Source organism: Anser anser, assembly GCF_964211835.1.
Source record: "Anser anser genome assembly, chromosome: 3".
Lineage (NCBI taxonomy): Eukaryota > Metazoa > Chordata > Aves > Anseriformes > Anatidae > Anser > Anser anser.
In genome coordinates, this window is record NC_139722.1 from 78767220 (window position 1) to 79052878 (window position 285659).

Genomic DNA, 285659 nt, shown 5'->3' on the forward strand with positions numbered 1-285659 from the left:
AAATAACGATAGCAAAATTTGAAGCATAACCAAAAAGATACAAGGAAACAACTCGTGTATGGAATTCCCATAGATACAGGTCATTGCCTTCAGCACAGCGAAATACACTTCCATTGGAAGCTTATAGTAAGGCAACTATTACTTTTAACCAAACATTCCAGAGCAATAAAAACAACAACCTGAGACTGTGATAGGTCAAATAGTGTATAAGTTATCAGGCAGATTATAGTGCAGGTCCATGAACCAAACTGGTGGTGTTCTGGGGATAATGAGTGAAGCATTAAAGACATCTGAATTCTTCCCTTAACATACAGTCTAACCTTTGCATCATGATGACCTGCCAGACTTGCCTACAGTGTATCACTTGTTATTTGTGAGAGAGTACTGGGGGAAAATAAAAAGGCTGGATGAGCGCAAAAGGCACAAAAGCCTTGATGGAACAACATCAGTCTCAGAAATTGTCCTTTCTTCTCCTGCTGTTCAGAAATGCTGCAGTGAAGCAAGGGATTTCTAGTCACAGGATACTGACAAGGGAGATTTTTCTGTGGATCGGTACTTTTCTTTTGAATGTGAGTGTAAGGCACAAAAGAAAAAGCTGCAGTAATAAAACGCTGTTCAATGGGTGATAGATAAATGACTCGGGGCTACGGATGAGCAGGTGAATGCCAGCTGTTTCACTCTGGTATTAAGTGCATCTCACATCACAAATCAGCACCTCGGACTGGGAGCTACTCGCCATCGATAGACATCTTGTCTGTTTGAATTCAGACACTTCAGGCAGGCGCTCAGGGCCACTGCCCTCCGTAATGCAAGCAGAAGCATTGCTGCATTGGAGCAAGTACCCAGCCATCCCCATGGCTTGGCTTCTGGCCCCCACCTGTGACTGGGGTGGCACAAAGTACAAGACATCCCTGAGGACTCAGCCAGGCACCCGAGCCCCTCAACACACACCTCAAAGGGCGATCACGATGACTTGCGATTGTCGTGGACTCAGGCTTACTCCTACCAGAGATATGGGAGATTTCCCACAGAATTCATCTGGGAGTAGGATAAAACCACGGGATCGTATCACCCCTGCTGCTGTGATAATGAAATATTGTGTAGCTGTTATTAATACTATATCCAGACAGGAATCACATGGGCAAACGTCTCTGAATCAAATACATTTAAATCAGGTTTAAGGCATACCATCAAGTGCCAGAAGAAAACCTGTAATGAAGGAATAGAGAAATGAAGAGGATTAGATATGATAAGACACTTGTGCATAGGCCAGATCTGTGCATGAGTAGCACAGTTTTATTCTTTGGAAGATACACTTAGAAAATACCGAACCGTGTATTAGTGTCTAATAAATATTTACTCAGAACAGTTGACGGCACTTCACAAACGAAGTGAGATTTGCAGAGGACCAAGTGAGATTTTCATTAATGAGTTTGAGAAATTTATTCTGTATGTAACAGAGCAAAAAGGAAGTACAAAAGCCATCTGCTGGAAAAGCACTTGTTATTGCCTTGCATCTCTCCGCAGAGAGGAATGTTTATCCCCCACTCTTTATAGTGCAGGTTTCCTTAAGATGGTTTCTGACCTGCCCACCCTGCTCACATAAAAGCCACCACCTGGATGACCAGAAGACGTGGATCTCAGAAAGTGAGTTTCCACCAGGTGACAACAGCTTCTGGGCTACATCTGGACAAGGGATGGAACCAGGGATCTTCTAGATGAAGATCACCAGCTCTTTCCAAAAAGCTTGTACACCAGCAGAGCAGCTGTCTGACCCCACCCACCCATCAGAGGTGAGTCCCACCTGTGTCAGGACACATCCCACCAGCTCAGAAAGGCTGGGATGAGAAACGTGGAGCTGGAAGAAAGTTGGGTCCAGGGCTTGCAGCACGTGGGTTTTCAGCGTGGTGTGCAATGTGGGGTCAAACCAAAGTGAACAAGAATGAACTAGAGGTTTTGTGAAACAAATATCAGCCCCTGTAATGCATTTTCCTGAAATACTTTGTTTGACTTGAAATAAAATAGCTTGTTTCCATCTCAAAATATGCCATCCTTTAATAGGAATAATAATAAAGAAGATTTCCACCGGTTTCCCCAAGCAAAACATTCAACTTTAAAACCACGAACACAAGGTATTTTGAAATCTTTGATTTGACAAATTCGACTGAAATTCAGGAATAGCTTGGCTCTCTTCCACAAGTTCCACGATTTTCCGAGCGAAAATTTACTTCTTCTGGAAGAACTGCACCTCAACAAATCTGCACCCACTCTTCCCCTCCATGCATCAGAGGCTTGTAGCACACACCACTGGGGGCTATGACGATGGGTACCAAACACTTCTCCACTCTGGCTCTGATGAGCAGCTACTGGCTTTTGGGGGCAGTATTCAAATGGACCTCTCAAAAAAACATTTAATTTAAATGTACTTAAAAAATATGAGACCAGTCCCCTGCTGCAATGTTCTAAACATGCAGTTTCCAAGAGCAAAACTATCATTTTTGTACCACCACCCCCCAACACTCCACAGTGCTTTCTTCTGTCTGAACTGGCTGACTTTGACCCATATAAATAGCAGTGCAGCAGTAACAAATGCTGTGTTATCACTGTCATTCTATCTCAAAACACAAACACACAATTGTAAGTTTTACTTTACTATCGGTATACCTCTATATTTTAGTCGAATCTGCACAGTTCTTTCAGAAGTGATTTTGAGGCCTTTTTTGTGCCTTTTATGTTATGTATGCATGGGGATTCATCAAAGTGCTCCTTACCGAGCTGAGGGTCTGCCACCCAGGTATAAAAGTAGATCTAAAACATTCAAATGGGAAGGTTTAAGTACTGTTTACAACCTGAAACCTGCAAGAAGCAGGGGAAAAAAAAAAAAAACAGTAAACTTTGCTTGTTAAACAATATCTGACTCCGCTTAAAATTCACTGCAGCTGTCAAGTTTGTGGGCAGAAGAACGCGTGGTCAGGTAGGGCACGGCCATCAGCTGAAGGCTCTGCTCAGCTGAGGAGGGGGCTCTGGCTCTTGTTCCTCTGCCCATGCTGGCAGCTCGAGAGCGGTGCCCCCCGCAGATACATTGCGCCACGTAATGGCAGCTTCAGAAAGTGGGAATCCCTTCAGACCCCGACTGACCCTAAATATAGGTTCTGTTTCAAAAATCCCTTCATCAGCAAAACTGGATGTCTCGGAGGATGGGTAATGGAATCACCATCCTTGGTAATTGCCAAAAATTGGTACTGTTTGACAGCAACCTTTTAGTGATTGCACACCCCAAGGAACAGCGGCGGTGAGTCCATTCCATGCTTTCTGCCAATGCGCCATCACTTCACTGGTGTCGCTCCAGACTTCTGCACGTCTGCTTGCCCAAGCAAAGCAGCTGTGAGTTCAGATTCAATTATAGGTATTTTATAGTTTGGGAACTCGCAGGTTATTAGTAGGCAAGTTTTTATTTGTACAGATCCCAGCTACAGTCACACATGGAAATTCCACCCGCAAGCACTCTCAGATCATTCCTCTAACATGAATTTTTGCGCTTGCTAACAGTAAAATTACTCCCAGAAAGAGGTAAAATGTACAGGTGACTTTGTCCCTTAGCATGTGGGTACTGAGACTGTGGTAATCATTGTGGCCATCAGGTCCTTAGCCAGGATGGTTTTACTGCTTTTGCATTATGTATCTCTCTTGCCTGAATGTGTGCAACCTTTGTATGACTGGGAATCACCTATTGCATACATGCAATAATATGCACTCCCTCCTCTTTTCAGTGGTTGAATTTAAGAGTCCTAATACGCAGTCTACTTGTTTGATTTGGTAAATCAGAGAAGAACAAGGCTGTGTCTGAAGTGCAGTAGGACAAGTAATCACATACCAGCCTATTCTGACAATGCTGTACACCGCCTAAATATATATGGAGTGCTTTGACAGAAAAATGCACACATATACACACACGCATAGAGACAGACAGGAAGATATGTCATTTATATGTATGTGTATATACCCATATGTACATATAGAGAGAGAATATTTCAAAACTGAAAAGGAGATTTAGTCACGCAGCTTCTCTATGCTAGCTGATACTGTATATCTGCATACACACATGCACACTGCTGGTACGGCAAAAAAGCCATCTGCACTTGCACTGTATAGCAATTTTTAGTCACATTTCCCATGGAAATAATGATTTATGAAATCATCTCTTTCTGCATGCTTGCTCTCCTAACCTTTTTAGCAGCTTCAACCACACCTGGAGCTAACTTATTTCTTACAGAATCCATGAAAATAGGCATCCAGACAGAGGAGAAAGCCCCTATCTGTATCATGCTGACGTAAAGAATGTCATATGAACTTATCCTCATCTTAACCCACAGAATCTGCAAGAGACAGCAAATTTAGAAGTCTAGCAATCCTAGGAAAGTTTAAATGAGAACTTTCATTCAGCCACCAGACCCAAGCTGATGGGACTGTCTGCCTTCATCAGTTGCAGCTCTCATGGCACTGCTTTGTTTCTGTTGATCTGAAGGAGGGCGTTCCTCCGTTCATTTCTGGCTTGGATCTTCAGCAAATACATTTATCCTGTACAAACATGCTTCTACCTAACGTTTTTCTGTTTGTGAGGGGCTGAGTGACTCACTTCCAGAGAGAGAATTTCAGATTTTGGGTGAGTGACATATATATTTATGTCAGAAGGAATTAGACCAGTGCTTAACTGATGGAGGAAAAATTGGTCCAGGTATATGGATGACTTCTGGATTTGGCAGCTGGAGAGGAATTAAACAATACAAGGATTTTCAAGTCTGTTTTTCTTGTTCCACATCCTGAACCTTATTTATTCCCTTCCCAAAGGCATAGAGGGTAATAAAAATAATACACACCTTAGCAAAGCTTGCCCGCCAAGAAGGGACAGGGAGGTTTAGAGTCCCCATGAAACAGTGGGAGAGTCTCAGCTGAACTGGAGACCTATGAATCCTGGAGTCTGTCCCAGATGATGACGGGAGGAAGATGGTTTCAAGTCTTCCAGCTCTTCTGGGGCTCCTGACCAAAACCCAGACCAGACCAGGACAGTACTGTAATTGGCTCTTGGCAATTTCCATGCCCTGTCCTCCTGGAGAGGCAGAGGCAGGAGCCACTGGGGCATGGGTGCTCATGAGCAGGTCATGGTACCAAAGAGCTGCCCAGGAACTTATACAGAAAGTGGCTTTAACGGTGGATCTCTAAACTTGCTGATGGTTAGGCACCTGTACCTCTGAAGAGCCCTCCCAGTGGAGCAAATTGTGCACTTCCACACTGCATAAACATTACCATATTGTGGACTTTGCATGCGATGGTAGGATAGAGCTCATTGGGATTCAAGTCACCTCATTCCCATTAATCATGTTAATAATTGAAAACATATGTTCAGCTTGAAAGCACAGCAAGACAGTTAGGCAACCCTACACAGAAGCACATCGTTACCTAATTCAGATGATACTCGTTAGCGTACCCTTGCCAACCTCAGGTAGAAAATCCTCCCACCCTCATCAGGTGCAGTGTCTGCTGTTAACTTCTATTGCAGCCTGACAAAACCCTTCCCTGGGCACTCATTTCCCCTCAGGAACTCCTCTTCAGTTGGGTCTGAACCTTCTCACACCACAGGGACATGGTGGGAGAAGGTTCAAACACAGGGGCTGCAGAATTATGCCCCTGGTCATAGTCAGCAGGAGCTAACGCCAGGGCTCCTCAGGCCTGGTGGTGAAGTCCCGTTTGTCTTAGACCAAAAGGTGAAATGAGATATAGAAAGGCTGAAGTGGGCTTCACCTTTAGGAATGTGCTGCTCTTGATTTGAGTGCCTGGTTGAGGCCTGGGTCCCCTCGGCTGCTGCCTCTCCCAAGGAAGACGTTCAGATTTCCGAAAACAAAACAGCCCAAGCAAGATTAAATCATCACAGCCAGCAATATTGCCCTCTCATCGCTCTAGCTAAAGTGAAGTCAATGTTTCTGTTATCAACTCCTTTTTGCCAGAGCTTGCATGATGTAATCGTTAAAATGAATTCCAGGTGAAAGCCTACAACACAAATTTGTAACAGAGCAGCGAAGCCCAGATCAAACCTCGCTGCGTGTAGGTAGGTTGTGTTCCTAACTCAGCACCTCAGCCTTTCCCAGCTATTGAAGCAAGAAGGGGGGTGTTTTGCCTTGAATAAGGCAAAGCTGGGCTCTTTGTGAGCCCAGACACGCTATCAAGTTGCCGTGGCACCTGCAGAAGCCACAACAGCCCCTCGTGTGCCTGAGCCCCAGTGGGAGAGTGCAGAGGAGGGAGGAAGTTCAGCTACAGGTGGAGGAGAGGACGGCTGTTTTTTTCTCTTCGGGTGCCCCCCTCTTCCCCAGTGTGCTTATAAATCACTTCTGCTACTTTTAGTAACAGGAAATAAATAAGTCTGTTTGGAAAAGAGTTTTGCAATCCTGTAACAGAAAGACAGGAAAAAAGAAAGTAAGCAAGCCTTGTCAAGGTATTAATAATATGGTTTAGAGAGGCTTCAAAATCCTGGTGAACAATCTGGTTTAGATTGTATTCTGTCCTTTCCTCAGCCCTTCTCTCCTCCTGCACCCTTTCCCCGTTGTTCCACAGACACAGAGGGAATAAATTTCTCCCCGATGGATAGCAAACCTCAGTTGCTGGCTACCCTTGTGCTGGCCCACCTCAAAGGAGCTCAGTGCCCTGTGGGGAAGGAAGCTCTGGACGAGGAGCTGGAGGGTGGTGAAGGGAGTACGCATGATGGCCACAGCTGGAAGTAGGAGCCTGGGGGAGATGGAGCTTGCAGGGCCTGCTCACAAGCAGAGATGGGTTCAGCAGCGCAGAGGGCATCTCTTTCCCTCTCAAGTCATGTCTCTTCTCCTTCTTCCCACCTCCTGCCAAATGGTTCCCCCTGGCAGGCACCAGCAAGGGCAGTTCCCCGCTTCTGAGCTGCGCAGCAACAGGAGCATGCAGAATAAGTCACGGCCCAACTGCTATTTCATCTTTCTTCAGGGAGTAGGATTTTGCAGGCTCTAATGCACTGTTGGCTCATTTCTGCCTCATTTAGGCAAAAGGAGGGGACTGCCTCTGGGGTGCTGTTTGGGACTGGAGGAGATAATCAACATCAAAATGTCTAAATCCAGTACCCACCGCGGGGTGCACCACAGCTTTTGAAAGCAGGAGTACCACAGGTAGGGGTGAGACCCAGCAGATGAGGTCCTGGCTCCCCGGTGCCTCCAGGTCTCCTCCTGCACCCCTACTAAGATGGTTTGTGCCTGAGGCTTCCCCGGGGAAGGCTGGGGGAAGAAGAGCTCTGCACATCCAAGCCCACAGACCGTGGTAATCCAGCCCTCTGCTGATTAGACCACTCTGGTATTTTTCATCAGGAAATGTTGGAGGATCCTTTGGAAAATATAGGCCAAGGCCTCAAGCAGTGTAAATCAGCGTAACTCCCCTGAAATGAATCACCAGGGATCTGTCACGTGAATTGCTTGGGATTACTATTGTATAAACAAACTGCAGAGGCTTGGGCAAGGCCCAAGGAAACGGGATTGCAGACATCTCCGTCGTCCTCCATCCCCAGCGTCCCTGCCTCCTCCTGCAGCTAGCAGGTATTTCCCTGCATGGTTTGCTCAAAGTGCCCATGCTGCTCAGCTCCCACCAAGGACTTAGCACCATGCCCTGTGCCAAGACTTGCTTTTGCTTGGAAAGTAGAGCTTGCTTTGTGCATTAGCAGCAAGTCAGAAGATATTTGTCAAAATGAATCAACAGACCACATGCTCTGTATCCACCCTACTCCCTTCCTGTGATAATATTCACCCACAAACACCCCAGCAGCTACTGCCTGTAACAGGCCTTTCTCCACACCGCTAAGATCTAGGGCCAAACCTGAGGAGGGAAAGGACCATCCTGGGGCTGCTCCCACCTAAGGCCCCTGAAAGATGGTTGGCAGAGGACCCGAGCACTCTGGGGGAGCAGATCAGGCTTCACCCCACAGAGGAGGGGGAAACCGAACCAGCCCCTCCGACCTGAGGGGAGAATCCCTCCTAGCCCCAAATCTGGCTGAGGGTTTATCTGAGCATGTGAGCAAGGCATACAAGGCAGGCACTTCTGTTATCAGCTTGGAGAAAAGCCACACTAGTGATCTCATGCGGGGGGGGGGGGGGGGGGGGGGGGGGGCTATTTTGCCAGAAGTAACAGAATTAGACCCAAATTGTTGTTTCCTCTCTGCTTCCCAAAACTCCTCTCCCTGATTAAAAACACATTTATAGTATCTTTTCCTTTAAGACTAAACTTTTTGGCTACATCTTCTCTTTTCCATGTCTGGTGAAGGCCAGAGCTACAAGTGCCAAAATGTTGAATGAAAGTTGTTGGGGTTTTTTGTTTTGTTTTGTTTTTCTGAGGAACTCTCGCTGTTATGGCTTATCCCAAAGCTACAAATAGTTGAACAGAGTTAAACAGCCCGGAGAGAGGTGGTGACCGAGCCAGAGACACAGACCTGGGAAATTTTTTGTGTTCCAGACCTGGCCCTGCTGCAGCGCCATCCGCCTCCCGGAGAATCCCCCTTCGGCCCTGGCCCCGCCAAGCACATGAGTTTCCTTAGGAAAGTCACAGGACTACGCCAGCGGAAAGCCAAGCACGTGCATCGCTGCACTGCCCAGCCTGGGGCCCAGGAGTCTTAAGTATAAATCAATGGGCCCACTCACGTGCTTAAAATAGGGGCATATGTTTAAACACCTTGTTGGATCAAGGACTTAACCCCTCTTTCTCACAGCTGAGCAAGCTTTTAAAAGGCTTCCAGTGTGCTTACCATTTTTTATTTTATTTTATTTTTTGCTGGCAGTATTTGAAGCATCAAGACTAACTTAAACCAGTGTATATAAAGCACAACACTAATCCAAATGCCACACGCCTAAGGGGATAAGTGGGATGAATGGATAATAACTGTATTTACTAACTCCATGGCTTTCTCCATTTTATTTCTCTTGTCAGGAGGACCTTAAAATCTTTTCTTTTAATCTAATCTCTTGGACATCCCAGCATGGGAACATCAGAAAAAAAACAAAAAAACAAAAAAAAAAAAACAAGATTCAAGTCCCAGTGCAACCATGTGTACAAGCATTTTGTACCAGGTTTTGATCTGCTCATCCCAAAAATGAGCCTGATCCTATTTTCCCTGAAGGTCACAGTAAAATTCCCTACTGACGTCAATGGGAGTGGGAACAGGCAGTCAGACTTGTAGTTATTAATGCAATTATTCCAGCTCTCGGGATCCTTTCTTGCCTGACTGGCTTTTACCTGTCTTCTCTAATGATCCTGCCGAAGCCCTCTGCTCCTGATGCTGGAGCTGGTGGCACTTCGCAGAGTATGGAGAGGAGCTGATGCTGGATCACAGCTTCCAGAGCTTGATGTACCTAAAGTTAAAACAGATTAGAGGTTGCAATCCATAAAACTCCCTCTCTATTGTCTTTCTCAGTCTTGTCCCCATGTGTTTCCACCCATCAAGTCATGGCGTGAAGCATTACAAAGGACTTCTTCTGCCACAGTAGACACCCAGAGCTGAAATGAGGAGCTTAATTTTGTGCTTGTTCATTACCTGGAAATGTAAATGGCAACACCGGGATGTAAAACAGACAAGTGAACACCTCCATTGGAGCTGAGGAGCTTTTTGGATTAAATTATTTCCCTTTGCAGATACCCTTGTGATTTGCCACTATTCCTTTTGTCCCTTTTCCATTTGCTTGATTTCTTCTCTTTATGCTGCGTCTGTAACATTTTGTTCAGGGTTGCTGCGAGTGAACAACAATTTAGGATGATGAATTATGGATTGAAAGAGCAGGCTGGGCTATTCTGGAAACACTGCTCAGCGCCTTCTGAAGGGACAAAGGAATTCCAAAATGACAGATTTTCAATTATTTGTATTGAAGAAGACGGAAAGAAGGGAAAGGAAGTAAAGGAGGGTTGGGAAGACAGGCAGGAAGAAATGGAATGAATGAACAAAAGAAAGATAATTTCTTCTGTTCACAGCACTGAGAAAGCTCTCCATTCTCCAAATAATTTTCCCTAAAAGACTTTCCAGGGAAAACATTGAAACCCATGTGAATTTTTAGTGGTGCTTACAAACGCAGTCCCCTGAACCTAGTGGGAGTGACTCATGGGATCGAAAGCCGCCCGGTGCTTGTGGGGGTTGCAGATGGTTGTCCTCCTCCTCCTCCACTGCCGCTGAAATCCCGATGCATAGGACTGTGAAATAACCCAGGAGGGCTCTGCTGGAAATTTGCAGTCCTGTGTTAAAAACCACAAACAAACATTTTCTCAAGTACTGCAAGCAATATCTGCATAAATACTCCCTCCCTTGGCTGGCAGATTATGGGGAAAACAATTGCAATTTTGTTGACTTAACTTCAGCATTTGAAAACTATTAATAATGAGGCATGGGGGAGGCTTCTGTTGGGGAACAGAAATTGCCATCTAATTCAACTGCAATTTAGTGAGCTATAGGCATTTTTGAGGGCTGCTGTGCAGAAATGTTAATCCTTGTCTGAAATGAAAGGACATCGTTGGATAGGGGGGTGTTTTTTAAGTAGGTAATTTGTTGCTCATTTTAGCAAGCGCAGCAGTGTGGCCGATGAGGTACAGCATAGAACCGGCACGCAAAAACCCTGCCCAAGGCCCGATATTGCTCTCAGATTGTGGACAGGCAGTGGACAAGTAAATCTTGCCATCCTGACACCCATCTGCAAACTGAGAGCTGCAGTGTTTGGACCAAGGTGTGCTTTGGGAGCCTGGGGCAAAAAACTGCTGTCTATGTACATGAGGGTGGTGCTGCAACAGCTGGCTTTCAGAGATGTGTACTCGTTCTTTTAGACTGCTTAATATCAATTTGTTTTGTTTAATAAATTAACAGTAATGTAGTCATTTCATGCTCCACTCTGCCTGTTTCTGTGACCCTGGTAATATAAGTGTCAGGAAGACACAGCCATGCATCTAACCAATTCCCCACTGTCTGCTCCTCCAGCTTTCCTCTAATCTCGGCTGAATAGTTTCATTACATGACATGTTAACGCACCAGCAGAGCTGGAAAGGCTGAGTGCTCCGCTAGGTGTACACAATGTAAAATCATTAGGGTTGCTTAAGAAGCTTCCCAAATGCTTTCTGTCAGCAGTGAGATCGCAGTTACAGAATTAACTGGAACAGACCACATCTCCCCCTCACCGACCCACAGCTTGCCAACGAGGGGATACCGTTTCAGTGGAAAAAAGGTATCACCTGTCAGAAGAACAATAAGAACATGAATAGCATATGGAAACCATTTACTGGCTACCACAGTATGCACTCACCGAGCACCCTGAAAATTCGAGTACTGCTCGGACCAAGCTGGGGTCAAGCAACCTGCTGCTGATGCTCATGTTGCCCTTCCCCTGGACACCCATGTGGATGAATAAATCTGTGAGGGGAGCAAGACTTTGAGCCACGTGCTGATGGGGCAAAGGCATCAGTGTCTGATGACAGACACGTGGGATGGGGTAGGATGGTGTGGGGCACGCCGCCCCCCCTGCCTTCCACTCTGCCTGGGTGTCTTGGGGCTGTGTTGCTGGTGGGGGATGCTGCGATGCTGTAGGCAGGAGGAGAGGCCCCTTGGCCTGCCTCTGTGGTCCATGCAGAGCAGGGAGGTCCTACAGAGTGCTTCTTGGAGGTCCTGAGGGAGGCCCCTGCTTTGAGTTATTCGCTCTAGTCATTATCCCTGCCTCTCCCTGCATGCCAACCACGGCCATCCCGCTGGTTCTCCCTCCCCGAAGAGACGGCTAATGGAGCTGCTCTGGCCATGGGCACAGTAATCCTAGCCAGATGTTTCCCAGAGTGATTAAAATCCATGGACAGCTTGTTATTTCATACTGGGCCACACAGTTGCTGGGCTGTTACTGTCACCTCAGCCCCATCCCCACAGAGCAACCATAATTCTTCCCCAGGCCACCACACACATAAGCCAGTATAATGAATAGCTTCCTTGTGTGGCATTTTAAATTTTCCTTCTCCTCTCCAGGCCTGGACATTATGCACCACCCTTCTTTCTTTCCTGTATCCCATCCCAAAACTCCCCTTGGTTCCCTTTGGTACAACTTCCACTATCAAAGTCTTCCTCCAAGCGGCTCACAAGGTGGCGTTCACACAGGACAGCTACCGCTGTGGGTCTTTTCCACGCTTATTACTCTGCATTGCTCTTACTCTGACATTTGTGTGTCACTCAGAGAGCTCCTGAGGCATACACATCTCACACACTATACTGACAGCTCATATATAGACCAGACACAGGCCTCCAGGACTATTCACCCAGCCCACGGCCTGCTCCCGATGCCTTTTCCCTTCCCTTCCTTTCCAGAGAGAAGAAGATGGGAACCAGGCCCACCAGGTTGTCCTGGTGATTCCCACCTCCTGGGGCACCCCAGCAATGGCAAGAGCATCGTGAAGAGCTCACTCAGCCCCATGGCTGAAGGGACCCAGTGAGCCATGAGGCCTGTCAAGCCTCATCGTATGCTAGGCCTGACTGATGTTTCCCCACTGTTGGTCCTACAGACAGCTGGGGCTGGGGACTGGGCACCTTCCCCGGGCAGCACACAGTGCAAACAACTCGTGCTTGTGTGATAAACTGGGGAATGGTGAGGGGATTTATGGCAAGAGGCTGTACAGTGCATGGGCAGGGGCTCGGTCAGGTAGAGGAGAAACAGTTCTGGCACCCAGCCCACCCTGACACCAGAGTAACAGCACCACCCACCCAGCTGGAAAGTTTGGGCTCACTGCTTTGTATTTGTCTAGGCAAGAGCTTGCTAAGTGTTTTTACGCTCTCTGCTTATTGTAAGGAGCCGTGTATGTCACTGCTTCCCTCAGCGGTAGGGGAGTGGTTTGAAAATATTCAGCTCTAGTTTGTTCCATGAGGGACGGGGCGGGCAGAAGGACGGTGCTCCAGGAGGGCTGCTCCTGAAATGCAGAGGAAAACCAATTGCCAATCCATAAAGCTGCTAACAGGGCAGCTGTGAAGGAGGACAGGGCTTAAACAACTCAGGGCACCTCGGCTCAGGAAAACAGAAGCAGCAAAGCTGCAAGCACAGCAGCTGGCTGGGCTGCAGCTGGGTCCTGCCTAGAGGCGAGCGACAGGTGTCGAGTTCATTTTTCATCCCTCTCCATCCTTGTTCCCTGTGTTATCAAAGTGGCCTGGAAGTGGAAAGCAGAGCCAGAGGAAAGTCTGACCCTCTCGGTCAGCTCAGTCCCAGACACCGCCTGGCCCAGACACCCCGTGCACCCACGGGCATCCCAAACCTCTGCCCTCCCCAGAAGATAAATGCCCCCCAAGAACCCCAAGGCGACCTGGGGACCAGGTCCTTTCTGGCACTGCAGCTCCCAGGACAAAGGCACGGAGCAGGCAGCTGGAGCAGCTCCTGGGCGCCCGGCCCCATGGGGCCACCAGCTGCATCCTGGGCATGCTGTCTGAGGGCATCTCATGGGGCTAAACACCCCCATGGGGCCAACACATGGCCCTGTGGTTTCCCAGTCCCCTCCAGCAGCCCACGCAGGTTAAGTTCAGTGCACACGTAAAGTGACACAGGGCTGGGGCATTAGACATTTAGCTGCCACTGGGAGCTAAACTCTTATTCCCTCGCTAAAGCACCCTATACATTTTTGCTGATACACAGGTAAGCATTTTGAAAGCCAATGAACCTCCTCAGCCCAGCTCAGGTACCACCTCCTAATCACAGTGAGAAAGTTCACCCTCTGTATATAAAGATTTTTCGGCAACAGACTTGCCTGCCACATGCCCACAGAGATAATTAAATGTCAGTGCGAGAAAATACGGAGCTAGAGGTTGGCAAAATTTCTCTAAGCCTTTTCATCCCCAGCTTTTGAGTCCAGGGAGAAGGAAAATGGGAGTTTGGCAATGACTGGAGATACAAGAGAATCTGTGAGAAGCATTTTTTCTGTGAACAGAGAGGGAAGATTTCATTTATCTTTTTATCTGTCAAGGTACTGCACTAACTTATGCACAGCCACGAATCCTGCTCAGTGTATGATATTATACTACATGACTGCCGATGCTTCTTTTTTTTGTAAAATATGCTTTGGCTTATTGAGTTGCTCTACCAAATCATTCACTTCTCCGTTTTTCTGCCTCTTTTTTAATAAAGATCGCCTGACATATATTATATAAAGTCTCTCCCCATCTCAAACACCACAAAGCAGCAGTGTAAATACAAATTTGAGGAAAGAGAGAAGAGAAACGTAACTGGATATAAATGCCATCAGGTCCGTGTCACTAGCAATCAGTGGAAAGTTTAGGGTAAGTTAAAAAAAAAAAAAAAAAAAACAATGGCTAGAAAATGGACTGTTTTGTGTGTGTACTTTGGGGCAGAGGCAGTTAATCGACAGAGGGAGAAAGTCACAGCAAAACCAAGCCTTTGGCTGCACACCAGCCACGTGCCTTCTGTCCCTGGCCAAAATCTTTGTCCAGAAGCGGCTTTGCACAGCCTCCTTGGAGAAGACAGCGAGTTGATATTTTTGGTCACAGCACAGGAACCAGAGGCTGCAGTCCACACATGCGTGGGGTTGTGTTGGCATGATCCTGCCCCTTATCTTTTGTTTTCCTTGTTTCGTCTTCCTCCTCGTCCTGATGTTCTTGATCTCTTGCTGGACTTCAGCACTTCCCTTGCCAATGATATTATTGGCTTCTCAATTGTTTTCCTCGTGTTTCTTGTTCCACATGCTTTTGACAGCCTCAGCCTGGTCTCCCACCACTTCCACCTTCAATTACTGCCACTGCTCTCAGCTTGTGGAGCGCTTCCCACTGCTCTCTCTTTCCAGCACCGGCCAGCTGGGAATAACTCGCTTCTCCTCCCTCCTTTTCCTCTTCCCTGCACAGCCACAGCTCTCCATCAGGGATGCTGCTTTCCCTGCAGATGTCTGCTTATTCCACCAGGCTGCGAATAGCCTTTTCTGCTTTACACGTGGGAACTGAGGACGTGGACATTACACATTTTTGGTGTTCAGATATCACTAGGGACTAGGGTGAGCGAGGGCTTTATAGGCAGTAATGATGCATTCTAAATCAGCTTACAAGACTCCACCCTCCTCCTCCTTCTTTATCCTGGCCTCTCCATCACTCTCAACACAGGCAACCACACTCTTCTTGTCTTCTCTGCATTTCATTTTCCCACCCCTTCAGCTGGGAGGTCTCCTTTGGCCTTTCTTCAGCCTTTGGGGCTTCAAGGCTCTGTCCTTGGTTCCTCCTCTTTCACCATCCCATTCTGTCTCTGGGTGGTTTCATTTGCAAGTGGAATTCACATTCCTCATCATTCCCAAATCTACCAGCTACTGCAGTTCAGTCTCCTTCTGTCCAGACTAAAATCATGGCCAGTTTTTCAGATGTTTCTTTTTGGATGACTGTTCAACCCCTACATGGCTAAAAAAAAAAAAAAAAAAAAAAAGTGTATCTTTATCTATCTCTTCTGTCCTCCACTCTGTCCAAACGTCCTAACAAGTCCCTTGTTTAATTGCTGCAGACCACATCCCTGGTTCAGCTTGTCCATGGGTGTTAGGTGTACCCAGGACGAGTCACCTCTGATATAACCATCTTGGAGATTCATTTTGCATCATTTATTTTACCGGATGTGATGCAATCACCCAGTGAGAATCTTATCTGGTTCCTCATCTTCTCACATCTCTGTTGGTGCAACATCCATTTCTGCAGCTTTGACTTGACTACAGCAATCCTGTCCTCGTCCTTTTGTAAGGCTACTACTGCAGGGACCCGCTCCCCTACCCCATAACCCCAAACCTTCACTATTGGTCTGATGATTGTTATTCCCTTATCTCCTTCTGCTCTCCAGATGGGTTTTTGTCTCTCCCTCTCTCTCACACACACATAGGAGAGTATTCAGGGCAAGGACTATCTTATTGTTTTGTCCTTGCACAGCACCTAATATAGCAGGGCTCCAGTCCACAGTGAGAGTCTCAAAGTGCTGTCACTAATCAAAGTGACAACATACAGTAAATACTCCAAAACTGACACTAGCAGTAAGTAGCCTGCTCTAGCTTGTCTCTTCTGCACTCACACGTCTGGTCAAAACTGATGGAAAATGCTGTTACCAGTGGGAGATTTCAAAATTACAGGACATAGTACCCAGCAGTGGCAATACCAAGGTACCGAACACGTGTGTACCCAGGCACCATCTCTAGTATCTCTGCGCTTATCTGCATAATAAATTTACCCTGATAAGAAACCTGCCAGGTACCTCTCCAACTGTCACATCCAACAGGCTGCAGGCAGCTGGGCTTGTATCGTCTCAAACATCTCTCTGAGGCTGTTGTTAGTGAGAAAGCCTACCCTTATTTTGGCTGTAGAGCACACACTTTTCCACGATAAGTCTCTTCTCCCATCAGCACTCTTGCTGAATACTTCTAGAAGTGATAGAAAACCAGAGACGTGGTTTTACAAAATGGAGCAAAGTCATGTTCATTTCACTAAGCTTAAAATAGAGCTCTTTTCTAGCTCTTTTTTCTTTTTATCTGCAAATAATTCTTTTTTTATTATTTTACTGAATTTTACCACAATATTTTTCTTGACACTAAATTATACGTTTTTAAGATTTTTGCTGAGGTGTGACACGATGCAGGGAAAAACAAACAAACAAAGAAACAAAAAACCTTTAATCTGAACAACTGCCAGAAATCAGAAAATGCTTCGTTTTTCTTTCTCAGAGACAAGCAGCTCTCTGTCAGGTCCTGCTGCCTCTTCCTCATTCTGCTGGTGGCTTGAATGGAAGGCAGCAGCCCTCTGTGCTCATCAAGCCCCCTTAAACATGAGTGCCATAGGTGTATTCGGAATTATGAGCAAGAAAGTCACTCGAATCGGATGTGAGCGATGCTGCCAATGACATTGTCCAGGGCTCAGCATGCAGTGAGTTAGGATAGATAAAATATACAAGGCTCTGGTCTACTGGGAGAAAAGAGGGGGGAAAAGGGAGAAGGAAGAAGAAAGGTATCTTCTGACATCAGTAAATATTTGAAGTAAATGGAAGAATAATTTTGCAATCTCCCAGCATATTAAACCAATGTTGGATGTGGTTTGTTTGATTTTCATCTGCCAAACCCAACAAATTCTATTGGGGTGGAATTTGGCCATACTTAAGGTATTCCAGTAAAGAAGCCATGGTGTAACTGTGGGTACGGAACAAAGCAGTGCAGTGATCCCAGGAGCGTATGAGCAGAAACGTAAGTAACTGTAGGACATGAAGAGCAAATGGGGAAAAAAGAAACCAAGAAGAAAGCACATAAATATTTAAAAACAGGAAATGCCATCAATATACTGGAGGAATGAAAACTGCAGAAAAATAATGGGTCAATAAATAGAGCTCTTGGAAGAAAAAAGTGACAGCGGCACTAAATGTTTTCTTTGCCTTTGAATTTGTTAAGAAAACGTATTAACAATAAGCCTGCAGAGGATGTGTGGGTACTAATGAGCACAAACGGGAGGTTACAGAGATTAATGAAAATGCAAAAGAGCCTCTTGTGTAGGATACAGATAAAAAATGCCAGACAAGTATGAGTTAACCTACAGTTAATATTGGAGATTAGGGACCAAAGAGTTGGACCACAAACTGCACATTCTGAGAGAATTATTTATTAATCATGAGTCAGGAGAGTTTTTTGAAAGGCAAATCATATCAGACAGATGTGGGTTTCTCCACAAAATAACTGGCTTTAGGAAAGGCGACGTAAAAATTCAGCCAGATTCTTCTGTCAAATAAACTCAAAACCACGTGGATGGCACAGCCAGGGGCTAACCTTGAAAAGCCTGGCCTGTCAAGTCTTGGTTCACGTTAATGTCAGAGTTCAATACTAGCAGCCCTGATTTTCTCAGGGGTAGCAAAGAATGACTGGAAAAGCACCAGAAGCTTACTACAGATGAATTGGAAAAATAAAAGCTTGATAAATTGTTTGGTGAGACACAGAATTTAATTTCCGAGTTAAGTGCCAGATAATTTGTAAGAAACTTGAAAAGATTGTAGGTAGGTGGATGCTGGAGTGAAATTTGATTTTCTTTGCAAGAATTGGTAAGCTGCAGTCCTGTCTCCAGCTGTTAGGAAACAACTACTTTTGGAGCCATTTTAATACCGATTTTGACTTAATAATAATGTATAAAATGTATTTGGAAATGATACTAAAATAGAGTGGCGAAGAGCGCTGTACACCTTGATTAGTACAGTACCCTGAGCAACAATAAAAGGCTCCAAGTTAAAAATGAATAGCCCTAATACCAATCTCACTTTTACCATCATAAATTACAAGCATTTCTAATGAAAGCAAAAAAAAAGAAATGCTGATATTAAAAATGCATGTATCTTTATATGAGGCCTGGTTTAGTATGATTATATAATTAGAGAAAATAGTATCCCCTCAAGGGTATAAAAAGGAAAACTACAACCTTAATTATGGCATTTTTAATTCCTTTTTGCAAATTAAATAATTATCTTCTAGTAAGTTTTGTTTTAAGGGAAGGTAATGACAGAAGCTAATGAGTTGCAGATGAGCAAAAATATACAAAATGGGGCTTGAAAAAAAAAGCAAGAAAGGACAAGACAAACTGAAACCATCTCCACGATATTGTATGTTTAAGCAAGAATTTCTAATTGAGGTCATTTCGCCCACGAGAATTAGAACACAAGCCGAGGGGCAGGCAGAATATGCATCTAAATAATTTAAGGAGGATTATTTTACAGAGAGAGCAATCAGTAGGTGACACAGATATTCAGCAGAAATGGAGAGGTCAGACAATGCCGACGTGAGCAAAATCCTGCCCTCCACATGGAGCTCTAACGGATGCGTGCTTGAGGTTAGCCGAGAGCCCAGAGCATTGCGGGGAGCAAAGAATTTGTCAACCACCACATTTTTCTTACGGGCCGGCTGTGCAGGGCCATTTGTTTTGTATCGATTCCTGAGAGTGCTTTGCCCTCCTTTGGCACGCTCTTCCACGTTTATAGCCCGTGTAAACTGGATATAGTCATAAGCTTTGTAAATGTTATTATATGAATTATATTGTTTATAAAAGAGGAAAAGAGATTCCAAATTCACATTTTTCAACATGTTTGGTGAAAGAGAAATGCCAGATCTGACATCGAACTCTTCCCAGCAGGAAGAAAATATGGCCTTTTTCAAACAGAAAAAAACTGTAATTACATAGACTTCCCCTTCCACAACAAGCCCAAGTGCTCTGCCCAGAAGGGCTCGCAAACTTGCATTTCTTCCTAGCTGTCTGAGGTCATGTCTGAGCAATCACTGTGGAATCTTGTAGGGCTTACCTGCAAAAATAAAAATCAAATCAATTCGGATTAAGTCACCTCATGGTTGGAGAAAGAAGGTCTCAGTTCCCGGTTTACACATTCATGAAGAGATATGAAAAGCTAATACCTGTCGACAGTCAGGAAAAAAAGGATTTATGAAAATTCATAATGAAACTCAGGACTTGTTGACTTTTCAGCTTTCATCTGGAGCCCCCCAGCCACTTGAAACGTGCCGCGCGTCACGCTATCCCCATCCCACAGCGCGTAAACCCGGGCTGATGAGGGTTTCCCAGGGGTCGGCTGCCATCCTAGCAGGAGAGCTCGAAATCAGGGCTGAGTGCCCTTCCCTCGCATCCCAGCTCTGGTCCCCAGACAACGCTGCCTCCTGTTAGCTTCACCCGCGGAGGCGTGCAACCCACACAGGTGCAAACACTGAAAAGAAGGGGCTCCTCGCTCGAAGAACGGCCCATTGAGCCCGACTGACGCCGCATTGAGACTTCACCCTCCTTGGCCTCCGCCCAGCGCCTGCTTCCACGGAGCTGGGAGCCCAGATCAATATTGCCTATAACTTCTCAGCTTGGCAAACGCACCCACAACAAGCAAGCACTTTGCGTGCTTCTGCAGAAAGAAACAATCCTGCACCGCTGACGATCATTTCTTGTGCCTTTCTTTCTTGTACTTAATTGAATCCTGGCTTTGTCCCTCAGTGCTGTTAGAGAAATAACTGAGACAGAAGTGTTGTCTAGCAGTCCAAGCAGGGAAACAAACCAATTAATAAATGTAATCCCAATTCTAATATTACTTTCTTGGTCAGATTTTAATCCAGCTCCTACTGAAGTCAAAGCGCCTTCCTAGATGGTAAGGAATTAGCCTGAACAATAAATCTCCCTGCCTACCATCAGTTTTCAGCCAGCCACGTTTCATACTTTTATCTGAAATAAATTATAAAAGTCATCACCGTTTTTTAGCAGCCTAAAAATAAGGGAGAGCAAAGCAGGGAGGGAGGGCCCGGATCAGAGAGTGGTTTGTGCCTGTGTTGCGGTTTGGGCCATGGCCTGCTCCTAAGAAGTCTGTCACAGAGCACAATAAGAGCAGTAGAAGTCCTGAAACTAAAAAAGGTAAAACTTGCTGTTCCAGTTTACCTCCTGTATAAAAGACCTTGATCTGCTCTCTTGAACAAAGGATTTACAGAGACAATGCTTTCCCCCATCGTAGCTCTCCTCTGAAGCCTTTAACGCTGCTGCAACCGGGCGTGTGAGGAGCAGAACTGGGTGCTGACGCCAGAAATGAACCTTTTCCTGTGGCCAGGGATCACTTCAGCTGTTTTTGCTGCAGAACAGCAATCGGAGGCTTGTTTTTATCTGACTTTGCACCCTAGTTGTCCAGTCCTTCAGGGTTGTGGATACCCAGGCAGTGTCCCCTTTCTGTGAGGGCGGCCTACTCGCCTCCTCCTGAGGCACATCTCTTCACTTCTGGCTGCACTGAAATATTTGCAGGCTCCTGTTTTTAGAAGTGTTTCAGCTCAGTGGCGTGTCTTCTTCTCTACCCTCACTCCCCAGCCTCCAGCAATATTTGCAGGTCTTCTTCTGGGTCATTTCTGTAGCAACGGGTTGAAGAGAACAGGTCAAGAAAGCCCGCAGTTGCCTACAGAAGATGTCTCTAGACTTAACAGCATGTTTTGAGCCCAGTCCGCTAAATTATTTTTAGTCTCATTTACCACAACTTGTTCATTTGAATAATTCTTGATAAAAATGTTTTTTCAGTACCATAACAAACACCTTAGAGAAATATAAACACATTCTCCCCAACACTCCTATTGCTAAACAAACGTGATGCCATGCTGGTATTGAACAATTTGTTTCCCTTGAGGCTAAACTGATCGCTGTTGACTGCAGTTTTTTGTTTGGTTGTTTTTTTTTCTCCTTGTTGATGACATTGCATTATTTTGCTGAGGATAAAGCTGACACGCATGAAGTTATCAATATCTGTTAACTTCTGCATCTCCAGACAAGCAAGTCTTTCCAGTGCTCCCAGGGTTTACCAGTTTAATAGTCCACAGCTCTCCTCATCCAGCTCTTCTAAAACTCTTGCTGCAGCCAGACCTACTGGTTAAAAACAGCCAGCTTATTAGCGCATTTAGCACATTGCCAAGTTGCTGTTGGAAGGGAACAGATTTCATCTTCGCCCTTGGTGAATTCTTCACGCAGACTTTTCAAAAAAACATTTGGAGCAACAAGATATATTGAATCTATCTGCCATTTCTACATTAAAAACATGTTTTTACAGACTAGACTCATTGTTAGGATTTTTTTTTATTAATAGGCATATTAAAAACTTTGTTTTACTGCCATTAGCTCTCTCGCCTTAGGTTTTTCCCTGTGTCCTGTCACTCCACCAAGACATTTTCTGGTTTTCCAGCCTTCTAATTTATATTCATTACTATCTCTTTTTTCCCTATTTGTGTGTGTGTGCATGCATTTGTATTCAGCTACATTCGCCTACTTCAAGCCAGCTTGCTTCTTTTTACCAGTGTAACTTTTTTCTCACACTTGGGCAGCTGTGTGGCTTTGGGGCATGTAATAAACTCTTGCATAAAATTCCCAGTTACCCTTCACATTTTAGGAAGGCGAGAATGGCTGGACAGGGCGCAATCGAAAGGCCACCGAGCCAGCCTCCAGCAGTGGCTAGCTCGCCTGGGCTGCGCCTCCCCTCCTCATCCTTGTATGCAGTCATTTCCATTCACCTTTTCCGCACCATTTTTAGTTGTGTTACATCATGTTCACTCCTTAGTCAACTCCTTTCCAAGCTGACAAAGTCTGGTCTATTTAAAGTTCCTTTGAATGAAATGATTTTGGCTGTATCTGTAATCTCTCTTCTTGTCCTTTGCTGGACCTCTCTACTTCTCCTTTTTCCTTTTGGAGATGGATGGAAACAAAATTAGGCATACTATTATGATGTCTAGCATTTTAAATTCTTTCTCCAGAATTACTTTCTTTTTCAGCTTCATGAAACTGGATTTTTAAACTGTGAAGTATTTATATGTTGCTGGTTTGGACTTTAGCTTCTTTGGATGTAGAAGACACTCAAGCCACCATCACCTGTGCTCCAGCAATCAGCAATTTTCAGTTGTGTGCCCTTCATGTTAAGTTAATGTCTAGTTCAGAGCCATGTGAGGCTGGATGCAGTCCCCACAAAGGGAAATGCCAGCTGTGGGCTTTGGCAATTCTAAGGAAATTTTGTGTCGGCCTCAAAAAAGCACAAGCCAGAAAAGGTTCAGATGGAAGCTGCAAGTATAATCTCAGATCAGACGACTGGCTGTATAGCAAAAGGCTAACAAAGCTTAATGTTGCTAGCTTATTCAAGAGAAAATAAAAGGTGATGTGATCATGACTCACAAACACCATTATGAAAGGGGTTTCTGATGGCAGATGGATCTCTAATCTAGTGGTGTAAAGGCGTAATAAGATCCTGTGGCTGAAAGCTGAAGCAGGACAAATTCAGATTAGAAACAAGACAAAAATGTTGGCAACAAGGGTGATTATACAAACAGCTTAAAGGGATGTACCAGATTCTCTAACACACAATGTTTTCAAATCATAATTAGCTGTCTTTTTAAAAGATGTGCTGCTGCTCAAGCAGAAAAGATGGTCTCCATGCAGAAATAATCAGAAGATAGTTTTTAGCCTGTATTAAGCTAGAGGTCAACCTAGATGATCTTAATTACCCCCTTGGCCTTCAGATCCATGAATCTCGAAAACTGAGAGATAATGGCACGTATTTAACTACCTTGTGTTTTGAATGAGAAAAATTGGGGCAATTGTTCACGGTGAATAATTGATTCTGTAAATGTAGACCATGTTTCTGCTCGTAAAATATCTGGGAACAGACTATTAACTCCTCCAACCTATTATTCACGTTTGATGGACAGCTATCTTGCCCAATACCGAATTTACAATGTGTGAGTTGTGCTGCCTAGCTGGCTAGAGGACAGGCGATGTGTCAGCTCACCTCGGTGACTGATTAGCAAGAAGGCGATCCAGACAGGCATGTTTAAATGTTTCACGTTCAGTTTAAGTGAACATGTGTAGGAACACGATTTCGAAATGCACGTTCCTTTAATCAAGCTCCACCATGTAATGGCTACTGAGGAGTCGGCAGAAAAACTGTGTAAGCCTCACTAAAGCGGATGCATTTATTTTAAATGCTAAGGTCTAATCAAGCCATAGTCACAACATTATTTTGCTCATCAGTCATCTGGGTCCAGGTCGAAGAATGCATTTTGTTTTGAAAATGAACAAATTCCCTAGCCATTTGCATATACAGTAGGTAGTATAGTGGCGTCCTTCTAGGGGCTAATGCAATTGAAACTGCAAATATTCAAGACACTAGGTATTAAAAAAAGAAACCTGCTCTAACTTACTGTGTGTCAATATGCATGTGAGGAAGTGTAGCATACTGGGAGATGAAACAAGAGCAGGGGCAACTCACAGGGGCCGTAGTTAAATATTACAAAAACAAGGCTACAGTACCAAGATAGGACAAGTACAAAGAGGAATATGTGATAAAAATCTCTTTAAAAGCAGATTGTCTTTAGCTAATGAAACCTGTTTACATGATTTTAGGACCAAGGGAACACGTCTGGTGGCGATGAGGCACACATGAAAGTGGTCCACTGCGGAAGGAGGAGGACTCCCCCAGGACCCCAGCACCAGCAAGGCTTCCCTGGGACACTGGACTGCAAAGAGAAAGCATGGCAAAGAAAAAGGATGGGTGCTCCTCAGAAATGTGTAACACAAAACGCTCCTCTTCAACAAGGCTTTAGCTACCAAGCACTGGCAACCCATGCCTGATGCTTGTTGCCCATCGGGCACACACAGCTCTTCATGCCTCTGTGCTAAATCACATCCTGGGCAGCATCGGCAGGACACAGCAGGGGCAGAAGTGCTCCCTCCTGGCCAAAATCCCAGGGGTCTACTGCCAACCTGACCTCAGCCCAGCAGGTACTGCATCACCATCAGCACCAAGATGTGTTCCCTCTCCATCTCAGGCACATCCACCCCACCGCCAAGCATGACCATGATGAGCACAGGCATAACCGAGCTCCTGGGCTCGGCGCCTGAGTTTCCTTTGGCCGGGAGGTGCCCAGACCCCCGGCACACTTTGCCAGCCCCCTTTGAAGCCTGTGCTTCTGCAGCACCTGGTTTTGCAGACGGCTCTGGACTCCAAGTGCCCTGGGTGGTGCAGCAGGAAGGGTAACGCTGCGCTCCGGCTGCACGTGGCAATGCCCCGCGTAGGAGATGAAGGGCTGCAGATGATTAGAGAAGCACAGGCAGGGGCGATGAACAGCCATTTGGCCTGCGGTGAGCCTGTGAAATGAGCACAGTTTGTATTACAGAGACACCAGGGAGCAGCAGGAAGGCTGCAGTAGGTGGGAGGGAGTATCTGCCTGTGTCAGGGGCCACTTCATTTTTCACCTGCTAGATGGCTTTTCTATTACATCTCCAGCCTGGCATGGAAATTACGCCTGTTCTCTGCCTCCGGTTCAATGCCAAATTGGAGGAAATATATGGCTGCCCTACTTCCACGCACTTTTCTGCCAGGAGACGTGAACATCAGTTACAAAACTGCTCGGCACTGCCAGCACCTGGTGGGAGCGGTACCCTCCGGTGCTCAGCATAAAGCTGATGTTTGGGGCCAGACTCATCTCTGTGCCATCGGCATCGAGAGCATCTGTGCTCCTGGAGACACCCCGCGGTACGCAAACGAGAAATAATGCCATGATTGCCCTCTCCCTTGCCCGTAACGACAGACTTCTAAGTTGTGAGAGCTTTCGGATGACTGAGAAACCCACACCGAGGGCAGTGGCCGGGCAGGGGGCTGCTCTTCCAGCAACCCCAGGACAGCAGTGCATGGGCCATGCACAAAACGGGAGGCACGAAATTCGTGTGCCTGACCCAGCGCTGCAGGGGCCGGTTCCTGTCCTTGTAGAAGGAGGCTGCTTTTGCACCTGCAGAAAGCTACTGATGCCAGCAAAGTCCCTCGTGTGACCTCCAGTGACAGAGTGACCTCAGAGGAAGGTTTGGTCTCCGATGCTTCCCCACCAAGAAGAGCACGTACACGTGTGCATGCAGCCTGCGTGCTGCCCGTGCATGCGTGCACCGCTGGGTAGTAAAAGCCTGTGCCCTCGGACCATACGTTGCTGTTTTGCAGCCTGACCAGCCAACGCAAAAATAACAAAATGGGGTGTTTTCAGCCAGCAAAGCTCCTGTTTTGGTTTCCTTCTGGGCTCGGTGTTTGAATTAGGTGGAAGCAGAGCTAACCCCAGGTCTGGATGCTTAGCTGCTAAATGCTGTTTCACTGCCAGGAGCAATGGTCATGGTTCAAAGCGCTCTTTGAAGCCTCCTGTTCTGCCCTTGCTGGTGGAGGAACGGTGCTGGGTCTCTCCAGTAGGTCTCAGTCCCCGTCACGGCCAGTGCTGTAATTAGAGGTGTAATTAGAGCCCCAAGGAAACAGCCTTGCTCTGCTCCTCCCCAGATGCAGGCTCATCTTCCTGGGGTGCAGATGGGGGAGGACTCGTGTGATGGGGAGGGAGGGCTGGGTGTCTTCATCCTGAGAATTAGGCAGGAGTGCTTACGGCAGGCAGAAATGTAGGGTCATTACTAGTCTAGGTCCGTTACAGCAACTCCTACCTATTCTCCCTCTGCATTCATCAGATTGACGCAGGCTGTCTAAGGCCGGTACGTGGCAAATACCTGCTTTATTTCCTGAGCCCAGTCTCTCCAACACCTGTGTGGCTGCCGGACTGTGCTCTTCATGTAGGGTGCTGCGGGACCAGACCAGCTCTGCATGTGGCCAGGGAGGTGACACGAGTGGAGGGCAGCACCAGGCATGCTTTCACGTCCTTTGCCATCCGCTTTTTACTAAAACATTCCGTTATTACTCACCGTGTGGCCAAAGCCTCGGTGTAGTTTTGGGGAGAAGCCTGGCCATGGAAAAATCAGGCAACAGGGTCCCAGGTCTGCTCCTGTTTTCCCCAGGGTATATTGGGAATAACTCTGTTTACAAATCCAGGTTTGTTCCTGCATGACCAAGAGCTGGGTCTGGCCTTGCCCTCCTCCTTTGCTCCATGGGGCAGAAAGCAGCACTGTTTATTTGCCCTTTTGCAGAAAACACGCTCCAGAAAAAGGCAGCCTCTCCCTTCCCCCATGCTGACTCACCTTCAAAGCCAAACCCTGGGCTTTTTTCCACCACAAGGCTGCGGAGAGCTGACAGCTTGAAAACACGAGGAAGTTTGCTGCTCATTTTGGGGATTTTGAAGTCTTGTTTCAGTCCAGTGGGCTGACAGAGATGCTCAGGTATCGCTTACTTGGGATCCATTTATCTACAAAGGCAATCAAGCTATTCCCACCAGCTGCCGTGTGAAGGCCAAGGGGACCGGAGATACATATGCGGGACCTGCTCTTTGATTAGTCTGGTTTGTACATCAAGGTTTTATTAGCTTTTACTGCCCTACTGACTGCTGCCTGCAATTGCTTCACGCTAGCCTCCTTGCTAATAGCTCCTCTGCACTCTCTGCTTCCCTTCCTGCTGAGTTTATGTAAGCCTCTTTATTGTCAGCCCTGGCGAGATGATCAAATCTGGCATCTGTTGCCGGACATTTCAGGTTTATTAAATCCGTTAGAAAATCTTTAACTCTCTGAAACGTGTGCAGGGCCGGGTAATCGCGGGGAAGCAGCAGGGCCCTGCGCACTCGAGGCTTTTGCTGGGTGCGTACTCCACAGCCACGTGTGTGTGACCACAGCCTTGGAGATGCCCTCCAGATAGGCATGCCCACCCCCCAGGTTTTCGTGTCTTACCTAATGCCTGTGCCTCCTTTTAAGGGGCATTTTTCAACGCACAACTCCTGTATTATTCATTATCCCAGAGCCTTTTGAAAGGCCAAGATCAGGAGAGGACTACCTTGTCAGAGTTTCTTCTTCTCACCTTTTTCCAATGACAGGCAGCTCTTGGTCTGCTGTTCGTGAGCTCTGGGGACCCCAGGAGGTTCCTTACCTTCTCCTGTTGGTCTCATACTGAGCTTTTCTCTTACCTGCCTGCACTCCGGCTCTCGCTGTCTGCTGAGCTGTGGGGGCTCTCAGCTCTCCTCCATAGGATCAGTCTCCTCACCACCAAACTTCAGCAGCTCAGCTGGATGCTTAAAACAAGGCAACATAAATACCTCCAACATGTGCCTGTTGCAGATCTTGGTCCTTTTTTTCCACAGCCACATTCAAAAAAGTGAGGTGCTTTCCATAGAGGTGCTTTCTAAAGTGAGAAGGAAACATTTTTCCTCCCCTTTCCACACTAAGCAACTAAAACCTGAAAGAACTGGAAAATTCTGCTCCCCAGAAAATTCTCAGCATTTCCAGAAATCTGCTACCAAGCCAAAAAGCTGGGTGAAACTTCTCATGCTAGGAAATGTGCGTGCTCCAAAAAGTTGTGAGGATGTGGAAATGAGAGAGAGTCAGGGAAAGTGCTTTAAACTTCACACGGAGTGGTCACTCTTGGCAGTTTGGAGAATAACCCTGGGAAATAAGCTATTATGCTTGATGACAGCAGCAATAATTAAATGCCAGGGCTGGTCATTACAAGAGTTAACCACTGATTAATTAGTCTGTTTATATTAAAAAACAGGGTTGGCTTCACTAACTAATAAATTGCCTGTGTACAGCTGTTACCAAAAAGATCACTTGTTAGATAATTACTTAAGTCATTTTTAAATTGTTTTAATTAAGTTTCAGTAATTGGACTCCCCCCAATTTATTTTCCTTTTTTTCTGGAGTGGAGAAGAAACAAACCAACACCGCCTATGTGCATGTAATAGGAGGCAGTGGAAGTATGATGGGAAATCTATAGGAAAACAAACACCTATTGTGATCCCTTTGTCCTCCCAAAGGCTTGTAGGAATCTAGAGAAAATTAGATTTTAATGTTATTTTATTTACTTTGCCTCGCAGAGACTGAGCTTCTGCCTCACTCCACTTGGTGCATTCATAATCAGGACAGAGATGCTCAAGTCGGTAAACCCGCGCATGCTCCTCCAGTCTCTTACACGTGGTACGTGCCCGTGCTGTGGGGGGCAGCTCACGGCTTGACCCTAAAGCCTTGCTCACGGCTTCGCTGTGCCAGATCCTCTCTGCAAACTTGCCTCTCGCCTTTTTCTGCCTGGTCTTCGTGACTGCTCGTCCCGCACCGGCCCCACGCCTGGTGGAGGTGAGGGCAGGGTTGAGGAGGTGAGGGAGGGTTGCCTTCCCCAAAACAGCCCCCCGGCATTGCCATGTATCAGGTAAAGCAAGCGCTGGCACTACAGGCAAGTTCTTTTCTTCCTGGAAATTCAGGCCCAGGGGGCTTGCTGTAACGGGCCTTTGTAATATGTTGCTGTTCTCTGTGTTACCGTCATTACTGCAGAGCCTGCTCTTAAAGAAAACTCTTGGGCATCATCACGCCAGGCCCCTGCATTGTCTCCCCTCTCCGTGAGGTCACTTTGTTAATGACTTCGCTGACCCATACCTCTGCGTGGCTCAATTTGCCATTTTCTACCACACTATTGCAGTGACACGGGGCTCAGCTCTGGGACAGAGCCACCCAGGCGCGACACCACGTCTTGCTGAAATGCAGCTGTTTGGCAGCTCGCTGGCCAAAGTGCAACCTTCAGTGTATTTGCTCACACCAAGGCTGCAGCTCGAGGCTGCAGAGCCAGAAAGGCAGTGGAGTAATGCAATCAGAAAAGCAGGAGCTATCACATTCTGTTATCGCGGAAGGAGTTACCTACCTGCACCACACCTAAAAGGCAAACAAACGCATGCACCTCCCGTGCCCAGTGCACAAACAAATCCACCCTATTCATAAATGTGCACTGAAAGCGTCCTCTGATAAAAGAACGCTCAATTTATAGCTGTAACCTACCGATGTGGCTCTGCAAATATTGGTTCTCACAACCATTCCTCTTTCATCTTAACAAAACGTGATTGCTTTTTAATTGAGAAACAGTCTCACTGGGGAACGGCCAAACCGCAGCTGTAACCACCAGGGATGTCGGAATACTCCCTGCAATCAGCAGTGGTGTGAGAAGTGCAAACTCTGAGAAACCTCACACATTGGTAGCATTGTCTTCCTCATCCTTTGAGCAGGACAGAAAGAACAGGATAGGGGAAAAGCTGGCTACCCAGTGCCTACATACCCAATGGCTGCATCCTGCTGTGAGTCACGGTGAGGCTGCAGGTGGGGACGAGCACCTTGCTGTCGCATGGAGCACGGCACCCCCACGCAGCATTTCTCCTCCTTCTGCACGTTGCCTTGCGAATGCTCGTTCTTGACGTTGCTGTTTCCCAAGACTTTTCCTGACACCCTGCAGACACAGGACCTCACGCTGAAGCAGTCTAGACAAATTTGTGAAGACTTTGGGAAGCACTTGGGTGCTACCACAAAACGTTACGCAGAGAAGTTAATCTGCAAATTGCAGCCCATTTCCTCCACGGCGTGGTTTGAATCACGGCTTGTAAATAAGGCATGAGACACGCTCTGAATAATGAGGAGAAATGATGAAAAGTATGAAATAGCTGATCATGAGATCACCATTTATTTTGGACAGGGAATGTAGGAGAGGTTCCCAGGGAAAAATTAGTATGCAAGTACGTAGGTTCAAGATGCAAGATTGTGTCATAATCCATATGGAAATGGAAATCAAATGGATATTGCCCAGACAACCCTAAGTCTAACCATTCTTATATTCCAAGAGTTTAACTTGGCCATTTTAAAAGCCTCTTACACTCAAAGGATCAAGGCCTCACTTTGTTAATCACTGGTATGGAAATGCTCCCAGTGCGGAAAAGGAATTCAGTGACCAATAAAATAGCATTTCATGTTTTTGTTATTTTATTGAAGTTTGAATTGCCTGTGTATTGAAGTGTGGGGTTTCATCCATTTCTTTACTTAATAGAAAAACAGCTTTGCTGAGCAAGAAAGAAAAAAAAAACAGGAAAAAAAAAAAAAACGAGTCACATAAAAACTGTTCTTTGCTTTTGGTGCATTCAGCACTTTTCCTGAGTAAAGTTCACAGAACACTCGCATGAATAAAGCATTTTTTTTTGTTTAATTAGATTGAGCTCGGAGAGAGGGAAAACCAAATAAATCTTTAAGTGGGGGCAGGGAGGGATGGGAGAAAATATTTGAAGTGAAAATGAGAAATATGTAAGACTCTCCCTGAAATTTCCTAAGGTAGGGTGTTCTGTAATGTTGGGTTATTTCCCCAGCCATGCAGATAAAGGCAGAAGGTGCCCGATCTCGTTTCTGACACAGCTCATGGGATTTCATCCAGCTGGTCCTGCTTTACACCACACCTTGCAGTGGTGAACTCACCGTGGATGAGCTTTGCTCCAGCTGTCCAGAGCTGGTGGGATGGGACGGATCCTGGGGTGGGCAGCAGGATTTCTGTGCCTTCCCAGCGACTTGGATCCATTTCACATCACCACCAGAGGACCTTTGTTTCACTCCTTCCTCAGCAGTGAACTTAGAAAAGGCAAATTCCTTTCTGTTGGTGGAAGCTCCGGGTCCCCGTGGCAGCCTTGGGGTTGCCCATTAAGGATACCTGCAGCTTTCAGTGCCGTGCTAGGAAAGATCTGACGGGTGCTGGGACTCAACCCCTTGGTGCTGGAGGTCCCATCCCAGCTGCAGACAGGCCAGCTACCCGTGTCTTTACATGCACTTGGGGTGGCGTTGGCAAAGCTGGCTCAGGTATACCTTTTGCTCCTCTAGGCGAGCAGTGAGAAGGAGCAGCCTGCTGCGAGTAGCCGTTCTCTGTGTGGTCTCACAGCTTGCCCTCGCCCAGCAGGCACATCAGGGAGAGCCGGAGAGCGGCAGCCCACGGCGCAGTCTGTAGGCTGGGTGCTAAGTCATCCTCCCTCCCGTGTTTCTGTTTGCCGATCCTATTTCAGGGCTGTTGACTTGTGCAGGAAGTTAACCACAGAGTCAACATGAGAGCTGGTGGAAAGAAACGTTCGCATCAGTGTGCTCCTTTGTAGGGCTGAGAAAGGTGATAAAGACTCTCTAGCGACAGCAAGAATTGCAGCAGTGTTGGCAAACCCTGCCAGTCAGCTGTCAGCTTCGGCCCTGAGGGAGCAAGGGTGACAGTGCCACTCGCTTGAGTGCTCTGCACCTTTTAGTTACTGCCTGGGAATGAGCTGGTAGCTCTTGCAACCTGGCGTCCTCATTGCAATGATCAGAAGCTGCCCGTGTGCAGGTCGTGTTGGTAATCCCGGGAGAGAAATCAGAAACTCAGCTGGAATGAAAACTGCTCTCATTCGCAAGGGCAGGTCCCCCGGAGAGGGATGGAAGAAGACCGGCCGCACGCTGTGACCTGACACAGCTAGCACCACTGCTGCCCGTGCTGGACGTGAGCCGGGGCGGAGGAGCAAGTCAGGCTGCGGGCTTCCTAATCCAGTGCCTCTCAAAAGCACTATAAAAACAGGCTGGGAGATTTGTTATTTACAAATGAGTTATTATTTTTAACGCCAGGGAGAGAAGAAGTGCAGAAGGCTGTGGCAGCACTCTTCACACTTGTTCATTTACCCAGGCTTCCCCCGGGGAGCCCCGCAGCCAACACAGGCTAGTAGGAAAGGTTTGCAGAAGGAGAGCCAGTTTACACAACTCGCTTATGGGAAGAAGGCCTTTCGGGGCACTCTGCAGCACGAAACGTGTTGTTCTTCAGCACGGGGCGAGCTATCTCAGGCAAATGCTACCTATTCAACAAGGAGATGAAGAGGAGCAGATGGAAAGATGAATTTCCTTTTCGAGGATCCAAGAGAGTGGGCTGATGCTGTGGCAAGCGGAGATGAAGGCTGAGTTGGAGAGTGAGGATCTGGCTGCAGATCTAAAATTTGTCGGGTGGAGGGGGAGAGAAGTGCTGGCCCAAGTGTTTGCAGAGAAGCTGTAGGATGAAGAAAACCGCAGGTACTCTTAGCGTCGCTCTGACCTTCAGCACAGTAACACCTGCCTTCCCTCTGCGTGTTTCTGTAGCCAAGGTGCCCGTGCCCTGTATCACCAGCAATGGGAGCACCCCAGCCCGTCCCATGGTAGGAGGATTACTTACTGACCACGGCGGTCCAGCTGCCAGAATGACATCTCCCCGCCAGCACCTGGGCCCATCTCTGACCAGGTCTGTCCCTCAGGTGAGGGCAGTCCCAGCTTTTTCATTGCCTGTGATGCCTCTTCTCTCCTCCCAAACACCAGATCTCCCACTGCTGTCCTTGTCCTTCCCTCCCCCTGCCCGATCCTTGCCCCTGCACTGTCCCAACATGACCGCATCCTCAAAATCTTTCCCCACCAGCTCCTGCGTTCCCACTCTGTCTCCACGGGGTAATTCCTACCACTCCTCCCCAGCTGAGAATCGTTTCACCCCACCTTGCTGCTAACACGTAGCGTGTCTGTGCTGCCCACCACTCCGCACTGACACAGATTGGTCTGCTCCCCTCCAGCCCCCAAGACAGCTGCATTTCGGAGGCAGCCGTACGTCTTTTTATAGATGGGACTTAATGCCACTCGATGGACCATGGCGCTATTTTTATGCCACGTTAGCACAGGCTTAGTATTCTGAGCATGTGAGCATTTCACCCAAGACTAGTTGCTGAAATATAAATACCATTCAACCAAAGTTATTTAGAACTTCAGTCGGATCAACCAGATCTGAGCCAATTATTTTCCCCGACAAAATTAATTAGAATGCACATAAAGTGAGTGAGATGTGAAAGGCAGGTCTGCAGAATTACTTATTCCAATAACAGTTGGTTTGGGGGGAGAAAAAAAAAAAAAAAAAAAAAAAAAGCTCTGTCCTTGCCTTGGCTTTGCCTTGCCTTGGCCTTGTCAAGAAGAATCAGGGTTTTCACATGGGAAGCTGCTCTGCTGGCAACCGCAGTTCACTTGATGTTGGTTTGCATCAGCAAGCTCCCTGCACTCTTACGCTGGTGATGATAAGGGCTGGCTGTTCAAACGCTGTCACAGAACCCAGACTCCCTCCCTGCTCAGAACAACTGTTGCTCAGACCTCCTCTGCAGAGCTAATTTATTGCCAATGAAAGTGAAATGTAAATAGTTTGCAGCAGGTACGCACGCAGGCGTCTCTTCACCGAGTAGTACTTGGAAAAGAGCCAGCCGGTGCACGCACACAGAGCTGGGGGAGCAGCCTTTCAAGCACGGGGGAAGAGTAGGACTGACTTCAAAAGCGATGATTATTTTATGGGAACAACTCCAGCAAGGTGGGAATAAATTGAGAAGCTCGTTTTTTCGAGCTGAAAATTCATGCTCAAGTTTCCCTGGGACTTTTCTCCAGAGTAGCTCTGCAGGTCTTGTCCTGTTTGAGTACTTCACTCTGGGGCAACATACATCCCAGTACGTTAGGACAAAGCCTGTTTTCTTTTCAAGCACAGACCATGAGAAACAGGACAAACCACTCTGTAACTGTACATCACCTCCTGGCAGCTCCCGCGGTGTTTGCCAGGGGTCAGACCTGCAGCCCTTGGAGCTGCGGAATCACCCCCAGGCCTTTGCTCGCCTCCTGCGATGAATAAAGGTCCGTGCTGCTCGTGGCACTGAGGTTCAGCCTCGGGCAGTGTGCTGCCTGCATCCAACAGGCAGGTCGCTTGCACCCTCTTCTTGTCCAAGACCAATCTCCTTCTGGTTTCGGAGCCTGGGCTTCCAGCCCTGTGGGAGGTGAGGCAGGGAAGCAGGGGGAAGGCACCACCTTGTCCCTGCAAACAGCTTTACCTTGGACGCAGTTTTATCCCAGCTTGACTCTTCCTCCGCTGTCTCTTTTGATTTAACTCCTGGCAGGCAGGTTAATATGAACAAATCAGTGACCTACAGAGCTGCTGACTGCTGTAAAACATACCACACGTAACCCCACATCAGTCACAGAAATGAAAAGTATTATTTCCTATTTTGTGGGGTTATTTTAAGCACTGTTGTCTTGTTTGCTGAAACACACAAAAACTTTGTAGTTAGGTGTGCTCTGGGGAGGAGGAATGGACCACACAGTCTCCCAGAATCTCTTCCCAGTCCCACAGCTCGTCTCACAAAGGAGATCAGAGGGATCCTAAGAGGTGCTTGGCTTGCCTACATCCTCTTGTCTGCTCTGAAAAGCTTTCAGTGAAGACAATGCTGCAATATCCTTCCTTGCCCCATCCAGGGCTCACAGCTCTCCTACAGGCTTTTGTTAAACCTAAGGATATGCTGCTATAAATTATACCAATTATTCCTCATCCTACCTGCAGGAGGCAAGGAGGAAAGTAAAAAACAGCTCTCTTTATATTGAAAGGTTTGTGATTCCCCTCCACTATCTTCCTTCTAGACAAAAAAAGAAGTTCTACTTTTTTTTTTTGGTTGCTTTGCCTGGATTGCGTCTGACATGACATCCAGATCACCCAAATCTGGACCAAGTGGGATGTCAGCAGCACTGGGTAGAGTGGCATAAGCAGGTCTCATACTGCCTGCCTACTAACACTTCCTACCTGAAGATTCTCCTGTTTCAGAACAGCAGCATGTTACTGGCTCGCTCAGTTTGTGGTGCGCAGACCCCAGCTCCCTTCCTCTGGTACTGCTGTCTCAGCAGTTTTTGTGCAATCTGTATATACTCATTTGATTTCTATGCGTAATACTTCCAACTTATCCCAAAATAATTCCATCTCGCTGGGCCCAGATCAATTCTCCAGCTCATCAAGAATGCGCCTTTTCTGATTATGCCCTCCAAACTCATTATAGCTCCATCCCAGCTTGGTGTCTACTGCACATGGAGCCTTTTCCATCATCCATCCTGATAATGAAGACAGTGAACAGAAATAGTCCCAAGGAAAAAATTCTCCTGTAGAATCCAAAGCGAAATGCCTTCTCAATTTGACAGGAGACCATTGCACACCAGCCAGTGCCTTTTTTCAATCACTTCAATGCTACTTCATGGAGATTTCTTTTCTAATGAAGATTCAACCAAAAAAGCATTGAATACTTCAAACATCTCTTTGTCATGCTTTATTTGTTCTCTGCGTGATTAAGCAGTGGAGTTGCATCTCCCTTTGCCTTGCTTCTGCTCCTTATGCATTCAGAAAAACTGGTTATATTGCCTTGTTGCCTTGTTTTTACTCTTTGCGAGGCTCCTTTTTTTTGGATTTCAAGTAATGTAGTGCTCCTGACGCAGCTATATGGGTTTCACTGTAAACTCTATTGCTCCTCTGCACTGAGACAAGCGGCTGATTTGCTTGTAATATAGCCACCAGCTCTGTGCACTTCTTCCCTTAGAATTTCTTCCCAAGAGGCTCTGCCTAACTGCTTTCTGAAATTGCTGAAATCTGCTTTTTCGAAGTCCAGGTCTTCATTCTGCCACCCTTAGACCCTGAAATAGCCAGTGATTTGTTCCCCGTCTGCAGTTTCAGCAGAAGATGAAGCAGACACTGAGAATGTCCAATTCTCATTTCATAAATTGGCGCCCTCCAGGACTGAGATGGATGGGCAGGATAATCTGAAAACTGCTGCTCTCTTTGCTGTTCTTGATCTGTAGATAAAGTACTTTGACTTCAAGAGTTGTAAATCTAGAGGCCTTCGTGATCACAAAAAAGAAAGGGGAAAAAATAAAGCCTATCAATAAAGAAAGGGATGGAAGGAAAGATATAAGACCTTAATTGACATATGAGACAGTCTTGTTTTAATTTGTTCTTTGAGAGATGGACAGGACTAGCAACAAATTAGGATTACTGGCTAATTTGGGCAGTTGCAAGAATAGACTGAACATAATTTGATACACCCAAATCAGATATCAAGGGGCAGGATGTTGTTATTAATCTCAAGTGATCAGAAATCATCTAGAGACATTAACATTAAATGTAAAAAAAATATTCTAACACAGCATTAAAATCAGAAATTAAAACCATGAAGCAAGTCAGAAAATTGACTGACAGAGTCCCTTCAGCTGACTTTTCACATGAGTGCCCTGAGAGGAGGAAGAGGCGCGTAGCTTTTGGTGCCTGATCACATATCACAGCCACTGGGATGGTGAAATAAGCTATTTGTTTGGGACTTCAAGGGAAAAGTCATTTTTTTCTTTTTTCTTAGCAAACAGGGGTTAACTACTGCAAAAGGAGATTTAGAAATATTTCAGAAACTAATTATAGTATTTTATCAACGTATAGATGAAAAATTACATATGTGACTTTCTAAGGAACACTGGCAATGAGCCACATCACGAAAATACTTCTTTGCACATGCATCAAGAAGAGACCAAGTCCATTTACGATACATATATTAATTCTCCCTGGATACCACAACCACTGCTCAAATGAGGATCACAAGCCTGACCCTGAAAGCTGTTGAGTACTTTCACAGCCTTCAGGAAGAAGCATAGGCGGTCAGTGACTTAGCTATGTCACCTGGGGAGTCTGACAATTGCATAGGCACCTGGATACGTCTACAGACCTTGATCTCTTTGTATCTCTAGGGCCAGGCTTTGTTCAGACCAGGTTCTCAAATGGCTGATCAGCGGAGGGTTGTACCACTTCAAGGAGGATTTCACTAAGTGGAAATGTGGCCTCCTCCAGATCTGTGTGTCTTCCCCACCAAAGCTTTCCAAGATCTCACAAGAATTGGTAGGGTTGCCTCATGCTTGGACAAAACAGCCACTGGGCCACAGATTCTGGGCCTGTGCACTGAGACCTGGTGAAGCACGTCCATAGGAAATTGCTGCTTCACTGGTAGCAGAGCACCAATCTGAGCAAAGAGCAAAGGCATCAGCTGAGCTACAAAAAGGTTTATCTGTTGGTTTTTTCCAAGCAGCTCAACTAATTTGGAGTAAGGAGTAACCTGGCTTTCTGAAGTAATTGCTTTCCTGTTCTCTCTCCGTATCTCTTTTTCAGAGGCCAGGTTTGCCAGCTGCTTTGACCGTTTCTCATTTTCAAGCAAAATTGCCTCTTCAGGTCTATCCCCTCCCCCAGGCCAAAAGAGCAGTACGTGGGGCCAGCCAGCAGACAAGGCCGTATGGCTGATGTTTGCCAACAACCCCGCATGGCACAGGGCTGGGGGATTATCGCCTGCTTTAAAAGGAAAATAAAGCCCACCCTGACTGACTGACTGCCCAGACCCCTGCAGCCCTTCAACCCCAGGTGTGGGTTTTTAACCAGAACAGCACCCAAGGGGAAGCAAGCTGTGGTCAGGAGCTGTAAAAGCTTGGGCCAAACCCAAGCCAATTTTTTTGGCTGTGGTTGGGGAGCAGTATGCTGCTCCTTGAGCCTGGCGCACGGCTCCGCAGGCCGGCCCAGGCACAGTCTGCAACTGGGATCAAGGACAAGCAGCACGGGGCTGTTTTTAGCATGCCCTTGGCTCTGCTCGCAGCTGAAGTGTGCTCTGTAACCGGTCCTGCTAAACAGGCTGCCAGCCGATGTTTGATTTGTGACACAGGCAAGGCAACGCGCGCGCTGAGTGTACACAGCGAGCTGCAGTTTTTATTTGGAAGACATTTGCCGTGGATTGGTCTGAGGGTACGGACCCAACAGAAGAGTTGCCAAGTGATAAGATCAGCAGTGCATTTACAATCATTTATGTGCTTTGAGACTGTGGTGAATGTGAGGTATTTACTCCACTTTCCTCCACAGGTAAGGTACCTTTCTTTTGCCGTAGGGTAAGGTTCTGAACATGGATTATGACCATAAAGTAGGTGACAGGCTTTAAGTTGACTCTCTAGGCTGTTCATGGCAGGCTGCTCATTTGCCCTTATCCTCTGGAGTCCTTGAGTTTGATGCTAGCTCCTCTTGTAGAGTAATTTGCATTTTGGTGCATGTTTCCAGGAGAGAATAATAGCATTTTACTTGTGTAAATGACTATAAAGTGCACCAGGGAAAGGAAAATTAGACCTTTATTTTTTGAAAGGGTATCAAAAAAACAGAGGCAACTTTGGACTCGAGCCAAAGGATATTTCCTCATTTTCAATCTAAAATACTATGAGAATTGCATTAAAAATCATAGTTACGGAAGCAAAAAGGTTTAGCTAAATTTATGTTGCTAAATATTCAAAATCACCTTCTGCACAAAATCTTATCCCTTCAAAAAATTAAAATAATGCATTCATTTGAGTACGCAAAAGATTTCAATTTCCATTTATTGTCAAGGTTGAGAGGTTTTCAATAGGACTCCTGGGGAAAAGGGCAACTTTACTATTAAAAATGTAGTACTTTATTGCTTGAAAGTGATTTCCTAATACTGACTAATTCAGCCGCAGAATAACACTGTAGCACAGGACAGCTGTAATTCCCCTTGCAATTCCCATTCCATAGTTGGGAAGCTGAGATGCAAGTGTTGAATAGTTTCTTCAGTGCAACAGTCGATGAAAAGGCAGGACTTGGACAGGATTCCCATACTCCCAAGTATGAACATGCTACAAAGACTCCTTAAAGGTTATCAGAAACTTTCTGAGATGCCTTCCTGCACAGCAAAATTAGTGACATAATCTTCTGTAGCCTTTCTGTAGCACACCAATCTCCTCCATGTCAACAGTTCTCCAAAATATAACCTACAAATCAGAGTTTTCAGAGATACAGGTACAACAAAAGCCACTTGGCAAGACAAATCCTTTGCAATAGAGCACTTGCTGCTTGTAAAGGGTGATTCTGTTCAGCATTTAGAGAGGGGATTTTGTCCATCTCATGGGATGATAAACATCATTTCCTATATCTAAGAACAATTTCTCATCATCTGCATTCCTGTGCAGTCAGAACTACCCAAATTCTGCCTTCTGGTAGTGAAAGGGTGACTAACTGTCTCAGGGGGAGGAAGAACGGTTTCTTCGTGACTCATATGGACCATTTGGATTCAAGTAGTTTTATTTATTTTTCCGGATTAAGAAAAAAAGAACGTCACCCACACAAAAGCTGTAGATGCCCAAAGAATCCATTTGAGTGGCTGAAATCCACTGCTTTCCCTCTGCCTCTGCCTAGTGCCTGAGCAGAGAGAGGTTTCTGTGCAATAAGCTGCGACTCTTCCTAAGTCTGAGAGCCTGAAAGTGCCAGCTGAAGGAAAACCTGTGGCCCCAGATGCACTTCTATGAGGAGAAAAGGTTGTGTACAGCAGATCTGCAACCTGCTGCCTCAGTCTTCCATATGTTTGACAATTTGGAGGATACAGCCAAAGTCAGAGTTGGTCCAAGAATCATACTATTGCTAAGCTTTGAAGATGAAGTCAGCCTAAAGTTAAGGATGTTGTGATTTCCTTCAAAACCAGACCTGCCATTTTACATCAAGACGAAACTGGTGGGATATATACAGTTTATCATGCAACCCTGTGGCTGAGGTGAGCCAGCAACTATTATTATGTCAATATGAGGAGGGGAAAGGCCCAAACACCTTGAACTGGTCTTTAACAATGAAGGATATTTCTGCACGTGACTGTCACTAGGGAACAGGCTCTGAGGCAATGGGTTTTCTTCAGGAATAGGGAGGAGTTTTGAATAGAAAGGTCCACATATAAATTCCATTTTTGATGGCTCTGAACCACAAACAGAGGTTCTTGATCTGAGCTAACAGGACATTAAGGCTTCAGTTGACTTTTGACGTGAATGAAATGTCTGGACCATTCAGATAAATGGTGTCTTTCTCTATGCTCTTCCAGAGGTAAAAGGTTGGCAGAAACATTCATGGTCTGAATCAGCAAAGACTCACTAGCCTGAGACAAAAGTCTGGTAGGAAAGTGACTATTATAAAACAGGGCTAGAGCATACTGAATTGTTTCCACAACCATTACTGTTTAGTCGGATACAATCTGAGTTTGAGTTACCGCCACTTACATTGTGCAAAGAGATAGCTAAGTACGGCTCTTGTAGAATTGGAAGCGATTCCAATGGTTTCACCGGGATGAAACCTACTTATCACGTACTTGGATTTGATTAAGTGCACAAAACACTGATGAGCGTTCTACAAGGAAAATGCTCAACAGCATTACATTCTTCTGTCAGATCTATGATGAACACTTGATCAAAGTTGTGCATGCTTAAAAAAATGAATTGAAAGAATGTTCCTTAACAGGTAGACAGCATATTAAAGAAAGAAAGTATTTTCCTCAAAGTATGCCAGAGGAGAAATTAATTACTGGGAGAATGGGGGGAAAAAAAAGATCTCCACCTTCTGCAATCTCAGAGTACTGTGCTATTTTTGCCCCTTGAAATCTCATTTCCATGAAACATTTCTGCAGAGCGTATGTTTTCTGAACATGAATTCCTTAGAAGACTTGCTAATATGAATGCCGTAACTCCAGACTAAAGAGATAGTGCCCTGCTCCAAAGGCCTTTGACTGGAAAAGATTGTGTCTCAAAGGGAACCTGCAGCTCATGCCATGGTATTTTAAGTAACCACTGCCCAAGTGGGAGTCAGACGGACAGAGGGAGGTGTGAACTCCCTGAAGGTGGATGATGGGGAGGGTGTATATTATCTCCAGTGGTATAGACTGAGTTTATGCCCAGAATATAAATACAGTTCCACTTTGATTTTAATGTCCCCTGCTGGCTTATGCTGATGCAAGATTCTGGTGTAGCATCATGAACAGCATTTGCTTGTAGCTGGTTTCATTCAGTGGCATTCACAATAATAATGAACTGGCTTCCAGAGCATTTCTGTAAGTATGTGCATGCTCTGAGCAGTGCTGCTTAAGGCTCCCTGCTTCTTCAGCTCCCTTTCAATATCCTTTTTATCCCATCTGCAACACTCTCCCTACCTCCACCCACCTAGAAGACAGCAGAAACACTTGAGCTTTTCCCAGCCAACCTCATTTTCAGAAGAATGTTTCAGATTGGCATGCTGGGACTTGGTCAGCACCAGTGAATTGTCCACCTGAATACATCGCCAACACTGCCCCCAGCTGTGGGTGAAGTCCTGCCCCAGGGAAGAGGGATCTAGGCTCAGCATCTGCTCCTGAGACCTCCACATTGGTATCACCCCCAGCAGGAGCTCTATGGCTGCTGCTGCAGGAGATGCTGGCTCCGACCCTGGCGTGTCTGTGGCGTGGCCCAGCTCACAGCCACTTTGGCTTTGCTTCAGGAAGATTGCTGCTAGATACCTCTAGCAAAGAATAAAACTCCCAGTTGTTTTATAATTGCCACCTAAAGATGGAGAGAGATGCATGGCAGAAGCCTGTTTCTATCAGTTGTTTTGGGGTAGGGTTGAACTCATGATCCTGTCCCACACCGTCAGCCTGTGGTGCCATCCCATGCATTCTGCTTCTGGGAACAGAGGAGAAGCCAGCACAGGGGGACTGGTGTATGTGCATGTGAAACATCTGCTCATCACCCCGTCATCCCTCACTGTTTAAATGCAGCACTCCTGCATATACATGAGGTTTGAGGCTGTCAGCGTTAGCCAGTCTTCTTCCCACAGGTGGGAGCCCTTCTCTGGCTTGAGCAATATGGGAAGGGCTATGGAGGAGGCACCAGTTACTGCAGCAGGTAGGTGAGGCAGCCCTCACTTGTGCCCTGATCTCTGAAGAACTGCTGGCCAAAGGAAGGAGGAAGATATATCCTCTCTCACGCTACTGCAGGAGTGAGAAGAAAACAGAATTTGGTGTTTCTTATTCTCTGTTGTTGTTACGCCTGGCATAAACAACTCGATGAAGCTTGGGGCTCTGCAGGGTGTTTCTGTTCTTAGGGGAAGCTGTGACCAACCACCAGGTCTTTGATAGATCCCTGTTTATCTGCCAAAGCCAGGGAAAAGTCCTGATCCGTGGATACTCAAGACTCAAACAACAGGAGATCATCCTCTGCCCACCACAGCCATGACTGAGAAAGTCCCCTGACTCTGGCATTTCTTTCAATGCCAGGCTCCCAGCAACTTTCCAAGCACTGCTGAAGACTTTCTCTGCTGCCTCCAGTTCTGATTTCCGTGGGCTTCCTGCCTTCCTCTCCTAGGCACACGCATTCCCTCACACTGTGCCCTGAGCGTGCCCTACACTTTGAGCAATGACCACTGTTATTTCAGCTCCTTGACAGTAGAGAGGCCTTACCCTCTCCTTAAAGCTCCTGGAAGAAACATCTTATGCTCCTTATCCTAGAAGAAAACATGAAATACTTTCTTTTTTTTGTGAATTAATGCCTCAGAGGCTCATTTACAGCCCCGTTGTAACTGCACAGTGGCAACCTGCATGTACATAGCAGCATGACTGTCATCATGGACCATAATGTGCTAAACTTTGCAAACGCAGCAGTTTGCTTGCTCTCCTTGAAAAATATACCAGCAGCCTCTGCACAGAACAGGTTCAGAGGTACCCAGAGTGCTGCCTCCTTTCTCCTTTGGGCCAGGGAGGGAACACATGTGATAAACCTGTCTAGATTCAACCGGCCGATGTGCTGGGTCCTCAGACGAAGCCTCCTGCCAGGCAATGTCCTACCTGGTTCCACATCAAATGCTGCAGGGATGAGTCACCAGGTGCCAAGGCCCTTCACAGGCACGTTTCCACCCTGTCAGCAAGCCACAGCTCAGGTTCTTGTTAGCATTCCCAGGTTCGCAAATAACCACCAGCATGTGACACCACATCCTCTCTTCGGGAACAAGTGACTCTGTGTGTGGGTTCAAAGTGGCACGCTCAAAAGCTCCCCAGCGGTTCCTCGCACAGCAGGACTGAGCCCAGGAGCTCTGACTCACCAGCGGGATGGTGCAGAGGGCCTTGTACTCAGATGGTTGCCCTGCTCCTCTACGGGAGGTCCCTGTCCCCCCAGCACAGACATCTCAGGTGGCCCTGAGGTGGACCCTGGGTGGCCATAGCCTGCATACCAAAGCATGAAGGAGAAATGGGTGGAGAATGTGAATTGAGTGGGAGCCTCCTTGGGGAGGGCTGCAGGAGAAGGTGGAAGAGGGAACCAGATGTCCTGAGGACATCATCCCCCTCGCAGGTCAGAGCCCTCAGGGAGACTGGAGTCAAAGCGACAGCGAGGCCTGCACAAAACGCTCACAACATTTCTAAGTCTTCAAATGTTAAGCTCTCACATTTCAGTTTCTTGCGAACAAGCTCGTTCGGAGACACAAGTTGTAAAGTGCTGAGGGAAGGCTGTTGGAAAATAGGATTTTTGAATTTCAATGGACTTTCAAAGCAGACTTGCTGTCAAGCCAGACTCAGACCTTTCCTCCACCAGAAGTTGTATTAGAATGAAATCCGGTTGTCATATAGGCAAGCTGGGGTGAAAAGGCCCTCAAAAGCAGAAACCCAGCCCTCAGCTTCAAGACGGCCCACCAAAGTACTTTTATTTTTCTGTTCATTATTGTTTATCTCAGCTATTAACATTCTGCTCATACCCCTATTAGCATACAAACTGGCCCTGTCCCTTCTTTTAAATCTCGCTGCAGAAACAAAAGAAATAGTCTTGCTCTCAGTAAATACAGCGGTGCAGGTGCTCCTTGCAGATAAGGTAAAAAAGCGACTTCAAACATTAGTAACAACTTATGAAAGCCACAGCTGAATTTTTAGTAGCTGAATACCACAAACAAGTCCCAGGATATGAGTACATATTTCATATTTGTCTTTATTCCAGCACAAAAATCCAGTTTCGGAGACAGGCTAAACAAAGGGATTTCTCCATTACAAGAAAAGACAGCACTGAGGTTATGTTCAGGTCTATCAGACACGAGCATCTGGTTTGTTTTGCGTTATGAGCTCAAGCAATACCAACGGAGATGCCCATTCTGGGGCGGGCAGCTCAATCCCAGCAACAGCAAGAGGCCACAGGAGAAGCAGACTAATTTCTGAAAAGACATAAAAACGATCGCTCCGAGTCACTTGACACCTAGGCCGAGGTAACGATCTGCGGCGGGGTACGGACGTGCCATGGCCGCCAGCCAAACCCCACACATCCAGCCCAGAGGAGCAGCACCGATGACACTCTCCTCCTCCATCCCACCTCCTCCCTGCAAACAAGGCGAACTGCGTAGTCCTCCAACCCACTGCCAACTTGCTGTGAGCTCTGCCGAGGCGTATTTCCACGTCGGCGGCGACTGCTGCAAGGGGACAAAGCGACGGGGCTCTGCGCAGCCTCCCGCGCGCTGCCGGCTCCTCTCAGCCGAGCTCTTCCTCCAGCACCAGCGAGGGCCTCCAAATTTTTCGGCGTCCATGCACCGCAGGCCACACGCGGAGCTGGCGGCTGACGCGATCTTTCCTCCCAGGTTGGGACCCAGGCAGAGGCCAGGTTTTCAAAAATGATCCTGCTGTGGAAAACTGGCTCTTGCCGCCCCTGGCTCGCAGACTCCACGTCCCCATTTCCCAGGTCAGGGGCTGAGAAGCTTCTTAGGTGATTTGGGGGGTAGGAAAGCTTTGTACAAAGCCATCTGCTTTGAAGTGCCGACCTTAGGGCAACGGGGAAAGTTGTCCTGGGAACGACTTACAGCACTGGATCCCTGTATGGTCCCTAAAGGCAAATGATCAGGAATTTTTAAAACTAATTAGCTACAGTTAAGTGTTTGACATTTGTGTCAGCCCTGTCCACTGAATTATAGTTTCCCAGATCTTTTATGTGCTGCAGTTGAATTTCCTTTTCAATACCAAAGAGTGCTTTCTTTTTTCTTCATAATATATTTTTAAGAGTGACAAGAGATCGATAAAAACGTGTAATTTAGGGATCCATAAAACCTACATAATTTAGCTCCATATAGCATGCTTTAATAAAACAAGACATACCAGTTGGTTGGTATGCAGGCAGGTATATGCATCTTTGTCTCCGATTTGGTTTATGTTAGGCTTTGTTCTTTTAAACACTGACAGCTATTTAACACTTTATTAGGAAAATCAAAATTTAATTAAAACACTGTAATGTGACATTCCTCTCCTCATCTTAAATTAAAAATAATGACCTGTCCCCATTTTTGGCTAGGAAAAGAAAGAAAAGGAAGTGTTGATCATTCCCCATCCCTTGCATTTTTTATGGGTATTTGTCACAGTTAAACAAACAAGCAGTGTTTTTCTATAGACTTCCCCTTATAGACCCAGATGACTGTGACAGTCAGCAGCCAACCTCAATTATAAATAACTTTTGGTTACTTTTTGCTACCCTGCCTGGAAAAGGGCAAGCTGTGAAGCCGCCCTGGTTCTCCCTGTAGGGCTCCCCTCTGCAAAAAGGACAAAGCCACCAGCTAGACAAGGAGCTCACGGCTGCGCGGCTACTCAGCAGTGGCTCTGTGTTAGGAATCAACCAGCCACACGAATATGTCACTTGATAGCTGGCCATGGTCACACCAGGCCAGCAGAAGAAGCCAGGGGAAAAGTTTCCTTCTGTAAAAGTGAGTGGCAAGCTGCTGAATCACTCTGGCAGGCAGGAGTCAGCATGTCTAGGGGAAGCGAAAGTCAATGTCTCCTGCAGGGAATATTAATAATAAAAACCAAAGCAAGGACATTCAGGACTCAAAAGGATCTTTACATTTAGTAAAAAACATTCCAAAAGTGGCTCCACGCACAAATTAATATTTCAGGAACCGTAAAACAATATTCATTTTATATTTATGATGCAACATCATTCATCCACCAGGGTTTCAAAGTATTTTACAGTCACACACCAAGAAAGCATCTCATTTGCAGTGAAATGCAGCTTCCCTGTCATGGAAGTAAAGCAGTTGACAGAACTGCCTAGGACACAAGGGAAAAAATGTTGCCATCAAGGGAATATGAGAGAGCTTAGTAGTGCTGCTCCTGTTTTTTAAGCCCAGGATGGGCCTAAGTAACTGCAGAACCTGGGCACAGGGAGACGAGACAAATGGAAAATTTGGGTACAGCAACCACAGATGTATGTAGAAGTTTTAGACAACTCGTTGCTGAAACCTGGCCGGTCCTGTTCAGATAAATAAAGATGTAATAATTTATGAGAAACGGATTTTATTGCCCTTTCCTCCCAGTCAGCTCTCTGTTAAAACATTGGCAAAAAGACTTAGCAGAAATTAGCCAGACCCAGGAAAAATCCACAGCTGCAGCAAGCAAACCACTGGGGATCCCTGTCCCTGGTGGGGCTCATCCCCACTCAAAAATTGGAGGGGGAGCCTCCATTTCTTCTTCTCTCAATCCCTGTCAGCCCTTCCCAAGCAGAGGAAAAAGGATGCAAAATCAACACTTGTTTACTGGGGTCACTGAGTATTCACCAGCCGATACATATTTCCACCGATTCTACAGGCTGAATTTTTGCAAATACTGCAGTCAACTTCATCAGTAACAACCAGAAATACCCTTCAAAAAGAAAATAGAGAATGCAACACTTCTGCCACCAAACTGAATAATCCTATATGCATAAATATTCTTAAAATATAGAATTTGTATCAGACGCAACAGAAACTGTGATACGGGATATGCTTTGTTACAGCCTGATGTAGATTTAAACTCAAATAATGCACTCTCATAGACAGACACCACCCCAAATCCAATTTTCCTCTCAAAATGGAAGAGCAATAAATAAAATAGACTGCCCAAACTGTCTACGTAAGTCCCAGCAATGCCATGTTTTGGGTTTGCTGTTGCTGTTGCTTTGTTTTGTTTGTTTGTTTGTTTCATATTTAGGTATGTATATGCATGCAAATATACACGTGGTTGAAATATGAATTTATGTTCGCTCAGGGACAGAGTTTGCTTTTGGTCTCTCTATGAAGATTGAATATTTCAAAAATAATCATTATAGAGAAAGAGAGAAGGGGAAGGAAAAAAAAACTTTCAATTTTCATTTGGAGGAAGCTTTAGCTCATTAACAGGGCTTGTCTTTGATGCAAAAGTTGCAAGGAAAAGGAAGCACAGAATGTTAGGCGCAGCTTGCCTAGTGCAAAAATGAACATAATTTGGCCCAAACACGTATGTTACTGGGCATTGAGGACTATTGACTGAGAGCATCGCAAAGAGCACAAAACCTTCTGTAGCTCTGTAGCAACACTGACACCAAAAAGGAGGGTTTTCAGCTGAGGCATGCAGTGTTTTGCACAACTCCTTCTAGCTGCATATGGCATTTCAGATGGCAGCTGTGGCTTCCCGAGAAAGATCTTAGAGCCTTCTAGGTCAGCAAGTCAGGTGCCAGCGCTGTTTTACAAGCAGCAGGGCCCTGTCGGTGCTGCCATCAGTAACCTGCTCTCCAAAATCCCTCCTTCTCCCCCAGTCCAAGCACTGCAGTGGGCTTGCTGCCTTGCTCGTGCCTGAAACTGCTCCTAATTTTACGCCACTGCTCCTATCTTTAAACATACACTCAACGCACACTTTCTGAAAATGTGTCCCCCTACACCTCTGTGTGTACACTGCATCGATAATGTGAGCGCTGTGTAAATGCTTGCAGAGCAGAGCGGCGTGTTTGGTGTAAAAATATTTAAGAGCCAAAGGTGAGTTAGAAATGTATCACACGTGCTTTCCAGGGGAAGAGGTTAATTCAGCAGTTTAGCTGGGACTGTGCAAGGAGCAGAGAGAGACTCCAGCTGTATCTGCACTGGCTGCAAGATTGTCTGTTTAGTGGTATCACATCACCCCAGCAAATTTCCATTGGCTACTCATGCCTCAGTGCTTAATATTATTTCCAGCTTTCTGTGAAAACAGTAACTTTTGGTGGGTGACAATGTGTACAGTAAAACTTGTAGGTATGAGAAAAAGAACTGAAAATGGTCTAGCTCATATTTTAGTTCCAGCTTCAGAAACTCTGGTAAATAGCATGAACAAGCTTTTTCCAGATCAACACTGTGATGCTCTGTTAGCTGGGTGCTTGCATTTATCATGACCCCCCCCCTACACACACACACATACCCAGGCGCTTTCTGTAAGGTGGGTCTTTTAATTCAAACATGAAAATAATTTTAAAGCAATCCACCGCCACTCTATTACAATTATGTTCTCTGCTACTGAATCTAAGCCAAGGACTCTGGGGACAGCGAACACATTAATGTTCTTGGAAAGTCATTTAACATATGTCTCTTTCCATTTAAACCCTGCTGATCACTCCATGGATTTAATTTTCCCAGCCGTAAAATAAGCCTACGATATTCTAGTTACCTGGTTTGTGGATAGAGATGTTTGCAAGTAAAGGACTTGAAGAGTTAAGTAATTAACAGAGAAGACCTTCACCTGCCACAGGGCTCACCGTCTGTGTGAGGACATGGTGTGAAGACCAAGCTGAGCAGCTGAGATACCTGGTAGACCGGCTTACATGGCCAATGAAGACAACTGCAGGCACAAGATGGCTGTTGAAAAACACTGTGGGTCAACGGGACATCGCCTGTGCTTTGTGGGATGAAAGGATGGGGCAGATGGGATGCGGTGGTGGGAAGAGCCCCCTCTGCAGCACCATCATGAGGGCTTGGGAGAAGGTTTGACACCGAGGAGGCCCAGGGCAGGGCACACAATGGGGAAGGAGACCAGAAATTTGTGTTGACGGATGGTCAATCCCCTATCTGAACACTATTAAAGCTGACACCACCATCCATCCTAGATGCAAGCACCATAACCCAACCACCAGGCACCTCTCCACCCATGGTTGCTCTCAGCTGATGCTTGTTGGAGGGCAGCGATGTCTCCTGTGCAGATCTGTGCTGCTCCCCTCACAACCACAGAGCCAGTTAAGGACTGCCTTTCGGTGCCACGACTCAGACAAAAAATCAAGAGGCCACACTTCAGGCTAAGTATCTAATTGCCTTTTCATTCCCCAGTGCTTAATCATCAGTAAATACAGGAATAAAACATAACGAGGGCAGCTCTGACATACCCGAATAGCTCCCTGCTCTGGTGTCTGGTCTGCACACCAGTCGCTTTGCCCTTCCCTCCCCCTCCTTGTCCAAGGTGTCTCTCCTTCTTTTAGGGTCCTTTTTTAGGACTTTAGGACCTCAGGCACACGCTTCCCTTCCTGCCTGGGGCTGCCTGATGTGTACAGCCACTGCCAGAGGCGACAGCCCACGTTGTTGTCTTGTTGGGCTTACAGAAATCCCTCCTAAAGCAGAGGACGAGAGCAGCTCAGCTCCTTCACACCCTTGCAGGGGAAGGAGGCTGCGTGGCATTGCTCAGGATCAAAGGTGGGTTCGGTGTGGGACTGGCCACAGGCACGGCTTGTCGCAAACACAGATCCCCGCACAGATTTCTGGTTATCCAACAGGTAGTTGTCACGTCCTGCAGGGTGGGTATAGCATGTGGCAGCCCAATTACAGCACGTGGAGCAGGAGGTGACTGTGCCATAAAGCAGTAGACAGTAATTAAAATTAGCCTGGGGGTGGGAAGCATGGAGGGAGAGACCTTAACTCTTCCTTTTCTTTATTCTATTTGCTGTGTATAGTTCCTTTCCCATCCTTTTCCTCAGCTCCTCTTGTTACTTTTCCAATCATCGTGCCACACTTTTGCAGCCCAATATTTTCAATGTTTTCAGTGCAGTTCTTGGCAGAGAGGTGCAGACCTCTCCTCCCTCCAGGCAGGGGCAGAGGTGCTCGAGGGCAGCAGCACAGCCCCCTTCAAGGCAGTGACCCGCGAGGGCAGCCCCAGATGCCCCGCAGGCCCTACGAACGCAACCCAACCTTCGAGCGTAATGCTGTTGTAATGCTGCTCGTGGTAACAGAAACCCAGCGTTCCCCATGAATAATCACAGAATTTATTTATAGTGACAAAACGAGAGGGCCTTTTATGCAATATTCACTAAGGTTACCCAGGTCAATAGCAGCCTAGTCAGAGTGACTCATACTGTGGAATTAAATATTTTATACATAGCACAGTTATCGGCTGCATCTGGCTTGCCTTCCAGTAACTGTCTCGGTCTCATTTTCCCCTTTCTCTCCCCAAAACAGAGCAGAGAATTCAAAGTACCCCGTATGGTACAGCATCTGGTTCTCCTTACTCGATGTCAGACAAGTGATCAAAGATGCAGAAAGAGTGCTTGCACTAACGCCGTCTCTTGAAATAGCTTTGCCTAGTGATCTGTAGGAAATAATCGCGTGCGTGTAGGACGGGGCACCCCGCAGGCTCCCAGCTGCTGCGCAGGGTCAGGTCGGTGCCGCTCTTACAGTAAGGTTGCTCGAGGGCCCAGGAAGCTGAGCGATTCATGCAAGGTCGCCGAGAAAACTGAAAAGCAGAGCTGGGGACAGAGTTTAAAAGCTCTGAGTGCAAGACCCCACAGGGAAATTGCCTGCAAGCTTTCACGGTTCAGACGGCTGAATGGAGAGCGGTGCTCGCCGAAGCCTTTTGCCCTGCCCTGACACATGCAGAAGGAGCTGTGCCCGCAGTCCTGCCCCGCCGTCCCAGCACAGCTTCAAGGGAGACGTGTTAGAGCATCCCCCACCAGCAGTGTGAGTGGTGCAAAGGCTTCTCCAAAGAGCAGCTGGGAATAAAAGCGTCAGAGAAACCGCACCATCTGGGCTGGAGGGCTGTCCTCACCTCGGGCCCAAGAGCTCTGCAGCAAAAAGCTCAGGCCAGTTGTGGGAGAGGATCTGAGCTCCGAGTGACCAAAAGCCCTGAAGGCAAGCGCAGAGCATCAGTGGGGTCCCAACCCCACACAGACCCCCCCCGCCGTGCCCATGGGTAAGAGCGGAGAAGAGTCACGGCACGCATCCATCAGAAACGACAGGAAAGAACAAACGTCACAGACACGATTTTTTGCGATTATAAACTACCTCCTGTCACGGGGCCAGGATGAACCCCCTTATTTCCCCCCCCACGGGTTTAACTGCGGCTCTCACTGAACACAAGCCTCCGAGCTGGCCTGGGATGCCTCGCGAGCCAGCGCAAATCGGGAAGGACCCCGCTGGAAGCTGCAGTGCTGCCGGCGCTGCGAGCACACTGACCATGCTCCGGCTGAGCAGGCACGGGGGCAGAAAGCTCAGCGGCTGCGTGGGCCCGGGGGGCAACGCGTGCTCCACAACTGCTCCTTAAACGTGTCGTGCAGAAGGCTTCCCAGCAGCACACAGTGTGAGGGCTGGTGCCATTATTCCCCACTGACATGCAACTATGAGTGTATTTTCAGGGTCTTTTTTTTTTTTTTCCCCTTCAATAAAATTGGCCAGAAGAGCAATTACATTGAGACAAGGACTAAATTGTTTTGATTTAAGCCATTCCCATTTGGAAAGGGGCATTACTGGAACAATGGATATAATAAAGCGATACTTGTTTACATGACTTTTCCATTAGCAGAGGAGAATTTGTGGGAGGTGTAAACTTTTCCAGACATTCAACTTGAGCTGCTTAATGAAACATTTTAACTAAAGCATCAGGGTATATAAGGGTGATTTACCACAGCTCATTGCTTCGTTGGGGTGGCGCAGAACGTTTTAAAAGAGTGTAAGAAACTGATCCCATGGTCTCCTTCTGCACATCTCGGTACTTAGCAGGTCATGCAGACTTCCCCGCTTTGTTACCCAGCTCCAAACCCAGACCTCAGTCACCATCTCCAGGAGGTCCACGGCAGCCCCACCACATCTGCTGAGGGAAGCAAACGCTTTGCTCAGAAGCCTCTGGTCACAGGGCTGGGTCCTTCGAGGGCAGCAGAGCGCCTGTGTTGGTGAAGGCATCATTGCTGTGTCATGCAGCAGCTCTTTCTTTGGCCTGAGCAATGGGGCCTCTTTTGCAAAAAGATAAAATAAAAAATGTTCAGCTAGAAAGCTAAACCCTTCCCTCTCCAGCAGGGCTGCATCTCCATCAGGGACGAGGAAAAGGACCGTCTGCTCACTCTGCAACCAAAATGGTTTTATGGCGGAGCCATGCTCCACCATACTGACAAACCTCTGGACAGAGGCAGCGTGCTCTAGAGGAGCCAGTGCAGATGGAAGCGGAGGTCAGAGTTGGTCGGGATGCTCCCGTATGGTCCAAGCATCAGGAAGCACCGAGAGGCACCGCACTGCCGCGAGGAAGCATCTCTTGCTCTGCGTCAGGTATTGATCCATCACATAGCTGCTGCTTGTGTAATTAAGACCCCAGAGCAGATAGGGGAGAAAAATAACTTGGGAAAAGAGAAGTATCAGTAGCTGCAGCTGAGAAGCTAAAGAGTTTTATGGATTCGGGATGCAGGAACAAGCACCGTGAGCTTCTCTTACAGAGAAACAGATATTTCTTACACACACACATAAAAAACCAGCCAACACATACAGGTCAGATTATGGTACCCGCCGTTTCAAAGGGAGTTGTAAAAGGGAGGAATTCATACCCTGAAGTTCAGCCGGCTGGCTTTTGCTGGGGAAATACTGAAATTTCACCACGCACAGCAGCAGCCCGTGGCCACGGCTGGCCCTCCTCTCCTGGAAAGGGCGAAGGGGCTCTGCTCCAGCACTAGCACACATTTCAGGCCCACCGAGCTGAAGTTCTTGGGCCTCTCTCAGTTTTCCACTACTGTAAATTTCTTCTATTAATGAGCTCTGACTGCATCACCACCAGGCTAAAGATTTGTGTGCATTTCTACCCTAACAAACCCTGCTCTGCCACACAAGTAGCCCGGCAGCACTAATTGCTCCCATTAGCTAATAGTGCTTGAATCATCTTTGTGGGTCAGCTGTGAGTTTGTGCACATGACATCTACGCGTGGCATAGGAGAGGAGGTCCCTGCAAATACAATTCAAGAAAAAAACATGAAAGAGCAAGCAACACTGGAGGAAAACTAAATATGAAAAGCACAAGTGATGAGGTGACACCAGGGTGGCCAATGCAGCCCTCTCAATTTTGAAGGACCTAGTGACCCTATGGTTCTTACATTTGGCCCTACAAAACAGAGAAACTCTGCCACAGGAATAAATCACAAGTGCAGCAAGCTGTCCTGGGAGTAAATGTATGAAGAGCTCAATTTGTCCTGATGGATGGATAGACAGTGTCACAGTTCACTTCATCTGACAGGACTAAGATTCGTACACAGTACAAATTGATTCAGAAAAGAGAAGACTGCCATGTGCTATTACTGTTACATTTGATCTTAATAACTATGTACTATAAGCAGATTTTGGTGCCGGGCTTCTTCAAGGAGAAAAAAAAATAATAAAAACAACTAAGAGAAGCCCAGTGCATCTGTACAAAGCAAGAATCAACCCCCCCCCCCCCGAGCACACTCCTGTTGAGAGAAGACTGTGATGGGTGGGAAGAATCACGCTAAATCTCGTCCCATTTTCCCCCTTCCGTCCTCTCCCTCCACCCCCATCATCGCAGTACTTGGTAGTCCTAAAGGATCTGCTAAATGCGAGGGAAGGAAGGCACATAATTTGTGCTGCGTGTGAATCCGAACGTTGTTACGGCTGTTAATCCTTCTTCTCCTGCCCCGTTTACGGGAGACATTCTGGTTTTGTTTACCCTCCTGTCACACAAGGCAAGCAGGACTTTAGGATTCCTATATGCTCTGGCCACGTGTCACGGTTTCGTTGCCTGGACATACAGAATGGCTGCGTCCCTGACAAAGGGGAATTTAAGTGAGAAGAGGTATCACTGAAGAGTTAATGCAAAGCAGTTAACCCTTCTTTTGAATAGGAAAAAAGGAAAGGAAGAAAAGGAAGGGAAAAGACAGCGTTAGCAGGGAGGTGCAGGTTACATCCCTCGTTCCCTCACCCACCACACGGCACACGAAATGCTGGACAAAACATCTCCCGGGTCCCGCAGCCAGCGGTGCCAGCTGAGAGCTGGGAGACATTTTGGGCAGCTCAGGAGAAGCTGAGCAGCCCGGCACACCCTGGGCTGGTTTCTGTCCTCGGAGAGCCCACCCCATCCCTGGCTCCGTGCCCGCCTCGCAGTGCAATGGGATCCTGGCCGTGCCACTGCCTGTCTTTTTGCTGGGAGTAGAGCAGCCTCCCATGAGGAGTTGGGGGAAAAAAAGACATATTTGTTTACATGCGATCGGTTACTGAATGTATTTGCTTTTTTTCTTTTCTCATGAATGGCTTTTATTTCTTCTTTGGTGCTTTCTGCCAACTGGAGCAGAGGTGAAGGGAAACAAATCTAATCCGGGTGTTAGCAAAAGTCACCCTTTGCAACCAGAAAAGCCATAAACATCTTCCTTTTCCTTTTTCTTCCTTTCGTCTTCTAAAGCAAACAATCAAATGCAATCCACCGGGGAGAGTGATTCACCATAAAATCTCTCTGTTTAATCAGCGTGCCCAAGAAGACTGTTGTCTTCTTATAATTACGTGGAGCACACGAGTTCGAAGCCGTGCTCCCTCCCAGTCCAAGTGAACCGGGAGAGGAATCCCTTGGAGTCCCACGCCCCTTATCTGATGGGCAGCCTCATTCCCTAGTCACAAAGCCGAAATTAAAATCGGTGTCATTACCGCCAAGGGTAAGCAGTCTGACACCAGATTATCAGACTCCTTCCCACCTCCCGCTCCTCTCCTCGGCCTGCCACTTGTGGGTGTATATACACGTACACTCTCTCTCTCACACACACACTTAGCCCAATTTCCTTATCTACGTGATATATCACCATTGGATTTTGACAGCTATACAGGTAGGGGCTGCGAGCTGAGAATCTTTATGGAGAAAATATTTAGCTGCGGCGTGTCAAGATAGAAGGCGAGGGAATTGGAACAACGTAATGAAGAGAACGGCAGCAAATGAAAAGATGGAGTGGATAAGTAAAGAAGAAAGAGCCTTTAACAAAAATGCACAACAAATAGAGGAATGCAAAAGATTGTTTCTATGGCAATGTAAGAAAGACTGCAAAACTGCTGTCTGCAAGCAAATGTATTTAAAATGAAACATGAGGTAACTGAGGTAACAGAGCCTGTGTCACTAATGGCAAAGTACTTTAGCAGCAGTGAGCCTCCAGCGTCCCCTTCCCTTCCCACCAGCTGCAACACGAGAGCACGGCCACCACAGCTCAGCTGGGGGACTTGTGGCAGTGGCCCCACAGCTCAGGTGGTGGGGCTGCTCCTCCATCCTTGCCAGGAAAGGCCACCCTGCCCCATTCTCACCCACCCCTCAAAAAAAAAAAAAAATACACAGCCCTGGAGGCCCCCTTCCCATGTGCGTACCCAAGGTGTCAACTCGGCAGCTTCAGCCAGTCCCCAAGGGCTCCTCACAGGATGGGGCCAGCCTCTGAGTGGGACTTGGGCTCACCAGCCACCTCCCAGCACCATTTTTGACAGGAAGGTGCGAATCTGGGGAGGAGACCCAGGAAGGAGTCAGCTTGGCTTAGGAAAGAGCTGCTGTATCCCTTTTTGGAAGCCTGTTGAAAAGGAGGCCTCAAGAGGAGGCAGGTGATGGCAAAAGGGTTGCCTGCCCCAGCTGGCACTGAGCTGGGGATGTTATAGGAAGGCAGTGAAGCTCTGGTAGGGATTTCTCAGGTGCACAAGGCATTGAGTTGGCTGCAGGAAGGGAGACAAGCGAGGTTGCTGCTCTGCTTGCACCCCGCAATGCTGGGGCAGAGTTGCCCCCTTGCAGGCGTGAGCTGACACCGGTGTCACCTGCTGAGCCCCCTCTTTCTCCTGCCTGAGACCTGAGACAGGCGCTTGTTGAGGCCGTGAGGCAGTGTGCGTATAATGTGCCATAAAACAAATCACGTTACTTTGCGTATAAATAGACAGGTAAATTAGAATTCATTCTTAGGTCAAATTGGCTGAGATAAAAGCTTAAAATAGAGAGGAAACGAACTCAGATATGTCTACCTGTTGATGAACCTGTTCCTAATCCACTGTAAGGAAAAAAGAAAATTAAAAAAGAAATCAGAATTTCCTCTACACGACCCCTCTCGCAGAGCCCGTTTGTCTGCACTAAATGCTGCTGGGGGGGTCTACAGCACAGCAAAGGGGCTGTGGCAAGGCAGAGGATGTAAACAGAAGTGCAAAGAGATTACTTCAACACAAATTCTTATCAGTTTTGCTATTCAGTGCCTGTCTTTCAGCTATGTGGCATTTCGGTTCCCGAAACTCTATTATGCCCTATTTATATCCATTTTCTGAATGGTAAAAGCTGTAACCTAGCACCTCGGGCACTGGGCTGAGGCTTTGAAGAGTTGGGTCTGGCTTGTCACTGCGTATGCAGCCATAGCAATGCCTTTATCCAAAAATCAGGGATAATACATCCCTGCTGCAACTAAAGCCAGCTTACGAGATCCTCTTGTGTGGGCCCTTTAAGTGCCGAGGGCTTATGCTGCTGCATGTATTGCCTTTGAATCAAATTCAGCTTTCTCTCAACATGACAGCTTATTTATTCTTAGCGCTCTTATTTGTGCTAATGCCACTGTCATCTATCAAAATGCAGCTGGTGTCCGCTGTATTTCTCTGGTGTCAACCTGAGGAAAATAGCAGTGAACTAGGCCCTCTCCCTTCAATTAGCCACCTTTGTTCCCACGAACACTCTGCCTGGATATGCTTTCCGCTATACTGACCGAGCTGCGGAGCCTTCCCGCTGCAGCCCCTCTCCCCAGGCTGTACGGACACCGCTTCGGGCTGCCCACGGTGCTCCTTGCTGCAGCATGCCCAGAGACCGATGGCGTAGGCAAGGAAAGGAAACAGTGCTGGTGCCTGAAATACTCTGAAGGAGTGATCCCTTCTCTGATTTCTCAGCCACCCAGGCTTCGCTTCACCTGTACGTTCAGCAAAGCCACCCTCAGCCTGCTGTTAGGACGGGCTGACAGGCGCCTTTCCTGCTCAGAACAAACACCCAGACACAGCACATCCAGGAACACGCCAAACTCTCTTTTCCCATCCCCTTCAAGTTCAGGGTTTGTTTTTTTGGTTTTGGGGGGTTTTCGGCTGTTGTAATCACGGCCCTTGTGGAAGCGGTCTGCCTGACAGCCCTGCTGACTGAAATCTGCTGTTTATCCACAGAGCAGGAACGGTTTGTGCCGCTGAAGCTTTCTTATTCACATCACCTACATGCCGCGAGTCTGCTTTGAAGAGGCACCTCTAGGGGTGAAAGCATACTTCTGTCTCTAAGCTAAATTCAATCCCTGATCTCTTCGCAGAGACTAACAACAAGGGAGACATTTGGCATGATTGATGGGAGCCAAATGAATAATTCATGGTAGATCATTTATTTTGATGAATTTTAGCCTCTTTTTCTGTTTGCAAATTGTCCGCAAGTAGCTTATGAACATCTCAAATGTATATGGGATTTGAAATTAACTGCTGGGTACTTTCCGGAAATAATTCCTAGCCAGCAGATTGCTCACAAACCGTTCAGGGGAAGCATTTGAAATTTCAAATTCCAGCCACGTCGATTAGCTTTGATTGCTCTCATGAGCCAGCAGCTCATCCACAACACTGGTGTAAATGCAGAGGAACTCCGCTGACTATGCTGGAACATGACTACAGGTTTACTTTGGTGTTACCAGCCTCAGAATCTGCCCAGAAAACATTTCTGTTCTCTAGGCAGGTAGCTAACGTTTTAAATCAAGTGTCCTCAGTGACCGGGAAAGGAGAAAGTAAAACAAAATAATTATATGTTTACATTTCTTTTCCATGAATCATAAAATATTTTGCTCCAGTAACTCTCCCTGCCAGTAAATACCCATATCTTTAACATGCCTGGCTATCAGTCAGACACCTGTCATTTCTTACCTGATGCATTTCCCATCAGTTACCGTGACTTTCCTCCTTCTAGAAACCCATTAAATGAGTTTGCTGAAGCAAACCCAGAACCAGACTCACCACCAAGCTCTGTTTCATGCCAGTGTTGCCAGCTGAAGCCAGTGGTATAAAACTGGTAGGGTACAACAGGGAACCACACTTACATCACACGTCACAGCGAGCGCCGCTCCCTTTTGGTGCCTAAGGCTGCCTGGGTGCAGGGCCAAGCTTGGCACGGTGCAGACTTCATGTCCTGGTGACCCAGTGGACCAGGTGCCTGGTACAAGGCGTACAAGGGCGCCTAATGCTGTCAGAGGGGAGAAATCTCTGCCTCTAGACCCCAAATCTTCCTGACTGGGAGAAGAAACTGAGTTCAGAGGGAAGCCAGGGAGGGGTCAGGGCCAAGCCATGTCTTGGATGAGGCTGAGGTGGTGTGTTTGGGGCCAGGACCAGATCTGGCTAAAGCTGTCTGCAGAACAAGGGCAGAGCACCAAATTCAGAAGCACTAAGATTAGGGGAACCCAAGGGACAGATTGTGTATTTTGGGTGGAATCGCTCAGCTTTGCAAAGGGCGATGCAGTCTCTTGGGGGGACAGGAGGAAGGAACTTTTGCTTTAATGTTTTAATTACAGTCTTTTAGCAAAGCAGACCAAGAGAGGGCTGCAGTTAATGGAATGCTATTTTTGGAAAGCAGAAGAGAGACCGTCTATTGGACTGGATATATCTGGATACCCTGCCATTCAGAGAATGCTTAAGTGTCACCTGGGCCCAGCAGTCCTTGTGCCAGACTCTTGCTGGCTTTCTGTGGACCACCACATCTATTTTACACAAAGCAATGAACGGCCAGGCAGCCAGCAGAAGCTGTCATTCAACTCACGTTGAACGTGCCAGAAGGGAAAGGCTAAGGCACCCAGCCCCAGAGCAACAGTTGTCACTGCGAAGCAGGCAGATAAGAGCCTTAGTTAACTGAAAGCTGACAATCTGACTGAAAATCCTCTCCAGTCAGGTTCTCTGACTTCACTGAGGCCACAACTACTCAAAAGTCAAAACACACTGCTCCAGCCATGGAGACAGAGCCCCGTCTGAGCTCTGAGTGACAGCTGGGTGTTTGCCTCCTCCAAACCTCTCTGAAAACACAGCACAGGGAACACAGGAACTCCTCCACCGATGGCAGCCAGCAGCTAATGCTGCTCCTTCTGTACCTTTTCTCACCTCTGCCCTTGACCCTCCCGATAACAGACCTCTGCTGGCCTTCTTCCATCTGCCGTGGCTGCGTTTCACCACGCCTGCTGCAGCATATTTGTTTTCTCACCCCGTCCCGATTGCACCAGAATCCGCAGGACGCAGGAGGAGGAGGAGGCAGGTGGCAAACACGAGCGCCCTTCGCTGGAAGGCCGGCATGGGTGGAGGCAGGATGGGGGTGACATTTCCTCATAGCAGAGCCTGAACTGTGTGGCACTCCTGGCCCACCCCATGCTTGCGTGAGCCTTTCGCTGAAAAACTTCTAAGCTTGTCATTGCTGAAGGCTTTTTGGCAGCCAAGTCTTAAATATAGATTCTAATCACAACTGCACATGCTGTACGATCAGCCCCAAAACTGATTAACTTTTACATAAGCTTATGTTCAAGGGGCAATTCAAGATGTGGGAGCTGGCACCAGTTCAGGGCCTGAGTTGGTGTCTCTACACTACTCATCCCATAAAAACAGCGTACTGCATGCTTAAAGAGAACCAAATTATAAATAATGGGAAATTAAGATGAACAACCATGGAACAGCCTTCATAAATTAAGTAGACCATCAGGTTGTATTACATATATACGTATACATAGTGCGATGGAATGAACTGCTGTGAAAATGCTTATTTTACTGAACACAGTCTTCATGTGTTTTATTATTCAGTAGTCTTATTTCACCAACAGGGGGTTTTTCATTTCATTTTGAGAAAAATGCAGGAGGGAATAATAAACCACTTCAGTCCATATTGTTCCTGTAGAAGGAAATGGATGGTGCGGGAAAAGGAGGCATTTGTCAGTGGATGTATCCAAACCCATCACCAAGGTACGTAGCTCTGTGAGTTCAGTTCAAAGACATTGCAGTAGATGCCTGTAACACAGCTAACATCATAAGGGACATAAGCAGGTCTACAGCAAGGTCTACAGCTAAGGTCCAGAAAGAAAATCCCTCTGGAACTGAACTCCAGAGAATTCTGCACCTTCACTTGAAATGCACTCAGAAGACAAGGAGTTTGACTCGACGGCCATTTGTTCTGTTCTGGTACTTTAATTGTGCACTGTGGGTTTCTGGTTTTCCTGAGCAAATGGACATTATTTTCCATGCAACCTTCCATACAAAAATAATCCCTTTATGGGTCTGTAGTCCCCAGTGGTCGTATTTCATATCCCAAGCCCCCAGCACTTCTCACTGACTCCTGGTACACTGAAAGTGGATTGTAAGGCAGCTAGTGTTTGAACAGCTGCCAGGAAGCGCTCCTACTCACAGGGCTACTGGCTTTCTTTCCCAGGCAGTGGGTGCTTCATCTTTAAAATCAATCTGATGCATTGGCACAAGCCCAGCGAGTGTTAGTCCATCTGCTGCCTAACTCTCCCGGTTTGTTTGCAGAGGCTTGCCATCAGCTGTTCAAATCCCTCCTTTTTCCCCTCCATGGAATTTCCTTTTTTTTTTCCACCCCACTAACTCTCCAGGATCCCAATAATCCCCACTTCACTTTCTCTCTCTTAATCAGCCTCCAGAAAGCCATGGAAAGAAGCTTAGGAGCACACAGTGCAATTAACACTACTTCTAATTTAGCTAGCATGGTGATCACAGTACAATGGGGTGGGTGAAGCGGGAGAAAGCCAGGTCTCTGTGACAGTGCTTGGCACAGTCAGTCCCCAAGCCAAGCATTATTTCTCCATGGGGAGAGAGAATAGGCTCCTGCTCCCCACACTTTCCTCCCTCCTGCTGCAGTTAACAGCAGCCTACAAATCATGCCTGCTAGGAGACCAGTAGAAGACCTCATTGATCATCTGCTGCCTGCTGTTTACGTGCACGTATCAGGAATGCAGCTGCTGCAATTAACCAGGAAAAGGGGCAGGAGAACAACCAGGGGCTGACCAGCTATGAGACAGGGTACGTCAGCCTGGGACTGTGGGGAAGTTATGTTGCTGCTGTCTACAGTAACTTGCTCTGTGGCTGTTGCCTCCCATCTCTAAAGCCTTAGGGGACGCGCTTTTCACAGCCCAGTGTGAGCCTTGAGTCGCCTGGAGAGGGACTTTCTGGGCCCTCTGCAAAGGGCGTTCAGGTGAATGTCGGGCCCAGTGCTAAGCGCACCTCAGCAAAGTCAGGAGGGAAACGCCTGGTTAAACTCAGGTGTCTGCTGGGCACAGGGCCCTGCATCAACACTTCACACTCCTCCTCCATCGCTGCCCTCCTCACCACCCTATGAAGGCCTCACCTACGGAGGAGGCCCTGCCCCAGCCACCTCCCACGTAGGGCTGCTCAACCTCTCACTGGCGTCCCAGCTACCTGCAGGAGCAGGACGTACCTCCCACATGGCTTGGCTCACCCCTGCCTGACCTTCCCTCCAAAATTCCCCTAGGAGAAGCACCAGCCCGTTTCTCCTTCCCTTCTCAGCGCAGAGCTGAGGCGACCCCAGCATGGGGAGGCCCTGACCATAGCCCCACAGCAGAGTCGCTTGAGGATGGCGCTGGCTTCCCTTTGCTTTCCGGAGGGAGGAGGGCTTCCCGGAGTCACGGAGCACCTCCCCTGGGACACAGGAGACACTGGGTAGGCTGGGGTAGGACTTACCAGCGTGTATTTTCTCTCCCTCCCCCCTCTGGTGCCTGTGGCAAAGCTGTGTGACGCAGTGCTTTGGTCCCGATTTGCAGTGCTCCTGCTGCCCCGGCCCCCAAACAAAGGCAGCCATTCAGCCCAGGCCGCGCAGCGGTTTTATGCTACAGATGAACATCTACCATTGTTGCCAGTACTGCAGCCCAGAGAAATTAAATGCAAATTGTCTTTGTTCCCAAGCACAGATCCCCACTTCTTCAGCCCCAGGAGCCTAACAAACACCCTCTGTGCTCCCCATTTGTTCTCTGCGTATCACCTGCTTGTCAGCTAATGCTCTGCTAGGCTGTGGAATTCAGCCATGGGCATAGCCTGGCCGTGTGTAACAGCATGCAGATAACCTCTTAGGGCTGTAGCTGCATATATATCGTGTACAGCAGGCATGTTTCAAAAACAAAAACAAGACCAACCAGTGGGCCAGCATGCAACATGGTTAAACGCAGGAGGTTTTCTGTTCATGAGGGAGAGGCATCCCTGCTTCAAAGCCTGACCATCCACAACTGCTCTACAGCTGGGGCAACGCTGATGCTGTGCCTCCAAATCTTGATGCAAGAAATCCTGCATCTCCTGCCACTGTCCCTTGTATCCGGGAATAAGAAGATAGAATTGATCCAGTGAAAGTCAGGCGGAAGATCAAAGAAAAATTTCCGTTACATTAGCCTTCAACGGTGGGAAATAACTTCCTGAGGATACTGAGTATGCTCCATCATTTGGAGCACTTAATCCTAGGACAGAGGAAAACAACACAGAAAGAAAAACCTTTCTGATGGTACAGGTGAGACACTAGCTAGTTTGCCAAGACACTTCTAACACTGCAGAGGCACCCATCGTGTGAGGACCCAGAATACACAGATCCCAGCACCCACAGAGAGCTCTACCATGATCAGCCAGATCTCCTGCAAACACAACCTGAAGCACACCCTACCGCAGCGCTCTCTCATTCTTGTGGCTGGATCACAGATAGTATGCAGACAATTCTGTCTTGTGGTAACAAGGATGGGCCTCTCAGCTCCCAGTTCAGATACATGAGTTGCTATAGCTCGCAAAGACACTGCATATCCACTGAGTTGCACTGGCAGGCCACATACACTCTTGGCCTATCACAAAAGTGAGATAAAATGTATTTGCTTAAATCATTTTCATTGAGGCTTAAGTAAATACACTTTGCCTTGTATTTGGTCACTATGTGCTTGCCTGTCTGAGCCTCCAGCTCACAGTGGTTTGTGCTTTCAGATCCATAAATTGCAGGTTCGAGCCTAGATGATGATAATGCTGAAGGCCATGATGTTTTATCAGCACAGGACACATGATCTGCACAGACCTGTCAGCTAGGCCACAGCTCGTATGGTTACATCAGGGTTATCATCATGTATCTGATCAGCTCTATCCACTACCAGCCAGCATGTGCCTCTGTACAGCACCAACATTCAGGTCACCAGTTATGCAATTTGTGAGCAATGAGGCAGAGTAATATCTGATATAGAATAGATGAACCTGCAATTGACTGATGCATAAAATGAGCTTTATTTAAAATAGCCAAATATGGGTTTTCCCTCACATTTAGAAATCTTCATCTGCACATTAGCTTATTGGCTTCCTCACACACAGAGATTCACTTTCCCAGCACACTGGGGGAAAACTCCATTTCCATGAGTCAGTTCCTGTAGGGAAAGCACAGAGCTGGATACTCCCTTGCCAAAAGGAAATGATTAAAGCCATAAATCAGCCAAAACCATATGGCATCAAACTGTTGGGGTCCATTACCCTCCCTCTGTTAGGGTAGGGCAGGGTTCTTGCAGATGTTGAAAATCTCTTGGCCTCCAAAATGTGGATTAGTCCATTTGTTCAACACTTAGATGCAGAAATACCCAACCCAACAGGAGGAGCAAAATGATCATCACAGTAGCATGGCTTCATGCAGCTGGCATGTGCAAGAAAAGCAGTCACCAAACTGACAAGCGGAAGGGCTTATGTTTTTCATGCTGCTTCAAGAGACCCCTGGAAACTGTTGTCACTGGAATCAAAGAAGGTGAGGGCATTTCAGAAGATGTGCATTTTTAAACAGAAGTTGAAAAGATGTGGGACATTCAGAGCAGGTTAAGCTGCTCAGTGGTCTGCTATAGAGCCCGCCTTCCCCTCAAGTGTCCTGACACATCACATTCATTTCTCAGTTTAACATCTCAGAAACCTGAGTTATTGAGACAGTTACCACATCTTACTGAGGAGTATTTCACACGAAATACCAAGCTACAGCTTTTCTTTTCTTTAACAAACACAATAGCCTGCATTTCTGGAACCCAAGGAATGTTGTACAGCAGGCAAAAATTATTTCTGTAATCGGTATGCAAACAGAGGAAGTGCACGAAGAGGTGAAATACTGCAGATGCTGGGATACAGCCCTTCGCAGGGGAGATAAGCGGCCTGCCAGAGAAGACCATGCCCAGCACCCAAGAGCAGAACCAGGACAAGATGAAGGCTCATGTGTCCAGGTGTCCACAAAAGCTGAGCACAAAGCCATCTCAAACTTGGATCAAAGATCAACAAAAGACATTACCTTGTATAAGGCCACAACACAAGGAGCCCACACTCACTGTATCCCAGCTCACGCTGCAGTTGCTAACAGGCCACAGCTGAGTAGGGCTCGTGTCCAGTGCTAAACATCTTGACAGGGAAGAGCAGCACATCCTGCGGGAATCCAGGGCAAAGAGAGTGGAACCACCCACACTGTAACGCATGCCATGCAGCCTTCAAGACCTGCTTTTCAAAGCTCTGGAAACCACAACTCCAGCTAACATCTGTCAGCTGCAAGAAATTAGTCTCTCTGTTACTCACCTGCCTTCTGCATCGGCTCTAAAAGAACAGGAAAAAGGGGCTACCCCTGAACAGCCTTTTTGTTTTAACCTGTCCCATTCTACGCTGCAATTCCCATCCCAGCTGTCTCTCATACCAATAAAATAAAAGCATTCTTGAAATACTAAAAATAGGAACAGCAGAGCAGGCCTTGCTTTGAACCGGGCTGCACTGGGAATTTCTACTTCTGCTCTCTTTGTGTGCTTTTGACTTGAACATTTCCTACTGGCTTCGAAACAAAACCCAGAAACATACTTGCATTTGAATCTCTGCAAGTTTAATTTTATGACTGACTCAAAAGGATGGATTCCCAATCTATCTGGTTCCCAAACAACACAGTGTTATCATTGCACCTTTAAGTAAGGAAGCCTCAGTGGCTCATTTTCTTCTCATTCACCGAACCAGGTTGAAAGCTCAGTCCTAGCTACAGAGAAGAACCTGCATAACAAGCCCTACAACCACAAACTTCATTTCACTCCTTTTTTTCCTTTTCACTCTTTTTTTTCCCCCCTCACTCTGCTGCACTGTCTGAACACTCCCATGTCACTGCAAGAAAGAGAATTTGTTCTCATGCCCATGGCCAGGTTTTAAAGCCAAAATATGCTCTGCCATCAGAAATATGGCTGTAGCACTTCTGGCTATGCTTTGGCCAGCTTTAACCAAGGTAGCTGTGTGGCAGCACCTGTGGTGCTAGGGCAATAAGGGCTGAAGTGAAGGCTGCACCCACGGCCAAGGCAATCACGTAGCCAGGACTGAAGCCTGACTTTTCAGCTCTTGCACCTGTGGGACATCAGGTGAGATCTCGTTTCTCTGCTGGTGCTGTGAGTGCCTCCAAGTGACTCAGGTCACTTCTCAGCATATTTGTTTGTCTTCCCCACTCCTTCTGCGGATAGCAGCGGCAAACTCTACACAGCCAAAAGTGCAGATGGGAGGAGATGAGCTCCTGTTACAACCAGGCAGGTGGTTAAAAAGGATCCTTCCATTCCTGTCCTGACACAATTTTAAGTCAGCATTTTTTTCCTTCAAGATTTCAGACAAGTTTAGCTTTTTCAGTAAAAGAGGATGATGACAAACATCCTCTTGGTCTGACAGAGTTTGAGTGAAGCTGTCAAAGTGTCAAATGCACATTAGCCAAAAGAACTCTTACAAAAAAAAAAAACGCTCCATTTGGCAAGCCACTCTCCATCAAAGCAGCACAGGCATACTACTTGAATTTTAAATTAGGAATTAAGATGTATAAGAAGAGGGCTGATTGTTTATGTTGTTTAATAAAAATCTACAATCAGACTCATAACATTTATCCTGGATGCCACCAGCTGTAGCATTTTACTCCCTTATTGCTTTATGGAGCTCGGTAACTATTTGCGCCTAACTGCAAATTTACATTTGCTGGAGTACAGCTCCTAGCTATGTTTTTTTGTGAAATTTTTCTTGTTGTTGTTGTTACATCCTCCTCTACTGTATTAAAGAACGCTCAAATACCTGGTCTATTGCCCTACAGAAGTATTTGCATACCAGAACTGAAAACATTTCTTAGTTTCCTTTTTGCAGCAATTCAGTTTATAATTCTGAAGGCTACAGATGATATATAGTAGCTGGCTTCACAGTCTTAAAGTCTTTGCAAGCTTAACCAATAAAATATTAATAGATTTTCTAATTAAAATGATTGATATCACCCTTGTTTTTTGTGGTGTTGATGTTGGTTTAATAACACTGGTGAGAAGCTCCACTCGGAACACACCTCCTGGTCCGAAGAGCTTAACATCAAAAACTGGGCTTGGTGGAAGACATGCTGCAGCAACCCACAGGTTATTGGGCTCACTACGGCCGTAACTATCAAGCTCAGTGGACTGTAATGTGATACACAAGAGGCCTAGCCAGACAAGGGACTAGTTTGTAGTCCCTCCTCCTTATAAGCTTCTGAATCTAAATAAACAGGACAAGGAGAAGACAGAGGTGGTATCATTTAGCAACCAGCAGAGCACTGCCCAGTGTACAAATGACTCAACTCACAGTGCAGCACTCAAACCTCTAAATCACAGGGTCTCCACGCTTTTGTGGGGTTATGCCCTTATTCAGAGCAAACATTTTATGTCCTTCCCCCAACATGTACTATAACAGTAGGAGCAAAACCAACATATGTATGGTAATATCTATATACCATGCATTTGTATGTGCTTTGAGGATATAATAATGTTTGTGGGGTAAAGATGGGGAAGGAAAGCAAGATTTCATTGTTTTAGATTAAAATTTTCAACCTGAAAAGAAAGGTGACCTGCCATGGTCTTCTTTCATGACCTTCCTCCACCCCCTGAGTCCTGCAACTCACCCACTGTGAAATAATGTGCTAGATTATACGCTAGTTCTCATAAAAACACTTTAGGCATTGTAGGCATACGTAAATTCAAACATTCAAATAGACTTTCTTCACCTTGCAATTGCAAGCTATTTCTACGTTTTCCTTTCCTGCAGGTCCCCGACATACATGACCTCCTTTTTTGAAACTGTTTGTGCTGACATAAACGTGGGATAGATGTGCAATGACACGGAGGTTAGGGGAGACAGAAGCAGCAAAGGCTGCACAGATGCCAGGTGGGAGTTGCAGGGGTAGGTGGAATTACACCTAGAATGAAATTGCTCCTCTCTTTTCACAGTGCAGCTTTATTTACCTTCGTCCCTTGTTCTTCCCATCATCCCTGTTCCCTTTCATGTCTTGGCTATTAACGTTATTAGGAAAATTATTCATTCAATTGCTTGTAGAAGCTGCCCAAAATAAATACATTCCACTTAATAAACCTTCTTAGCAGGAAGGAAGGGGAGAATACCTAATTAATGTATTAATGATTATAATGCACTTTGAAGATGAGAAGTGCCATGAGTTCTAAGGGCATGTTTCCGCCCTCAGAAGTCCCTGGGAATCGTGTGCAGAAGTTAATTCTAAACATTACCACTACTGCAGTGTGGCAGGGAAAAAGATGCATGTACAACTGCTTCTCAAGACCCTGGACCTACATGTAGAGGTTGAACCATTTTCCAGATACTGCCTCTGTGTTAAGACAACATTGCTATATATTCATCTCCAAAACCAGGAACGAAGGAGTGCTAGGAGGAACCATTTAATGTAATTTATCCACACTCTGTGGACACATGGCCCAGCTATAATACCATTATACTTACCCAGAAAGAACAAATGGAAACTTCAAGACACTGGAAGTTCAACGCTACCATTTCTCACTACCCACACTAATGGATTTTCCCAACTCATGCGTGCTCAGTCTCCTCTCAAACAAGAGGTGCTGGGGCTCAGTCCCCTTGCTAATAGGTGAGAAGCGAAAGGTCTGGTGATGCTCCTACAGTAACAGCAGCTTAAGGCAGAAGCGAGGGCAGGAAGACTGTGAGAGATGATAATCCTTAGGTACTGCACGGAGAGAGTGTGTGGGTCAAAGGAGATTTCCAGCTGGTGAAGTTTCCATGGTTCAGGAACAGAAGTATTTCTCCTCACCCAGACAATACAGCACAGGCTGAGATCTGAAGAACAGATTTGCCCCTTGCTGCAGTAAGAAATCTGCCTTTACAGCAAGGGAAAAATAAGTAGCTTAGGAAGTCTCTTAGATGTCACTGCACAAACAAAATATGAGCTGCTAATAACAGGTTTCTTAGACACACATTTCTTTTGGATGTGCTACCAGGAGGCACACACTCTAGGCTCTCCCTGTTATGGGCTTGGGTTATGAAACCATTAATGAACATACTTTAAAATGTCAGTTCGAAAGAAATCAGGTACTGGCAGCACACATTTGCATAGCCATCTCCTGAAAACACCGAGCGGTCTCGACAAGTCTTAGAAAAGAAAGTAAAACGCACATTAAGAGAACAGCAAGTTTCACGCACGGCTAGCGGGAGGACAAAAGGGGCAGGAATTAGGCTGTCAGTCTACACATTCTCCGATAATCACTTGGGATATGGTGAATAAATGCAGGGATGCCGTACTGCTCACCTCTAGCACAAAACAAAACAAAAAAGAAGCTTGTTTTAGCTAGGAACCCATGGGGCACATTGTGCAAACCTTCCAAGTCCTTTCTAGGGAAGACTCTTATCTGTGCAAGGGCCACAGAAAGCACAGCCTAGGCAACACAAGTGACCTGCAGCAGATCCAGGAGAGAAGCCAAATGAAAGCTCTGAGCTTTCCTCCCAACAGCGGGTGCTGAGAATCAGTTGCATCGCTGTGCCCCGTTGGCAGGAACAAGCAGCAGTCACTTTGTTGGGACAGACAATTTTTTTTAATTTTTTTTTTTTATAACCAGGCTAGAATCAGCATCTGTTTGCTCTAGTGCTTTGCCTCAAGTGATGAGCAAGGATGGGTACTTTCCCTTTTGGGCTGACAGCGACTGAGTCAGCTTTCCCTCCGTGAGTTAATGCACTGTCCGATAAAGCTGAGGCTTCACTCGCGCAGGCCATGCAATTCACCCCATGGCAGCAGTTGATCAAATTCGTTTTTACGGATTTTTCCGTTTGTGTCATAACATGAAAATTTGATTATTTTGTAACATTGGCATTTACTTTTCACTTCTTTTCCCGGGAAATTAACAAAAAAAAACAAACAAACCCAGCAATACTATTCCCTGAGGTTACTGAAGGGAACTCCCACAAGCTGCTCTAAAACTGGCACGAAAAACTGAACATAAACCAGCCTCTTCTCCCTGCAATGTTGTTGCTGCTCCCACCCACTGTCTCTCACACCTGGTAGCGTGCTAGGACAGCGAGTGCCCGCTCACAGTTCACACCGCAGCACACGACGGAGGTCTGTGACCAAAAGAGGTTTCTAGGTGTTTGCAATACAACAAATAAAGCAACGGATGTTTAAGATGCACTGAGAACCAGAAACAGTCTGGTTTTCAAAGCTGCTCTGCTTTCTGCTTACCAGAAGCTTCTTTCTTTTTTTAAGCTGCTGATTTCCTACCCGAAACCAGATTGTTAATAAGGTCAGCTCATCAGCACAGAACCCTGCTAATAGTGTGATTGCATCCCGAGCCTCCTTTCCTGCTCTTTTCCTTCTCTCCTTTCCGACAGCAGAAGCAGCCCATGGCCCTCATCCTTAGGACAGTGATGCTCAGCTTTGTGCCTGTTCCCGAGAAGCCCCAGCACAGCTCTCTGTGAACGTCTGCAGAACCAGCCCTTCAAGCAGGGGCTAGAGAAATAAAGCAAGGGCTGCCTGAACTTAACCCAAAACTCAGCTGCTGCATGAATTAACAGGGGACATGTCCCTGGCTTCCCTCTCCTTTTACTCTTTGCTTGCTTTCCAAATCCTCTCCTCTCCGTCAGCTATCAGCAGAAAGACTCCTCTCCTCTGGCTGTGGGGGAAGAGTTGAGAAGATGTTACAATCTGGAAAGAGATGGCCCAGAATCTGTAGCATCCTCCATAAATGACATCTAATAGAGGGCAGGAGATCCATGGAACATTTCCCTCCGGGAAGCAGTTCTGAATCTAACCTCAGCAGGAAGCAATCAAACCGATGCCAATTGCTTTGGGGCGTAAGTTGGTCTCCATCAACCTTTAAAATGCCAGGACTGTGGCAGAATTGGGCTCTTCTATACCTAGTAAGAACCAAGCAGCCGCTGCTGCCAAATTGCTGCAGGCCTGTACCTCTTGCCACTCCACCCTTGCATAAGAAGACGCCTGCAAAAGACCAAGTGAATTTTGCCATTTTCTCTCCTTACTATCTTTAGAAGTAAGTACACAAGAAGTCAGCATTCTTCTACAGGAAGGAAGGGATGGCAATACAGCTTCAGCACCTGGAGTACCTTAATTTATTCTTCCCAAATTCTCATGAAAAACTGATGAAGTTTGCTAGAGGGCTCTCCTAGACTAAAAGCTGTGAGAAGGTCAAAAGGACACACTCTCTTTCACAGATTTTCCAGGCTTTAAAGTTACCAACCCCCTTCTTTCGTATACTCTCACTCATATCTGACAAATTGTACAGTGCAGCTACAATAACACCAGCATCCTCCTTTTTGGGAACTTTAACCATTTGCAGAATACCTCCCTAATCATCCTACACTGGCAAAACAGCGCTGCCAAAAAGTGATATAATGGCACTTCTATGCTTATTATTAAAAAGTCATTTTGCTGAAAATAATTTTAAAAAAAAATCGTTTTTCCTCACTTGCAAACACTGCTTAAGACACAAATGCAGTTCTCCATCTGAATGGCTAAAATCCACTTCGAGTAGAAAAGCAATTACTGCACCTCAAGGCAAGCGTCCGAACAAGTCAGTAAAACACAAAAGCCTATTCAGTCCCACTACAGCTATTATCGCAGCAGACATTTATTGGTTCAGTAACAATGATACGGGAACCTCTCAAAGTCCTCCTTTGCTCACACTGTTTTGTTTTAACCCAAAAAGGAAGCTTTGGAAGGAGCCGTCTGTTATCCAAGCCACAGACCCACAGCAAGAAGAAAAACAAACCTGACATTACTGGATGCATTTCAAACTCAAAGCAAAGTACTCAGTACATTGTCTCCTCCCAACAGGTAAGAACAGGAAAAATAACTTCTTCGTAAACGTGCAAAATAAACCATCTTGCAGTATCATCTTTTGGGGGTATTTCTATCCTATAAAGCAAGACAAATTAAGTATCAAGCCCCACCCTCAATAAGTAGAAAAGTCTGCCAATTTTCACAGCAGCTGCCTAAAAATAAGGGATAAAGAAAACCAATGTGATGACTGCCAGTCATGAGTGTTTTTCTCACCCATCCTGTCTCTTACTTCACACCTGAGCTGGTTTGGGCATAGGGGAGCCAGGCTCAGGTGCTGCCCAGACCTAAATAAAACCAGCAACCCCACGTCACAGGCTGAGCCTGGGGCGCAGCCGTCGGGACCCTAAAAACCTCAGACTGTGAGCAATACCTATATGAGGCATTTCTGCCGGCATGGCAGCACAGAGAGAAGCCCTCGGAAGGGATGCACTGCGTCACCAGCTGGAGGTCTGGCCAAGATGAGGTCCCAGAAGCCCCTAAGGACCACGCAACTGAAGCTCAGCCGGGAGGCAGGTGGCGATCCTGACCTTTAGTGGTGAGACAGGGCTTCTGCCAAGCCCCCTGCCCGCCTGGCGCTCAGAGCTGTCTGCCAACCCAGCCGGGCAGCAAGAGGGCCCCGAAACTGGGAGCTGCCCCTGTAGCTCTGCAGGACGGCTCCACCGTGCGACTGCGACGGGAGCGGAACGCCGCAGCCCGGCGGGAACGCGCCGCACAGAACAAAGCCCGCTTTCTCAGCAGGTGGTCCTCTGCCAGGGATTTAATTTATGCTCGCTAAAAAGCCCAGAGCAGCTCTCGGACAAAGACCTAGGATTAGCAAGTGAAATGCAGCCTTATTTATTAACCCCTTTGTACCTTCCACGCTGAAGCGCGGCTTTGTGCTTGAGAATTGGGGTGGTTAGTCCGGAGAAGGGAGAGCGCTAAGGGATAAGCAGCGGTTGCATAGCATGCTTGAAATAAAGGTTTACTTGTGGCAGAGTTTCAATTTCGCATTCATTCAAGCTCTGTGTCCTTTTTATAGCAAGAGTTTGTTCCTTCCACCACTGCTGTCCATAAAAGGCACTTACACGTTTTCATTTCCGAGCTGCGTTAAAACTGAGAAAAATTAAGGAGTTAATACTGATGAAACAAAATTGATACCAGCACTTCACCTCTCGTAAAGTGATGAGTAAGACGTTATTTACGCTGTGGTCTACACTCGGGAGCTTTTGAGCTGCATGTGTGGCTTGCAACCATATGGCTACATCGGGGGAGCCCTGACACTTACAAGCCAGAGCTGCTACCTCACTTCCTTCCTCCCACGCTTTAAACCTAGCTCTTTTTTCACTACTCTTTCCAGATCTTCTCCCACTGTCCATAACCCTCCTTTTACTAGCATATCAGCAGCCTTCGGCACAGAGCCCTCCTCCCCCTGTGCCCAGTTAGCTGCACCCAGCTCACGCACATTTCCCTTCTGAAACCAACCACGTACCTCACTGTCCCACAGCCCCGGGGGCGCGATGCAGCAGGAACTCCTCTTCCAGTTCTGACCCACAGCAGTGTTTCAGCTTGGAAATAAAATACAGAAGTGGCACAGGACAAGCCAACAGTGGCAGGCACCAGGAAGCTGCCCCAGGCACCGCTTGGAGCCACCCAAGGGGGCCACCCACCAGGGCCCTGCCTCTGCTTTGCAGCCAGGGTCCCAGCAGAGGTTTGTGATGCGCCAGGAGCACCCAGCCAGGGCTGCAGCCAGCGGGCAGAGCAGGAGGAGCACCAAGGCTTCACTTTAGGCACCCAGGTCCAGCTGCCCCACAGCCCTGCTTGCTTTCTCCATCTTTGCCATGTGGAGCCTCCTGTGGCAGCCAAACTTCATCCTCTGGACTGGTGATGACACTCCTCATGTCCCCAACAAGAAGCTTGGAGAAAAAGCCTGGATGCTGTGCAAAAACCATTCAGTAACAGCTGAAACACTGGCATGTTACCAACTTTTAACCACAAATGCAAAGGCCACCACCAAAAGAGCTGCTATGAAGAAAGTTAACTCCATCCCAGCCCGACACAGTACGTTCCAGTCTTCCTCTACCCATCCTCTACCTATACTTTAAAGCAGATAATCACGCGAGAATAATGAGGCCTAGCTACTGTGTGCACATGTGAGGACTGTTTCACCACTTATGAAAAAGTTTGGATCTTTAGTCTCTACTATTTTCAGCACAATAAGCTTCAGTAGTTTGGCTAATGAAAGACAGTTATTTGATAAAGCTTCCTACAGGCTCAAGTGTGGTTAATTCACCACAGCTTATTACTGTCAGCTGGGCTGCAGTAAGTCCAGGGCTTGCTCTTAACCTAGAGTGAAAGGAAAGCAACAAGGCTCAGCTTAAACCAAATTGGTCTCAGATAGGCCTTGGTACCTAGCATTTATCACAGGCTAAAAATGCACAGTGAGAACTACCAGAGCTCACATAACTAAGTGTAATTGCTTAATGACAGTAAATCGACCAGAGCTTTAAGTAATCAGTCTTTTTGATTATCAGTAGGATCACAAGATAAGTCAGTTGAGAAGGAAACTCAGTAGGTCAGATCGGGCTGCTCGGGGTTGGATTCAGCAGCAAAAACAACCAAGTAAAAATATAAAAGTTCTCAAAATTTTTTACTGTATTTCCACAGTACCGCAGCAGTAGCCTACCACACAGCTGTGTGATATTCACAAAGTTCCTCAGTAACAAATACGAAGTAACACCATATAAAAATATGCATCTAATTGCTTTAATTCTGCTTGCCATGTGAGTGAGTTATAACCCTCAGAGGCTTTTACACTAGGCTATTGCTTCCACAGAAAGCACCATGATGTGCCAAAGCCTGAAACCCAACATCTGCTGCTAAGACTGCAGCGAGCTCCCAGCAGGCTCGCTTGCGGGCTGCACAGGTGCAGCAGTTCTGCCATTCGTGGCACAGAGCAGGACAATCCTCCCTCCCCTGCCCCCTTTTCCCCATTAGGAAGGTTGGTTGTATAGAGAAAAATGCAACCCGTGTTTAGGACCCTCTTCAGATTTGATCTGACTCGTCATCCCAAACCAAACAGAACTGAGGGTCTTCTGAGCACTGCTGGATCAACTCGTAACTGACCACGCAGCACGAGGCAGAATTCATCACGCAGTATATTTTTCCTCCCCCTGTTTTTTTGCTTTGTGGTAGCGGTTGTAATCATTGTACAGATCCTTAAAGACCTCCCTTACACCTGCTGGTAGTGACGCACTTAAGAACTTGACGTCCCGTTCAATGCAAAGGTCAAGGATGTGATATATCCCCTCTGTGAGATGTTTCTTCACAGCTGGGTGCAAAGTCACCTACAAGAAGAACAAAACTGCATTAAACTTGAAGACAAAAAAAGCATGAAAACACCCTTTCCGTGGCCAGTGTACATTAAAAGTGCTGACAATATGTTATTCAATGCATCAGACCACCTGGAACAGCCCATTAGATAAAATCTAACATGTCATCTTGTGTAATATTTTCCTGATTTTTGCAAATATATTTTGCAGAACAAGCATGCTCCTTGCAATAAAATGCATGTGAGTGCTACTACACACTGCTGCCAGAGACAAAGACACTGATCATCTTTGGAACCACCTGAAAAGTCCTCAGCAGGAAAACTGTAACTAAAATATTTGACCTGGATTACACATTTCTATAGATTCTGTACATCTCTTTAGCTGTATGCTATGAAGTCCCAGTTTCAAACAAGCACTGACTTTAAGCTAGTCTATCGTTCACATTGGGTAATCAATCACTTAACAACTTGATATTTATCTAACAATCTGTATCTGAGGATTCGAACGTGTAAGGTTTAATAAAAGGAGCTTTCTAAAAGCTCAGGAGACATGCGTTTCCTTGAGCTAACATTGGAAATCGAGTACCTCACCTGAAGTCACGCAGAAAGTTGACAGTAGAACTGGGAATACAAGCAAGGACCCCTGACTCAGTGCCCTTGCTCCTGCCATTACCCCTGCTCAACCCCACAGCCTGCTAACCAGCCACTAACCAGGCTAGTTAACCAGGCCACTGGAGGTGGTGGACAACCCTGGAGTCCTCTGGTGCTCCACGTAAACTGGAATTTGTCATGTGCACACAAATCACTTGCTAAATGCTTCACTGCCTTAGGCAGCGCTGGCCTCTGGCATAATCACATTATTTTTGCTGCAGAACCACATCTTATCTTCGCTGAATCCCAAAATTAGCTTTATGCCTCCAGACCTAAGCCTCTGCACTCCAGGCCTGATGAAAATTACATAAAAGGCTGCCATTAAAATTCAGAGTTCTTTCTTCCTGAGGCAACTAATAAACTTTCCACTAATGAAGTGCACTCCTAATCACTGTGACAAGCTCCTGCTCTCTTTCTGCCCTAAACACAAAAGAGATAATGTATTTTATTAGGGCTGCTAACATAGCTTGGAAGAACATACAACAGGCATTAAAGCACATAAGCCTTTCTTTTGATCTGTGACCCTGAAGAGTTTGCTTGTCCAAAAGTTTGTCAGCTGATCTATTAGAAGGTTTGCAAAACCTGTTATTTCTCCCTGCCATGCACTAAAGTAACAGAACAGCTGAGCATCACAGCTCCCAGTGAATGCACTGGGCTTGCTTCTCCCTCCACAGTGCAGAGAAGGAATTGCAGGGAATAAGGAGAGGGAAACGCACAGCTACTGACAATACGGATTAGATGGCCCACTTGGGACAAGCAGATACCTCAGAGCTACAGTTAATGGAATTACATCCTTCACATTGCAAACCAGCCTGCACCCGTGCCTTATTTGGGCCATTCCTGCTTTGCAGTGCAGTTTCCTATAAACACCCTCCAATAACACTATGGGAAGCAAAAGCAAAGATTTAAACAGCTGCCACTACTAGCTGGCACTTAATTATGCTTGTAAGTGTTTTATGGTCTATATAGTTAGCACAACCAATTTGTCAAGCATTACAGAGCTCTTGATGTGCGACATTAAGTGTGTGAAGAGGTATTTCACTATTGCTGAATCAAGCAACAGCTCATACACAACAAGGGAAGAGCGCTGTCAAGAGTATGAAAGAAGCCAGAGATGCCACCCACTTCAGCAAGAAATCTTTCTAGGTTATCACAAAACAATTCACAAGTATATTTATTTCCTAGTATAAAAAGGAAGCACTGAGGGAACTATTATGCAACTACATTAGGAGCAAATAACTGTTTAGGCCAATGGCTTTCATTGGTTTTAGTCTGCAGACCCTTAAAAAGAGTTCCAGTAAGCGTGCAGATGCCTACATGAAGATTTAAATTTATCAACAGCATGTTTTTCTCAGGGATCTTTCACAGACACACAAGGTCTTTGGACTGTAGGCAGAAAGTCACTGACCTGGACTTGGAAGAGATAAATAGCTAGAGTTTTTCTCTGCATCTGCAGAGCAATGTAAAAGATATGTGCCCCCCTCAAGACCGGCATGCTGAGTCCTCCCCTTCCTCTGATACCCACCAACTCTCACCAGTCTAATGGTGAAATAAATCACCACCTCCTTGTGATCCATCTATTCTGTCAGAGACAGAAAACACCCCTTTGTTACAGCTTCTCATGGCTCACTACACAAATTCACCTTTCCACGCTCAAATGCTCCATGCATACATTACCTATCTGCGGTTTCAACTATCATCCATCACTTTCCATTTATCCGCGAAAGCATTACACAAAATTTTCCTAAAATCTTGTGAGACTTTGTACTCAGTCTTAACACTGAATAAGTCTCCTTTTGACTTGAAAAAGTCAACTTAACTCAAAAGGTCATTTGACAATTCAAGCCAGGCCCCATTTGAGGAAGGGCTCTATATTCAGTGATGAACAGACTTCAGAGAAGTTCCGCAAATTAAATAGAGCAGTAGTAGTCTTAATGTATCCCTAGTTTTGCTGGGTTACTACGTATACTGTGGCACTGAAACAGGCTACCCGGGACAGCAGTCATGGCACCAAGCCTGCTGGAGTTCAAGAAGCGTTTGGACAATGCTCTCAGACATACGGTTTAATTTTTAGGTAGTCCTGGGTGGAACCAAGGGTCGGACCTGATGAGCCTTGGGAATCCCTTCCATTATGGGATGTTCTGTTCTGTTCTCTCCAGGTGCTGTCTGCCAGAGGCTCCAGGTGGGGCCATGCTCCTTGGCTGTGGTGCAAAGCACATTTTTTACATCTTGTCCTGTCCAGACTGGCTCAAGGGCTAGTGCATGAATTGCCTGGTTTAATTTGCTCATAGGCTTGTGGCTGTTCAGGGCCCCATTTGAAATCATTCTTCTTCCAGGTCACTTGGCAGAGAAGACCTACAATCAGACTGTAACTTGGAATATGCATTCTCCAAAAACCCACAGCACCTAAGAAAGCTTGTGTTTCTTTGTTGTTAGTCGGTGGAGACAGCTGTTACTGATCACATCCACTGGGATCTGATGGCACCCATCTTGCTATTTTATTCCTAAAAAGTGGTTCTCCTGTGTAGGTCCTTTGACCATATTTTGTTTTATGACAAAACCAACTTTCAGAAGTAGGTGAGGTTCAGACTAGAAAACAGCTTTCAGGTGAGGTTCAGACTAGATATTAGGAATAGGCTTTACACTGGAGAAGGCTTTTTTGTGAGTGGCTGATGCCCCATGCCTGTCAATTTTCAAGAGGCATCCAGGTAATGCCCTTAATAATATGCTTTAACTTTTGGTTAGACCTGAAGTGTCAGGCAGTTGGACCCTATTTTGTAGGTCCCCTCCATTCTAATAATCACCTCACCAGGAACAGTAAGTAACTGACATATCCTATTGTTTTAGTCCCAAACCTCTGAAAAAAGCCAGGCAGGCAACAGAGAAGGCAGCTGAGTTTAAGCTTCATAACAGTCTTCATGATTATTTACACTGCTTAACATAATCTTTTAGAAACATAGAACCAGTTAGGATATTTTTGTGGAAGGCCTAAAGAAGACTACAATTACTTTCTGTATTTTTGGCCCATGTCCAGGCCTGAGCCACAAATAATCAGTTTGCAGGTGCTGACAATGCAGGCAGCATTCAAATCCTTGTGAAATTTTAAACCATTAGGTTGGAGAGAACGACAAGTAGAATTTAAGTCTGGATGTGAGAAGCTACTGACAGGCTCTGGCATCAGTAATAGCAGGAATAGCTGTTAGTAAGGATACCAACGATACCTTTGGTATGGAAGGAGAATTACTGAAGAGCTAACAATTCCCCAGCTAGATAATTTTTTTCCTTTCACTCATTCATTTAACTCAACTAAAAGATAGTTTCATGAAGGATTTTCCTTCATTACTTTGCCTAGATGGGGCTCTAACAGACATCAGGCCTGGACAACTGACACTACCTGGAAGAAGAACCTGAACTACCTCATGAAGAAAAAAACAAGACTCAAAACATGATAGAAAAAGCAGAAGTTCAGTAAATAGGTATTGCATTGTTTTACCTAACACACACACAAAAAAAACCAACCCACTGCCCACCCCTTTACAAAGTTTTTAGGAGCTGGGTAAGATAGATTCTCAGGAATTTGGATCAAAACTGTATTCCCATAAGGCACATGCCAATACCATGGCGCTTTCAAAAGAGATGAGAATATATATTACCTTCTGCAATTCAGTCACGTACTGAGCCACAATGAAAGCAGAAAACACAGTGAACTCCTCTGTTTTTGCAGCAATGTGACTATACATCCGTTCCACTAGGTGTGCACACTTCAGTATAACTTCAAAGTCATCTGTGTTGCCTAAAACAGAAAGCAAGTTGCAGTCTGGTATTTGAGGCCTAAAAATACTACTAAAAAAAAATTAGACAATCTTCCACGATTCTTTAACTACATGAAACCAACATCAGCTTATCCTTTTTATCTTCTTTTCTTATCAAGCCACAGCTGAGAGGCCCCCTCCCACCCTCACAACACACCATACACATCTCTTACAATGGCTAGTTTGTAAGAGCACACTAATTCCAACTTCACACACACTGCAATGCTAAAAGTATTTGTTAGATATGCTGAAGAGTTGAAAGCAGCAGCTACGGTCCCTGCCATAATTCAGTCCCAGCTAGCACTGTGGAGGTGAAACCAAGGAAACTGGAAAATCATATCCTCTACCTGACAGAAAATCAGAAGACATATCTTAGAAACAGCATAATAAAATAGCTTTCTAATGACATTTACTACGTGCAGTACAAGAGTAGAAGCCACATCATTGGAGACATTAAAAGCAGGACTGGAGAGAGGACTTGAGAATTCACTCTTTCAGTAAGCAGTGAATGAGGAGAACCAACACAAACAAGAAGGGAAATCCAGAAGTCACTTTCATGTTATCTTTTATGCAAATAAAACAATTCTACAAAGATAAACAATGTGTTTTTAAGTTTGAGAATGCCACGTACTGATATGTTTTCTGAGACCACTGTCTTGCATAAACACACTACAGAAGATAGCAAATTCTCAGTTTGGTACCAATTTAGCATACTTTCTCTTTTACCCCTCAGCTATTGTTAGTATATTCTCCCATGACGCATATATACATTTACATTTGCCCGCAGCTGGGGGCAACACAAATCGGCCAAGATAAAACTGAACATGGAATAAGTTGTAGGACATCAGTAAAGAGCTGGGACACAATCAGTCGCAGGCCATCGAGTCAAATTGTTTCAAAACATTAGCACTGGTGATGACAGGGTATTTGTGTCCAGACCAGCACAAAAATAAATCACTTTGAACATCCTTCACTTAGCTACTTTAACATTCATGCTCTAAGGCCAATGCAAATTCTTTAACAACTTCCAGCAGAGTCCTTTCTTTCTTTCCCTTTTTTTTTTTTTTTTTTGAGATACTTAAGCCAATAAATTGAAATCCTTGACCACACAGATATATCACCTAATCCCAATATATGCTTAAGATATGTAATGTCTTGGCTTTATGCTTAGCAAAGACTAGAGAATATTCAGGTCTGAAGTAAATGGTTTCAGTCTCAAGAAGCTCCAGAATCTCCATTCAGCAAGACCAATTTGGGGCTATCACTCAGGTGTGCTAGCATGTATCAGCAGAGCTCACAGCCACCCTGCTATAAATGTCTACAACACTTTCGGGAGCAAAAGTAGATAGGAAGAGCTGAAATTGGACACAGCAAGCCTGACTGGTTCCTGACCACCTGCCAGCCAGTTAGCGAAGAATACCTTACTCCCCCAAAAGCAGTGTTGTCTGGATGCAGCTCCAAAGAAGCCCCAGTTACCTTCCTAAACCTAAGACGCTGCAAGGCTCATCATCAAATTTACAAACAGGACAGACGGGACTAATGGTTTCCATGCCACAGCTAGGTTTTGAGGACTTTCCTTTTGGTGTCAGACTGCCTTCTTCTGCAACTCCTCTTGCAAAACACACAAAATTATTATGTGTATATACAGTGTGAAAATGGAAGATACAGTACCTCTGTCTCCTCTCTGACGTCCTTCATGCATGACAGAAGCAACCAGGCGATGAAAACTGTTCAGAAAAGATGGTGCAGCTTTCAACATTACCTGCAAAGACATGAAATAAAAACACCTGAGATTATATAGTAAAGGCAGTGGAGAGGGCAGATGTATACTACATATATACTACATCCCCCCCATAGTCAGGGGGAAATCAATTCCTGTGAAGGAAACTATAAAGCTTATACGGGTGTGAGGAGCAAAGACTATCTTTTCATTCTGCATCTGTACAGAATCTAGAATACAAGAATCCTGAAGAAGACTACACTCCTGAGCATATTCAAATATAAATAACATGTAAACGTCACGTTTCCTTTTTGCTTCCACCCCTATCTGCCTCTTCTTTGCACGAGCACCCTGACCCTGTGCAAGTCCTGGCATGCCTTCACTTTCCCATGCCAGCAGGCTGACAAGAACACCCAGATGGTACAAAGTCTGAAGGTCACCAACTTCTAACATGCCTAAGCCCCATTTTCAAAGGCCTGCAGAATCTTGATCTCCTGTGAGACCAGTTTGCTAGATCCTGACCCATTTTTGCTTCCAGAAGTCAAACTGTATGGATGTTTTATTCTAATCTAGTGTCAGATTTATAAGCAATCTGCTGCCAGAGACTAACAAAGCAGGAGAGCAACTAATATGATGTGACTCTGAAGTTTTTAAAGGACAAGCTGTACAAAGCACTTACATACTAAAAGTGCAAATTATATCAAAACCACTCTTTAGAAGTTTCTCATCACCAGCTTCTGTCTTGGTTCTTTTGACCTTTTTCCCCTTCTCTTACCACCCTGGAGATATACCTTCGGATGACACTGCACGACAGAGAACAGCACTTCATGGACTCCCAGAAAGACACTGCCATAGTCTTCTGCCTTCAGATGATCCAGAGGGACGGTGAGGAGAATGTTGAATGCCAATGCAATGTGGTGCGGATTCAAGAGAACCCCTTCTCCTTGTCTTAGCAGAGCTGCTGCAGCCTCCAGAATAGGCACAACTATGGTGGCAGTCAGTGACTGGTCCTGGCAGGCCTCTTTGGTTTGCATCTACACAAAGACAGGAAACAGAGAAGGAGTGCATTAGCCACCTGTTGCAAGCATTCAAACACCAGAGACCATAATGCTCTGACTTGAGTCAATAGGACAAGACTGGTGCAAGCTGGACTGCAGGAAGACTCCTTCATTTTGGCAGTTTTGCTATAACTACACTCGGGGCAGAGGATGCACATGATGCATTTCAAGCAGGCACTGCTCCGAGTGTGGAACTGTAAGTGTTCCCCAGTCCCCCGACAAGGTGGAAAGGCTACAGCAACCAGCACCTCTTTGCACCTCCCCACGAGTGCACTAGTCCAGTTCTCTCTTGCCCAAGCATGCAGCTCTAACAAAAAGGGCAGAAATTACAAGCTCAATTTCTCGGTGCTGCAGAGCCAACATCTAAAAAATCCTGGTCTAGAGACACCATCACCAAGACAGAAGAATAACCTACATCACTAGGTTTGTCTGCTGCACAATCAAGGACACAAAATCTGGATTTGGTTACTGCCAATTAACTTTCCTATTCCGAAATCAGTGATTTTTTAATACAAGCACTTTTTTCTTTGTTTTGCTGCCGTTAGTTTCTGCTGTAACACATGACTGACAGTTTCCTTCTCTTTTGGACAGGAAGGAGGAGGACAGGAGACCCAGACGTTATCTGCAGCCTAACAAGCCTCTCCCAAACTCCAGATTACACAGTCCAGCCCCAGAAAATTACTGATAAGAAATGTCTGACCTACACATTGCACCCACAGGGGGAGACTCCCTTCAAGAAGGAGGAGAGGAAGGATCTACACAAGACAGTGCCTGTGAATCTGATATGGGTTTGTCTAGCATTCACAGTTGCTTTGCTCCAGTATTCCTCTGTGCGTGTTACAGATGCAATCACTACAGACTCCAACAAATAAAAGGGATAGGTAATGAAGTTACAATAAATAGATACTTACAGCTAAAGCTGTGATTATCTGCGGGCTGGCAAACCAGAAAGCTTTCTCTTTGTCTCCACTTAATGGGCAGCTGAGCACCAATTTGATTAGCATAATAGCTGACAATACTTCCTGCAGAAGGCAGATTGACAGTCAGTCACAGGTACAAGACGCACTGGCTCCTCTCAAGCACAAAAGAGCCCTTTCAAGGGCAGTGACAGTTTTGAGCATTAGCAGAGCCTTGATACATGAAAGCCCTCCTACCAACACATCTCTTTAGAAATTGTGATGTAATCAGCAGCTCAACGAAATTCGGTGTGCTGAGGGCAGCGCTGGCCCAAATGTACTAATACTACATTTATTTAAAAGTCAACTTACTGTACAAAAAGGTTTGAAGTGATTTTTAAGAAAGGAAAGCCTTTTTTAACTGCCACTACATAAGAGAGGGAAGCAGGGGGGCGTATAGGGATAGTGGTACACTAAGAATGCTGCATTTAGCAGCAAGATGGGTTTGGTTTTGTTTAAAAAATAATTCTGACTGTTAAGCCAGACTGATTAAAGAAGTTAATCAGTTTATCAGTGTATATCAACCCCAGAGTGCATGCGTACATATTCCAGTGCTTACGGTAGCTAAACTCAGGTGGCTGGACTTATAGGCATACACACGAATTCCAGATACACTTTCAAAAAAAGGTATCAAGAATCGACATGGCATATTCATGTCTATTTCTGATAAATAAGACCAAATCAGATAAACCCCTGAGTTTAATTCGTCTTGATCTCAAGTCACTGGGCCTTCTATGAAGGGAGCAGCTGGCTTTTTAGCCTCAAGTGTTCCATGTGTTACCACTGCTGCTTGAGATTCTCTGGAGAAAGGCATAGCATTTAAAAAGCTACTGAGCAGTATCTTGTTATTACAGAGTAAAAGTCATTACAGAGACAAATGCTGAAAGCATGGGCACAGTTTTGGTTTTATATAAAACTACTAACATATTTAAGAATGGCATGCCTGTAGCCCTGTTAAAAAGCCATAGACAAACAGTGGTTAACCTCACTGACTGCTAGTGTCTGCTGTGCAAGAGCTCTGATCAGCAAGTTAAAAAAAAAATCAGCATTGCATATAACATCACAGACACGATTTCTGCTGACAATACATGGAATTAAGGCTGTTGAGTCCTTAAACTAGATGGAAAGATTTTCCAGGAAATTTTCATGACCTTTCCACCTCTCTCAGTTTATGTCCAGAACACTACACAACACACTTACCAAGCCCTTAACCATGTAAATTAACTTGACCCAACCACAAAGCAGAAAGAGGAAAAAATATTTAAGCAGATGTCATTCAGCTAACACATTTTTTCAAGTTAGAGAAAACTGAAGAAAGAACTTGACAATAAACCGAGCTCACTCCTTACTTTAGCCTTCTGTTGCCAAATGGTCTTCATCTCAAGTCCCTGCAGCACCAGCCTCATTATGGCATAAAACTCTTCGGCAGAGCAGCTTCCCAGCAGCTGGACAAGCACCTCCGTCAGCTCTGGCTCTATGCTTTTAATCACCTGGATTGTGATCGCAGGACCTGCAAATTCAAGAGACACAAGCATGGCTCAACCAATTCCCCAAGACAGGGACCTCCACAGGTAAGAACAGAGCAAACCAAACCTTTAAACAGCTCTGTGAGTGCCTTTTCACCACTTGAAGGCACAGAGAACCCCATGAATTCCCTTCACACACAAACACACACACACAAGTGCAATGCATTACTGTTTTCAGGAATTTACTACCCTGGAGTTTACAGAGCAGTCATCATACCAATAAAAAGCCCTCAGCAGCATGGAAAGGCTTCTTAGTTCTACAAGTATCCACTGGATTTGTGTCAATGCTGAAAACGCCTTCTTCATCAGGAATCTGTATTTCAACTTACTTAATGCTTTACACATTTATTAAAGATTCTTCCAGCTTTTACAGTGATTAATTATCTCTCCAGGCTAGAACACTTTATCAATCTTCAGTAAAGTTAGGCACAGGATGAGAGAGAGCAGTCAGCAGAAAAAAGAGAGAAGTCAGCAGAAGGATTACAGCAATTGACACCTCCTCATGGTCCCTAGTCCTGGTGTGAAATCCCTGCCCTGGCAGAGCTCTGTACTGAGCCATCAAAACACAGGCAAGAGACAAAGACGAAAATACAGGTTGCTCCAATAATTAATACAATTTAAAAGTAGAGTTGATTCCATCTTTCTCCCAAGCTTTTTTAACTATTTTTGTGTTTTATAATGTACATAATATATAAGTACAGTAGCACATGCATATGACTTAAATACATATTGTGGGTGCATGCTGAAAATTATCTTCTTTTTCTACTGATAGATGTGCACAACCAAAAAGTTGGGAGACCACTGTACTACAGCATGTTAGCATCGTTAGACAAATTCCAATTGTTCAGAGAAGTCAAAGAGAATGGTACCTCACTACTGTACCTCACTGGCAGCATTTAGTTCATCTTGCACTCTGAACAAGACAATAAAGAGGAGTTGTTAGATCTCACAACTAGCAAGAACAGATTTTCCTGCCATTTCTAGCCCTGGCTCTTTATTTGATGGGGATAAAGGGTCTGATTTGCCAAACTCCCACAGACTTTATCAGAATTACTGATGTTCAGCAACCTTAAAATTCCGGTATATCTCCTGGTAAGCCAGTACTGTTTGAAGATTTCTAAAATAAACAAGCAAAAGTTATCCTCCTCTTTAGTGCAACGTGCAATAAAGAACTGAAAGATGCAGAAGCCATGGATGCTTACAACATCCAGAAGATCCTTACCAGATTAGATGGCCGCTGTGGTCCAGGTACCACAACATTGCCTCCTTGAAATTTTTCTTGTTATGCATTTAAAAAAGGACAGCTTACTGCTTTAACACAAGTAAATAGACACAGAATTTTTAAAAAGCTGTATATTCTACCCTGCAAAATTAGGAAAGGAAGTGAAGAAGGGGAGTTTTCATACCAGCGAGAAGCTTGTTTATAGCGAAAACAACTGTGACTGCAGTTTCTTTCCCAGGGCACAGCTCCGGTACGGAGCAGAAGACTGTCAGGAACTGCAACGCAGACTGAAGGAACTGCAAGTGACCTCCTGCAGAGGGCAGCTCTCTCAGTATCTGAGTGTAAAACTCTTGGTACAGTTTAACACGGGATGGCTCCAAAAACCCACTGGGCTCCTCGGGATTCTTCTGCCAGCCTTTTCTGACAGCATGGCTCACATCTGCCTTGAGAAGAGTTGCGACAGATGGTATAAACGCTACAGGCAACGGCTGGTTTTGGGTGTTACTCTGAAGACCGTGTTCAACAGTTCTTCCCAGCTGCTGGACTACTGGCTCCAGCAAAGCAGACAGTATGTCTGTAGACTGCAGCTTCTTTTCTGGCTGCTGCTGAAGGTAGAGCGTGAGGACACGACACAGAGTGGTGAATGACACGAGCAGTAATTGCTCAGCTGCAGGATTCCAATTTTTACAGCATTTGCTTTTGGCCCCACCAGCACCTGGCTTGCAGCTCACGAGGAAAGACATGAATTTTTCCAAGTTAAGCTTCATACTTTGCCTTCTTTCAACAATCATCTGAAGAAAGTGCTCCAAAGAGGCTTGGACTTCCTGGAGATACTCTGCCCAAACAGGATCTATCAAAGCATCAGTGAAGAATTTGCTAGCTGTAAGCTGGGAGGTTATGACAGCTTCAAGAACATCGCTGGCATGAAAAACCTTAAAAACAGAGTTGGCATTCCTGCCAGCTTGCAGGCACCTCAGGAGGTGGAAGCAGGTACGTAAAAACTTCAGTGATAGCAGCTTGCTGCAGGAGACGCTGGCCCTGGTATTGGCTACCAGGGACAGCAGCACCAGAAAACACCGGACGCAGTCAGAGGGAAGAAGACTGTCTAGTTTCAGAAGAGAAGTAATTTCTAGCAAACGCAGGCAGCTTTCTAGCTGGCTTTCCTTCAGGATGACAGGGGAACCATTTTTTGCTAACTGTAAGATACACTGGGCAACTTTCTCCAGGGTTTTCCACGACAAGCTGAGCTCATCCTTCGGCTGTTTGTTTCCCGGTGGTGCTTCCACCACATCAACCGGGTTGGAAGAAGCCAGGATTTCTTCATGCCAAGAGATACTACCTGCAGACAGCTGCTGAAGTGGCAGATCTACTGAATCCCTAGCAGCAGAGGGCAGTACCCGAGTGAATTGATGAATAAGGCTGGTCAGAAAAGCACAATGCAGAACCTTCATCTCTGGGAGAAAGGGACTGTGCATGAAACTGAGACAGACCTTTCCAATGCTGATGGAAGGCTCCTGGTCTGCAGCAGCTTCCTGAGCTCTGGTCAATACTAACGCCTCCAGAAGCACATCTGCAATGTACTGTACATCTTTCAGGGAAATATATGGCAACAGGATAGTCAGGTTGGAGATGACAAGGTGCCAGTGTGCTGTGGGGTAAGCAAGCTCATTTATGGCGCTGATATCTCCATCCCATGGTTCAGATTCTCCCCTGTTCATGGTGGCTCTCCCAGCTTCCAGGATGAAAGCTGCAGCACGCTGCAAGGCCTGTACATCACCTTGAGTCTGCATTAAAATCATCTTCATTTTCTGAAGCGTGAGCTGTTCTAAGCAGTATTTACCAGTGGAGGCAAAACTACTCGCAAGTTCCACGACTCTCTCCCAACACTGCTCTTCCACACCAGGGAAGAAAGCCGAAACGTCCCAGAGCTTTGCAGCAGCTGTAGCAGCAGCACCGGCATTTTCAGCTGATGGAGAGACATATTTAGTGCAGCTAATAGCAAACAAAGTGTCTACCTCAATCCAAGTGTAAATGAGGAGGAGAGCAGAGTCGCTGGCCTTTCTTAGCCAAAGGTCTGGCTCCTCTTCCTCTCTCCCAGGAGCCTGCAGCAGCTCTATCAGCGGCTGAATTACTCCCTCCTGCATCTTGGCCAGCAGACTCTGAGTGCGAAGGACCACAGGGGCAGGAGTGACATCATCTAGGCTCCCCATGTTGAACAGAAAAGCATGCAGCACCGAGCTCACTGACATCAGCTTCAAGGCCATGTCGGCAGACCCTTCAACAGCAGGAACAAGGATCTGGCACTTCTCCACTAAGAGACACACAATGTCCAGAATCTGGTTGGGCGGCAGCTCGAGGAGGCACTCGCGAAGCTTTACTGTCAAGCCAGCAGACAAGACAGGCAGCCTCAGTTCATCGACAGCTGGCCAGCAGATGACTGTCAGCACCTCTTCAAAGAGCCGTGGAAACTGCCGCAGCTTGGAGTATGTCTGAAACAGGGCGCTGAGGAGAGCCTCCTGGGGCTTCTTCGTACGTAGCTCAGAGACCTTCGCATCAACCCAAGCAGAGGCCACTAAGTCAACCAGATCCGGCTCTATGATAAGGTGGTTTAATGATATCAAGAGCTTGAGACACCTGAACCAAGCCGGGATGGAAGCTTGGGAGTGACTCACCAACATCTGCGCCAGCTTGCGGTAAAACCCAAACTGCACCTCCTTGTGCCGGATGCGGTCGCTGGCAACGTTATAGATATCGCTACTCAGCACCAGGCTCAGAAGCTGTTCCAGAGCAAGGAGCTCTGTGCTCCAGTCTGCAGGGGTCAGCGCGTCCTCCCTCGCTCCTTGCTGTAGGCCGGAGAGCCTGAGGCAGCCATAAAGCCTGCTGAGCATGTGGAAACACACGAGGTGGTTTTCTGCTTTGCAGTATGAGTCCAGAAAGAGCTTATACAGCAGGGACACCGAACCAGCCACAACCGCTCCATGGATGGCAGGTTCACAAAAGCCACTGGCCAGCTTGGTCTGCACGGTGTTTACTGGTAGCAAGAGGCTTTTCAGTGCTCCTTTCTTCTTCTCCTGGAGCTCCCGTTCCGGCAGCAGCTCCTCTTTGTAGGATGAGAAGAGCTCAGGCTGGAATAACCCAGCCCGCAGCAGCGTTTCTACTTGATTTCGGATTTCCCTGCTTAAGTGCTGACGCACGTGGTTGTCATCTGCCTGCGTCCAGCTCCTCACCATCAGCAGGTGCCTCAGGAGCAGGCACGGCTGGAGCAAGTGACTTGTCACTTGCCCAAACACCCGGTTTGGGTTGGTTTGCTGCCTCTGGATCAGAAGGTACTGAGCAAAAGTGAGGTGGAGGATGCTGAACAACTGGGAGCCCACAGCGTCATCAGAAGCCAGCTGCTGACACGCCAGCTCAGCGAGCTTGCTGAGGAGATCAACCAAGAGCTCACACTTTGCTGTGTAAATGATGGAGAGCGAAGGAGTAGAAAGGATGCCACTGGAGCAACTCAGCACTGAGCCAATGTTTTGCTGCGTTTTTTGCGAACAGGCCTCTGATAACCTTTCATTTATGACCTGAAGGTTAAAAAAAAAAAAAAAAAAGAGTTAATTTTGTACACAAAGACAAAGTTCATCATAATGAATCAATGTCATCTTCTGGGAGCTCTGGCTGCAAGAAGGAAGGAACGGAGACCTGCTAACAGCCTCTGCTGGACCTCTCATATTGTAGATCTCAAACCAGAAACTGCTCTGGCCAAAACTGTGTCCCCTCATTTGTCTGCAACACAGGATATATGGGGAACCCCTCATTCTGTATGAGCATTACCAACAACAGCGTAGACTGGGCATATTTGATCCTAATAATTAATCCTGCAGAAAGGGAGGAGAGGGAAAATTCCCTCCCTTCTTGCAAGGTCCCCCAAATTGTGTTCCAAACAAATTAAAACAAACAAAAAACTTCCAACTTTTGATCCAAGAAGTCTACCATAAGCAAGCATGTCTATGACTAAATATCGTTGTTACCTTCTAATAAAACCCAAAGTTTCCTGTACTGATACCTCAAAACTGAACGAGTGTCCTTTCTCTTTGAGAGATTCACAGTTCTAAAGAACTGAAGTTTAATTGAACTTTCACGTCCCTTTCTTTTCTCAAACTTTGTGTTGATTTCCCTACACATTTACCCTTTAAGCCCCCTTTTATCTGCTCCCTTTTCTCATCTCCAAATAGTTTTGTCTTTAGAGTACTCCAGCCTAGTAGCCGATCAGCCAGACATGTTTAAATTTGCACGCTTTCTCTGTAACTTCTCTGAAGCACAGCCCCTCTCATCCAAACAATTTTCTGTAGTTTGCAACTCAATTCCTGAAGGTAAAGACAGTTCCAACCAGAGCACAACTGAAAAGGTCATTTTTTCCAGCCATTTTGACTGCCAACACAGCCATCCAGTAATTCTATCATCTCTGTAACCATGCAGCGGAATAAAACTATCTGGTTCAATTTTGAACAAAGTTCAATTGTAACTGAAGTCTCCTCCATCCATTTTCATCTGAGACTAAAATACTGATATGATTAAGATCAATAATGATCTGGTGCCACTACAAAATTGGTTTAACTCAGTGAGCAACACACTACTTTAAATGGGAAAGCTGTGAGACAAAACAGGATTTCAGCTGACAAAGAAAAAAAAGTCTCCTGCTTCGCAGCCAGCCTTTCATCTGGGAACGTGACTCTTATTTCCAGTACAGCACAATAACATCTACCCAGATTCATGCAGGGTTCTTCAGATGAACAGAAACCGGGGAGAACTGCGTCAGAAACACAACATGTGCAAGACGTGTATCGATGACTATGGGTTAAAGCCCCTTTTGATCTCCCATTCACGTACAGAGATAGCCCAGAGAAGCATAGATGTGCATGTGGCAGTGCAGAAAGGCGGTCTGCCGGGGTGAGCGGGGTCTTAGCTCAGAGGAGAAGGGGAAATCAAAAGGGCAGCTCATTCGGAGTCATCATAAGAAGCTGCAAGTTCCTAGACAGGGCCTGCTGAAAAGCATATCACTCTGCATTAGTACTCATGCCAAACGCGCTGATGAGCCTCACGTTCAGGGAAAAATCTCTCCTAAGACTCCCAGGCAGAATGATAATATAAACAGTAAGTAATACGCAACAATAACATACGTAAATGAGCCTTTACTTACCTATTGAAACACTTAAACTAGTTCCTTCTCAGACAATTTGGAGAAGTTAAAGACAGGGGCAGATTAACTTGGAGGTTACCATTAGAACGCTCTGCCATTTTCAGTCTTTGTTCTGCACAAACACAAACTGTATTGCAGAACAGAAATAGGAAAGTTTGTAGTAGAGGTCCTAAAAACAATCACGTTTATTATTATTTGTTTCATGCAACACCCTACACTGTGAGGAACGGTCACATACTGTAGAAGACAGGCACTGCTATCCAACATGTTACAAAATACCCATAGTTTTAGTTACCTGTGCAATTGAAAAACTGAGACTGATCGTCTTCCCACTCTTTAACAGATTCTGTAGTCTTCTACTACGGATAACATCGTCTAGATATGCCCAGAGCTTCTCAACAACTTCATCCTCCAGATCAAGCTTCTTATTGTAGTATGAAACCAATGTATGGCTTACCCAATCAAGTAATACCTGTTAACAAAAGGGAAGAAAAAAAAAAAAGTGAAAACATGACAGAAGTAGTACCTCTTCACAACTACAGCACTTGGGCCCTGAGAACTGCTTTGTATCCAAGCAGAACAGGCTCTGCACAAGCAGAGAACTTCACTTTTGAAGGTTTCAATCAAGACTTAAATTCCTAAAACCTTTAATTCTTAATCCAGCGTTGGTGGCCCCGTGCTCCCCTGAACCTTCTCAAGACAGCTTTCAGGAGCCGACATCCTAATGCCCTTTCATCAGCTTCTTCAGCAGAGGCCGTAAGTCCGATTGTTGTTATTAATGAGCAAGGCTAATCTTTTGAATCAAAGATTTGAAACTGTAGATTAGAATCGTTGAATGGCTGAGGTTGGAGGGGACCTTAAAGAAATCCCAGGTGATCTTTGCTGACACTTGGTATACCTTTCGTATCTTCCTTTTAGCAGGTTCAAATTTGCCATATGGAAATTCAGGCCTAGGAATTTAGATGTGCAAACTGAAAAAGGTTAAAAACTACTCATTTAAATTGTTGATTTCAAAATACGGTGTATGGCTACATGTATTCTTCTAAGTAACTTAAACGACAGGAATTCCAAACGCTGACACCAGACGGTGCAAACCCTAGCCCCCACAAAACCCCTAGGCTGGAGGAGCAGCGCAAGACACCCCTCGCTCAGGGAAACGCTGAACTTCAGGGTGTAAAACCAGGGACTTGAGGGGAGAGGTTTGGAGCTGCTGGAGGCGCACACCGGTCTGTGGTCAGCTCTCGTTCTCACCTAGCTCCGACCCAGCAGCAGCAGCAGGCAGGGGAGGGTCCCAGGCAGCACATCCTAAAGCCTGCCCACGGCAGCTCTGAAGGAAGCAGCTTCCCCCTGAGCCACGAGGCGCCGCACACGTGCTGCCCTCTGTCAGAGGGACTATTTCCCCCTGCCCTCGCACAAGCCTTTCTGCCGAGGCCACCTGGAAGGCGATGCCGCGACATTTCTTCGCACAGCCCCAGGACCAAGAGCTGCCCTCAGCTCGCCGGCAGGGCCGCGTGTGCGCTCCCACCCGGGGCCGAAACCTTTCGGCGGCCAGCTCCGTGCCACGGGGCGGCCCCTCCTTCCCGCCGGGACCCGCGAGAGGGGCGCCTACCTGCTCCTTGTTGGGAAGGAAGCACTGCTGCGACACCCAGGCGAAGCGGGCGAGCTTCACCTTGTCCCCCCACGGCGTCCGGGCGCTCTTCAGCTTCAGGTGCACGCCGGAGTACACGGCCGCCATTTCGCCGCTTCCCCGCCCTCCCCCCGTCCCTCCTGGTCCCGGCCCGGCGGCTCGCTGCCTCCCCCCGTCCCTCCCCGCCGAGGCGGCGGCAGCCGAGCGCCGAGCCCCGGGAGGCGGCGCGGGGCAGGCGGCGCCCATTGGCGGCCGGAGGGCGCCTGCGCGGGGGCCGCCCCGGCCCCGCTCCCCGCCGCTCCCTCCCCGCCGTGCCGTCGGGCGGCAGCACCGCCACCGCCGCCGCCAGCGCCAGCAGCAGCCATGGAGCGGCCGCCGCCGGCCGCCGGCCCCCGGGCAGCCCCGGCCGCCCCCGCCAGGGCGGGCGGCAGCGGCGGCGTCGCCCCCGCTCGGTGCCGCCGGGCGCAGTGACAGCGCCGCCCGGCCCCCGCCCGCTGCCCGCCGCCCGCCGCCGCTCTGCGATGCTCAGTGAGTGCGGGGGGAGCCCCGCGGGGACGGGGATGGGGACGGGGAGGGAGCGGCGCCGCCCGGCGGCGGGAGGAGGCGGCGGGTCCCGGCGGCAGCCTCGTGGCGAGGCCCCGCAGGCCCGGCCCGGCCCCGGGAGGCGGCGGCGGCGGGGAGGAGGCGGCGGCCGCGGGCAGGGCCGGGGCTGGGCGCCGGGAGCCGAGCGAGGGGTCACCGGGCGCGTCCGCCGCCTCCCCCCCGCTTCTCTCCCGCTTTATATTTTTATTTTAATGGCCCTCACAGGGAGACTTTCGCTTTCACGCCGGGGCAGGCAGCCCTGCGGCTCGCCGCTCGCCCGGTCCCGCTGCGGGGGAGAAGGGGCCGGGGCCGGGCTCCGGGGGCTCCCCCAGGGCCGTGCCCCGGCGCCCAGAGCCCGCAGGGCTCCTCGGGGCGGGCAGCCCTAGCGCCCAGGGCACGCGGCTCCTCGGGGCAGGCAGCCCGGTGGGGCTGGCAGAGCTTAATCCGCCGACACGGAGCCCGAAGGGAGAACCGAGGCGGGTGGACGGGGGCTCCCCAAAAGCGCCAGCGCTCTGCTCCCCGGTTGCTGCTGCCGGGAGCGCGCCTCCTGCTTCGCACCGTGTCAGCTCGCCTGCTGCTGAACGCCCCCGGTCACTCAGCTCCGGATTCAGGGTCATCCTCCCACAAGTCTATCAGTATCTTGTTTGCTCCCGAAGTTTTGCAAATCCGAGATTAGTTGAGTATCGCGAAATTAAAAGCCAAGGGGCTTAATTAGCGTTGGCGGTAGGCTCCAAATATCCACCCAGCGACAGAGGTTAAAACACGGTACTCCTCTGCTCCCCGGCTGAGGCCCGAGACGTTATTTTTAGTAGAGAATATTCAAGATGGGCTTTCGTGCTGTTGGGTTTTTGTTTGTTTGTTTTAAGATTGCGTGTTCCTGATGGTTCTCTGCCCACAGGTCTTTCCTTCGTCTGTTGGAAGCAAGAGCGGGCTGTCCGAGAGTCAGGACAGGAAAGCAGAGTCTTAAAAAGCAGCATTTCCAACACTGGTTTTCAAGCTTTTTTTTTCATACATCTGTACTGGTGATACTTCAGGGCCGGGGAATCTGCCTAAACCTGTATCCAAGAGGTAGAACAGGCAGGAAATGAATTTCCTTGGCCTAATGCTTAGTGCTCATCTAATCTTCTAGGAAAGAGGAACTTGTGATGCGTTTTGTGTGATCAGTCTCTCTTCTGAGTTTCTTCTGCGTTTTTGGTTCCTCAAAGAAAAGTAACTTAATACCCTTTTTTAGGCGCTCTGACTTGTGACACTTCAGGAGACCTTGCATTGTAGCTGGGCAGACCCTTGATGCGATATTTCTCCTCTCTTTCCTTATGTATTTTGCTTATCGGTAGAAATAATTAATAGTGTTAGTATTTATTGTTCTCTCTGGGTGTTTGAGAAGAATGAGGCAGCTCAGACTCGTGCATGATCATTTCAAGCTTCCTGCAAACACAGGCAGGGGTTGCTACGTGTGTATTTTGAAGGTTATCTTCAGCTACGAGATCTAGTCCTAAAAGTGATGTGGAGGTTAAAACTGCAGAGTTGTCCTTTTTTTGCCTTTAAATTCTGCATTATCGACCCGTTGTGAACTGGCTCAGCTTGAACCCGGTTAAAGGCGTTTTGGCAGGCCTTTCTCCTGTTTATTTTACGATAAACTCTAGTTTTGAGGGCTTGGTGCAGGACATTTGTAGGAATTTTGGGTTTGCTCTTCTGGCACTTTTTTTATCTTTCACTGTGAGCGCATTTCTCGGCTCCTGTGACGTTTCTTTATGAAATGCTGAGGGTGAGGGATAATGGCAAGGTGAAAGAGACCTGAAATGAAAGTAGGGGTGGCAGTGTGGGTCCGGTGAAGACTCGTTTCCTGGAAGGTAGTTGCAGCTCTGTCACCTGGGGGTAGGGAAGAAGACCTCCCTGCGATGCCGCTTTAGCACTCAGTACTCTGGCAGCTAGGAGGAGCGCACAAAGGCTGCGAACGGAGCAAGAAAATGGACAGATTTCACAAAGCGAATGTCACCTTGCTAATCCTGGCTGAAGAAACCGGGACTTCCCTGTTATCCCCAAAGCTCTGAAAAAGCTCGGACTTGAATCAGCTGCCAGTCACTGCTCCTTTCCCGGGCCCTTCTCTCTTGCTGCTGAAAAACTTAAATCCTGGTGTTAGAATTTGAGACTACAGGTCAATCAGTTGTGGTTTTTTTTCCTTCTGTTTTCAAATCATCCATTTCTGCTGTTGGTCACCTGCCTCTGCTCAGCAGCTGGAGAAGACTGATTTCAGTGCTCCTCTTGTTTGACATTTCAAAGGCTGCCCTGCAGTTCTGCCTTTCTCACAGATCAGTTTTCAATTTCTCTGCTCCACGAGGAGTTATGAGGAATGACCTCTATATGCACGGTGTCCCCTAATGAATAAGGGTTTTCTCACCAAGCCTAGCCTAGCGCAAATCGGTCCTGTAACTACAGAAAAATGTACAGGCAAGGATATTTCTAGATTCTCTTTGTTTCTGAGCCACAGACCTGAGGCTGATTTACCCAGTTTTGATTCTTAAACCACTTCAGAAACAAGGATTTGAGTCTGTTCACTGCTATTTTGGGAGCAAGTTTCTTTGGATTATAACCCAAATCTAGCAATGTTAGATACAAACCCTCCAAAACATTTCTAGACCTGAAATACACATCTGTGAGAGCGTCTCAAATTCAGCTGAGTTGCTGCCCTAACCCGAGCTGTGTGGCAGACTGTATGCAGAGGCGTTAGGGTGGACCTGGATGGGAAATTTGTACGTGAGCCTGTGCTGCTAGCTGAAATGCAGACCAGCAGTGTAATAGATCGTGAAGCTCAGATAAGAGCTGTTTTTTGGGAGGTTGCTCAGGTGCTGGTCAGTCCCTGTGTCCACCCTTCTTCATGGACTTCATTGGTGTTTTGTCTTCCGCTGTTTTGTGTAGCAGTAAAAGTGTTGTATTTGAGACAGGGTAAGTCGATGTAATTTATTTAATTGCAAGGAAGATTAAAAGGAAATTTGTTTTTGGAGTGGAATAAGTTGTGGTTGAAGCTGATGATTTTAATAGGTCTATCTGGAAGTGCTTTCCAAACTCCACACCTGTTGGTGCCCCTTCCCCACCCTCAACAGTTACTTCACCTGTGAGAACAAATGGAAAGCTTTTTAAGGTTTTCCCCAGAGCATACGGGTTTGCAATTCCACGTATCTGTTTGAAGTGAGTTTTGCTAAAACCTTGCATCCCATCTGCCTGGAACTTCACAGGGAATTTATTGCTTTAACACCTGGGGTAAGCACTAGAGTGTGCATGGGTACTATAGAAGGCATGGTTACAGTCACGCTTTTAAGTTGTCATTTTTTTAGAAACTTGCTTCTTGCAAGGGAGGAGAGAAGGCATCCCTGTCTGCCTCTCCTAGAAGCTGTGTTTCGTTGGATTTAGCTACTCAAACCAGACAGCAGGCGCACGTGTGAAATGTATGCTGGTCTTCTGTAGCGGTGCTGTAAGGTGTGGAACTATGAGGCAGCCAGTACCTGTTACCCTAGTAGAATAAAACTGTCGCTTAGTTCTTTTTGTTTTAAAGCCTTTTAAGTTATCTGAAGTTCTCTAGAATCGATAGCTATTGCCTAAGGATTGGTGGCAGCCAGGCCACTGACTACTGGTAGCTGCTCGAATAGCAGGGGAGCTGTTGCAGTCATCTTCCTGAGGCTTTCATTACAAACCAGAGGCTAAAAGCGAGCACCAGGCTCCTTTTGGCTTTGAGATGCTACCAAGTGGTGTTTGTGAAGATGGCTTTCAAAATTTATTTAGCAGAAACTTCAAAGGATTAAAAAAAAAAACCACACATTTATATGAGGGAAGTGTATGTATATTGGGACAGGTGTAAAAGGCAGAAAGAAGGTTTTGCTTTTGATTTTAATTTCCCTGTTTGTTTTTTTCTTTCTGGGAACTTACCTGACTGAAGCACCGAAAGTCCGGCTCTAACCTTTAAATTCAGGCTATAACCTATTGCTTCTTTGACTCCCCAAATAGTTCAAATAGGTGTGCTATTTAAAGCATTATGATTCTGAAATTTTCTTCTTTGTATCTTACTTTCTCATTTCCTTGACTCTCAGTATCATTTTGTAGAGGAGAAACCTTCACTTTTTTTAAGAATTGTTTTTAACAAAATCAAACGCTTCAGCTCATCACTGCAGTTTTAGTCCAGAATCCTCAAAGGTATTTTGGATTCCTCAGTGAAATTAGTAGAATTAGACAGCAAAATATCTTCAGGGATCTGGTTCAAAGTGTCTAGTTATGCCTTAGTACCGAGGCAGGTGCCTGCAGGCTTTATTTCATATTTCAGTGAGTTTTTTTGACTTCAGCAATGAAAATGCTGAGCTGTTTGTTCTCTGTTGTTTTTCATACAGCTCTGGTGTATGTCGGTCTTAACAGATAACTACACAGTAACAGCCCGTCATCTCTTTCTTTTCTTTTAGGTCATGAAACGCGTACGCACAGAACAGATTCAGATGGCGGTGTCCTGCTACCTCAAGCGCCGTCAGTATGTGGACTCAGAAGGTCCCCTAAAACAAGGGCTGAGGCTGTGTCAGTCTGCTGAAGAGATGGCAGCTAATCTCACAGGTAATCCTAATGTTTTCTGTGCGTGCTTCTTGGCAGAGTTGTGGCAAGCGTGAGCACATATATTGGTAACTAGGTGAATTTGTACCTACGGACAGCTTTCCTTTTGAAATAAAGAAATTTCCCAGTATCAAGTTGGTGTGAGGTATGAGCCTTTGAAGAACGAAAATATGGATGGAAATGGAACAAAATGAGATGCATGGGCAGTGAAACAGCAGGCTGAAATGTCAGGTTTGGATAGCGGAAAATACATGTTATATCCCAAAAAGCGTGAAGCCTGGTGAGTAGTGGTGCTTTGGGACAGAGGTGAGAAGAACCTAGATGAGGAATTACGTAGAAGCAGGAAAATGTACCTTTGTGCTCAAGGAGGGCTGTATCATGTAAAACAGGAGTGGTGCAGGCTGTTTCATTTTCTGGCCTCGTCAGTTTCAAGTTGTGAAAGCTCCTATGTGTCACTTGGAAAAAATAAAAAAAAATAAAAACCTTCAGTCGATGAGACAGTTTATTTCCCTGTGTGTCCTTTCTCCTCTTTTTTAAAGTCTTCTGGATCCTGCTACGCGACCAGCTGGTCCAAATTCTGCCTGTGACCATCTTCATAGCAATTATTATCTTTGTTATAAAAAACTATGCTAGTACTTGAGCAGGTACAAATGTTGAATGGATGCAAGCAATGTGGAGGATATAAAGGTTAAATTTACATTTAAAAGTAATAGAAAATACTAGGCCAAACTCTGGGTGAGAGAACAAGGAGAAAGTGTTTTCTTTTAATGAACCTGCTTAGTTTGAGACTGTATCCCAGGCTGAGACTGGTAGGGACCTTATTTATTTGTGATATAACTTGATCTGACACAACATTAGCTGCTGTATAACTCTGTGATGGTAGCTGGATAAGACCAGATGTCAAAATGACTCTTTCTGCGTTTATTTTGCTGTAATTACAATCCAAAGATGAGTGGTGTATAGGTAAATGTATAGGCTGACTCTTTTGAGGACCTGAAAGAAATTGAGTAATATTTTCTTATTAGAGGTGACTTGCACCTTCTCAGTACTTTTGATTTCCTTGCTGTTTTCGGAGTTAACAATCAGACACTTGCTGCAACTCCCTGAAGTAATACTGGGCCGAGTTGGGGGAGAAATAGAACCAAAATAAAATGACAAATTGTTTTGGACTGGCTTTGATAAGGGGTTTTAGGGGAGAGGTGGGTAGAAGGGTCGGTGTTGGAATGGGATTAGAACTTGAGACCAATCAATACCAGGAGGATGCAAAATATCTCAAGGAGAGCTGGATTGGATTGCAAATTCTTTCATTCACATACGGCATCATGCAGGAACAGAATGTCAGTAAAGTGTGAATGAGTGTGTGATCGATTTTTGTCTTTTAACTAATCTTCCAACAAACGTTATTAGTAAATTTCTTATAATTAGTCTGTATCTTCATGCTAGCGTAAGGGTTTTGTGGCTAGTGATTCAGAACTTAGTCATCAGTTTTCATTAGAACTGAAAATGGCCTGCTATCGTGTATTCTGCTGCTGACTACTTTTCCATGTCAGACATGCTGGTAGTAAGCTATCAGTGAATATGCTGCAGTTCCGTGAATGACTGTGTCGAAAAAGAAAATCCCAGTGTGTACTTATCCTGATAAAAGAGGCAGCTAAAGAAAAGCTGACCAGATTCTGTAGCTTGCATTGCTTTTTTTCAGGGAAAGCAATTAAGTATTTTTTTTTCTGAAGATGTTTTAGTTTGTTCCTTAACAAAACTCACCTTGCTTTTTCTGTTCATATCTTTTCTTTTTTTTTTTTTTTTTTTTTTTGCCTTTGAAATTAGCCGGTCTGTATAAATGGGAGAGTTGCCTACTTCTGTCTCCAATTCTGTGATTTCTTCTTTCAAAGCTAAGTGTCCACTGGTTTGGGTTTTAAATGGTTTTGTTTTTCCGTTTTACCTTGGCGTTTCTTTTTGTCTTCCCCCAGAGCCTCTTCAGTTCAGCCCTTCTCCATGCTTGCTATATTTGTACAGCTCTGGTTTTTGCACTAAAACACAGCTCAGAGCTTCCTCGAGACAATTCCATATTTCTTTAAAGAAGCGGAAGGGTATTTGAGGGACAGAATAAGCGACGGAGGAACAGGTTTCTCTGATGTTGTCCGCAGGATTCTGGCAACACGTAAGACTGTCGGAATTAATGTAAAATTCTACTTGATCTCCTTCACATAAAAGCGGAGTCAGTTGCTGTGAAACAGTGTTTACAGTAGCACTGTGTTCGTTAGCTGGAGCAGCGCTGCTCCTAGCCGCAGCGGGACACCAGGAGGGTACTGTCGGTGTCCCTGAACTAGGAATGAGTTCCTTGGAATTTGCTCTCGAGTTGCAATTACAGGAAGTGCAGTCAAGGAGCAGATGTTTCCAGTAAGTGTTCTTGCGGCCACTGGGGAAACTGGAAAAGAAACTAGGGTAGGTCTGCTAATGTGCAAGAAGGATACGGACAGTGTTTTACTTCCACCAGGAGTAAAAAAAAATCCCTGAAAATTTACTCTCTTGCTCTGGGATGAGTTGAGCTCTTGATCCCTTTAGCAGTTTTAGCTGGCCAAGCGTTTTGGGAAGGAAAATGATTTCAAGTTGAGCTTGTTGTTACAGGCTTGTAGGTAGGGTTCATTTGCCATTTGCTTGATGGGAACAAGCTCTAGTCATTACTAAAACAGCAGGGCATAACGAGTGCACAGTCAGACTGCTCCAGGATACTGAGCCAAAGATGAATTTCCACTTTTTAAAGCAAGAAGTCCATCTTCATTTTGGAAGTACGTTATTTATGCAGGGAAAATGAAAGAGGTGGCAAGGAGGGAGCACGTCATGAAACCAAAGAACCATAGCTCGTGTTTGTGTGGCACAAGCAGGGTGGCAAGTCATGAATGTTCGTGCTGAAATGAGGCCACCAACACTCCGTGAAGAGTTGGCTGTTGCATGCAACCCTGTGACAGCATGAAAGTCAAGCCCTCGTATTTTCTGGTTTTCTGGTGTCCTTTGCCTTTGCCACGAGTGATATGGGTGACATTAAAAACTGCTGTTAATTGTTCTTGAGTTGCCGCGTTTGTGTGCAATGCAGAGTTTAATCAGTATTCATCATGAGAGAATATATTCAATTGTCAGTCCAAATAGAAAAGATTCTTGAATTAATTAATACCAGTATTCTGCGTTACAGAAATGTTAAAGAAAAAAGTTGCTTCTTTTATAAATTGCTGCTCTGAGTTTTCATGCAAAGCCCTGAGCCTGGGATTGCTACCAGCACTGAGTTTATGAAGCAGCCAGGCTGCAGAAACGCAGTGTATCGGTATCTTTGAATGGGTTGTGTTTATTTTGAAATGGACTTGATAGAAGATGGGGTATTGGTACCAGAATCTGTATTTCTTTCCCCGTGGGGGGATGATAAGCACAGCCCAGCTCTGTTTCTGAAGCTGAATTCAGAGTCGGTACGTACACCTTCTGTACTTCTGTAAGCTCTGGGAATATGGAGTGAGGGGAGAATAGTGACTGGCTGCGTGTGCCCCGTGTGCTGATCTCTCTCTAATTAGAGGCATCAAGATGAGCTGGAGGCTGGCCTCTCTCTCTCACATGTGAAAATTTGATGATGATGTTTATAGACTTCCAGGGCTATCTCTGCCTCTGTGTGTGAGCCAAATGCTGGAACAAAAAAGTGATAGATAAAGGTTAGGAGGGAAAAGAGCGGATAAAAAGGATTGGGAGGGAGGGAAGACCAAAAGAAGTCAAGGGAATTGGAAGGGAGAGTGATGAAAACAAATTTTATAGAGGGGAAAATAGTTATGAATAAAAAAAATAGGAAAGATGAAAACAAGATAAAACTCTTTGATTTGTCATGCTTTTAGAAGAGTAGAAGAACTAAATATATCAGTTAGAAATAAAATTTACATTTTAAATTGTTTCTATTCATTAGTACTTGTGTATGCTTAGGTTATATTGGTGGGTGTTGTAAACTTGCACCAAGTCCCCTGTCAGGTTGTGAGTGTTTAACAGAAGAGCGAAGGTTTTGTGCCAGAAGAAGAAAAGCCGTTTTCCTTTCTAGATAATTCAGAAAGACATTTACGAAAGCTGATACTGACTCTGAAAATCAGTTTAATACCATCTCAGGTGACCATAATACTCAGAGGTGGTGTTACTGCACACCTGATGTTCTCGATGGGTGCTGGGTCTAGCTGAAGAAGAGACTTTGTTTTGGAGAATGATGTGATTTGCTTTCCTCATCTTTTGAGCGCGAAGCAATAAAGCTGCAGTTATCTCTTAAAACTCTGAAGGGATCTGTGACAGCATTACTCTGTTTCTTGTAAATTCAGTGTTGTGTCTGAAAGCTTAGAAATGTGTTTGGGGCAGTGGGGGAGCAAGCAGAGTAGCTAAGCTTTTTTTGAATAAAAAAAAAAACCTTCAGTATAGTTTTTCGTTCGTGATATGTCTAGATTGTGTGACTTTAGGTTAAATTTAATAAATGCTGTGCTTAGGTGCTTCAGACTGTGTCTTCCCTGGATAGTGTGAAATATAAAATGTCATCTTGGTGGCTACATTACCTTGGATTTTATGAGAAGCTTTGTTTCAAGACACACATGCAGAACTCCTTAAATCCTAATCTTATTTTATTTCATTTCACAGTCCAATCTGAATCTGGTTGTGCCAACGTTGTGTCTGCAGCTCCCTGCCTGGCGGAGCCACAGCAATATGAAGTACAATTTGGACGATTACGCAATTTTCTCACAGGTAAATATCAAGAAGCAAGGAAGAGTATGTGAATTTTTGTCATTTTAATGAGTAAATGACAGTATAATAAAATTTAAAGGCTTATTTCTAACTGACACTTCTGATTTCTAATTTTGAGATTTCAGTTACTACAATTAGAAAAAAATATGGATTTTTTTTTAACATGAGTGCTGAGTAGCTTTGGCTTTTCTGGATAGGTATCTGTTTATCTTTTTTTGTTCAGTCATTTGGCCTTTATCTGTGTAGATCTTCAGGATAACAGAATACAGGTACAGGACAAGAAAGAAGATCAGTGCTTTATGTGAAAGGCGGGTAGCTTAGAAATGAATATAGTTCTCTGCTGTCTCCTACTTCTTTTTTTTTTGAATGTTTGTTGTAATTGGCTTCTTTTTATGATCATCTGGACTTTTAAGCGAGAATTTGTTCCCTTAAATTTAACTGTACTGACTTTGAGACTAGAGGTATATGACAGAAAGGGAAAATACTATCATTCTGTAGTGTGGTGCAGAGGACAATCATGGTGTGGTGTGTTGTGTTTTTTTTGGTTGGTTGGTTTTACTTTAAAAAAAAAAAAGTTGCTCCTGGAAATGTCCTTATTTATTCTATGAGTGCCAGAGGTGGGGATAAGAAAGCAGACTAATATTGAGAATAGTGCATAGAAAAGGGAGGTTGCCTCTTTTCCCATTTCTGGGCACACATTCATTCCTCCAGTGGGTCTTGATCCCAGCATGCATAACACTAGAATTAATATTCCTGACAGTGGTTGAAGAGAAAGTTAGGGAGGGAAGTAGGCAGGAAGAGAGAGGCAGAAAAGTCGTAGCCTTGCCCCTGTTTCAAGGCTGAGCAATTTGGTGAGAATTTCCTATGCTGCAGCTTGCCTTTTATCCTTCCACTGCGCACCTCTGAGAAGAGGCTGGCTCCACCTCCTCCATAACATCCCACTGGGTACCGAAGGCAGAAGCTAGATACCTACTTAATCTTCTCCAGGATAGGCAGACCCAGGTCCCTCAACCTCTCCTGGTGTCTTCTTGGAACATTTTCATCATTCCCATCTCTGCCAGCTTCTTACATCTTCCCCGTTGTTCCTGTTGCAGAGTGAGGTCCTTCCCTTGTTGCATTTCAGGACTCGAGCACCTGCTGACATAGCAGGGAAAGAGCAGCTGCCAGCTGCTTCGTGCTTTTATTACATATAGACCACTGATTTCATTGGCTTTGGCCCAGTTTCCGTGGTAGAAAAATGGGGATGATGCTGAACTACGCAAGTGTGTGTATATATGCTGCACACCACATACACACGCGTATGTACCCATACAGAAATGAAAGAAAGGCACAGTATGGGCTAGGACAAGTCTTGGAAGAGTGCTTCATTGGAGAGGAAAAATGGCCTCATGGAAAAGGGGGGAAAAATGCAGTGGTGAGTGGCAGGAGGGGAGAACAAGTTGAAAATAAGTAATGCTATTTGCAGATCAGCAATGCATATTTTGTTCCAGTAATTCAGATGTCGTACTTGCACATCTGGGCCTCCAGTAAATCGTTGTTGTGGCCCTATGTGGTGCCACGGCGCTGGGCGGCAGGGCTCTGCTGCTCGCAGCTCCCTGCAGCTGAAGGTGGGAGGGAAGCAGCCCCAAGAAGGAGGGGTGGAGCTGTTGCCCAGATCGCTCTCTGCAAGGTACAGCATAGCCTAATCAGGAGTTTGTTACACTGTGTACGAGGAATTACTGCTGGGATTTGCCTTGGCAGAGAAAGAGGGAGCGTGCTCATGAGCAGGCACAGAAATAAAACCAGCCCGGCATACTGCAGTACGTTTTGGAAACTGCAGCTTCCTTTCCCCTGGGGACAAATCAGTTCCATCCAAAGCACCACGTACAAGTTTTATTGAAGCTGAGGAAAAAAAAAAGCCACCAAAGTTCAGGTCCACACAAGCTAGATAAATAATTTTGACTTCTACTTAAAATAGTATTTAATATGTTTAATAAGTGTATTTTAGAGTTTATTGCAACAAACAATGTATGTTTTTTTTCTTAAATACATGGGGGAAATCCAGTTGTCATGTAGCTTGAGGTGCTATTTTAATAACTGACCCACACCTAAAAGGGGTTTTGAAATCTCTGCCTTTTATTCTGATAATGTACCTCACTGACTTTTAAATGTCTAGTTAAATCTGCAATAAATACTGGGTATCCCCTCTAAGTGACTGAAGGGGTTCACATGGATGCACCAACAAAAGTCTCCAGAGCCTTGCTCTCTTATGCCACCATCGAGACTTTTTGCAGTAATTGACCTTGCTCTGCTTTATTCCTAGTAAAAGGTAGATTGAGAAATCGTTCAAAGCTTGTTGCTTTTTTTTTTTATATAGATTCAGATTCTCAGCACAGCCATGAAGTGATGCCTCTTCTGTATCCCCTCTTCGTCTACCTCCATCTGAACATGGTCCAGAATGGCCTGAAAAGCACAGTGGACAGTTTTTACAGCCGCTTCCATGGCATGTTCTTGCAGAACGCCAGCCAGAAGGATATCATTGAGCAGTTGCAGACTACCATGACTATTCAAGATATCCTGTCCAACTTGAAGCTCCGGGCTTTTCTGGACAACAAGTACGTCATCCGCCTTCAAGAGGACAGCTACAACTACCTTCTTCGCTACCTCCAAAGTGACAACAACAACGCCCTGTGCAAAGTCCTGACCTTGCACATTCACCTGGATGTGCAGCCCGCCAAGAGGACCGACTACCAGCTCTACGCCGGTGGGAGCTCCTCGCGCAACGAGAGCAACGGCCTGGAGCCCAGCGAGGTGCCGGCTTCCATTCTGCAGAACGAGGCGGCGCTGGACCTACTGCAGGACAGCATTAAGCGCGTCAAGGACGGGCCCCCTTCCTTAACCACCATCTGTTTCTATGCCTTCTATAACACGGAGCAGTTGCTGAACACGGCCGAGATTTCACCGAACAGCAAGCTGCTCGCTGCTGGGTTTGATAATTCGTGCGTCAAGCTGTGGAGCCTGCGTTCCAGGAAGTTAAAATCTGAGCCCCACCTCGTCGATGTGTCCCGCATCCGCCTGGCTTGTGACATCCTGGATGAGGAGGTCTGGATACCCCTTCCCCAATTCCCCGTCCCACACACATACCCTTTCTGTTGAGGCATTTCTGACATGCATGTTGAGTATCTAATGGTGTCTTAGGGGACTGTGAGGCTGTTCACAGCCTGTCTGCCTTGACACAGTTCTCATAGCCTACTCTCATCCCTATTCTTCCCTGCCATGGTTGTAAACGCTGCACTGAGGTGTGGTGAAGATGTGCCTAGGTCACAGTTCTAGTCCTAGATGCTGATCTCCCTCTGCCTCTTGACCTTGAGCAGATCGTGGTATGCAGGCAGCCCGTTAGGACAGGTCATTTGGGAAGGCTCCCTTCCCCAGGGAGCGTGGAGCCTTCTTGTGGGTGGGAAGGTGAAACAAGGAGATGCGGGCAGTAAAAACACATTGTAGTGAATGGAAACTGGAAGAAAAGCAATTCAGAACAAGCAGTCAGAAGGGTGAAGAAAAGGAGAGAGAAATGGAAAGAGAAAAATAAAGTAAGAATGGTCTGAGCGCTCAGGACAAAGTACACCTAAGTGAAAAACTGTATCTTTTTTTCACCCTACAGTCACCCTAACAGAGGTGAAGAGTTAGTATGGAAAAAATATGCAAAATAATTGTGTTAAAGAGTCAGCAGGGTAGAAACTTCAGAGGATTCTCAGTTTCTCGAGTGCTGGAGATGAGGACAGGGATATCTGTGCTTTCGCATGCCGGGCTAGATAGCATCTTCTAGTGTTCTCTCTCTCTCTCTTTTTTTTTTTTTTTTTTACCTCCTAGTCACACCCTTCCGCCCCTCTCGTCACAGCTTCCCACGTAGTGTCTTATATCTGGTTAGAGATCAGAATTTATGACTCTTGCTTTGTTTAATCACTCCCCTCTTGAAGGGAAAAAGAAGAAAAAATGCATTTGCTCTTCTGTTGAGCGTTTAGCACGAGAAGCATCCTTTCATTTTCCCCTGTTTTATTTTCTACTCATAAAAAAAATACCTGGTGGCAAGGTTCTGTTTGTTTTGGAAGAATGCAGAGAGCTTGGAGTACCGAGGTATATAGTTAGGGATTGCTTTGTTAGTCAGCTTGAGAACTAGAGGCAGGCATCCAGGTGAGATAGCAGAGCAGCGTGCTCACCGCTTCCCAGGTTAACCCTTCCTGCTGAGTGAACAGGTAAGTGGGTCAGGCCAACCCAAGATGAAGCTCTGTTTGTTTTCATTACAAGCTGCAAGAGTTCATCGGACACGTGACAGTGGATTGCATGTCATGGAAACCAAATGTAAATAACCTGTGACAGAGGAGGATTTCTCTGGTAAATCAACAGGTCGCCTTCTTTGGCTCCAGACTAGAGAAACGTGAGATATCGCCAGGTTATCGGGAGCGTGCGTTAGCTTTTTGTTGGCACATATTTGCATATCTTACATGTGTTATGAAACAGCTGCAGGAGCTTAAGTACAAATGGCTGCCGTTGGTTATTTAATATCTTGTGTATCCTGCAGTATTTATGCACAGGTCTGAAAAAATGGTCAAAGACCAGCACAAGTCAAAGTTGTCATTGCTCTGAATAACTTCACCACTAGTTAAACAAATAGTGACCTGACCAGGAGTTCAGAGTGAAGGGGGAATACCAGCCTGAATGCATTGTTGCGTGTCCTGAATGCAAACGAAAGCCTGAGGACTATAAAGGAAATAAATGCTAGTGTCAGGGAGCACAGAGTGAATATATCCAGGCACGTGTTGGGTCACAGGTGGGAGCAGACCACTAGCGACATGGGTACCTCTGGAGCAGAAGCCACGGGTACCAAGACAGACCAAACAAGACCACCCTGGCTGGGGTGCAGTCATCAGCAATGCAGCCCGATGTGTATAGAGGCTGTATTTCAGACTGCCACTGCAGTCTGATCAGCAGCAATTCACAGCGATAAATTTGATGAAACCTGTGACAACAAAAAATTCTGATGTGCTTTGACATTACTTCAGTGAGTTCTGTAGAACAACTTGTGAGGATGTTACACTTGGCTGATTTTCTTAGGGTTTCTTCATTCTGTTTGATTTCTGTATTGTGTAATTAGGTTTGGATGCAGCGTTACATTCAAGTAGAGCCCAAATTGATCAATCTTCAGCTCGGTTTCTGACCTGCTGCAAGCAAATAAGTCATTCTGTTTATGGAGAAGTTACAGATGTCTGGGACTGTGCTAGTTTCAGTGGATCTCTTTCAGGGTGGCACTAAAATTACACTGTTGGCTTTATTAGCTCTTTGTGTGTGTATATATATATATATACATATAGAGAGAGAGATATATATATATAGAGAGAGATATAAATATAAATGAGATTGTAGTTTGACAAAAGTGTTAGAGATCAACAGTTTTTCCTAGTTGACGTAAAGCCCTTGTGTCAGTGAAGTCGAAGTTGTCTTCTAGGTGTTACTAGATGTATTTTTAGTGAATTTTGCTCAGTGTAATGCCCCACTGTACTTCACCAGTGTTGTCTTGATCTTGGCAATAGGAGAGGCTGACTGTTTGGGATAACGTAATTCTTTAAGTAATTCATTTTCTTTACAGTGGCATCTCCACTTCATAGTCTCTCTTACTTGAAGTCCGGGATAAAATGCAACTTTGCAGCTGTGCAAATGGCCTTATCGTTTGTCTCTTTGCAACATTGCCACGCTCATTGCTGGTAGTACATAAATCAACAACGGAAAATAGTACTCTCAGTTCCAAGCTGTAAGGGTGTGGCAGCCCTTAAATTCTGGGGAGCCAGGCTCGATCCCATTTGGCCTCACTTTTAGGTCACTGAGTGGCAGTGGTCCTTCAGGTGGCGGTGAGCTGGGATGACGCTGACAGCTCGTGTGGCAGATGGGAGGGAGTTTGGGGAGAAGTAGTGAAAATGTCCTGCAAAGAAAGCCAGGGCATCTGCCCCCCCCATCTTTCCCTGCTAGGAGATCCCTACTGTAGGCAGATAATAGAGCTTTCCTTTTCACACCTTAAGAGCACTGCAGGATGAGAGAAGATGGCACTGAGGGAAATTTGTTACTAGTTAGAGTAAAATAAAGTTTTTCTGGGGGGTGGGGAGGGATGGGCTTTTTGTTCCATGGGTGTGGTTTTTTTTTGTTTGCTTGTTTGGTTTTGGAGCTCACACATTCCCTTGCGTCTTATGCTGGGTGGAAGGATCAAGATAATTTTTGTCAGCTAGGTAATGTTTGCTCACAAAGTCAAATGCAGTAAAGCACGTAAATTTTCTGAGTCCAGATGACTGCCATGTAACATCCATTACTGATTTAAGTAATAGCTGAGGAGTTGGGATAGCCTGTTCACAGGTAGCTGGTCCAGAAGGTGTCCTATGTAACAAAACATGGCAACGTTTTAGTTTTTTTTCAGTTTCTTAATAATGTAGTTTTACGGAGTCTTGTAGTTGCTTAGGAAGATTTTCTACTCACTGTTGAAGAGTAGATTTTTTGAGCTCATTTTAATAGTGTTGGTTTTCCAGTTCTATTACTGAAAATCTGTTTTGATAGTCTTCTCAAAATGCGGAGCACAAATAATAAAAGTAGCTTCTAGGTGTGTCCGTAGGTTATTGATTAAAATAGGCGTATATAACTTAATTTCTTGTCAATTCTAAGAAAGTGCAAACTGTTTGTGCTGACCAGCAGCAGCAACCACTTCAGAAGGAGCTAATGGATGTCTTGGTAGTGCCCAGTGGTGTGTGTTACCCAGGAAACGTACTCAATGTGTGCAATGGGAATCCTGGAAAAAATACTACGAAGAGGGTTTCCCTGCTGATTTGTAACACAGGTCGTAACCTTTCTGTAGCTGCTGTAATCGCTCACCTACGTCGTAGTAGCTGCAGGATGCAAGGAGGAACGTGCTTGATCTGACAAAGAAATGAAGATTGGTTCTGTGAGGCAGTAATTTAGTGGCTGCACTTCCAGCTGCTCTGTTAATCTGGTCAGCAGACTGACTTGGACAGGGAGGAAACAGAAAAATGCGGTGACTCAGAAGCATTGTCGGCGTACCATTTTCAGTGAGCTATGACACAAGTGTGCAGTTTTTTTGCTAAGCGATTCTTGAACAGAAGAGAGAGATAAGATTTGTTACCTGTGACCTTATAGGAGTGTGGTTTTGAATGCTTCTGCAGGCATTTTCAAATAAGCTGCTACTGTAATGTAAGGGAAAAAGAGCATGTGCTTGTAAGAGGAAAGTGTATGTGCTTGCAGACAAAGTAGCCCTCTATGATTTGAAATCATAAAATTGAGTACCTGGACTTGCAAAACTTAACAAAACTATCATAAAGTATAGGGAACTTGAACGGGCCTCCTCTGGTAACTTGTCAGGAATATTTTGGTTGCAATTAAATAGTACAAAACGCTGCAGGTACCAGTGTCTCTCCTTTAATGTGGTAACGTAGCCTGGAGATGCCGTGGATCCCAGCAGGCAGCGCTCTATCTGAGGCAGAAAAATATCAATTTGAATAAGAATGGGGCTCTGCGTGCTGGAGCCTGTAACGCCTCGGTGCCTCACCTCTGTGGCAGAGATGGAGTTGGCCCCGAGCCACGCCACGAAGCTCCCATGGGCAGCGATCGCTGCAGAGAATTAGCGCCGCTAAATGCGGCTCGCCACCTACCACTGAGCGCACAGCCGGGAGGGAGGAGGGCAGCGAGCTGGCAGAGCTGCAGGTCGTGAAACCGTAGGGTCAGTGCTGCTGGAAAGGGCCAGCATGGCAGTCCTGAGGAGGGGTGGGTTCGAGAGACTGCGCAGATGCATCCCAAGCCATGGTTATCTTCTTGCACGCCGTCGGTGAGACCCCAGCTTGCTAGGCGAGGACAGTTTTGGGTTGAGATGTGTTGCAACCTGTGCAGTCTGTAGCCTTGGATTATCAGGAGGTGCTGCTTGAGCAGGCTCTCAGGTTGATGCCCTCTGAAAGGAGGAGCCAAATGTCCAGATTCCTTTAGCACAGCTCACCGAGCAGCCTTTAAACCTGAAAGCCTTTACTTGTTGATGATCTGCCCTGGTACTTGAATTGGAGAATTACAGGATAAAAAGGTTTCCACTGCCGTCCTTTTTGTGATTATTCATCCTCTCCTACCCCAAAATAGATCATTTGACCTAAATAAGCCGCATATATTTTCTCTTATTGAAGGGTGGGGATGTAAAAGTGTTCTGGTGGAGCTGGCACAGAGAAATAGATACCACGGCCTTGCTGCATCTCTGCTCAGGTGCGGGGTTTGAGAAGCAATGCCCAGTAGACAGCTTGTCAGATACGCCTTGTCCTTCCATCTCCTGCCTTTTGTTTAAGATGTCTGGGTTTCTTTTTCTCTAATGTGAGTTTCGCTTCCAATAATGACCATACTGAAAGAGCAGATGCCAAGATCTGTTTCAACATCTTAGCCAAAAGTTTAGTAGAGAGCGGGTAGGGAATAAGCAGATGTTTTTAGCAAGTGTTTTAAAGCAAAAGACATTTGGAAAAATATCTTAAAATACTACTACTCTTTTTTTTCCTTATTTGCATACAGTCCCAGGTTAAGGTGCCTTCTTAAGTGGGAATGAAGCTATGCAAAATAAGGGTAAAACCTTTTACATAAAAGTCTGATCTCCACATCTTTTTCAGCATTGACTTAGATGTAGGGAGTGCGCCAGCAGTATGTCTCAGAGTTGCACAGAACGTGCCATGTCTAAAATAAATTGTTCTGTGTTAACGCCAGCCTGCTTTCCTCACGGCGGTTCCTGTATTCGCAGAACAGATAAACATGCTTTTTCTTTGTTTGTTTTTTTTTTTCTCCTCCCCGACCAGGAGGAAGAGGATGACAGCGCAGGCACAGAAATGAAGATCCTGAGAGGACACTGCGGGCCTGTGTACAGCACGAGGTTCCTTTCGGACAGTTCGGGGCTCTTATCTTGCTCTGAGGACATGTCCATCAGATACTGGGACCTCGGAAGCTTTACAAACACTGTGTTGTACCAAGGACATGCCTACCCCGTCTGGGATTTGGACATTAGCCCCTGCAGCCTGTACTTCGCCAGCGGTTCCCACGATCGCACGGCGAGGCTCTGGTCGTTCGATCGGACGTACCCGCTGCGGATATATGCGGGCCACTTGGCGGACGTGGACTGCGTCAAGTTCCACCCCAACTCCAACTACTTGGCGACAGGCTCCACGGACAAAACCGTGCGCTTGTGGAGCACTCAGCAAGGCAACTCGGTGCGTCTGTTCACCGGGCACCGCGGCCCCGTGCTAGCGCTCGCGTTTTCCCCCAACGGTAAGTACCTGGCCTCGGCGGGCGAAGACCAGCGGCTAAAGCTGTGGGACTTGGCTTCGGGAACTCTCTACAAAGAACTGAGGGGCCACACGGACAACATAACCAGCCTTACTTTTAGCCCCGACAGTAGTTTAATCGCTTCGGCCTCGATGGACAATTCCGTCCGGGTCTGGGACATCCGGAACACTTACTGCAACGCCCCTGCGGATGGGTCTTCCAGTGAACTGGTTGGTGTATATACCGGACAGATGAATAATGTACTGAGCGTACAGTTTATGGCCTGTAATCTTCTTCTAGTGACTGGAATTGCACAAGAAAATCAGGAACATTAAATTTTTTTTTCTTAGGGAAGCGGGTGGGTGTGATGAATGCCAGAGTCCATTACAAGCTGAGATTACTGACTGTGAAACACTTTCTTCCTCTGCCCCCTTGGAAGGCATGTTCAGAGTGATGCTAATGCTTTACAATTTCTTGCCCACAAAAAGGCCTGTGCTGTTGAATGGAGTAAGGAGAAAGGCAGAGCGATGAAAATATGTATACGTTCTAATCCTGTATTTGTAGGGATGGGGAAAAGGGGAGGAAGTCCAGTAGCTTGGGGAAACCAAAAGCCTGGTCCAGACAAGCGAAGCTGCCAGCCAGATAAGCTGCTGACCTGCACTTAAATATCCTGCGTTGATTGATGGGCACACCTTACCTACTGTTAACTGAGGCTTGAGCGTGTGGAGAACTACTGGCCCAGTGTTTTTTGTTTTTGTTTTGTTTTCCTGGTATTGCAGAGGACCAGCATTTTAAGACCCTTATATTTAAAAGAACATTCTGTATTTTCTACGCTGATTGTGGTTCCAAATATTACAGCTCCCTATAGCACTTCTGCAATATTTTGGACAAGCTAAGTAGAAAATACCATCTTTCTTTTTTAATAAGGGGATGGAAATCTGACCTCAGTTGGGGCCCATCTCTGCATTGTCATTTGGGTTTGGTTCCTGGTACTAGCTGTGATACTTGTATTTATGTTCCATTAATTAGGGATCTTTCTGAATCTGGTTGCACTGTGTGGGAGGACGGTGAGGGGTAGAGTGGTGGCTTTTGGGGTAATAAGTGACTTGCCTTGGCTGGAGGAGGGCATGATAGAACTGAAGGGGCTAAGTTTGGACTCCTGTTTGGAACGGGGCTTGTCAATCCACCACAGCACCTCACAGAAATATTTCCGTAAATGGAAGTTGGCAATCTAGGAAGAGGGAGACAGGGGAGAGAGAGGCACACACAAAGTGACATGGGAAAAAATAGTATTACTAAATTATTGTGCATACGCAGAGGCAGCTTTGCCAGTGTTGGATTTTTCTCAAAATGTTGCAATATCAGTTTCATGAACACTTTGTGAAATAAATCATCAGCATTTAAAGCAAGGATCTGCAGAAAAAGCACGTTCTAATTTGTCATTTGGAGAGATTAAATATTTCTGCTTTCTGGAAAGAGTTATTTTGTATTTTGTTTTCTATTAAAAGCATTTAGTTTAAAAAAAAATGGTTTGGACCCTTTCTGGGAAACTTGCATGGGAAGGAAAGGGCAGGAGCATGCTTTTACACTGCTTGAGGCAGTCTGCTTGGTGCTTGGAGGCTGAATCCGGTGGTCTTGGCGACTTGGTTTTTATATCCCCCTGCTTGCTTTCCTCAGAGCTGACGCAGCAGGTCACGGTGCTCCTGACGCAGCTTTGTAGGTCAGCTAAGATGCATGCGAAGGAGCTCAGTCCCACCTGAGGTCAACGCTGCACTGCAAGGCTTCGTTCTATAGGGCTGTGTTTTTGGTTTGTGGCTTGATGTTCTGAAACTCCTCTTCCAAGCAAAGGCACGATCCTAATACCATCTAGGCAGTCTGTATGGAAGCCAATAATTTGGCTTCCCTCAGACTTTCTCGACCTTCATGAGCAAATTCTTTTGAGAACATCAAACAGCCAAAGAGTTGAGATGACGTGACACCTCACAACTGTCTTTTAAAAATAAAATAAAAGTCCTCTTAGGTTGGTAAACGACAAAAACCTTTTATAAGAAAAGTGTGTGGCCTTTCTGAGATGAGTAATAGCGTGTGCTGCAGCTCTGCTCTGAGAGTACCAGAAACTCCTTTGTACATGTGGAGTTGAATGGCATTGCTGATCTTCTGACAGCTGGGCATCAAAGCATGTAGCAGCTCAACAATCCCAGTCCAGGATCGGGGATTTTTGAAAAAACAGTACGGGAAACAGTTGTATTGCTGATGCATTGTGCTGTGCAGGTCTTCTGGAGAGATGATCTCTTTCAGATTTACTGAGCTGAGACTGCTCACTAGACTAAATTCGTTGTATCCTCAACCCTGCAGTAATGTCTGTGGTTGTTTTGAGAGGTTTTTGCTAGATTCTGTTGATTCTAGCCCAAATATTTCACTATGAAATGATTAATTTTGTGTCTTAGCAAAGTATCAAAGTGCATGGTTCGATAGCTGGGTGAATACCTAGGAAGACCATGGCTCATCAGTGTTCCTTGGAACTCATGTGCTGTTTGTTGCCATATCCTTAGCAGTGTTGAGTTTTAGAACAGTTGGACTTTTGGTCCAAAGGTTGATCCAACAGCAACCAAAATGGGGGGGAGCAGATGAGGTGGGCAGTGAATGAAGCTTCCTTTTAACATTGTTACTTCTCTAATGGAATTGGGCTTTTTACTGGTTGGGTTGTTCCAAGGTATTTTGCATGCAAAAGTGACGTGAGAGTAAAGAGACTTAGGAAGCAAATCATTGTATACACACACAGGCAAAACAAGCAAAAGTGATGTTCTGAGGTGTTAGGAAAATGGCATCGCTAACGAGGTGCTTCCAGCCTATCAATTTCTACTTACTGTGTGGACAGTTTTTGTTTTGGTGCTCACAAAATCTAAACATTTTGAAGGCAGGAAGCCAGGAAACAATCTAAACTGAAAAAAAAAAAAAGTCTGCAAATGATTGACAGCCTGAATTTCAAGGCAGAATTAGGAAGAGAGTTTGAGTGGGAGGAAGAAATACCTTTAAGTCTGGCAAAATGTGGACAGTAATTTGTTAGCTGTGTATTTCAAGTAACTGCATTTGCACAGACCTCTTCCTTATTGCATTTTAAATATATGATAAAACACATTAAAGCATTTAAGCTGGCGTAGCTCTGCTCGCTTCGTTTGCAGCCTGGATGCTGCACGAGGCACCGCGTGGTATCAGACAGTGGCTAGAAGCAGGTGCTCAGAGAGGAAAGGTGAGAGAGAGAGGTTGTATAGACACAATCCATCCATGGTTTATACACTCCGGCCCTCTTGCAGTTATGCTTTTGTTTTTAATAGGCCTCGTGAACTGTAGGCCCCGTATCAGCAATAGCTGCAGATGGATTTAGTCTCTCATTAATTTTGTCTCAGCCCATTTTTTAATCGGCTGTATTCTTCTGGCTTCCGCAGTTCTCTGCAGCAACAAGTTCTACACCTTGATTTTTGTGGGTGGGAACCTATTTCCCTGGTTTTTGACATCCGTTGACTGATACTCTGTTCCCTAACCTCTTGAACTGATAAAGGCCTTGAACAGCGAAACACCCTTTCAAAAGGTGTCAGGTAGTCCAGGACAAAATAAATATAGACAAAGCTGAGGTAGAAGTCCATGCTGAGTCACTGAATGCTGATGAAAGAAAAGGCTATTTGCTCTAATAAACAAAGTGCTGTGCCTATTCACGGGTCTATCTTAGAGTTGCCCTTCCTACTTCTTACACTTGCTTCTCCTGATTAGCGTCCTGCCTCACCATTCAGTCTGAGTTTTCTCTCCCCTGGCAGTGGAGTTCATATTTCTCCCCATTCAGGTTCTTTTGTTAAAAAGCTGTCTCCTGCAAATGTCCTGTAAGTCTAAGAACATTTTACAGAAGCGATATTTCCATTAACAGAACCTTTGGGTTTGCCAAGAAAAATCAAGAGGACTCTGGGCAATTCTGCTAACCTTGTTTTTTAACTGCTGCTGACTGCTAGTCCTCCAGGCTCGGTATGTTCTTCAACTAAATCCTGAAATGGCCTTCCTTGTGAGCGGTGTCTTGTTGCCAGCACTGAGCCAGGGTCTAAAACTGTACCATTACAAGACACCAATGTGACAGTTAAATTAACTGCCTGAATGTCCCTAGCCAAAGACTATCCCATCATGCTGCACGTTAGCTATGATTTATATATTATTTTTTTTTAAGTACTGGATAGGAGCCAGAACTGACTGAAATAACTCAACAATGCTCACCAAGCTCAGTGTATTTCAAGTACAAAATTGTCTCAGGACTGATTTTTTTTTTTTTATTTAACAATTTTAAGATTGCATTTGGGTTTCTGTTTCCTGGATGCTATTATGCAGCAGTATTCAGCAGCAGCTACACAGAGAAGATGGTATATTCTCTATTAAGTGCCCAGTTTAAGACACCATGTTATCCACTGCATCTATCTTCCTGCAGAAATGTTCTCTCGGGACTGTGAAATTCTTGAACAAGGCAGCTGTAGAAGCTATTTCAATAACTTGATTATCATAGGTGTTACCCTGTAACTAAAACATGCATCCTGTTTTCAAACAGGCGAAGGGGTCAGCTGCATTAAGCTGAGGTCTAGAAAAGGAGGAAGACTTGCTTTCTTTATCAGCAGCCCTGATTTCTTGTCTAGTTCAGCTCTTCACAGTTCAGTTTAGGATAGAGTTGTCTCCTCTTTGTGTAGGTTTGTAATCTTCTGTGAAGTCACGATCCTCTGATGACAGGCCTGATAACAAAACTACTTTTAGCATCAGCTGAGGCATCAGCTAAGAATAGGACTTTATGGTGTTCGGTACTGTATAAGCATATTGGTTACCCCGGTTCCAAAGAGCAATAGGGGTCAGCATAGTGAGTTGTAGGAGTTTGCATTGTCAATTTGCCACAGGATTAATAAATAAAAATAGAAATAATTTTAAAAGGGTGAATTTACCCTGTCTTTCAGTTAGTTGATGGGCAATTCTTCCTCATTCTTTCACAGTGCTGTGTGATCTTTTTGGAATCGCTGTCAAGATTTGGCATGTATGGAAGGGAGAGCCTGACTCTCTTCTCTCTGTGTGCTTTTCCCCCTCAGGTCTCAAATTTTAGGGCCAACCTGTCCCTGGGAAACTCCGCGTTGTGGAGGAGAGCCCAGCATGAGACCCCCTGACCCCAGCTGGTCTCCTCCCCAGACACAACAGCCCCAGGCCTATGGGCAGTGCTTCTCTGGTGGAAGGAAGAAACCCTGAATCCCTCTACCCTCACCAAAGGGTAGAGGGATTTTTTTATTTTTTTTTTTACTGTGGCTTAAAATAGTTTAGCACAGTTAAGTGGTAACATACCTGTTTCCATCTGAAGGAAGCCTTTGATTTTTGTGATATTCTTTGGGATATTTGGGGGATATCCCACGTCCCCACACCCCTTAATTTGGAAGGTGCCACACCGGACTTAAGCAAGCAGGCTGCCTAGACAGGGCCATGGCGATTGCTGCTTCTGCTCAGCGGCACAACAGTGCTCCCACTGAAGCACGAGACACACGAGTCTCAGGATGGTCCTATAAGTGGTCAGTAGAGGAGGGGTAGGTAGACAATAAGGGAAACAAGGCTGCTAGATTACTCTTATTACTTACACCAGTTACTCTGGGGCCCTGGGCAGTAGTGATAGTACCTGTCCACCTTGGAAAGCAAAAATCTTTAAGGGAGAATCTCCATTTCCTCTTTTATTATTTTTAAACAACCTTCCTGTGAGACCTTCATGATAAAACACAGACGAATCGATTGTTGGAGGTGAAGAGAAGCAGGTCTCTTCAGCTTCTGAGGAAGCAGAGAAAGAAGGTTGTTCCTCCTCCCACTGCACCCCCTCCACAGCGTGAGTAGGGGTGGTTTGTTCCATATTCTCCGTGTCCGTAATCACAGCCTCTGATGTCTGCCTTTGGCCAGCCCAGGACCTGGCTTTGTTATAACTAATGATACTTCCCAGGTCATGGAGAGGGTAAAGGTAAGTGCAGAAACTGATGTGTGCTTACTGCTGGGAACTGTAAGACAACCCCAGACAAAAGTTAGTGCTGACAGCGTGTTGAGGATGGCCTGGCATCCAGAAGAGCACAGCAAAGCTCATCTACTGATAATTTGACCTTTAGGACTAGCACAAATCCTTCCTGAGCTGCACATAGTTCAAAAACAAACAAACAGCCAACCCCAAGCTATTAGCTCTGACATCCCGAGGTTTGGAGTTGTGAGCGCACATGTGACTTTGTAGTTTTTTTAGGTTAATACATCACAACTTCAGTCCATGGCTGGAGTTGAACCAAGGCATGTTTGCACAGCTTTTGCTCATTTTTGTGTTGGTGAGCAGCTTAGCTGGAGACTTATGTGCTGCACTGCTGGCGCTTTTGCCATTTTTGCTTAAGGCAACAGCAGAGCAATCTGCATGTGGCAAACAAACTGGAAGAGAATAGCCAGAATTTTAGGCACCCTCTTCCCTCCTGGCAGCAACTCCACTAGTGCAAATATTTCATGACCGCTTAGGATGACTGGGTAACCATCTGCGAGTTTGGGGGTTGTTGTGTTTTATAACACTTTTTTTTTAATTCTTCACAGAACCAAAGCCTAAAACAAGTTGTAATGTAACGCTCTACTGCGTTTGCCTTCAGCTGGCTCTGCAAAAGAGTAGGTATTGAGGGATCTGAATGTTTTATTTTTGCTTTCGTACTGCTTCAATACGGCTCAAGGTTTCCCCCCTCAAGGCAGCAGGGCTCCAGGCAGCCACCGGCCGCTTCCCGCCCAGGCCGGGCCGCCACAAGGCGGGGCCCGGCCCGGCCCCGGCCCCGCCCCGGCCCGCCCCGCTCCGCTCCTCGCCCGCGGGATCGATTGGTCTCGCCTCGGCTCCGCGGGCAGGCTTCGAGCGCCACAAAAGTCCCCAGGGCAGTCGCCGGGGGGGAGAGGCGTGAAAAAGAGCCTCCCCCCCGCACACCGGCCGGGCCCCGCATGGGGCACCTCGGGCCGGAGAGCACCCGTGGGGGGGCGCTTAAAGGCGGGGCTGCTCCGGGGGGCCTCGAAGGGCGGCGTTACGGAGGGGCGCAGTGTGAGGGCACCGGTCCCGCAGAGCTGGTTTAGCCCAGGGTGGTGGATCTCTGGGCGTCCTGGTGCTGAAACGTCCCCCGGTACAGCGGGGTTCGCTGTGTCACTCGTGGTAGCCAAGGGCTGCGTTCACACCTGAACCTTCAATGTCACTTCACCTACATGCAGGCTTGTAGCGGTTCAAACGCTGGTTTTGCTACACGAGTCTTGCAAGTCAGCGCTAAAAATTGACAGAGTTTGACTCGAAATGGTGAAGTGCCGGCTGGACTGGATGGGAAGATGGGGCACGTGGGGTCAGCATGCTCAGTAATGTGGGACCATAGGAAAACACGTCCCTGGTGACCCAGTTTCTTTAACGCAGGGTTAAGGGCAGCTGTGTTATTGGGAAATGGTGTGTACTCTGTGCAGTAGTATATATTTAAAAAAGTGAGAGAATGGAGGCTTCTTTATATGGATCCCATACAAAGGTCCAAGCATGGGATTAGACCCATAAGGATTCATGGGATAAATTCATACAGACACCACAGCTCCTGCTCCAAGCACGGGGTCTGGCAGTCGGTGACCCCGAGGGGCAGCAGTATGCAGTAACAAAGAATGGAGGCTTCTTTGTATGGGTCCCGTAGCCCCTAGACCAAGCACAGGATGAGACCTGGAAGGATTCATGGGGTAAATTCACGCGGACACCACAGCACGGGGTCGGGCAGACGGTGACCCCGAGGGGCAGCCGGGGGTTTCTCGTGTTGGACCCCGACCAGACCCGCGGGGCAGAGGGCTCGGGCCACCGCCTCGACCCTGAGCCACCCGCCCCGGGTAAGCCGCGCAGCCCGGCCGCCATTTCGCCGTGCGCCGGCCCCCCCCCCCCATCTCTCCCTCCGTCCGGGCGGCGGCAGAGGGCGCTGGCAGCGGCCCGAGGCGCGGCCCCGCCGGCGGCCGGGAGGAGGCCGCCAACCGCAGCCTTATCAGCGCGCCGCAGGGCCGGCCCCGGCCCGGGCCGCCGCGGGGGTACCGGCCCCCGGCCCATGGGCGGCGGCGGCTGCTGCTGCGAGGCGCCTCCTCCTGCCGCACACCGGCGCGGCGGGCACCGCCACCAGCGCCATGTCGGGCTACGCGCCGCGCCTGCCCTGGCTGCTGCCGCTGCTGCGGCGGGCGGCGCCGCCCCCGTGGGCTCGGGCCGCCGCCTTCAGCGCCCCGCCGCGCTCCGCCGCCGCCTGCGGGGCGCCCCCCGGGCCGCCGCCTCCGTGCCCGCCGGGCCGCCGCCGCCTCCTCCTCCTCGCCCCGCCGCGGCCGGCCGGCGGCGCCCCGCGCCCCGTCAGCGCCGCCAGCGCTGAGCCGCCCGGGCCGAGGCGGGGGGAGGCTGCCGGCGGCCCGCCGCGGGTCCCGGCCGGCAGGCTGCTGGCCCTGGCGCAGCCCGAGCGCTGGAGACTGACAGGTACCGGCCGCGGGGCGCCGCGGGGCGGGGCGGGGCGGGGGGGCGCCCGCAGCCGCCCTCCGGATCCTCGGTTCGAGGGGGAGGCGAGAGGTCGGCGAGTCCCGCGCGGCCAACGCGGGGCTGTGCGGTGGGAGTCCGCAGGGTGTCTGTGTGGCAGCAGTCGGAGTTACGTTTGCCGGGAGTTGCTCGCCTAAAACTTTTGAAGATGCTTTTAAAATGCTTTACTTCTGCTGGGTTTCTCTAGGGTGAAGTCAAGCTCCACAGTCACGTATTGCACCTCTCACAGCTCAGCGTCCTCTACACCGAGTAGAAACAAACTGCTCGCGGTATCCCTTCTCGCAGGGATCATGGCATAATAGCTCCTCGTAAAAAGGCGATATCCAACGGTTGTGGGTTTTATTGCTTTTTAAAACACCTTAATGGTGTGCAGCTCGTGTGCTATGTGGCGGCATTAGTCCTGTAGGGCTGCAAAACATAAAACGCCTTAATTATGTGGGGCATGTGTGTGCTATGTGGCAGCGTTAGGGCTCTGCAAAGCACTCGAGCAGTTCCTTCCCACTGTGGATAAGTGGTGTTCCTCTCTGTTACCTTTATTTGGTAACAGCGAAGAGGTGCGGTGGGTAGGCTTCTTCGAAGACGTGTCTTTGAGGAATGTGAAATACTCTTGCAAGTTTTTATTCATAGTGGGTAGCTACAGAACCTCTTTATGTATTAGCATTACACAGCCAAAATAACTTGGATCCAAATGAATATTAAAAAAAAAAAATGGTCTTTCTATGTCATGAGCACCTGCTTCATGCAGCTAATGCAGCTGTCTCGTGTGTGCGGGGTGAAAGCAGGGAAAAATTGATGGATGAAGGGAGTAAAAGTGGTGTTCAGTAAGGCTTCAGTCTTGCTCGCAGTTATTTTTCTTTGCTGGCTTATGAACTAAAAATTAAAATCCCTTTGCTAGTAACTAATGTTCAGCCTATTCGGATTTTGGTGAAGAACCGATCAGAGATTGCCTGCTGAGTTCCAGTGAGGTTCTTGTTTGTTTCCATGCAAAACCTGCAAAAACAAAGAGCCCAGTTGTTTTAAAGAAGGGTTTTAGGATTCAGAGGCTCAGAGCTAGCTGAGAACTCAATTTACCACTGAGTACAATAGTGTGCAATTGTGTTCTAAAATAGGGCTAAGTATCCATCACCTGTGCAGTATCCTGATGTTTTTATCTAAGTAAATTGACTGCCGCAGTTACTAAAAATCAGCTACATGCAATTTTATCTTTTGAGATAACAAAATGGCCTGAATTATTTTTTTTTAATTAACTTGATAATACCAATTCATGAGAATGGGGGGGGGGGGGGTGCAGAACATGCAGAAGTAATAACTACTTTTTTGTTTGTCTTCATTCTGGGAACAAAGTGAGTTTATGTAAAATTTTTCTTCCTTATTGACACATTAATTAAAGCAAAACTTCTGTTGTGAAGTTGTAATAGAGTGAGAAGATGGAAAAGCAAACAAGGAAGGTACCTTGGGTCGTTTTAGAGAGCGGGAATAAAAAATATGGGTAAAAATGCTCTTGTAGGTGGTTGTAAGGAAATCACATATGTGCGTTGTATCTAACACATGTTAAAATACATTTTCTCTTGTTCCTGTAATATCTTTATACTACAAAACTAGTCCTTACAAACTCAGCATCTTTTACCTGTGTTCTCTAAGGAAAGAGAAAGGTTAACGGCTTCACAGTGCGAGACAATGAATCTAGGTGAAACATTTAATTTCCTCTTCAAGCCCATGTAGCAAATGCAATGGGATCTCTTAAGAAGCTTACAGGTGCAGTTTTGTTTTGCAAGAAAGTTGAGCTCTTCCAGACCTCCTGCAGGTTACGCAGCCTGTGGCTGGTAACAGGCTTATGGCATTGCCCCCATGGAGTCGTGTAGCTCTTCCATAATACCGGGCGGCAGGGGCTGTTCTGCCCCGTGTCATCCCACCCTGAAGTTCACAGCCACAGAGGATGGAGCCCTTGCACTGATGTCAGGGCTAGGGAGCAGGGGAGGATGATTTGTGAGGAAGAGCAGCTTGTGCAAGACGAGGTTCACCTGGATGGGTGCAGGGGGGGTACATGGTGTCGGCTGAGGAGGTGCAGAGGCAAAGGGGAAGGTGACTTGCCCTGGCTGGCACCAGAGGAGGTGTTTTCATCTTGTTTTACACACAGCCTCTTCCCCGTCTGCGGTCTCAGGAAGCAGTGGTGTGCTTTGGCCTGACATTGCTGTGTACTGGCATGCAGCACCCCCTGCAATAGTTCCTTCACAGAAGGAGGTACTGGCCCTCCAGAGTCCATTAGAAGGGAAAATAGAAGTGAAAATTACCAAACATTGTACTGCCAAAAATACACGCGCACACTTATCGCAGCGTGATATACCCTATCTTTCATCCTCAGTTACTCCTAGAGCTGGGTACAGCTTAAACAGGACATGTCTGTTAAATTTAGTAGTTCTTAATAACAGGGGTAAAAAGATGATTAAATACTACAATGGGAATCTACTCCATTAGTGGCCACATTTTTGTGCAGTGAAATTACGAGTTTTTTAATTCTGTAATACCTCCCAGATTTAACAAAGGTGGAGAGTCGTTTCGAGAATTCTTTATCTAATGTTGTGCAGTCAGTCAGGTAAACCGGTGTCTTCAGCTAAATTCAGTTCCCAGGGAGCAGGATATAGCCATCACTGAAATTACTAAATCCCACTATGTTTGCGAGGCCACAAAAATGCCTTTTCAAAATGATCCTTTTTATTTCTTCCCACCTCCTTGTTTCTCCCTGTGAGAATCTGTCTGTTGCACTTCATCCAAACCGCACGCCAAGTAAACAATAGCTCTATTGAATTGCAGGGTAAGCACAAGAAATTTAGAAATTTTTAATCCAACAGCAAAGTGTGCCCTTTTCCTGTATAACACGGACTGAATCGAAGTAAGAAGGTTCGGTTTGTACTCAGGTCTTCTCTAAAGATGTGCTCAAAGTGTTATTTTGTAAGTTTCATTTTAGAATTTTGGGAATCTTTTTTAGTAGCTTTTTCCCTGTGAGTTAGGGTTGCCATGAAATGAGAGGAATGCTGCCTTGTTCATAATCTGTTTCTTCTGTACTTTGAAGTTATGCCAGGTGATGCACTTTCTCATACTTGAATGCGGAATACTTGAATTGCTGTAGATTTTCCTTTTGTAATTTTTAATAAGGAATAAATTGCTATAAAAAACAATTCTTAAAGAAAGACGATTTAAAAAAAATAAGATCAAAATATTGTACCCAAGAGTACCTGAAGTTTTTACATTTCTTTGTAATGTAGTTCAGAAACTATTTTAATAATTTACTAGTTCCTTTGATTGGAGTAGTGAACAGCTTGAATTTATTTTATCTTTTTTTGTACAGAATGCAGGTAGAAATATGGAGCGCATCAGTTCTGAGTATTACTACCGGAAGACCATAATTTTAGTTATTAAAAAATGTCATCTTGTACAAGCATTATGTCAAGTACTTGAGTAGGAGTATCTTTGAAAACTTATTTTTTTTTTAGTTATTTTAGGAAGTGAAATCAGGCAAATAATATGTATTTAGCTTGTAGTAACTCTTGCATGGTTTAATTTTGAAACTTTTGCTCTTCCAAGTTTTGCAGCATGATTTTGAACATCAGCAGGCAATCCACGCTCCGTTTTAAAGATATGCGTTTACTTCTCCATTTAAAAATTAACTAAAAGACAGACATGCCTTTGAAAAAAATCAGTTTTCACACACTCACTAAAACCTTGATGGTGAGTCAAATTAATTCTGTACTGTGCATAACAGGAAGGAAGCTGGTGGGAGCCAAGGCTTAGAGGCACCAGCATGCCCTTCTCGTCGGAACTTGGATTGAACCCGGCGCTTGTAAATCTTGCTGTTTCATGCTGCCACCCAGTAGCTGGGACATTCCTGGCCGAAATTGAGGTTCACTTCTCAAGTCCGCATAAGTGGCCACTGTTTTCTGGTACTATATTGTGATACTGTAAAGCGGTCTGCTTGTCTAAAAGCAACTCAGCAATCGCGCCTTACCTTGAATTTTCTGAAGGCAATTCTTGTGGTTTTAAAATTGTAATTACTGTATGTATGATATTTACAGGGGTAACGTGCTGATTGTTTTTTCATGTGCCGTGTGCCTTTTGTAGAAATTGAAGAGGCTGAATTCCCTCTCAGTTCCCTCTCTGAATTCCCCCCAGCTTTTCTTCTGATTTTGTTGGGGTTTGTTATTGAGCTTAAAAAAAAGATTTGAGCAGCCTTGTAGCTTTATCACAAAAAAAAAATCAACTTCTTTGGCCGGTTGGTGACAGTTCCTTATCTTAAGTTGGTGGGGAACTGTTAGTGAAGCTGTTTCGCTAGGACGTTGCAGAAACAGTAGCTGCTGGCCTCTGTCATCGATTAGGGGCTTAGGACTTTGTTTGTCTGGGAAATGTCTTTGCTGCACTCTCTGTTTGAGTGAACTGTGAAGATAGAAGGAATAATTGCTAGATTGGTCTGACGTAAAGACCGTCTTCTACACAAGATAAATATGAACAAGTTAAGTGCTTTCATTTTAAACATGTCAAAAGTAAATTTAAAAAAAAAAAAGCCGTACTTCTCCTGCAAACCTGGAGTTATTTTATGACTTTCCAATGTTTGGTGGTTAGAAGCTTGGCTGATTTTTATAGCTGAGGAAAATCAGTATCATGAGAAAACAAAATAGAAATTTTAAATACTTTGCTATTGGAAGGAAGTCTGTTTTTTAAATATCTCTGATTAAACATTGTGAGCCCATAATTTATTGTTTAAGCTATTTTAATGTATAGTGGTAAATACTAAGAAACTTCTAATACTTTCCTGCTTTTCTGAGTGAACTCTGTACTTCTGCTGTACCTGAACTACAGACAGGTCTATTCTCCTGAAATAATAGCCCAGGGAAGGTGCTGAAAACATACAGGGGATTCTGGCCTGGGTAAATAAATGGGCCATCCCTTTGTAGTGGGTTTTGATAGGACAATAAGCTTTTCCTCTCCCCTAGCCCCAGCAAAGTAATTGCTTTTATGTTCTGTGTGTGTGGTTTTACGTTTTGTGTGTGGGTTCCAAAGGTTTTCCACGAAGGCAGAATACGGTGAAGAAGAGGCCTGTTTGTGACAGGCTCTTTGCGGGTGTATTAGAAGACCAGCTTGAGGTACCGTGTATGTTGATAACAACGAATTGTAAAACAGAGATACCGTACTTCTTGAGAGAAAGTGCAGGCGCTTCCTTACAGTCGGTTCGAGTCAAGCCTCCGTCATTGCTCTCAGGCGCAGGTTTTGCACAGCTGTGCAAGGGCCTTCAGGGAGGCCGCGGGCCTTGCTGCCTCCTCCTCCTCCTCTCCTGTGCAAAGCAGCAGTCCTACTTGCTCCTCCCTTGCTTGGGCTTCCTCAAACCACTGTGTTCTGCCTCTCTCGTTAAGTATCTTCTCTGAAAGCTCTTCTACAAACCCTCTGTAGCCTGTTGTTATTTCGTTTGCTCTGTAGCAAAGGACTCCTGGCAGGTCAGTCCTGCTTGCTCACGGGAGCCTCGGTGAGGAGCTCCTGATGATGATTTCTGTGAATCCCGAACATGTCATGACTCGAAGAGCAGGCTTTCTTCAAGATGATAGACTTCCCTAAGTTGCATCATGTAAATGTGCTGAGCACAAGGGATGCACCCAGCCGATACTCTGGGGCTCTCTCCAGCACTGGCATCTATCTCTCTGTGCCCTTCAGACCCTGATCTTATTCCTAAGAGAGACAGGCTATACCTTTGAAATAACATCTCATTTAATTTCTGTTCCACAGCAGTTTTCTCTGAGAGTTTCTCCAAACTGTTGTTGTATAATCCTGGTCAGACAGATGACCCACAGTATGCCAGCCTTTTCCTGAGCTGTCTTAAAGATATTTTAAGTTGTGCAACGGTATTGTTGGTGTACCAAAGAAAAAAAAGTCTTTGTCGTTTCAAAACTTGAACTGTTCTTTTGTGCTTAAAAAAAAAGAAAAAAAACACTGATCCAATAACCACATCAAACTGTCTTTAGAATCCTCCAATAAAATTTTTCTAAACCCCATAAACATCACAGAAAATAGTAACTTGCAAGATTCAGCATATTGACCACACCTGTAAATTAACACACCTGCACTAAAAGGGCTAGCAGCTTTCCAGAATGTACTGGATATGTCTTATACAGCTGTGCTGTCAGACACACACTGTATTTCTCCCGAGAACAGTATTAGAGTTGTTCTTTAATGATCTAAAGAGGACTGTTAGAAAATCCTTAATTGCTGACAGTGTATTCTGGAAGAAGATTCTATCTTGAAATCATTATTTGCAGAACTGCCTCTTCACAGTGTTGATAACAGCCATTCAGCCTTCCTGCATAATCCAAAACTAATTCCTTGTGGCCAGGATTCCCCAGACAGAAATGTACTTCAGCTACCCAACAAACACGGAATTTATCAGTGGGCCTTTCTACTATAAAATAGCAATGAATGGCCTGATCTCCGTTTGTGTGCAATAGTAGACTTTATTCACCACTCCAAATGCATTTGTGGAAATTCAGTGTTAATCTTAAAAAGTCCCTATGTATTTGAATAAAACTGCACGGATAACTAGTAAAGGACAAGCGTTCTCAGTTTCTACTAGAAGAGCATCTCTCACAAATGCAGAGCTCCGTCCTGCCAGCTCATGTTCAAATGAAACCAGGAAAATGCATGAAATATTCCAGGAGGTAACATCTGTAACCTTACTGAATAGGAAAAGCTAGGTACTGCATTCATTTGCTGTGTCAACATGTGTTGCCAAGCATCATTATTGCGTTGTTTTAATGTCCTTTGTCCCTTGATTGACTTGAATGATCTTAATTCATCTGAGGTCAAATCTTTACTTATTTGTGTTTAAAATTGCTTGCAAGCCTTTCTGGGAGAAGGGCTGTTTCTTTGCTTTGTACTCTTCCACATACTGTACGGGGTGTGAGGGATGCTCTGGTAAGGACCAGCAAAATTAGAGATTTTCATAGCACTCTTGGTGGTGTTCTTGCATGTAGAAAACGGGTATTATGACCCTTCGGAGTCACTCTGTCCCTGTTCTGAAGAGAGATTTCTGATCGCTCTGGCTTGTTATTGCTTGTAAATGCCCCAGTTTATCAGTTGGTGGCCAGTCCTCTGTGCCAAGAGTGTGTCTGTAGTGAAATGAAGTTGCAGATCTGCTGTCAAAAAGCAAACACACTTTAGCTTTAATAGAGAGCATGCTGATCTCTGCAGTGATAAAGGCATCACTTTGCACAGCCATCTAGGTTTCTGTGCAGGCAGACGAGCAAAATGTTTGCTTAAGATTTCCAGCAGGGCTTCTCAGCTGCTCCTGGAGCCAGGTCGCCTTGTCTTTGCCTCTGTTGTCCACCTGATATAGCTCTGGGTTTGTAAGTCCCATTGATTGGCTTCACATTTTCTTTTTCATCTCATAGCCTGCAAAACTGATGTTCTCTAAATATATATGTGTTTTTATATATTTTTTTTCCAGAATGCACTATTTCATTTGACACAATCTTCTAGCTAACAGAGTAGGCTGTGTGAAATGAATGCTATAAAGTTTACTCTGACCTTTTTTTCTGTCAATGACAGCCTCCAGTGTCACCGAAGTGTCTTCGTATCTGCTTGCTGAACACCTCGTACTCCTCCCTTTGGCCACTTATCACAGTGACAGCTCTTCTTTGAGCGGGGAGATAGGACTGTTTGCTGATTACTTTTTCTTTAATTAGTCGACAGTTTAAAAAAAAAAAAAAGATCAACAGCTTGGCATCTGTGCAATTTTCTAGTTATTCCGCTGGTGTAATCAAAGTGAGAGTTTCAATTATGGAACCTCATTTTGCATGTGATTTGTGATTAAATTCTTATAGACGTGCATACTGCTTAAGGGGAAAATTAAAAATAACACTCTGGATTGTGTGAGCCTTCATTTTCAGGGCTGCAGTGTTCCCGTATATTTTTGACACTTTGACTGATATTGCAGTACTTTAGTAGTCTTCAGTTTGCATTAGGTACTGGTATTTACTTTTAGTTCAGTTAAAGCTGCTGGAGGTAATTACAGTGAAATCCATGCTATTCATGAAATGAAGAAGAGCTGAAGGTAAATCCAAGTCAGGAATGCTGTACCACTAGGCAGGCGTAGAGGAATTTTAGCTGTACGCTCCTTTTTCTTTGCTGAATATTTATGTATGTAGCTGTCCAGTTCCATCCATACCTGAGAAAAGGGCTGGACTCATGGACACCGAGCTGCTACACAGCACTGTGACTGTAAAAGCAATGCTTTTGACCATCTTCCCCTGTCTTATAGAGCAGCTTTTCCTGCCAGGAGATGACCCAGCCTTGTTGGATTTTTCCCTGCTGCTTCACAACCTGAATACAGCCCTGCAGCCAGCCTGCTAATAAGGTCACTTGTTTGTGTGAAGCTTTAGCTACTGAATAATATGTTCATGAGACTTGTCTGTGTCATGGGTTACATAGGTTTGCAGCAGCAGTCGTTTGCTTTCTACTCTGGCTTTGTACAGTTTCTGTAGCTTCAAGCTAAAGCGTTTGCTTCAGGTGGTGGTGGGTATGCAGTTCTTTATATCTTGAATTCTTCATCATAAATGCACAGCTGTATTTACGCTTAAAGTAAAAACTGAAACAAAGCTTTCCGTGTGTGTGTGTGGAGGTGGTAAGGGGCATCACAGCCTCTGTGACAGATGTGAGGCATACTGCTCACAGCAGTGCACTGCTGGGGGCTCTCTGCTCTTGTCATAATAAAAGCAATAACAGAAGCTCATTAAAATGGAAGGAAAACTGGGACAACTCCAGGATTTGCAACAGAGTTCCTTTTTGCCTTTAAAGACATTATCTGCTAGTAGTTTTATAGTAGTCCCATGAATGGTTGCTCAAAGTGTGGGGTTGGCTGTTTGAAAATTATGCTGTATAAATGGCGTTGTTTGTTGTGGTTCAGTGGTTTTCATATCAGGTTTGTTCAGTTTCCAATCAAGAGGATTTTTTTCTAGCTCTCAGCCTTTCAGGCTTGGCTTGCCTTCTCAGAATCAAGCTGTGTTCTTGGCTCAGGAAAGTTCTTTGCAGAATAAAGTTCGTAAGGCTAAGTCTTGGTCCAGTGCAATTTTAATACGCTGTGACACAACTTCGAACAGTTACACAGGTGATCTTGCAATTCCAACAGACTTCTGTTTGTACGTACACTGTTTTTCTTTGAGACCAGCAATAGTGAAGAGTAAAACAAAAATGTATTAAATTCTTGCCCATCAAGAGTAAAACACATTTATTTGCAAATAAAATTGTATGGTTTAGAAGGTTCTCAAATGGATCTTTACTTCAGTCCATTGTTATCTCAGACTACTGGAAGCCTTAATATGATGATATGGTAATAAACATGAATAATGAAATACAAACCAAACTGGAGTGAAGGATTGTTTGTGAGATATGGAAAACTTACTGACTGTTGTGCTGTCTAAGTGTGGAAAGTTAACTTTGTCGAGCGTAAGGGGAAATGTCAGACAAAAGGAACAATTCCAGGGCTGTGATTATATGGAGAGGCTTTCAGGATTTTAATACGTACCTTGCCTAAGTTAATTTCTACAGTGACTTAAAATATCCCATTCAGAATGGGGCCTAAAAGAATGTTGATTATTTAGTGCTGGCTCTCACGAGCTTAATAGAAATTTCAAGAGAAAAAGTATTTCATATGTATTATTAATGATCTTGCAAATTCAGACTCTTTTTCCTTGCCTTTTCCATGTTGATTTGCAGCTGCTGTTGGCTTTCTGACAGTTTCCAGTGTCATTACCATGTCAGCCCCTTTCTTTCTGGGGAAAGTTATTGACGTTATTTACACAAATCCCAGCGAAGACTTCACGGACAGCCTGTCCAGCCTGTGTGCCTTGCTGAGCGGAATCTTTTTATGTGGTGCTGCTGCTAATGCTACTCGTGTCTACCTCATGCAGACTGCAGGTAAAAACAAAAAAGTGGACCTGTGAGTTACCTTGTTTTCACAGAGTCAACATATCTAGTGATCTGAAATGAATTCTTGGCACCGGCTAAGAAATTGTCATGGAATCAGTACCTTTTCTTACCAGATCAAAGGTATATTAATAGTGAAAAGATAAGCATGCTGAAATAATTGTTCAGTTTTGTTTACTGTTACGTGATATCTCAAAGCTCCCCCTCCAGTGGTATGTTAAAACTCTGTAACATGACTGGTTCAGTGTTGTAGAGTTCAGCGATTTCTATATGGCTGGTGTGTGTAAAGTCTTGTATGCCATGCTTGACTGCCTTCTGTTTCTGACAGGACAAAGAATTGTGAAACGTTTGCGAACAACGTTGTTCTCCTCTATTCTGAAGCAAGAAACTGCTTTCTTTGACAAGACCAGAACAGGAGAGCTGATAAACCGCTTATCTTCAGATACAGCGCTCTTGGGCCGTTCGCTGACCGAAAACCTTTCCGATGGGCTCAGAGCAGCAGCTCAGGCATCTGTGGGGGTTGGAATGATGGTAGGGTGGTCTCCTCCTTGCTTGTTGCTTCTTGCGGTTTCATCTTTGTTTCGCTTCTGTTTGGTAATGTGTGAATGCCATTCAGTCCAGCAACTGTTGTGTGTTCTTGGATCCAAGTGTATTTCATTCGTTATTAACGCATACAATAACCTTTGTGCGCTGCATTGCAAGAGATGGTGTGCTTATAGCCACTTGATGTTTATTCATGAGCCAAAATATGGAGCCAAAAAATGGAGAACGAAGGTTTGAAATTAACTACTCTTGTTTCCCTAATTTATCAAGTGAAATTGTAGACAAATAATTGAACTCCATTCTTACTGAAGATATTAAAATAAGTGATAATGTTCCCATGATTGTAGGTAGAATAAGGTGTGAGGGGCCTGATGTGAAAGTCGTTGAAGTTTGTTGATTCTGGGTAAAGCCTAGGTGAGCAAAAACAGCACTGAACTTCAAATTACCACTGAAGATTTTTATGAGTGGTAGTCTTTCAGCTTTAATCTGTTAATAAAGAACATAGAATCATATAATAGAATCCTAGAATCATCTCAATTAGAAAACACCTTCAAGATCACCAAGACCAACCATCAGCCTCCCATCACTAAACCACGTCCCTTGCTGCTATATTTAGGTAGAAAGCATGTTAGCAAAAACTTTGGTGCAGTGCACCAGTCAATATTCCGCAGTGGTCAGTTGGTTTACATAAAAGTCTGACTTCCCATGTTGGTTTCTGTGGTATGAGTTTTGTTATGCTTATCTGAGAGAAGATATGCTGGTGGCAATTATCTTGAATGAAAGTATGGTAACTTCTGCCATCTACCTAGTGATAAAAACAGAGAGCAAAAAATTTCAATACAAATAAACAAACAAAAACTTCCAAGACTGATGTTATTAGAAACAGGTAACAGTTTCCATTATGAAGCTTTAAAGCTTTAATGCTTTGTTGCTGATAACAAGTATGGTTTTCTGTCTTTATCTAAGCCAATAGAGTCTAAGGTTTATGGTACCATAAGTTAACTGGAATAACCATATATAAAGCACCTTGCTTAAAAATGCTACTGTGATGCAGTCTTAAAAAGTGGACTATAAAGATTACCTAGAAAGAGGGATTATTATAGAATAATTATAAAGCCTGTCAAATCAATTTTGAAAATTTTTTTTTTTGAGATTTGTCTGGTTTGATTACAGAAAGCAAAATGAAGTGAAAACATATTAGATCTAATGTTAAGAAATCATGAAAAGAATCCATTTAGGAGCTTTAATGATGATTGCTGTTACGAGTGATAAGGTTTTGCAACATTAAATCCATTATTCCAGGTTATGACCATGAGTGCCAAGGAGTGCTGGTGACTCTACCTGTTCCTCAGTTACCTCAAAGTACTGTATGATGTTTCTCTACTTGAACTTTCTGTATTACACCATTTATTTAAAAGTTGTGACAGCACTTTAGAAACTATGTAATAGCTTGTGTCTTTCAGCATTCCCAGGAGATTTCCTGGTAGGCTTGTTTACTGGCAGGTTGAGACACTTCGCTAAGCCCACACAGCGAACCACTGAGAAAGCTGGAAATGAAATCCAGACCACTTGACTTTTAATCCTTTGTTCTAGCCATGGGATACATTCCCCAAATGCTATGGAGGAATAGATATTTCGCCTGGAAGAAATAAAACATGATAAATGAAAGCGTGGCAGCACTAAATTACAATCTTACTAATTTCAGAAAACTCTAGTGAGGGAAGCTGCAATTCAGTACTCCAGTGGCTTATTTTTAATCTGAACATAAACCCCTGATACATACCTTTTTCTTCTAGTTTTTTGTGTCTCCTAGCCTTGCTGCATTTGTTCTGAGCATTGTGCCACCCCTGGCTGTCCTGGCTGTGATTTATGGAAGATACTTGAGAAAACTTACTAAAATGACCCAAGATTCTCTTGCAGAAGCAACACAGGTAATCTTGTAGCAGATAACTTTCTAGCTAACTTCAAAGTTGCTCTAGTGTACTTAGGTTAGCATCTCTGAAGTTACAGATATTCTGAAGATAATTGTACTGTTCGTTGCCCTAAGGCCTGCTGTGCCTGTAGTTTTGCACCTGGACAGTGTGAAAGCTAAACTTTAACACTTATCCATAGATCTCAAAAACAACAGTGCTTTGGGGGGTGGGGTGGGGAAACAAACAAAAAAACCCACTATCCATACATCATAAGGTGCCTTGGGAATTAAGAAATGTGCATTGTGGAAAGGATAAGGAGATTAGGCTAGAACTGTGTGACAGCATCAAAAAAATCAATCTGTGAAGCCCTGTGTAATTTAGTACCTGGGTCTGACAAACACTTTTCTCGGACTATGGTTATTAGCTTGAAGCCATCAAACTCATAGTTAAAATAGCCGTAGTTGTCAGCTGTTGTAAACTTGGAATGTCCTGAATAGGACTTGTGTAAATTGACTCTGCAGTACAACAGTTCTCTCTTCTATTCATCTCCCTTGTCCTATATCAAAAGGAAGCTCACGTCTTTGAAAACCATGCATGGGAGTTCACATGAACAGGCAATTTTAGTGTTCTATTCAAATCTTCAGGTTGAATGGGGTGTGGATGAATAATTATATTTTAATCTCATATTTTTAATCCCAAAAGGGGCCTTGTTTTTTGTCAGACCATCACAATGTCTATTAACAACTTAGTCTAACTGGTTACAGTTGAGGTCATTTTAGAATTATTACTTTGCTGTTTATAAGTTAAAATACGGAGTTGGAATGGGGCATTACTAGTTTAAATTAATTCCCAGTGCTGCTTTGTTTAAATGAGTGGAATTGTTTCAGGAAATAACTGCAAGGAGGGCACGAGAAAATTTCCAGTGGTATCCGAAGGAATGTATTTGGAGATACTGGCTTAACTCTCGAATGGTCTATAATATGAACTTTCAAAATTCTGTGTCTGCGTGTATTTTTGTTTTTTGCTTTAATCTAGTTAGCTGAAGAGCGTATTGGAAACATACGAACAGTTCGAGCCTTTGGGCAAGAAATGGCTGAAATGCAGAAATACACCAATAAAGTTGATTATGTGCTACAGTTGGCTAAAAAAGAGGCACTAGCTCGGGCAGGCTTCTTTGGAGCAGTAAGTATGCCCTGATGAAAGAAACCAACCATGCTATTCCAAGCATCAATTATTTTAATATTCACGAGGATACTTACAAATCTGCAAATAAATGAATTGAGTGTAAATTGAACCTACATAGAAGTGTGGGAATACTGTACTTAAATCAGTCTAAATTGCTGTGAAACTGCACCCCAAGATGAAGTGGTATGATAAAGCAAGTTTAAGCCTCAATTTCTGCCCCACACCTTCCCTGGCACTATTTATCTAAGCCCATAACTTTTATTCAGGGAACTAAACCAGTGGAAACCTTTCACCCACCTTTGGTGTTTTACAGGTTTGGCTTCCTGATGAGATGAGCACCCGTGCCAAGGAAACTGGGGAGTGCATGGATAGGGGAGGGGGGATGGGATTGCATTTTTCTGTACCGCTTGCAGTGAATACATTTAACAGTTAAAACTGCAGCCTAACTGCAGACTATCAACTCTGCTCCTTGAATTATGCCAATGTTTGGCATTCCTTTCCATCACGAGGAATGAGATTTTTCTTTTTTTTTTTTTTCTTAAAAGGGGCGGTGGGGTTGTTCTTTGAACACTTGTTGGATAACACACCATAGTGCTGCTGGGCTGTTCTGTTGGGCTGTCAGCTCGTTTGGGGTTAGAGTTGGTTTTGCTTGAATTTAACTTAGTACTCCAAAACTATATATACACTTAGTATGGGAATTGTTTTATTAGAAGGAAAATTCTGAAACAGCATTTTAGAGGATGAAGTTTAGGATGTGTGTGACAAATCTCACTTTTCCTTTTTTTTGTTTTTCCTTAGACTGGTCTTTCTGGAAACTTAATTGTCCTCTCAGTCTTGTACAAAGGAGGATTACTGATGGGCAATGCCTACATGACAGTTGGTGAACTCTCTTCGTTCCTTATGTATGCCTTCTGGGTTGGAATAAGTATTGGAGGTATGGAATAAGAAATTAGATCTTGTTCACATCAAAGCATTACCGTCAGTATGGGGGCGGAAGGGAAGAAGCTCTTAAAAGATCTGGCTTACTTAAAACGTCTTCTCAAAATGATTTTCCCAAGAAATCATACTTTTTTTTATGAAGAGTTAATGAAAATAGTAATTTATAACTTAATGTAAGCTTTATATGTTCCCAAAAGAATACAGAGGTTATTTTTTTCAATGTGGATATGCAATAGATAAGTATTGCTCTTGTTTTCTTTGGATCTAAACTAAGATATTTGGCATGTTTTTTAAAGAAATAGTATTTGTTTGTTTGTTTTAAAATGGTTTCCTGTGTTAAACGCAGTCTAGTTAGAAAGGCATGTAGAATTTACCTGTAACTCAATATAAAAAGCGTCTTGAGCTGGAAAAAGTAAATAAAATGCCAGCAGAACACTACATTCTGGTGCTAACCTTTTGTTTTACCTTTCTGGCTGACTCCTTTCTGAAGCTCAGACTCTGTAATCTACTGGCCCAGAAACAAACTGTTCATCTCTTTGAGAGAGCAGTCTTCACTACTGCATGCAGGCAAAAATGAAGATAAGGTACTTTGAAGCTTGATAACTGATTGGAAGGGCTCTTCTTTAAAATGAGTGTTGCTTCTGATAGATCGGCAGGGCAGTGCAGCTCATCTGTACTCCTATTTTCTAAGGCAAAGCCTGATATCGTGGGAAGCACAAAATGTGCCTGAAGGCAAAATTCACAAAACCTGCTTCCGTGGATATCAAAGTCGCTGTGGCACCCATTCCAACCACCAAAACCCCTATCTTCTTTTTGAATCATTCAAGTCTGGTCAACAAACAGATACCTGGCACTTTGAAAATGTGGGAAAAATGAATATTAAAGATATAAAAATAATGTTAGGCACACTAAAAAATATGTTTGACTAATATCTGCAATAAAAACATATTTTTAAATTCTACTTAAGATTAATTTGTGTCCAGTTCTGGGTTCCCCAGTACAAGAGGGGCATAGAACTACTGCAGCGAGTCCAGGGGAAGGCTGCGAAGATGTTTTGAGGACTGGAGCACCTGTTGTACAAAGGACAGGCTGAGAGAACTGGGCCTGTTTTGCCTGGAAAAGAGGAGTCTGAGGGGAGACCTCATCAATGTGTATAAATATCTGAAGGGAGGGTGTCAAGAAGATAGAGACAGTCTCTTTTCAGTTGTGCCCAGCAACAGGACAAGAGGCAATGGGCACAAACTGAAGCACAGGAAGTACGAGTTGAATATGCACATATCACAGCATTTCTTTACTGTGAGGGTGACAGAGCACTGCAACTCGTTGCCCAGAGAGGTTGTAGAGTCTCCTTCTCTGGAGATACTCAAAACCCGCCTGGATGCCATCCTACACAATGTGCTCTAGGTGATCCTGCTTGGCTGAGGGGCTGGACTAGATGACCTTCAGAGGTCCCTTCCAACCAAGGACATTCTGTGATTGAGGAATACAGTTCTGCACAGAGCTCATTCTCAGAGTCATAGAATATCCTGAGTTGGAAGGGACCCACAAGGATTGTTAAGTCCAACTCCGGGCTCTGCACAGGACCACCCAAAACTCAACCCATATGTCTGAGAGCGTTGTCCAGGTGCTGCTTGAACTTGACAGGCTCAGTGCCGTGAACACTGCTCTCGGGAGCCTGTCCCAGTGCCCGACCCCCCTCTGGGTGCAGAACCTTTCCCTAACACCCAGCCTGACCCTCCCCTGTCCCAGCCCCAGGCCGTCCCCTCAGGTCCTGTCGCTGTCCCCAGAGAGCAGAGCTCAGCGCCTGCCCCTCCGCTCCCCTCGTGAGGGAGCTGCAGGCCGCCATGAGGCCTCCCCTCAGCCTGCTCTGCTCTGAGCTGGACAAACCAAGGGACCTCAGCTGCTCCTCAGGCATCTTCCCCTCTAGATCCTTCATTTTTGTAGCCCTCCTTTGGACATTCTCTGATAGTTTTATGTCCTCCTTGTGCTGTGACACCCAAAATCGCTCACAGTGCTCAATGTGAGGCCGCCCCAGCACAGAGCAGAGCAGGACTATCACTTCCTCGACCAGCTGGCAGTGCTGTGCCTGATAAACCCCAGGTTTTTCCTTTTGGCTGTCAGGGTGCACCGTTGGCAAGTTGAACGTGAGTCATCGACCAGAACCCCCAGACCCATTTCCATGGGGCTGTTCTCCCATCTCTGCTTTGTCTACGTCTTCGTGAGGTGACCATGCTCATCAAGTAACGGACCAATATTATCTCTGGTCCACCTTTTGCTGTTAACATGTTTTAAAAAGTCCTTTATATTGTCCCCCACAAGTACTTGCTAGTTTCAACTCAAATTGAGCTTTGGCTGCTTGAACTTTCTCCCTACACTGGCAAACAGCAACACTGTAGTCCTCCTACCTCAATTCCAGTGGCTGTACGCTTTCTTTTTCTGTCTGAGCCATAGAAGAATATCTCTGCTCAGCCAAGTCAACCTTCTGCCCTGCCTGCTTGGCTTCCAGCATTTTGGAATTGCCTATTCCTATGTACTTAAGAGGTGGTACTTAAAAATTGACCAGCACTGATAGACCCCAATGCCTTCAAAAGCAGTTTCCCAGGGAATCCTGCTAACTAGTTCCCTGAGCAACCTGAAGTCTGCTGTCCCCATATTCAAGGTTGAAGTTTTGGTGGCAGTTCCTTGAAGAATAAATCATCAGTGTTATCATCCTGGCTGGGTAACCTATAGACTCCCACAGCAAAATCCACCTCATTTGCTTGTCCCTTACTACTTACCCAGAGGCTCTCAACTGTGTCATTGTCAACTGTGAGCTCTGTACAGTCCAGCCCCTCCATTATGTACATCATGGGGACTCAGAAGTAAAGCTGTTGTGCCACAAGGTGCCTGCCTTCCTTGACACCTACAAACAGAAATCTGCTGAGCGCTAAGTTTGCTTAGTATATGTCATCATCAGTACATACAGGAGTTCATCCAGTGAGCTGTGAAGTTCGTCGTATAATCTGGAACATTGCCCCTTCTTGTGTTTGCTGTAAGCGTTTTCTGTTTACAATAGTTTACTGTAAGTGTTTTCTACCAAACACTGAAGACAGGTGGCAAAAATTGAAAACATTTTCTACTTAGTATTTGCTGTCCATATTATACAATCTTATTTTTTATGAGTGGTTGTGAATATGCAAACCTGGGTGTCTCAGTTTCAAGGGGCTGTGTGAGACTCATGCCTTCTCCTCCATGCTGTGCTATAGACTGCAGAAGGTTTGGGTTTTTCTTCCAAGTAGATAGCTTCTCGCCAAGGCCAGTGCCTTGTGTGGCCACCTTTCAGATAGTGCTCCGCAAAGCATGCTTTGCTTTTGAATAGACACAAGCTTTGATGTTTTAACTTCAATTTGTTTCCTTCAGAATGATATTTTTTTTCAAAGATACAAAAAATGGTGAATAAAGGTTGTTGGTAGCTCTCAAGTGAGACTAGATAGGATTCAAACCAACAAGTCTGATGATGTATTGGAGTAAGAGATCCCCTGTGTGTGTCCAATGCTTCAATGTTGATATAACACAAAGTTAATGTCTCCTAATGTCTTCCATTCATAATTCTCTTCTGATTTTGTTTAGGTCTAAGTTCCTTTTATTCCGAACTAATGAAAGGATTAGGTGCTGGTGGACGTCTATGGGAACTTATTGAGAGGAAGCCCCAACTTCCATTTAATGGTGGGTCCTTGGTTTGTTATTGTTTATAGGTTGACTTTCTTCTGTACTTCAGAAAGAGGTGTGTAATACTTAAAGGTAGTATTAACTTAAAATTTTCAGAAAGAAACAAGATACAATGGTAACTTTTCTGCCTTTTCCTAACTATGAAACAGATGATGAAAATTTCCTTTAATTAAGCTCAAAATTTCTTTTGTTTTGTTTTCTTCCTTTTTTTAACTAATTCAGGATATGCTTTTAAATATATTACTTTGAAAGTTATGTGACTGAGGACATGCTCATTTCTAGCTCCTTGCTTTGATGTCAGCACCGCTTTCTCTTGGATCAGCTTTAGAGTTAAGAGTGGAAGGAAGAAAAAGAAGGGAGGAGCTCTGTATGAGATGGCTGTATTTCATATTTTCACTAAAAGGCTTACCATGCGCATCTCTAATGGCTAAGAAATTAGCAGTCTGAAAAAAGAAGCTTTCAAAAACAGGTATTTTTCATTAAGAGTATATCAAGTTTATGCAAACAATTCATATCAATCCAGTGAAAATGGTTCCTTAGCGTCAACTTGAAACCTCACTTGCAAGCACAGACAGTTTGATGCCCTTGAGCAGCATGCCAAACTGAACTTTTAGCTTTTCTGCTGTAGGAGTTGGGGGGCTAAGATATGACTAGGGAATTAAAAGAAGGAAGGGAGCCGAGATGGAAAGTCCTTCTTGGGAGAGCATAGGATGTACAGGTACAGCAATTGTGACTTCTGAAATAATTTACGGCCCTCTCCTCGCAGTAGCACTGCCCACATTGCCCTCTTCTTTAGAGGGGGAAAGAGCCATTCTGGCACATGGTTTACCTAAATCACCCATGGGTAGGGGAGTTATGGGTCTCTTTGCATGAGCAGCTTGCCATACCAGGCAGTCTCCTTGCCTGGCATGTGTGGTGTTGGACCTGGTTCCATGGGCATAGTGTTTTTTTGATATAACTACAGTGTTCTAAGCCATGAACAAAGAAGTTTTGAAGGGGAGGTAATGTCCTTGATGTCCTTGACATTGCTGGGAGTGTGAAGAAAAACATTTTTTGTGACAAATCAGTCATTCACATCTGACTTTTTGTGGGCTGCTTTAGGCCTAAAGATAGATTTGCATGTCTGAAATCACATCTGTTTTTATCAGTAGGTTTACAGAAAAAAGTGCTCACCTTTGAGAGGTGTTAGGTTTTATAGAGGAATAACTTGCTGATGTAGTTGTCAAATTCCCAAAAGAAGATACGCAAACACCATCTATAAATCTGCCTTTTTGCCCGTGTAATTTTTTTTTTGTCAGCAACACTTAATTCACAGCTCTATTTTTTAGAAGCCACACGATGCCTTCCAGTGTATAAACGGCTTTTGCTTGTTTCAAAGTAGTTCACTGAGCTGCTTGTAGAAGACAATTTCTGTGTGAATTTTTCTTTCATCAGCTGCATTGCATTAAGCAGAAATCATACACAAGTTTTGTCCAGCTCTGCATGCTGATAACAAATGCAATATAGTAGAGTCTAGGTGAGCTGTCAGCACTGTAGTTACTCTCTAATCTTTATCTGGTTCTCTAATTTGGAAACTTTGTAAGGGCTAGCGTAAGAGGAAGAGGAGAAAACATTCAACAGACCTAACAGATTTTTTGAGTGAGCCATGGTTTAGGGAACTGAGTTTTATCTTTGAGTTGTTTGATGCAGAGGGGTGTTTTTGAAATACTCAGCTTCAGTTGGTTGGTTTTTTTTTTTTTTTTTTTTTTCCCAGCTTCTGTTTCCCTGTACTGGAATTACTGGGGTTCTTAATTTGACTGACACCAAGGCACAGTCTGGGCTTTGTCTCATTTCTCTTCACAGCTGCAAGCCTGTGTCTGTAGGATGCTTTTCAGTGCATAAAGGCCTTACTTAGGCAATTAAAAGTACCGTTGTCTCGAATAGATGGAAGTAGAGACTTAGAATAAAACCCATTGGCGCAAGAGGTAACCACCAACTGGAAGGGATAGCTAGACGTTCCTGTCTTTACTAAGGAAGTTACCTTAAACTTCCTACCATGACAGAGAATTATCCAGTGTTGCACTGCAGCATGCTGTGCCCTATGTAGACGTAGTGCAACTGTTGATTTCATCATCATTTGGATGTGATATTTTTTTTTAAATATGGATTATTTCAGTGGTCTTCATCTTTATGGTGGTATCGGGGCAGAGTAAGCAGTAGTATTGGGGAAGAAGTTGGCTTTCCCCCTGAAGGTATTGAATTGTTTAATTATACCAATCCAGAAAATGTTATTTATTGTATAGAGTGAAAATAAATTGGACAACGTTTCAGACATCTACGTTGCATAGGCTTAGAGAAAATTTCTTTTAGGTTTCCTTTCACTATAAACTAAATACCTAAGAAAGGATATAAACCTTTGTCTCAAGGAACAATTATAGTTGATATATCTACTGTCTTGGCTGCTTAGGTTTTATTTTGACTGAACTCCAGCTATATTATTTTTTCTGGTGACAACAAATATTTCAAGAACTGATGATAATGTCTTTCTTTCCCCCGTCTCTATAATCCAAACATAAATCAAGCACAATCCTGCATATAGCTTTTAGATATTTTTACAAGTAATATGTAGAGGAAGGACTTGTGGTGCCAGACTTCCTGTATTGCAGTAGATTTCAGTGTTGCAGGCCATGTAATAGACTATGCAATAGCTGTAACTGAGAATAAAGATAAGTGATTACTTGTTGGTTTGACATAGTAAGGATTTGGCTGCTAGCAGGGATTTAGCAAATACATTTCTCTTCCCAGTAAAGGGTTTATGGGTTGTTATGCTTTAGGTAGCAAACAAGTTACAATGTGTATGTCCATAGTTTAAAGTCAAGGAAGGAGTTTAAAATTGCACGTGCTTGCCTTTGCCATTTCTGTGCTGCTACCATTAAACTGAAAGTCTGAAGCTTGGGGAAGAGGAAGGAATCTGGGAGAAAGAGAAGCGGTCGAAATGGCTTGCTCTATGAACAGAATGGCTAGTAAAAATCTTGACTGCTAGTGATCAGTGTCTGAGTTCCCTCTCCATCTTCCTCTCCCAGTTACCTGTTTAACCAAATGGGCATGTGATACCATCTGCTGTGGCTGCTTGGGGGTTACATCTGAAAATAATGAAAGCTCAGGGGTGATGTGGCTTTAGCTGAACACTGCTTGGGTATTGCTCTGGTGCTGCCAGTTTTCCCAAAACTGGTAGGAACTTCAAGAGCGAAACTCTGTCAGTTGGTAATGCTGCACCACTGTCAAATTAGCTAACTTTGTATGGACATGTCTTGTTGGGATATACCTGGGCTTGAAGAAATTGTGTTTCTTTGTTTTATCTACTTTTAAGCTTTTTCCAGTACTGTGGTACTTCTTTAAGATAATTGTTAAGTCAAATGTTGTGTTCCAGAAATAAGTTCCTTTTATTTAACTTCGGCAATCATTCATTCATGCTGGTTTGTTATGGTATTTCACAAACTGAAACCTTAGTTTCTCTGAACTGTTGCATAAGAATTACGCCTCTGGACTTTGAATGCTCTCTTGTCCGGAATTTATTATGATATATTTTCCAATTTATAAAAATCCAAGTCGTAAAATTAGCCATTTATGCACAAACCTAGCAACAATTTTGTTCTAGTGACAGTTTTTGCTTAAATGCTAAGCAATTAACAGGTAGGGAAAAGTGAACGCGCTTGTCCAAAGGGGAGGGCATTTCAGGTGACTGTGGCTCAGTGAGGGGGCAGTAAGGGATTTGCAATGTTTATCTTTTTGCATCTCTTCTATGGTAACAGGACTTTGGCCTTCAACAGTGTGTCATTTTATTTCATTGCTCCTAATTGACAAATGTAAATTGCTTCTAATATGTTTAAAAATTCAGATTGTACTAGAAGCAAACACCATAGTCGTTACATATTAGCAAGATGCAAATTATTCCTGTTGCTGTAGCAGCCTAAGGCTTCACTGCTGGTGAGCAACCTGAAATTGCAGTCAGGTGTGAGCAGTGCCCCACGCTGATTCAATCATGGCTGAAATATAATCCCTGTGGGCCGGTGTTGTGACTTGCAGCTATCCCTAGGTTTAATGAGGAGATAGATGTTTCTACTGAGTATCTGTAAAGCAGGTCTAGGAGGTCTGAGCTGATTTTTACTTCTGTTCAAATGTTTCTATTTTATTCTGTCATATAGAGGGAATCACACTAGGCAAATCCACATTCAGAGGCGCTTTGGAATTCAAGAACGTTGAGTTTGCATATCCGACACGTCCAGAAGCATCCATTTTCAAAGATTTCAGCCTTTCCATTCCGGCTGGCTCTGTCATGGCTCTGGTTGGCCCAAGTGGTACAGGGAAATCGACTATTGTATCCCTTCTCCTGAGGCTGTACGATCCTATCTCAGGTATGTTTTGAGTGTTGCTCTCATTTGACAAATGATGCTTTGTGCCTTAGATACACCCTATAAACAAGGAGGGTTCCTGCACTGAGGTCCTGTTGTGACTATCCCACTGATGTAGCGTGCTTCCCTCTGGGGTGTGCAATTACCTTGCAGTGGTGCCTGCATAGCTTTGCCTTTCTGATCTGCCCTGACAAGATGCCAGGTTGTGATTCCCCAGGGGTCTTTGTTCTCAACTGTTCTTTCCGCCTCTTTTCCAGTACATGTCAGAACACACTTGACTTTACTGTTTCTTAATTTAAGGTACTATCACTGTTGATGGCTTTGATATTCGTCAGTTAAATCCACTGTGGTTCAGGACAAAGATTGGAACAGTAAGTCAGGTGAGGAAGAAAAAAATTCTAAATGAATGAAATAATTTTGTCTAAGCAACTTGTGGTGCCTCACTTTTCTTGTTTTTAGCAGTATGTAATCTTGCATCTCAGAGAAAACAATAAAGCTCCTCCTTCTCACCGTAACTGTTGTTATGCATGTCTTATTCTAAAAATAAGTATTCAGAGCTAGCCCCATTATTCTGTAGTCTGTTTTTTTTCTGTAGTCTATTTAATTAGAGAGATACAAACTAGTTGCTGAAAAGAAAAATGTGCATGTGGAGACTGGGAAGTACACTGTCGCAAATTATATGGGTTCAAGTACCTTGATGTTTGCTCTGATTTGTTGAAGAAAGCAACACAAAACTTAACATTTAGTCATGTTTTGTATTAATGGCAGTTACACAATCATATTTTACACAACCATATGAAAAATGACCTGTGCTCAGTGTAATTTCCTGGCAAACACAATTCTCTAACTGGGTATACATTGCATTTCAAAACATCTGCTTTATGTAGTAATGCCACCAAATGCTTTTGTGCAAAAATGATGTTCCTGTGGGCATATTAACATTTTTCTTTTTGAATGTATTTCATTTTATCCAGGCTGGAGTTACCAGAGATTCCATACTATATAGCATGTTTCTTACTTATGTTATACCAGAGCAGACTTACCTTGTTTCAGACATTTTCCCATCACTTGTCCTATCTGACAATCCTTTATTCTATTTTAAGCTTTAATTAAACGCACGAAATGCCATAAAATTTATGTAGAGGTAGTTAAGAGAAGATTCAGTATGTACATGATGATAAGTAGTAAAACATGAAGGGAGATTTTCTGATGTTTGGATGAATAGATCTTTCTGAATTCTTCCTCAAATATTATGAATTGAGGGCTATGTCATGTTTTGTCAGTTTAAAAAAAAAATACTTATTTTTTTCAACTGCGCATTTTATTGTTAGGAGAGTTTTGTTGTGTTTTTGTTTTTGTTGTTTGTTTTGTTTTTAAATCAATGAACTTTAACGTACATACAATGCTGGGTCTTCTAAGTGGGATTTATGTTATTTGAAATATAGACAATATGTGCATGTAATTACAAATACGACATATTATGTACATCTTTGAATTTTTCAGGAACCAATTCTGTTCTCCTGTTCTATTGCTGAAAATATTGCATATGGTGCAGAGGATCCATCTACAGTGACTGCAGAGGAGATTCAGAAAGTTGCTGAAATAGCTAATGCTGCTAGTTTTATCAGAGATTTTCCGAAAGGGTTTGACACTGTAGTTGGAGAAAAAGGCATTCTACTTTCAGGTACATTTTTATTTTATCCTAAAGAAATCTTGCTGCTACAGAGTGAAGCCAAAATTCTATTATTTTTTGTTAATTAGTCTTTTCTGCAAGTCATAGTCCACCATAAATATTAACAAATACTTCTTACATTTCTGTTCCCCTCCTAAATTGCACGTGCCTAATTGTGTTCCGGCCTTCAGTTAAAAGTACTTTATATCTATGAATTTACTGACTTTTTCCCCCAGGTGGACAGAAGCAGCGAATTGCTATTGCTCGAGCTCTGCTCAAGGTAAGACTGCACAACTACTTAACTACTTTGTGGGGAAGGTGAGAGGATTAAAGAGGAGGAAGCCTTTCGATGGGAGGGTTGGAAAAATCTTTTTTTAAAAAAATATATGTACATATATATAAATTTACATCTTTTGTATCAGGGAGTTTGAAAGGTCTGATTGGTTTAAATACAGAAAATTTACTTATGTAAGCGCTTCTTCCTGTCTTTCAGTCATGTTTTTCTAATGATAGTTCTTGCCAAGAGTGATAGTAAATCACAGTATAATGGCTTTCTTTCATAAGACCATGTCAAGGATGAAGGAAGGCTTTAAGAATATGGTGTTAGTAAACTTACATAATATAACTTTGTTCAGTCTCTCTTCAGATCTTTTATGGGTTGTTTTTTTGGCTTGCAGCTTACCAGTGCTATAGATGCCCAGTCTTGATTTTGAGGGGAGCTGGTCTCAATTTGGAGTGACATTAGTTCAGGCACAACATCATGCCTTTTTTTTTTCTTCAAGGGTTGGCATGATTTTAGCTTTAAGGCAGGCTGTGTGCCTGGAGCCGATACTCAGCTGGAACTTTGAGCCTTGTTGAAGCCAACCTAGATTCCTATTAAATCACCCAGGTCTCTATAGCACTCTAGCATGCCTAGTTCTGCTAGATTACTGGGAAATTTTCATTGTACCATTCTCTTTTACCACAAATGCTGAAAAGTCAATTGCATTTCACATCAAGCACAACTCATAGGAGTAGAAATTTTATTTAGAAAAAAAAAAAGTTGTAAAAAATGAGTTGTTGAGATATGTGTGTTGGGGTGCAGTGCTGTCTCTTGATCAAGTAAGTTGATAGTAAAATCTTCAGATTTTAGCTGAAAGAGAAGGAAGTTTGGATTTTATACTGTAGTTCGGAAAAGAATTCTTAGGTATTTGAATGCGGCTGGTCTTTTTGTTTTTTAATTGGGAAGAGTTCTTAAATACTATGTATTTAATCTATGGTGAAGTACTGCTTGTTGGTAGGTTTTTGATATTTTTTGATTCTAGACAGTTATATGTAATAGACTGACTACAAGCAGAGGGTAGTTGAACTCCTGTGAAAGATCTGTGTAACAGCAGTGAATAGGAAATTGAACATCATACTGCAGTGCTGCTGAGTGTACATTAAAAATTGTCTCCCACTGCAGTATGTTTAGTTTGTATCTTTTAAACAGTGATCAGTTAATATGTTCTGTTACTTTAGCTTGCAAAATTTGAAGATGAGTTATTTCTGTTTTGTCCTCTTAGCATGTAGTCTTCTTAAAGTAATGCTTTCTTTGAGTGACACCCAATTCTTTTGATGAAATATGTACTTGGAATTTTCAGCTGTATGAATACTGTTGCTATTGATATGAATATTCAGATGTCGAAGTGTAACTGTAACCAATTTTACTTTCTTCTTTAGAATCCTAAAATTCTTCTGTTAGATGAAGCAACAAGGTAAGAAAGAAAATGGAAACTTAGAAATGATCTATTTGTAAAACTGAGATTTGGGTAGTGTTCCATCTCCTTTATCTGCACGCCCTTGGGCAAATTATCTAGCATCTGACTTCTCCCTGCACACCCCTCCTGCACACCCCTCCTCCATCCCCCTCCTCCCCCCCCCCCCCAAAAAAAAAGGTGTTTTCTAAAAAAAAAAAAAAAGGTGTTTTCTAGGTAAATGTATTAAGATACCTGTGATACGAGCTTTCTTTATGAAGAGTGGAAGGGATAGCTGGTACAGCATATTACAGTATTTCAGTTAACTCTGTAATGTGCAACTTAGCTTTGAAGCAGATGTTTCAAAATCTTTTTGTACCTTTAGTTTAAATGATGAAGTTGTTAGTGTAAAAGAGATGATTGTAGTGCAGCACAACTTTTTTCACTGAATTAATTTGGTATTATTTCTTCATGCATATTTTTGCATATGACAACATGTAACTCATATAACTTGGATGTGTGCACTACACATGTTCGTGTAACTTTTCCTGCAGTTCCATTCGTTCAGCTTCACCAACCATGTCAAGTGTTTGGTGTTTTAGCAAAATATGCCTAATGCAAACAAAACTAACCTGTCCTTAAAATAACAAATACCCTCTTCTCCCCACCCCCTCTTCCTCCACCCCCTTCTGCTGCTTATTTCTTATTAGTGCTTTAGATGCTGAAAATGAATATCTAGTGCAAGAAGCTCTGGACCGGCTGATGGAAGGGAGGACAGTCTTAATTATTGCTCATCGTCTGTCTACTATTCAGAATGCTGATTCTGTTGCAGTCCTTGGTCAGGGCAAAATCCTTGAGTGCGGAAAACATGAGGAACTACTTGCAAATCCAAATGGACTTTTCAGGAAACTAATGCAGAAACAAGCATTTCTTCAGAATAGTGATGCTTTTGCATTAGATGTACAATCTGGAGAAAATAATCTATTAAAAGAAAATGTACGAGAGAATGTATGAGTAATGGAAGCTTACAAACTACAAAGAATATAACTTATGTTTCAGTTATGTAAAGTAAATGTTATATTTTTCCAAAATGTACAAAATATCCTTTTGAAACTTAAATGTGTTTAAACTTTTTATTGAGAGCTTTTTAATAATTATTGTAACTTTTTAAAATGTCCATCACATTCAGACAATTTCAGTGTGTAGATTTTTCTGCTTTGTGTGTTACGTTAATTGAGACCATTTAGACTCTTGTTTGTTGTAATGCACTGTATGATGATGTGCTGCATTCTCAAGTAAAATCAGTATTTTAAGGGGAATTAAATGTCAAACTGATCATTTTCATGTCATTGTCTCTTCCCTTTTCAAGGAATTTTTGTTTCCATGTTTGTTGCTAATCTTAAAATGCTGGAATTCAAAAGTGCATGTTTCACTGCTCTATTTCAGAGCAAATGCAAAGTTGATTGTGGTCACCATCTACAGTTAATATAGAGAATTACAAATGAGAACTCATTTTTAGAGGGTATGGAAACATTGGAGGAAAGTTATTTAAAAAAATCCAAACAACTAGCTGACTTTACATATAAGGACAAAGGCATTGTATTTTTTACTGTTTTTAGTTCATGATAGGGAAATCTAAAATTTGCATACATTTTCTTCCTTTCTCTATTTTCCTAGTTCTTTAGTTTCATTTCCCTTTCTGAGATGATGTCCAAAAGAAGATGTTCTTACATATATAAGTTTTTGTCCTTTTTTAAGGCATATACAAGTTTGGTTTTATTGTTACTTAAAATTTCATTCACAGAAATCCCAGGATATGCCTAACTACCTTGTGTCACTTTCTCAATGACAGCTGGTAAAATAGTAGCATTACAATAATTTCAATAACTGCAGGACAGTAATGTTTGGCAATAAAGTAGGCTTCATGTTTCTAATTTAAGAACTTCTTCAGTAGTGTCTCTCTGTACTTTCTGAAGATGTAAAACCCCACAAGATAATTTTTAAAAAGCTATAAGCTTTACAGGGTCACATTAAAGCTCATCTGTGCTAAGAAATGTAATTGTTGCTGGAAAACCTTATTGGCAATAGGTGAGATGCCTAGTGCTGGGTAAGCTTAAAATGTTTCTCTAAAGTGCCATTATAATGGCACTTTGTGGAACATAGTGAAAACATTAATGAGATCCCTGCATTATAAAATGAAAATAAAATTACATCCAGATAAAAATTATACCTTCTGATATAGTCTTACTAGAAGCAGGTATTATTTTTAAAATGTGCCAAAAATACCACTGACCAAATGTTTAATTTCAGTGTTGACTAACAATAATTGTCTTGATACTGTATTTAGAGGAGCTTGAACTTTACTCTTTACTCATAATCTCTCCTTATGCAAGTGCAATGAGCCTTTTTGTTTGTGAGTTTCAACTGTGAGGTTATGGGGAATTAATTGCAGCTGAACTGAATGAATCTTCTATGTCTGTTGATCATTAGTTTTTCTGGCAGGTTTTGCAGTCTACCATAAAGAGAAAAGCTACAGAAAAGCTCTTGTTCAAAGAAAGGTGAATGTCTGTCATAAGAGGTGCATTGGATAGCAGACTTTATAATATTCCTTGGACCAAACCAAGATCCTAACAAGGTGAGAAAACTTTGCTGGACAAGTTCAGATTTTTAGTTTAGACACCTGCAATGCATGTGGCACTGCCTCTGTATGCACGTGGTGTGCTATATACCTACCTCCACAGCAGTGCCAGGCAGTGATGGATGTGGTTGCATTTTGAACTGTAGGAGCCCTGTTAGCTTAGTCAGAAAATCTGATTCTTTTGTTGGAGACAATATTTAAAAAGGGGAGAGAAAGGAATTAAAGCATTGTATTCTGCTTTTGTTATAAGAGTTTGTTTTCCTGTCTAAGGTGGAAACCATTGGTGCATCTCTTAACTCTGATGGGTGTTCTTTGTGAAGGACCACCATCTCATGCTGCTGCCTTGTGCAGCATGTTCCATAGGGCAAAAATGTATACCACACGTTATAGAAAAGACTTAATATGAGAGTATCTGACAGTGCATCAGAAAGCACTATAAAACAATCTTTATCACACTTTGTATTTTTTTTGTGATTGCCTTGTTCATGTTTTAGCAATGCTGTGTATCATAAAGGTAATGTGTAAAACATTTACTGCTTCATGCTATACTTATATTGTTGAAAAGATTAAAAAGACCTTTCAGAAAATAAATTCCTCACCCAAAACTTGACATTTCAAACCCAACCTGCACTATGTACAAAACACTATTCACTCTGAAGTCTTGTTAAAAAAAAATGAAAGAATGTTGTTATAAAGTATTACACAACAGAAATGCCTTTGATTGGCTAGTAAACATTTGACATTAGGTCATGGTTCACCTAAAACAGGTAATACAGAACTAAACTGCCCAAGTTTCAAATTCCACATCAAGTCAAATCCTGAGAGGCAAGACTTTTGGAAAAAAAAAAAAGTTCAGTGATTAGTAAACACTTGACATAAAATAAAAGCAGCGGATGAAGCTAGCTTGAGGCTTTTCTAATTTTAAACTATCATTCTTCATCTTTTCAAAAAGAACTTCACTTATCTAGATGTCAACAGCTGCTTACTGCTCCAATGCACAGATAGGAGACTATTTTGCCAGACACCTTGACTTGTAAACTTGGTTTGAAGAGCTCTCTTAATGGGGCTGTAATTGCTACATTGAAATGTGCTGACACAGTTATAGTGAAAAATCCCCAGCTGTAATATGAATTGGCAAGGTGCTGTAAGCACTCTTCACTCCAATGTACACAATCCATTTTAGTGATTTTAGTGCTATTGTTTTTTATGGTTATTCTAACAAGTACAAAGACAAAATATTCAGTGAAAAATGATAGAGTTTCTTTGGGTTGTAGAAAAGGACTTGAAGAGGGCATAGGTCTGCTCCTTATAAAAAACAACAACAAAAAACCACCAACAACGCTGAAGCTTATGTTGCCAGCTGTTGCTATTTGTGCCCTAAATCTTGCCTCTCCTCTGCTCTCTGCTGTTTGTTTTGTTTAAGCTGCTGTTAATAGTGAGAGGTTCAGTTCCATGAACGATGGTATTAACATGCTCAAAACACAGCTGTGTTGCTACTAGTGTATTACAAAGGCCAGATGGTACTCAGAAATGCCTTTGATCACAGGTGAGTACAATTTAATAAGTCAAATTAAGCTCATCTGACATTTCCTGAATTAATTTCACAATTGGTAGTTTTTAAAGTGTTTTTGTAGCATTGCAGGGCGTTACATAAGACCACCTCACTTCTGTGCTGCATGCGCTGGTGTTCTGCCTTGGTCTAAACATATCTTCTCTGTATAGGAAAGAAGACAATTCCCAGATATTTAAAAAAAAATAAATGTACATCTGTTTACACGTACACAAAGATATGTAATATAAAGATTTTTCAGCATCTATCATTATTTGCTGTGTTTTACGTGATAACTATGGGCATCATTTCAAAGTCTTACTGCTAATCATGCCTTTTTCACCTTCATCTTGGGGGCTAGAACTATTTCCTTTCTTAACGTTTGCTACCCAGTCAGGACTTTCAGGGCTCAAATACTGTATCCAGTTGCTTTCAAAACTACCTTGCTAAATACACTGAATACGTTACTTAGGGTTGTGTGCTTTCTGTAACCAACTCATGAGAACGTTGTTTGCAGATGACGGGGTCTGAGCTGCTGCTAGCATTTCAAACGAAGTATCTTTCTAAATAGGTAGGCAACAATTTGCAGCTAGTCTACCTCGGCAATATTTTCTACACAGTTTTTCAAGTAATCAGTCAAAATAGAAATATAAAAAGGTTAATGTTCTCATATATTTTGAAGTTGCGGCTCTAACAGAAGTCTATTTCCATTCTCTTAGTTCAAATCTTCACTGAGGTCAGGCTCTCTCCTGAAGATGGAGCCCTTAACACAGGGCTGGGGCAGCAAAAGGAGCCCGAGTAACGAGCTGAGGAAGCAGCGCAAGGCTTCAGGCAGCCAAGGGCTGCTGCTTGCAGTAACTGCATCCTCTCATATGTTTTAGAAAGATGTAGAAGGGAGTTACCGGTTTTTAAAACAATCTGAATGTTACTGTTTGCGGATGTTGGGAACTGTGTGTGGCAGCTTGAATTTTACTCATTTTTTTCACATCTGTGTGTGCATTTTTTTTTTTGTGGGTTTTCCTCACGATGTGAAACATATCAAAATTCGCATGGAGTGTCTTTTCTTTGGGGTATTTTTTAATAAGAAAACTGGGCGAGCACAGGTGATTTTAAAGAACGGGCGGCTCTACAGGAACACACAGCCACCTAAAAGCACCAAGCAGCGGTTTGCACCGATCTTTCAACGACACCTGCCGTTCCCAAACCCATCCTTTATCCCCCAACACGACAAAAGCAGGAACACCCTTCACGTCCTATCGCCCAGCCCGCCCACCCCACGGCTCCTCCGTGAGGGCACCGCCTCAGCGAGCGGCTGCCGCGGGGTCGCCCCGTCCGCCGCGCAGGGGCTGCCTCCCGCCCCTCGGCGGGCCCGGCCGCGCTCCGCAGTGACGCGAGTCGGCGGCGCCGGGCCGGGCCGAGCCGAGCCGAGCCGAGCCGGGCTGGGCTACCTGGGGCCGTTGGGGCCCTTCTCTCCGCAGCCATGTTCCCCTCGGCTCCCGCCTCCCCGCGGACCCCCGTCGGGCAGGCCCGCAGGAACCTCGGCAGCGCCGCGCCCAGCCCCCTGTCCCGGGCGGGCGGCAGGAAGGGCCTGACCGTGGCGGCGGCCGCCGTCTCCCCCGGGCTCTTCTCCCCGGTGGCGCGGAGGAGCGGCTCCATCTCCGCGCGGTGAGGCGGCGGTTCTGCGGGTGGCTGTCCCTTGGGACCTACTGCGAGATGTTCCACAGCTCTGAGCATCCCTAAACCTTTTTTTTTGTTTCTTAAGTAGTTTTTCCACGATATGCTTTTGGGGTGCGTGTGTGTGCTAGGGCACTCGTACTCGAGAAGCTGACGGGCTGTGTAGAGTTGTGCTGTATTCTGTTTTACTTTTTGGTCCTTTTTACTAACTCTGGCTGTTTTTTTCCTGTTTGCCTGTCCGAGGTCATACTGCCCTGTCAGCCAGCTGTCGCTCTGGTACTTGGCTTCTCTTATGATGGTACTGAAGAACTTGGACATCAGCACAGATCCTGTAGAATGGGATCTTTCCTACAGTGTATACGTTAGCCTCTGTATTATTTTTGTTTATTTCTTTCTTTGGTACAGACTTTAGTCTACAGTAAGACTTCCTTCTTTCTCAAAGCTTGATTTTGTGAGAAATATTTCATAAAGGGTCTTTGAAAGATTTGGAGAAATCTAAGTACTTAGTATTGTCTCGGTTGTGTTGACTTTTTTTTTTTTTTCCTCAAAAAATGTGGATGGAACTGTTAGACATGACTTTCCTGTATGAAAACAATAGGAAAAAAAGTATGCTGGTTACTAGTGTGTATACTCATTTACTCTACTATAGAAGTAGTAAGACTTTATTGGCCTGTAGTTTCTCAGGTACTCTCAGGTCCTCTGTAGGCTATTTGACATCATCTGTTCTCATGGTACCAAATTCTGACTGAAATATGTTATAGCTGAGCAGTTTTGTGGTTCTTTTATAGTTTAAAGTTACGTGCTGCAAGTTCAGTATGTTTGAAATATCTCTTATTAACTTTTGAATTAGAGAGTTCCTCAGATATGTCTGTGGTATAAGAAGAATAAGAACCTGTGCATGTAAAACAAAGCAAAAACATTCAGTTTGTGCACTTAAAGTAAACGTTGAAACTCGTGGAGAAAGAATAGAAAACTAATCAGAGCTTTTGTTTTGCCTTTTTTTTTAAGAGCAACTCCCACCAGAGTTATACAGCATCCCTCAGCAAGCGAGACTATTAACTATGATGTTAAGGCTTTTGGATCCTCTCTGCCTGTTAAGGTGATGGAAGCCCTGAAAAAGGCTGATGGTAAGAATTGATTTTATCTATTATTTCCCTTGCAAAAGTTGACAGGTGAAAGAAAAGTTAATGTGGTGTTGATGCTATTTAAAAGTTGACTTTGCAGTATAAAATGAAATGCTTGAGTCTTGGTTAGAATTCAGCTTGCTTTGCTGTGTAACTGCAATCATCGTTTTCACTTGTTTGGATTCTTTTGTTTCCTGGACTGGATGCTCTAATTTTATTTTTTAATCCATGTACTCTAAGCCATTAAATGAATACATAGTGGGTTTAATTTAACTTCAGCTCATGTCATTTCGGCAGGTGGAAAATGAAGAAACAGAAGTGGTGGTTTTATTTTTTTTTAACAGTGGTTTTATTCTCAGTTTTAAAAGCCCCAATAATACAAACTGTTCCCTGAGTTAAAGAAATTACTTGTTTTGTTTTTCTAATAGAGATAATAGGAACCAAAAACGTGCAGCTTTGTAATGGCTTTGTAAGTTGTTCAGCAGTTTTAAGGTATTAATTATCTACTGTAAATTGATGGAAATGAAAAGCCTCTAGGATTGTCTTACTTTTCACACTCAAATGTTGAGGGTTTGTCAAATGGACTTTAAACTATATTTAGTAATTTGGTCCTTCAGATATGTAGAACTTGTGATGCAGAATTTAATTTCAATACAAAAGATATTTCTTCTTTGCATATGAGAAAGAAGGCTAGTTGGTTTTCAGGTTATTCCTGCAGTGTTTTAAAGTATTAATCCTTTTTATGTAGCTGATGACCAGCTGAGCGTTCAAGTGGATGAAAGTGGATGGGCCTGGCTGGTCCATAGAGAGAAGCTGATAATTTGGAAGATTGGTCAGTCTCCAGTTGCAAAGGTAAATGAAAGATCAAGATGGAGGCATTTCTGTTTTTTATGCTAGTTGAACAAGTTACCCAGTTGTGTTGCTTTTAAATCAAGGGTTTCCATATAACTTACAGTTAGCCTGTTTTCTACCAAAAGCAGCATTTCGTATGAGGTCATGGTAACAACAGTAACTAAACTAAAGCTTTTGAGGGAGCTTAGCAGTTTTATATTTCTCTCATCATTTTTTAATTGTCACCTTAACACGAAGGTTAAATCTTTGCATCTTAATAGGTTCCCTTTTTTATGTTAGATAGCCTTAATAAAGTTTATTCCAGTAGTTAGAAACTAGCTGATATGTTACAGATTGGTTTAGATAATTCTGTGAGTGACGTTCAACTGAGTTTCAGCGGCACTGAATGCATGTTTCATTTAGTTTTCTTACATCAAGAAAAAATGTTTTTCTGCATAAATGTTTTTCTAACAACAACATATCAGTGCATGTAGCAAGTAAAGTCAGAGGAATGCTGTAGTTACAAAATCAGTACCTTCCAATTAGTGAAACACTTACCGATCATACAGATTCTGCACTGAGGGTATGGAAGTGTAGAAGTGTCAGGTATATGCATTCTGGTGCTTGTAGAGATTTTTGAAGGGATTACATTTTTTCTGATTGATTTAAGTTTTCTTGGGGGAGAGGAATGTTTCTACCTCCCCCCCAGTCTCTGTGAATACCTAGTGAGCTTTTTCAACCACTTTCAGTTTAATTTTATTTTGCTGTTAGTATATTATCTTAAGGAATGTCCAAGAAATTGCACCTCAGAAAGAGAAATAATTCGAAATTGTAGTGTTTTCAGAAACAGAAATAACAAAAGGAAAGAAATTATGTTTGAAAAATATTTAAATAAGTATGTTTTAGCTGTTTGATCGTTGTGACAAATGTGCTGAAAATCTCGTGACACTTTTTTTCCACTTTATACAGTGTCCATGCTAGTTTAATACTCCGGTGTCACAAAGTCTCTAGAACTTTTGACACTGCTGAATGAGTTCTTAGATGTCTCACCTTTATAACTGCATCTCTTTCTTACAGTTATCTCTGTGTAAGGAACTTCAGCTGCCACTCAGTGACTTCCAGTGGAGTTCCAGTTTAGCAGCTATATCTTGTCTCAGTTCCTCAGGTGAAGCGCCTTCTCTGCAGGTGATTAACTTCAAAAGTTTGGGGTTAAAAATGCTTTTGGACTAACTTTGAATATATTTTATCAAGTATTTATTTGCAAATTGTGCACTTGGTGTTGTAATATATATTCCAAAAGTCAGGATTGCTAATATGCTTGAAATATAATCCTGCTAGTCTTTTCAAATTATGCCATCTACCTGTTATAGGATCAGATTGTTAAGAAAGCGTGCTGGGTAATCCACAGGAAAACTCTTAATTCAAACTAAGTCAACTAAGAAGTATTGTGTTTAACTAACACTAGGGTGTTAGTTAACACTAGGGTGTTAAAATATCCTGTATAAGCAAGAATGATTTAAGTACATGCTGGCTGGAAAAGTTGTTCAGCTCTCTTTTAATTCTGGGTACACGTGGCTGAAAAGCAAAAAACAGCACCCTCCCTTTATCTAATCTTCATAATGAAGCTGACATTGGGAGGGCAGATGGCTTATGTTTTGACTGATGATTTTCCTAAATACATTTTCTTACCACACAGTGTTAGAGGATGAGGTTTGATGATCAGCTAGATTTTCTGAAAGTGTGCCAAGTGAGTTTGTTACAATCACTCATGGAAAAAAAAAAAGAAAAGAAGAAAAAAAGAAACTTCATTTTCAGCTTGGGCATAGTTTAGAGTTGATACATACAGTGCCGTAATAGAACTGGATAAGCAGTTGTCCTTGGAAGGAAGAAGCAGCACAAAAATATGTACTGGGAACTTTTCTTCTTACTTGTCATTGTGTTACACTTCCAGATGATAAAAGCTATCTTAATTTCTTGTGATTAGCTCATAACTCTTGAGGTGTCCTATGACTTTTTCAGACCCAGAGAAGTTTCAGGAGAAATGATACACCTAAACAATGATTTTATTTTATTCTTTTTAATTTCATCTTTCTTTAGTTTGGAGCTATGTATGAATACTATGACTTCATAGTCATAGAAATACGGTGGGAAATATTTAAGTAAATTGTAAATTATTAAGTAATAGGCAGGAGTCACCAAGGACAACATGTTATGTATTTTTTTATTGTTCTCATGTTGATTAGCCAACCACTCTCCTTTGTGTGCACCTGCATCTAGTTAAAAATCATTTAGAAATCTCCACGGAGCTCAGTGACAGCTCTCAGGTACCGTTCTTCTGTTCTGTGATTTTCAACAACCAGTTGATTAGGTACAGTACTTTCTGTGTAAATCTTGAATTGAGCACAGTCTCCTGCATCGTGCTTTGAATTTGGTATCTGGGTGATTTTTGGAGTTAGAAGCCCTAATGGAGGTACACAGTGGACTTACGTCTTTTTGAAGAGAAGAGCAACTGCGTGATTTAATTCTTCTGTTAATGACTCTAGAGCGATTTCTTTGTTAAATTGTAGTCTGTATTTTAAGTCTTCCGTAGTAGCTTGTAACTCCTGGCATCTGGAACACTCGACAGGTGTTTTTTTTTTCTTGCAACTGTAAATTTTGTTTGATCCTCAGTAGCAAACCCTGAATTATCAGGAACAAGAACCCATACAAAGTATTGTTAGCAAAATAAGCAAGTATAACATTCCCTGCACGTGCTAAGTTATGCTACAGAATCATTTTGCTGTTCAGTTCTCTGCTTGTCAATGAGCATACATACATATTACTTTTTTGTGTGTTAGTCGTTCACAATCGTGTTATCTTTATGTAAAATAACACTTAGTTAAAGCTATGGTGTGATTATTTTTTATTTTGCATGTTCTGATAATTATTTTCTCCCTTCAAGTCTCTGGCAATCATGGTTGCTACCAGCGAAGGTTCTGTGCGCTACTGGCCCAACCTTGCACACGAAGGTTCCTATACGGAGACGTTCACAGACTTCGGAGGCTCCCTGTGCAGTTTCCTAACAGCAGTGAAGGTACAGTGCAATATGATTTATGCAAAATTACTGCTTTACTTCCTAACCTAAAAATCAAATGTTCCTCGTTTTCAGCACTAAATCTCCAATGAATGTCACAAAGCAAGCCATCAGATGCTCTGAGGAGTAGTTTCAGAGGTTGTTGATGAGCACTGTTGATGAGATGAGTGGCAGTCATAGATCTGTGTTAGAGAGGTCATGAGGTCATGAAAGTCACAGAGGCATGCAGGACTGAACCACAGGGTTATCAAGCCTGGCTTAGTACCTCAACCTGTGATACCTCTCTAGCAGAAAAAAAGAGGGGACTGCTTCATCTGAACTCATGGTCTACATACTCAGTGTCTTGTGGTAAAGCTCGCTAGTGGCTGCATTTGAGAGATTTTAGTAGGGAAGGAAAGAAAAACTGTAATATGAATTCCATTTTCTGCTGGTGATGTATTTAAATGGGGAAGAAATTCTACAAATAGAGTATATAAAAAAAAACCAGCAAATGTTACAATATTTGATATCTTAAAAACTAATTATTCCTAATTATATTTTTTTCATGACCTTCTCAACAAGGCAGCATAACGTTCAGTGTTCATATCCTATATTTAGGGCATCAACACGTCATAAACAGTTGTAAACCTAATCAAAAGCCAGTGATCTTAATGGTGAATTTGTTGAGAGTTTCAAGAGGTTAAGAAATACTAACGGGTATCTACCCTCTTAGAACTGAATTGTGCCCAGTTTTCAACTATCAAATTGAGGAAAGTGAAGTCTTCTCGTACTTGTAGTTTTAATGTTGACACCAATGTGAATTTAGAGCTAGAGGAACATGGTTTTCAGAGCAGAACCATTTTATTAATAAGTCAATGATTTAAAAGCTCCATTATTACATATATGACAACTGTACATAATTAATCAACCTGTTGTTGGACACATCTAACCTTTAGCATAACTTTTATATGGTATGATTATGAAATTAGGCTGATTGTTCTTTTATTCTATGAACATTTCTTGTAGAGGTAAACAGTTTGTTCTTTCAGCAACCTCCAGGCCATTATCATTCTAACAAAGAGTTTTATGTGACTATAAGATCGCTTCAGGAATGTGCTTTTAATTTTTTAACATAATTGCTTTTTCTTTTTGTTAGGGAGGAAGCTTTATTTTATCATCTTCCAGAGGCCAGTTAGTTCGATTGATTCCAGATAGTTCTGGCAAGATTCATCAGCATGCCCTGCCACAGGGTCAGGGCATGTTTTCTGGAATTGGCCGAAAGGTTTCTTCTCTTCTGGGAATATTGTCACCTGGAAATGATGCTGTGGTAAGCTTGAAAAAGTTCAGATAGTAATCTACCTTAATTTCTGTCTGTGATTTCTAGTCTCAGCCTTTTGGAAAGGAAAAAGAAAGGTCTGTGTAAGGATGTATGATGACAAAACAAATACAGAACTGATTTACGTTACATATATTTTCTGGAAATTAAAAAGGCAGACAGAAGCTAACTAAATACTTACGTTGTGTAATGAAGAACACCGACTTGTTCTTTAGATCTGAATAAAAGCAGGCTTTAAAGCAGTAACACTTCCTGGGGAAGTCCGCAAAGCATCAAAATCTTGACTCTTCTAGTGATAGCCTCACTACTACTTGAAGAAACTAGCAGTAACCTGTAAATATACTTTTCAGACAAAGGGTTGTGCAGGGTTGAGGATTAGCTTGACCTTTGTCAACGAATTCCACAGAAGGTGTGAGAAACATCCTTATTATAGATGTTCTTAAATCTGTAAAATAAAACTTCTCTTAGAAATTATCATAATACTCTGATCTTGTAATGTAGCTAGTGCACATTGCCTGAGGAAGTGATTTTTATATGGACTGAGAGTGGTATAGATTTTTATATCCTAATAGCAATGCTGTGATTTAACCTTTTGAGATTTTTCTTTTTTAAATGCAGATTTCTAGTGTTCTTTGGGATAAAGAGAGATCAAGTTTTTATATGCTAACGAGTTCAAATCTAAACAAATGGGAGATTGAGGATACATCAGAACGTTACATTCTCAGCTGGGATGTCAACAGAATCCTCAAGGAACACGTTTCAGATGCAATTTGGGTAAGAGTATGCTCACCTGAAAAGGTTTTTTTTCTTTTACTGTATTTTCCCTTAATAAGTAACTATATATAGTTATAAAGCAGATGCATTTTTTTTTAGGGTTCTGAAAGTAACTATGAAGATATTAAAGGAGGAGTAAATATACAGTATATGGATTTGCAGCAGAATCGGTAAGAAAGTACACTTGCTTCTGGTAAAACTTAGATTAATGAAGTATGTTTGCCTTCTTGGATAAGCTTTCTGGAAGAAACTGAAATTCAACTTTACTTAAGTGCCAATATTGATAAAATAAGCATGTCAGGTAACTAGATAATCATAGGTTATCCTGTCTCATTCTATTTAGTATTACCAATTCTTTACCTAAGAATAATTCCTTTCATTTTTGATGTCATTTTTATCAGGTTTGGGTATTTGCGTTTTCTTGATATTATAAAGACAGTAGGTAAGCAAATGTAACTTTTGTACCAGCAAATGCAGAGAATTCTTTCTGTATCTGTTGTATTTTATTTAATTACAATAAATCACAACAACTGGATTGGTTCAGTTTTATACAGCAATATGCACACTGCATATGTTAATAAAACATCACGAAAGAAAAAACAGGTTAGTCTTTGCTTAAAAAAAAAAGTACATAACATTGGAAAGCATTTATTCGTTATCGTACTTGAATATCTTTTTTTCTGAGTGCTAGAGTTCAAGCAAGTGAAATATGTAATAATTATCTCACAAAGAGGTGATCTCTTGTCTTGAACAGTGACGGGCTGGTGATACTTGCTGCAGCATGGCATCCTGGAGATCATCCATGTCTTGTTTACTACACTCTGATAACGGTAGAAGATAAAGGCTACCAGATGTCTGATGATGTTGTTGTGGAAGTCACACAGTATAATCCATCTTTTCAGGTATGCAAATGAAGGCTCTAAAACTACTTCCGAGCAAAGAAAGCACAGCGTTTCAGAATGTTCCTGTACATATATCAGCTCTCAGATTTTCTCTAAAGGAAACTCAAATTCTGTCTTAAGATTGCTCTTAGAATTTGTATTTGTAATGTTCTGAGGAAAATGTCTATTACTGTTTAATAGTAACTTTATGTGAAGTTTATGCTACAGAATTTAAAGTGTAAATGTATTGGTTGTCCTTACAGTTTCTCATTCGTGATATCTCTTCTGGAAGCATAGGCTTTGGCATTAGCTTTTCGTGGGTAAACATCTCACACTCTCCCAACCCCTTCTACTGGGTCATTTCATAATTGAATTTGAAAATGGAAGGAGAGTGAGTGTGAAAGTGGTAGAGTAATTTATTTGTTTACTTCATCTCTCCATTGAAATCAGCAAGAACTTAATGTATATGGAAGTTTTAAAAAAAAGTGATGAGAGCGATCTTAAATTTTGGGGCAAATGAAAAGTGTTTTATTGGTTGTAGAGTTTTCTTTGTCATTTTATTCCTGTCTTATTAAGAAATTAAACTTTATGCAACTCTAGATCAGCCTTTAAAATGTTATATGTTTGTTTAAGGTTCTGATTATGTGTGTGATTGTTGATATGTAATGCTTTCAGTCAGAAGAGGAAGTGATGTGCTGTCTGGTAGTCCCAGATTTCTTTAGCCATGCCGCTTACCTTTATAAGGATGACGAAGTGTTTGCTTGTTCCACCGGAACTGGAAGAACTTCTTTGCCACAGGAGAAAATTGTATTTGGCATACAAGGTAATATATGGGGGGGGGGGGGGGAAGTCAGGTTTCGTTCAATTAAAAATTGAATGTATTTACATCGTTAGATTTCTTAGATCGTAGAATCATGTTTACGCTTCTTTTTCTCTGTAAGTCTTTCAAACTGATGTTTTTTGTAGGTGTGCAGACAAAATGCTGAAGTGACCTCTGGTATCGATATTGCTTACTCTAGATGATTTTGGATGAAAATGAAGTAAATCTGTGCTCTTGATATATGAAAGCCTGAGCAGATGCTTTAGATTTTGACACTTTTTTATTTCTTCCAGTGTTCACTGTGGATTATTTTGTTTCCTTGAAATTAACTTTGTTTTGAGACTCAGCCTAATGTTCATCCTAGGTGCTTGTGTTAGGTGCCTCTAAGTATATTGTCCTTGACCTTTCAGAGGTGTTTTCTGTTAAGAAAAAGAAATTGGTCCATAAGCAGAGTTTTCATGAAACACATGAGTCGTAATTGTACTTTTTATTTTCTAACCTTGCAGTACCTGGAGATTTACATCATGGGTAGCAAACAGTATCCATGCTTTCTGTTAAGGCAGGTGCAGTTGTCAGAATTTCTGTTGGTTCTTCACAAAATTCAATCAGTGTCTATGGAACCGTGTTGCACCTTGTTCTTACAGATGCGTTTACATGCCTTTTTGCTTTTTCATCATAGGAGATAGCATTTTAGGAGCAGGTTCCTGTACAAGCCTCCCCATTTTCTTTGCCAAAAAAAGTGGACTCGTCACTATCTTGTCCAGAGAAAATATTTCCGTGCTTCCTGAAGACCTTGAAGATTCTCTGTCCTCTTCTGTTGCTGGACCAAGAAGTGAGGTAATAGTTGAAAACCGAGGATAGAAATATTACTTTTTTTTCTGACAGTTTTGTATTTTTTCTGTGGAAATCCTAGCTTGTTTAAGGTTTTGGAAGTTTTTTTAGATTTGAACACTTTCAGTGAAGGCAGTTTTCAAAACCCAGGAATTTTTACCGTATCTGTCATTTTGTGTAAGGTGGTTCTTCCTCTCACCCCTTGTTCTGAAGTAGCAATTTCAATGAAATAATGTAATTTCTCATGTAGGTATATTACTACATGTCACTAGGCCTCATAGATAGCTCAGATGGAACTGCAGAGACTGAGATTTTGCTGTCACTTTTCTATCAGGGTGGTCTCTTCAGTCTTTTGTCTGTTCCTTTATAATAAACACTGTTTTCTTATTGCACTGTGGAAAGCTTTGAGTCTAAGAAGTCCCTTACAGTGGCTGAGTATTGTTTGTGCTCTGGTACGTTTTTGCTTTCGTCCAATTCTACTAAAACATGTGAAAGTATTTTTATTGATATTTTATGTAATGTGTATTTGGTAAGCTCTTAATTACATCAAACATGTTTTCTTTAAAATGTGCATAGAATTTGTTGCCAACACGTCCCTGGAGTAAGTGGGAAGAACAGAAAACTTGTTAAAATAGAAAACAGAGAATATTTCTGTGGGCTAATAGTTTCAGTTTTTATCCCAATTAAATCCCCTTTTTAGGTTAATTATTGTGAACTAGTATTTTAGTGGAAGACCTTTGTGGTGATAGCTCAGATGGATCTGTATTTTTCTTACTTAATTAATCTATAGTTAGATTTGTATGCACTTTTTTTTTTCTGGGAGATAGAACTCATGAATACCTTTTTAAATTCCATCAAAAATGTTGGTTTTGAATGTCTAATATACTAGAATATTATATAAATATATGCATGCTTGAGGTCAAACTGCTACTTTAATTGTAACATATATCTTTTGGCTAACGTTTGGCTTAATAAACACAACTGCTTCCAGGTGGCATTTGTATTTTGACTCTGTACTGTTATGAAGAAAGAGTTTAAATTTCATAATGAAGCTTGATATTTGTCTTCCAGCTGAAGTTTTTACTTTGTGTTTTCAGAGTCCTGCATTTGATGTAACCAATAGGCTTGAAATCATAGCTCAAGAAGATAAGACGAAATTACTGAAAGCTGCTTTTCTCCAGTACTGCAGGTAGAAATTGCACTTGATCTTTGAGGCTTTGTTTGCTGTTCTTGAAGGCACGTTGGTGCTTGAGTAAGAGACTGTCTTGGTAAAGATAGTATTGTGCTACTTAACTGAAAGTTGCTTTAATGGCACACGCACTTCCTTATTAGGAAAGCATGGATATAAAAGTGGAAAAAATGTATGTTTTGCGGAGTGGAAATGGCAGGAAATACACTATTTTTCAGATTATCCTGATTAAAGCAACCTTATTTCTAGGATGCATGGAATGCCTCTGAAAGGTTTGCTGTTTGGTTAGATGACTGATGTAAGAAGTGGAGGTAGAGAGGTGAAAAGATACACAGAGCTGCAGACTTGGATTAGTTAAATTTAAAAGGGATTCTTTTCAATATATATTCATTACTAGCAGACAAACAGAAAACTCTTCAGACTAATCTCCTTAAAGAGTCTTAAGATTTGAAACAAAACAATTTAACAGGAAGTAGGATTTTTTTTTTTTTTGCATAGAGCTACATGTTAGATAAAAGATTCTTCTGGAAGGTTTGGATCCTGGGTAGAGCGAGCTCATGTCTTGTGTTGTTATTAATGTCTGCCACAAGAGAAATTTATTTTGGAAACTTCAGCTGTACATAAAGGATTAAAGCAGGCACCTTTTCAGAAAGAAAAGATTAAGTGCGTTGAATAAAGGATGCCAGGACAAGCTATAAACTTGCACAGGACTTAGAAAGAAAGTCTACGTGTATTCACTTGGCACTCTATGTAAACACAACAGCTGCTGAAGCAGGCTCTAGTCCTGAAAGAGTATCAGAAAATGCTACAGAGTGAGTGGCTCTAGTTCCTATAATCCTATAAATTGTTTTTATTTCACATACGCTGTGTTTCTTTTCTTTTAGGAAAGATATAGTCAATGCACAAAGCATGGTAGTGGAACTCTTTCCAAGCAGTGCAGATTTGGATTCTGATGCTGAACTGGATAGGGCAGTGACTCAGATCAGCGTGGACTTAATGGATGATTACCCTGCCTCTGATCCACGGTGGGCTGAATCTGTACCTGAAGGTAAACATAATGGTTGGTTTGTGAAAAACTGTTCTTAGTACTCTAGATAAAATCATATTTTAAATTGGCAAAGAAGGCATTGCTGTTTCATATCCTTCTCCATCAGTAGGTATATTTCCAGAAAGGCTACAGGAGGCATCTTACGAGACTGCCGGCTAAACTTTGTCTACTGTGGTTAGTTTGACTTCATAGAACAACAGAAACAGCAAAGGAAATGTGCATTTCTGAGGATGGGACTTTCTGCAGGGTGCAAGTGGTGCCACTTTACTGTTTCCAGGATTATTTGGATAGATCTAAATTAATTTCTGCAGATAGACATGTTAAGAGAGGGTTTTACTTGCTCATGCTTAACACTTTTGTCAGCATGGCTGCACAACTTCTGGAAGGTTTGGATCCTGGGTAGAGTGAGCTCATGTCTTGTGTTGTTATTAATGTCTGCCACAAGAGAAATTTATTTTGGAAACTTCAGCTGTACATAAAGGATTAAAGCAGGCACCTTTTCAGAAAGAAACATCTTTGTTCATGCTTCCCTGTTCCTTAGAACAGCACGTACTTGAAGCTGTCCCCAAGACCTCTAGGCAGCAGTTCCTGGTTTCTGAGCAGAGACTTAGATTGAAAGTGGAAACACTAACATTTGAAATCTGCGTATGCAGATGGATGATGCTTCCTGCTGTTGCTGCTTCCTGGCAGCTAGTCAGAAATTGTAAGGCATCAAGTCTTTAGTTTTTTCTGAATCTTAATTTCATCTTTAACTTGGCAATTTATCTACATTTATTCCTGTCTAAAGGAAGAAGGGAAAGTTCACTGCTTCTTGAAAGTAGTCTTGCTATTTTTCCTCATAGTGATAGTTCTTTTGAGATTTCTATCTTAGTAGTCTTTGGCTTAAAGCATATGTGGAATATAAGAAAAAATTAAAATAAGAAAATAATTTCACCTCTGGAAAACTCCACTGAGGTGAGATACCTGTGGGGATGCTCATGGGAAAGCTTCCATCGTCCTTACTGACTCCTTAGAGGGCCTAATTGTTTGGACAGAAGAATATTTCTGTAAAACGCTTTTCAGAAGCAAGCTCATTTGAGGAGGAAGAAAAGTAGAGTGGTGCTGGGCAGCTACTGATGTTGTGCAGTGGAATTGTTCAGGCAATGTGCGCAATTAGGAATTAGGCCTGAGTGCCTCTTACTGCACACTTAATTTCGTAGTAGCTGTAGTCTAGGGCATAATAAATTTAGCAACAGCTAGCCCACCATGATGATAAAAATCTTAATCATACTAAAAGTTGAGTAAGCTGCTCTTTTAGCAGCATAATGAATTGAGCACTACAGAATAGTCGTGCTGATCTAAAGATATTTGATTTCTTCCAAAGGCTTTACTTGAAATATGGTAGAGTTCAAAGGCCACATTAAAAACAATGTAGCAGCAATATGTAAGTGTGTGTGCATTTGTTTAAAGAAAAATACCAGTGTGGTAACAATATAGAAATTTACAGAAATATATTTTATCTCAGAGGCAAAGTTAGTGATCAAAGAAATGAAGATACAAAGTGGTCTATTATTTTATTTTTTTTTTCTTTCTAGAAGCAGCTGGTTTCAGCAACACATCCCTAATTCTTCTTCATCAGTTAGAGGATAAGACAAAAGCTCATTCCTTCTTCATTGAGTTTCTTCATCAGGTAAAATTTTTACCATTATTCGGGTATCAGCACACACAAGAATTCTTGAGAGAAAAATAGTTCTTTCTAGTTCATTGTTTAAAGTGCATGTTTTGTTTTTTTTGTTTTGATTTTTAAAAGGTTGGCATATTTGAACGACTGGGCAATTTTCCAGTCAGAGGGATGCCAATGGCAACTCGATTGTTGCTCTGTGAGCATGCAGAAAAACTAGCAGCAGCTATTGTTCTCAAGAATCATCACTCCAGGCTGCCTGATTTAGTGAATGCTGCTATTCTGATTGCCTTAAACAAAAGGGAGTGCGACATTCCACCAAGTCTTACCCCTGCAGATGTTTTCTTTCGAGAGGTAAGAACAGCAGACTGAGTAGAACAAACCCTTTTATTTCTGAATTACTGCGTAGTATAACATGTAGTAGAAGTTGGAATACTTTAATGTATACTTTAAAAATTTTTTTGCAATTTTTCTTTCTATTTTAAGGTGTCCCAGATAGATTCCATCTTTGAATGCTTGCTAGAAGAGGAGGAGCAAATCTTGAAAGATACGCATATTGAATCAGTTGAGTGGGCCCAGATAGTTGTCAATGTGAACAACATCATTAAGGTACTGAATTGCATTCACTAAAATGTTTTTGGGAAGGGAGGGTCAAATGTTAAAGAATACATTTGAGTTATTGACGTGAGAAAAGTGAATACAAATTTCGCATGCCTGAATATATTAGGAAGAAAGAGATGGTCGTCTGCGGAATCAGGGGCATTCCTTTTCCTCCTGAGCCGCTGATGAAGAGAGTTTGAGAAGCTGTGAAAGCATATGTACATAGCAGAGAGTGAAGAGCTTGTGCTTCAGAATGGAAGTTTCTTGCTCAGACAGTGTGTACCTTTCTATATAACTGAGAAAGAAGGGGCCGTTAAAAGACGCTTCAGGATTATAAAAGACAGCATATTTTATAGCCCGTGTGTATGCAGATGGACTCAAATATTTATTTCCTTACCTTTAAACAGGATATGCTGCAAGCTGCCTGCCAGTATCGTCAATCTAGAGCCTCTTTATATAAAACAGGAGAGCTTCCAGAAAGAGAACCTGAATATATTCCTTGGACGGGTGAGAAATCTCTATTACTACATGAAAAGCATTTTTTGTTTAGAATAGGTGTATTCTGGAAAACATAAATTCCAGTCTGAATGTTAACTTACTGTTAAAAGCTGTCAATGAGAATGGGAGAAGCTAGAGGTTTGGTCAATGAAACTGAGTGACTAAATGTACATGTTTGGTCCGGTATCGACGGTAAGTCTTTAAAACTTGCAAGCCAAATTTGACTACAAAGTTTGGGAGTCAACAGTTTTATTTATATATATCCATACATGTACTGTGCACTGGTTCTAGTTGGCAGGCCTATGGGATATATAACATTTAAAATGAATCATCAAACATGATCTAGAACTGTTTTAAAAAGGCTAGTGGTTCTCCGTGTGCTTCAATGTTTTGATGGTTTGTTAACATGAAAAATTGTCAGAACAAATGTTTGTGGCTGCATGTTCTTCTTGGTTGGTGCTTAGGCTTTCTTGAGGCCTTCAAATAAAACATACTTTTTTAGTGCTCCCAAGATCAAAATCTTTTGAAAAGGACAATACATGTAAACCATTTTGGGTATCCATGGGTTAATGGAAGTTGAATTGTTTTTTATGTGCATTCTCTGCTTTGCCTCGGAGGTCATGCAAGTGAATCTTTTCTTCAGAAGAGCTGATACTGATGGCTGACGGTATAGATCTCTGTAGTTTGGGGGGTGGCTTTGTTTCTTTTTTGTTTACTATATTTTGGTGAAATTTAATATTAAAAAGAAGATGGGAGTATGTGGCTTATGGAATTTTTCTAGTATTGTTCTGATTTTAACCTTAAGATGCTTATTAGCTTTTATTTTTCTTTTTTAATTGTACCTAGCAACTTTTTTATACTTCAGCATGGATTCCTTTGATGGTGAGATAGTTGTTTTAATATTTACTGTGTTTTCTTTCCAAGCGTCTAGCAGCCTACGTTCAGCAATAACACGCCAGCATGGGATCATTCTGAAGGTGGTGTATCCTCAGGTGGACAGTAACTTACGTAGCATTGTGGCTGAACAGTTGGTGGCACTGCTGGATTGTTTTCTAGATGGCTATGTTTCTCAGCTGAAATCTGTGGACCGACCTACTGATCAAGAGAGATACAGCAATTTGGAAATGGAATATGTGCAGAAAAGATCAGAACTCTTGTCTCCTCTCCGTAAGTACTGTTTGTTTTCCTTTAATGCAAGGATTAAATGTTCCGTTTCATGAGGAAATGATGCAAACCTAATAGAGTAAATGGTGTTTGTGTATGAATTCAATTTGTTTCACATTTGCCTTCAGAGTATTAATGACTAGTTTTTCTGATTTAATGGGGTATTTGCAAAACAGATTGCAGAATTCCATACAAGATTGCATCCATGCCCATACCTCTAATAAAGCATCGCTGCTTTAATTTTTTAATTCTGCTGACTTGTTACATTTTTCTGGCAGGATTTATGTTCTGTGCTAGATGACTGAAAATATAATAGGCTTTTGAATGTTTATATTGTTGATAGTTGGAAAAAAATTATAAACATCTGAAACTTTGTTTAGTGTTCATCAGAAAAAATGTTAACTTTAGAATCTTGATTATGTAGTCAAGCCTGTTAAACATGTCAGATGTGGTCAAGTCTTTAATGAGTAACTGACAGCAAAGCCCCCCTTGTTGAGTGGAAATAACTCGAAGAAAATGTACTTTAGTAAACTTATTTTTTTTAACTTATAATGAATGATACACTATAAATAAGACAGTCTAATAATCACTGACACTTAACATATTTAAACTTCAAGAAAAATCTCTTAACTGTCTCAGTTTTACTGACATTCATGGGCTATGTTAGTTTGCAAATACATAAGTTAACAGAATACTCAGTTTTGTTTGAGAGGAAATACGAACTTCCGACTGAACATAATAAGATTAAAATGTATTTAATAGAACAACTGAAGACCGTGGGATCTGTATTCAAAATATATTGTTTGAACTTTCTTTTTGGTTCTATCTGTTATCGGAAGCTTTTGCCAGCTCCTTTTTTGCTTTGTGTAATTAAATGGTTATTAATGTATTTAATGTAATTAAATGGTCACTTGTGGACTTCCACCCCTAAAGAAGCACAAATAACAGATACATGCTATCTTTCAGAGAAAACGGAGTATATGGGTCATTTTGTATTTTAAGCTTCTCTCCCCTTGTACTGTGGGACAGAGGTGGTAGGTATGTAAACTTGCATATGTGTAGGGTACGTATGAAGTACCTCTTTGATGTGAACACCTGAATTTTGTTTTCATTTTACGCAGACATCCTGTAACAGCTGAAGATGAGCATGTGTGATATAACTTCTTTTTCTTCTTGGTTACTTAGTTTCCCTGGGACAGTATCAGATGACAGCTGCTTTAGCAGAGAAGTACTGTGACTTTGATATCCTGGTGCAAATGTGTGAGCAGACAGACAACCAGGCCAGATTACAACGTTATATGAGTCAGTTTGCAGATCAGGTACCTCTTTTTTTTTTTTTTTCCATGTTTCCTTTAGGTAGTGTTTGATAATAAGCTTGCGCCTGAAGTTTTGCAAAAAAAAAATAAAAAATAATAATAATAATTTTCTTTTAGTGTGTGTATTTACATACACGTACAGAATGAAATGTGGAAAATTAGGACCAAGATTCATCTTGCAGAACTTAATGGAGTATTTAACTTGAGCTTGTAAAAAAATAAATAAATAAAGTCGACAGAAATATGGATGTTAGTTGTATAGACAAGAGGGTTTTTTGGGACCTTTGTGCATCACTTGCACTGTCTCACTCTTGACGTCTTTCAGCATTTTGTAACTTGCTTGCTGAAGTATTGTAGTCAATAATGTTGTTTTATTAAACTAATGTAATACGAATTTAGGGATAACTTCCAAAAGAGGAGGGGAGATTGTTAAATGTATAAATAGAGGAGTTGAGAAGAGTAGGAAGCAGAAGTGTCGCTGTGTTCTTTTTTGTCGTCTTGTCAGATGCTTGTTGGGCAATTTTTCCAATATCTGTCAAAATTCAGTGTAAACATTTTTACATGTACTGAAAATTTGGCAAATGGAAGGAAAAAGGCAAAGAGACTACTTGAGGTCAGGGGGGTTGGGGAAAAAGGTTTCCAAATTTGAGAATCAGTGAGCTCAATTTTGTTTAGTTTTCCATAACAGCTGTGGAATGAAGAGTGCTCATTATTAAGTTTCGTAATGAAGAGAGTACAAAAAGGGTGTTTAATAAGAACAATTTAAAGTATCAGTAGCGGACAAAAATGAAAGTAAATATTTTTAGTCGCAAGAATCAAATACACAAATTGCTGAAGAATCTTCCATTTGTTCTCATTAGTTGTCTCAAATACCGGTGGTGGTGTGGGTTTTTTTATGTTTTGTTTGTTTTTTATTACTTAACCTCTTTTCAGAAAGTTGTTTTTAACATGACAAGCATAGAGCAGAATAGATCAGTAGATAAAGTCTTCAGACTTTATTTTTTTAACTGTTAATGCAATTAAAGCTTAGCATTATTCCAAGATTATTCTGAAAAATCTAAATTAAATCATAAACATAAATCCTGATTAGTTATTTCACACTGAAGTTCTTGAGGATAAAATAGTTTTGAGGGATGTTTTTGGTTACAAAACAAGATTTATTTTTTCGAACAATGACTAGGGGAAATAAGGTTTCAGGTTCAGCTTGAGATAGGAGGGAATGTTTCAAAACAGTGATAGAAAAATAAACTTCCAATTATGAAACAAAGTAGTTAGCACGGAGTTCTGAGTGGTGGAAAGGAACAGGTGAAGATATTAGTTTGAACTTGTGGGTGAGGTGATACCTATTTTCAATCTTGTGGGTTACCAAAGAATTTATGTTTGGCATTTCCTTCATTTCCATTTAAGGACAAACTTGGATGCATGTATCAGCATCCATAGCAGATGAATTCTCTAAAGATTTTGTTTCTAACAGGACTTAACTCCTTTTACATCAACAGTATTTTTTTCAGTCTTGTTTTTTTTAAACAAGTTAACCCATGTTCTTACCAATTACATTCTGTTAAGTATTTTGCCTTTTAAGACAAACAAAATATTTAAAGGTAACTTTTATAATCTGTTTGTTTTCCTATTCAGAATTTCTCAGATTTCCTGTTTCGCTGGTATTTAGAAAAAGGGAAGCGAGGGAAGCTGTTATCCCAGCCTGTTGCTCAGCATGGACAGCTGGCCAGTTTCTTGCAAGCGCATGAACATCTGAGTTGGTTACATGAAATCAATAGTCAGGATTTGCAAAAGGTAGGCTTTCTTAATACAACCAAACTGAAACATCGTATGGTAAAACTTCTAACCACTGTGACAGGTATATGTTCAAGTATGCAGGTTACCTAATTCATGAACAAAAGGATGGTGCTTAACTAGGTGAACGAGGGGAGAAATGTCACAGATTATTAATGGAGTACCAAAAACCTCCCTCCAGGCACCATCTGGTGTATCATATAAGCCGCTGCATCATGTAATGGAAATTAGGCCCATGTAGATGACTGATATTTTGTATCAAGGAAGATTTATTCGGCTGAGTGATCACCACCCTGCTGTTCTGGGAGTTTACATTGAATATCAGTAACATTTTCAGATGATCCAGCATAGGGGAAACTAAAATTTGTATTTCAAAGCTAACTTAGTGAAAGCAGAGAAATTTTGAGGTATCACAAAAGTAAAAAGTAAGAAAAAAAAAGTGCTTCATGTATATTCATAATTTGAAAGCAGTTTATTTTTAGAGGAGTTAACGTGTATGTGGGTAGATTAATGTTGTTTTGGTTTTGAACTTTTTTTTGTAGCCTTGTAATCTGTCCAGTTCTTCTCCTACGTCTTGTTGATCAGTCTTCCTTCTGCTAGATTTATGAATACTTCTCACTTTTACAAATAAAAAATCTAAAGAAAAATGGCTTCTTCCGATTCATATGCACATTTATTAAATATGCAAAGGATGGTAACATCCTATTATAAATTATAGGTTGAGAATCATATATCCCTTTAAAAAATAAATAAATGGGAAAACAATAAATATTTGGTCAGAAAGGAATCTTTATAATACAAGTAACTGAAGTGTTTGGGAATCTTACTTACTCCGTTGGTGTAGACTGAGTTTTCTTTATAGCAAAGTACTACGAAGGAGGGGACCAGGATTCTAGAATAGAAGAAATTCAGTCTGGATTGCTCACTTCTGAGTAGGTGCTCAGAAATTTATTGTTCCTTTGTCAGACACAGAAGTAAATTTTTGCGCATCTGTTGGGTTACTACAGTGGTTGAAAAATAGTTAGATGTATGCCAAATTCCTGAATTAACAAATAAATAATCTGCATGCAAAGTTGTTCCGTCAAGGTGCATTTGCCTGGTTTTTATAGTGAAGTCTTCAATAAAATCCCAGAGGAACAGTATGTGAAGTTGCAGCTTATATTTAATTATAAGATAGTTTTGAGGGGTATTACAGAAAGAGAGACCTATATGTCTTCCTAAATAGCGTAATACAGAATTTTAATTTGCAAGTTCTTCAAGACTTCTAAGAAATAACACGTTACAGTACTACAAATCATAAATAGCTAAGACTGCAGTTCAAGTTAAATCCTTCTTGCCTGTTAACTTTCTGATGTTAACTTCTACAACTGATCTCTAATGTGTTTATTAATTTCAGGCTCACAGAACATTGCAGACTTTAGCAAACATGGAGACCAGGTATTTTGCAAAGAAGAAAACACTTCTTGGCTTGAGCAAATTAGCTGCACTGGCATCTGACTTCTCAGAAGAAATACTGCAAGAAAAAATAGAAGGTAAGAAATAAAAACAGAGTAAGGTGAAGAATAGATTAATGAAGTTACTGAATTAGTCACATTTTTGTGAATAGTTCATTTTCTGAGTGTGAGGGCTCTAGCTTAATGTGGTATGGATACATTGGGCTGATGACTTTGCTCATGGTGGGAATGGTGAGGAAAGCAGCGTAAGACAGTAACCGCAGTATTCACCTTCCCCTGTGCGTTAGGACTATGACATTGGGAACTTTCACCTTTTCACTTTTCCTAATAACATGCTATTAGCATAAAACAGCAGGCTGCAAAGTTGTTTTTTTTTTTAAGTCATTAGACAGTTCAGAAGCAGCTGAAACTTCTAAACCATTCACAACATTTTTTATGAAGCTGCATTTTATATTTCATATGCAAGGTAAAAATAAATCAACTTCTTAAAGCCTAATTATTGAATAGTTATCAATGTTGAATTCCACTCAGGTCCTGAGACTCTTAGGCTCTAAGGAAATGGTGTATATATGTTATATTGTGATAGTGTACCTGCAAATATGTAAATTTGTGATCAAGAAGTGCTTCCTCAGTACTTTCTAGCATGGCTAGTGGCAGTGTTTCATTATGATCTAACTGAAAAGATATTAATGGAAAAATTGGGAATTCCTGTTCTGCTTCATTACCAAATACAGCAGTTCCACTGCTCTGCCCTTGCTATCACGCTTGAAAATACCCCTTTCCTGCTGTGAGTTTGTGAAAAAGCAAATATCCTACACTAATGGTTAAACTAATACTGGCCACCAGGGGGAAGCTTTAAAATATTACTGAAGATTATTTCTCAAGTTTGCTTCTATGAAAGTGCGTGTTTATCTACGTATGTTAGGTACAATTCTTGAATGAGATCTTGTTGAAAAAGGCTTAGAATAATTGATAGCTAAGTAGGTGTTAAAAATTTATTTTTAGATTGTAATAATAATTTATTGCTTGACTTCTAAATTATCAAACATTGCATCTAATCTCTGTATGAATGCAACTTCAAAATATATGCCAATGCTGATGTGAACAATCTCATCCTTAAATAGGAAAACCTTAAACTGGGGAAAGCAAAGCTTTATTTCAAGAGTGACTATCAAAATTTGGTGTGGGCTTTATTCTGGTACACACTTCTGTATGACAGAGGGCATAGCTTTTTAAATTTATGCTCTTTGTGTATAGGCTTTGCATTTATAAAGAAAGAGTAATTATTTCTGCCATGTTCTGCTTATCCACTTGAACAGATAAAATACTCCTTTAGAATTATTTTCACATTTTCACCATGCAATGGAACTGGGGTTGGAGTTCGCGTTCTGTGGGTGAAGTTACTCTGTGTTGATTCTGTTTCAGCCTAATAGGTTTCAGGCTGTACTGGAAAATAAAACAGTTCAGAAAGGAATAATTCATGGGATGCAGCAACTCCATTGCACAGATCTTCAGCCAGAATGTGACTCTTAGAAATCACAGCCAGCTTGCTTTCCTGCCTAGTGCCATAGCATCCCTCCAATCCTATGTATCTGTTTTCTGGTTTTGAGGAGGGGGGGTGGGGAAGCTGTCAGTCAGCTTTACACTGGGAACCTGACTGGAAAATAACAACTAGTTCACTGGGATGACAGTAGTGCAGTAGAAGTATTTCTGTGCTTAGGCAACATAGAAGTACCCAAATAAAATGCTTCATAAGAAATATTTGTAGACCTGAAAAATATTGTAACTTGGCAGTTGTTGCTGTGCCATAGACTTTATTACTACATTTTAATAACATGAAACATTTATTTTCTTAAATGACTACAAGAAATATCGGAACAGGAACGCTTCCTGTTACATCAGGAGACGCTCCCTGAACAGTTACTGTTAGAGAAACAGTTGAACCTCAGTGATATGCCAGTGCTGTCTGCATCTCAGCTCATTGATGTAAGTATCTCCTGTCTTCTCTGTTACACAGATAGAGTTCCAGTATATTTTCTACTCCAGTGTTATAAAATAAACTAGATCACAGCTGTTTTTATGTCTTATTTGACTTGCTAACCACTTAAAGATCTGACATATGAAATTGTTTACCTTTGCTTTGTTTATTTTGTTTACCTATAGCAAATTTCAAAATATCTTTTTTAGTTCAGAATTTTCTTGTTGCATATGTGTTTTTGAGTGCTGCTAGGAGAAGCAGCAGATCAAATCAGTGCCAGAAGCTGTCTTACTGGTCTAAACCAGTTTTTGGAAATGAGATAATTTTTACCTTCTGTCACATCCTCAGCAGGGCAAAACTTGAAAGGCAGAGGGAACAAATAATAACAACTTAATGAAGAAAGATGCTACAGTCTAGAAATGGAAAGGGCTGGAAGTGAGAAAGAGCACCCACAGTCTTTGTCTTTAAAAACAATGAACAACAGCAACAAAAAAGCAACTTGTTCCAATTCTGGCATCAACAGAGCTGACTGCTCCTCCACACTCCTTTCTGGTGGGAGCCGGGAACCAGTGGCCTTATTTTATCATCCAGTGATGCATACAAAAATATTTGTTGAATAGCAACATTACGGTATAAAACCAACCATGCCTTGTCTGTTAATTTAGCAACTCGTTAATTTTCTGTAATCTTGTGGAAAATTAGGAGCTGGTATTGCACCTGTTAGAATTTTCCCCGTTTTCTTAGAACAATGTGAAGAGTCAGTAGATTCTGAAGTCGTTACCTCTGTCTTTAAGTGAAGCTGACTGTGGGATGACAGAAGAGTAAGAAGTGTCATGGTTTGACAAGTGCTGGCACCGTGCCAGGGTTCCTTCTGAATTCTCTCTGTCAAACCCATGTTCTTACTTGCTACTTGCAGTGCCAGAATGAAACTTAGGAAGTGTAAACAAACAGTGCATTAATATTAGTTTTGCTTTTAAGTACTAATTTAGAACATTGTTTATGGGGAGGGGGGTGAATGAAATGTGAATAGCAAACTTACCTGTTTGTAAAAGGTGAAAGGCAGTACATGTGGTTATGTACTGCTTCAAGCTTTAATTGTCAAAATAATTCTGAGAGCTCATTTTATTTGTGGAGCTGAGCTCTAGCTACAGTAGTCCAGGAATGTTACAGCCTTAAATGGTACTTAAATTTGAAACCTAGCAGCCTTATATCCAATGTCATTTGTCCACAGACCATTGTCATGTATGTGGAATGCTGCTCTAAAACCTTAAGTATATTCCTTACTATAAAAATACTTGCAATTGAATCAAGGCATATTTTCAAGAGAAGGTCATGTAAGTGGAAAATACATGGTGGTCTTCCCACAATGAGTTGTTCATGATATCAGTTACATTAGTTTGTAGGCTAAAAATAATTCTCTACGTTAATCTTTCATGTCGTAGATGTACATATGTGATGAGAACAGAAGGGCCAACGAGTATGACTTCAAGAAAGCACTTGATCTACTGGAATATATTGATGAGGTAGGAAAAGGTTTCGAAGAGTTTCTAATCCAGAGACTTTTTTTTTGATCATTTAAGCGAGAATGTTGCATCTGTAGTTAGTTAAGAACATATTGGCTTAGTGTACGGTAGTTAAAAATAGTCCCTAATGTGTTTTTTGGTTTGTTTTTAAGTCACTGGAGACTTAATGCCAAGTGGGGTTTAGATCATTGAAGAAAAATTACACTCCTCATCTTCAGTTCCCATTTATAGTCTAGTTTCTTTTTTAGAGCCTTGCTTCCCTACAGGCTTCCTGCAAACAGGACAAAAATTATCTGTTTTCAGTTGTTCAGTTCATGCATCATCCCTAGTGGCAGTTTCTCTGATGGTTTATGAGATAAGGTGGAATAAAGAACACCAACTTTTTAACACATGAATAGCACTGAACCACAGATTTGTTATCCTAAGCTCGAAGTGCTCGCTGCATCTCACTGTATGATCTGGTAACTTGCCAGGAGAAACTTTCCAGTAAGCATGAATAAATCAACTTCTGAGAAACATCAAACCAGAATTAAAATCAACCTTCACTAAAAAGCAGCGGCTGTATTATTTCAGCAAACTATTTCAGATTTCTCTTATGGATCAGTTGGAATGTATTCCTTGGTAACTGAAAATGAGAGCTTTTTTCAGATTATCCCAGTTCATGTTTGTCTGGGTAGAAGGAATCCAAGTAGAAAAAAAACCCTCCTTTTATTAGTATTTACAAAACGATTGTTCCATTTTGTTGGCCTTCGGTAATTTTGGTTTGATGACTATAAACATCTCTAACTTCGATTTTTTTTAGCTGCTTTTAATTTATTTTTAAATGGAATTTTCTTTTGAATAATGTTTATTTACTGTTTATTAACTAGTATTTATTTATTTATATATGAATCTGTTTATTTTTCTTGTGTTCACAACTACACCGTATTTTGTACCGTGGAGTATTACTGCTTTGTCATTTACATTGAGTGGCTTTTTAGTTTAAAAAGAAAATGCAATATGATTTTCTGACTTTTCCCTTCAATTTTACAAAGTAGAATCTGAATTTTGCATTAAATAAATAAAAAATAATATTTTTTTTGCAGTAAAATAAGTCTGAGTAAACTCATTTTGGTTCAGTCTTTCAAATTAATTTTCCCCTTGAATTTGTCTCCCCGTTTCACCAACATTGAGACAGAGACAACTATATTGTTTTTTTTATGTCTTTGAAGAAGGAAAAGGGAACATGAGATCTCAAAATTATTTTTTTTTTGCTCTGATATTTAAGTCTCTTAACTTAGGTAGAACCATTCAGCAAATGATGGCTTAGCTTAGTTTTTGCAGAGATGAGTTCAGCTAAATGTAGGGTTTGGTTTGGTTGTCCGTAATGGATACAAGTGCAATTCACAGCACTTTAAGAACGAGTATGTGTTCACCAGTTTTCCTAGCTTTTCTCCAGCAAAAGCTTAAAGACAAGGCCCATCCTCTTGCTTCCAGGCTTTTAAAGGCAAGAGATCATAGCTTTATGAGGGGAATTTAAAGTAGCTGTGATGCTTTAGGACATTGGGAGGTGAAAAAAATACGTGGTCTCTTCTGTCATTAAATCTTAAAAGGGTCTCTGACACCAATTATCTCAAAGTTTCTCTGCAAAGAATGGACTGACCTTTCCAAGACAAGTGTGTATTTTTTGAAGACATGTATTTTATGACTACATTAATAAATGTCCTAATTGTGTATGTTAATGCACGTCAGCTAGCTTGGCCACACCAAGAAAAGAGCCTTGAGTTCAGTCACCATTTAACAAATGTTAAAATTAAACTTGCCTGGAATAAACTGTTTTACATACTGGTAGTTGTTTGTGCTTTGGAATATATCCTGTTTTCAAATTGAGGTAGTTGGTCTTCAGTGATAGTGTGGGGATGTAGAAAGCCTGAGCCATGTCTTCAAAAGGAAGTGAACTGTCTTGAGTGGTTCAACGGTATCATCAGCTCATCTGTTAAAACAGGAGGTGTTTAAAAAAAAAAAAAAGAGTTCAATACTTGAAGAATCTAACTGATTGGTGTAATCTGTGTGACACAGTGATTACTTTTTAAACAAATTTTAAAATTACCTCTCTTTTTTCCTTACATGATGTGAAGGAAGAGGAAGTGGATGTAAATGATCTGAAACTTAAAATTCTCTGCATGGCGCTCCGAAGAGATGGGTAAGTGCAATATGAATAAAAATTACCAGGAGTATTTGTGACATAGCTTTTCCAAAATTACACATTGGTGTACTGTTCTTCAGCTCATTGCAAAGATTGAATTTCATAGTGTGAAGTTTATAAAGTATGAAGTAACTGGTCAGAAAGCGTGTGGAAACCTCCATTTTAAAAAAATTGTATAGTACTTTGCTTAGCTCACTGGCAACCTCCTATGCATTTTCAACACCCAAGAAGCAGAGATGTAGTCATACAGCTCTCATTCTTGAACCCTTTGCGAAGGTAAAAGCAGTGATCAGTGCTGAAACTTTTCTTCCCCTTTGAAGCATCTCAAGATGAAGCTTTTTAAGAGCAACATGTGCAGATATCACTCCTACAAACTTTTATTTCACTTATTTTTGACCACTGAACCACTTTGACAATTTCATGACTTCTTAATATTAAACTGCATTCTTAACTCTAAGAGATCAAACCCCGGTGGCTTAAAAGACACTCTTACGGGTCTCCAGCACTGAATACAGGCTGAATCCAACTGGTCAGAAAAATCTTCTCATCAAGCAATGCTACTGTTCTTTTGCAGGGTAAATAGCTCAAATGGTATTCCCTCCCTGTCTTTACTAATTTCCAGAAGTTATCCAGCTTTACTAACTTCTATCTTTGTTCTTAGGAATAAAAGATGAGGATACATTCCAAATGCACCAAGCTATTTGTGATGGGCATGGATATAAGCACCATTTACATTCACACATACACATAGGATAGATTCCAAGGGACAATTGTCTGTAGAAAATAAACTCCTAGCTGCATGACTAAGTTATTGTCACACATGACACAAATATATGCAGAAACAGGTTCATGCTATTCTGTTTTCTTCCCTTCCTGTTAATTTCAAGACAGAGGTATCTAGAATCCCTGCATGGCACCAAGCCAGTAATTGGTTTGTGTCCTGTCTACCCTGAACCAAGAACAGAGATTCGGATGCAATATTTAAACCATTCAAATTACGTACAGTGCTGACAACATGTTGCCTGCTCCTCTAGCTAAACAGGTACAATTTGAGATCGCTTTTTACTAGTTAGTGTTTGGGAAGCTTGATCTCCCAGTTGAGTTTCCTGTCCAGCAAGGCTCACAAAGGTTTACAAAGAGGTCAGTCACAGTTTCAAAAGAGGTACTTTTAATTTTCATCACTGTGTGAAACGAAGTATTTGACATATTACAGAACCTACCTGTAAGGGTGGCATCTGTTTGCTACCAGAACAACTACAAATGGTGGTGAGCTTCTCGGGTAGAACAGAGGGCCTTGGCTGAACATGTTCCTGCCATTCTGGTAGGGCTCTCATTATCTCTCCTTCTCTGTGCCTAGGAGAAGGAAACCATCACCACCCCTTTCCCCTTCACTGCCTCCTTCCCTCAGGCTCTTCCCAGTAGATTTAATGATGAAGATCTAGAAATTTTGGAGTTACAGTGACATCCAGGGTAAAACTGGTTTCAGTGAAGTACGGAGGATTTGGCAGTAAGAGTTTCTGGGAGACAGGTCCAGATCTGAACCACATCCTATTAGCCAAAGGAAACCCATGTTAGTTTAGGAATTGACATGGATGTTCTTGTGTGGCGGTTTAACACACAAAACAGGGAATTTTAACAACTGAAAGGTCAGAACCCCAGCAAAGGAAGTTAGGTCGGTGTTGACTTAAAGCTGCTTGCTATGTGTAGAGCTCTGTAAAAATCAAAGTGTCCTTTAAAATAACATTTCTCTTAGAAAAATGTTTGGAGCTTTCTTATCACAGGTGAGACTTGCATTCATAAGTTTTTTGCATTTAATCACAAATGAAACTCAACTTGAATTTTTGTGCACTGTTACAGGACTGCAACTTGTATTAGATATTTTTTTCCTCTCGTTTTCAAACATATTAGCAAATTCCTGCTCTTGGTTTATTCTACCAGAAGATAAATCTCTACTTTCATCTCAATCAGTAATTACTCAGAATAGTTAATTTTTGTCTTGATGGGTAATACTTGTGTTTTTTATCAAAGAAATAATGTTTGTGTTTATGATTCAGAAGGCAGTAAGCGTTTCCATTGTCCTCCTAACTAGACTATGTTATAGTAGTGCAGTTATTACAGTCTTACTCTTGGAATAAATAACTAACTCAGGATAAAGAGACCTCTTGCTCTGAGGTATAGCCAAGCACGTAACATTGTGTGAACATAATCACCTTTGCTAACTCACTGGATTTCCTGTATATTTTTTCTTATTTGCATTTGTTTTTTACCTATGCAGTTCTCTTAAAAAATTATTCTTTGACTTGCAGATGGTCCAACTCAGAAGGTAGAGATGATCCAATTGAAGCATCTAAAGACAGTATATTTGTGAAAATATTACAAAAACTATTGAAAGAAGGTAAAGTGTACTTAAATGTGAACTTGAAAAGCTTAACTTCTTGAAATTTGGTGTTTCAAAAACTACTTAAAATGAACACTAATATATAAGAAAAGTAGCATAAGTGAATTCTTAGAGTAATACAAACCTCCATGTGCATTCCACTAGATAACTAATTCCCATATGATTATAATTCTCTCTCTATGAAACACTGGGGATGTGAAAGAGATGAGCTAATTTATTGGTTACAATGTCAGTGCCCTCAAATTATTGGCTTAGTAGAGCAGCTGTCAGATTTTGCATGTTTTTTTTATTGCATAGTAAAGCATGTCTTCTGGAGTCAAATGCATATCTTCTGTAAGATAAGGGATTAATATTTAATCATCTGTCATTCAGAAGAGTGTGAAATATTTTAGCTCAAATGTTTTTTATGTTCCAAAAAGCAAAATCAAAATGGATACCACCATGACTCTCACTAAGCTAAAAATGCCCATAGGAAGCTGTGGTCATAGAAGTTACAGCTTTGGGGAGGGAATGGCAGGGAGGACAAGGAATAAGCAACTTAAAGTTAAAAAAAAAAATTAAATAAGTCAGATTTTAATACTACTACAAATGCCCTCTTTCCAGATTCGAGAAGGCACAACATCAGAAATACAAAAATTAAGTTCTTCAGAACAGTTCAATCCTATCAATTTCTACCCTTCTTGTGAGATTTTCACAGCTTAGGCTGAAGTGTTGCAACTGATAACTGGAAGTATTTATTATATGACTGATTTTTTTTATTTCCTTTGTGACATGATACGTAATGATGTAGATTTCATGTTTAAGAATTTTAGGTTTAATAATGAATTTAGGGATAAAATCATTGGGGAGCTCTGTTTGAGCAGGAAGTATTTTTTGGACTCAGTTTTACAAGATACGTAATTGTTATTTCATTTCTCTATGTGCATAATAGAATTTGATCCTCCCAATCCCAAAAAAGGCAGAAGTGGGTGTTTACTTAAAAAGATCTTAAATGCCAATGCAAAGTACTTTTATCAGTTTGGTAATTTAAGGTTTTGTGTTGCAGGAGTTCAGCTAAGTGAATATTTACCAGAGGTGAAGGACTTCCTGCAAGCAAATGAACTTGACCACTTGAAAAATAATCCTTACTTCGCATTTGTGTTAAAGGCAAACTATGAACTCTACGTTCAGGGGCAAGCATGATGATTGACACTTTTAAAAATATTTTTTTCTAAAGTCCTGTTGAATTCATGTCTACTTTTTTTTACATTGTTATTTTCCTAAAACTTTGTAATAAAGGCTATGGAGAGTAATATACTTGGTCTTAAATTTATAGACATTGACACTTCAGTCAGGAGAGCAAGGGGTGCATTTTCAGGCAAAAGAAAAATAAAGTTTTCATTTTCCATACATCTTGTAAACTTGCTATTTCATTTTATATCTTCATTAGTATGAGTCCTACCCGACAGTCAGATACACAGACACGTGGGGTGAAATGTGGAACCCACTGAAGGAGGTGTTAACTCTTGCTGTCACTTCACAGGGGCTGTGATTTCAGTTCAGAGAACATACTGAAAACATTAACGCTGGATGATTGTATCGCTTGCTAAAGAAACAATTATATAGAATAGGTCTATTCTCAACACTTTGTGTATTGTGCGGTGTGCGGATATACACTTTCTGCTGTAGAAACTAGGTAACTTCAATTTTGCATTAAACATTACTGTAAGGAAAGCTGACTTGTCGTTAGTCGCTCAGCTTGTCAGTGACAGCCATAAAGCACGGTTCTCGTAGGAATTCCCCTGCTCCAGTAAGAATACCATTCTTCTAATATACCTGATTTTATATTTTATAATACTTTTTACAGTGTTTTGAAAAAGCAAGTTTATCTGTGTAGCTTTCATATAAACTATATCTATAATTATATATAACTATAAACTATATGGATGTCTAGAGCACATGTTAAAAATGAGATTTAAGAGCTCACCGGGCAGTCATTCACTGTAACTGCTTGAATCTAGGCTGTCAAGAAACCTAGAGAGCAGTTAATGGAAGTGAGAGTCCAGCATGATCGTCCTTACTCGGCGACTTGTTCTTTACTAGCTGATGCTACTGATAGTCTCCTTTTTTTCTTTTTTTAATAACACCACGTTGTCCCAGTTATCTCTAATGTGGGAAGACAAAATAAATAAATCCATTTCAGTTATTCTGGGTGGTAGCAGATTTTAATTTTTAAGCTAAATCAATGTTACTTTAATCTGTAACACTGCACCTTTCCTTTGCAAGTAGTTTAACATGAAGAGAATGAATGCAGAGCAAGTTGCATGCCCTTATGTTTTACTTCTCTGGCCAGATGCCTGCTGCAACAACTTGATCCAACAGCTGAGAAGGTCAGAAGTTAAATCGGTTGAAGAGAATCCAGTTTCTAGTTTTAAAAGCGCAGCTCCCCTTCCATTGCTTCCCCTCCTCCCTGTACTAATACAGTAAGCTGGGCTGAGAGTCTGAACATGTTTGGAAGAATAGCTTTATCTAGAGAGGTTCTAACTAATATGGGAAAGAAATGCATTAGCAGTCATCTTCTAAGATTGTTCTAAGAAACAAACTTTGCTCTTCTGCTGTCTTATGTGGTTGATAACAAATCATGGGTGCAACTCCTAGCTGTGGTTTCAAAGAAGTGGGGTATTTAAGGCATTCAAAAAAGTCCACATCTTTGTTTAAATATCACTTTAAAGGTGGTTTCATGTTATTGGTAAGTGTAATGTTTTAAAGGAAAGGGAATACTGTAACAGATGATTGACATCCCATGCTGAAATATGTTCTACCTGAACTTTTACTAGACACGTTTTGCTTGAAGAGGAATCTCTTTAATTGACTGTCTGCAGTAAAATACTTCGGGGATATCTTATCCCTTCCTAGACTGTCGGCTGCCTGTATTCTGTTAGGACTGACAGGATAAGCCCAGGAAAGCTTCCTCGAGAAGGACGTGTTTCTGTTCACCCGTAGCTATCAGTCTGCTTCAAAGCTCTTGGCTTCCTTCGTGAGATGTGTTTATTCCGGTTGGTGTAAAAGCACTCTGCAAGTTCTCAGGAAACAATCAGCCGTGTAGTCTTCACAATTAATGTTTTATTCTACTGCAGGGTTAGGATGTATTTGGCATTTGTACAATGCCTTTCATCTGTCTATTGCCAAAACAGAAGGCTACGGACAAGGAGTTTACTTAAATAAAACCTCATTAAAATAACTTCCATGCCTAAACTGAAGTTAAGTGTTCTCTCATGCTAGGAATGTTAAATTGGTTCACTGTTGTATTAAGGAGCTTGAAAAGATGGGGATTTGGGAATGGCGAGGAGGAATAGCCCTGTTTCATTATGTAATAAGTCGCTCTTATACAGAACTCTTGTCTCGGATTACTGTATGGGGAGGATGCCTTCATTTACCACTGCATATCAAAGGTCATGCAGGAGCTCCGGTTTTGTCACACTTGGAAACAATTAAGAAAGCTGGAACATAAAACAGCAGGTTTTGACTAAAACAGCTAAAGGAGTGTGGACAGCTCCGTTAGAATAAGGTGGTATATGGTATATCTTTTCTCTTAAATAGTTACTTTTTCATTGATGGGAAATACACGCAGTACAAAATGCTTCTATCCTCTGTGGTCATAAGAGTTGCAGGAAAGTTTATCAATTTCCATTTGTGGTAGGTTTCATTAGTTGTTCGTTGTGGATAGTGGTTTTCCTTGTGCTCTCTTTTGGAAACTAAAATATTTTCTGACTTATAGCCTAAATCAGATTGATTTAGTGAATCCAACACTGTCACCATTTTGCTGTGAACTGTATTTGGGTAAAGAGAAAATTAAGAGCGACCACGGGGAAAGAGTAAGTTTAGGCTTGTGTCAGCTTTCATTGAAGGACCATTGAGAATGTTTATCTTTCAGCAGTGTTAATGTTTTAGGCGGGATTTCTGTTACAAACACAACTTGATTTCAGATTCACAGCCTAATCAAATTGACTGACTGTATTTTGGAAGCTGGGAGTCTCACAGTTCTGCAAATAAATTTGATGGCTGTGATTCCCTTAAGTGCTTTCAGGCTTCTGGTTTTTGTACTGCCAGTTGTAGATGACAGAACTGAAGAATAATAACGCAAGTTGAAAAATAGCACGAGGGAACAGCATCTTTTATCCCCAGTATAATTTAATACAGTAACATGACAGCGAATGAACATGTATAGCAGAATGAAACAGGGAGCAGCCAGAGGTAAAGAATGCTGCCAAGCTAGAGGATGCAGAAATGGAGAAAAGGAAAAGCTGCTCGCTTCTCCATTGACCCTTCTTGTTCTGCATCGCAGTGGAGGAAATCAACTCCAGAAATGCCTTACTTTCAGGCAACTCCTTGCAGCGTGAATACTTGTGGTTTACTCTTTCTACCTACTCTCCTGCCTTCCCTGTGTTAGATTGTAAAGGGATTTTAAAATTTAAAAGGATTTAGAAGGATTTGCCTCGGCCAGTTGTGCATTTAGAGCACGTTTTGATTTGCACGGACTCACTGGCAGGGCTGCAAAGCTGCTTGTGTTCCTTCCCCTTAAATTCTGGTCACCAGCGAAGAGAAGAGTCACTTTATAAAGTCTCCCAAGTGTCTCACAGGCAGTCTCTGATTAAATACTGATTTAACGCGGCGATGAAGTGTTCCTCCTGGCTCGCACAGCGCCCTCACCTAGCCGGAGATGCCTTCCCTGTGAGACCGCGCTCCTTTTTACAAGGGTGAGCTGCGCGACGAGGGCCGGCTGGGCGCAGGGTGAGGGCACCAGCAGCCACTGCTGGGTGCACAGCGGGGATCACGCTCCCCAAGGCCTCTCCTCAGGTGCCGGTAGCGTCCTCCCGTGCTGTTATTTCCCAAGCCACATCGGTGAAACACAGGACGCTACGCGCCGCGCCGCCACCCCCAACCTTCCTCTCCTCCTGCCTGCCCCCTCACCAGGCTCCCAGAGCCCCGAGGCGGCTCCCCCCGGGGCACACCTCCGCGCCGCCGCCCTGCCCTGCCCCGTCCCCGTCCCCGGGGGGATTATTTCGGCCCCGGGCCGGGCCGTGCCGGGCAGGGGGGGCCCCGCCGGCCGCTCCTTTTACGGCCGGGCCCGGCTCACCTGGGCCGCGTCCAGCAGCGCCTTCTTTGGGCAGCGCCGGGCCGGGGCCGCGCCGGGCCCGAGGCCCAAATATGGCGACGGCCGGGGCCGCATTCCTCAGCGCCCGGCGCCGCCGCGATAAAAGGGCCGCGGGGCCGGCGGGCGGCCCACGAGCCAGCCGGCCAGGAGCGGGAGGCCTCTCTGCCAGCCGCCCGACGCGCGCAGCCCGCAGCCAGCACAGGTAAGAGCAGCCCGGCTCGGTAGGGCCCGGCACGGCTCGGCAGGGCAGGGCCGGGCAGGGCAGAGCCCCTCGCCCCGCCGTCAGGCTGAGCCGTGCGCCGCCCTGCCCCGCAGCCCGCCCCCGCCATGTGCGACGAGGACGAGACCACCGCGCTCGTGTGCGACAACGGCTCCGGCCTGGTGAAGGCCGGCTTCGCCGGGGATGACGCCCCCAGGGCCGTGTTCCCCTCCATCGTGGGCCGGCCACGCCACCAGGTACGCTGCCGGCTCCCGCGGGGCTGCCTCCGGCTGGCCCCGGGTCCCTGCGCTTGGACCCGCCCGTGGAGAGGTCGCTGAGCCCCTTTTTTCCTCCCCCCGCAGGGCGTCATGGTGGGTATGGGTCAGAAGGACTCCTACGTAGGAGACGAAGCCCAGAGCAAGAGAGGTATCCTGACCCTGAAGTACCCCATCGAACACGGCATCATCACAAACTGGGACGACATGGAGAAGATCTGGCACCACACCTTCTACAACGAGCTGCGTGTGGCCCCCGAGGAGCACCCCACCCTGCTCACTGAGGCCCCCCTCAACCCCAAAGCCAACCGTGAGAAGATGACCCAGATCATGTTTGAGACCTTCAACGTGCCCGCCATGTACGTGGCCATCCAGGCTGTGCTGTCCTTGTATGCCTCCGGCCGTACCACTGGTGAGTGCGAGCGCCCCGATGGCCCCTTGTCCCCAGGGACACCCAGGACTGGTCCCCTCTGGCTGCCAACAGCTCTGCCCCCGGCACAAGTCTGTTCTCGGGCCATGTCTCAGGTGTCTTCTTTTTGTGTTCCCAGGTATTGTGCTGGACTCTGGCGATGGTGTGACACACAACGTCCCCATCTATGAAGGGTATGCCCTGCCCCATGCCATCATGCGCTTGGATCTGGCCGGCCGCGACCTCACTGACTACCTGATGAAGATCCTGACTGAGCGTGGCTATTCCTTCGTCACCACGGGTAAGCACTGCTCCTTCCCAAAAACGTCCTCCTTCATTTCCAGCTCTTGCACCTCTGAGGATGCTGTAGCCTCTTGCCCCGTTGCAAGCCATGGGAGTGCTCCCTGTTGGGCGCTTGCGTGCGGTTAGGGGTCTGGAGACCCAGCAGACCTGTGGAGGAGTTGCAAGTGTTCTGTTTCCCCCTTCATTGCAATCACTGATGGCTTTGCTCCCCCCTGACAGCTGAACGTGAGATTGTCCGTGACATCAAGGAGAAGCTGTGCTATGTGGCGCTGGACTTTGAGAACGAGATGGCCACTGCCGCCTCCTCCTCCTCCCTCGAAAAGAGCTACGAGTTGCCTGATGGGCAGGTCATCACCATCGGCAATGAACGTTTCCGTTGCCCAGAAACCCTCTTCCAGCCTTCCTTCATTGGTGCGTGCCCCTCTTCCCTCTCCCCTCCCCAGCAGCTCCCCCCCCTCTCCTGAGTCCTGGCACAGAGCTCTTGCTTGGTGCTTAACTTGTGCCTGCTCTTCACCCCTCCCCTGCCCCCAGGCATGGAGTCCGCGGGCATCCATGAGACAACCTACAACAGCATCATGAAGTGCGACATTGACATCAGGAAGGACCTGTACGCCAACAACGTCATGTCTGGGGGTACCACCATGTACCCAGGTATTGCTGACCGCATGCAAAAGGAGATCACAGCCCTGGCCCCCAGCACAATGAAGATCAAGGTAAGGCCAGAGCGTAACGGAGCCAGGCACAGGTCTCTGGGGACAGCCTTCTTTTGCCCTCCTGCGGCGCCTGACACCTGTGGCATTTACGTGCACTGATCTCATCTCTCTTGGCTTTTTCTAGATCATCGCCCCCCCTGAGCGCAAGTACTCTGTCTGGATCGGTGGCTCCATCCTGGCCTCCCTGTCCACCTTCCAGCAGATGTGGATCACAAAGCAGGAATACGATGAAGCTGGCCCATCCATTGTCCACCGTAAATGCTTCTAAACATGTTTACATGATCACTTTGCCAACCACTCTCAGGATGACAACCTTGTAGGTTCCAGGCTGCTGAGGACCTGCACCAGCCATGTAACTTTCTATTTTGTAACAATTTCTGGTTACTGTTGCTGCAAAGCTCCATGTGACACAGTGTATGTAAAGTGTACATAAATTAATTTATTTTACCTCGTTTTGTTTGTTTTTAAAACCAATGCCCTGTGGAAGGAAACAAAAAACTTCAAGAAGCATTAAATCATCAGTCATTCTGTCATACTCCTAATGCAGTTCTTTGTCGTCATTTGCTTGGGTTCTTCCATCGCTCGCGGCCGTGGCGCCTCGGGGTTGGGAGCAGAGCGTGGGGCGGTGGGCTGGGGGCTCTCCGAGCGGGGGCAGGATCCCCAGCCCCATTTTGGGTCACAAAAAGCTCAGTCGTGCAGAGAGCGGCCCCGGGGTGGCTGCGTGCTGCTGTGCTGCTGCAGGGTGGGTGCCCACCGCGCTGCGACGTGCTCCTCCCAGCCCCGGGGGGAAAGGGTTACCTGGAGCTTTCCTCACCCGCGGTGGCTCGCAAAGGATTTTATTTGGCTCAGCCTGCGGCAGAAGTAGCCCAGGCATGCCTGCGCAGCCCCAAGCCGTGATGGACAGAGGCAAGGCTGGGGCTGAGGGCAGGTGGCGGGTGCAGGTTAAATAAAGAGCTTTCCACTCCGCTTATGGGAAACCCGCCTGCGCTCACCCCGTCCCCGGGGGGCTGAGGGCACCCAGGGCCACTTCCTCACCCTGCCTGACACCCTCGCCCTTCCCCTGCTCGTGTGCAGGGGTCTGCCTGCAACATGAGCCCCTCCCAGGGCCAGATGCCTCCCAGGGGGCTTCCCTGCTCCATGCGAGCCCTGAGGAAGATCCCAGGGGCTTCGGCTTCCCCTTTGCCTGCCCCGGGGGAGCTGCCCCTGCCTGTCTGCCTTCTCCCTAGGTGCGCTGGGGGGCTTGGAGACCCCCTGTTGTTCCCACCAGCTGCTCAGCTGCGGCTGCCCCCACGGGGAAGCACCCCAAAGCCTGGCTGGGTGCAGGGCTTGGCGCAGCTCCCTGCCAGGACACACGTGTGTGTAGGAGCAGGTGGCCCTTGGAGAGGCTGGAGGGCCCTGGCAGGAAAACTGCGCCTGGATTTGGGGGGGTTTCTGCACATTCCCATGGCTGCGGGGACAACGGTGTGGGAAAAAGGGAAGGTTTTCAGCTGAACTTCAACCCAGGAATGTTTTTGCTCTGCTGCGACTGCATTAAGGACATGCTCTTTTTTTTCATTTTGTTGGTTTTGCCTGCATTAAAGCGAGACCCGCTGGCAAAGCCACTTTCCTGTACAGCCACATCCCAAAGGAAAACCTGGAGGGAGGGGCTGGCCCGATCCTTCTGGCACCCGGGGCTGCGAGGCCCCCCAGCAGCCCTCGGTGCTCCGAGCGGAGTGCCTGGGGCTGGACGGGGAAGCAGGAAGGCATCCGCCTCTCAGAAGACAAGCGGGAGGCAGTCGGTGACCTTGCACGTGCCGTGTTTACAAGCCGGCGTGTGGCGGCACGTGCCTCGCAGGCAGCGCTGCGCGGGGACGTGGGGAGCTGCTTACCGCACGGCAAATCCTCACCGCTTGACCCCCGCTCGAGGGTTCAGACGTGGCTTAAGTGGTGTTATGAGATGGATTTTAGGGCCTGCTTCTGTTTACTTGATGAAAAGGCTGCTCTGGAAGCGCAGACAAAAGTTGGAAAAGCAGCCTCGCGGATCAGACAGTGCTCGCTGTGGGGTAAGGGAACAGCTCCTCCACGTCCGTAATCACAGTCAGGGTCCTAATCCCCCGACAAGAGGGGCTGCGGGGGAGCTGCGCCAACCTAACCCAGCCCAACCCAACCTAAAAACCTCACCTTTTCAGGTTTCAAAACACAACACTTTATTTAACCTGGAACTAGCCTTTTATTTGGGCTTGGGGTTTTCAGAAATCACAGACAAAGATTGTTTGGAAACAGATAAGATGCATTTTCACATGGGTGAAAATTCACAGTGACACCAGCCTGGGTCTGGTCCTCACTGTGCATTTAACAAGAATTTCATTGTCCTCCTCTGTTGTTGGCAGGAGGCAAAGGATCAAGGACAAGCATCCTCTATCTTGAGAGAGGGAAAGCATTAAATCTGACCAGGGAGGAGTAAAAGAGAGCTGAAGGCAGGATGCAGGACACCAGTGTGATGTGGGAGGCAGGGTGATGGCAGAATGGGATTGCAGGCAAGATTTAGTAAAAGGATAAAATAGAGGTCGCTTGCAAATCACTTTTATTTTCACCCAGGATGCTCCTAAGCAACAAGTTCTGTGGAACTATTCATTTTTGAAAGTGAAATTGAAACATTAAAATGAATCCCTTCAAAACACAGTTGTTCAAAATTTCAGACATCTTAATTGTATTTTATGGGAAAAAAAGATTTGCTGCTTCTATTTAGTTAATCCTCAGGAAAAAAGAAATAAATAAACAAATGGAACATTGCCTGCTAGGGTTTCTTTCTTTCTTTGTTTTTAAATGGAATGGGCTCTTTTTTTAAAAAAAAAAAACAAACAGTTGAAATAGCTGCTCAGATGTATAGATTTCCATGGTGCATCTCCTTGGGCTGGAAAAGGAGTACATCATGGTGACCACAACCTACTGACCAGTGCTCGCTGCAGGGATAAACTCCCCTGTCTGAGGCAGGGGCACGAGGAGCGGGTAAGCGTGGTGCTGCTCTGCCAGCAGTGGTGCAGCCCTGTCTACCTGCAGGCATCTCCCATGCTGTGGCTGCTCATAATGAGCAGCTACAGATCTGTAGGAGACTCAGTTTTCCATCTGTTCAGCACCTGAAAAATAAAGCAGCTTCTGATCTCTGTGCATCGGGGGAAGCCAGGAGTACTGCAGGCTCACGCAGGGGTTGTGCGCTGTGTGCGATGGGTGTGAGCAGACACTTGGAGGAACATTTTATGTCCCTGGGGATTTCCTCCTTCTCCATGCAGGGCTCACCATCAGCCTCAAAGGTCCGCAGCCAGAAGCAGAGCTGGGGCCAGCGATGCCAGGCCTTGTAGCACCAGCCACCCCACGCAGCTTATCCCAAAGTGCTTGCAGGGACCGCAGCCAGGCGCGCTCTTGTCCCGGCCGTGCTCTGAAGCTGATGCCGGTGGCCTGGAGGCTGCTCTGGCCTGGGCTGCTGAGGGAATGCCTGGGAATGAGCCTCTTCTGTAACCCCACCTCGCAGAGCTGCGTATATATAGATCCTGGAAGCAGCTTTCCTCCTTGGCACATCCCTGCGGCCCGTAATACCCTGCAGGCCTGCCTGCCCTGTCTCCTGCTCCCTCGCTCTCAGCTTCCAGCAGCTTCTCCCTGCTCTGGGGAAAACAAGGTTTTGAGCTGAGAGGAGGGAGAAGAGGGAGCACAGCCTTACAAAAGGGCTCTCACATGCTCAGGGGTGAGCAGACTAAAGCCAGCGCCATCTGGCCTGGGTGCCCGACCCTGCTCGTGGAGCCACAGCCCTTTCTGCACTGCTGGGCTCTTCCATGAGGACCTGAGCTGTACCTGTGGAGATGGACATGCCTGTGTGGCTCTTCTGGTCTCGTAGCTTTTGCTTAGGCTGCCCAGCTTCACCAAAGCCGAAGCATCCCAAGTGTGGGTTCAGGTAGATGTGTGTGAAGGGATGCGGCTCTGTCTTCCCCCTGGGGCAAAGGGGCTACTGGAGACGGTGACCCTTCATCTGACACCTCCTGATCCCTCAGCCCAGACACGGAGGTCACCTCGTCTACCTGAGTGCAAAGTAAGACTACTTTACATTGCCACTAACTGTGGCCAGAGAGCTGCATAATGGGATGCTGCTTTCCTGGACACCCCCACATTGAGCCTGTATTTTAATAACCAGCTTTCCGCCTATATAATTTTTTTTGTTGAAGGATACGAAAACAAAACAAAACAAAAACAAAACAAAACAAACAAACAAACAACAACAACAACAACAACAAAACAGAAAGCTCCCAGAACACCCTGATCCCAACCAGTGGTAGTACTGTTTCACCCCAATCCAAGCAGCACTGCTCCAGGTGATACATCATGTTTCATGCAGGAAGGGAGCGGTTGCATAGGTGCATTGGTTTTCTCTCCCCTTTTCCCTTTCCCACCCCAAGCCCATCACACTTTTCTTCCGTGACCATGAACAAGTCATGTCTCTGTTTGTTACCAGCAAAGTGGCTTTTCTGTCTCAGAGGAAGATGATGAGGAACAGCTAGTGTTCTTGGAGGGTTTTGAGATGTTGTCATAGAAGGTGTTTGGGGAATGGGAAATACTTGGGATCCTAAATTTAGCTCTGAAAGTCATGCAGTCCAGTATCCTGGCACAAATACCAGAGAAAGTCTTGAAATCTGAAAGTCTTCCAAGTGTGGCCGCAGCCCGGAGGCTGCAGTGGCCACCAGCGGTGCTGACACCACCGGCTGTGCCGCTCTGCCTCCGCTCTCCTGCTTCGGGCAGGAGGCACCAACAACCTGAAACACCACCACGGTGACGTTGTGCCATGGCTCTGAACACCAAGCGTCACTTTTGTGCTGTGGGGATAACAGAGCCCTGGCACAGGCTGCCCAGAGAGGCTGTGGGGTCTCCTCCTGGGAGATCTCCAAAAGCCGCCTGGACGTGGCCCTGGGCAGCCTGCCCTGGGTGTCCCTGCTGGAGCAGGGGTTGGGCCAGGTGGGCTCCAGAGGGCCCTGCCAGCCTCAGCCACTGTGATAACTCCTGTCAAATCCTGACCAGGCTCCAGAAACCAAGTGTAGCTCTGCCCAAACCAGCAATGGTGGGTTTCTTTACAGTCTGCAGCTTGCATGTGCAAAGGCTGAAACAGAAGTGCAGGCAGCCCATGGAGCACACCTGCTGGACGTGCATCATTGTTTAAAAATAAAAGGAGTAGGTTGCTGAGAGGGGAGAGCAAAGAATAACACGGAAAACATTGCAGGGTCAGCACATGGCGTGGAGAGTGCTCTTGCCAGGGCAGGGGGCTCAAGGCAGGGACAGAGCAAGCAGTGGAAGCAGTGGACGTGGAGGGGTGGCCATGGAAGGAGAAGGGAGCTGGGGTGATCGTATGGGGTCATCTGAGATGATTGCATTAATGATGTGCTCCAAGATTAATACAAATTAATACAGGCTCCCAGGGGCCCTGTATTGACATTGCACTTAATTTCGACCATCTGTGCAGGTTAGATTTGGCTGATCACACCTTGCAGCAAAATTTCAGCCCATTTACCAGGTCTCAGACACTGAGTTAGATAAACCCTTGGTTTAACTCTTGGGAAACATGCTGGAATTGACTTATGCAAGTGATCCTCACTGAAGCCACCGAGAGAACAAAGGATTTGGTTAAAGTTTAAGTGTTTGCATGATCAGGTCCCAGATTAAGAAACAAAGCCATAACAATTAAGGCAATAACATGAGGAATCCAAAAAGAAGAAAGAGAGAACAATTAATTTTATTTCTGTAAGTCCAGAAAAATGGCTCGAGGACATGAGGTGATCGGTTGGAAGTAAAAGATTAATATATATATATAATATATATATATGTATTTCCTGAAAATTGTAAAGTGTATGTATTTAATCTATTGCCTGTTCTGTAGGGTTTTGTATTGCTGATTTCATGATTGACATCTATTTTTCACCATTTTGTGTGGAAGAATCGGTCTGAACTGAGGAACAGATGAGGGGTATAGAAGGAAATAAATAGCAGCGAGGCCTAAGTCTGGAGCGCAGGTATTCCTCAGAAGCAGCAGCTTTAGCAAATAAGATACACGTGTGGAAAAGAAGCATTTAAGGAGAAAAGGGTGTCATGACACAACCGTAGGGGCTGATACCCTCAGCAGTCGCATAGGCTTTGCCCTGGCCGTGCCGAGGTAGGGCTCTGGAGGGAGGCATTTCCCTTTGAGACCCCGGTTTGCCTCTGGCCAGCGAGAGGCGAGCGGCCTGTTTTGGAGAAATGGCCTTACATATAACGGCCGCATATGGGCACGGTGTTTTTATATGGTAAGTGTAACCGTGAGCAGGGGTCGGTGTTGCTAAATGAATATTTAAAGCAAATGCCTGATAAGTTCTTCGCTGTCAGTTTGAGTTGTGAGTCACGTTGCACAGTCCCCAGCCATGCCCCTCTCTATTTATAAATTCATGCCTTGCTATATCTGACTCGCTAAATAACCCTTCCAAATTGTGGAAGGGATTCTGGGGGCGTACTATGGGACACAGGGAATAATTTAGAGGAGCAAGGGGAGCCGGGGAGGGCACAGCCATCTCGGCACGTGTGGAGGCCCCGGCGAGGCCCAGGAGCCGCCGGCTTCGGCCTGCTGGGCGCAGGGTGGGCAAAGACCAGCAGAGCCAGGGGGCTTCAAACCCAGCCCCCTGGTATTACCCAGCGGTATTTTGGGAACGCCCCACTTCATATCCTGTCAGAAACTTTCCCACCAATTTCTCCGACTCTTTTTTTACACAGAACATGGAGAGATGGCATTGGGACTGGAAGGGTAAGCAGGCTGCTGTAAGGTGAAGTCACCATGATCTTAACACCCAGACACTTTAAACAATTTAAAGAAATTGAGGTGAAGGGACAAACGTGACTGGGGAGATGAAAAATCTAAAAAAACATGATGGGAAAATGGATTTTCCAGAAAGATTTTTTGATTAAAATGACAAAAAAAAATAAGGCTTTGAGTTGGCTTATCTATTGAGTTATTATTATTTATTATTATTTTTAAATCGGCTTTCATAGATAAATAAGCAAATATAAGGGTTTTAGGGTTGTTCTCCTACAGCGAATTTCCAGGCCATGATCTGCTGTTTGGCTCTGTCCAAAATATTTTTATTTAAATGGTTTTATACCTTCCTTGACAGGAAACCTTGATGAGTTATGAGTAAATAACTTCTTCACGAAGGAAAGCTTGGTAGCACATTGAAGGAATTGAAGGATTGTTTCTCTGTGGCATTTGTCAGATGCCTGGCATTGTAGTTTCTCCACCAGAAACCAAAAAACCATTTCCAGCCCACTGGGATACAGTAAAAGGATCCTGACCCTTTCTGCCTGTCATCTTTCCACAGGCAAAGGGCAAAGAGGGACAAAGGCATTCAAAGAGATTTTAAGGAGTGGTTTGGATGAGTGCACAATCATCTTTTTTCCCTTTTGGTCATTTTTAAGTGGTGGCCTTCTAGTCTGCTGGTGGACCGGGCAAACGAGAGGCCAGGGCTGGGTGTGGGCACACACAAGTAGCCAGGCTCAGCGCCCCTCTGCCTGTTGACCACGGAGCCCTGCCTTTGCCCAGCTGCCACGTCTCGGGAAAGGAGGGTGCTCACTGTTTGCTATATTAATGGTGTCTCCTGCTTTTATTTCTTGGCCAAACCTGTCCCCTGGGACATGGGTGGGGAGAATCTGGGGTTTGCGTGCCCTTGATCCTGTCCACCGGCATGACGGGGAGACCTACCTGCCCGTCTTCCATGGCTGTAAAATTAAGAGTATCAATGTAGGCAAGTCTGGCATGTTCATAATCTTCCTTGGAAAGCAGAGCTGCATGACATTTGTGATGGAACTGACTGATTTTATTCCTGTTTGCCTTCTTCTGCATGTCGCACGGAGCTAACTGCTCTTTGGTGGACATTGTCTGATGCTGAAGGACTTTAAAGAAAGGCAATTTCTCTCTGTCCCAGCGTAGCAAGGCAGGGCGCAGTAGTGTTTGTCCAGCATCATCTGCAGAGCTCCTTCTCGGGGCAGAGAGCTGAGCTGAGCCCTGTTAGGAGAGTGCAAGGAGCAGCCACGTGAGGCTGGCCAGGCTGAATGGTGCCACTGCAAATGAACAGGCATTTCCCAGCCTGAGGAAGAGGCGGCTCTGCCCTCAAGTGGGTGGTGGGAACAGCAGTGTGGGGAAGGCAGGGATGCCAACCGGCTGTGGGAGCACTGGGAGCACCACACCAAGTCCCCAAATCCCTCTTTTCTCTCTCCAGCATAAAGCCACCCATCTGGCCAGCAACTGCTAGCAAAACACTCACTGTCCTCTCAGCGAGCGCATAGCTGGTGCCCAGCTTCCCTGAGAGCAGAACCGATGCTGGCTTTGTGCGGGGCACTGGGGACAAGGGGGGCAGCTGCCTGCCACCTGCCCCATGCCGCCGTGCACTTGGGGCATGATCTGTGTGGGCTTTGGTTCGGTGGCAGCTGGTTCTGGATGGAAACCAGTGAGCTTGGGAGATGAAAGTCGTTCGTACAGCACTCTCCAGAGCCAACAGGTCCCTTGCGCTGAGTAGGTAATCCATTATAAACAATGCACGCGGATGTCAACGCTCTCTGAGGGAGGCGCTCACAAGTGGTGCGCGTTTTTTTTCAAGGACACCCATTTGTCAAAACCGTTCTGGAGATAATTGCTAGTGCTCCAGGGGGATGCGGTGCGTCAAATGCTGGCTTTTGCTGTCAGGTGCACGGCTGTGCTTGGTCTCCTTCCTCTGAAAATCAAAATCCCAGCACCGACCTGGGCGATCGCAGATTTGAAATATCCTTTTTGTAAGGATGCTGCTGTGTCTGTAGCTGCTGTTTGAGAGCGGCTGGACTTTTTGGTGACTGCCCTTGTAAGAAGGCTACTTTGCTGGAGGATTTTAGGATAAAGAGTACTGGAGAGGACAAATAGGCATCCAGAGACAAATATACTAACCATTTAAACCGGAGAAACTCACTGTAATGATTGCTTTTCTGTACTTAAAACAGGCACTGTGCTTCGCTGAGCAGCAATCCTCCAGGAAGCCTTTAAGACCCGATGGGAAATCTCCAATTAAATGCTGAGTGGCGTGAGGGGCTGCAGACAGTTTTGGGGATGGAGCAAGCCCAGAGCTGTGGGTCCATGCCGCCCGCTGCCCATGTGCAAGGGCTGGCACCCAGTGCTGCGGTGCTGATGGAGGGGCTGAGCCCCACAGCAGCACTGTGCTGCCAGCAGCTGTACCAGCTTCGTCCTGCTTGGAGCAGAGTCTGAGAGAGCCGGGCCAGGCTCTGCCCAAACTGCAAAGCTGGTGTGCGGTCAGCAGCGCTTAGCACATGTGTGTGCATTCAGGCTGCTGGCCGGGATTGCTAGGAAGCCAAAGGAAGAGACACCCTAAGACTTTAATCTCCCTCCTATCTGGAGGCTAAATTAACCCTGACTGCACTGACATTTTCCAGCCTGATAGCCAAGTGGCCGATTACGTGCCTCTTGCTAGCTGCAGAAACTTGCACAGATGGGATTTGCACATCCGCAGGTTCCAAGGGGTTAAAAATAAACCACCCCCCCGCTGATGGCTCGTTTCATGTCCATTTAGAGGTGTGCCATGCTTTTCATGCATTTCCATTCTCATACTCCTATGTGAGACCTGAGAAAATGCCTTCGCAGTGGTGACATTTTGTTCAAAGCAGTAATTTTTTTTTTTTTAACTATTGCTATCTGGGCTAGCTCCCCTCCGAAGTATTATTTCACCAGGAGTGCATTCACCATCTACGTGCCTTGTTCTAAACTGGGCGCTACAACATGTTTGCTCGCACGTTTATGGCTCTCCCTGCTACTGCCGGGGCGGTGGCTGCCCCGGGGCACGGTCAGCAGCTAGCGATCCTTTTTGTATTTTTCAGCGAAACAGGGACGTGGTCTCTGGAATGGGTAAAACTCTTTCCATTGCTTTTTTTCTTCTTATTTATTTTTTTTTTACCTCAGTGCTGGGATGGTTTGTTCAGAGGAGCACCATCTCTCCTGCCACTTCTTAATGTCAGCCGTGCGGGGTGGTGGCACCACGTTTGGTGCAGGCATCCCAGCAGGTACCAGCACGTGCATTACCCCAAGCGTCCGCCTTTCTTACCATTTGCTTCCTGGGACGTCCCAGGGAGCGTGTCCTGTGCAGGAGGAGCTGTGCACGTGCCCGAGAGAACAGCCGGGTGTGGACCCACAGCTTGTGGGGCCGGGGGGGCTGTTTGGGATGCGGATGGGATAAGGGGATGAACGTAACACTTGGGTGGATGTAGAAGACACAGAAGCAAAGCAGTGGTGCTGTGGGTCCTGCCACGGCGGGGGGCAGCTGGGGTTGCTGGAGGAAGGGGCTGGTACCATGGCAGTGGCCTGCACGCTCTGGGGAGGCTGCTGCTGAATCTTCAGTGCGTAAGGGGGAGAGGCAGGAGGAGGGAAGGGGCAGGCAAGCTGACAGATGTGGGAAATGCAACGAGGGACAAATTCAGAGAGCCCCCTCCCCACCACAGGGGAAGGGCACACGGAGGGGGACAAAGCTCCTTGCCTGAGTGCTCACTTCTGCAGAGACGGAGACTTTGTGGGGGACTTCTTTTCCTCTGTCTTTTTTTTTTTTCTTTTCAGTTTTGCCAGCAGAAGAAGACAGAAACTAGGAGCAGAACAAAGCTGGGAGGCGTAATAAAGCAAGGATTTAACTGAAAAGCAGTCAGAACAGAGCACAGGCTGGGAGTCCAGCGTGGCCGTGCTGCTTCTGTGGCTGGAGCGGAGCAGGGAGCCCAGGGCAGGGGGCTGGCTGGGGGCAGCTGTCCCCTCCCCAAGCAACGCTGCATGAAAACTGGCTTTTCCTGCTGATGCCCACCACGTCCCGGTCGCTGTCGGGTCTTACCCAGCCCAGGCAGCCGCTGCGCACCGTGTGAAACCCAAGAGAGCCTGGACGATCTCCAGGAGGCAGGCAAAATTCCCATATTGAGCCCGCCTCGCTCTCTCCCCGCTAAAACCCAGGAGGGTTTGCCTTCGTGGGGGCTTTTATAAGGGGCTGCATTCCTCCCGCGGGAGCCCCCAGCCAGTCAGCGCGGCTGAGACCTTATTAGGGACACTGCTCACCAAACCCCGGCCGCGTGCCCCCCTGGCTCCCCCCAGCAGGGCTCTCCGCGAGGTCCCCCCTATGCTGGCTTAAAGACGTAGCCAGGGCAGCAGAGAAGGGCGCAGCGAGCAGCGGGCGAGATGCGTGCCCAGGGCATTGTGGCCACTCGGGATTAGTGGCCAGCCACTAATCCTCCCCGCCGACGCTCTTCCCCATTAGGTGGAGGTGACAACAAGCGAAGAGGCAGCAGGGAGGGAAGGGGGAGCCGTCACCCTGCCCCCAGCGTGCTGCTCCCGCTTCCAAAGCTCCCTTCGCCTTCCTGTCCTCGGTTTCCCCCTTCCTTTCTTCTGCCCGTGGGCAATTTTACAAGCGGCAGATGAGCCCTCGCCTGTTTGATTTGAGGCTGGACCTGAGCAGGTCCTCTGCTGCTGCTCTCCTTCCTGTGCCTCCAGGGGGAAGAGCTCGTAACGGTGCTGGAGGTGCTTCAGAAGAACGGTGGGTGGCTGCGGCAGGCCAGGATGGGCAGTCTTCAAGTGCGTGGTCTTGCCACTGAGGCCCATAAATGGAGTTTGCACTGGGGTGAGATTTATTCTGTGCCAAAGACCCACTGTTACCAGGGTGGGGACAATAAAATTATTATTATTTTTTTCAATCATTAAATTATTTTCCACGTATTAATACCCATCAGTTTGGTGCTTGGGAAAGTGTGTGGGCTCAGATTCTGCACCACTTGCCTCCCCCTGAACGGATGCACACGGGCTGTCTGCTGCCTTGGCTCCTTGAAGTGGCCTCCTACAGGTGTTCCTGGGACCACGAGCTCGAAAACGCCTTGCACATATTGCAATTGACTGCGTTAGACTCTGCCACTCCACGTGTGGTGATTTACACCCTCAGAGCTTCCGACTCGGTGTTTAATTCGATGGTACCTGGTTCCGGAGAGCCCCTCAGCCTGGGGGATGCTCTGCAGGGGAGCCGCTGGGGCTTCCGACCCTTCTCCGTGATGGCTTTATTCTGTGGGCAGCTGGTACAAACCTAAAAGGGATAATAGCCCGTGAAACCAAAGCCCCTGCATCTGCTGGATTAACCAGGCTTCTGTGAACAGCGTGGGGGCTTGTTTTGTGAGGTGGCTGGGACAGCCACCCCCAGGACTTGGCAGAATTTCACCAGATACAGAGCTAGGAAGCCTGTGTCATAGTTTTATTTTCTTTCTCTGGCAGGGAAAGTCTTGCTGATTTGGATTTCATGCTGTTAAATACTTTAAAAAGTTAAATTTAATACTTTAAATACTTTACAAAGTACATTTGTTTATAAGAAAATGCATCTTTCTTTTCCCTGTGTTTTCTCTCCCTCAGACTTTACCCAAGAGATCTCTCAGCAGCCCCATTTCAGATGACGACTGCTCCTGTTTCGGCTGGGAGTCAGCCTGCTGATGTGAAAGCTATATTGACATGTAATTTTCCAGCCCTGCTACATACAAACTGGCTGCTCTCCTCCCCTGGCGCCCACTGCCACGGAGAGGTGGAAGAAATCAGGACTCTGGGGCTTGGTTCCAGCTCTGCCATCGATCTGGTGTGAAACTGTTGACTTACCTGGCCACCTGGCTTGCTACCTGCAGGAGAACAATAATAAGGATTAAGAGGCAGAAATAAGATCCTCGGGGGAAAAGGGATTTAAAAACAGGTTTCAAATTTCTGTTTTGGTTTGAATGGTGTCTTTACTTAGTTTTTTAATGAAGGAAAAAAAAAAATCAGCAAAATTTGTAAGGGAGTAAATTCTTAGACTCATAAATATTGTAATTCCTCATTCAGGCATCTGTGGAGCTGCAGTTACTTAATGACTGGCTACTCTCAGCCCATGGAGGTCTCTGCCCTGAGGTACTGAAGCCAAAACTCGTTAGGATTAAAAAAGTAAATGTTTATATAGCTACACTGAGATCATCCAGAGCTGCTGTGCTGAGGACTGGGAGTGATCCCTGGCTGGTGCACATGGAGCTGTCCGGCTCTAGCTCTAGGAAGAGCTGTCCTTCGCCTCCTTCACCCAACACAGGCTCAGCATCTTCCCCCAGAGCCCCTGAATGTGCTCCAGGGCTGGTTTCGGATGGGGGCTGGCCTGGAGGGACGTTGGGCCCTGTTGCCTGGTGGCTCCTGCACTGCTAAGGCCTGAAGATTGATAGTGGTAAGCCGTGCAGAATGTGCCTTGAGTAAGGTGTGGCTTTTGGCATCAGTGTTGTTGGGTGTCTCCACAAGCTTCTGTTACAGGTCTTTTTATACACACTGTCCCTGGTTATTTCCCCAAGTCTGGCTGCAGCCTATCTGCCCGTCACTGCAGGGTGTGTGTGCAAGGGATGAAAGGGATGTGCTGAAACCGCGGCAGGAGCATGAGGACACGGCTTACCTCATAGCACACATGGCTGGTTGCTTGTTTTCATGCCAGCAAGGGAAAATGGCCCAAAAACAAGCCTGGTACAATGGAGGGAGGGGCAGGGGCAGCTAACAACAATCCTGCATTGTTTATGATGTGCTGATATCTTGCGGGCTGATATGAAGAGTAGTTACCTGCTCTGAAGAGTGCAGAGTCTGGGGAGGAAATGCACAAGATGGGAACTGGCAGACTGCATGCCAAGCTGGTGCTGGTGTTGGTTCTGGTGTTTCGTGTATGAAGGCTGAAGCACACGTTAATGGCTAGGAGGCAGGCTTGGGGGCACCCCAGCAAAAGTATGGCTCTGCAGCATGTGAATCCTTTCCTCCCTGTTGGGAAAGGAAGCCATTGACTGGAGTGTCCATGGACCTCAGATATTGCCGTGCCTGCCTAAACTGGGGACAGTCTTTTTGAGAAGGAAAAGCAGTGCACAAACGTTGCTCTCAACTGACCCCTGGGAATGACAGCAGCCTTTTCATAATCCCAGCTGACAAGGTAATGCTTTGTGACTGGCTCAGAATGCCATTTTGTACAAAATTACAGTTTCTAGATATGAAACAAATGCTGCCGTGCCCACATATATGAAATCCATAAATGTCGTCTGACCATACAGACTGAGCAGCCTTTCAGAGTAAGAAGTTGTGGTTTATTAGGAAGTCATCTGCTCTCCCGTTGGGCAGCTCTGGCAGCCTTCTCTAGGGATGTGTTTGGTGATGGTCACTCGTACACAAATCCTCCCCTGCTATTTCCCAGGAAATTTGGGTGGTGGAGCTGAGCGCATGGCTGGGTGACGGGGTGGTGGAGTGGGGCAGGGGGAGGCAATGGGGACACCCACCGGAGCCCTCAGGGGGATAACCAGCATGGGTTAAATGCAAACGGTGTGGTTTTGCTGGCTGTGCTGGAGCCACCAGCGCCTGGGTTAGGATTGAGCACTTTCAATCGTGGTCGCCTGTGCTAGCTCCAGTTTTCCAACTTGTGTTGGTTTTGTGCTGGTTCAGGCAGGCCGGCCCTTCACCACAGCAAGGCAAGGGGGAAAAACCACCGCTCGTCCCCGTCCTGAACAGCCAGACGGAGCCTCCCTCCCACGCGGCTCTCTGGAAGGCCGTCAGTGCCCCCCCGCGTCCGAGCGGGGCTGCGGGGCGCGCTTCGTGCCTCAGTGCCCGGCACGGGGCCCTGGGCGCCTCAGGGTGGCGCAGCGGGCATCGGGCGGCCGGAGCGCCCGAGGGGGGGCTGTGAGGACGGCGAGGGTCTGGGCGGGAGGCGTGAGGAGCGGTTGTGGTGACTGCAGAGCAGGCCGAGGGGAGGCCTCACGGCGGCCTGCAGCTCCCTCACGAGGGGAGCGGAGGGGCAGGCGCTGAGCTCTGCTCTCTGGGGACGGCGACGGGACCCGGGGGCTCGGCCCGGGGCTGGGACAGGGGAGGGGCGGGCTGGGCGCCGGGTCCGTTGCCACCCCCGTGCCGTCACCCAGCGGGGGGGTCCCCGCGCTGCGGTTGGCTCTCGGCGGGCGGGGGCGGGGCGGTGCGGGGCCGTTTGGGTTTAAACGTTGCAGCGGGCGGGGCGGGGCTCGCCCGGTGGCGGCGCGGCGTGGCGGCGGCTGCCGGTCCCCAGGCCCCCGGCCCCCCGGCGACGGCCCCGCCATGGTGGTGCCGGCGCGGCGCGTGAAGACGGAGTACATGAAGCGCTTCACGGAGCCCCAGTGGGACGCGTGCGGCGCCTGCTACCTGGAGCTGCTGCGCTACCGCCTCAGCCGCCGCCTGCTGGAGCAGGCGCACCGGCCCTGGCTGTGGGACGGCTGGCAGCAGGGCGGCAGCGGCGCCAGCACCGCCGGCTCCCCCTCGCCGCCGCCGCCGGCTGCCGGCAGCCCCCCCCCGCCGGCGCACGAGGAGGGGGAGGCGGGCGGCGAGGCGGGACGGGACGGCACCGGTAGGAGCGGGGGCGGCGTGGTGGGGTGTGTGTGTGTGGGGGGCACCGGCCGTTAACGGCCGCCCCAGCGGCCGGGGGTGGCGGCGGTGCGGGTGCCGGTACCGGGGGAGCTGCGGGAGCGGGCACCCTGACTCACGGCCGCTTATGTAAAGCGTTGCCATGGGGCCGCGCATCGCGGCGCTTATATAAGCCGCAGCAGCGTGCCGTGCGATGGCTGCCCTGGGCCTGGCCTTCGGGGTCCCGGGTCTGTAGCGGGTGCAGAACCGGTCGTGCTGTGCTCTTCGCTAGCATACGTCACCTTCTGACTCCCCAAAAATCAACTCTGTGGCGTGGGCAGACAGGTAAAGTTGTCATCAGCCTCTCAAAAGTAGTAATTTTTAATCCCATAAAGTACCTTTCCTTACCTGTAATGAAATAGAACCTTATCCGGCAGCCGCTGACTGGTGTTTTGCAGCGTATTTAGAACCACCTGTATGCCTCTTGTGCAGCAGCAGGGGAGGGGGGAGTTAAGCCTTATGCTGCTGGGGGGTTAGCTCTGGGGTTAGATGTGCTTGTTTGGACTGGGGAGATCGCATCGTCTGTCTTGATGTCCCTCAGGGCCTGAGCTTACCAGAATGACAGAGTACAGGGTACTCTGATGTTCACAGCTCAGCTGCGTTCACTGTCCTTAAGAATACCATGTTAGCTTTAGCTCTGTTCTTGCTTTCCTCAAGTAGTATTTTGTAGTGCCTTGAGGAAAGTGGTATTGCAGGGTATGTGTGGAAGAAGCAAGTACGTAGCAGCTGTGAGAAGCAGCGCTAAGGAATCTCACTCTGCTGAAGGAGCAGGGAATGGCAGTGTGGGAAAAGATGTGCTCTGTTAGGGTGGTCTATATAGAGGCTTGGTTTCTAGCGAGGGGAGTGCTAGAAGCAGTTGGGGTTGCACTCAGACCTTGGGGTTACTGCCTTTCCCGATGTGGTTTGAACACATGCCAATCCTGGGTGGATGTGGTAGGGACCAGGATCTCGTTCTGTGTATCAAACCAGTGGGGTACAGCAGGTAGCTTGCTGTGACCCAGACTGACTGGCAGCTGGTGAGGCTTGAGGCTGTGTGTGGGGACGTTGTTCGGTCTCCTCACCTTAGTGGCAAAGGGGCTGCAGAGCAATGCCAGCCTGCCCAGCTCTGAGCTTTTGGGCAGCTGTGCCTGTAGCTGGTGGAACTTGGCCATGGCTGCTCTAAGAAAATACCTCATCTTCTCTTAGCTTCTTTCCATTTAGAACAGGAGAAAAATCTGTACCTAATCTTCACTTCTTTGCAAAGTGACTTAGTATAAATATATTGTCTTGCAGGCATTTAAGAGCCTTAGTAAAAGGTCTGAGAACAACTCTGCTTAGGCAGCTGAATTAAGTGGAAATTTATATCAGTGTATAGCTTACTGTACAATCAGCAAGCAAGTGACTCATTCAATATTGGGCAATTAAAGATGTGTTTTTCTTTTTAGTGACTGGCTAATTAAAAAGTGCAGAGGAGATAACATACAAACTGCCACCCTGTGAATCTTGCATTATTCAACTGCTTTTTTTTTTTTTCCTGGAGGAGCTTAATTATGCTAAAGTGCTGTGGGGGCAGCTGAGTATGCTCATGGCAGTGACATCTTTTGTCTCTCGAACCTGACATCCACCCACGCGCTGCAGCATCCTGGTTGTTACCTGGCTACTGCTGCTTCCCTCTGTTCTGGGGGGAACCGGATTTCTGGCTAAGTGATATCTGAAGTGGTTGTGGCAAAGTGCGTCTGGCCAGCAGTAATGTTGCTGAATATCTGAATACTACCACATGCAGCGTTTTTTCTCTAGTAGAAACAGAATTACCTGCTCCTCACACAGCCCCTACCTATGAGGGAGCACTGAAAGCTGCAAAAACCAGCACTGCTTGACTTTAAGGTTCAGTGGTGTTGGTCTAAAGTACTGCCAGCATGAAACTCCGACATGACAACTAGGACACGTGCATTTTGTCAATATATCTCATGCTCAAGTGGTAGCTGAGTGATACTAAGGTGCACTGAGTGGCAATTTTGGCATAATTCCTTCTGGCTCTTCACTTGTGACACTGTTGGTGGGACTGCTCTGTAGAACATGTCCAGGCATGGGTGTGTGTTAAACATAATCCAAAGAAATCTTGACCTAAATCAGCTGGTTCAGTTGACACATCCTCGGACCTGTCAACAGAACCCTGTGGGCTGGTAAGTGACAGACAGGAGCTCTTGGCAGCTGCACTGCAGGCAAACATGTTTGTGAGATGATACTGCTGCACACGCATCCAGGATTAAGCCACTTTTCCATCCTTATTGTGATTTTTGCCTTCAGCACTCCTGTACAGAGGTCTGAAATGACAGCAGTGACAAGCTGGTGTCAAAGCAGTTGCCACACAGTAGTCTGACTGATCTGGATTTGTGCAGCTCAGTAGAAGATCCGATTGCAAACTCCTTCCCCGATCTTGCCTGTTGTGATTTTGCAGGTGTATTTGCTGGCTTATGTGCATGGGGAGGAGCAACTGGTGGTGGGGGAAGAAGGTAACAGTGTCAGCTTAGGGGGTTATAGTACTGTGATCCAGTCACTTGAGCGTCTTTTGGCTGGAAACAAGCTTTGCCATCAAGTCAAGCCAGTTTTCTACCAGCTGTGGTAGTCATTCATAGCCACAACTGAATACGTGCCCCCCTCAAGATGCCCTGGAGACCTGCCTTGCTTGGGGGTGTTTGTGCTTAAGTGGCTGGTGTGCAGGAGGCTTCCCAGAGCAGGCACCTCTCAAGCCCGGGCTTCAGTGCTGCCTCTGAACAGGGGAGCTCCGAAGACGACTTGGGGGCAGAACCCAGAGTTTCCTGCTGCGGTACAAAACATGTCTGAACCTGAGGTAGCCCCGTATGGGGCAGGCATCCCACACAGATGGTAGCGTTGGTCCCTGGGGACTTGTGGGTCTAATAGGAAGGTTGTTGGCTCTGCTGAGTTGCTGGAAGTACCTTTGAAATGGGGTTCTTGTCAGCCTGTTAGAGCATGCAGTGCTGTGGGAGGGAGAAAAGCTCCACCAGCTCACATTGGGGCAGCGGAGGGGAGCTGTTATGCAAGTTGGGCGATGCAGGAGGACTGAAGTGACCTTTCTGGGCTGGAGCTTTCAACTGCCCTGTTGGGTGGGCCTGGCAGCCTTGTTTTGCTGCTAAGCACTTAATCCCCTCCTGTCCAGTGCGCTCTGCTTAGTATCCGCGATGCAGTTCGAAAATGTTCCTAGCTTTTTCCCTGTCCTGGCTAATCCCTGTAATGCTGCAGCCAGTCGGTTCTGAGTTCCCTGTTTTATTTGCAGCATGCGTTCAGCAGTGCCTGCCGGAGCTGCTGTGCTGCAGGGCAGGGAGATGGCTGCTGCTGCTGGTGGCTGGGCTGCCCGAGTGGCTGCGTCTGCTCCTTCCCTGCTGCCAGCTGCTGCCTTCCTGCAACAGGGGTGCCTCAGGAAATCGCTGGGATGTGTGCTGTAGTTTTAAATGAGATTTAGATGTCTGATGAAGACATCAGCCTTGTACCTTCACAAACTGAGTTTATATAAATGAGCTGTAGGAGTGAATTCATTAAAATATCTGCTCTAATAGGAGGTGCGCACAAGGTGCCATAGTATGCTCTGGCATACAGCGTTTACTGCAAGACTGAGCAGGATTCTGCGTGCCATTTACTCATATGCTTTTATAGCTATTTTGGGACAAGCTGGCTTCGTCATTTCTGCACCAGCTGGGACTGTATCCGAGTGAGCAGCATCCAGGCTCGTCTGTTGCTTTGAAGTAAGGCTACCGATGCGATTGCAGAGACCCCGCTTCCCTTTATTTTGGAGACTCTAAATGCCATCTTCTGTGGCTTGTGAACTCCCGTGTTGTTGTGCTCTCCTGCAGAGAAGGAAGGTGCAGTTTCCCTGTGAAGGAAGCCATTCCATCCTGCCCCAAATGACTCATTTCATATTTGACAGCAGTATGTCCCCCCTTCACTGTGTTTTTCTCTGAAATGTCACTGACATGCTCAAAACAGTTCCTCCTTTTGATACAGCCCCTTGTATACAGAAGGGGACCAAGCCAGTCCTTTTTTAAGAGCAGGCACTGTGGAGAAACTTGTAGGTAACAGACTTTGGCAAAGGGATGCCTCTGTGCTGCCTGTTGCAGCTGGGATGCATGCGCTGTCTTGTCAGCGGTGAAGCTGTGACCTAGAGCCCAGGATGCCACGCAAAGTAGGTGTTTTACAGCACTGAGGTCATTGCTGCTCACTCTTATCCAGCCTTGGCTGTGACTGAAACTTTGTGTCTGATATTTAGGTATGTAAAATTCCTCTGGCCACTCGTTGCTCCCATTCTGTCACTCCTCTGGCACTGGCTGCTTTCCTTGGCTGTTCTGTAGGGGCACTCAGTTGAACTCTGAATGCTGCCATGTTGCTGGCTACTTCTAACAGCTGCTTGGCCATACTGCAGCGGCATCTGCCTCTGAATGCTGCGCCTGCACAGCTTGGAGGGCACACGTATGAAGATGGGCCTGAACAGGGCCCAGCACCAGGTGCTGTGCTGGTTTGGCAGCAAGTAGGAAACGAACAAGCCGAGCAGCTGGGCAGAGCAGGCAGCCCACCTCCGGCAGTGCTGGGGCATGCAGCAGGTTGTCTGGTACCCTGCTGGGGCAGAGCAAGAGTACGAGTGAAGCACTGCTGTGCCAGGCAGGTAACTTCCGTTCTGGCGGAGCTGGATGGATATGGAATGAAATTAAAGCGGTGTCAGGTTGGGCACGCACAAGCTTGGTTAGCTAAATCACAGCAATTAGCATGAGCAGTTGCTGTTGTGTTATGGGATGGGCAAGTCCTTCTATTCTTAATGACAGTTCTTCTGGAAAGTTTGTTCTAGTTGTTTGTGGTCACCCTCTCAATATGTAAGCAAGCTGTAAGCAAGATTAATTCATTCTACACCAGTGGAGGAATTGTTTCCATACGTGCCAGAGGGTGCTGGAAGCACATGACTTGGAGCATGGGCAGCTTGCAGCTGGTGCAGCAGGAGTCCCGCGTGTTCAGCTTGCTCTGTGAGCAGCCTGAGGGCACCGCTGAGTGTCCAGGGCAAGGCTGCAGCTCAAGCTCAAAGGTAGCCCCTTGAAGGGAGAGCTCTTAGTAGCGGGCTGCTGTGCTGTTAGGTTAACAGAAGGCTTTGGTTGCCTTTTAATCAAAAGGCATGGCTGGCCTAAAAGTCATGGAAAAACCGGGTCACGATGTCTGCTTGTGTATGTCTTATCTTGTATATTATATATATGTCTTGTACAATGCTGATCTGGCCTTCAGTATCCATCTAAATGTGCAGATTTAGATGATGCACGTTAGGTTCTGTAAACCTTAATGTCTGGTGGACGAATGCTGCACCCCTTTGTCACCTTTGTCACCTGATGCTATGGGAACAGGCAGGGCCTCTAGGGATCTTGGGTAGAGGACTGGCCAGAAAGCTGTGGGTGTAATTAGAGCTTTATCCTCATATAGATTTTTTAGCAATTAGCATAGCTTTATTATTACCTGATTTTTAATCACCTGGGTCCTTTGCAGTGTGGGTCAAGCACTTAGTAAGCTATGTGGAACACAATACTCATGACCAAGACTCAGAATACACAAAACCACCCAAGTCCATCAGTCCTTGGAGGATGATGACCATGGCGGTATCCTGGCCACAGGGGAGCACAGGCCTTGCCATCCAGCAGCAGTTCCGGTACAAGGCCCACTTGGAAGTTGCAGATGCTGATTTCTGTGGGCAATATCTCACTCATGTGCTGTTTGTACTTCCTTCTGTCATGGGGTGACTGCATCCTGGCAGCCCAGCCCTGGGGGCTTTCATCGTGCTGGTGGCCAAGTGTGCTTTTCTCAGTGCTGATCACCATGCTTGTAGATAACTGCTGTATAAAACGGCATTGGTTATGTCAGCCATGTTGTCAGGTGTCAGAAGCTGGGGGGGTGGTGACACGGTGTTAGGGAAGGTAGAGAAACTAGGGCAGCTGTGATGCTTTAAACACAAAACATTCTTCACTGAACAGATAGCAAGGGTGATGTTGATTGCTTTATAAATCTTTGGTTCATACTTTCCTCTCCTATGTAAACAGCAAACCATAATCAAGATGTAGGCATGAATAATCAGGGAGCTTGAAAATGAACTGCACTCTTTCAGTGGATGTCTGTAATATGAGGGATTTATTTTACATAGCTTTATCAGGCTTGTTCTCTGGCTGGTAGCATCTACATGCCATTCAGCAGTCCATCTGTTTGCTGTCTGAAAGATGAAAGGATGAAACAGCGAGGAAGGAAGATCACTGGAAACATTGTTAGTGCATTTACATTGCTGCCTGGAGCTATGAGGCTTCTGTAGCCTCATTTAAATATGTGGAAGCTGATGTGCAGAGGGATGGGCTTGGAAATATCAGTCACTAAAGAGTGAAGGCGTTTGAGCAAGGTATGTCTTTGCTGCTGTGGAATTAGTGACGTCTTCTATTGCTTAAAAAAAAAAGTGCAGCTTCAGTGACATATCAGGAGGCTGTGCAGATAGGCCTAACTGTTGTCATTGGGAGCTCAAACCAGACTTTTTTTTTCTTTCAGAAAAAGAAAAAGAAGATCAAGAAAAGCATCAGAAGGAAGAGCAAGAAAAAACTGTAGAACACACTTCCACAAAGGAAGCAGATAAAACCAGCCGTACAGGACGACGTCCAAGCCGAAGTGCCTTGTCCAGTCGTAACGATCGAAGATCAGCCAAAAGTCCTCAAAAGACAGATGCACCAAAGGAGAATAAACATCCATTTGCTCTGTATGGGTGGGGAGAAAAACAGACAGATACTGGAAGCCAGAAAACTCACAATGTCTGTGCTTCTGCTTCAGTGAATGAAGTAAGTAAAAAGCTTCTATTTAAGTGAGAACTGATGACTTAGTGCCTAGAAAAGACACACAATATCTAGGTAAAAATTCCAAGGATGCTTTTATTTGTGATTGCATGGGGAACTGGGGGCTTCAACAGCCTCTGTTTTACTGTGGGTGGTACTGTCTTGTAAGTACTATCCTGCTGTGGCTATGTTATGTTATACAGGAGTGAAGTTAGGGGCTTTCTTCGCTTTGAGAGCTGGTGTCATCCCTCCAGGTTTGGCTGTGATTGGAGTTACGTATGAGCAGAGTTTTGTCAGGTTAGTCCTTCTGGGCAGTAGGGTATTTCTGTGAAAAGGCTTTTAAAGTGTCAAACAAAAATGTTTGGATACCTAGTTCTGCTTGCTGCAGAGCCTTTCTATGTGTTGCTAAACCCCGTTTCATAAAGACAGCTGGTTTTCCACAGTATCCAGTTGAGCCTGTGGAGTCCAGCTTTGGTGATACCAAAAATAGCTTTTTGAAGGAACAGTGGTTTTGGTACTTTCTCCATCAAAATGCAGCAGTAGTTGTACCTGCAAGCCTCTAGTGTGGCAAGCGTACAGTGGAGACCTGAATGCACAAACCTTTCGGGAGGCGTAGAGCCCTCCTACCCACAGGAAACTCAGAGTTCTCATCAGACAGGAACCCGTCTGCTTACACTGATGACCAATGTCACAGGAAAGATGACAGGCATCAGATGAATAAATGCGAGTGTGACAAGTTATGATTGAAGACACTTCTATATTGAATGCTGGATGTGCACTTTCATAGTGGTCACAGCCAAGTATCTACATTTTCTGTAGGGTGTGCTTGTGGATAGAGCTGCAACCTGTGGTCCTTGCTAATGCTTTCCTCACTAGAGTTAACGCTTCTGTGTGGTAGTCAAGAACTTGGGTTAGGTGTGGAGGGGAGAAGCAGAGGAGGAAAGCAGTTCAGAGAGGTGTATGTAACTGTAGATAGGACTGTCAGTACAGTATTGTTATAAATATTAAAGTTACAGCAGTAAACCTCAAGATGTTTGGCATGTCTGACTCCAATAGCTTTTAACCTGTTGCTAACCTGTTTTGAGCAATACTTGGAAGTTCTGATTGATGCCTGGCTATCTTGTTTCTGGCTGTTACAGTGCTGCCAGCAGAACTGGCTCTTACAGGTGCATTGCTGCATTCTGAACTTCATGAAAACAGGAGAAAAGCAGCAGGCAGTTAGTACCAGGCATCCCAAAGCTGGGATCTCAATCTCGGAGTCTGAATCCCTGAGCTAAGATATCTGAGGATTAATGTGGTGGATGTGCTCTTGGTGTGTGAGGTACAGCTGACTTCCAGCGGGCTGTTTTGGAAGGGGTTTGAGGCATTGTTTTCTCCTTCCTGGGCAGCTGAACTCTTAAGGAAATGACCTGCAGCTTTTGGAAGAAGCTGCCTATCGTGATAATGGATGCTGTTACTGGATTGATAAGGTTGGATCAGAGGTGGAAGTGGCTGACTGGTGCCTTGTTGAAGCCCAGTAGATGTTAATGCCTAACTTGAGCAGAGGGATTGATACTTTGAAAGACTTCTAACATTACTCATGCTAGAAACAAAGTTAAAGAACCCTTAAGGGTCTCTGGTTTGCAGTGAATGGCAGGATTCCTCTGAAATACCTTCAATTATGTAAGCCATGGCAGTGCTCTGTCACTAGGGTTGCCTCTGTAAGGAGGGATTGCTTACTGCCTGCCTAGGTCACTTTTCCTGGATGTTTCAAAGTTCTTACTCTCTTGAGATGAGATCTTTAAGACTGGAAATAGAGGCAAGCAAACACAGAAGCTGGCTATTAAGACCAAATTTGGTGAAAATGATAATTTGAACATGCATCAGGACACAGGTTTTTATATTTAAAGGTCAAGAAGTTCTCCAGTATCTAGTGAGTGGTCTCTAAGGACTGATGTTACTACTATGCCTAGATTTTAAGGGATGCATACTGAAGGATAATTAAGAATTTTCTATGGTACAAATAAGAGAAACAAGGTTTTTAAAATGTCAGAGTTAAGATTAAGAGAAACATTAAAAATTTTTGCAGTCTTTCCCACCATGAAGTGGGGGAAATATTGCAGAACAGAATTTCACAGAATCACAGAATCGTCTAGGTTGGAAGACACCTCCAAGATCATCTAGTCCAACCTCTGCCCTAACACTAACAAGTCCTCCACTAAACCATATCACTAAGGGCTACATCTAAACGTCTTTTAAAGATGTTTTTTTTGAGGCATTTCTTTATGGAAAAGTTCTATGCTTCTCTTTTATTAGTGGTGCAAATTACAGAAGAAAATGTAATCTTCCTAGCAAACCCTGTTTCTTCAGAATGGGGGTTGGAATAAATAGCAAGTGACCCTTGGCTTTCCTGGGGGGTTCCTAGCCTGTTTTCCTGCTTGTAATACTAACTCTGGTCTTCCAGATCCATGAATCTGCTCTACGAGCAAAGAACAGGAGACAAGTGGAGAAAAGGAAGCTTTCTCAGAGGCGAGTACGATCAGCAGAAACAGAGAAAGCTTGCCGGATAAAACCTCCCCCGCCAGACAACCCTTGGATGACGGAGTATATGAGATGCTACTCGGCAAGAGCTCGGTGAAATTGGATTCCATTAGGTATCGTCATAAAAAGTTTTGCCTATCAGGACACTGGTGCAAGGAACCAAACTACTTATGCAAGGTTTTTATAGGGAGTTACCAGCTGTTAAAATATTTGTTACAGTATTTTTACCTTGGCTACCTACCTCACAGTGGGGTGCATAGTTGGAGCCATAACATTTGAAGCGGCTTTTAGATATAGCTACCCAAATTTTTAAACAATTCCCCTTTTGGGAATCTTTGTAATGTGTTTCAGTTAACTTGTTTTGGGGGTGGGGGGAGTGGAGGGGAACCCTGGCATACTGGCAATCGAGGCAAACACTTTTTGATCTTGGTTATGAGTAATCTGCTGTCCCTTACTTCAAAGTTAAGTCCTCCAAATCATGAGGACGTGGTATTATATTAGGGGGGAGGAACTTTAAAGGTGTGATGGAGGTGCCTTTGTATTTATAGTACTATTGAGTCAATACTTCTACCAAAATAAGCGTATTAAGACAGGCAACAGGAAAGCCAGTAGGTCTGGCAAGCAGCACTAATAAACATAGATGCTTTTTAGGCAGACAAATGCCAAGTGTTGTCTGTATATAGAGGCTTTCAAAAAACTTGTTTAATCAGTGAATCTGGTGATACTTTTTAATTTTCATTGCTGTTACAAAGGTCATTGTAATAAACTACTAATTTTCAGAGCAAGAAACAGCTACAGGATCATTTTGCTGTTGCTGTGCCTATTGTACCAAATAACTGATGTAGACAATCATTATTCGACAGCTGCTGCTCGACAGGCAGTTGCTTGTTGTACCAGGATCAACTTGGCACCACTGTATTAAGCTTGTGGTCAACTTATTCTACATTTAATCATGTAAATGCCAGTTTATCAGTGGGCTGGCTTCTGTCTAGTGAAGTCTATTTTTAACACTTATGAGTATCTGCGTTCAGTGGGGTTAGACTGCAACATGCATTCCATGTGGTGGTGTTGTATGAGTGTGCTGTTAGGGGTTTTAAACTTAAATCACTTTTGATGATGCTTGTAGATGAAGTTGAGAAGCTTTCTGTCTCAAAATTGGTGCAGAACTCCTTGCTAGTGGGGTGAGGGCTAGGGAAGGAAGGAGAGATACCTTTTAGTAAAGAATATATATAAAGGAGCTTGAATGCTTTCAGTTTGTAGGTCTTGTTTACATATTAAGGGTCATTGTTTGTCAAATTCTTAGTGTTTTTTCTCCTCAGGCTGCTGTGAATGACTTTTTCAGTTTGATAACTAAACTTTAGGCAGGCTATTCCTGTAGTTGTGAGCTTTAAGGTTTTGTTCAGATGTGCTGTGTTAGTTATGTACGTTGGTTACCTTTAACATTTTTGAAGCTTCCTTTTTACAGACTAGACAACTTCTCACAGTAAGCACGCTTGCACTTCTGCAGCAGAAGCCTGTGCCTGTCTTCACTTCACTGCACAATCTCAGTGAGTAAGCAGGACTAGAATCCCTGCTGCAACAAGGGACAGTTAGATGCGTAGTTGAGTTTGGTTGTGGATGTTCTTGAAAGAAAGTATTCACGTGGAGGGACCAAACACTGCTGCCTTCTAGTGTTAATTGTTACATCAGTAAAGGTTTCATTAATTTCAGTCGTACTACGGTGTCTTTGACCCCATGAAATAACCTGATTTTCAAGCGTAAAGCTTTACAAGTCCTGACAACTCTTGTTCAGGCTACCAACCAGAGATCTTACAGCTTTTAAAACTGGGGAAGCAGAGCATGACTAACTATGTTTATACATGGCAAAATGACTATATTCCAACTTCTTAGTAGGCCACGGTTTAGAACTTTCTAAAACTTCAAAACTCTGTCCAAAACTGAGACAAACTATTCAACAGAATGCTTTTATTCCATGTGGGATTATGTTCTTGCATGCTGTTTTTCCTAGTCAAGTTGCTTTGACACTTTCAATTCAGAAATCCACCCTAGTTTTGAACAACAGTATCAAAGCACTAACTCAGTACTGTTTAACAGCCCTACTAAATACAGCCTGTTCTGTTGCTGCGTACACCTCTGGCTTTGTAGACTTCATGTGACCGTAGCAGATGGACTGCGTGCCCTCAGTGTGTTTTGTCACATTAAGCAGTTTTCTTGATCATGGACTTGCCTCACTTTCCAAGGCAACTTCCAGAGTTCTCTTCCCACTGAGAATGGAGGAGCCAGGATGACTGTGCCTGCCTTAAGTTCTCATTCTCGGATAAGATGGATCTCCCATTAGATGTTGGACTAGGGGTTTTAAATGTCTTCTGCCTTGGACACTGGGTATCAAACCTGGAAAGTCTCAAAACAGGATTGTTCAGGTGTTCTGTAGAACATGAGAAACTTTCAGCAGCATCTGGGCTGCTGTGTACTGAGGAAATATTCTAGTTCTTATCCTAGTCTGGACAAGAGCTGTTCCCCACCAAAAGTAAGTTAGAAGATAGTAGTGACAATAATTGGATCATGTGAGTCACTTGTGTTTTTTTAAAGCTAAAAATCTTGGGTGCTATGTTGGTGTAATTTTAGTCTGAGTAATGTAATGCCTGAAGTGAGGGGCAAATTCTGCTGATCAGGTAGCTTTCTTATATTTGGGCATTTGACTTTTAAAAAAAGGTTAGTAGATCTACTTAGGCTCTGTGAAATAGCATAGTCCTGATTAACTGCAAGTTGTATATGCAAAATATTTGGTGTGCCAAGCTGAGGTCTGGAACACTATTCTAGTGTTTTAACATGAATTTTGATTGAACAGACAAATGACTTGGAAAACTGAACTTTCAAGTGTCAAAGCTTTAACTACATTCCATAGATAAAGGAGCAGGTTGCTTTGCATCAAGTTTGACTTTGTTTTTCATTCTAGATAATGTTTACCCTATCAATGAAGAAAGTTCTGACTTTTGTCTTGCTATGGACTTTAGAAATGAGCCAAGTTATGAATGCTTTTCACTCCTGTTTTACCAGTAAAACCTTGTAAGAACACAATCAATACTCAGCTGAATACTCAGTTGTCCAGTCTTCATTAAAGTAACCGTTTATTCCTTTAAGTTTCTGAAAGCACTCAGCTAAGTGAAATGAGACTTTCACAGTGTAATGCTGCAATTTAACTATAGTGTTGTAAAGACTAGTGTTTACAATGTGAAATGTTGCAATGAAAACTGCATATGAATGTCCCTGTAAAGTACAGTAGCATGCCTGTTCAGTCACTGCTGTCACATCTCTGCAGCTATGAACTATGGTGGTCTTTACTGGAAGCTGAGATAGTCAAGGTGATTCCTAAATTTAGAGCCAAACTTAACTCTGAGGGACAGACCTGAATTTCTGGTAATGAATTCTATCAAGGTACCCAATGCATATTAAGCAAACTTTTAACACCTAGGGGAGTATATACTGCCCTTCTAATTTTTATGGTATAAATGCAGTACAACTGAACTATAAAGGCCTCTGATTTTTTTTTTTACTGATAGGACCAAAAGCTAGCAATCTGAGGACTGATGTCCAATAACCTGCATGTGCCAGTTTTTCTATCTCAGTTAGTGCACTCAGCAGCAAAGCCATATGTAGAGCCTGACTCAACACCTTGACAATAGCACCTATAAAATTAGGGGTAGAAGTGAATGGGAAGCTGCCTCAGCTATTGTTAGCACTGAATTCACTTTAAATCACTTTAAAAATTCTAGGGAAATACCATCGAAGCTTGAAGCAATATGTGTTTTTTAAAGTTTTTAATAGTATGTTTTTAATGCTTCTGTATTGTCTATATTTAATAGTGTAGTGTCAACTTGTACATGTGAATAAAATGAGTGACACAGTACCCTGGAGTGCTTATATTGTGGTGGTGTTCTTTGGGTCTCAAGATTTTTGCTACAGGGCTCTTGTAGACTGCATGCAGACTACAGCCTCTGCTCCTCATATCCTCTCCTCTTATGGAGAGTGAGTGACAAAGGTAGCTAGCACCAGTCTTTACAGAACCGTCATCCTGAGAGCTGAGTTTGTTTCTTAGGTTCTTCCTATAACTCTCCCAGGATTTTAATGTCCTTTCCTTAGATGACTGGCTTCATGTAGCATGAACTTAATTAAAAAAAAGAGCCAAAACTGTAACAAGCTGTCTTAATTGCAGGCTGAAGTCCTCGTGAATCTTAATTTATAGCTGGAAAAAGGGTAATATGGGGGAAATGCAAGAAGCCACATCACTAGGAACAAGTATGATGTTGCAAATGGGAAAAGTTATTTAAGAATGGCTGCACTGAATTACTATATGCTTCTACAAATATATATAGTGAATGAGGAAGCCAACTGAAACTACCAGGTATGTTTTTCCCCTGGTATTGCAATGTGCTTTTCCCTTAAGTCTTTTGTTAATTCTTTTAGTGTATTGAATATGAATGCAAATGAGCCATATACACAAATAACTTTCATAGTGTTCTTTTTTGAAGGGTCAGTAGGCATAGTGCCTATTGGAGATACGTCTGAGTACAAAGAAAGGAGATAATCTGTGTTGCTAAGTAGACTATAGCAGTTATACAAGCATATACAGGATTCAAGCTGCACAGAAACATCTAACTTCTGAAACCATGTTCTTCAAGAGATCTAGGCAGATGTATTTTCCCTAGAAATTAATAAATCTAGAAATTAATCAGTATTGCAGTTGTTACAGCAAAAAGGCAAACCCAACAAAGCTAAGAACCAAGTAACTACATGCAGCCTCACAGCTCTGACATGCAGGAGCTGAGATTCTCTGTGGAAGACAGCCTTTGCAACTGCTGCCTTTCTAACAGCGGGTGGCAGCAGCACTGCCCCAGGGTGGGGGCTGCCTCGTGCAGTGGGAATGCTGGGGGTGCTGCTGCCAGGGGGCACAGTGGTGGCCCCTTCCCTGCTGCTGGGAAATGCACTGAGCAGTGCTCCAGTTCTCCTAGCTGCTGATACTCTCCTAGCTGATACTCTACCAGCTCAGCTTCACCATGAATTTAGCAGAAGTGTTTTTTGTTTTCGAGACCATCTAAGGTTTGTCTTGTGGATGTACCTTATCAGGCAAAAGTGCAAATAAACAGGATTTGCAGTACAACACCTAGAAATCAAAAATTCTTTATTTGGTGTTAGATACAAGCATGAAATGAAATAGTATAGGCCAGCAGCCTCATTAAAAGGCAAGACAGGATTTAATAAGACATTTAAATCTTCTAAAGCTCTGAACGGTTAAAGTTCCATATCCAGTAAATCCTAGGATATGGGTGCCTAGTACTTTGTGTAAAACTAAGCCATCTTGCTTTGGTAAAGTAAGAACTTTACACTAAAAACCATATATAATGTAACAATTATCACTTAATGTTATGTGAGCTATGTTTGGTTTGCTGTGTGAACTATAAAGTTAAAGCTTAAAATTGATTCCAGAGCTCTTAAGGACTTGATGTTTATTTTTAGAAATAAAAATACTCAGAGGAAAAAGAGTAAACAGCAAAGCTTACACTGGAAAGCTACTGCTTCCAACAGTATTCTCCTCAGAAGCTGCCATTTTAGAAAGTATCTGTTTTAAATGTCAGTGAGATACAGCCTAAGGGTGCAACACTTTACAAAATGTATATTAACCAGGTTTAATATGCACTAATATAGTAAGGGTGTAAGTATAAGGAAATGGTAAAAACCTGGCAATCCTGATTATAATGAAGAAGGTATTCTTTCCTTCCTCACAGGAAGGGGACAGCATAAGACAATTTGTTGAAGAATAAAACTGTGCTTACTGCTGCTTAACCACTGACACATGACCAACATGATCACATGAACTAGTATAAACCAAAGGGCCACTCTTGTATACAAAGGGAAAAGGACTGGAAAATATTTTTAAAATAAAAAACACCCTGTAGAGCACTTGCTTTAAAGTAGTACACTGCTGAAAGAAACATAACTAAGTAACAACCCTCCCCCTGTTTCAACTGTTAGTGTACTAATAGAGAAGTTTTTATCAAGTGGCAACCCCACTTCAACCATTTTAACAGTGTTGGAAGGGAGGCTTTGGCTTTACCTGTGCTATGTCATGGCGGGTAAGTGCACAGCTTTTACTTTTGTCCGTGTACCAAGAAATCTGATTAGATCATAGGGAACACGTTCCTCTATCACTTTTCCAGTACTTCAGTATTGGTTTGGGGTTTCAGAACTGACACCTTCACCCCCACCCCCAAGAACTCTGGTAAAAATGCAACACATCTCAGTTGAACAATATGCCACTTGGACATGCTGGAGGTGGTAACCGCATCCACCATCTACTTCAGGGAACTTGGTCTTGGAGTAATGGAAGTCAAAATAAATGTCATGACTAAGACAGGTAAGGTTACTTGGAGTTTGTTCTTATTGTAAATGCAGGATTAAAAAGTATATTTTGAGACAGTTTATCAACAATAAAATGCCTTGGAATAAATTCTTATCAGTTATATAAAAATCCAAATCTTAAATAAAACATGATACAGAGAGCTATAACATGAAAGTCTTTAGACCCCACAACCTTTTTAAAATTAAGCCTAGGCTTTTCTAGTACACAGCAAACTTAATTATTTTGTACTTTTAACTCAAAGATGAGCCAGGGGTGTATAATTTTGCGATGAGCATCTATTTGAACCAAAAGTGTCAGGACAATATTTTTTACATGCAATTCTAATTCCATGAAAGACAGTATACCTCTCCTCTTTGTAGGATTTTTGGTTTGCTCTTGTGCATTAACTGCCCTCTGAATTACAGCCTTGGTTTAGTTTTCTTATTTAGTTTTTAAATGTACATTTGACCAATGTCCCTTAAATAGGGAAGATTCATGTATAGAAAAATAAAGCACTTTTACCCTTGGAATTTCAACCCTGGGTTCTGATCAGATGAGCTATTTTGTGTTAATTTGCACTTCCAGGATAACATCCCCTTTCTAGTTGGAAATCACTAGAGATATTTTTACTTACTTGTATGAGTACAACTGGAATGTCACTCCCTGCCAGCAGTTTGAGTTTGGCTACCTCCAGAAACACTAACTTATTTCCACAGCTCCATAAAAGCCCCAACTCTTACCTGATCAGTTGTCATGACACTGTAAAAGTGGTATGCAATACTTGTGGTTCTCTCTTCCCTCTTGAACCCTCTGCAAGTCTCTTCTCTTTTGTCTCCAGCTAAGCCATGACAACAGGATTCCTAATCTCTTGTTCCATACCTCTTCCCCACCATACAAAAACAGCACGGGAAGAATTAACATACAAAAATTAGCACCAAGGCTGAAGGTTTCCTTGATGAGCTTCACAGGAAGAAAGAACTACATAAATAGTATTCATTTTTTTTCTTCTCATGCAAGTCTTCTGGAAGCAATGTGGATAGCATTATGTAGTATCCACACAAAAAAGTTAAAAGGTAGAACTCCAGAAAGGCAGAATTTAAGTTCATCATTTTAAAATCTAATTTTACAATTCAAGTTCTTAGTTGTACCTTGTCAGAGGTACAAGATATTAGTATTCTAAACTTCAAATGTTTGGGATAGTTTGGGAAAAAAACACTGGGGTTCAGTTTGTACTTTACCGGGTATGCTTCACCAGCTATCATTTTTCCCTAGTTGATTTCTTAGTCAGAAGTAAGAGGTTAAATAGAATTCTTCCTGTGATCGTTTTCTATGAGCCCCTGCCCCTGCACTAGAATTACAAAACACACAGAAGATACACAGTTCTGTTCACATATACATACTATCATCATGACACCAGTGCTAAACAAAACATCAGGACCAAGAAAAATTCCAAAATGCATGTCAGTTGACAGCCATTTGAGAGATTTAAAAGCATGTTTCTGAACTTCTCAATTCTTAAATATCTTAACAGATACTTAAGAATTATGATAAATTAAGAATTATGATATGTGAACTTCAATAAAGATGAAGTCTCCAATCTGATGTGTTACAAAATGTTAACTATGGGTCTAACCCTACATTGAAAATCAGTTGTGTAGACACCTTGTCAGAATGTGTCAAATTAAGAAGGAAAAACAAACAGCCACCTCTTACTGACACTGCCAGTGGTTTTGTAATACATGGCATAAATATAAACTGTTGTGCGACAAACACGACAAAGCCTACCTCAGTTAAATTCTAGTTTATATAAAAAAATAAAATATTAAACTGCTTGTAGTGCAACATTCTATCATCATATATAAGTATACCATGCTTTGTAAATTTACTGTTACATTATTTACAGTATATAGCAATGCTTTCAACTAAAGATGAAAGAACAAAAGTAGGCAACGGAAAATGCTTACATACAGGTATCACCTTAACATTGTCCACTGAATTATCAGGTTTGCTTTACAGGCTTTTGTGTCACACGGACAATCCTCCACCCACAGCACACGGCGCACCTTTCTGTCAGCAGTCGTCTGCTCTGTCTGTATATAGCGGAAAGGCATGTTTAAAAACTGCATAGCTCTCAAACTTTGTTTCTTCAAATGCCATTTACATGGACAGCTGAAAAATACATAGGAACTCCATCACTTACCCACACCAATCAATGTAAAACCTCAAGAGCTGAAATAAGATCAATAAATAGTCACTGCTGTGGAGCCACACAGAATTGGACTAAATGAATGCCCCTTTTAGCAGTCTCTTAGTTGAAGGAAGGTGTTTTATAGGAGAAAAAAAAGGATGAAAGCAGTTAAAGGATTCTCAAGCATTATTTAAAATTCTGGGCTTTAATTGGGAACTAAGCTCCTTGAATATAGAACAAAATATGAGAACACATAATTGAACGTGGCCTTATTTAACGTTCTGTAAAGCTTCTGCTGGCAGTTTGAGTAATGCTGCCATGCGCTGCCCAAATTGATAAAAATGAATACAGTAAGACTGACGTAGTAACTATGCTTCCAGTAATAGCTTAATTTGATATCACTGCCCTCATGTTAGAGAATTAAGGCTTAATGTGGCTGGAAAAACTTATACACAGCAATTCTTTAATTACCCTCAGTGACTAAGGGGGAAAGTAGGAAAAAAACAGTCAGTGGAAGCTTGAAATCCAGTACTACCTTTCATTTCCAAGTGTCAGTCTTTAAATTTCATTTTTTTTTTCCAGAAAATACTATCTAATAGCTTTGGACAAGATACTGCCCCCATGCATTTTGTAAATTCTCATTCCTAGTAATATTTATTCACAATACCATGGAAATGATTCACTTTTTCTACAGTGCATTAGGTAAGTATCAGAAGAACAATGCATTTCAGATATACAGAATTTTTAAATGTTTTCCGCAGCATTCCTCAGAGTAAAAACCTCAAACACATCAGTAGGGAGTAAAAGTCTTGTGTAAACCTCTACTGTGCATTATTTCATTAGATTCCATGCTGCTGCTTTTACAGGCCGTGAAACTGAAAATGCCGAGCAGTTGGTGTAGCCCATTTATGAAATACAGTAATTTACCAAACACCCTGAGATTTTTGTAACTAACTTACCTTCTGTATCTAAAGTGAGTATTTGGAATTTTGTGCTTTGCTTCTTTAACACCCACATTCTTGAGCACTTTGTGCTTGTGCTCTACGTGGCGATCTCAGCTGTCTCAAGGCAGCGTCTCCATACTGAATACCTGAGCCCATTCTTTCTGGATCTAACTCTCCTGAGGAGAAACAAAATGGTCACAGAGGATGGATCACTTACAAATAGTACATTCCAATTTAAACGACGACATCAGATACAAACATAAAATGATGTTCTGCTCTAGTTACGGAGAGATCTATTGCAATTCTGTTTATTTTTAGGCAACTCTAGAACTGTGCTATTTTCTTCTGTAATTACAACCGTGTGCCCTTAATCATAATGACAAAGCAGTTCGAGCTAGGCTGCAACAGAAAAGTGTTTTTGCGCTACTTCTAACAAAGGAAATACCTAAAATGTGTTCTGCAAACACTGTTTCATGTTAAAAGACACCTGCTCTCAGAGACTAACAAGCAAGCACTGTTAATACTAAGCCAAACAGAAATGGATCAATTTGACGGTAACATTCCATAAAGCACTGCCCCTGGAGGAAATGGCCTCAGCTTCCCCAGCTACTGCTAATCCATTTCTGTGGCTGGTTTACTTCACACCCAGTGCCTTCAGAAATGTTCTTCCATTTCTTACTCCATGGTGAACTGGCCAAGATTAGAAATGTTTAGGTAAAAAAAAAAAAAAATCCCTCTGAATAATTCAGATAACTTATTCAGGTTCATTGCACATATCTGCTCCCCCTGTGAGTCGGCAGATGATGCCACGTTGAGCAGAGCAGTTGATAGCTTGAGGGTAGGGCTACCGTTCAGAAAACACCTTGACCAAACTAAAGGAACCTCATGACATTCAGCACCTACACGTGCAGAGTACCGTATTTGTGACAGAACAACCCCAAGCACCGGTACAGACTGGGGACTGACCAGTTGTTACACAGCCGCCCTGCCAAAAAAGACCTGGGGGGCCTGATGGACAAGCTGACCATGAGACATAGCACGCACTCATGACAACGGGGGTAAACAATGCACAGGGCTGTGATAGCAAGAGTGTAGCCAGCAGGATGAGAGACGTGATTATTTCACTCTGCTTGGCACTTGCAAAGCCACATTGAGAGCCCTATGTCCAGTTCTGCATTCCACAAATGCGAAGAACAAACTGGAGAGAGTACAGGAGAAGGCCACTGAGACAGTTGCAGGCTGAAGCACACTACGTTCAGGCAGAGGCTAAGAAAGCTGTGTTTGTTCAGCCTGGAGAAGAGAAGGCTAAGAGAGAATCTAAATGCAGGACTGCAGGGTCTTAAAAGGGTCTAAAGGCTAGGGCCAGACCGCACTCAGAAATGCACAATAAAAGGACAAGAGGCAATAGACACAGGATGCACAATGAGAACTTCTGAACGTCTTGGGGCATCTCAAAATATGCCTTGATGTGCCCTGGGCAACCTGCTCCCACTTTGAAGCTGACCCTAACTTGAAACAGGAGGCTGGACGTCCAGAGGTCCTCTCCAGGCTCAATTTTTTCATGATTCAGTGCGTGTGTGATGACACAAGGGAAAGGACAAATGGCTCACATAAAGCAGGACTCACTTTTGTCATATTAATGCCTCTTTAAATCAGTCATGGAAATACAGTATCACGACTAACTAGCCATGCTCTGCTTTTTTGTTGCTTTTTTCTTTTTATTTAAAATGGAGGTTGCTATTTGGCATTTATTTGATGCAGTGATCAGGAAACTCCTGTGAAAATACTCTATTCTTTTCGCATAATTTTGTTTCGCATTCAAAATGTGTAATCTGAGTCTGAGATACTTTCCAATATAGCCCATTCTTAAAACTTGGAAGACATCGGACAGCTGATGACAGACAAAAATCAGAATAACAGATTAGCTCTAATGACACAACACTTGGGAGTCTGTTTCTGATAGAAACGTGCCCACTTGCATAGAGAAGCTTCTGGTATATTTCTAGATCTACAAAAGAAAAAATGATTTCAGCTGAGAGCTAGGGAGGTCACTTCAGGGAATACAGTTGCTAGGAAACATCCCCGGCATCTTCTGTGTTAGTGTTCAAATTCTCTTGACCACATTTTCTGCTATACAAGAGAAGCAGAAATAAAAGGTATGCCTGCCCTCATGCTATGTTTTTATTCTGCATTGCTAAATCTAATTCACAGATTCACAGATTTCTCTAGGTTGGAAGAGACCTCAAGATCATCGAGTCCAACCTCCGACCTAACACTAAGTACTCCACTAAACCATATCCCTAAGCTCTACATCTAAACGTCTTTTAAAGACCTCCAGGGATGGTGACTCCACCACCTCCCTGGGCAGCCCGTTCCAATGCTTAATAACCCTTTCGGTAAAGAAGTACTTCCTAACATCCAACCTAAAACTCCCCTGTCGCAACTTTAGCCCATTCCCCCTCGTCCTGTCACTAGGCACGTGGGAGAATAGACCAACCCCCACCTCTCTACAGCCTCCTTTCAGGTAACTGTAGAGAGCGATGAGGTCGCCCCTGAGCCTCCTCTTCTCCAGGCTGAACAAGCCCAGCTCCCTCAGCCGCTCCTCGTAAGACTTGTTCTCCAGACCCCTCACCAGCTTGGTCGCCCTTCTCTGGACTCGCTCGAGCACGTCCATGTCCTTCCTGTAGCGAGGGGCCCAAAACTGAACACAGTACTCGAGGTGCGGCCTCACCAGAGCCGAGTACAGGGGCACAATCACTTCCCTCGAATGTCACGCTTCACGTCTGTATGGACATAGCAACCCACAGAATGCATTGCCCATACTCTGAGCTGACTATTAAGGCAAATGCCATGTCAAAACATCCATGATCCACCCCTCTCCTCCTTTTAGGTATACAGATCTGACTTGGACGTTCATTTCTATTAAAACATATGGCTATAAATCAAACTGGTTATTTTACTACAACTAGTTAACATTAGATGCTGAAACTTACACATATACTTTTATTTTTCAGGGAAAAATAAAAATCTCTATTTACCTGATTCAATTTTATTGAGTATTTTTCTTGCACACTGTACAAAGGCCTCTTCAACATTTTCCCCTGTTAGTGCACTTGTTTCCAAGAACATCAGCTCTGCATTTGACACCAGAAAAACAATCTCAAAGCAAGTCTGAAATATCTGATATAGCAATTCAAACAAAAATTGATACTAACAATAATTTTTCTTAAACTTCAGGAGAGCTGTCCCCAATAGCATGGTCCTGAAAAAAAATCTGTTTTTGAAAGCAAAACTTCTAAAACCACAAAACTTCCTCTGAAATTTACACAAACCTAGAAAGTCAGAATCCAAACACAATAACCTAGGCTGCGCATGCAAAATAGCACATGAAACCGAAGAGCTTCATATAGCTTCCTGTTAATAGAAAACTATATGCAAGGGGTCAGCCAGCAACCACAGTAAAATACATGGTAGAAGAGACTTCATAATCAATTTGCAAACTGAAAACAGATTTTACTGTTAGCAGGATTGTAGCATAGAAGCTCAGAATGAGACTGGCTTTAGCTGCCACAGAAACGTGTCTTGAAAGACTGAAAATTCTGGATACTACAGACCAGGTAATAGTCCTCTGGATCTACGCCATATATTGAACTGTTTCTCATGAGTGAAACGTATTGCTTTCATCTGAAGCCAACACCATCCAACCTTATCTACAATGTATAGTATCTACAAGAAGCTGAAAACTAGGAAATATTACTCTAGTTTCTCTCCAGCCCATTGGTGGCAAGGTAACACCTGAGGCTGTATTACACTCCCTACAGAATATATTGCCCACTTCAAGTAGCACCTATGACTGGAAGAATCACTGGTAATAGAACTTAAATAGTCCATGCAGTTCTCACTACAGACACTGTCCTTTCCCTCTGCCTCATCTACTAACAGGATTATCTCTTCCGCAGACACTTGACAAGTTACAGTGGGCCAACAAAGTATTCCCTATCTGCACAAAAAATAAATTGTTTTAAATATAAGACATCGTTCATCATTACATGATGACTTTGTACTACTTACCATTTTCTTGTGCAAAGCGGGATGCTTCTAAAAAAGTAACTTCACGATCTGCATCAAGATCCTTTTTGTTTCCACACAGTATTATTACAATATTTTGACTTGCTAACATTCTTGCATCTGTCAACCAATTAGTAAGTGCATTGTAGGTTTCTCGGCTGCGAAGAAAATAACATCCCATATTAGAATACACTCATTTCTAGTGAATAGATCACCGAGCTAAAGCTTAGAAGGCAAATCAAATTTGTGGCAAGCCACAAACTGCTGCTAGTCAGGCAAGTCACTTACAATAAACTGGGAAGTGTATCAAGTTCTTTCATGAAACTATTTAAAAGCTTAAAGTTTTTAAAAAGCAAAAGTGAAATTAATCAGCCAATTTCTTTTCAGCAGTATTTTATATATTCAAGAAACATGCTAGCTGTGTACATGTGCTGTGGGATCCTTTAGAAAGGAATGCCTCTCAGCTTACTTCTCCTTGCGTTTATGAATATTCTGTTCCACTGCCGTACCTCCTTTCATTAGATAGCCATTCTGATTAATAAATTCTGATTCAGACACCAGGTTCTATGATCTAAACACATACAGATATCCCAGTTGCAGCTATAAAGCTCTCTGAAAGTTGGACCTCTTCTAAAATACCACTAATATGGTTTAGAGCGACAACCCCAGATGAAAGGGGCACAGATGACGAAACAAAGTAAAAAGCAAACAAAAAAAAAAATCCATAGTTCATGATGAGTCAGACTACTTGTCGTCTCTGAGAGGTAGCAGCCTGCTTGCTATTACTCACTCAAAAAACCCCACAGGTCGGAGTAAGTCAAAATAAATAACAAAATACCCCATTAATATGAAAGGCTAAAATTTTAAGTGCTAATCTAGTTTCAGCCTTCTGTACGTGAAATTTAGGGCTAACAGAATGAGTTATTGTTTAACATGGAATTCATCTGATACTTAAGTTTCAGATGGGATTATAATAATTAACTACACTTAACGAGACTTGCTGACCTGAAGTTTCACATTTGTTTTAAGACCAATTACATTGCAAGCAGTTATGCACACACCATTAGCCACTGTAGTGGTGGTCAGTGCTAAAGCCTTCAAGAAACAGGACTGACAAATGCATCCAGCTGACCTTAAGTACAAAACACTGATTTCAAAGACTGCTCAGAGGAGAACAGCACACTCACAGGACAAAGAGCAACAGACCTAGCCAAGTCATTAATAACCAACATGAAACTTAGCTGACAAGTATCAGTCAATGGTAGCCAGAAAAAAAAAGGTGTAAGTGTGCAATGGTATGGTCTTCTATTGCCTATAATATTAAAAAATAAATAAAAAATACGGATGAACAGGTTTTGGGGGGCTATAATTAAGGAACACATAGGTAGAACTAGCTTCTCCAGAAGACCTGTTATACCAGAACACTAACAAGCAATTTGCACAAATAGGGGTGTACAGCTTTGATTAAAAGTGGCTCAAGTCTGCTCTAGATTTCTGTTGCACCCTGCCAGTGCCAGGTTATTTGTTTTGAAGGCTATGAAATTAAGCAACATAGATCAGGCCAGAGGCTTGTTTTAGCTTTGTAAAATCATGAGTGTAAAAGATATTTCAAGAAGAGAACAAGACATGCACAGTGATCCTTCCCCAATTTATTCAGTTTCCAACAGTTGGTGGTTACAGGCTTCCTAAGCCAGTGGCTGCATTTAGTCTACTGTGATTACAACAGCTACTGGTGAGCCCATTCCCATCTATTTTTCTAACCCTTACACTCTGCTTACATTTATGGCATTCATAGTATCTCACGTAAGCAAGTCCCAAGACTTGAGCGCACATTAAAACAGTAATATTTTTATATTTTTCTTTTCTTCCTGTCCATTCTCTGTTAGAGGATTAGATACTTGGGCAGTATATAATTATTTGTTAACCATATCTGATAGCCAATAAACAAAATGCAGTAGTTTTCTTACCTGGTTATATCATAGACCAGCAAAGCACCTGCAGCACCTCTATAGTAACTTCTCGTTACAGACCTGAAATAGAATTACAGATATCCATTTGTGTTTGTACCAGGTCTGGCTGGGATGGAGTTAACTGTCCCTGCGGCAGCCCATACGGTGCTGTGCTCTGCACCTGTAGCTAGAACAGCCCTGGTAACACACCAGTGTTATCTCTCTTGCTGAGCAGTGCTGGCACAGCAGCAGGACTCCCTCCAAACCATCCCAAAGCCAGTGGACAGAAGGTGGGGAGGGGACATCACCAGGGCAGCTGACCCAAACCGACCAAAGGGATAATCCATACCGTACGGTGTCACACTCAGCAATAAAAGGTAGAAAAGGGGACACAGAAGGGGGCTCTTGCTATAAAAATGCGTGTCCTCTCAAACAACCACTATACGCGTGCAGTGAGACCCTGTTTCCCAAGATGTGGCCGAACATTGCTCACCAATGGAAAGTGGAGATTGTTTTTCTCTCTCTTCGCTTCCACATGACCTTTGCGTACTTTCTCCTCTTTCTTTTCTCTTTAATTAAATTATCCTTATCTCAAACTGAGAGCCTTTTTTTTTTTCCAAAATATTTTCTCCCCTCACTCCTTTGACAAGTGAGAGAGCAGTGCAGTGGAGTTTAGTTGACCATCGGTGCAAAACCACCACACTGTTAAATCTCTGTTGTTTCAGATCTGGGTTAATATAATGCAATCTACACTATGAAACATTTATTTATTTAAATAAAACATGATTTTAAACATAGTAAGCTATGCAGCAGCAGACTATTTATAACTAGGCTTTTGACAAAGCATTTTCAATGAACATAGCAATCCGGGGATTCCTAAAGTCCATTATCCCTACTTATAAACAGGGATAAAAAAAGAGACATCATCGAAAGTAATGACTGAAGAAACAACATTTAATAAAATGGCTGAAAAGGGCACCTGAATCTCTCTTGTCCTGCTGTGTCCCATATCTGCAATTTTACATATTTACCACCAACGTTTATGATCTTTGAACCGAATTCCACTCCTATTGTATGATTTGAATCATCTTTGACTGAAAAACAAAAAATAGAGTTGTTATTTGGAGAGTATTTAGGGTAAATGAGTAGTTGTCACAAAATCCAGGTTATGTCTGATCCAAACTCTTCAGTGTTCAAATTATCAGCTACTTTTTGAGCAAACAAAAATCAGTGCAACTCATAAGCCTACTGCCATCATGCAGAAAAACAGCATTTATTACATTTTTTTGAACATCCTATTGAATTCAAAATTACTAGAATGACCTGCCTTAATCAAATCATTCCTGGTTCCCATTAATGAACGGCAAGACAACTTCTGTTACATTTTATTCCACTGTTTTCTAATACTTCGACACAATTTAAAATTAAAGAAAAAGCAAAACACAAAATGCCAGTCTTGCCCATGAATAAGCAAGATACATTTTTTAAGCAAGTTCAACTTTATAGCAAGTTAAGGCACTTGCTCTATGCAGACTGTTGATAGCACAGATTCTTAGCAGTATGTAACTGCCCATATCAGAAGCGAGGTCATGGTTCAAGTTCATAGGTCATGCACAGTTCCTTGGTAATTACACATTATCATTCTAGAGGTGTTTCTCAAAAGAATTATAATTCAGTTGAGAAAGATATATCTTTGGAGAACTCTTATTGTGCTCATGTATACTTACACTTCTTTTCAATAAATTGGTGTAGCAAACAGGATTTTCCAGTTCCAGCATTTCCTATGACCAAGAACTTAAACAGGAAATCTGAAGATTGAAACAAACAAAAATTGCTAACTTTTAGTAAGAACTCACATTTTTGTCATAAGACCAAGTACCCACACCATCTACTGTCTAGTAGCTGTTATTTCATGGAGAAGAGAATAGAGGGCAAAATAATGATAGATCTGAAGAATACCCCAGTGTATTCAATAGTGAGGTTAGAAAGTAAGAGCTAAGAATGCTATTTGTTTATTCAATAGTGAGGTTAGAAAGTAAGAGCTAAGAATGCTATTTGTTTATGGAGATACAAGAATGACAAGAGGAGATTAAATGGTTGAATTACAAGGCATATGGTTGGCTTGTATACCAGCAACCTGTTTTAAGGGCATATAAGCTATCAACTAGAGTCAGTACAAATGCCCTGTATCATGACATTAACTCTAAAAAAAAAAGTACAAAAACGTCTAGATTTAAAAAAAAATGTATTTATATTATTTTCCGCTTTTAATACATCTATGATCTGGAACAACTAGAATGTTTTTCCTATGTATTCAGAGGCAAGAAGTATTTTTTATTCTGGAATGGCTGCTTTCACTTTTCCTCTGTATGATAAACGAACATACAGTTACTTCTGGCACTTTGCCTACTTATGAACCTTTTACATCAGTGTTCATTTAGCAAGGCAAGTATCCAAGATGTCATTTGTACTGTTATCTATACAGTTTGATACTACCTCTCCAGGTCTACTCTCAGGTTGGCTAAAGACTGAAGAAAGCCTCCTTGTCTTATCACTCTCAAACATTTACACTGATGAACTGTGATTAGAAGGTTTACAATTACTTCCCCAACACCGAGCCATCAAGACAACTGCTAAAGTTCTTGCGTGATTCACTATTTATTTTTCCACCAGCAGCGTTCTTTTTATAGTCCTCTTTGCTTTATTGTGCAGTTCCTTATAAACATAGTAAAACATCAAATAAGCATGCAATGAAAAGAATTAAGCTTGCAATAGCAACAAAAATAAAAACTTAGCATTAGTTTTGACAATATGAAGCAAGTCAAAGCACCAATACATGAATCTTTCAGAACCTTGTTTGAACCTTTAGCTTTACAGGTCGAATTTAACATGCACAAAGAAGTCTACCTGCTCATTCTGTTTCGAGCAGGAATTGTTATTTGTTATGGTGCATCACAAACATCTAGCAATGCCAAAAGCAAAAAGCAAGTGGCTATGAATCCTGGCAAAGTCCACCATTCTTTGTCTTCAGTTGTTTTCCAAATTTTGTTACCTTTTAAATGAGGTATTGTTTTACCAAAGGTTTCTGCTGTTTTTCACTCTACCTCTGCATGATTTTCCTGTTCCAAATGCTGTAACAGGCTTTGCTATGGACTCTGTTCTGCTCGTCTCAGAAAGAAGAGATTGCTTTTTTTGCTCACAAGTATGACCATTTACACACTCTAGACATTCTGTTCCAAACTCCTCTCATTCTTCACACCCCCACCCAGCTGCTCATGCTTTGTAGATGAAAAAGACCGTAAGAAAAGGGATTTTGGTTCAGGCTGTGAAATGTGTACTGGTTCTTCCAGTAAAGGAGGACCCTTCGTGTCATCTCAACTGCAAAACACACTGAAACTCAGAATACTTCATTCTCCAGACTGTAACAAATCTTCACCGTTAGCATGAAATATATGTATATCATTAACAGCCCCAAAGCGTTAGGTTAAGAAAGCCAAACGTCTCTTTTTATGGACAAAACAGCACTAGTTAGCTGCCTTGTGTACCTTTCCATATATTTAAACCACCGTGGGTGTGTGTAATCTCACTGATTTTACCACTTCCAAAGAGTTCCTCAAAATGCAAGATGTTCTGAGACACAGTTGCAACGAAAATAATCTGCTTCTTGTCTCCGCAGTTTTTTCCAAATATAAATTTGAAATCCAGTTAAAACCGGTTCTCCTACATAACTGGCAAATACTGCTTGTCAGAATTTCGTGTTAAAAACAACTACAAAAATCAAGCCTACCTTTCTTTTGTCCATGGACAACTCATATCATGGACAGTAGTTTAACAGCTACTGTCAAGCTGAAAGAGGAAAAGAACGACAGCAAATCTCTGTTCCTACACTAGTTTTTCCTGTCATTTTAAGCCCTGGTTGTTAGATGTGGTCGACGAAGCCATATTTTGCCATCCACAAAACCCTGCTGAGCGGCACAATTGAGGAGCTGCTCTGTTCTGCACAGGCAGGCTTCAGGCCAGCGAGGAATTCAGAGCCAACGGCGTCACTGGCAGGGACCGATATGGAAGGGCCTCAGAACAGCACTGGATTTTTCCTGAGGTGCTTCGGATTTTGCTCTGAAAGCAGAGTGATACTGGAGATTTCGTATTAAATTCCTCAAATGGATACTGTACGCTAACAGCACTTTACAGATAGATTCCTAACTCCTACCAAAATCCTATTAGGCCAGACAACTTTAGGATTTTTTTTGTTTTTTTGTTTTTTTTTTTCCCTACAGAAAAATCATTTGGATAGATGATGATTCAATACCTGCTTGCTTGGTAGAAAAAAAAATGCTTCCATCTGCCAAAACAGCAAACCGGTTTTTTAAGGTGAAACTTGAAAGTGCAGTTTCATACTGTAATCAAGTGAATTGTAAAGAAGAGAAGTGTTTTAGTCTCCTACAGAATGGAAAAAGCCAAGCCCTCTATTAAAAAATTTATACCAGAAAATCTTTCACAACATGCAGACTCATACAGTAAGGAAAGTAATGTTTTGCAGTTATGTTCACAAAGGTACTTCTATCACTTGAAATTATTTTATGTCAATTGTTCACAAGAGCAAAAGGCTCTCAATCAGACTTAACATTAATAGCTTACCCACAAGCACCGGATAACACGTTTCAGGAAATCTGGAATACTTTGCACATGTAATCACCAGCAAGGAAGGACAAGAAAAAGCATTTGCCAATACCAAAAGTCACAAATATCCATATTTAATGAGTTGGGAGCTTTTTAAAGTTATCAGCCCAGACTATCAATGAATGAGGTAATACCAGGTAAGAAGAGGGAAAATATTTTTTCGGTTTGTTGTTGTGGAACTTCTTTCTTAGAGCGTCATTATGCATGATACTGGCAACCATATCAATAACATGTTTATAACTTTGTTTGATTTAGGACATGAAATATCTTCTCTTTGAACTGTGTGGACGTCTCAGAAAATGCAGCATTGTTCAGAAACAGAAACTGAATGAGACAGGCTAAAGAAGCTATGTGCCCACACTGCAACTCATACTCAGAAAAACCTTCCATATATTATTAATTCTGTGCAATTTCACTGAATACAACTCATATCCTAGTGTTTGTACCATTGCTTATTGTTCTAGTTTTTCTTTTTGGCCTCCCCTCCCAGAGGAGTTAAGTCACTTCGTTTACAGCTTGCTTTTATTTATTCATTTTTGTGATTGACAAAGAAGCTCTGAGCTCCGGCATTCCAGTCGGCTGCCAAGGCTGTCACCCGAGAGAAGTTTTTCTCATGAGCTCTGTTGTTCCTCCTTCATGCAGAAGCTGAAAAGAAACATCATTCCCATGCTAAAAATGCTTGCTATCATGCTGGTTACTAAAACGATCTAGAAAAGTTAAAGCACTCTGCCTGTAAATAATGTCTTCATTATGTAGAAAGGATTTCGAAAGAAAACTGAACTCCGTGCCAGAAGGAAAAAGGGTAACAAGACATTCACTAGAGAAAGCATAAAGAGAAGAAAGATAGCATGGCATGGCTGTTTAAGGAAGTAAGGCAGTATAAGGAGTCAACTTACTCCCCTCTGTGCGCTACGTGCCCCACCTGATCCCACACTGCACACAGTGCCAGGGAGCAAAGCAGCTGGACGGATCCTTGCTTCCTAGCACAGGTGAAAAGGACTCAGTAAAACCGCGGCTCCACCCCAAAGCAGCGCCGGCAGCCAAACTGCTGCACGCCGGGGGAATGAGGGAGGCTGAGGGGGAAGGAGAAGGGAGACAATGGTGGGCTTTGACTCAACCACCACGGCAGATCAAAACCAGGCGGCCGATGTGGAAACCACCCCAGGACATCCAACCTCCTTCTCTGTCTGAAGTTTACTCCAGCAGAAGGGACAATTGAACTGCTTCTGAACTACTGCAGCCTAGCCTTTAAAATGTAATGTGAAATGAATTGTCTTCTATACTCTTCTTAATACAGGAGGGGGAAAAAAGACCAAATTATACCTTCAATCACAGCTCAGGCTTCTTCCAGCTGCCTGGGAAAGACTAGAGCATACATTCATTAATGCTGACCCTTTGGAAACTCACATTCATGCCAGTTAAAAAAAAAGAATTTTCCTGATAGTTAGACATCTTTGATTTTGCATAAATCTGCATAAGGGAAGAGTGCTCTGAAGCGTTCCTACTAGCATATGCTTTTCTCTCTAAGTGAGAGGAGAGAGGAGCTATTCTCCCTGCTTACCCCTTTCTCCAGCAGTAGCAATTTCCAAAATAAACAGGTAGAACCGATAAACATGGCTCTGTTCCAGCTGGCACAGAGACTGCTGGAAAGACAGCAGCTTTGCTTCCTGCCCTGAGCAATAAAATAAGCTTTGAAATAAACTGAAGACCAAGGTGACAAATGCAAAGACCATCTGAGAAGTGCGTGCGGGAAGGGGAGGGAGGGAGGACAAGGAGAAAAGCATGAATCAAATTGCCTAGACCAAGAAGAAACACTTTTTTGATGACAGAAATATCTCTGATAGTAAGAGATTGATAAACTAAACCAGACTGGCAGCAGTAGATATTAATGGAGAAAACAGAAGGAAGTAGGGACTGAAGAGATTTGACTGGAATCTAATGCATCACGTTTTCTCAAAAGGTAGTACCACCTTTCCTCTAGCCTTCTACCATTTAAAATCCAAAGGTCACTTTTATTTGCCCGTGAAGGGTAAGACACTGTAAAATCAGTCTGTATTTATCATGTGAAAATGCTTACGTTTTGCACTGGGAAGCAGGAGAAAGCCTGCATGTATTCATAGTAACTACCTATGCAGAGGCCACTGTATCTCAGAAAGCACGACTTATTCAAAGGAAAATTATTTTAAGAGATTTCTTTCCACTGTTAACAGCAGATGCACATTTTACAGTGACCCTCCTCTCCCAACAGCAGCAGTAAAAAGTTCTTCCTAAATTTAGTCTCAAAATTCACGGAGTTTTCTCTTCACAATTACTTTGGTTTTGTTCCTGGCACTTTGTAAGGGAAAGAAATTGATTGTGTAGGATCATACTACAGCAGCGGAAATCCCAACTTGTTCCAATATACCTCAGCTGAGTATCCTGGCAGTCTCCTTTTACCACTCCAAACAGAGCTGAAAGCTGGGGGAGGATGGAACAGCACACACTGAAGAGCAAAATCCCAAACACGATCTTTATTAATTATTCATTTTATTATACTCTGCTTCCCAGAGCAAACTTTGAGCCATCACATTCCCATGCTAAAACACCATAGAGAGGGGAGACAGCACTGTTCTGGTGATATATTTGCAATAAACCACAGTTGGATGTTTGTCTGATTAAACCTCATTTGACTTACAAGTACCGTAAAGACTTCTTTCTACCAGTAGAAGAAAGATGCAAATAAATTTAGAACAGTTGTGTGAAGCAGCCATTAAGATTTAAAAAAACATAAGCAGTACTTTTCCTATCTGTCCATTTCACAATCTGCTCCAGAACCTGGCACTCAAGTTCTACAGGTCTCCAGCCTCCAGCGCTCCACAGACAGTGATATCAAGCTAGCAAAGTGTTGCAGACAATGTTAAATTCACTCTCATATTAAATTCAGTTACAACTTTTCATTCCCCACTGCTACTAACATGACAATTCGTGGGCAACAGGTCCACTGCCACGCAAGGTTTGTTTCCACCACCCCCGCAGCCCACTGGAGAAGGAGCGTATGCTTAAAGATCATTTGTATTCATGAAGATAGTCCAAGGAGCCTGGGCAGCATCACGTCCAAAGCCTCAGAAAGAGAATTATGAAATAAAACTGTGAAATTGATATGGAGAAGGCTGTCTCTTAAAGGCAACTGGCAACAGTAAGAAAGAAGAAGCATCCTTAATCATGGGACCATCACTTCAACTGCAGGTAATTTACAATATTGATATTAAAGCAGAGGTCCTGCAAAGATCTTCCAGAAACAATGGAATTGAGCAAAGCAATTACAGTTTTCAAATCAAAGCTGAGAGTAAAACAACATAAATGGCTATGTAAAGCAGTTTTAATAAGCAGAAAAATATTTATTTGGGAAAAAAAAACCACTAAAATTAGTATTTCCAAAGTAATTCCAAGGAACCTCAGAGGTCTGCCAAACGATTCTGATACCCAATATATGTTGGAAAGGAAGAGGGTTAAGCAAATTTCTTGCAAATAACTTTTGGAAAAAATACCGTCTGCACGGCTTTCTCAGCAAGCCAAAACATTTACTTAGATTCCTCTAATTATGATGAAGTGCTATATATAGCTATCCTGCAGTAAACTATTCCAACTGTTCTGGAGCATTACAAAAAAAAAGTGGGGGGGGAATACAACATTTACATGTAGTTAGCACACAGACCCCACTCTCTCATGATGCTGAACAAACAACGTACAGTCCCCAAAATAATGGCAACCCAACCAAAGCTGTTAAAACTAGTATTGATCCTTAGTTGAGACACGGCAACTAGCCTTTAGAAGTTTTTAGACCTTTTAATGGAAGACTGAAGGCAATTTAAACTGTTGTTTTACACAAACCTGCTTTACCTTTCCTTTGTTCAGGTCTAGGAAATGACGAGTAAAATCATTAAGAGGGGAGACAAATATTACACTCCATCCCCTCAGAAGAGCTAAAGGCCATCAAATAAAACTGGCTATCAAGCAGAACTCTTCAGAAAACAAGGAGAGCACCTTCTGCAGAACAGATGGCATATGCAGGGAGCTCCCTGCCAAAGGATGCTGTGAATGCAAATTTGCCAGAGTTCAAGAAAAAACTGCACAAGTTCATTGAAGAAAGAGCCACCAACGCTTTCTCAACAGAAACCATACTCAGCTCATGGAAATTTTAAGTTGAAAATAGCTGGAGAATATCAGGGAAATCATCACATGTACTTGCCCTGCTCTTATCCTCTTTTCAAAGCACCAACAGGACGCTACAAAATTAGATACTAGTCACTGTCATGGTCAAGACATAGCGTAGGCATTGTTAAATTCTATGTTATGTCATAACTTAGTTTTTACTACTCCATCTACTCTAAATCTTGACACTCATGTATTCTAGCTCAGAATTTCTGTAGGTTATTTATGTACATACAGAATAAACACTGAAACTCAGAAGAAACATACACCAAAAAATAAGCAAACAAAATAACCTACAACAACTGCAAACCTTCAAGTTTAAGGTCACATTTTCTAGAACACCAAAACAATCAGAAAACATGAAGAGTTACAGTGGGCTTACAGTTGCTGTTTTGCATCACTGGAACAATACGAAAAAATGTTGAAATGTACTTGTTAAGATATGGCATGAAAATATGGGATTGTAATAGCAAGCAGGCTGGAGCACTGCTGGCATTCTGTCTTCTCTGGTTATCTGTCCATCCGTTTGTTTAGAGGCCACTAGAAGAGTACAGAAGTGATCCCAGTTCTCGATCACGAGTTCAGACCATGAAAAACTGGTTCAAACTCTTACCTAAATCAGCGAAGCACAACTCGCTACTCTGGTTTTGTGCAAGCTTTGTGTTTCAAGCATGGAAAAAAGAAGCAGGGTCTCAATGTCCTAATGTCTGCCCCACGCTCTGGGATCATTCTGCCCCCAGTTCTGTGCTCCTGCCATACACTGACCACATGCGGGGAAGGAGACCTTAGCCCCTGATGACCAGGGCGTTGAAAATAAACAGGCTTACACAGCAGAAACAACGAGGCCGGTGAACCCCTGACAAGAACTCCTGCTGGCAGTGCTGCCCCCCTCACACCTGGCCGAGCTGCCGCTGTCACCACACGGCACCCACCCAAGCCATCAGGTACTTACCGTGTCCCCGCCCCACCAACAGCAGCCGCACGCCCACCACTAGGCTCGGGCTGTGAGAGCAGGACGCTGCCCCGGCGGCCCCCAGCCCCTCGGGGCGCTGCCCGCACCGCCCCAGCCCCGCCGCCGCCCCCCAGCTCCTACCGTAGGTCTCGGACATGGCGGCCTGCGACATGCCGGGAGCGCCCCGGCTCCCCGCCGGGCCCGGGCAGGGACCTGCCGCCCGCGGACCGCCGCCGGGCCGGGAGGGACGCGGCCGGGCCCCGCCGCCCCGCCTCGGCTCCGCCCGCAACGGCCCCGCTGCGCACGCGTGCCCGGCCCCGCGCCATGGCGGGCGGGCACCGCCTCTGTGACGAAACCCTCAGCACCTCAGCCTCCCCCTTTCGGGGTTCTTAGTCTCACTCCTTCCCAAAACCCCTAATGGTTAACACTGAAGTAGACAGATTTTGCCAGATTACTAAAAATGTCACAGTACGTCACTATGAGAACAGGGAGATCTAGACACCTTGCTCGGTACAAACAGGATTTTAGGCTAACAGACGTCAGCCTTGTCTGATCAAAATGAGCTTGCCTATATGGAAGTTATGTTTGGTAAATGTTGTCGTACTAATGCCACGCTCCTCTGCCTCCAGCCACTCCCAATTAGTTAACGTGCACGTGCCAGCACACAAAAAATATAAAGCTTCCTACAAAAGCTTTTAGTAATACTGAAGAGAAAGATGGGCTGGACAAACAGGAAAGGAAAGATAGAAAAAAAGAAAAAAAGGAGACACAAATAGTCACAAAGCGTGAACTAGGCGGGAAAATACATTGCTGGTATCTCTCCAGTTTGCAAATATAGGCTACTGTATTTCAATTAAAACATTATTTTTGAGTAACCAAAAAGTAAGTAGCTAGAACTGACCTCATTGGTGTCCATCTGCAGTATAAGGGTGAAGAAAACCAAAAGCCAAATGTTTATCTTCTGATTTATGGTTTCTGTTGCTTACACCTGCTAGAAACTTCCGTCTCACATAAAAGCAGATACATCATGTCAAACTGTGTCTGCAGTTCAGACATTTAAATACTATCATTTGTTCCTCAAATTAGTTTCACCACAGTTATTGTACCTATATACTTGGTTGTGGTCATAAAGTTGCTGCCCAGAAAGTCATGTTGAGGTTTCTCTATTTTTTTTACTCGTTTTTTTACTAATTTTTTACTAGTTTTTACAGAATCACAGAATCACAGAATCGTCTAGGTTGGAAGAGACCTCCAAGATCACCTAGCCCAACCTCTGACCTAACACTAAGTACTCCACTAAACCTTATCCCTAAGCTCTACATCTAAACGTCTTTTAAAGACCTCCAGGGATGGTGACTCCACCACTTCCCTGGGCAGCCCGTTCCAATGCCTAACAACCCTTTTGGTGAAGAAGTTCTTCCTAATATCCAACCTAAACCTCCCTTGGCGCGACTTTAGCCCATTCCCCCTCGTCCTGTCACCAGGCACGTGGGAGAATGGACCAGCCCCCACCTCGCTACAGCCTCCTTTCAGGTAACTGTAGAGTGCGATGAGGTCTCCCCTGAGCCTCCTCTTCTCGAGGCTGAACAAGCCCAGCTCCCTCAGCCGCTCCTCGTAAGACTTGTTCTCCAGACCCCTCACCAGCTTCGTTGCCCTTCTCTGGACTCGCTCGAGCACCTCGATGTCCTCGATGTTCGCAAACTAGATTACTACAATATTAGTGTCTGATACCTTACGAATGGGGAAGGACCACAAAATCTCCTCAGAGGCAGACTCAGGATGGAGGAGATGCAAAAACTCCTTCTTCCAAATTAAAAAACATGACTTTCTGGGACTTTGCGGATTTAGACACGGCTTTAATGACCTAGCATTGCAATTGGCCAGATCCTCCCCCTTTTCTTTGCGCTATCCAGGGAAACAAAATTCAGTCTGGATCTGAAGCTGAGCCGTGTTTTGGATTCCCCTTCACCGGAGGCTCAGGGCTGTTGGTTGGGCCTGGAGTGCAGCCAGAGGTGGGACGGACTATTAGTTAGGAGAGTGATAGGATGTGTCTTGGTTTAGTCTGAAGGTGGCACTACAAGGCCATCTGAGAAAGGCACTGCAGTAACGTGATGCTGCGTGTGCGTTTTCTCCATCACTTGGGGCTGCATAGCATAGGGTCCCACCTGAGAGGTTCAGGTAAAATGGGGAACAGGGTGCTCTGCCTCGCTTTCCTGCTCCTTGTGTGCTGGATATGGAAAATATCCCAGTGCTTGGGGAAGCTGCAGGCTTCAGCTGGACGTGAAGCAGCAATGAATTTGGCTCCAGCAACGCAAATGAAATAAAAAGATTGATGCATTGAGAAACCTCTGAGATTTGCGTGACCTCCTTGTACTCAGTGTTGCTGGCCAGCTGATTTCATATGAAAACAACTGACATCATCTGAATGCTGTCATCTTCAGCTTCCACAGAAGCTGCCCTCAACCTATGAACGTGTTTGTCAATTAATAATGTAATTGCAGTTAGTCATGGAAATTTATGGGCTGAGTGCTTCTAAAGTCATGGGTCAACCCCTCAGCTGTTAACCAGGAGCAGTGGGAGGTGGTAAAAAAAGGTGACTGTGAAGGTAGGCTGGAGCTGTAATCAAACACCTTTATCTTGGCCCACGGACTGTCCCATTTGGACCTTCCCCAGACCTCAAGCTACACCACTGAACTGGTGGCTGGTGAAGTTGGAGTCCAGCATGCTGTATGTTAGTCACCATCTTTTTTCCTTTAATCATGCTCTTTTCACCAGTGGCAGAGAGAAGGCAGCCACATGGAGCAGGCTAGGGAGATTCGGGGTTCATGAACAATCCCCAGAAGCTGGGATAAGCTCATTTTCAGATAAATATATGCTATAATGCAGAAGTTCAAATATGCCCTAATGGGGGATTGGGTATCATTTTATCTGGCAGAAACCTATAAAACATTTTTAGGTGTTTTTTTAAGCGAAACATACTAATGTACTTTCACTAGCATAAAGGCACATAGATGCCCTGTATTAAAAAGAGAAATGCACAGTAGAGAGGGAAAAAAAAAATCAGAATATAGATGATGGATTTCAAAAACAGTTAGCAATTTAATTTTGCAAGAGCCATGTAAATAGAGTACTAGAGTGACGGGGCCTAAATACTTGAAGAGTTCAAGAGAGGCATGGGAAAATGAAGATAACAGAAGTTTGGGACATTTTCTTGAAATGCGTTATGTGTTTAAAGTGTCTAGAACACAGTTTTGTGCGAAACTCAACTGTATTTTATGAAGTCAGCCTCAAGGTGTCACTGATCAACTGCTCTGCTGGTGAAACACATTGGGGATTCCATACAATTGGATGTAATAGGCCACATTTTTTCGCTTTTAACAGGAACTTGCTGAGGGGTTTGATATTTTTAACGTCACGTACTTGAAGCAGAAGGTTTGTTAAGAGATTGCTCAGGAGGACTTGAGGCCACCTGAGTATTCCACCTCTTGAGCCCAAAGGTATACTATCTGCTCGGGAGAACTCACTTGAAGTGGAAAGGTTGCTTATTTGGGTCCTGTTTCTCAGGTGGATGTCCTCAAAGACGCAGTACAACAGTCTTGATTCCATTCTGCAGCCTCAGGTGCTTTGAATGAAGCACCAGGAAGCCATCAAGGCTGATTTTGGACACGGGTGTGATCTGCCACCTGCGTGGTTCACCTGGATGGCTTAGCAAGTCTAGGTCAGTGTGAGCTGCATGCTTGAGGAAGAATTTGCCATGTCCCATGTTACAGATAACCAAGTCATGGATGGATGATCTCATGCTCCCAGACTCCTTGTCTCCCAGCCAGCTCAGTCGGGGACCTGTCCAAAATGTACCATGATGCCTTCACCTGCCGCAAGTAGCTATGCAGCTGGACCCTGGCCCATGGAGGTGCTCCCATGCCTCTCTTCAGATGCAGCCTAAGCACACACCAGTCATTTGGGACCATCCATCATCAGTGCACAATGAGAGATGCCTCCAGAGAGTGCCTCAGCACAGGCATCTTCATCAGCCATCTGAGGACTGAAAGGATCATCTCTGCATTTTGTTACAGAGGCAGCACAATTTACACTTGGAAAAACAGACTTTTGGATACCTAAAGGCACATTTTGCAGTGCTCTTTTCCTCTCTAAGCTGTTACACACCTTTAAACATACATTCTGCAATGACAACCGTGCTGTGAAAGCTGCTTTCATTTGATAATCCAAAAGGGCTGTGAAGCTCCTGGCTTATGTTTGTTCTGTTGTGTGCACAGATGTGGTTGGGGGGGACCTGGAGGGATGCAGGCTGGTAGCAGTGAGCTGTACTCAGTGAGGAGGCTCCCTGACCAGCAGAAGAGTCCTCTGGTCATGAGGTGCTGCAGTTTTCAGCTGCAGTGTTGCTACAAGCAGCTGCAACTGCATTTAACTGTTTCCCAGTATTGCTGTCCCTCTGAACGTGGTAGTATCATGCAGTCGTGGAAGCTGGATAAGTAAAAAGACCAAAGAAGGGCACGCTGCACATCTGTCGTGGCAGTAAGGACATCTCAGCAGCTGGAGGAGGCCTGGGAGAAGAGAAGGCAGCTGTGCACGGGGGTTGTCTCTAGTGATAAATTCTTGCTCTGGCTTTGCATGAGCCTGGAGATGTGATCTGTGCCAAGCTGGTTTGAGAAGACCAGTCTGCAGTGCAGTGTTAAGCCTTTAACTGCTAAGGATGCGCTACATTTCCCTGAAGCCACAGAATATTTCTGTCTTAAAAGACACAAGGCTAGAATTTTTCGTCTTGTGAAGCATTTTGTGACAGAAAATCTTAGTAACTGATTACCTATTAAGGGATCAGACTTTGGATTTTATTGTATTTATTTTAGACACTCTTGAAAATCAGAACATCTGAGGTCTAAAGTGGCTTTTATAGACAATATTTTTGCTATAAAATGTATTCACCTTGAAGTTTTCTGGGATGGATGGGACTGAGCTGCCCCACATGGATGCCCCTGTGCTGCAAAGAAGGCTAGACTTTCTCCACAACTGATGGGCAGACCCAGCCAGCTGGTAAGCCACTTTCATGAGCCTATCCTGATGATACGTGGATTTAAGATCACGTCCTTTTTGCTAGGCAGCGAAGTTGCATTTGCGGATTTTTGAAAATGAGTTTAAAGTAAAAAATGTCTATGGTGATAAACTTAAGGGTCAAGTCACATCTTCTTATTTTCACCCACAGATACAAACACAAGCATAGTTCTTGCACTTCATAGGAAACTGTTCAAGAGTGTCTGAAGGAAGAACCCGAACCTAAATATGATATTATCTGTGTAGCAAGTGAGTCTCAGTTCTCAAAATGCAATTCTGTCTCTGGCCACGCACATCATTTTTAATGTCTGCGTTCGTGCCTCTTTTGCTTTCACTTGTAGATAACCTTGGAGCTCTTTTCACCTTCTAGTTATTCTTTTCCATAATATTTTTTGGAAAAGAAAAAGTTTGAAAATACTTCTGGTTCATGAAGAAGCTTCCTTCCTTTTTTTTTTTTTTTTTTTATTTTTTTTTTTTATTTTTTAATTACAGCCAAAGAAGAAAACTTTACATCATCAAACTGACACGCTGATTGAAATGAATGGGCATGGCTTTGAATCTGGCTTTGGTTATTAGTGACAGAATATTGTTATCGATGGCTTATATAAAATATGTTTGATGATCTTATCTGGTATCCTGGCTGTTGCTGTCACACAAAACCCACACCAGTCAGCTGTTTGGAGTAGAGGTTGAAGACAAACGAGGCAGACATGCTTTTCAGCAGATGTTACCAAATTTTTAAATCAGACCCCATGCATAAAGCAAGATCCTCACTGAGCTTGTTCCGATTTCCCTGCTCCATGACCAGGGTTTCTCACAGATTTGCAGGCCTTTTTCCTGTGCTGGGACCCAAGATGCTCACGGCGCAGACCACAAACCCACCCATCCCCTGCTGCCCAGCTGCACCGCCCACGGGGCGCAGGGCGGCAAGGGGCTAGCGTTGAACATGGCCGTGAGGATGCGCCCAGTACTGCGATCCTCTCCCATGGGAAGAGTTTGTGCAGAGTTTGTGCATTTTTGGAGAACTCTGACATTGCAAGCGTCCCCAAAGCAGGCATAAATGAGAGCGCAGAATTCAGCTCATAGCTTTCCTGCAGCTGCATCCCAAAACAGGTACCCTGCCTTCAGCTGCTTGGATGCTTGCACACGTGCCCATCTGTTAGTGTGGCGCCGTGCCCAGGCCGGTCGGATCCCCCTCCCGGGCGCTGGTGCTGTGCCAGGCGTGGTGTTTGGTAGCTGACCTCCGTAACCTGGCGAGTCACCTCCTAACGGCATGGTGGCCTCCCCACGCAGCGGGCACATATGTTCTCAAACAGCTTTTTTATTTTTTTAACCTTGAACACACTTGTTGACCTCAGCTTGAGCAAAGGAGGAATGAGGGCTCAGGAGTGTTTGCCAGATGCACGGCTTGTCCTGCACAGGCAGCTTGGATGCTCTCACATCTCTTGTTTTACGTACCAGGAAGAGTACACCAGCAAAGCTCTTGGGCTGCTGCATCTAAGGTCATGCCAATGTCAGCCTGTGGAAATAAGAAGAAAACGATTTTTTCTTTTTTTAAAGTAGAAAAGCCTGCTGAGCTCAAAGCACAAATTTAGCACTTCCCTTGCTGAGTGGATGAAGTATTGACTGAGAACGTAGGATGCTCTTCTATATAAACAAAAGAGCAGAAGAGTTTTTCTCTGCTGGGAAGTAAAGTGAAAAAGAAATGGAACTGAGCATCCTAGTCACAGCTGAAAATATTGGATGCAATTGATTCTCTACAGGAACAACTCATAATCATTAAAACACTACAAACGTATTCACAGGCTTTTGCCAATTAAGCCATGAAGGCCGTGCTTGTGTGTTGATTTCAACATCGTCTAGATGGGCAAAATCAATTAAAGCAATTCAATGCAACAGAAGCAGCTTAGACAGCTTCTTCTGGGAGAAGGGCAGGGGCAATTTTCTGACACCACTTAGCTAATGGGGTGAAGCCCATGCTCGGCTGATCACTGACTGCCCTCAAAGTTTTGGCTCAGGGTTAAATTTCACTACAGCTGAGACATGCAATCCCTCTCTAAATTCCAGAAATCTGATTTAGGCCTACATAAGGTCCTTAAATATAAAGCCAATGTAAACAGCACAGGACTTAATGGGAATCCTATAAAAGTGTAAATCCGGTGGATTTACTTCCTGAAGCAGTAGCAAGAGTTATTTGTGCAGAAGCTATGATCGATACAGCACACCTAACTCTGTGTTAGATGTTTAACACACCTTTTGCAATTAAGTACCTTATACATCGATGAGATTCACACTAAGACAGAAAAAGACTGCTTCCACTCCCTCCTTGGGGCTTTGGAAGGTTGCTTTGGAAGATCTTCCAGGTGGTTTCTGCTGCAGGCGTTCAATAACAGCCTGCATCATGCTCTGAGGGTACATAGTGCAAGCCTGCTCTTGTTTCTCATGGGACAAAACTCCACAGGACCCTTTACGCTGTATTCTTCTTCCTGCTTCTGCACCTTGTGTGTGTTGGTGTATGTGCCCTCTGCACAAGGGCTCAGAACGTTTTTGCTAGTAGTAACAGAAGTGTCACTAGGGTGCAGGCGTACCATACTGTGCACCTCCTTCTGAGGTTGTAAAATGAGATTTTTTGGAGATTTTCCTACAGACTGTCAACACTAAAATTATGTTAGAAAACTAGTAACCAGATTTAAGCTCTTGGAGCAGGGCTTCCAGTTGTGATCTTCTTTAACGGCTGCATAGATAAAACAGGGGCCAATTAACACCTCTTGCCTTTGCCAGCTTTGTTTTTGACCCATCATGTAAAAATCATTACAGAAACACGAGGGTCACTAAAAGTGAAATATGGAGGTAATTTTCTTTATTGCTATAAGCAAAGCAGTTGTTTGTCTGGGTTACCCCAACACAGCCAGGCAGCAGTGCTGTGGTGGGCAGTCTAGAAGTGTCACCCTTAGGAGGGTTTAAAAGAACTGTCCTCCTAAATATGCTGTTTAGGTCTTGCTTTCTCTATTTTGGCTCTTCCCTTTGTAATTAAATCTTAGTCAAAGCAATTAATGTCTTGTTGCTCTACAAATGGCTTCCACAAAACCTAAAACATCCCTATCTTTTCATGTTACCTCGTCTTCACAACTAGCTAAAAGTAATTCCAGTAAGCTTACAAAAACAGCACATTTCCATTTTTCTTCCTATCCAGGAAGTTTTCCTACAGCCTTTCTGGGTAACACACGTACCCGCTTACAATGAAACTCCTTGATATTAAGCAAACATTCCACCTCTAAATATTCTTGACCTGAATTTCTGCAAAACAAGTGTACACCATCAGGGTTGGGAGAAACCCTCCTTACTGGGCTGGCAGCCATATTATGCACTGATAAGCAACCTTTCTTTGAAGGAAATTTTAACACAACTCCAGTGTTCAATTCTGTTGGTGACAACTTTGGTCCTGTAACAGTTGTCAGATTTTGTTAATGTCACATCACAATTAATTTCTATTACTAAATTTATCTCTACTCAATCAGTAGTTAATAATGCAAATTAAATCATAACCTATACACCTAGAATACACTTAGGGCTTCCTAAATTTTTAAATGAAAGATTAAAGTAGTCGCTGAACCTTTCTGTTCATGCCTTTGTTGTATTGTAAACACTAAATAACTACATGTTAGTTACACCTTTACTTCTCTGTTTTTCTTTGCCAGTTTTATGAGGTAACACGCACAGCTGACCAGAATTTTTCTAATTCATTTTTCTGAGGATTGTTTTTCTCTTGGCTTACCCTGCTCACCTCTTAGTTTTTGCTCTAAACCCAGCCCAGCTATGCACAAAGTGAAGCTGTGTAACCTGTCTGTATCTTCCTGCTATACACCTTGAATTAGGCCTTGAATTAATTCTCAGTCTCATAGATGCTGGTCACCATGCTTGGATAAAGCATGAGGGCTGCCAAAATGCAAAGAGTACTTAAATTATGTACTGAAACACCATGGTAAATAATAGAACGGTGTGATTATAATTATTTTAGAATTATTTTAATGAGTAATAAATTTGGACGTGATCTTCTGTTCTTAAGTTGTAAAACTTTAGCATGCTGTCTTAGCTACTACCAACTACGTAAATGATTTATTTCCCTCTTCATTTTATATTTGTCTGAATAAGTATTCTAATCCCCTTTCATTACTCAGATGACATATTATATGCAGAACCCATTACAAGCCTGTCTTTTGTGGCTGGTATGTTTTACACATAGAGCTTTCATAGAATCACAGAATTATGGAGCAGCTTGGGTTGGAAGGGACCTTAAAGATCATAGAATTGATAGAAGACCATCTAGTTCCAACCCCCTGCCATGGGCAGGGACACCTCCCACTAGACCAGGTTGCTATTTTGCCTAACAGTTTTCATCTGCACATTCAGGAAAGGTCCTTCTTAACCATAAATGCATACAACAGGTTCTGCTACATAAAAATCTTAAAAAAAAAAAAAGCAAATCTTAGAGCTCAAAGCTGTAACTATGAATAAAGTTCTCCTTGCTGGTCAGAACACCCCCTGGATATCTTGGTGGCTTTCCCTCAGGCCTCTTGTTGGGTTAAAAAGAAACCTGTTCCTCACCCCACCATACTATAATGAGCAACCGTTCCTGTTTCAGGCTTTTTCAAGTATTTCCCAATACATGGTCTCTTAGTACATGTTCTTGGTATTTAGCAATGCACAGAATCCCCACCCTCACCCCTTTCGTGCTGAAAAACATTGCAGATTTGTGAGCCCTTTTTTGTCTTTGTGACTTTTTATTTCTTCCCAGTAACCATTGAAATTAATAAGCTGAGAGAGGCTACTCACTGCTTGTGATTTGAGTAATCATCACAGACATCCTTTGGGCTTCGACTTGAAAATCCTTACAAGAGTCTAAAACAACACCATTATTTAAAGAGAAATATTTCGTTACTTCATTCCTAGCAAATCGTGTAGAATTATAGTCTAATTTCATTGCTAAAGAATAAGCTTACAGCAGCAGTTCATTTTTTTTTAAATTTCCACATCAGCAGGCCAACTTGTTATAAATCATAGCTGGTAGAGGCTAGTTGAGAGTGCTTCTGGGGAGGCATTCTCCAAGTGATACTATGTCAATTAATTAACTCTGGAAATATTATCCGCAACGTTCTTGCTTTTAATAGCCCTAATTGGATACACATAAGTCTCATGTATTAACAGCTCAGGGAAATTCAATCCATTTGTGGACAATTCAGACTTAAAGCTACATCAGCTAGTAACATTACAATATCCTCTGTTTTCCAAGCATTCTCCCACAAAAATGTGTCAAAGCAAATATTGCTCTGGCTTCCCCAGTTTAGCAGGTGTGCCCACGTTAGTTTACAGCAACTGCAATTAATTATCTAATTCTCCCTGGACCAATGCCCTGTGCTTGCAGCCATCGGTTTCCCCGCCATTGTTTTAATAATATGATTAATTTGATCCATCCTTCCAAAAAATGAGGCTCATAGAAAACAGGTAATTTAAACTGGGCTTCCAGCAGTTACAGACATCTGGCCACTATGGTTGGAATCAGGAATCATCACCCCTAAAGGAAGATTCCCAAAATGCTCCTAAAAATGCTCCCAAACTTTGGTTCTAATTATGGCCTGGCTAGGGCTAGATGCTCTTTTAAAGGGAAGGCTGGCTTCATCCATGTTTAACACATACGGATTTCCCAGCACATAATTATACATCTCTTCTAACCAACACTTCATTTGCAAAGCTGATTGTCAAGTATATAAATTGTAAATATATCATCATTCAAATAAACCCTCGCTAATACCCTAGTAAACTGAAAGACCTCTAATAACATTACATTTATTAAAAACAAAAATGCTGCTGAATCTCTCTCTTACTAAACATAAATGCCTTAAACAGGATGTCCTTCACAGATTTACTACCTCTTGTTTTCTGAGAACTTTAATATCTTCACGCTCAAATAAAGAATGTTTGAAATGAAACCTAACTCTTATTTCATGCAACTTTACTAATTAAGAGAAAAACTCACACGAGCCTGCTTTGTGAACGCATATACCCAACCTGTCTGTGAAATTCACAGTGCATTTGTATGTAGTCACTGTTAGTAACTCCCCGGCAATCAGGCTGTGGGAAAATGCCTGTAACACGCTACGACAGCATTGCCCCCCTCCCAGCTAGCTGGCTGCCAGACAGTGGCCAGAAATCAGCCTTGGAAAAAGCAAAGAAGTAACAGCTGCCACAGTGGAGGAGGAAAAAGGACTCCACAGACAACTCAGCAATTGTCTTGGAGCAGCTAAATCCAGAAGTGTTAATTGGTAAAAGCAGAAGCTGTGATTTTCTAGGGGATTGTTTTCTTCTCTGCTGTATGAGGGACCTGTTTGTGGCAGAGCCCAAGGAGGGATTGCCTCCTGCTCTGGGGACTGAGTGATACCGTGCTGTCACGTGTGCCTGCAAGAGGTGTTACTGAGATACAACAGGGCCAACAGTGGGATGCACCCATTCCAACCTCCTGGCCTGGGAAGTCAGAGATGCTGAACAGAGATGAGACAAAGCTATATGATAGGCTCACAGACATGTCTCCTGGAGCAGAGCTTCTGCTGGAGTCCTGAGCCCACCCAAAGGCTCTCACCTTGAGCAGGGGGAGTGCTGGACTGCAGAGCATCCCCTGGGGGTGACTGTTCCTGGGGGAAGGAGCATTGCCAAAAGCCAGGAAGGGTGATTTTTCCATGTGGTGTGAAGCCTTGCGTGGTGGTGCTACAACTGCAGCTGGGGTCTCAGGGCGCTATGGCAGTTATCAAATAAAAAGAAAAACTCATTGTTTCAGTCTCCTGTTTAAGGCTGTGATTCTCAGGAAGACTTTGCTGTGACGTGAGGAAGAAATAACCCATGTGTCATAGGAGCCCAGGAGGACTTTCTCAGAATGGCACGAGTGATGCACTGGCATTGGTGTCCAGCCACGTCCATCCTGGTCAGTGCAGAGCCCCTGGACCATGTCCGCACTCAGGTCCACTAGTGCATACCCTGCGTTTGGATCTGTGTCCAAGGAAATAGGATCTGACCTCTTGCTGCTCCAGAGGGATTTCTTCACATTCTCCCATGGCTCTTATTCATGTTTCTCATATTTAGTATGGCCTCACACTGAAAAAAGCTCTTCCAGTCACGTCAAAATCCTCCCTCCCTTCTTCTTTCCCCTCCCAGGCTATGCCGGGCCACATATTTGGGTAAACTATGTGGAGGGGGTTTCTGTGTTTGCTTTCTGACATTCCCCAACTATGAAACCATAGATTCTTACAATGTACTTTCTGGGTATTTGCATGCTGTACTGACATGGTTGTTGGTTGGCCAACAGCCCTTTTCCTGTGACAGCGCCTGGGAGCTCCCTCTGGGTGTCCTGGTGCCTCCTGACCTTTGTTCTTTACCCCGCCACACATCAAAACAAGGAATGCTTGCTTCTGGGGTGACAGGACTGAGGGCTCCTAAAACACAAGGCAGGATCACTACACTGAGCCACCATACATATGCTGATACACTCTTGCGTAATTTAGGGGTAGCACAAATACTGCATTGACCTTTACTCTGATATCTGCTTATTTATCTGCAGCAGATGAGCAGTCAGTGGGTATATCCCAGCCTCAGCAAGTTCTGTCAGCACTGCAAATACCATTTGTTGCTTTATTTTACGGGAAGGAAGGAAGGAAGATTACCTTTTTATTATTGTTTTCAGGGATGCCTCACTGCAAGGCCTGCTTTTCCCCACCCTGGATATCTAGAGCTTTTATACCATTGGCCAAATTTTGCCCTCTGGCCACATTTTGCCTTGGACAAGCTCTCGAGCATGTTGCACATTTGATGAGACTGATGGCAGTCAGCCCTAGGCTTATGGACAGGAATAGCAGATCCTTATCTGAACTTCTATGAACTGGGTGTGGGGGGAAAGCAGTTTGGTCCAGGCCGTAGATGGAGGTTCAGACAAGTTTCGGCTCAGTTCTATAAGGCTGTAATTGTAATGGTATGAGAAGAGAGAAAGAGACACCCTGAGAATAGAGCTTTGCAAATTATACTTCCATTATCACCTAAAATGCCAATATAGCTAGGCCTTTATTTTATTATTTGCACAGAGCATAAAGCAAGCTTGCCCTGTGCAAGCAGTTTCTCATCCCATCAGCACCAGCCTGGCATGAGAACAGTGTCTGCCTTTTATCTTCTTGGCTCAGTTGATGTGGTTTATTTCACACTCAGATGAGCTAGAACTTAGAGGGGGAGAAATTTAATTTCAAGCTTGAGCACAAGGTTTGGGATCTGGTTCAGATTTCCAGTTTGTTTTAGCTTACGCTCAGCACCAGTGACTAGGTTACAGGGAGGGCCCCTTCTATCATGGCTCCCCTTTTTTATACTTAGGTTGTACAAAATCCCAAACCCAAATATCTCCCAAATTTTGAGTTAATTTGGATCTGGCTCCATAATTTTCAGAGCCTTTTTCTCTTGGAATAGGAAACTTTCCTCCAATTTGCCTTGTGGAGAAATTCACACCCAGCTTTGCTTGATCTCTAAAACTAACCTTTCAGTCTGCCCTGATATCATTTCATTTCTCCACTGAGTTCTGCACGGTCCTCTTCCTGATCAGCACTTTTTGTGTATTTTGTGTCCAAGCCAAAGACCACAAAAACCTTACAGGGATGTCTTCATGGACTTCAGGGACAGCTACATTAAGCCATGGCATGTGTTTCCATGCGCCTTCAATCACGGTTTTTGGCAAAGTTGTGAAGAGATTTGATTCTGTCTTACTGAAAACAAGAAATCCTGGATTTGATTTGAGTCACTCTTTGCTCCCTCTTTCCTGTGCTGAAATGTTCAGTAACTTATGTATGTCTTTCCAAGCAGTGTTAACATTTGATCCTGAAACCTTTGGTGACCTGCTGATTGACATGCAGCCACAGGCTAAAAAAAGCTGACCACTTTTCCTGGACTGACTCCAATAGCTTTGATCTAGAAACTGAAGAAATTTGTGAGTGCTTTGTAATAGGAAAAGGAAAGATATTTTCCAGAACATTGAGGACATATTGTACAAAATGAACTGTTGTGTGCTAAGGTGGAGATGACATCTGAAATAGTAAATACACGGCAAGGATAAATTATTCATGGAGAAAGGAAATTGGCTGCTCACCTTTGGGAATGAAAATCCGAATGAACCAAAGATTTGAAATGAAACAAACTGGATGGTTTCAGCCCCCTCCCTGGGGTGTGATAATATCAGCATCATGCCTTGATCTCATTTGGAACTGTCCTTCCTTTCTCTCTTTTTCCCCCTTCCAGACCATATTGTTGCAGTATTGTTGCTGTCAGCTTGTCATTCTGATGGTGTTTGCTGCTTCTTCCAAACTCAAGGTGAGCAGAATTGCAAATCGGGTGAGCATATGTGGAGTGCTCCTGCTTGGTATTCAGTGGCAAGGACAGGTGGCTACCAAGTGGCTGCTGGGCACAGATTTTCAATACCGCTGCTGTCTGAACAGACTTATTTTCACAGTCCATTGAAAACCCTAGGTTTCTTGAGATGCTAAATGCAATTCTGAGCATTTTCCTCTTGCTCTGTGCACATGTGCATGTTGTGTGTGTGTATGGATATGTATGCACATGTTTGTGCTGGGGAGCCTCTGTGGTGCCAGGGCTCACTTTGCCTTAAAGGGGGATCATCACTCTCCTTCTGTCTTCGGAAAATAGGATGGCACTGTGATGAGTTGATAGAGAAGGCCTGATCAGACCAGTGAACTTTTTCAATCTCAAATCTCCTAAGTAAATTCAAAGAGTACTTGAACTAATGTAAATTTATTGTTCTTCCCCTTTTGCCATGGCTTCTATTTTCTCTTCTTCATGACAACCCAAACAAACACTTCTCCACACACACTCCCCTCCCAACTCAGCTTCCATGGGAACAGGTCTCTGCACCTAACTGCTAGATTTGCTTCATCGTATTCTTGTCTTCTTCCTCTCCTACCAGCTCAATTTCTGGCTTATTTAATCCACTTAGCACCAGATGTTTCCACTGTGTAAAAGGAACTTTTTAGATACCTGCATGGGAGGCTTGTCTCATTGCAGGGGGTGGCCTGCCCGTTCAGGCAAAGGTATTAACCGCACGTACATATGAAGCCATACGATTTCAAGCATGGATATCTGAAAAACACCATTCTTGAAGTTAAGCCTTCATTTCTGTTCTACTTTCTCTGTGACATCTTACTGTCAAAAAGGCAGCAGAGGATGACGACATCAGACAAGTTTATTTCTTGCAGAAATCCCTGAAGGCTGTACAGAGGGCACAAACAATGCTAGCATGCAGGGAAGGGCAGTTGCACCTATGCCACCTGGAAATTCCACATCTAGCAGGATAATCCAGATTTCTGGTTATTGGAGACTAACATAATGGCCCAAAGCAGCTGGAACATGCCAGGATCTGTCCCACAATACAGGCTTGATGTCAAGAAGGATTAACCATTTTCGTAGATAATGAAAAGTGATACATTTTGTAGGGTAATGGGATATAAATCACCATGCAACATGACCTAAGGAAGGTAGTAACAGATTAGGGCTTGGAAAAGACGTTCCCTGTGAGTAGATGGGCAGATTATTCTTCAGCTTTCCTTGGCAGAATTTCTTGTCCTTGGCGCTGAAACATTTGCTACAGGAGGAGGTGGCTCCTAGACATCTTAAGCTGGCCTGGGGGTGGACTGTGATGGACTCCCACCTTCAACCTTTCCTACCTTTACAAGCAGGACTCTGTTGAATGGAAAATGAGAAAAAATTTGACCACCAGGACCCTCTGAGGGATGAGTGGCAGCTGGATAGCACAACCTGCCGGGAGCTGGGACTGCCCCTGGCTCCCGCTTTGTGAAGCTTGCAGGCACCTTCATGACTCAAGGCAGGTCTCAATCACCTCTCTATTCAGCACAGAGATGCTGCTTCGCCCTTGCCTTCAGATTTAATCTGCACCTCCAGATGCTGACAAAACTTTCAAGCCTGTTTACATACACCCTGAATTTGGGCTCGCTGCCTCGCTGGGCCTGCTAGGGCTGGGTTTGTTTCAGCTCGGTCCCCATCCTGCCTGCTCTGCGGTGTGCTGTGCCATCCCCAGTGCCACCTCACCACTCCTCCAAGCTGTGTTTGCCCACGCTTGCGCTATTTCACTTAGTATTTCTCTCCTCCTTTGTTGTCCCCGCCAAGAGCTGGCAGGAGGCGAGGAGCATGCCGAGGCCTGGCACGCGCTGCGCAGCCTGCGTGGTGCCGGGCTGTCTCGATGAGGGGATCGAGCAGGTGAGCGCTCTGGGTGAAGAGGGGGTTGTGCCTCCTGAAGTGAGCACGAGCTGGCTTTGCTCCTAGTGTTAAGAGCATAAAGTTAAACACATCTACGTGATTTGCAGAACTGAGCACCTTACCACATCTAAATAGGGGCCGACTTTGCATCCCCTGTCCATGCGAATAAGACACATGCACATATGAATAACTGAGCAGATACAAAATGATCCAGAGGGTGGCAGGAGAGGGTGCTGGGGGGCTGTAGCCCTTTCCACAGGCCCTCCTGATCCAGCCCACTCGCAGTCCAACAGTGGTGCATGGCAGTGCACCATCCGCCACCCACAGGGCAGGCCCAGCTGGCACCCGCAGGCTCTCCTCGTGCAGAGGGACCACTTAGATATCTTGCTTTCACTCTGTTGGGTGCCATGCCAAAATAAGTAGAAGGGGCTTGCACTTCATCTAAAGAAAACAGAAAAACAGTACTGGCAGCAAACAAGAAAACAAACCAAAACAAAATAGAAACAACAGAGAGCTTATTGTACCACCCAGATCGGATGATGGAGAAAGTGTTTCTGTCTGTGCCCGGCTTTCCCCTCTCTGATCACCTTGAACTGTCACGAGAGTGATTGTGCTGTGAGCTGGCTCGGAAATTCTGCCTGCAGACTGCAGACTAAGTGTCCAAAAAGCAAGAGGATTCTTGTTTTCAACCAGGATCATGTACAAAGAGGGCACTCAGCCCAGCCCTGGCCCTCTTCTCTGAGGTGGGGACCCTCAGTGCCAATTTGTTGCAGCCTGGGGTGCTTCAGGTCCTGCTCAGCAGTGGAAAATAAGGCAATCCCAGCCCTGCTGCAGGCTGTGAAAAAGGAGTCTTGAGCCTTATACCCTTTGACCAGCCTCCCAGGAACAGCACTGTCCTGGCAGAGTGGCTCCATCCATCTGTCTGTGGCTGCCCAGACAGACAGCTGGGTCTACCTGAAAGGGGACCCTGCACCATGGCCCTTCCTTGAGGAAAACATATCCTCAGAGGGAGGATCTCCTTTGGAGCACAGCCTCAGGCCCTGGCAGTGCTTGTCGATGTCCTGCTTTACACTGAAGCCTTTTTGCAGCATCAGAAAGGAGGAGGAATGAGACTCTGATGTCTCAAGAGATGCCAATGCAATGTGATGTGTCTAACGTACCGTAGATACCAATGTGAAATAGCAAATACCAGTATCTGGCTTTATAGCTCACTTTTTCTGGATGCTTAACCTGCAAAGGGAGAGTGTGCACTGATTCTGTGCTTGCAAAGCAGTATGTACATGATTAATGATTTCCAATTAAAAAATAACAACAATAATGTGGACAACAATGCCTCTGGGAGCAAGGCTGCTGTGCCATATGCTTGCTGCAAGGCAAAAACCAGAGGAATTGCCACAGAGAGCACTGGGAGGCTGGGGTGGGCTGAGCCTTCTTGTTGGCTGACGTAGGGTGGAGGTGTTTGAAAAATCAGCTTCAGTTCTGCGCTGTGTAAGCTTTCTCCCATCTTACTCCTAACAGGGTATCTTCATCAGTAACCCCATAAAGGGTCACCTGCTGCCTGCTTGTCCTTAGGGGTTAATTACTAAAGCCCCTTATAGGAACAGCCTCTAAAATTTGCAGGAGATGATTTTGAGTCTCTCTTTGAAGTGCAACTGTCTTGTTTGGAAGTAAGATACTGGCACATGAATATTTTTGCGATAATTTCAGGTATAAGTTTATACCAGTCTAGTAATACAAGCTATTTTAATATGAGAAGGCCTATGCCGTTTTATCTTTCGTTAAATTTGTAACTTAAGCTAAACCACATAAAGCCTTTCTTATGCTATTACAATCATATGGCTGGAAAGCTCTATAAAACATGGACCCAACGGGTAACTTGTCTTATGGTGACAATTTTCTCACAGCTGCACACAAACACACTTGCAGAGATAAATTATAACACATTTGCCTCAAGCACTGCCATGTATGCTCTTGGCATAGCACCGTACTGGGCGTCATGGAGGGGGATGCATCAGAAATCTCCAGTGCAAAGGACCAGGGATCCAGGTTGCCCCCAGCAAGCTTGTGGGGTGACCTGCCCTTGCAATTGCAAGGCAGCAGCTCTGTCCCTCTCCTCTTTTGTGACCATAGGTGAGGGTCTGGCAAACAACAGAGGATGCTCAGCACAGCCCGACAGGTGAAGCCCTTCAGTGGGAGACCAACTGTGTTGCAGGGCTGTGAGTGCATGAGCCATGCCCCAGCCCCACGGAGGTGTGAGGATGGAGCCCATGGCGTGGGGGCAGCCCATGGCATGTTGAAACTCAGGCCTGTGCTCAGGGTCCAGAATTAGTCACAGTGTCTTACACGGGCATGCTAGAGTCCTGCATATGGCAGGACATGAAATGGTGCTGCAAAACTAGTCCTTCGGTTTAAACATCCCAGCATCAGGAAGACTTTTTCAAGTAACTCTTGTAAAAATAGAAGTTAACAGGTGAGAGGGTCAGATGAGCTGAGTCTGGAGAAATTCTTTGCCATGTAACTCTAAAGGACAACTTACATTAGAGTCAGGGTACTTGAAGATCTCTTCTACAAAGGTCTGGGATCACAAGTTTGAACGAATATTGCTGGCTGAGAAGGCTGCTTGGCTTGTAAATCAGTCTGTGCTCAGAAAAGCCTGTGACAGGTCCCACGCTATTAAAGATGATGTAATTTCATAGAGAAGTATCTGTTTTTCCCACGGCAAAGATGGATCTGCCACCCCAGATCAGATTCCTGGCTCATCACCTCTCATTTTCTGCCTCCAGGAATGGACAGTGGATGGTGCTGTAAAATAAACAGCAGTCCTCTTCACTCATTTACGCTCCCTTAAAAGTTGTGTTTCCAATGAAACAATGCTACCTGTGTGCCTCATCACCTGCACATGACCAATTAATGTCCTAATGCATTAGATTTGACTAGACTTTAAGTATCTTATGTCATGTCAGACCTTGTTGACAGTACAAACCATATTGGATTTATTTATTCCCCCAGAGCTGTGTCACTGAAGGTTTAAGTGCCTGAGTCCCTGCTGTTCTCCAGTGCATATTCAGGGCTTCCCAGGAAACTGCAGTTAGAAGTTATTAGTAGCCTTTACAAAATTCAATTCCAGCAAAGGTTTTCTCATAAGCATGTTCAAGAGTAGGGAAAAGAGAGAATAGTCACGCTTGATTTGGTCAGTGGTTAATGAAAGGATATTTCCTTCACTCGAAGAAGGCACGCTATTAATGTGTGCACACACAAGCACTCCCATACAGTTTACCCATCTGGCTGTGCTGTGTGCCAGCAGCAAGAGCCCTGCACCTCCACTATCTTCCCCCCCTGCTGAGAAGGGTGATTTTTGACCGCTGGGGAAACTGTGGTTTCTGAAATCCCAGGGTCCAGCTAGATGCCGGCGATGCTTTTCTGCATACCAAAAATCACCCCTGGAGGATTACAGGGAAAAGATGTGTACCAAAGCCCCTTCACAGCCTTCACTGGAAGTGCCCTTTAGATATCTGCTGACACTGCAAGGGCTCTTCCAACTGCTGGATTGGTATAAAGAGCTTTTTTTTTTTTTTTTTTTTTTTTGTAGATGAGAGTTTGGTCCTTGGGAGTTCTGCCTGGGTAAAAGCATTTGGATTTGGCCATGTGTTAGTATAAATCCACACTTATCGTTCTCTCCCCCGATTGCAAACTCATGTTCCGGATGGTTTTAGCCCTAGCTAGTCACTACCCAAGTCACAAAGGGACTGATACCTAGTGCTGTGCTTTAAAGACATGTGGAATAGCTTATCTAGCTTTGAAAGAAATCCCTTTGCCTCAGCAAAAGAGCTTGGGGTTGTTATTTACAGCATAAAACAAACAAGCAAACAAACAAAAACAGACCACAGTAAATTGGAAAACAATGTGTAAATAAGAGAATAAAGAGATTGGAAAAAAGGAAATGGAAGTGGCGATACAAAGCAAAATCCTTTTAGTAGGATCCTTGAAATGAGCGTCCAGTATCTTGCGTATGTAGCCGCTGATAAAAATATTCACTGCTGAGAAATGTCATCATTCTGGAAAAGAAATGAAGATTAATACCCAGAAATGAGGAAAAGGCGGGAAGTCCCTTGTGACTGGGAGATGAAGAAAAGCGTCGTTTAGGCTTTGCTCGTTCTTGTTGCTGACACTCCAGGGAGACCGGGGCCATGCGCTGTGCAAGCTTTATTGGAACTGCGTTGGCATTAATCACACGCCTGAAGGCGGCTTGGCATGCTCTTTGGCAAACGATGCCGTGTGATATAATGGGAAGGAAGCACTTTGTTTTTTCCTTTAATAATGGTCACTGCACATACGCTTGATTCCGATTTCGCACTGATTTTGTATAGTAATTTCACCAGTTTACACTAGCATGTGCAAAAGCACGACCAAGATGTTAGGGTGCACAGACGTCCAATCAGCCACTCATCTGACAATTTTCTCTGGAGTGCATTTGAATAATACTAATGATTTCACTAATTGCAAAAACAAAAAAAATGGAGAAGAAAAAATGGACAAAAGATTCTTTTTGCCTAGATGTCTAAAAAGGAAAAATAAAATGGACAGAGGATTCTTTTTCCCTAGATGTCTAAAAAGGAAAAACATCCTATCCTACATTAAAGCAGTGCTTTATTGATTGTTTCTCATGATGATACTTTATAATATGGGTTTATACCATTGCCAAAAGAGATTTGGATCCCAGAGGTCTGTTAGAATAAAAAAGAGGCATAATCTAAGTGCTCATGTAAATAGTTTGCTTAGAGCAGTGGATGTACCCAAGATACGAGTTAGGATCTGGATGTCCCAGCTCGTTCCCAACAGGCAGTTTGGAGGCAGCCATTCCCTTTTCCTGGCAAAGAGAGGTAGGTGTGGTTTGTGTCGGGCCACCTGCCCTCAGTGCCACAGAATAGTCCCTGATCTATTTGATAACCAACCTGGACACATCTCCGGTCACCATAACTAGGGGAAATAGTGCTATATAACGGTGAGTCACAGAGTTTCTTCTGGTGCCACACTGCTGCGCCTTTGCAGAATAAACTGGGCAGCTCTGAGATATCACAAGATAATAATATATTTTAGTGCTGGAAAGGCAGGATGCTGTGCTATGCACCCAAAGATGGGCACAGCCTTATTATCCTGAAGATTTAGGCTATTTCAGGCGCATTAACACTAACCGAGCAATTCACTGGTGTCATTTTTTGCAAAAAATATAGCAAGTGGTTTTGCTACTCCGAACAAGAGTGACTGTGACGTGCGGACTGGAGCTTTTTCAGTTGCTTCTCAAAAATGTGCATGTACATAGTGTCAGCCTTGCCACGTGAAGGTATTTGGAAATCATGAAATTGTAAAAAACAGTAATGTTGATTTGTTGTGCTTTCTTCCCCCCCCCCCCCTTTTTTGAGCTTTTGCACCGTATTTTAAAGATTTCCTCCATTAAACATGAGAACTGTAAAATTCTTCCTAGCAAAAAAATGGAAGCCCCAATTATGATAAGCTCACAGGGCTGCAAGTAAAAGTGCTTTAAGGGGAAAAAACAATAGCACAAGGTTAAGAATTTCATTACAAGCAGTGAAAACATTGGGGCTGACATCTTCCTTGCACTCAATAAATAAGAAACCTCTGCTTGTCTCATTTGAGTGGTATCAGCAAATAGCTGGGAGTCATGTACACTACAGCCTTCTGCTGTGAGTCAGGGCATCTATCTGCTAGGCACTTCTCAGAAACATTTACCTTGCACACTCTTTCCAAGGAAGCTATTAGCATTGACTTCAACACACCGTCCAGTACACAATAGTCATGCTTTTTCTTTAATAGAAGTTTATTGTATCCCTCTTTGCTCACACAGCTTTTCTGGCTATATGCGTTTGTCTTAACAGCAAGCTGCAGACCCAGCAGACGACAGCAGCCAGAAGTTACAGCGTAAATGCATTGCATCCCCCTTTTTCAGCACTAAGCTTAATGAAACACAATATTCATAATAAATAAATCATGCAGTGCATGGTATGTGGGGAGCACAAATAAAGGGAGAAGAAGCCCTGTCTTTATTTGCCCAGCAAACTTCACAGCAGGCTGGCCCGGCGCCTTTCATCACGGCAGTCATACAACATCTTCTCAGCTCTTCATGCACACATACAGCCTTGTATTTGTAGCTGCATGGAAAATCCTCCAACTGCAGGCAACGTGTAAGATCCGTGCTGTCTAAGAATGTCTCTCAGAGCTGCAAGTGGTCTCTAGACTTACTGCCAGGACGTTAGCTCTGTATCTGAGCACGGACACAGCGCCAGGACCATGGGCATCTCTTGTGAGCGCAGGCTGCCTGTCTGCTCCCCAAAAGCTCTTTCAAACAAACACAAACCAAGTGGCACGTCTGTCGGACCTGATGCATTCATAGACCCTGTGTGTAAACGACAAGGCAGCTGCTGAAGCTGGATGTAAAAGAGATGTTACCTTTTACTGGATCCTATCGGACTTTAAGGGAAACAATGAAGCACTGTACAAAATATGTAAATAGTTATGTCCTCTGATGTACGTTGAAAACACGTTTCACTTGTAGCTTCAGGAACTATAAAAGACAGTCTGAAATACTCTTGAGGCTTCCTTTCTTCTGTGAGAAGAACTGTTTCAGAACAAAAATAAAGTATATACGTTCTCTTGTATTTCGGTGTATATTTTCTACAGAAGGGAGGAAGGTACCATAAGACATTGTGCAATGGAAAGTTTATATGTGCAGTTTTGATTGTTGTCCAGAATTTTATTTTGTGCCAAAATGAAAGGTTATTTTCTTCGGAGCAACATATATATATATATATTTTAATTAAAAATTCTGTACTGTAAGAAACTATAAAAGAATTGCAGTCTATATCTACTGCATTCAATCCTTTTACTTTTACCTGTCCTTAAATAAAGGGGGGTAAATAAACTTTCTGCAAAACCATACCAGGACATTCTGTAAGGAGAGCATCGCGCAGATGCTTGTATCCATTAAGCTGATGGAGCAGGACACTGCTGAACTTTGCACCATGAGCAGGGAAATGCAGCTCACCCCAGGCCTTCCCGAACGCATCAGGGAGGACCTCCAGGGAGGGAGCTGTGCGGCAGGACAAGGCCACCTTGTCACGGGCTCTCCTTCTCCACCTTCATCTCTCCTTCCCTGAAGGAGTTGCTAGAGAGGAAGTAAAATGGTGGTAGTGAAGGCAGCTGCTTGGTTGGCAAGGAAGCTTGTCCCTTTGGCACAGTGAAGACTGAGGTCTGCATTATCAGAGCACCAACAAACGGCCAGGACGTTACTGGCCTTTGGTGACATGGTGCTGTGAGATCAAAAGGGGGGTGAGGCAGGATGACAACAGGCCCCATCGGTGGGCCAGGAGGAGGACTTTTCCATGGGAATGTGGAGGAGGCAAGGCTACAGCTGGTGGGGCCGGGCACGCAGCCGTAATCCAGGCTCGAGGTGAGAAATGCCTGGAGAAAAATCTGGGAACAAGAGCAGAGAGGAAAGGCTAAGTCCTTAAATCCTTAAAATGGTCTGGAAAACAGGCTCTGCTGCTTGTCAGGGGGTTGCAGAAAGGTGGAGATGCAGGTGTGAGGAGGAGGAGGAGGTTCAGGAACCCAGAGGTGTGAGCCGGTATCAGCAAGGAGATGCCAGGTGTCAATGAGGAACTAAGCTCAGTTTCTCAGCAGCTGTACCTTTGGGTAAAACTTGAGGTGGCAGCTTTACAGCTCCAGGGATGCAAGCAGAAAGTTCAGGCGAGCCCTAGCCCAGCTGCTGGCTGAGGCCAAGGCACCGCTCGCCCTGAAGTCACTGGAAATTAGAGCTTTGTTTGAAAAGGTGAGGGAGCAGAGTGAGGGTGTGGAAAGAAAAGGGTGGCGCTGGAAGAGTGACCCTGGCTCTCCCCTTGCCTCCACATCTCACCCATCTGCTGAAACCAGCACTCTGGGTGTGCTGGAGCTGCTCCCTGTGGCTGGGACACGAGGTGCTGGCTGGTGTCAGGCGCTGGGGATCACTCCCTCTCCAAGGCTTTCACTTGAGCGAACTGCAAAAAAGGAGCAAATTTGCATAGCTGCAATTTTAACTGGAGTATCTGCAGTTGTTAATTCCATGCAGGTGCTTAGTCCACCTGTTGCAAAAGGCCAGCAGCGTCCTACTCACTGCTGACCACGGGGCAGGCAGAGGGTGCCATGGCTGTGCTATGGCTGTGGCGTTTAGACAAGGCAGCGCAGCATCTCTTCTCACCCACTCGCAGGATCTTGTCAGTGAACACTTGGCTTTTCTGCCCAAGTGGCAGAAAAGGGTTTGAATGTCCAGCACTCTTATTTGGAGACACAGTATTGCTTTTTCTATCTTTAATCTCAGGAACAAATGAAACAATTACATGGTCCAAAGTCTGAAATAATAGCCCACAGCAGTTTCTTACTTGTGTTATGCCCTCTAGAAATCCCCTCAAACACCTCTGATACAACACCTGTCCACTTGGATGTGAAACAGGGCACCTGTTTGTTTTTTGCATCCATGCATATAATATTATTTCTTGCATTTTCTTAAATCAGAGAGCATGCACAAGTCACAGCTGGGTTCTTAAAGAGGCAGCGAGACGGAGTAAAGGCCAGAAAAATCACTTGCTGAGATGCCCCAGTGTTAGGAAAGGTTCACATCCACCATGGCAGCCCCTTCAAGGGCAAGAGGCAGGAAGGCACTGGGGGTTATAAAGAGGGCAACCAATGCACCGTATTATAAACCATGCTTAGAGGTGGGTGGTATATATAAATTCAAGCTTCCATTTTGCTGTTTGTACGTATGACATCTTTAATACACAGTTGCATGCATAATAAATACATACGTGCATACGTGCATCTCTGTTCAAACGAACAAGACTTGTATAGCAGCCATAAGCAAGCACTTAACCTCATGTTGCGAGTCTTATTTCTGTCTCTCTTTCTGCATTGGTGTATTTTGTGTACCCTGGATCTTTGCTCTCAGCCCTTCAAAGCCAGGGAACCACGTCTCCTCCTATCTGCAGGAAAGCACCTACCAGGTTTCACAGTCCTGTGCCAATAAATAAATCAAATAACAGCTTGCGCTGGAGAACTGGGACTCTCCACAATCGTTTTATCTGCAAGTGAATGATGTGGTGGAGAAAGCTGCTGAGCCTGCAGCTGCTAAGATTGAAGTCCTTTATTTACCTGCTGAACAGATAAAATGAGGGGGGCAGCAGAGCAAGCCTGCCTGCCTTGCCCCATGAGGACAGGGACAAATTCAGCCTCCTGGCTCTGGCTTTGCCATTGCCCCAGCTGTGGCAGTGGTGCGGTGCGACAGTGTGAACTGGCCACGAAAGGGTCTCTCCCCCAAAGGTCAGCACACAGATGTGCATAAAAAGGAAACCATACACACGTTTGAGTAGTTCCTGATGTTTGACTGTGCACAAGGGTTGCACCCTTGGTGTCAAGCACATGTTCCCCTTCCTGCAACAGCACAAGGAGATTAACTATGCAAAGGCCACGTGCAGCACCCGTCCGGACTGCAGCATGACAATGTGATTAATGCCAGGCTGCGCTTATTGAATACCATAATCTGGACGTGGCTACAGCTCAGTAAGTCCTGCAGCCACTGTGGCTGTTGCCTGGAGGGGGGAGATGTTGCCTGTATCCTTCATGTCTCCGCAGGGTGCTGTCCCCATGGCCCAAGGCTTCCCTGGCCTTTGGGACGTGAGCTGGTATGGCATAACCAGGGTGTTCTCCCTTGAGATGCTTCTGAGAGGGCAGCTGGCTTCTCCTGCAGCCACCAAGTGATGTCTCCCTGTGGGAAGGACCTCTCCCTCCAGGCAATGAGGACTGAAGCATGGCATTGCTGAAGCACAGAGCAAATGAAGGAGTCCCCCTGGCTATGAGTACAGCAGAAATAAGCGCAGCCTGGCTGCATGAAGGAGATGTACTGATTTAGTTAAACCATTGCCACAGTCTGCTGAGAAGCCTTTATTCTCTGGTCTTTGTTCAGCTAGGAGATGCCTGTTTTGTTTTCGGTGCAGTAACCTTGCAAAATCCCTCAGATTCCTGGCCCAGCCCTCCAGCTTGGCACGGTGTGTCTGTGCCAAGCCCAGGCAGCGTTAAGCCTTGGTGAGACTCAATACCTCGCCATGAGGTGTATGTGCGAGTGCTTCACTGCACAGGGAGGGACTGCTAAATACCTTGCCGAATGTGCTGGGGTATTTGGCAGAGATCAGGCCTCATTGCCAGCCAGCAGAGGAATAAAACAAAGGGCAGCAAGCAGAACACGGACTGGAAGGGGATAAAATTTTGTTGAATAAAAGCATTCTGCAGAGTAAAATTGAAGGATTTCAATAAATTAGATGGAAGGACACACAAATATAACAACAACAAAAACAAACAAACAAAAAAGCAGAAGGAAAAAATTTGCTGGAGCATTTCCTTCCAGCAGGATGAAATTCTCATTTTTGCCCTTTGGTGATCAATGGGAAATCCACAGTGTGTTTTGACAGGAACAGCAGAGCACGCCTGAAGACCTTCCCGAGAGAAAACAATAATCTTTAACAATTTGCACTGAGGCAGCAGAGAAGGTCACTCACTCTCTGCACAAACTGGGGGTAATCTGAGGGTAGGTCAGGTACAGGTCATGAATTTCTGTTTAAACAGGTCCAGGAGCCCCTGTACCCTGCAAAATTGGTGGTGAGAAAGAGCCAAAATATCGCGGCTGTCATTCCAGATCAGAGGTTCCAGCAGGTACGTACGTGTATTATCTTGTTTCTCTGTCAGCTCTACTTTGTTCACCCCACAGCCTGAGCGGTCAGATTTTGCGGGTTCAGGAAGCTTCCTACATTAAAGGTGCACTCTAAACTTATCAGGTTCAATAGCATTGTGGGGTTGAATTCTGTTTTGAAATAATGAGCTTTCTATCACACGTTGCTTTTGGTTCTTCTCTTCCCTTCTTTTAAAAATGCTGGAGAAATCAATAACAGAAGTGAGGTTAACAAAAGATTAAAATTTGCCTTTCTTGTTGGATTTGCAACCCTTCTGAGAAGACTCATTGCAATTGTGCTATATCTCTACAAAATAATAACACATTTCATAGCTGCATAGGCGATAGGGACTTACACTAACTATGGAACCATATAACGGACTCCAGCTTCTCAAGCTTAACACATTTAATCATAGAAATAGATAAAATGTGTGCAAAATTGCCCCTTTCTGTAATAAAACTCCATAAAATGAGGATTATGCATTTCTTTAAAGCTTTCCTTTTGAAATGGTGCTTAATGTTCATTTTTTGCTAGTCTAGTGAGCAAGGTAAATTTCACCAAGTTGACTTTTGATGACAAATATGATCTAGCAACTCTCTACATCTTTAAAAGCGACAGCTTCTCTGTTAACTTAATTCTATCTTTCCTTGTGTTTGAGCCTTTTTCATGTAATTCAGTCATGGACTTTTTTAAACATTAAGGCCTGGCGTGTTCTTACTTTGTCTTGTACCCTGTAGGCTAAATTGTACTGCCTCATGCTTTTTGGAGTCATATTCCCATGCCATGTAGAAGCTGGGGCTGTATTTTTCCATCTCCATATATGTAATGCCCATCTTATATTATGAAGTTTTTGTTGTGAAAATTAGGCACAGTTTCTGAGGTAAAAGTGGATAAAAAGGGTGGAGGACAGCCACACAAGTGCTCTTGTGTTCTTCACCAGCCTGGCAATGCAAAGCCCTACCAGGCTGACAGTAGTTCGAGGAATTATCTCCATTTATATCTTTTTAAAAAAGAGCTGAAGTTAGAACCAAATCCTCTGAGACACGCAGAGCACCAACCCTTAACTTAGGAAAAGTTTATTCTCAGGCAGTTATTCAGTCCTGGTGATCTAACCTGGTATGGCACACAACCTTGAAGCCACAGAAATTTCTGTTTGGTTAGAAGCCTACACCAAACAGTTTGCTGGTGAACCCCTCCCCATTTCCCAGATATGAATAGTTTTGTTTCTAGTGCAATAATTAAAGGTGCCTCATTTTCGTTCTGTAACCAATGCCATGGTGACAAAGGGCTGTGCCTGTGCTGGCCACTTTTGAGGGACAGTTCTGCAAGGATGCACAAGCACCCCTGTGACATTTTGGGCTCTCACTGTCAAGGGACAAAGCGTATTCATGAACGTAGCAGCAAGTGCCTGGCATTTTTGCAGCTCTGAAGCCAGCCAGCACCAAGCAGGACTGCCTGGGACACACAGAGCAGTGGAGTTCATGGGCTGGCTCCTTGCTTCTGTACCGGGGAGGGAAACGGGACTTAAGAAACTCAACAAACAGTGCCTGGCAGCTTTGTCTCTGAGTCTAGTGGTGAATAAATGCCACCAACTGCAAATCTTACAAGCCTCTGGATACAGAATAAGGAGCAGGGAAGAATATAGCACTTTTTTGCACTTCAGGGACTAGCAGAAAAATAAGAAATTTAAGGACTGGTAAAGCCAATGTGCATGTGTCTAGTGTGCTTTTCTTTTCATTGTCAATCTACATGAAGGGACGTTTCAGGCCCTAAACTCTCTTTGGGCCCAATTAGGCAGCGGTAATTTTCTTGCTGCCACTGCTGTCACTTTCGTTGCAATGCTCTTGTAAATAAAATCCTCAGGAAAAAGGCAGTAATTATTTATGCAAGCCTGAATTTTTTGGAGCTCTCGCTTTATGGAGAAATAATCAAACATCAAGCTCTGACCCATCTTGGCACTCCACATAGTCACATACTAAAATACCTGTGCTCACATGTAGAATTAAAAACACTGATTAGTGTCCAGGCAGTATGCTGGACCATGGCAATGTCTCCCCTGGAGCTGACACATCATTGTTTCCACTCAGTGCTGCAAAAGGACACTGGCCAGAAGATGCAGTAAATACTGGGAGAAAAAGTCCTCCCTGCCCCTGCATTTGCCAGTCGTGTTTGTCATGGCCAGCCCCTGCAGGTACCAAAGATGACAGTGGCTTGTGACTTTGGCATTTGCTTTCCAGGTGGGGAATTTAAAATCGGCCCTATTCCCTGTATTTAACTGGTGCCAGTTTTCAGAACTGAGGACCCTCATGAGTCAGCCAGGACTGTGTTTTGAGGACAGCCCGGGCCAACCATTTGCCTCCTCAAGTTACTCTCATTTACTGATGCATCCCCTGTTGCTGTGGGTCCAGGCGCTTCACAGTTGTCCGTGTGTTCTTCCTGAAAACACCCAGAGAAATGAAATCCTGTTCATTTTCCAAGGGGGCACTGGGACAACGTGGTTGTGGCCACACAGCAGCTGACAGTGATGGGCTGCTTGCAGCTCACCTCCCCTGTCCCTGTGGCTGCCCACACCACTGTGCATGCTCTCTGGTGTGAGACGCTCCAGCTTCCACTCTCGAGTCCTGCCTCCGAGTGATAACTTTCTCTGAAATTTAGGTCCTTAAATCCTACATATGAAACAAAGCGCTATCTGTGCACCACCAGCAGAGAGGGTGATTAATCAGAGGATAAACCGCATTCACAGTAACACGTCATATATAAAGAGGAAGAAGAGAAACCCGTCAGACATAAAAGAAGATGCTTCCCAAGCGATTTTTTTTTCAACTGGAAATGCCATGAAGCTTTTAAACAGAGCAACCTCACTCTGCTGCCTTTGCTGCAGCCTTTCATGCCGGCTGACATTGTCCTGGAGACATCCTGTAGGTGTCTAGTCATACCGTAGGGACGCTGGAATTAGGTTATTCAGGATGCTACCAATTACCTCCATTACTCTTTTTCTCTACCATTAGGGCAGCTCTGGGAGCTCTAACAAAAATAGAACCAGACAAAAAATAATTGGGAGCAAATTAACCACAGAAGATGCAGCTTTGTCCTTCAAGATGGGCAATTAGAGGTTTCTGTTTTATTTTCATCATTACATTTTGAGTTGCTCTGCATATCTGTCCCACTTATCTTGCCAGCTATCTAAATAAAAGATGCAGACACAAACAGTCAAGGAAGACCTTTTTTCTCTCAGGTACACAATGCCGTCTAGCCTAATTTGGGTACTTTTCTCATTTGATACACATTTATGTTACTGGAGCTGACCTTCTACTCCCTGTGCAGCAGGGGGTTTAAAGTGTAGGCCTGAATTTGGGATCCCACTCTATTGTGCATATCCCTGGGTATGCCACCATGTAAGTTTTGTGAAGTTTGTGAGTTTATGTAAGGTTTGTCTTTACTTTTCTGGGATTGGACAGTGCTCATGGTTTATGTCAGCATTTGTAAGGTTATCGCAAAGGTTATCTTGGCTAAATAATAGCCCTTTGTTTATCCACGTGGTTAGGTATGGTGCAAACAGCTGCACTGTCAGGAAAATCTTTCTGCTGCCCTCAGCCCTGACCTGGAGGTACCAGACCCTGTGAGGTTATGTAGCTCCGTATGAAGGCAGCTTTGAAGGGGCTGTGGATTAAAGCTGACACTCTACCTGAAATACCTGCCCCCAAATTAGCTGTGAAAAATCAGGTAACTGATGGAAGATGCCAGTATGCCTTTGTCCAGCAGCTCACCGTGGTCAGTGAAGCTTCTCCTTGCCCCAGGAGCTCATGTGTAGCCTGTCCCGAAGATGAGAAGATCCATAGTTGAAAGGGGATAACTGGAAACGCCAGGAGGGCTGGGGAAAAAGCTGTCCTACAGCGTGTGGACACGATCTTGGCCTCTGACAGCCGGGGACAGCGATCTGCTCCAGCAGCCCCAAAATCACATTGCATGCATCTGTTGTTCTCTTGCCACAAGATGCCTGCTGTGGCATTGTCAGCTCACCTTCTCCTCATCCACTGCACATCACCCTGCACTTTGCAGGAGGACGTCAGGCCCAGATCTGAAATTTCTGACTTGGTCTCTTTCACTCTGTCCATGAGGCTTTGCTCTGACCCTGGCTGTGTCCGTGTGCCTTTAGCATTAAATCACTGAAATAAAGCAGTGCTTATCTGCTGTGAGCCCTGAACCTGGCTTGCTGCGTGCATGTGCATGTGCCCATGTGTCCGTATGCCTGAGCACATGCACGTATGTGTGTAATTTAGCTAAAAAGAGGTTCTAATTAGAGATAACCAAATAGTGGGAACAATTTTTCTTTGAATAAATTATTCAATGCATTTTGTCTTTGCTCATCTCATAAATTATTCATCTAATAGTGTTTGAATGGTGGTAGGACGGGAAGGGTACTGCAGAGATGATTAGTCAAATAGGATATTCAGTAGAGAAGACCAACATTAGCTAAATAATGTATTGGCAAATAATATTCACCCAGGCCTAGTTCTAAGCGATCCAACAAGAAATGCAGACACAGCACATAGCACTCGTGGACGGCTTGGTGAACTCGGAGCTGATCATTTCTGCTCTTCCTTCCTCTCCCCCCATACAAATAAACACCCAGCTCCTCCCTGGCATTGCTGTGCATGATGGGGTGGGATGTCCCAGACAGCCCAGGCACCTTCCCCACTGCTTTCTCCTTACATTGCGTGGGGTAATGGCACCCACATGGCAAGGCTGATTGTCTTGAACTAGCATAAAAGGAAGAAAAGGAGGAAAAAAAATAAACCACATTGATGAGACTGGAAAATTTGCAGGCAAGCAAGCAATTTATTGGAAAAGGAAGAGAATCTTATTTGCGGCAGGAGCTGATTTAAGGGACATGAATTAATACATTTTTGTGGTAATTTTATGCTAGACATTATGGAGACGTGCTACATCTTTGTTAAATTGTAAGGTTTTTTTGTTTTCTTTCCTTTCACAATCTTCACTTCTTCCTTGTTACGGAAAAAAACCCTAACAAGTCCAAGCTCCTCCTTTCCACATGACATTTCTTTCCGTGCAGTCTTTCATCAGAAAAGAACTGTTTTTCTTGGAAATGTCGAGCTAAGCCTTTGAAAAAATGAGATGTCATTGGCTGTGTGAAACGTCTTCTTTCTTTTTCAAAGCCAAACCTCGAGGATATCTTGTTTAGAAACTTCACGTCTGCTTTATTTAACAACATCCAGGGACATACAATTCAAATTAGATTTCTTCTGAATTTTGATGGTACCATCATTAATAGGAAAATATGTCATCCAGAAGATCAACACTGAGTGCCAGACACTTTGCATAGTAGCTTATTTCTGAAACAAGTCCATTGGGACTTGACTGGGGCCCTCTACAGATATCACACATCACAGCTTCACATGTCAGGATCTGTCCCATTCTTTCTAACTATTGCATGTGTGTCTGTGTGCATTTTGTATATGCTGATATGCAGGTGGAAGCTCAGCAGCCCACCAATATATGAAATTCTTTTGACTCTGAGATTATTTATAAGGAAAGTTAAGAGTGGGAGTTTCTGTGGTTAGGACCTTCATGCCTTTATTCTTCTGGAAAAAAAAGGATGCAAGCAGCAGGCAGATGCTTAGGCAGAGAATTTGGCCAAATAAAAATCACATGTTGACTTCTCAGTTGTTGGAGAGGATTTGCTGGATTTTTCTATCTCCACCTTCAGGTAAAGAGCTGTCCCCATACAGCAGCAGTGGTGGAAACGGCCCCACTGTGGTTTGCTTTATGATTCTTCTTGTCTCACCTTTGAATTCGATCCTCCTAGCACAATTCCTGGCCGTACTTAGGCTCCTTTTTAAATGAGGTGATTCCAGCCGATTGCTGCTGTAAGGGTGCTCCCAGCAGCTGGCTGTCAGACTGTCCATCGCTGCTCCTCAGCTGCGGGCACGGACCCAGCTGCTCTCCTTCCGAAACCGTCGCAGCTCCTCATGGTGAAAGCGAATGGCAGCGTTGTTTTGCAGCTAAAATTAGGTTGTAATCAATTTTATGCAGCATTAATCACTCCTGTAAACAAGCCCCTCCAGACACGTTTAAATCAAGCTGTAAGACCTGAACCAGCACAACAAAAGACTCCATAAAATCAGTCCAACTTATCCCCCCCAAAGTGACTAATTACATTAATTAATTCAAAGCCTGATTAAACAAAACTATGCTGCAGCAGAATCATCCCTCTGAGTCTTCAGAAATGCTGCTTTTATAAATAATGAATGTAGCTTTTACTGCTGTGGAATTGGGGTTTTGTGTATGGATATTATTTATTTATCTATTTATTTAATCTAAGATTTGACTACCTCATTTCTGATTTCCTAACAAGGCCTTTGGCCCCAGGGTTTGCCCATCCCATGTTATGATAATTGGTTTATTACTGAAATAGCGCATAGTTGTCAGACAGAAATCTTTTAAAACTACAAGCATCCGAGTCGATTCTCAACAAAATCCTCAGCCTTGAAATTCCCTGAGTTTTTTGAAAGCTTGGCTAAGGAATCTTGACCATTGAGGCTTGGTAATCCAAGCTAAAAATAAGCACGCTCATCTATTGGAGAGCTACAGAACCATTTTAACTAGCTCAAGTGGGAATTAGAAAACACTGGTGTGTGTCTCTATGTTGTCAAGGAAGCATCAATGGTGCACTCCAAGCCCAGCTCTACATTTCTGCTACTGGAAATTTTAAGATGCCTGCCATTAGGCAGCCAGCAGCCCCCAAAGGGCAGGGCAGCCCTTGGCTGGGGACGATTTCTGCAGCAGAGGTGTGGAGGAGCAGAGCAGCAGGGATGCTGCCCTTAGGCCTGCTGCTGGTGGTGATGACCCCCATGGGCACCTCCAATAAGCCCCATGGGGACCTCCAATAAGCGCCATGGGGATCCCCCACAGAGCCCTGACTGCCTGAGAGGGAAAATAACCCATGTCACACAGGTGTGCCATTAACTGGCTTATTTTGGTGAGTAAGCAAGTTTTGTTCCCTTTGTCAAGGGTGGCAGCTTTGTTCCCGCCCATGGTAATTGGGAATTAGCAGGGGGTGTGACAAAAACTTGCAGATCTGCCCTTTGAGCTAGGCTTAGCTTTTTTGGAAAGTTGAGGTTCAACTGTGAAACAAGAAAATGCAGAGCTGCAGTGTAAAATTATTCAATGTTAAAGCCATTATATAATAGTTAACAATATTGTAGCTAAATAACAAAAATAATTGAATATTAGTAGTCAGTCACTGATGTGGTTTTTATCCTCTACAGTTCTCTAAGCAGAATAATTCTTATTCTCATTCTAGACTCCCTATGTCTGAACATGCTCACATTTTGAAATCCAGAGATGCAAATGCACTCAAATGCTGGATCAGAGGCACAGTGAAAGCAATATGGAAAAGTATTCTTCTCTTTCTGGTGTAGGACAAATGGAAAAACAGGAGAGAGACAGCAAGAAGTTGTAACCAAGAAGCACAAAATGCAGGGAAGAGCTAAGGGAAGCTAAAGATATCAGAAAAAAAAAAAAAAGAAAAGAAAAAGAAAAAAAAAAGCAGATTAAGAACCAAAATGTTTGCTTTTAATGAAAGAAAAGAGCTCATGATGGGAAGCGTGATTATGGGGAGATGATGAAATTGTCAGGGATGGAGAAAGGCGGATGTGTTGGGTAAATATTTCTGCTTCGCAATTGGAAACAAATAACTTATATCCTTGTTTTCAATGAGGACAGTACATACTTTCCATTAGTAAGCAGAGTGACTGTTGAATAACCTTTGAGAGAGAGAAATATTTATGTCCATATGTCCAGAGAACTGATGGGTCAGGACTCCAAAAAACCTGGCTGCAGAGACCATTAGCTCATCAGTATCAACAGTGAGTGGTTCTTGGCTGCTGGGAGTCCTCCAGGAAGCTGGGCAAAGGCTACTTTTGTGCCAGTATTCCAAAAAGGCAAGCAGATGACTTGGTTTCCTCCATGCCAGCTAGCCTGACATCAGTCTTGAATGGAATACTGGAAATGCTGACACATGATTCAGCTGATAAGAGCAGGGGAGGGACAGGAGTGTAATTCATACCACTGAGCATATGAGAAATCCAAACTGGACAAGCATATAGTTCTAGTGTCCATGCTTTAAAATGCACATTGAAAAACTGGAGCATGCAGAAAGCAGTCACAAAATGATTCGCGGGCCAGAAGAAATGCCTTCCAGGGAGGGACTCAGAGAGGTTAGCTTGGCAGAAGGGAGCCAGAACGACACCTGAATTAAGATTTGTGTGTAACTTCACAGGGGTAAAATGGTGGACCCCAAAAAATGGTGGACCCCAAAGGGTTACCCAACCTGGCAAAGCAAGATGGAATGAGAAACAATGGTGAATCAAAGCCAAATCAACTCACGTGACAGAAGGCTCCCATTTCTAATGGAGATGATTAATGAATGTGATGGGTTCTCCATGTCTTGATGGCCCAAATCAAGACTGAATGGCCTTCTGAATATACAAGCTCTTGGGTTCAGTGCAGGAAAAAGCAGTTAAAATTAAATGACCTGTGACATACATGCAAGATGGCAGACCAAACAGTGTGTCTGATAGTCTATTCTGCCCTTAAACTGTACACATTGCAAAACTGAAGGACAGATCCAGTCCTGTATTGGTGTTATAGATAAACACTAATTCCTTTTTTCTATTTTTATTTCCCTTAAGATTAATGATTGCACGGAAGCCCAGTGTGTTGTGATTCATCCAGGTGGGTCACCCAGGGGCAGGAAAGTGTGTGGCACCTCCCTTGCAGGGTGACCCAACACACCTGCAGGAGAGTCCATCTCTGCAGGCACTGCAGGTCTGACTCTGCAGCGCTCATATGCACAGAGAAGCCCCTTCCCTAAGCTGCCTCCAGGGAGCAATTCCTTGACAAAACCCGCCCCATAATCCCTGTGGGTCTCCAGGGGAAGCAGGGCAGCTGTGGACAGGTTTCTCTGTGATTAAGCTGTCGTAGCAGGCCCCTCAGCCCCCAAGTAAATCCGGATCCATTACAACATCTTGTCTGGATGAGCAACATTTTAGATGCAACCTAGATATTGCACGGCAGTGTAGGGATCTCCCCTTGTATCAAGCCGACACCATCTCAAGAGACCCCGAAGCAAACTCCGGAGATCCATCGGGCATTTATTTTGGCAGTACAAAGACAGATGCAGAAGGATGAATCCACACACCCTGCAGCAGGTGGAGGGAGGGCAGATAATGTCGGAGGACAGCACAGCCCCGGTGGACTGGACTCTAACTCGGGCATTTTGTGGTATGAACAGCCCTGCTGGTCTGAGTGGATGCACAAAGTGCAAATGTGGCTCCCTGGAGGTCACCTTTGCTCAGGCTGATCTACACACACGTGCAGGTAGACGTTACAGAAGCTAAAACAGTAGATAACTGGTATTACAGTAGATAGTGTGCTGTTTAACTGCTCCCAGGTAAGAAAACAAAAAGAAATGCTTTAAAGGCCTTTGCAGACAATTTGCACTGCCAAAATGAGAAAAGTTTCAGTGAGAACTCACATGCTGTCTGTTGCCCGGCCCTGTGAAATGCTTTGTGTCGTAAAAATGGCCTGTGAGGGAAGAGGATGTGAGACGAGTATGAGAGCAGCGGTGGCTAATCCTTCCAATTGCCACTTGATAGGAGAGCTTAAACGCAAAATGGTTTGATGTATGTAAAGCGAAGTGCTCTGTGCTTTGCAGCGTGCTGTTGCTACCACAGCTAAAGCACTGCTATTTTTTTCCTTTCGGATCCTGTGCTCTGCTGTTTGCTCATGCATAAGATATTTTCCTCAGCCTGAGTTCTCTGCCTTTCTGAATCTCTGTAAAATCACTTTACAAATCACGTTCATGGCTCCTCTTGGGTACCATGTAAGAAAAATTATTTATTACCATTCTACCGTGCTAGGCACTGTACAAACACATATTATTGAACAAGTAGGAATATTCTTCTGACATCTTCTCGGTCATACTCCAGCTACAACACTAGAGGCAAGAAGCAGATTTTGTGAAGAGAAATAACTTTCTCACAGGCTGTTTTTCTTATCCTTGCCCCCAGTCCCTCTCTGTTTTACACCTCTTACAGCCATCTCCACCTGACTGAGGGGAAGGCACAGTAAGTGTAAAATGCCACCCACTTTGCAGAGATGGAAAAGGCAGTGAAGGTAGGAATCAGGCTGCAGGGAGGGAAGCATCACCTCTGTGCAGTTACACAGCAGAGCTGCATACCAGGATGCGCAGATGTGGAAGTGCCAGTGAAGGCTTCTGGAGGAGCAGCTATTGAGACAGCAGGGCTCAGACTGTGCTTATGCCATTATGACTTGCCCCATCTCACCTCTATGCTACCAGTTATTAACAAGATTTATAAATCCTCAGCCTGGAAGGGGCTACTGTGATTTTATTATTATTTAGCTGTGATATTAATATTTTCCCAGCAATTTTGATTCAGAGTATGGAAGTCATGTCTGAGGCACAGTCACAGGTTCTGTGCCTTGGAGAGTTGCTCAGCCTTGTCCCAAAGGTGCAGAGTGACTGAACCACAATGCTTGCTGGTGAGGTGTTCAGTGGTTAGTTTTCCTTGTTCTCAAGTGGAAAATTTCCTTTTACTTTATGTTGCAATCGTCACAGCTTCCCAGCTTCCAGCAGTCAGATTTTGTTAGCTTTTTGTTGGCTTCATTTAAGAATTGTCCCCGCTGCAATCAGAGGTGTTACTGTAGCCTAAAACTAATGTAATCCAGCAGTAAATCATGCCTGCGGAGCAAGAAAGGCTGCATCTACCACACGGATGTTGTTTTCCTCTGTCATTCACATGCCACTTTAAAGTTCCCTTCACATCTTGTTTAGATTTGGCCATGTTTATACAACATCACACTGTTACTGCTATAGGGGAGAGCAAGACAGCGCACCCGTTTTATAACTTGTTTAATTCCTTGTTGAAGAGCTTGACGTAATCGGGAATGACTGCAGATCTGTTGTTATAATTAGAATTTGGTCTTTCGCCCTAGGCTTTTCCCCTTCAGGGGGGTTGATTGGAGGCCTGTGAGGCCTCACATCTCAGCAGGCTGTTTCCTGAAGCCTCTTTCATCCCCGCTGCTCAGTGCGTGCTGAGTGACTGGCGGGGGGAAGAAAGAGGCTGCGGGGCTCTGCGGCAGCAGAGAGAGCCCGCGATTCATGCTGGGTCAGGGGCACGGCACAGGGAGACCAAACCCAGCGGAGAGGCCACAGCAGCATCTCCTGCAGCATGCTGAGGAACACCTCTGGTTAGGAGGCCTCAGCACAGCTGAGCCTGAGGAGCCGTCTTTTTATAGCGCGGTGTTCATGGCACGCATTCTCAGCTGCTGCACGTTAGCACCGCTGCACGGCCTGCCCTGACGACAGCTGGGCCCGGGCCCTGAGCCCAGCTTGTCTGCAGAGATGGGCCTGAGCCCTGCAGGAGCCCCGCTGCGGGGACAGGCCGTGGAGGGACAGAGGGTGTGACGGGAGATGGCGTAGGGGCTCTCTTCTCCACCTGAGGGGGTACAGGCACCCACCAGTCTCCTCAGGGTAGCCTGGTGCTGCATGTGCTGCTGCCAGAAATACGTGCCTGCAAGAGCCACTTGGCCCAGGGATGTCACCAAGCCCAGATACTACTGTCTATGTGTGCAACAAGCCCCCCACAGCCACGTGTGCTTGCAACACTGGCCTATGTGTACACGCATCTAGCCTCATATACCCACCCTGCCTGGATGTGCAAAGCCTCAAAGCTCCATGGAAGTACAGCTCCACCGAAATTAGAGAGCAGAAGTGTTCAGAACAGGCTGGCAAGGATGTTCTGATCAAAAATAAAACCTCCCTGGGTTCTTCAAAACATTTTCTGGCTGAATACGTTGCCCTCTCTGTTTTTCTCCCTTCCTTCCTGCACAAACACGTGCATAACTTTTTGGTGACTTTGCTATAAAAACCCCGCCATCCCTCCCCGGCCAGTCTAGACTCCACAGAGCTGGAATGTGCTGTATTGATCTGTCAGGCCATTATATCTGGCTGCTAGATTCACACACGCTCTTCTGAGATTAGCCAAGTCTCCTTGCAAACTGCTGATAGGCAATTTCACAGACCCAGCTGTCCAACGATAACAAGAAAAGTTCAGAAAACAGGGTTTAGGTAACTGATCTGTGGCTGCTGAGGGCTCGTAAAGCTTTCAAAACAGGCTGTGAGTGAAGGCGATTGGTGAGGAGCAGAGGCTACCCAGACCTCTCAGGATATCGTCCTTACACCTATCCTGTTGCCTGTGTGTCACTCACGGCAATAACCCGGTATTATTTGCTTGACCTTTGTTCTTCAGCCAAAGGCGGGGGGTAAGCAGGGCAGGAACTGCCCCATCCCTCTGTGTGAAATTGCTGGGCAAAGATGCTTGAGGAGCTGCAGTGCTGAGCAAAGTAACTTCACTTCCTGCAGCGAAGGCTGGAGGCTGGATTTCGGGGAATGACTGACACTTCCAGCAGCTCTCCGGGATCTCTGGGGATCCCCGGAAGCAAAAGCGTGCCGAGCCATGTGCTCCTTCAGGAAATGGCCCAGGTCACGGTCTTTGAGAGAAGCATTGTCCGCTGCGATGACCTGTGCTCTCAGCTGCACTTCGGAAACCGTCAGACCCGAGTGCTGATGGGGAAACAGATGCCTCTCCCCATTTATATATGAGTTCACGGTCCCTTTGCGATACCCATATATGTTGCTCCCTCTGAGCAACACACGCATCCAGAGACAGACCCTGGCCAAGCAGAGCTCTGAGCAGGACCTCCTGAAGATGGCGGTGAGCAGCAGCTCCCTGTGAGCTCCACCAGGCCAGGATGACCGTGGGGCCATGTGTGGGGTCAGTGGGATGTGCTGAGGCTTGCCTGTGCTACAGCACAAAGATGCCACCACAGGTCCTGCAGACACGTGGAGGTTATGCACGGACTACCCATTATTCCCACCAATATGGATCTCGGTGATACTGACGGGTTTCTGCTCGGGTTATGCAGCTGGCTTGGAGCCTGTGCTGCCAGGGATGGGAGTGCCTGAGCCACCTAATTTCAGTCCAGCTGGGAATGTGCGTATGAAACGCAGTGATGCCTTTGCATGGCGGTTCGGACATGCCCACTGCATGCCTGGGGGCTGCGGTGCCCGTGCTGCTAATTTCTCCTCTGGGGTCAAGCGGGTGGTGAGCAGCCTTGCTTACGACACAGCCTCGTGGATCCAAAGAATTTGCCAAGCCTAAGCTGAAGGCAGGGTTACATAGCTCCACTGCCCCTTTTATTCTCCAGGGAAGCCTCTTTGCCTCTGACTGTCATTGCCCCTGGAAAGCTGCCAAAACATATTTTTTGGCAAGGCTTGGATCTTCCCACCAAAAGGTCGTTATCTTTTCGTAAGAATAAAGGGAGTTGCAAAGCCCCCCAGTTCCTTGGCAAAACAAACAGGCCTCCCTTGGAGACTTATTCATCCTAAGGCCAGAACAGGAGGCAATGAGAAATACAGGAAAGACTTTTCTCCCCAATTTGTCACACACTTGGGCTTCCAGATCTCTTTTCCCTACCAACAGAAACTCTGAGAAGCGGCTGAAGCTAAGGAGAAGGCTGTCTCAGTGGTGGGTCAGCCTCTGCGTTGTCCTGTTCACTGTATATTGTTCATGCTCCCGGGGTCATGCTGACTTCTGCAATTGCCCCTTTATGTCAGATGGGGAGGTTCCCCTGGACGCTGGATTTTTTCCTGTTCCCTTTGTAATGTGAGGCCTGGCCAATTTCCAAGGATTATCTGGGAGTTTTACAGCAGGGACTGAGGACACTGGGGATGTCTGTGATTGCCACCGATCTCCTCCTGTGGCACACAAGAGCTGTGGGTTTTGTTCTTTGCTGTTGGTCTTGAGCTCATTACTGGGCCCTGGGGAGCATTTTGTGGCCATGGATGGGAGGGTGGATGCTCTGGAGACTTGTCTGAACTGCTGCCTGTGGTTGTGGAGGACAGAGCTTGTCCCTGTCCCCTTCTAACTCCAGCTTTGTTGTCTGGCATGACCCCTGGTGTAATGCAAAACCACGGTGTCTCACCCAGTAATTTCCAGCAGAAGGAACTACTCCCGGCTTTAGCAATGATCACACACAACACCAACCTTGCACTACATATTTTTGCTCCTTCCCTTATTCATTAAGAGGTGAAGAAGCACAGGGTAATGGAGATCTGCCTCCTTCCCACTGGCTGGAGGATGGAGCAGGAAACCCCGGCCCTCCTGGTCAGGGGGAGGGGGATGGGCTGCACCAAGGGGGCACTGCCAGGGCTTTTCAGTCCAGCTCACCCTGAATGTTGCACGTGGGATCCTGAGCAGGTTATTTACACCACCACTGCATGCACGTCTTTGGGGAATGTGTTGGGCCAGGTGCTGAGGCCCAGATTTCCCACCTGCTGGGAGCTCTGCAGAGCCACAGATTTCTGTGTGGGGCACAGGAGCCTGTGGTAGGTGGTGTAAATTTTGCTCCCACCAGTTCAGCTCTACTTCCTCTAGCCCCCTCACTTCTACCTTTCCCCAGGAACTGAGGGCTTAGGAGCAGGGGCAGGGTAATCCCTACCAAGCAGAGATCCAGTGGGTGCTATTTGATGCCTCGCTATTTCCTCCTAGCCTTCCTTTCCTCCTCAGCCCTTCGGTTTCTGCTCCCTGTGAGGAGGCGGAGGCTGTGCAGGCTGCCCATCCCACACAGATCTTACTGCATCCCTCTCGCTTGTGCTGCCAGGATCCAACCCCTGCCCTTCCAGGGCAGCAGAAGAGCAGGGGAGAAGCGTGCAGTAGCATTTGGGCAGGAAGTGGGAATGACAAAACCCACGGGAATCCAGAGCTGGGGGGCCGCAGCTCTGATCTTAACTCTCCCTAGCAGGTGTCTCTGCAACCTGCTATTTTTAGAGCTGCTTTTTCATTTCCTGTGTTGTTTGAGTTTCTGCCTAGCACTGACACTGAGAGGTGTGATCGCAGGCTGGGCTGCTGCTGAAAATCAGGAGTCGTTCCCGGAGCAGCCATGAAGCTTACCTTTAGCTAGCGGCAGCCGCTGACTTGTTGCAGTTGCACCAGCAGCCAGGCTCCAAACCCATGATATATAATTATTGTCCAGGTAAATAATAAAAAGCCCAGCCCCTTGGGGATAGATATGTACTTATACAGAGGATGAGGCCTTATTCTGCAGAGATGAGTTCTGTTCCCACATAGCCCAAAGGTATTTGGGAGTCAGTGTGTTTATTCCACAAATCTGCTTTGGTGAGAACAGGTAGTTTCACTATCTGTCCTTTCAAAGAAGGTGCTGGAGCTGTGCATCAGGTCTCCTCTCCCTCTTGGAGGTCCCTGCCATCTCCGTTGGAGCTGGAGATACCAGTGCCACTGTCACGGACTGAGAACCAAGGACATACTGTCTTATTTGCACAGCTTTGGTCAGGCATGATTTGTGGAAAACTGGGCCTTGCTAGACCAGACGGTGAGAAAGGGTGAGACAAGATACTTTAGAGATGAGAGCTTGGCCCCCTGCCACAACCCTGTTGCTCTCACAGGCACATGGATGCTCCATGGACCTTACACCTCTACGCCTACGCCAGAAAAAAGGGCAGCGAGCCACATAACCCGACATACCTGCTTCCCCTCATTCCACTTGGACTCGTCTCTGTGTGTGGCCACTGATGATCAAGAAACCATGGTGCTCATTCCCTTTGCAGGCATCTCCATTGCCTCTTATAGGACTATTGCCTGGCAAAAGCCCTCCAGAAAGTGGAGATGCCAAAACAGAGGCATGCATACTTGCTTTGCCAAGGTGCAGATGGCAGCCTGGTGGCACACAGTACTTTTGCTGATTCTCTTTCTGGAGTGGTTGCAGATGCTGGAAAACAAAAGGATGCTCTCCTTGGGGAACTGCCTACAGACATCCCACACAGAAACCCTTGGGAAGTGGAGTGGGAGGCAGGATGCTGTGTAATCAACCCTTGATACCACCCTGTGGTGCACCTAGACACAAGCACAGGATGTGTCCTTGGGTTAATTTAACAAAAAGACTATTGTGGGCTCACATGTGATCCACATCAAATCCTGGACAGCTGGTGGGGCACAGATCTGGGATTAATAATTGTGGATCCCCCGCACTGGAAAGGTGCATAATAGTGGTAGCTCAGGGACCCTGGCAGCTTTGAGGAATTGTTGTGTGATGGCTGCCTTCTCAGTAAGAGGATTAGCTATAATTAAATGATGCTGGCTTTATTAATTAAATGGCTCTGTTCAAATGATCCTTTCACTGCTTTGGGGAAGGGTTTTCATAAGTGCCTAGCCTTGCCCTAACTGCTCTTGCAGACAGTAGTCAGGAGTTGTACCAGCACCTCCAAGGAGAGCACAGACCTTCTGAGAACTTGCCTCCAGCCTGAAGCCCTTTGGCTGCCGTGGTGGGACAGGCAAGATACTCAATGCCACTAACGGGATATTTGCAGCTGTTCAGCTGTTCAGCTCCCCCTGAACAAAGCACAGTCAGCGTCAGGGCACAGCGAGGCAGGAGAGCCCCAAGAAACATAAGTGGGGTGCAGAGGGCTGGGGATTTCCCTAGGTGGGCTGCTCCCCAGGGAGGCAGTGCTCTGGGAAGGGGGCATGGGAAGGATGCTCCAGCTTTCAGATGTGCCGCGTGGAAAGTGTGCCAGGGTGCTGGGGACATGAAAGCTCTCACCATGCTCACCTCCTGTCCCTCTTCCAGCTTGCTTAATCCTACCCTGCCTTTTTGAAATGCCACCTGCCAACCCAGTCACAGCACAAGTCCTTCCTCACATCCTCTCTCGAATTGTTCCAGAGCTCTGCCATCCCCCGGTAAAGTGACACTGCACTTTGTCCCAAAGCTGTGGAGAACCTTTCTTCCTTGTCATTTCTTCCATGAGCAAAAGGTCAAAGCTATCACTCGTGCGCCAGGGTGGGAGGGACAGCTGTGGGCTGAGTCACCCCACCAGCAGGGTGCGGGGATGTCCAACCGTGATCATCTCGGCAGCCCCGCAGCCTCGTGCCTGACACAGCTTTCCCAAGGCAGCTGATATTTAGGCCGAGCCATGGTTATTTCAGAAAAGAGGATGTGATTTCTGTTCCCTGCATGTATCAGGCAGGGTGATATTGAAGAAGCAGAGCTTGCTGGGAATTGCTCCTGAGCTGGGAGCGCTCTTACAAAATTATGTCTGAATTATTTTCTGCCCTGCCTGAATTCTCGTGTTTTCAGGGTCGGATTTGGCCTGACAGCCTTCCCGCAGAGGCTATGGAGAAAACAGATCTGCCCTGTTGTTTTTTTTCAGACTCCCTCACAATGCAGGATCTTGATGAAATTAACAGCTGGCAAACACAGATCGTGGAAAGGGAAGCAGCGCTCGGGCAACGCGCTGTCATTGTAACCCTTGGAATTCGGGGCTGCGGGGGGCTCCTGCAGCTTGATGCTCTTCCAAGGACAGCAGTGCAACAAATGCGGTGGTCACTAACAAAAGCTTGGAGACGAAAGTGAGGGCCAGCAGGGCATGGGGAGGAATCACGGCCCCAGAGTGGCTCTGAGCGGCTGGCTGGGTCATTTGGGAGGCTGTCTTTTTCTACAGTATTAGGGAATCTTCTGGCAATGGGAGGCGATGCATAACTGTAAATTTATAGCTTTGTGTTTACATATCTGGTCAAAACTTGGAGAGTTTAGATATCCAGAGCCAAAAAGAAAATATGGGCCAATTTCTAATCCTTTTAATGTTCTGACAGAGATTTTCATCATGCACACAACTAATCCTATGGGGTCACACCCTCTGACAATGTATGTCCTCAGACTTTGGGCTATAACAGCTAAATACACAGCTTTGTTTTTCTTGTTTTGTTGTTTTTCTCCTCTTTTCCTAACAAAGAAAGGCTTATGTGACTGCATTTCTCTCTGTGCATTTATCTCTTGAATTCACCCCTCTCACCCCCCAAGTCTTTGAGCCGGTTAACTAATGTAGTCGAAATTTGACGTAGGGGGTAGATAACAATAAGGCGTTACATTCCTGCACACTTCATGGAAACGGATGGTTATTCAGCAGGCACTAGTTACATGGTATGCTCAAAATTGGTGCAAAGCTGCAGCATGATTTCGGCGTTATCTGTTCAGCTCTGCCTGCTGAGTGGCCCAGAGGTTACTGCAGTGAAAAAGTATGGCCACAAGGCATCAGCCTGTGGGAGACTGGATTTTGTCAGCGCTGCTGCTCACAGAGCAGCTTGCTTTGTCAGCCCACAGAAAATGTTCCCTCCACAGAACCATTAGTTTGTTTTCTGACATGTACACAACCCTTGACGCCAAAGGGACGTTTGTATGAGTGCCACAATTTTTGTCCTTTGCAGGATTTATTTATTCACAAAGACCTGATGCAGATGGCAGATGCGAAGAACGAATGGGGCACCACTGCAGCTCACTAGGAATTTGACTTGCTGTTGCTTCTTCATGGGTGAGTGCCATTTTGATGTACAGTTTAATTATGATTTTAAATTTGCTTCCCATCTATGTCATGCCTTGATTTCAGTGAAATTATCCCTGTGTTACACCAGGGGCTTGGGCTCAGCGTTCAGACCTTTCGCTTTAAACTCTCCTCAGTAAAAACCATGTACAAATTCAAGTGAGCCCATGGGCTGTGTCCTTGGGTTGGTGGTTGCAGCCTAAACAAGAGCAGGCAGGGGGCATTGATTTTCAGAGGAGGGAGCATTTTGTGTTCACTACAGGCAGATATAAGTAATAAGTCAAGTAGGCTGAGATCAGAATCGGATCTGGTATCTGTAATAAATAACGATTGCCATTTTATGGGAGGCATTGCTCAGTGTTATACCAAGACCAAGAAACCTGTTACGTCTCCCGCACCTCAGATCAGCCACCTGCTGGAACTTGGTCCCCAAATTCAGTCTTGGGCAAGGCCTAGCTAGGCATTTCCAGAAGTGCTTCAGGGTCGCTAAACTCACAGGGAGATGTGAAAAACCGAGAGAGATGCCTGACCAGCCTGGAGGTCTTGGCAGGCAGGTGCTCTGTAGGTACGTGGGAAGCCACGGCCCACTCGTCACAGGTAGGCACAGTGTCTGCTCAGGAGCCTGGTGTGGCTTTTGGGAGATCGTGTGAGGAGGGAGGAGAGGAAGGGGACAGCTTTCCCAGCCCCTGGGCTGTTGCCAATGGCACTTCTGGTCTGACAGACAACACGAAGTAATATATACAGCATTTAACTGCCTGAAATGGGGCCTGTGCTGAGTGCTCTGCTGTGCATCCCAGCAGCGTCAGGGTTGCTGGATAGCCTGTAATTGTATAAAATTTAGGTTTTTGTAGGAAACAGATAGGAATGGGTAATTGCTCACAGAAGGTGGTCATAATTGCCTTTGCTAACAAGTAAGGGCATAAACTGTTGCCTCTAGCCCCACTTTAAAAGGACAAAGCAAGGAGCAGTTGGCAGGAGGAAGAGGTGGAGCCTGCCAGAGGAATTTCCCATAAAGAAGAGGTGTTTGTTATTTGACAGGGTAATTGAATGTTTAGAAGAACAGGCTGACATGAAAATACATTTTCCTTTGTGTGGCTCAGGAAGGCCAACCTTTGAAGACAGCGGAATAGGGACGTGCTGTAGCCAAAGCTCTTGTTTGGGTTTGGGGTGCCACCTCTTCCTGAGGGGCTGAGATGTCCTCACAGCACTCCCCAGCCCCTCCGTCATTGTGTGTCACCCCAGGCCTGTTCTCGTGGCAGGCCTCAGTGCAAAGGTGAGGCTGCTGAGGGCGAGGCCGGTTTCACGGCTTTACCTGAAGGCGTTTTGAGATCAAGGTGGTTTTGTTCCAGTGTAGACCCTACTTTAATAAACCACAAGCTTTTTGGAAGACCCTGACATCCTACCCAGGATCAGTTAGGCTTCTCTTGTGTCAGCTACTAATTTTGCAGTCCTTTTAAAATTGGACACATGCAACCATGTCTTTCTGGTAGCAACCCTGCTACCTGCCTGAAGGGTTTCATCCTCTCTGTGTTAACAATGGCATGCCTTATGCAAGACTGAGCCTTTAACAAACCCGAAGACTTACAAAGGCAGAGACAATGCAGCACACCAGTTACCAAATAGACAAGTGGGGCTGTGTCTCAGTGCTCATCTTCTGCTTTCTATTAGTTTGAGGTGGTGCTTGCAAGGCTGCTAGCTCTCCCCAGAATCCCTGGGTCACTCAGGACCTGCTTTCTTGAGTACAGAAACAGTTTTAGCAAGGTGGATGCCAGACACTGAGGGATGCCCAAAATGCATGGCGAAGTTTTGGCTCTGTCCTTGCCTATTATTTTCTGGCTTTGGGGTGCAGAACAGCTGCTGGGTCATTTTCTTCACATTTATGTTGGTGTTGTGTAATTTGTACCAAAGATGTCTAGGGCTAAGGGCAGATGCCTTTTTATATATCCCGATTATAAAATAAAATGAACATTGATGGTCTCTTGCATAGTATGTTCCCTCCCAGCCCATCTCCATCAAGCCCCATCCAATAGTATTTGTTTTGGACAGCTTAGTGACTTTGAGCATCGCAGTCCTGCCAAGCAATGAGATTTTCTTCATGCCAAGCAATGAGATGTTCTGTCCTTCACATGGGCTCTGGAGCACCTTGCAATTCGGTGTGCAGCCGCCGTCCTTGTGAGTAGAGCATGGAGTGAAAGAAGCACAAATGAGAGGAGATGGGGAGGTCTGCACATAAGTTTGCAATGGAATGGTTCCAAATCATGGTCTTCCCCCACGCACTGTTCTCTTGGTACCCTCTCATCTCATGCCTTGTGGATTAAGGGATATCACTAAATCCTCTTCCTGACATTTAGATAAGATGTCCCAAATTCGTCTCTTTGCAGCAGGTCTTTCAAATATTCCATTACCTCATAGCTCAGGCTAAGAGGTGCGTGGTATTTACACAAGGGGTCCGCTAGCCCTGGAGAGAGGCTATGTCTGCCAACCTGTTTTTGTTTTGAATTTTATGTGGAAGGGGACTGTATTGTCAGCCCATTAATCATC

The 285659-nt window shown here is 44.4% G+C and overlaps 7 protein-coding genes and 2 long non-coding RNA genes across 14 annotated transcripts in view; 6 read left to right on the plus strand and 3 right to left on the minus strand.

Moving 5' to 3' along the window:
* Positions 1–18962: 18962 nt before the first annotated feature.
* Positions 18963–92249, minus strand: URB2 (URB2 ribosome biogenesis homolog). 3 transcript variants are annotated; one of them, XM_083831074.1, is made up of 9 exons: positions 92087–92249; positions 90773–90949; positions 85477–88861; positions 83894–84054; positions 82500–82610; positions 81322–81564; positions 80482–80572; positions 78652–78791; positions 18963–19340 (listed from the first exon to the last, which is right to left on the minus strand). In XM_083831074.1, the coding sequence occupies exons 1-9, from the start codon at positions 92210–92212 to the stop codon at positions 19287–19289; spliced, it is 4488 nt and encodes a 1495-aa protein (XP_083687200.1). In that variant the 5' UTR covers positions 92213–92249; the 3' UTR covers positions 18963–19286. The 3 variants fall into 3 exon arrangements, with proteins under 3 accessions (XP_083687200.1, XP_083687201.1, XP_083687199.1); XM_083831075.1 differs by lacking the exon at positions 18963–19340 and adding an exon at positions 44573–44761; XM_083831073.1 differs by lacking the exon at positions 18963–19340 and adding an exon at positions 73650–74363 and having other exon boundaries at positions 92087–92247.
* Positions 91002–115042, plus strand: TAF5L (TATA-box binding protein associated factor 5 like). Of its 3 annotated transcripts, none has more exons than XM_083831080.1 (5): positions 91002–92185; positions 97132–97276; positions 101918–102022; positions 104379–105103; positions 110869–115042. In XM_083831080.1, the coding sequence occupies exons 2-5, from the start codon at positions 97135–97137 to the stop codon at positions 111664–111666; spliced, it is 1770 nt and encodes a 589-aa protein (XP_083687206.1). In that variant the 5' UTR covers positions 91002–92185; positions 97132–97134; the 3' UTR covers positions 111667–115042. The 3 variants fall into 3 exon arrangements, with proteins under 3 accessions (XP_083687206.1, XP_083687205.1, XP_083687207.1); XM_083831079.1 differs by lacking the exon at positions 91002–92185 and adding an exon at positions 92477–92632; XM_083831081.1 differs by lacking the exon at positions 91002–92185 and adding an exon at positions 93405–95944.
* A 4308-nt stretch (positions 115043–119350) lies between these two features.
* ABCB10 (ATP binding cassette subfamily B member 10) lies at positions 119351–147270 on the plus strand. The gene is made up of 13 exons (XM_083831077.1): positions 119351–119849; positions 129657–129857; positions 130195–130397; positions 132206–132340; positions 133358–133504; positions 134306–134441; positions 138056–138151; positions 142339–142548; positions 142846–142925; positions 144049–144229; positions 144454–144497; positions 145919–145953; positions 146643–147270. The coding sequence occupies exons 1-13, from the start codon at positions 119516–119518 to the stop codon at positions 146944–146946; spliced, it is 2106 nt and encodes a 701-aa protein (XP_083687203.1). The 5' UTR covers positions 119351–119515; the 3' UTR covers positions 146947–147270.
* Positions 147271–151374: 4104 nt separating this feature from the next.
* On the plus strand, positions 151375–181545 carry NUP133 (nucleoporin 133). The gene is made up of 26 exons (XM_083831076.1): positions 151375–151784; positions 152802–152920; positions 153666–153769; positions 154826–154933; positions 156690–156821; positions 157957–158127; positions 158755–158910; positions 159010–159080; positions 159665–159812; positions 160467–160614; positions 161291–161448; positions 162540–162631; positions 163516–163679; positions 165254–165348; positions 165469–165693; positions 165826–165948; positions 166347–166446; positions 167362–167604; positions 168787–168920; positions 170553–170711; positions 172108–172243; positions 174033–174151; positions 175586–175666; positions 177784–177848; positions 180158–180246; positions 181295–181545. Exons 1-26 carry the CDS (start codon positions 151600–151602, stop codon positions 181429–181431), a joined length of 3462 nt encoding a protein of 1153 aa, XP_083687202.1. The 5' UTR covers positions 151375–151599; the 3' UTR covers positions 181432–181545.
* Positions 181546–185423: 3878 nt separating this feature from the next.
* On the plus strand, positions 185424–187824 carry ACTA1 (actin alpha 1, skeletal muscle). Its single transcript, XM_083831083.1, has 7 exons — positions 185424–185585; positions 185699–185839; positions 185945–186269; positions 186406–186567; positions 186789–186980; positions 187101–187282; positions 187407–187824. The coding sequence occupies exons 2-7, from the start codon at positions 185711–185713 to the stop codon at positions 187548–187550; spliced, it is 1134 nt and encodes a 377-aa protein (XP_083687209.1). The 5' UTR covers positions 185424–185585; positions 185699–185710; the 3' UTR covers positions 187551–187824.
* Positions 187825–202330: 14506 nt separating this feature from the next.
* On the plus strand, positions 202331–216020 carry CCSAP (centriole, cilia and spindle associated protein). Its single transcript, XM_083831084.1, has 3 exons — positions 202331–202707; positions 209316–209599; positions 212037–216020. The coding sequence occupies exons 1-3, from the start codon at positions 202422–202424 to the stop codon at positions 212208–212210; spliced, it is 744 nt and encodes a 247-aa protein (XP_083687210.1). The 5' UTR covers positions 202331–202421; the 3' UTR covers positions 212211–216020.
* Positions 216021–217275: 1255 nt separating this feature from the next.
* On the minus strand, positions 217276–237780 carry RAB4A (RAB4A, member RAS oncogene family). Of its 2 annotated transcripts, none has more exons than XM_083831086.1 (8): positions 237624–237780; positions 229387–229467; positions 228639–228753; positions 227678–227740; positions 225714–225868; positions 224681–224776; positions 221658–221818; positions 217276–220600 (listed from the first exon to the last, which is right to left on the minus strand). In XM_083831086.1, the coding sequence occupies exons 1-7, from the start codon at positions 237652–237654 to the stop codon at positions 221703–221705; spliced, it is 657 nt and encodes a 218-aa protein (XP_083687212.1). In that variant the 5' UTR covers positions 237655–237780; the 3' UTR covers positions 217276–220600; positions 221658–221702. The 2 variants fall into 2 exon arrangements, with proteins under 2 accessions (XP_083687212.1, XP_083687211.1); XM_083831085.1 differs by having other exon boundaries at positions 217276–220679.
* A 4921-nt stretch (positions 237781–242701) lies between these two features.
* On the minus strand, positions 242702–247969 carry LOC310897436. Its single transcript, XR_014582329.1, has 3 exons — positions 247550–247969; positions 247383–247448; positions 242702–244068 (listed from the first exon to the last, which is right to left on the minus strand). It is a non-coding gene; the product is annotated as an uncharacterized lncRNA (long non-coding RNA).
* A 35399-nt stretch (positions 247970–283368) lies between these two features.
* The window catches only part of LOC310897437, an 18327-nt gene continuing 16036 nt past the window's right edge, over positions 283369–285659 (plus strand). Inside the window, exon 1 of the long non-coding RNA XR_014582330.1 lies at positions 283369–285659. This exon is cut by the window's right edge and continues 3472 nt beyond it. This is a non-coding gene — a long non-coding RNA (uncharacterized lncRNA).

What these genes read in the sequence shown, in the direction of transcription:
- URB2 (XM_083831073.1), bottom strand. Translation starts at nt 92,212, where the DNA reads ATGGCGGCCGTGTACTCCGGCGTGCACCTGAAGCTGAAGAGCGCCCGG. An exon ending in TCAGTTTTTCAATTGCACAG is followed by an intron (nt 88,862 to 90,772) that starts GTAACTAAAACT and finishes TTTAACCTTCAG; the next exon opens with GTCATAAATGAAAGGTTATC. An exon ending in TATAAACAAGCTTCTCGCTG is followed by an intron (nt 84,055 to 85,476) that starts GTATGAAAACTC and finishes TTGAATTTGCAG; the next exon opens with GTCCTGCGATCACAATCCAG.
- TAF5L (XM_083831080.1), top strand. Translation starts at nt 97,135, where the DNA reads ATGAAACGCGTACGCACAGAACAGATTCAGATGGCGGTGTCCTGCTAC. An exon ending in GATGGCAGCTAATCTCACAG is followed by an intron (nt 97,277 to 101,917) that starts GTAATCCTAATG and finishes TTCATTTCACAG; the next exon opens with TCCAATCTGAATCTGGTTGT. An exon ending in ATTACGCAATTTTCTCACAG is followed by an intron (nt 102,023 to 104,378) that starts GTAAATATCAAG and finishes TTTTTTATATAG; the next exon opens with ATTCAGATTCTCAGCACAGC.
- ABCB10 (XM_083831077.1), top strand. Translation starts at nt 119,516, where the DNA reads ATGTCGGGCTACGCGCCGCGCCTGCCCTGGCTGCTGCCGCTGCTGCGG. An exon ending in AAAAGGCATTCTACTTTCAG is followed by an intron (nt 144,230 to 144,453) that starts GTACATTTTTAT and finishes TTTTTCCCCCAG; the next exon opens with GTGGACAGAAGCAGCGAATT. An exon ending in CTGTTAGATGAAGCAACAAG is followed by an intron (nt 145,954 to 146,642) that starts GTAAGAAAGAAA and finishes ATTTCTTATTAG; the next exon opens with TGCTTTAGATGCTGAAAATG.
- NUP133 (XM_083831076.1), top strand. Translation starts at nt 151,600, where the DNA reads ATGTTCCCCTCGGCTCCCGCCTCCCCGCGGACCCCCGTCGGGCAGGCC. An exon ending in CACCTGGAAATGATGCTGTG is followed by an intron (nt 158,128 to 158,754) that starts GTAAGCTTGAAA and finishes TTTTAAATGCAG; the next exon opens with ATTTCTAGTGTTCTTTGGGA. An exon ending in ACAAAAACTATTGAAAGAAG is followed by an intron (nt 180,247 to 181,294) that starts GTAAAGTGTACT and finishes TTTGTGTTGCAG; the next exon opens with GAGTTCAGCTAAGTGAATAT.
- ACTA1 (XM_083831083.1), top strand. Translation starts at nt 185,711, where the DNA reads ATGTGCGACGAGGACGAGACCACCGCGCTCGTGTGCGACAACGGCTCC. An exon ending in TGCCTCCGGCCGTACCACTG is followed by an intron (nt 186,270 to 186,405) that starts GTGAGTGCGAGC and finishes TTGTGTTCCCAG; the next exon opens with GTATTGTGCTGGACTCTGGC. An exon ending in CCAGCACAATGAAGATCAAG is followed by an intron (nt 187,283 to 187,406) that starts GTAAGGCCAGAG and finishes GGCTTTTTCTAG; the next exon opens with ATCATCGCCCCCCCTGAGCG.
- CCSAP (XM_083831084.1), top strand. Translation starts at nt 202,422, where the DNA reads ATGGTGGTGCCGGCGCGGCGCGTGAAGACGGAGTACATGAAGCGCTTC. An exon ending in GGCGGGACGGGACGGCACCG is followed by an intron (nt 202,708 to 209,315) that starts GTAGGAGCGGGG and finishes TTTTTCTTTCAG; the next exon opens with AAAAAGAAAAAGAAGATCAA. An exon ending in CTTCTGCTTCAGTGAATGAA is followed by an intron (nt 209,600 to 212,036) that starts GTAAGTAAAAAG and finishes CTGGTCTTCCAG; the next exon opens with ATCCATGAATCTGCTCTACG.
- RAB4A (XM_083831086.1), bottom strand. Translation starts at nt 237,654, where the DNA reads ATGTCGCAGGCCGCCATGTCCGAGACCTACG. An exon ending in CTGGTCTATGATATAACCAG is followed by an intron (nt 225,869 to 227,677) that starts GTAAGAAAACTA and finishes TTTTCTTCGCAG; the next exon opens with CCGAGAAACCTACAATGCAC. An exon ending in ACTCAATAAAATTGAATCAG is followed by an intron (nt 221,819 to 224,680) that starts GTAAATAGAGAT and finishes GTTTCTCCTCAG; the next exon opens with GAGAGTTAGATCCAGAAAGA.